Genomic DNA, 288,358 nt, shown 5'->3' on the forward strand with positions numbered 1-288,358 from the left:
ACTAAAAATCATTAATAAGCTCTAATAATTTTCTTTTACTAAATTATTCAAGCAAAACAAGCTCACAGAAATAAATCTAACTTTTTACTAACTTAATCAAATAAGCTTTTAATTAAATTATAAAAACAACATCAAGAACATTGTAAAAATTCCTAATAAAGTTCAATACTTTTCATAAACGAGTAAGCAACAAAAAGTTGTTCGATCAGTTTATACTATTGTTGAATCCTAGCAAAGAAGCAATCGAATGTTTGTTACTTATTACCAATTAATTAAAACGATTACGAATTTTAACAACAGATTAAACTACAACTAATTCAAGTGGCCAATAAAATTGAATTAAAAATCAAACACTTTATTAAGGGCATGTTTGGTATTGCTACTCAAACTCCTTATTGACTTTTTAAAACAATCACGAATTTCTGGCTTTTTGAAAAAATAATTTTTTTCACTAAAAGCTTTGTGTATACCAAACACCTTGTTAACTTATTGGCTTTTTGAAAAACCAATAAGTCAATAATAAGTCATTTTAAAAAGCACTCACACACACCCCCTAAATATAAAACAGATCAAACCAAATAGAAATCACAACCAAAAATCAAGCCTAATGATTACTTGCAAGAAAAGTCAAGTCAATTTCACTCTAAGAATTTTAGCCGGACATGGCTAAAAACAAATTAAAAGCAATAAATTAAAGTATAAAACTATAAATCTTATTGAAACGAATAACAATTGTTGTTCTATTTTTCATCGCATATAAATATTACGTTCTTGATGTCGAATACCCAAATACTAGAGATTATCGCACTCCATACAAAGATACAAACATTCATTATTATTATACACCTGATTTTCTACGTGGACAAACTACTATTGTGAAATATCATCGAACGAACTTTTCGAGTTTGGAAAGTCAAGTAGACATTATTGAGAGATATGCATGTTAATTACAAATACAAACAAGAAGTAAATATTGTGGTAACATCGATGCTAATCCATACTATATTAGAAACAATGGTAGATTTAATTAAACATTTAACAACAAACAACAAGAATCCTATAATCCCGATGATGTTGAGACGAGACAGAATGAAACAGAATGTGATACTAATAATGAAGCTCATGAAGATGATCCAAGTAGTATACATCGTACGAACCATGAGAATTCATATATCCAAGAGAAGCGAGATATTATTGTGGAAGATATAATAGAATTGTAGCGACAAATGTAAGTTAATCAAATGACTTCTTAAAAAAAGGTTTATCAAGTTACAACTTTTTGCTATCACATAAGATAATCCAAACACTGATTTAAAAGTTTTTTGTCACTACATAATTTTTATCGGAAAGTGTTTAGTGAGTCAAATAAACAATCATGAACACCCCTTAAAAACTATGTTTTGAGAGTTTTAAAAAATTATTTTTATAAGTGTTTGGATTCGCTTAAAACAATCATTACCAAAACACTTTTTTAGGGTTATTGGCTTTTTGAAAAACTAATAAGTTAATAAGCTATTTTAGAACTAAATCCAAAATACCCCTAATTAGATATTAATAAAAGTATTAAAAAATTAAACATTAATAAATAAATAATATACATTTTTCAATAACAATATTAATAATAATAATAACAATAACAATAACAATAATAAGAGAAAATATCAAATGAGGGTAAAATGGTCATTTTACATGTGTGATTTTGGACAATATCGGTAGAGAGGACCAAATCTAATATGAATTGGAACAAAAGAGATTAAAGATGGAACAAAATTTGTTTTTGGAGAATATAAAAAACAAATGCTATAGCACATAAATATATAATCAACTACTATTTAACTTAAAAATATGAAAATATGTGTAGGGTGACAAAATTTGTGCCATACATTATTACATACCAAAATAGGTTACTACCTTTTTCTAAGAGAGATCAAATTCAAACTTGAACCCTTCTAAAAGGTTCTTCTAAAGGTTCAACTCTATTGCTTTTGAAAAGTGGTCACTCACTTTTAAAGAATATTGAAATTCAAGGTTTCTACTATATTGCTTAAAGATTGCTTCACTCTTCATCTAAAGAAACTTATCCTAAAGTAAACTTTACTTTCTTTGCACTATCAACAAATATGATTGAGTATAAAGAGCATCCAAGTTAATCTAAATGAACTCCAGTTTTTTTTTATTTGAATATATGTGATTTCTGTTACCATGCTTATATCATATAAGCTCAGTTTCATAGATCTAGTTTATAATAACACTAGAAATGTAAGAAGATGCCAGAATACTTGTTTCATGATTGGAAATACATTATATTCCAAATCTACAAAAGAGTACATAAAAATGTTGAACTTTTAAGAGTAATGTGAAGGGTTTCAAGGTTTAAAGTATGCACCTGAAAATACTACAATAACACCTTCATCCTGTCCTTATGCTTCTCCAGAATCTCCATCACAGCTTCAGTATATGCAGCCTCTTCTTTATCTTCAGAACCACCATCTTCACTGCTCATAAGACTATCTTTTTCATCATGCAGACCATTCATTTCCATTACAACAAGAGTTACCCCCTTCATCACGTACCCTGAAACTGGCATGTCCAAAACAGGGATGTGACACTGACTCACGCTAGCAGGAACCTCTATACGATTCATCTCTGATTTAAGAGTTTCCATGGCTGATGATACCCATCCCTTCTTCACCTCAGCAAGTTTTTCCCCACTAAGAGAAAGCCTCCCTCTTCTCCCTGAATCAGTAATGGAAGCCTCTTCCAACATTGGTAGATCCTTAATGATGTACAACAACATCCTATGCCTCAGAATCACATCCTTCAGACATTGAAAAGCGATGTGAACTTTCTGCCTAAACAGATCATTACTCAAGTCCATGTCTTGTTCGTCGCCATTTCCGTTAACATGAAATTCATCTGAATCAGAAATTGAATTCGGCGAGAGAAAGAAAAATGATTCGATTCTGTTCCCGAACTTGACCTTCCATTTGAACAAACAACGATTATCAATACCTCTGTGACTGGAACAGGGAAGCTCTATATGTAAGGACTTAACTCCTTTAAACTTGCTCAAAAACGTAACGGCAGATCGAAAGGACTGGCCGTAAAATGAAGAAATGATAGGCGGAAGCGGCTTACTAGGGGCGACGATCATACGGCGGAGGAGGTAAAGGGGTTTGAATACAACACCATTAATCAAGAACCGGAACAGCTTTGTAGGAAATCCGTCGCCGTCGACATCACCGGAGGTGATTTTATCCGAAGTGGGAGAGTTCAAGAGAGGAGCAGTGAAGGAAACGGAATCGACTTGAAGTACAATCGAGGAGAAACGTCTGGAAACGAGAGAGCAAAAGCAAAGGGTTTTCAAATCGATTAATTTGTTTATAATTTGGAGGATGATTTCGTCTGGTAAACTACTCAATGGAGAATCATATGCATCTTCTTCAGGGGATTTCACGATGGTCTTCATTTTTCAGGCTAAAGATTGATGGCTTGATGCATCAAAACCCTAATCGTCCAACAACTTCAAAAGTCTTTCATGGTTGATAACTTGTTATAGAGTTTCGAGTAAAGTCCCGACGTTTACCCACAATAACACCTTTAGTCCAAATTTTCATTTGTTGGACTCTTGGTATCTATTTCCAAATTTTGTTTAATTTTTCATCCTTCATCGTGGATGTCGTTTTCTTTTTACCATCAAGACCAATGTTTTAAAAACCGGTTTGAACCGGCCGGTCGAACCGGTTTGACTGGAAACCGAAGATGGGAGTGGTTCAACTATCACCGATTTTATGTCTATTTCTGAACCGGAACGAACCGACCGGTTTTTACAAAAACCCGGTTGAACAGGTTAAATGAAACCGGTTGAACAGGTTAAATTGAATAAAAACACATAGAAAATAAACATTTTGCATAATAAACTTTTGTGGTCTTTTTCATATCTTTTTGATGTATGTAGATTGATATAAAACTTATGCTTATGTGTTATTTTAATGTATTTGGATTGATCTACAACTTGTTTTTATATGTATTTTTAATGTTTGAACATGTGGGTGTATGTGACATCCCCAATTTCACGGCCAGGAAAGACCGATTTGTTTATGCTTTATTTGAAAATCAGAGTATATTTTTAAAGAAATATGTTGCGGAATTTGTTCCCAAAAATATGATCAAGAATTTATCAAAGCATTTCCGAAGAAATGTATTTTCATTGTATTAAAAACCTCGGGATGTCATTGTGAGTACAGATCAAAAGCATAAACAGAAACAACATAGGCCTTACAACATCTATTTATTCTAGTGGCCTATAATCCATGGATCTCTCATTAGACCATCACTCTTGTGCTCTCTTGCCACTACCTGTATACAAGAAACTGAGTGGGTCAGACTTGAGATCCTGGTGAGCACATAGGGTTTTCAACCCACAATAAATAAGTTCATTAATTTCGTCAAATCATTCAATCCGATTACCCATTCCCGTTATCCTCACCATACGTCCCTAAAGCATCTATTATAAGGGACCTAGCCTAACATCGGGGTGACAACATTGCTTAGGGGATTCCTCAGCAATACATGTCAAATAAGGCAACCATGAGGGGGATGGAGTACACCTGGTGAACACGTAGTTCAAATAAACACCTACATGTTGCGAGCCTGCTAGCGTTCCACTGGACTATCTAGAATAGTCCATGCTCGTCATCTATACTCCGCTAGATGACTGGATCGTCGTAAACATTGAGGCCTCTCATCATTTTATTTCATCACGCATCAACTATTTCATCTACCCATGTTTTACCCAACATTTTTGTAGATATAAAATACATATACAGTTTAAATCATTTAAAACATGTATAAATCGTTCATCCAGTGTGACATCCCCAATTTCACGGCCAGAAAAGATCGATTTCGTTTATGCTTTTTAAAATAAAATCAGAGAAATCTTTTTAAAAGATGTTGCGGAATTGGTCCCCAAAACAAAACATGATAAAAGTTTATCAAAACCTTTCTTTAAGAAATATATATTTTTATTTCATAACAAAACCTCGGGATGTCATGTTCCGATACAGATCAAAAGCATAAACAAGACATTATAAGCCTTACACAGTTATTTACAACTACTGGCCTATAATCCACAAATCACTCATTGTCATCATCCGACTATGCTCGGGGTCCACTACCTGTAATATTGTTAGGCATGTCAGACCCAACAAATAATAGGGGTACGATATACTCCAAAAGAATCCCACTATATTGCACTAAAAGGTAGTACAAGGCAAGCAGGGTCGATCCACAGAGACACATGATAATTAGTCTATACCTCTTTGCGCAAGGTACTATGGTCACCAACAGTAAAGATGGGGGGTTTGAGTGTAATGATGTGGCAAACCAATTTAAAACGCGAGTAAACAACTAAACCAATGAATTAAGTTCAGATTTTGTAAGGACTCCAACTCCATGTATGACAATCTAGCAATGTGAATCAAAGATGGCAAGACATTTGTTTCATTCTATCTAAGTTGGTACTTGAAAGTGTTAACAAGCTCTAACACTTTCCATTCACCACATTAATCAATCAAAACAAGCTCTTTGATTAATCCTAACCTTACTAACCTAATCTAAACAAGCTCTTAGAAGTAGATTAAAAGATTGCATTAAGCTTATTGTGAATGTTCCCAACAACACCCAATACTCCTCACAAGCTCGGGAGCGTAAGAATGTGTGAAAAGATTTACACTAAATTCATTCATAAGAAATCAATTTAATGATTGTTACTTAGTTCAATTCACAAAACAATTACGGATTTTGCAAAATGAATAACTTGAATGACCTAACCCTAATTCAAATGGCCAATAAGAATCATTATTAGAATCAAACATTCGATTGAAGTAAAATCAGTTTCACTAGATAGAAATTAAACACAAACATCAGGTCATATGATTTGATTCACAACCAAAAAGTCAAAACATGAAATTGGAGAAACTAGGGTTCTAGCCACACATGGCTAGAACAAGATCACAAGTCTAAAAGATGAAATTAAGTGTAATTACAACTTACAAAAACGAGAATTAATGTTTCCAAATGATTAATGGACAAACCCTTGCAAAAACCTTCGAAATCCCCTCTCAAAATATGCTCTGATATGTTGTGTGTGTGTGTGTGTAAAAATGGCCCTCAACCCGTAATATGAAAGATAGGAAAAACTGCCAAAAGTTGGTTTTTGGGTCGAACACGGCCCATGTTAAAATAGGCTAAACTGACACGGGTCGTGTTTAGCAGCCAACACGCCCCGTGTTGATTTGCACTAAACTGACATGCCCCGTGTTCAGCATGGTCAACAGCTCCCATTTTGGTTAAACACGCCCCGTGCCCACTTTTCAGTGTAAATTCAACACGCCCCGTGTACCTCTCTGACTCCAATTCCAAACTTGATTTTTCCAACTTTTTCGTTCTTCGCCCGATCATCCCGAAATCTTCACCAATGCTTCCCGACACTTCCCAAAGCGCGTTCCAACCTCCGGTTTACCTGAAAAAGACATGAAAGTGTGCAAATAAGGTTGTTCTAGAGACTAACATGAATATGATGAAATGCAAGAAAAAGGAAGAACAATTGTGCTAAATAGATGCATGAAATGGGACTAAAAGGTGTGCAAAAAGGTGCACAAATAGCACCTAACAAATATAAAAAGCTGAGTGGGTCAGGCTTGGAAGCCTGGTGAGCATATAAGGTTTTCAACCCACAATAAATAATAAACTCTTTAAGTTTATCAATCAACAAATAATTTATTAATTTCATCAACCAAAAACAACCCTAATTACCCATTCCCGTTATCCTCACCTTACGTCCCTAAAACAACTATCACAAGGGACCTAGCCTAAGGATTTTCATTAGGGGTGACAACATTGTTTCGGAGGTTCCTCAGCAATTTATGTCAAATAAGGCAACCATCGGGGTGACAACTTTGCTTTCCTCAGCAAATTATGTCAATCAAGACAACTTTGCTTTCCTCAGCAAATTATGTCAATCAAGACAACATTGCTTTCCCTCAGCAATTTATGTCAAATAAAACAAACACCAGGGTGACAACATTGCTTTCCCTCAGTAATTTATGTCAAATAAAACGATCGCCGGGGTGACAACATTGCTTACCTTCAGCAATTTATGTCAAATAAAACAAACACCTGGGTGACAACATTGCTTTCCCTCAACAATTTATGTCAAATAAAACAAACACCGAGGTGACAACATGGCTTTTCCCTTAGCAATTTATGTCAAATAGGCACGAAGTCACATCGTCGCCAAGGTTTATACAACAGGCACTACGTCACATAGTCGCCAGGGTTTATACAACAGGCACTACGTCACATAGTCGCCAGGGTTTATACAATAGGCACTACGTCTCATAGTCGCCAGGGTTTATACAATAGGCACTACGTCTCATAGTCGCCAGGGTTTATCTAATAGGCACGAAGTCACATCGTCGCCAGGGTTTATACAATAGGCACTACGTCTCATAGTCGCCAGGGTTTATACAATAGGCACTACGTCTCATAGTCGCCAGGGTTTATCTAATAGGCACGAAGTCACATCGTCGCCAGAGTTTATACAATAGGCACTAAGTCCATAGCTGCCAACGTACTAAATACATAGCTACCAACGTACATCTATACTGTACTAAATTCATAGGCATGAAGTCACATCGTCGCCAAGGCTTATCTAATAGGCATTAAGTCCATAGCTGCCAACGTACTAAATACATAGCTACCAATGTACATCTATATTGTACTAAATTCATAGCTACCAACGTACATCTATACTGTACTTTTATCCCTCATTCTTTATCTACCCATGTTTTACCCAACATATTTGAAGATAAAATATTTATACATTTTAAATCATTTTAAACATGTATAAAACATTCATTCAACATCTATCTCAAATAAACAAACAACATATACACACATAGCATGTATTTTATATAAAATACTTAATATCTATGTGTAAGATGAAAGTGACTACACACTCACCTGATTTAATGAAAATCGGGCAGCAATTCGTTTCCTAAAACGATCGTTTCTAATAAAACCGGGAGTTTTATTGAGAAACCGGGCTCTGCGAAGGGTCGGGCTTCGAAACCGAAAAGATAAATTTTCCGGGTCTTCGGGCACTTCGGGGCGTGTTCCGGGTGTTGGAAATGATCTCGGGGCTTCGGGGGAGGTCAAAATAGTGAAAATATGAGTTTAGGGGTGAAAAATGCTAAGTTTCTAATTCTAGCCGGGAGATCTCGCAACCCCCCCTTTTATAGGGTGCGAGACCGAAGATCAATGGCTGAGGAAGCTCCACGCGGCAGCAGATGTGAGCCTCGGATCCGGAGGGAAGGCTGCTGGTTGCGAGGTTCGGAACATGTGGCAGAAGGGGCGAGGCTCGGATGCGAGATGGGTGCGTGCCGGCCTCGGATTGGTCCAACACATCGGACACGGGGCGAAGTCAGAAGTGAGGCACGTCGGAAGGCCATTGGACCGCACCCTCGGTCAAATCAGCAATCAACACGCGTCGGACTCAGCGGGTGACTCACCGAGATTGGCCTTATCCTTGCGAGATTCCTCGGAAATTGTGCCCAATTCTTCTAAAATCCATAACTATCGCATACGGGCTTCATTTTTGATGTTCTTTATATGCACGCGTAGGTAAAATTACGTTCTACAACTTTCGTTTAGACTTCGTCGGCTAATTTTGACTTTGATTTTTATATTATTATTTTTAACAGACCGGGACAGGAAATCCGTTAAAAATTCATAACTTCTTCATCCGACGTTCGTTTTCGTCAGACTTTTTACCGTTGTGCTACTATTTATGAGACATTCGATTCTAGTTTAGGTCGTGTCGGCTAAAAATCACTCGATCTAAAATTCGAGTTTTTAGCTGTCTACTACTAAGCTGAGACTTCGAAAAATCATAACTTCCTCATACGAAGTCAGATTTTGGCGTTCTTTTTTATTGAACTTCTCGGTTTAACAAGTACTACGACTTTCGTTTAGATCACCAAGGCTAAAAAGTAGTTTATCAAAAACTCACTTTTTACAACATTCGGCACCGTGCCGGTTTTGTCGCGAAACTTTGACATGTCATAACTTCTTCGTTATAACTTGGATTTCGACATTCTTTATATATCCGGAAACCTTGAGACATATACTACAACTTGGTTAAGACTAATCCTTCTAAATAATCTTCCATCAAAAAGTCATTTTTGATGCTTATCGTCTCTAAATTGACTAGCCCGGATCTACGGGCGTTACATCCAGCATAGATATCAAGAACATAGTTAATATCCAAACATAGCATGCAATTTATATTAAATACTTCATATCTATGTATAAGATGAAAGTAACTATGCACTCACTTGTTAAAGTGGTGATTCCAACTTGGACAGCGCTTCGCTTCTTAACAATATAATTTCTTTCGACGAAACCTTGTATTATTACCACTAGATTATACTCTAATATTTATTGCGACTAATTACGAGCGTTATTATTTTATAAGTGTTAAACAATACTTTTCAACCACTATGTGCAGACACGGGCCAAACATGAAACACCGAAGAGCAGGACCATTATGACATTATAGCACTTCTGAAATCCAACAACCTTATGCGGCCCTTCAAACCAGATTCAGCATGCCAACAACATTGGTATGAAAGATGATATTAGTTTTAGTAGTTAGATAGCTGGTTTGAAACTTGTAACAAAGTAAATGTAATTGACTTTTGGTGATTAAATAATAGAGAATTATTTATGTGTTTGTTTACTACCTTTTGTCAATTGTTTATTCGTGTGTTTCATTTTTGCATGTTTTACTTCCCGAATAATTCGATTATTCAAACTCCACAGTCGATCATACTTTTGGAAGTAAGTATTGAATTAAGAATGTCATAAAAAATGAATTGTAGATTGTCTAAAGAGTTTTAGACATAGAAATGGTATTGCTACAATGTTCACGAGTACTTTGAAATGGAGATTTAAGTATTAGAGTAACCCACACTCAGAGAATTACTTTATGGAATTTATTACGAGTAATTCCGAGACGATAATATCTTATAATCCTAAAATGGAGATATATGAGTTGTGGTTTACAAGTCAGTTGTGCATTGATGATACGTAAACACAGCAGTAACTTGATGTTATAAAATATATTGTTGTACATTATTTGATGAGTAAATGGTGCAATCATATAGGTCAAATTTTATTCGTTCCTTTTTTCCTAACAGGAAAATCGATATCTTTGAGCCCCTCGGTGATTTGATGTTGACTTATAGTGTCGGACCCCGTCCACGACAAATTGGTGTGTTCGATTAGAAGTTCTATGTCACTACAAATCAAAAATTGCGAAAAAAAAGTATTGGACAATGAGATTGATTTTGTTCCATGTCTCATGTCAGAATGATATCTTGCAGAACAGAGGATTATATGATCACTTATCTTAGGACACGTAACTGACTGGGTCAGAGTTCGACAACGACTTTTGGAAGCTATAATTTGCTGATCGATTCAGAAGTTATACTTGCAATCATAGTTACAGACTAATCCAAGTGGGAGACTATTGGATTAGGTGTTTAAGCCCATAACTATAATTGGTATAAACATGAACTGATAGTAACACATTCCTTTTGGGTTGCCCTCAAACCTAGCAATTGGACAAGATGATTTTTGGAGAAAGAGATTGATTTATTATTTGATTAATAAATTGAAATAAATAATTTATTAATATATTATGAGAATAATTTATTAGTTAGAAATAGTAATATTTAATTAATAGTTAATTAGAAATTAATTGAAATTAATTTCAGGATTAATGGAATTAATTAAAAGTGCATGGTCTAAAATGCAATTGTTTAATAGTTGAACAAAACGCTCCAGGACCTTCCACCAAGAGGGTGGACAGTTTCTAGAGGATAATCTAGGGTTTTTAGATTATCCCATGTGGATAAATATGGAGCTGGATAATTACCAATTTGAAATATTATTATTATATTCAGATTAGGGTTATCTAGGGCTTCCTTGTACCACTATATAAAGGACCCTAACCGTAGCATTTTCGGCCACTCCATTATTCCAAGGAATAGTCGAAATTTTGATCTCCCTCTTCTCTCTCCATAATCTTCCTTCTTGCTAGTTTGGGTGTGAACCACTAGAGGCATGTCATTTGTGATGCTTGCTTCCAAAGCTTCTACAAGACAAGGATAATTGTTATTTTCTATAATAACAATAAGGTATACAATCCTAAACCCTTTTATGTCAATTTCAAAAATTACCTAGGGTTTCTAGGGTTCTTATTTTGATGTTCTTAGTTCTATATTCAATAGTGAAAGCATAGATCTTGTTTTAGGTTGCATGCACACTTCAGAGTTTTAAGTTTGATTTGTTATGCCTAAAATCCATCAATGCCTTGACTGAATCCTTTTAACCTTTCGATCTATACTTTAGAACCAAGTATCAATATTGCTTTCTCATGTCCATCATAGCGAAAACAGTTCTCAAGCTTTTGCCTTTGCAACTTAAGATAATGTTTCCTAGGAGTGGTATTGTCATCAACATGCAATATCAGGAAGACAATGACTCTCGCACTAGCTTTGACATGTACTCAAGACTAATCTGGACTTCTAGAAAGACAACACTCCTTTTAAATTTCTCATGGAAGAACGGATTCCTGCTACACGATGCTTGTCAAAATCTATGAATAGATTTCTAAAGCATACACACCTTATTTGGTTACTTTGTATGTTTAAATCCTTTCAAAATATGTCACATATCCTTTGAAAGTTTCACATTGAGGAAAGTCGTTCAAACATCCACTTTACCATATCTCCTTATCAAAGAAGACAACAATGGTAACAAATAACCAAATGGACTTTTCTTAGCTACTGGTGAGAATGTTTCCATATAATCAATTTCTTCAGTTTGAAAGAAACTCTTTTCCACCATAATAGCCTTGAATTCCTGTACATTCCTATCCATGTTACTCGTCACATTGAAGATCTAATCGCAACCTACTTGTCATAAGACTAGGTATCGAATCAACCAATTCCATACTTGGTTGTTTTCCATGGACTGGATTTCGCTATCCTTAGACTTTTCTCAATGGCAACCATAGGGCCCACTATTGCTTCCAAGTAGCTATCAGACTTATCCTAATTTGTAATGCCCGTGTCTCTAGGCTAGGCATTAATATTGATATGATAGTCTAGGTTAACCTTTGTAACTCATTTTGAAGAAATGAAAAGGAATTATGTGAATATTATGTGTTTTATGCTTAATTACTAGGAGTTAATTAATTAAGAATAAAAATGAGCGTCGAAAATAAATATTAGATAAAGCCGATATCTATTAAGAAATTTGTAGTGGTCGTGACAAGGATTACGGATATATAAAGAATACCAAAATCCGAGTTATAACGAAGAAGTTATGACATGTCGAAGTTTCACGACAAAACCGGCACGCTGCCGAATGTCGTAAAAAGTGAGTTTTTGATAAACTACTTTTTAGCCTTAGTGATCTAAACGAAACTCGTAGTGTTCGTTAAACCGAGAGTAGGTATAAAAAGAACGCCCAAATCTGACTTCGTATGAGGAAGTTATGATTTTTCGAAGTTTCAGCTTAGCAGTAGACAGCTAAAAACTCGAATTTTAGATTGAGTGATTTTTAGCCGACACGACCTAAACGAGAATCGAAGGTCTCGTCAATAGTAGCACAACGGTAAAAAGACAGACGAAAACGGACGTCGGATGAAGAAGTTATGAATTTTTAACGGATTTCCTGTCCCGGTCTGTTAAAAATAATAATATAAAAATTAAATTCAAAATTAGCCGACGAAGTCTAAACGAAAGTTGTAGAGCGTAATTTTACCTACGCGTGCATATAAAGAACGTCAAAAACGGAGCTCGTATACGAAAGTTATGGATTTTAGAAGTTTTTGCACAAAAACCGAGAAAATTCGCATAGGTGGACTTCGGCCACGTCACCCTCGCTTAAAACGTGCCACGTGTCCGAAATCAGCTGAGTCATCTGAGACGTGTCGCCTGCTCTCGCATCCGAAGTCCGGTCCAATGGGTGTCCGACGCGTGCCCTCTATCACGTGTCCGAGCCTCGCAAGTGAGCCACGGACCCCCCTATCTCGGACCCTAGACCTGGGTCCAATCAGAGGCCGACAGCGAGGCCCTCGCATGCGCAACCCATGTGCGAGCAATCTGCCCGCTTCGGATCTGCTGCCGCGTGGCTTCCTCTCAGTCGTCCGATCAGCAACCTCAGCCTATAAATAGAAGGCTGCGAGCCTTCTCGGATAATTTTAAGAAATTGTCCATTTTCACCTTTTTTCATATTTCTTTCAATCTAACATCCCCCAAAGCCCCGGTATCAATTATAACCCCCGGAATACGCCAAGAAGTGCCCGAGAAGCCCAGAAAATTTATCTTTTCGGTTTCGAAGCCCGACCTTCGCAGAACCCGGTTTCTCAATAAAACTCCCGGTTTTATTAGAAACGAACGTTTTAGGAAACGAATTGCTGCCCGATTTTCATTAAAACAAGTGAGTGTGTAGTTACTTTCACTTTACACATAGATATGAAGTATTTACCTTAAAATACGTGCTATGTGTAAATATATTAATTGTTTATTTGAGGTGACTGTTGAACAGATGTTTTATACAAGTTTTAAACTGTATATGTATTTTATCTACAAATATGTTGGGTAGAACACGGGTAGATGAAATAGTCGATATGTGTTAAAATGGTGAGAGGCCTCGGTGTTGTTGTTGTTGTTGAAGTCGTCTAACGGAGTATAGATGACGACCACAGACCTTTCTAGACAGTCCAGTGGCACACTAGCAGGTTCGCAACTTGTAGGTGTTGATGAACTAAATGTTCATTGGTGTACTCCATCCCCCTCATGGTTGCCTTTAGGACATGTATGACCGAGGAGTCCCCTTAGCAGTAGTGTCCATCCCGATGATATTCCTTAGGCTAGGTCCCTTGTGATAGGTGTTTAGGGACGTAAAGTGAGGACAACGGGAATGGGTAATCAGGGTTATTGTTGATTGGTGAACTTAATAAGTTTATTATTATTGTGGGTTGAAAACCCTATATGCTCACCAGGCCCCCAAGCCTGACCCACTCAGCTTTTTATGTTACAGGTAGTGGACCCCGAGCATAGTCAGAGGACGATGAGAGATTTTTGATTATGGGCCAGTAGTTGTAAATAACTGTTGTAAGGCTTATAATGTCTTGTTTATGCTTTTGATCTGTATCGGAACATGACATCCCGAGGTTTTGATATGAAATGAAACTATACATTTCTTAAAGAAAAGTTTTGATAAACTTTTATCATGTTTTGTTTTGGGGACCTATTCCGCAACATCTTTTAAAAAGATTTCTCTGATTTTATTTTAAAAAGCATAAATTAAATCGGTCTTTTCTGGCCGAGAAATTAGGGGATGTCACAGTTGGTATCAGAGCATTTATTTAAGCGAACTAAGAAATTGTAGGATTTCTAGACTTAAACTTAGAATGCTAAGTGATGATTGTGAGATGAGTGTCTACCATATTTTAGACACAAGCACTAGTTTATTTTAGGAAAGGTGCCTAAAATGCTTTTATGTGCTAAATGCTATATGTTTGCCATATGTGCCATTAATTGTTCGGATCTATGGTCTGTTGCCGACCGGATCTGGAAACCTTATGTGTGTAGGATTCTAAGCGTATGATTACGAGATTAGAACTAACATGTAAACGTTTCGGAGGGATAAGGGAATTGAAATATCTAACAAGGATAAAGACCTAAATTCGCCTTATTCGGTATATAGATTATAGTGGCAAGAACTCGAAGTGGAGCGGGAAATGCAAACAGAAACCAACAACCTCAACCTCAAGTGGTGGAACAGGTGCCTATAGTAGGAGCTGCACCCGAACCCATCACTATGGATGGAGTACAAACTATGATTCAGACCATGATGGCTGAACAGAGGGAGGAATTGAGGGAAATGTTGCTAAACAACAGGGATGAACCTTCAGTTCCTGTTGAACAACATGAATTGAATGACGATCGATCTGAAGAAGGAAAAAACAGTAGATCGGTTGGTCATAGTGAACTGCTTGTGGTTGGGAGAAATAACCACGAGGTTAGAGTGGAGAGAAATGGGTGCAAGTATTAGGACTTTATGACTTGCAAGCCATCGACCTTCACTGGAAAAGAAGATCCCGTCAGAGTAATGGACTGGATCTCGGAAATGGAATTGGCTTTCATGACTTGTGATTGCCAAGGCAAGTTACAAACCACCTTTGCAGTGCGTCAGTTCAGGGGTAGTGCTGCTCGTTGGTGGAACACTTTGGGGAAAACCCTAAGCCCTAATGAGCCACTGCAACTGACTTGGGCAGAGTTCTTGTCGCACTTCAACGGCAAGTACTGCTCGGCCCAAAACGTACTTCACAGACAAAATGGAGTTTGCTTTACGTATTGACCCAGATGAGCTGGCAAAAATTGACATGTACGCAAAGTGTCACACCCCGAAACCATGATGGCGGAAACGTTTCGGGGTGGAGGACGTCATGCGTAGTATCACAACATTTGTATAGCAAGCATAGTAAACACAACCAAACATTGAATACAAATATGAAAAGTGTTTACATCGTTTTGTAACTTGTTTTAAATACATCAACAGTATGTATAATATAGAAAACATGGCTCTTATCGCTCCGGCTTCACCGAATTCCTGGAAGTACCTGTCTACTAATTCCCTGAGAATACAAGCAGTTTGAAAAATATCAGCATAAACCTGGTGAGTTCATAAGCATTTAGTTTTAGAGAAAAATGTTCTTTGATTCTTTTGAAAAGTGTTCCTCAAGAAAATCCTATATTTTCTAATGAAAAACATGTTTGAAAACTCATTCCTTCCATGACTTCCAGATTCATACATGACATGTATAATTCCAGGAGTCATGGAATAACTATCCGTTGGTAGCGTAGTAAACCATCAGTTTTAGAAAAAGCCGGTGTTATCCCGGGAAAATCCTATATTTTACCTAAAAACAAGTTATCCATTCTAGAGGTAGAGATGCAAGTTTAGAGATCCCTGATTACTATCAGTATATATAAATGTAGTTTTCTTACATAAAATAAAACAAACGAAGAATAGAGTCCGTAAACCAAAATTAGTTTATACTTATTTGCGAGTCGTATAACCATACTTGATATGACTAGAGACCTTTCCAACGTTCTTTAGGCGTTAAGTTAAATGACATTTGTTCACCTCAGGCATTCCTGCCTCACTGTAGCTAGCAGTTCAGGTGTGGGATTGTCAGTCCCAAATAGATCTATTCACAAATGTCACGCTCTCTCTCCAGGAGACTCTGGTTATACTATGATAGGATTTATCCCTATACGCCTAAGGGTACAGTATCGAAGTAGCGCCTCACAATTCTGTATAATCTAGTTTACTAGCGAGAAAACAATATAAAATAGTAATTATCCTTGAATAAATGTACTTTATACTTCTGAGAAAACATATGACATAAACTAAATCTGCCATAGTTTATATATATATATATATATATATATATATATATATATATATATATATATATATATATATATTCATCCATGAAATCTGATTTGGTAGAGACTGCCTAGAGGGTTATCCCAAACTATACCCATTATAGTTTATTAGAGTTGATGTGGGAAATGTTTTATAAAACTTTTCTGAGAGCTATGAAGTTAGATTTCCAAAATAACAGTTTCCCTTATGCTCAACATATTACAAAAAGAGATAAAATATTCGATTATGTTATTAAACGTGGAAATCGTTGAACTGTATTAATAAGTTTAAAACTTAATAAAATACTTAGAGTTTGGCTTGTATTCCCCCCTGAAAACATTTAAAAACACGGAAAATGTAGGGGTATGAACTCACCTCGGGTAAGTGGTTTGATTGAAGGATCAATACGGAGAGCCGGGTGTTCAAGTGAAGCCTTGAACACGATTTGATCCTAATAACATGTAATGACACATAAACGAGTAAAATGAAGGTATTTCACCACTATAAGTGATGGAAAACCACTCTAGGGACTTGAAACTAATTGCACCAAGTGATAGGACCTTGTAGGATTGAGTGTAGGGGGTGTATGGCCACCAAGAGTGTGTGTGCGGCCATGAGTGTGCTGTCCAATGGGTGTGCGGCCATACACTCATGAAGTGAGGTGTCTTCGAAGTGTTCTCAAGGTCTATACTCAATTGTAGTGCAAGATAAGGGTCCTAGGGGTGGGTTTATGGTCCTGGAATGAGTGTGTGGTCGCACACTTGGGTGTGCGGTCGTACAGGGTGTGCTGCCATGCAAGTGTGTGTGCGGCCGTACACAGGTGTGTGCGGTCGTACACTCCACACAAAAATGTCCAAAATGCCATTTTCAAGGTACAACAAGGCTAGGGGCACATCTACATCGAATATGGAAGTTAAACTCTCGCTTTGGAGGGTGTTTTAGGGGTGTGCGGCCACCCTAAGAGGGTGTGCGGCCGCACTCACTTCCAAATACGAAGAACATGTCGTTTTTGCACACATAGAGCTTGGATAGAGTGGTCTTTCATGGATTGTAAGCTAGAGGAAGAAGTACTCACGTTCTTGAAGCTTTGGGAAGGTTCAAAGTTGGAGAAACTTGAGTGGAAATGATGTTGTGTGCTGCCAAGGTGCTAAAGGAATGAAAGGAAGGATGCTACCCTTTATATAGGGGTAAAGGTGCTGCCCAAAAGTGAGTGTGCTGCCAAGGGAGTGGGTGTGCGGCCGCACACCCATGTGTACGGCCGTAGACTCCTCCAAGAGGTGTGTATGGCCCGATCTTCTCACTATTCAACACTCTGACTCATTCCTAAACTCAACCTTGGTTATATACAAGCTTAGAACACTTAAATGAACCCTTAAATAGCATCAGAAATCAACAAAACAAGTTGAATATTGATTGAATTGACTAAGTGTACAAGATTGAAGTTTCCGGGTTGTCACATCATCCCCCCGTTAGAGGGAATTTCGTCCCTAAATTCAAGAATAAAGCACAGTCATGAACTTGGAAAGAGATGGGGACACTTCTGCTTTATTGCGTGCTCGCGCTCCTTAGTGAATTCAGGACCCCGCTTGGCATTCCAGTTGACCTTCACTATCGGGATGGGACTCTGTTTCGTACACTTGACTTCCTGATCCATGATTTCGACAGGTTCTTCCACGAAGTGTAGACCCTCATCCAATTCGATCTCGTCGAGAGGAATCATAAGTGTCTCGTCGGATAGTCACTTCTTTAGGTTCAACACGTGGAAGACAGGATGGACGTTGCTGAGTTCTCGCGGTAACTGTAGTTTGTATGCTACGGGACCGATCCTAGCGAGGATCTCAAATGGTCCAACGTACCTTGGGTTTAGCTTTCAACGTTTTTCGAAACGTATCATGCCTTTCCAGGGGGAGACCTTCATAAGGACGCGGTCACCGACCTGGAATTCCAAGGGTTTTCGTCTCTTATCGGTGTAGCTCTTTTGTCTATCTCGTGAGGCTTTCATCCGTTCTTGGATTTGTACGATCTTTTCTATGGTTTCGCGGATAATTTCTGGACCAGTGAGAGTGCTGTCAGGGACTTGACCCTTGATTAGCTGCGTGTCACCCACTTCAACCCAGCATAGAAGGGATCTGCACTTACGGCCATAGAGGGCTTCAAATGGTGCAGTCTTGATGCTGGTATGGTAGCTGTTGTTGTAGGAAAATTCAACCAATGGAAGATGAGTGTCCCATGACGCGCCGAAGTCGATGACGCAGGCTCTCAACATATCTTCCAAGGTCTGAATTGTTCTCTCACTCTGTCCATCGGTCTGCGGATGATAAGCCGTGCTCATATCCAATTTAGTTCCAAGAGCCTTCTGTAGTGATTGCCAGAATCTCGAGGTAAACCTGCTATCTCGGTCGGAGATAATGGATACAGGTACCCCATGAAGGCAAACTATCTCTCGAATGTAGATCCGTATGAGTCTCTCCATCTTGAAGTTTGCTTTGATTGGCAGGAAGTGGGCGGACTTCGTCAACCGATCGACAATTACCTAGATGGCATCGTTCCCACTCGGAGATCTGGGTAACTTGGTGATAAAATCCATCGTTATCCTTTCCCACTTCCACTCAGGTATCTATGGCTATTGGAGTAGACCTGAGGGCTTCTGATATTCGACCTTTACCTTGGCGCAAGTCAGGCACTTGCCCACAAAGGTAGATATCTCTGCTTTCATGTTCGGCCACCAATACAGTTTCTTGAGATCGAGGTACATCTTGTCCGAACCTGGGTAAACGGATTATCTAGTCTTGTGCGCTTCGTTCATTACAACCTCTCTGTAACCACTGAAATTTGGGGTCCAGATCTGGTCCATGAAATAATAGACTCCGTCTCCCTTGATCTCTAGGTTCTTTTCCATTCCTCTCAAGGCTTCACCCGGCATGTTCTCTGGTTTTAAGGCTTCCAGATGAGCCTCCTTGATTTGTGCGGATAAATGAGAATGGATAGTCATGGTCAGTGCCTTCACTCTACGACCTGAGTACTCTTTTCGGCTGAGGGCATCTGCCACCACATTGGCCTTGCCGGGATGGTAGCGGATTTCGCACTCGTAATCACTGAGTAGCTCAACCCATCGCCGTTGTCTCATGTTCAACTCTTTCTGATCAAAGATGTGCTGCAAGCTCTTATGGTCGGTGAAGATAGTGCACTTGGTTCCATAGAGATAGTGTCTCCAGATTTTCAATGCAAAGACCAGTGCTCCCAATTCTAAATCGTGAGTTGTATAATTGACCTCGTGTGCTTTCAAATGTCTCGAGGCATAAGCGATAACCTTTCCTCGTTGCATGAGCACACAGCCTAAGCCCTGATTGGATGCATCACAGTAGACAACGAAGTCTTCCATCCCTTCGGGCAGGGACAAGATAGGTGCGCTGCACAGGGCCTGCTTCAATGTTTGAAATGCAGTGTCTTGCTAGACTCCCCAATTAAAGGTTACACCTTTCTGTGTTAGGGTAGTTAGAGGCTTAGTGATTCTGGAGAAGTTCTGGATGAATCTACGATAATAGCCCGCGAGGCCCAAGAATTGCCGGATTTCTGTGGGTGTCTTTGGTGCAGACCAATTTTCAATCGCTTTAATCTTGGAAGGGTCCATGTGTATTCCTTCCTTGCTAATCACGTGACCTAGGAAATTTACCTTCCTGATCCAGAACTCGCACTTTGAAAATTTCGCGTATAGCTTTTCCGCCCTTAATGTTTCCAACACCTGTCTCAAGTGGTGTTTATGATCACTCTCACTCCGCGAATAGACAAGTATGTCATCGATGAACACGATCACGAACTTGTCTAGGAAAGGGCGGCACACCCGATTCATCAGGTCCATGAATACTGCCGGTGCGTTAGTCAGACCAAAGGGCATTACTACAAACTCGTAGTGTCCATAGCGAGTTCGAAATGCTGTCTTGGGCACATCATTCTCATGAACTCGTAGCTGATGGTACCCTGATCTTAGATCTATCTTTGAAAAGTAACTGGCTCATTGCAGCTGATCGAAAAGGTCGTCGATTCTGGGTAAAGGATAGCGGTTCTTGATCGTCAGCTTCTTCAGTTCTCGATAGTCAATGCACATCCGAAAAGATCCATCTTTCTTTTTCACAAATAAGATCGGAGCTCCCCAGGGTGAGGAACTCGGTCTTATGAATCCCTTGCTGATCAGCTCATTGAGCTGGCTGGATAGCTCTTGCATTTCCGCCGGCGCTAAACGATAAGGGGACTTAGATACAGGAGTAGCTCCGAGAATTAAGTCGATACGAAACTCGACTTGACGCTCTGGAGGAATTCCTGGGAGGTCTTCGGGGAAGACATCAGGAAAATTGCAGACTTCGGGAAGACTCCCGAGGTCTTTAACTTTTTGCGTCTCATCAACGACGTGAGCTAGGAATGCATGGCATTCCTTCTGCAGATACTTCTGGGCCTTGATGCACGAGATGATACGAAGGTTCGAGCTAAGCTTACCTCCGTAAATCATGAGGATTTCACCAGAGGGAAGATTGAGACGGATAGCTTTCTCGAAACAAAGGATATCAGCACGATTGGGGCTTAACCAGTCCATGCCGATGATGACATCGAAGCTCTTGATGGATACCGGCATAAGATCAATGGGAAAGGAGTGATTGTCTAGGGTAAGAGTACAACCTATGAATATGTCGCTAGCGTTCTCTTTCTTTCCGTTAGCCATCTCGACCGTGAACGTTTCAGTTAAAGGTTGGGGTTTACATTTGATTAGATGTTTGAATGCATGACTCACAAAACTCCTCTCCGCACCAGAATCGAAAAGAATGCATGCATAAGAGTTGTTAAGGAGGAACGTACCCGTAACAACGGTAGGATCAACGATCGCTTCCTCCTGGCCCATTGTCAGAGCTCTCCCTGTGTTGCCACCAGTTGCTGCCTTGGGGCAGTTTCTCCTGAAGTGCCCAACCTCTCCACATCCATAACAAGCTTGACCAGCACCCGCTCCCGGGGCCTGGTTGGTCGGTTGGGTTGGCATTTTGCAGAACCGAGCTGTGTGTCCCTTCCTTCCACAGCTGTTGCAACTCAACTCATGGCAGGGCCCGTGATGATGAAAGTTGCACTTGTTGCATAGAGGTAGCTTCCCTGCATAAACACCAGTAGGATCTTGAGCGGTTGGAACGACAGCTGGAGTAGCAGCAGGAGTAGTAGCAGCATGAACTGCCACTGTTTGTTGCTTCTTGGAAGGCTCCTGCGAAGCCTGACCCTTCCGTTTGTTCCATGGTTTCTTCTTCTTCCCACCACTTTCCTTCCGTGGCTTAGGAACAACTGCCACCTCGTCTAGATCAACCCCATTATCGATCAGAACCCGTGCCAGATCCTTGGCGCTCTCAAATGTAGTCGGTCTAGCAGCCAAGACATTTCCCTTGGTGGGTTGTGTCAGCCCCCAGATGTACCTCTCGATTTTCTTGCTTTCCGGGGTGACCATTCCCGGACAGAGAAGCGCCAGATCACATAATCTAGCAGTGTAAGCAGCAATGTCAGAACCCTTCATCTTCAAGTTCCAAAGTTCGTGCTCCAACTTTTGCACCTCGCCCCTCGGGCAGTATTCAGCCAGCATGAGTTCCTTCAGTCTTTCCCAACCCATGGCATTAGCCACTGGCAGGGTTAGGGTTTTGACTCGACCATTCCACCAGGTCAAAGCTCTGTCAGTAAAGGTGCAGGCGGCGAACTTCACCTTGTTGGCTTCGGAACAGGTGCAAAATTCGAAGATGGATTCGATCTTCTCGAACCATCGAGTCAGAGCGATGACTCCTCCGTTTCCGTCGAAGGACTTGGGTTTTGCAGTCATGAAGTCCTTGTAGGAACACTCCTTTTGATGTCCCTGACTTCCGTCTTGTCTTTGTGGGTCGGTTCCACCTCCAGCCCCACCAGCATTCACTTGTGCCATTGCTGCAGTCACGACAGCTGTAACTGCTGCCTGAAACATGACAGAGTCGAACTGAGGAGGTGGTGGTGGTGGCGGAGTGTCGTCGTTTCTTCGGATGGGTCTTGGTCGGGGAGGCATCTTGTTTCTAGAAACAATCAGGAAGAAGAGGATGGTAAGTCCTCGAGATATAAATAAAACAAAATATATCTCATCCTGATAATAAAAGTATACTACCGAGCGATAAGCACAGAAAGATTACTAACGCAAGTAAGTTATCGCTTAAGGAAGAAGAGGTAGCAACGCTTAGAGTGAATCTGTATACTGAGTTTGGCTCTAGCTAAAATAATCCTATAGTATTTTATGATGAATGTTTTTGGTAAGTTTTAGGCCTGCTGTAACACCACAGTCACTCCCAAGCACATGTTGGTCATGTCTCGACTGAATATAGTTGATCAGGCTATATTCACCATAAACATGATTACATAACTGCCTAGGTTTAACCGCAGCGTTCCAACATCCAAATACTTTTTGTTTTGATCTACTAGTGACACAAATTCTGTTATGTATGCATGCTCGTATACTTTTTATAAAAATACTCATATTTTTGAAAGTATATTTTTAGCGTAGAGCACTTAGGCCCCTTAGTGTTTATAGTTGTATACCACGTAAGGTTCGGTATACTAGTTCACTATAAACAAGGGCTCTGATACCAATCTGTCACACCCCGAAACTGTGATGGCGGAAACGTTCCGGGGTGGAGGACGTCATGCGTAGTATCACAACATTTGTATAGCAAGCATAGTAAACACAACCAAACATTGAATACAAATATGAAAAGTGTTTACATCGTTTTGTAACTTGTTTTAAATACATCAAAAGTATGTATAATATAGAAAACATGGCTCTTATCGCTCCGGCTTCACCGAATTCCTGGAAGTACCTGTCTACTAATTCCCTGAGAATACAAGCAGTTTGAAAAATATCAGCATAAAGCTGGTGAGTTCATAAGCATTTAGTTTTAGATAAAAATGTTCTTTGTTTCTTTTGAAAAGTGTTCCTCAAGAAAATCCTATATTTTCTTATGAAAAGCATGTTTGAAAACCCATTCCTTCCATGACTTCCACATTCATACATGACATGTATAATTCCAGGAGTCATGGAATAACTATCCGTTGGTAGCGTAGTAAACCATCAGTTTTAGAAAAAGCCGGTGTTATCCCGGGAAAATCCTATATTTTCCCTAAAAACAAGTTATCCATTCTAGAGGTAGAGATGCAAGTTTAGAGATCCCTGATTACTATCAGTATATATAAATGTAGTTTTATTACTTAAAATAAAACAAAAGAAGAATAGAGTCCGTAAACCAAAATTAGTTTATACTTATTTGTGAGTCGTATAACCATACTTGATATGACTAGAGACCTTTCCAACGTTCTTCAGGCGTTAAGTTAAATGACATTTGTTCACCTTAGGCATTCCTGCCTCACTGTAGCTAGCATTTTAGGTGTGGGATTGTCAGTCCCGAATAGATCTATTCACAAATCTCACGCTCTCCCTCCAGGAGACTCTAGTTATACTATGATAGGATTTATCCCTGTACGCCTAAGGGTACAGTATCGAAGTAGCGCCTCACAATTATGTATAATCTAGTTTACTAGCGAGAAAACAGTATAAAATAGTAATTATCCTTGAATAAATGTACTTTATACTTCTGAGAAAACATATAACATAAACTAAATCTGCCATAGTTTATATATTCATCCATGAAATCTGATTTGGTAGAGACTGCCTAGAGGGTTATCCCAAACTATACCCATTATAGTTTATTAGAGTTGATGTGGAAAATGTTTTATAAAACTTTTCTGAGAGCTATGAAGTTAGATTTCCAAAATAACAGTTTTCCGTATGCTCAACATATTACAAAAAGAGATAAAATATACGATTATGTTATTAAACGTGGAAATCGTTGAACTGTATTAATAAGTTTAAAACTTAACAAAATACTTAGAGTTTGTCTTGTATTTCCCCCTGAAAACATTTAAAAACACGGAAAATGTAGGGGTATGAACTCACCTCGGGTAAGTGGTTTGATTGAAGGATCAATACGAAGAGTCGGGTGTTCAAGTGAAGCCTTGAACACGATTCGATCCTAATAACATGTAATGACACATAAACGAGTAAAATGAAGGTATTTCACCACTATAAGTGATGGAAAACCACTCTAGGGACTTGAAACTAATTGCACCAAGTGATAGGACCTTGTAGGATTGAGTGTAGGGGGTGTATGGCCACCAAGAGTGTGTTTTCGGCCATGAGTGTGCGGCCGTACACTCATGAAGTAAGGTGTCTTCGAAGTGTTCTCAAGGTCTATACTCAATTGTAGTGCAAGATAAGGGTCCTAAGGGTGAGTTTATGGTCCTAGAATGAGTGTGGGGTCGTATACTTGGGTGTGCGGTCGCACACTTGGGTGTGCGGTCGCACACTTGGGTGTGAGGTCATACACTTGGGTGTGCTGCCATGCAAGTGTGTGTGCGGCCGTACACAGGTGTGTGCGGTCGTACACTCCACACAAAAATGTCCAAAATGCCATTTCCAAGGTACAACAAGGCTAGGGGCACATCTACATCGAATATGGAAGTTAAACTCTCTCTTTGGAGGATGTTTTAGGGGTGTGCGGCCACCCTAAGAGGGTGTGCGGCCGCACTCACTTCCAAATACGAAGAACATGTCGTTTTTGCACACATAGAGCTTGGATAGAGTGGTCTTTCATGGATTGTAAGCTAGAGGAAGAAGTACTCACGTTCTTGAAGCTTTGGGAAGGTTCAAAGTTGGAGAAACTTGAGTGGAAATGATGTTGTGTGCTGCCAAGGTGCTAAAGGAATGAAAGGAAGGATGCTACCCTTTATATAGGGGTAAAGGTGCTGCCCAAAAGTGAGTGTGCTGCCAAGGGAGTGGGTGTGCGGCCGCACACCCATGTGTACGGCCGTAGAATCCTCCAAGAGGTGTGTATGGCCCGATCTTCTCACTATTCAACACTCTAACTCATTCCTAAACTCAACCTTGGTTATATACAAGCTTAAAACACTTAAATGAACCCTTAAATAGCATCAGAAATCAACAAAACAAGTTGAATATTGATTGAATTGACTAAGTGTACAAGATTGAAGTTTCCGGGTTGTCACACAAAGGGACTTCCATGGGAGTATGCGGTGCCAGTACGTCAGGCACTTACTTTGGAGGCAGCTATTTGGGCTGCCAAGTCTGTTGAAGATATGATAAAGGGGAGAGCCGCCAGCAAGGTTGAAGTTGGCGAAAAGAGAAAGTTTGAAGGAACTTCAGGTTCCAATAAAAAGAACAAGTTCTCGAAGACTGGTTCGAGAAAATTCGGAGGAGGAGCCGAAGCCAAGTGGTGTGACAAGTGCAAGAAGATACATGCTGGGAAGTGCAGTGTGGAAGTCACTTGTTACAAGTGTGGAAAGCCAGGGCATTATGCCAATGAATGCACCTTCACTAATAACGTCTGTCATGGGTGCCATGAAGAAGGTCATATTTTGAGGGATTGCCCGAAGAAGAAGGATGTAGCAAAGCCCAATCTTCCACCAAAGCCGATGGCGAGAGCCTTTCAGATGACACTTGAAGCTGCGAAAGAAGAAGCCGATGTCGCTACAGGTACCTTTCTCGTGAACGAATTGCCTGCCCAAATTTTGTTTGATTCTGGAGCCAATTACTCCTTTATTTCGCATGAATTTGGTAGAAAACTAGCTTTGCCTGTAGATAGACTAGTTAATGCTATAATAGTCGAGATTGCTAGTGACAAGTTTGTACCTGTTAGCCATCGTATGAAAAACATTTTCATTGACTTGGATGGGAATAAGTTCCACGAGGAATTATTGCCTATCGAGTTAAATGGATTCGACATAGTTTTAGGAATGGATTGGATTAGCGCCAATGATGCCGAAATATTGTGTAGAAAGAAGATAGTAAAAGTAAACTCGCCAGGGAAAGAGTCGTTTATGGTGTATGGAGACAAACGCAGAGTAAACTCTGGAATCATTTTCCTAATGAAAGTCAGAAAGTGTTTGGCCAAGGGGTGTACATCATATCTAGCGTTCGTGATCGATGCTAAGAAGGAAAAGAAGGAGGTGCAGAATATTCCGGTGGTGTGTGATTATCCGGAAGTCTTTCCCGAAGATCTTCCCGGATTGCCCCCTAATCGACAAGTAGAATTCCGTATCGACCTGTTACCAGGAACGACACCGATAGCGAAAGCACCATATCGATTAGCGCCAACAGAGATGAAAGAACTTATGACACAACTTCATGAGTTATTGGACAAAGGTTTCATTTGACCTAGTTCATCACCCTGGGGAGCCCCTGTGTTATTTGTAAAGAAGAAAGACGGGAGCATGAGAATGTGCATCGATTACAGAGAGCTGAATAAAGCAACAATAAAGAACAAGTACCCGTTGCCGAGGATCGATGACCTGTTCGACCAGTTGCAAGGTTCGAGCTATTTATCGAAGATCGATCTTAGGTCCGGATACCATCAACTAAAGGTGAGAGAGCAGGATATCGAGAAGACTGCGTTCAGAACAAGATATGGACATTATGAATTTTTGGTTATGTCGTTCGGACTAACCAATGCCCCAGCAGCTTTCATGGATTTGATGAACAGGGTTTGTAAACCATGCCTTGATAAATCCGTGATATTATTCATAGACGATATCTTGATCTATTCGAAAAGCAAGCAGGAGCATGAAAAGCATCTGCGTGAAGTGCTAGAAGTTCTGAAAAAGGAGAAGCTGTATGCAAAGTTCTCCAAATGTGAATTTTGGATTCAAGAAGTCCAATTTTTAGGTCATGTGGTTAACCAAGAAGGAATAATGGTTGACCCAGCAAAGATTGAAGCTGTAATGAAGTGGGAACAACCAAAAAGTCCTACGGAGATTCGAAGCTTTTTTGGATTAGCCGGATATTATCGCCGATTTATCCAAGGCTTTTCTTCGATCGCTAATCCATTCAACTTTGACCCACAAAGGAGCTACTTATGCTTGGAATGAGAAGCATAAGGAAGCCTTTGAGAAGTTAAAGAAGAGATTGTGTGAAGCACCGATTCTTTCTTTACCTAAAGAAGTTAATGACTTCGCAGTCTATAGTGATGCCTCTGGAGTTGGGTTAGGATGTGTTCTGACCCACAGGGATAAATTGATAGCGTATGCATCGAGGCAATTGAAAGAGCATGAAAAGAACTACCCCACTCATGATCTGGAGTTAGCAGCGGTAGTATTCGCCTTAAAGATATGGAGGCACTATCTTTATGGTACTAAATGCAAACTTTTCACTAATCATAAGAGTCTTCAATATCTCTTTAATCAGAAGGAATTGAACATGAGGCAACGGCGCTGGCTAGAGTTACTCAAGGACTACGACTATGAGATACTTTACCACCCTGGTAAAGCAAATGTTGTTGTTGATGCTCTCAGTCGGAAGGTGAATCTTGAAAAGAAAAGGCCAAGAGCGCAGAGAATTGAAGTCGTCTCGACAATTGTGGAAAGTATAAAGAAAGCTCAAGAGGAAGCTTTAGAGAGAACTGACCGGAAGGAGGAACGTTTGGGAAAAACGTTGGTGTTTGATACAAACGGTCAAGGACTGAAGGTATTCAAAGATAGGATTTGGGTACCTAAGACGGGAGGAGTAAGAGATCTTCTGATGGAAGAAGCTCACAAGACCATGTACTCGATTCATCCCGGCAGTACAAAAATGTATAGGGATCTAAAACCCTATTACTGGTGGCCGACGATGAAGCTCGATGTTGCTAAGTATGTGGCCGAGTGTGTAACTTGTGCTAGGGTTAAGGCACAACATCAGAAACCATATGGGAGTTTAGAACCTTTATCTGTACCCGTGGGTAAATGGGAAGACATCACCATGGATTTTGTGACTAAACTGCCCAGAACAAGGAATGGTCACGACATGATTTGGGTGGTTGTTGATCGCTTCACTAAGAGTGCGCATTTCATAGCCGCCAACGAGAAATGGTCTATGGATAAACTTGCGAATTCTTACGTGAAGGAAATTGTGAGGCTTCACGGTGTTCCGTTAACGATTGTATCCGATCGTGATAGCCGTTTTACCTCAAGGTTTTGGAGGAGTCTACAAGAGGAATTGGGTACCAAGTTGTGTTTGAGTACAACTTACCATCCGCAAACTGATGGTCAGAGTGAACGAACAATTCAAACATTGGAGGATATGCTGAGAGCATGTACCCTAGAATTCCAAGGTAACTAGGATGAACACTTACCTCTAGTAGAATTTTCCTATAATAATAGTTTCCACTCAAGCATCAAGATGGCACCTTATCACGCCTTGTATGGAGAAAAGTGTCGAACGCCATCATGTTGGCTGGAAGCTAGGGAAAAACAGTTTATGGGACCTGAAATAGTCCATCAAACTGCTGAAAAGTTGAAAGTGATAAGGGAAAGGATGTTCGCAGCTCAAGATCGACAAAAGAGTTATGCTGACAAGAAAAGACAACCGATATCCTTCGAAGTTGGAGATTCGGTTTTACTTAAAGTCTCGCCGTGGAAGGGACTTATAAGGTTTGGTAAAAGGGGAAAATTGAGTCCAAGGTTTATTGGACCATTTAAAGTTCTTCAGATGATCGGGAATCAAGCTTACAAGCTAGAATTATCGGAAGAACTAGAGGGTATTCATAACACCTTCCATGTGTGTTATTTGAGAAAGTTCACGGGAGATGTGCCCGGCATAATTCCCATTTCTGAATTAAGGTTGGATGAAAACAAGAGGTTGATTGAAGAACCTGCTGCAATCGTTGACCGTAAGACTAAGAAGTTGCGACGCAAGATGGTCGATTTAGTGCTTGTGCGTTGGAAACATACGAATGGGCCAAATCTCACCTGGGAAACGGAGAGTGACATGATGAGTCGCTACCCGCAGTTGTTTGTTGATATGTGATTCCGGGGACGGAATCATCCCAAGGGGGAGAGAATTGTAATTCTCGTGTTTGTAAGCTAGGCATTAGTATTGATATGATAGTCTAGGTTAACCTTTGTAACTCATTTTGAAGAAATGAAAAGGAATTATGTGAATATTATGTGTTTTATGTGTTTTATGCTTAATTACTAGGAGTTAATTAATTAAGAATAAAAATGAGCATCGAAAATAAATATTGGATAAAGCCGATATCTATTAAGAAAGTTGTAGTGGTCGTGACAAGGATTACGGATATATAAAGAATACCAAAATCCGAGTTATAACGAAGAAGTTATGACCTGTCGAAGTTTCACGACAAAACCGGCACGGTGCCGAATGTCGTAAAAAGTGAGTTTTTGATAAACTACTATTTAGCCATAGTGATCTAAACAAAATTGGTAGTGTTCGTTAAACCGAGAGTAGGTATAAAAAGAACGCCCAAATCTGACTTCGTATGAGGAATTTATGATTTTTCGAAATTTCAGCTTAGCAGTAGACAGCTAAAAACTCGAATTTTAGATTGAGTGATTTTTAGCCGACACGACCTAAACGAGAATCGAAGGTCTCGTCAATAGTAGAAAAATGATAAAAAGACAGACGAAAACGGACGTCGGATGAAGAAGTTATGAATTTTTAACGGATTTCCTGTCCCGATCTGTTAAAAATAATAATATAAAAATTAAAATCAAAATTAGCCGACGAAGTCTAAACAAAAGTTGTAGAGCGTAATTTTACCTACGCGTGCATATAAAGAACGTCAAAAACGGAGCTCGTATGCGAAAGTTATGGATTTTAGAAGTTTTTGCACAAAAACCGAGAAAATTCGCATAGGTGGACTTCGGCCACGTCACCCTCGCTTAAAACGTGCCACGTGTCCGAAATCAGCTGAGTCATCTGAGACGTGTCGCCTGCCCTCGCATCCGAAGTCCGGTCCAATGGGTGTCCGACGCGTGCCCTTTATCACGTGTCCGAGCCTCGCAAGTGAGCCACGAACCCCCCTATCTCGGACCCTAGACCTGGGTCCAATCAGAGGCCGACAGCGAGGCCCTCGCATGCGCAACCCATGTGCGAGCCATCTGCCCCCTTCGGATCTGCTGCCGCGTGGCTTCCTCTCAGCCGTCCGATCAGCAGCCTCGGCCTATAAATAGAAGGTTGCGAGCCTTCTCGGATAATTTTAAGAAATTGTCCATTTTCACCCCTTTTTCATATTTCTTTCATTCTAACATCCCCCAAAGCCCCGATATCAATTATAACCCCCGGAATACGCCACGAAGTGCCCGAGAAGCCCGGAAAATTTATCTTTTCGGTTTCGAAGCCCGACCTTCGCAGAGCCCGGTTTCTCAATAAAACTCCCGGTTTTATTAGAAACGAACGTTTTAGGAAACGAATTGCTGCCCGATTTTCATCAAAACAAGTGAGTGTGTAGTTACTTTCACTTTACACATAGATATGAAGTATTTACCTTAAAATACGTGCTATGTGTAAATGTATTAATCGTTTATTTGAGGTGACTATTGAACAAATGTTTTATACAAGTTTTAAAATGTATATGTATTTTATCTACAAATATGTTGGGTAGAACACGGGTAGATGAAATAGTCGATGTGTGTTAAAATGGTGAGAGGCCTCGGTGTTGTTGTTGTTGTTGTTGTTGAAGTCGTCTAACGGAGTATAGATGACGAACACAGACCTTTCTAGACAGTCCAGTGGCACACTAGCAGGTTCGCAACTTGTAGGTGTTGATGAACTAAATGTTCATTGGTGTACTCCATCCCCCTCATGGTTGCCTTTAGGACATGTATGGCTGAGGAGTCCCCTTAGCTATAGTGTCCATCTCGATGATATTCCTTAGGCTAGGTCCCTTGTGATAGGTGTTTAGGGACGTAAAGTGAGGACAACTGGAACGGGTAATCAGGGTTATTGTTGATTGGTGAACTTAATAAGTTTATTATTATTGTGGGTTGAAAACCCTATATGCTCACCAGGCCCCCAAGCCTGACCCACTCAGCTTTTTATGTTACAGGTAGTGGACCCCGAGCATAGTCAGAGGACGATGAGAGATTTTGGATTATAGGTCAGTAGTTGTAAATAACTGTTGTAAGGCTTATAATGTCTTGTTTATGCTTTTGATCTGTATCGGAACATGACATCTCGAGGTTTTGATATGAAATGAAACTATACATTTCTTAAAGAAAAATTTTGATAAACTTTTATCATGTTTTGTTTTGGGGACCTATTCCGCAACATCTTTTAAAAAGATTTCTCTGATTTTATTTTAAAAAGCATAAATTAAATCGGTCTTTTCTGGCCGATAAATTAGGGGATGTCACATAATTCATCAATGTTTTACCATTAATCAACATATTTCCTTCCACTGTTATATGAAACTCATAAAACTTGGGAGGTGCTCTAATTCTACTATATCTTTCGAATAGGTAAACTAGTCTCATTTGACTCAACTAGTATTTCAACCTCAGGTTGAGATCTAGTGCCAACTATAGGTTCATTGTCATTTTCAGTCATATCTCAAATTTCTTCAAGATCAATATGACTCCCACTGACTTCTTGATATCTATATGTTTTTTCTCTCTCAAGGAACACTCCTTTCTAAATATAAGAATGTTGGGTCAAAAATTATGGTTTATACTTTGCTTTTCTAGGCAATTGAGTTTTCGGTCCATGTGGTGTGTACGGTTAGGAGTGTTCTCGGCCCTGGTGGGTGTTTACGGCCATGAACTGGTTCACGGTCGTGAACCTGTTCACGGCCCATGTTCCATATAAATAGATGTAAGGGTGAGGAGTGCATATGTGAGTCTGTACGGCTAGACAATGAGCTTAAGTGTGTGTACTCTAAGGTGTTCTAGAGAGAGAAAGTAGAGAGAATAATAGTGTGTGTGTGTGTGTGTGTGAATCTCTTGTAAGGAACTTCATTCTAATCATCAATACATTAGATCATTCAAGATTCATCTTATTCTTCTTCTCCTTCTTCTCTATTTTGATCTTGCATCATCCAATTGATTGGGATTCCGCACCATCAATTGGATCTGATTGATACGTCAAGCAAATTTGGGACTTACAGTTGGTATCAGAGCTTGGATTGTATCAATCAATTTGGCAGATCTGGAGCGTATTTGATCTTTTTCTTGAAGGATTTTTTCGTTTTTGGATAGTTCTTGGCAAATAGTTGGGTTTGTTCTTTGCATTTTCCATAAAAACGAGTTTTGGATCGAGTTTTTGGGCTTAAAGGGGTGAAAAACGTCGTTTTTTATAACTGTTGAAGGATTCTCGGCCACCGAAGAAGGGTTCTCGGCCGACCGAAGAAGGGTTCTCGGCCAACTGAAGCAGCTTTCACGGCCGTGAACCGAAGAAGCTTTCACGGTCCTCAGAGCTTTCACGGTCCTCGGTGGGTTTGCGGTCTGCGGTTCGTATACGACCGAGAAGGGTTCACGGCTCAGCAGCGTCATTTGCGGTCAGCCTCGTTCTCGGCCAGCACGTGATTCAAGTGAGTCTTCGATCAAAGGGTCTGAAGTTCTTGGCCAGCATCCTCGCACGCACATCAGCGTTTATTCAAAAAATCTTGGGGGTTGCAAGGATCGAATCCGGGTCCCTTGCGTAATCAACCAACGATCTTACCAGTCCATCTAGCAAGCTAGATGTTATATGTCCTCCCGTTTTTGATCAAATAGCGTCCTTTCTTCGATCCTATTTTCGCAATCTTGTCATTTTCAGCCCAAAAATCAATTTTTTAAATCTTAAAATTTCACTTTCAACCCAAAGTTTTTAACTTTTAATTTTTGACTTTCTAAATTGACTTTTGACCTCAAAAAAATTGACTCTGACTTCCAAGTTTGACCTTTGACTTTAAACTTTGACTTTCTCGTTTAACTTTCAAATTTTCAAATTTAGCTTTTCAGTTTGACTTTTTAAATTTGACCTTTAAGTTTGACTTTTGAGTTCTTAGTCAAAGGGCATTTTTGATAAACAATGAGTTCTTCAAACATTCCGGTCAATGAAGTTTCATATTCTAAATCTTGTGAAGCTACGATTAAATTTCTTCGCGAACAAATTGATTTGTTAAAAAGAGAAAACGAGGACCTTAAATATGAAGGATATACTCTTAAGAAATGTCAAAAACCCTTAAAAGAACAACTAGACGCCAAAACAAAGGACTTCCGAAAACTTCAAGAAGAATGTAGTAACAAATGCGTAAATTATAAATATGTTAAGGAACAGCTTGCCACTGTGACTGCCGAACTTGATGAATTAAAAGCAAAATATAAAGATGTTGAATTCAACTTTAAGAAATTTGATGTGTCAAGTGAGGTAGTTGCATCCATGATTGAAAAAAAATTTAACATTTAAAGATAATCAAAATAAGGGTCTGGGGTATAATAGTGTTCCACCTCCTTTTAATGATAACTACACTTCTACTCCACTAACAGAGAAGGAAATTGAAAATGAAGCACATCTTCAGTATGGCCAACCCCCTGCACCAGTTTCAGTTAAGACTGAACAATCAGGGCCAACTGAGGGTGTTGAGGTGAAGAATTCTAATGATTCTACTTCTTGTGCAGGTAAAGCAGTGGAAGAAGAGAACAAGGAGAACACTATTGAACAAACCAATGTCTCCTTGAACTCTGAATCTGTTGCTTCGAACTTAGTTGCTTCTGATCAACCTGTTGTTGGTAAATACAGGCCACCAAAACAAGCGAATCAGAGTGCCTGATGTATGTGTGTATGTGGGAACAATCAGAGACAAGGCAAGGACACACCACCAGGGGCAGGAAGAAACAATTCCTACATGAAGAAAAAGACATGTTTTCACTGTGGAACACCTGGACACATTGCCAGAAATTGTCCAAATCGCGCATACGTTCCCTACTACGCACACGGATGGCAGAATGCGCCAAGAGGGAGATACCCCAAAAGAAGCCCTTCATGGTCACAATTGCGCAATGGTAATTGGAACGTGTAGAAGGCGAAAAATCAAAATCCCAAGGACAAGAAGGGAAAGTCGGCCAAGAAGCCAAGCTCAAGAGATGCTCCAGTGAAGCCAAGACCGGTTAGGTCAAAGCCATCTCGGCGATCGGCTTCAAGTTCAAAATCAAGTGCCGAGACACCCATCCGCTCGAACAAGAAATGGGTTAAACCCAACTACAGATGGGTACCAAAGGTTCAATCTCCCAAATCTTCTAATGATTCTAATATTTCTACATCTTTGTTTGTGATAAACAGGATATGTCATGGGAGAGAGTACCGTGCGTTGATGACAAAGGTCAACCCAGTTTCAAAATGGACTGGGTTCCAAAGACCAACTAATCCCGCTTTGTGTCGGAGCAGATATGGAGGCATATCATCAGACTTCGGTTTGTTGATAGTGGTTGTTCCAAGCACATGATAGGAGACATCTCTCAACTATACAACACTCAGAACTTTGTTTGAGAGTATGCTTCCTTTGCAGGAAAGGAAGAAAGGAGAGAATCACACATGGGGTTTTGTGCTTAACGATGTGAAGAATTTTCGGATCTGTTCTGAGATTATGCGTGCTGTTCTCAGACCTTCTAGATGCAAATTCAATCGGTGACTTACGGTTTGAGTTTTGTTCTCGATGCTCTTGAGTTATGATTTGTTTTGAAGACAATTTTTTATTTTCTTATATGTCTGTTGGGAAGTGATATCAAGAAAGTGATAACGGGCAGTCTAAACATGTGTAAGAGACTGAATCTGAATTGTCTAGACTCTGTGTTCAATGTGCTGGTAGGCACGAAGGATTTGACAGTGTGAACTTAGATAGGATTGTTTGGACTGACCATACGACGCTCGGGTAGATTGAGCAGTGAGATAAACACAGGAACCCACGAGATACATTAAATTAATATGCATCTAGAACTGTGGCTTAACTTTTCCTTGATGTACAGACTTATGTCCTTAATTCTGGTTCTGATAGGGCGACTGGGGGGTTCTGATAAAGTAGGTCTGTAGGAAATTATTTTTTTGCTTTCTATCTGTCAGTCATATGTTGCTTCCTCTGCGTGATTGGAAGAGATCCAACCTGGAATGCAACATATGCAACTCTATTTCTATGCATCTTCTTTATCTATGCAATTCTTCCTATCTGTGAGTCATATGCTGTCTCCTCTGCGTGATTGAAATGATCCGACCTGGAACACAACATATGCAACATTCTACCGCTCAATCCCTCTATCCTAGTTAGCCATATGTTGTCCCCTCTGCGTGATTGAAAGAGATCCGACCTGGGACACAACATATGCACCTATTTCTAAATCTGACTTCCTCCTTAATAATTGTCTATTCACCTAAAGTAAGGAGTCCTTAGGAAGTTCTTGATAACCAGGGTATATCGGGAAGTGGGGAACACGTTCTAGTGCAACTAAAATTGAACCATTTAGAGGCTGTCTGTAGATCTCGCTGCTTAATTTAAGTTGACAACAATACCCGTGGTCGTCGTCGGCTAAATGCTATATTTAGAAAATTTTGTCGATACCCTTCGTGTTTAAGTGGCCCACAATACCGATAATTAACTAAATCTATTCATGAAGGTGAAGGTACTGATAAACAAAGTTAAGACTGTCTCACAACTTTGATCCCAATTATTTTTGGTTTTGTTAAATTTGTTCATAGTTTTCCTCCATGCACAAATTTAAGGGGGGGGGGGATTAAAAAATTCCAAAAATCAAACAAAAATCAGAAAATTCAAAAATCAAACAAAAATCAGGAAATTATAAAAAATCCAAAAATAGTGTTGTTTTTGTTTTAATGTTCAGAAAAATAAAAAAAATCCAAAAATATTGTGTTCTAAGTTTTCTTTTAGTTTTGTTTGAAAGATCTAGTATGCCCAAGAGTCATTATAGAATGATATTGCTAATAATATATGATCCTATAGAGTCACACCATGTAGCAAGTTACCGTCAATTGATTATCTATTAGTATAATTTGATTATTAATAAATAAATCAACACTTGTATTTAATTGGAAAATTATTATTTCATGGAAATAATATTTTACTAATTGGGAATTTATTATTTGTGGAAATAATATTTATTGGAGAAATAACAACTTATGAAATATATCATAAATTATGATTATTTATAAGTTATATTTATATCTTAATAAACTAGTTCAATTTATATAAAAGATAACTTTATATAAAATAAGCTAGTTACAATTTATGTAAAAGATAGTTTTGTATAAAATAAGATATTTATATATGACTAGTTATATAAATATATATGTTGGGAATTCTTTATAAAAATAATTGATTTTTATAAAGATAACATGTATGTGTATATAAACTAGCCATGAGACAACTTTTGTCTTCTTTTGGACATGCTTTTCTTGAAATCAAGGAGGAGACAAGGCATGCATGCCTTGTCTATTCATGCCATGCTTGGGGACAAAGTTATCCCTCTTTTACTTTATGGTCTCCCTTTGCTTTTTGTGCATTATATAAGGGATGGCATGGAGGCATTAGAAAGGACTTCTTGTAAGACTCATTCTCCTTCTTCTTTGAAGCTAAAATCGTGAGCATGAAAGGCTCTAAGTGGGCTGCCACATTTCGAGCTTTACAAGCTCTTCTTCTCCTCCATTCTCTTGCATTTTGATGCTAGACAAAGCCCCTTTGTTGCTTCACCTTTGAACATATATTTGGTATATATTTCAAAGGCTTATGAACAACAAATTACAAGTGAATACTAGCATGTTTTGATGGTTCTACTCTTGCTTGGTGGATACTTGTAGAGAACTCTTACTTTAGAGTTTCATGCCACACTTCATCAACTTCCAACCTCCCATGAGGATCAAAGTCTTCAAAGGTTGTTATGCTTTCCCTTCTATGGTTGTTTTAATCTTTCTAACTCTTGCAAAATGATCCTTGGTGGGTAAAATAGTTTTAGTTTTATTCAACATTTTTAAAGCTTCCATTGTCAATTTTACCGGTTGTGAAACCTGATTATTAATAAAAACCCAACATTGTTTTGTCTTGAAAAGTGAATTCAGATGTAGATGAGACTCATAGAGACTGTATCGAGATTTTCTGTGTCAAGGCTTCGTTGGTGATCATCGAAGAATTCTCATTCGAAGGAACAAGAAATGAAGACTATTCTTTCAACATTCAATCTTTCAATCCCAAAAGCAAGGTGAAGCCGTTTTTGAAGATTATGTGACAGATTGCATTGAAGCCTCCTCAATCAATTTGCTACTATCTATGTACCTGTTGAAGTGATCCAGAAGATTCGTTCTCTATGTTTTTCTCTCTGAAGATTCTCAAGTTGAAAGCGCTAATTTTCAAGAATCTCTACCCAACGTGCGTTCAAAGTCAAATCTTGAAGAAATGCCCAACTGCTCAAGATGAAGTCATTTATTGAAGATTCATCAAGTTCATCTTGAAGCTGTGAAGAAATCAAAGATAAACGCTGAAGCCAAGCTCCCAATGAAGATTGATAAGAAAAGCCAGCTACATTTTTAGGGGGATTTTGTTGGGTCGGTTAGAAAAGAAAGCTATAAACCAAGGGGGAGATTGTTGGGTCGAAAATTATGGTTTATACTTTGCTTTTCTAGGCAATTGAGTTTTCGGTCCATGTGGTGTGTACGGTTAGGAGTGTTCTCGGCCCAGGTGGGTGTTTACGGCTGTGAACTGGTTCACGGCCCATGTTCCATATAAATAGATGTAAGGGTGAGGAGTGCATGTGTGATTCTGTACGGCCAGGAGAGAGAGAGAGAAGAGAGTGGAGCTTAAGTGTGTGAGTGTGTGAATCTTGTAAGGAACTTCATTCTAATCATCAATACATTAGATCATTCAAGATTCATCTTATTCTTCTTCTCCTTCTTCTCTATTTTGATCTTGCATCATCCAATTGATTGGGATTCCGCACCATCAATTGGATCTGATTGATACGTCAAAAAAATTTGGGACTTACAAAGAATCACATATATCAAAAGTCTTTAACACTTCATAAATCTCGATTCAAGTTGGTTATTGGTTTCCCTTCTAACGAAAGACCTCACAACACCATATCTGAATGTGAGGGTACTTTCCAAATCCACATTTCATCAAGTGTTTTCAAACCTACTTAGTTGGTTACAATGCTCAAATAGTTCAAGCACATATTCCCAAAATGTAATTGGTAGCGAAGCACGACTCATCAAAGATCGAACCATGTAGCATTTGATTCTCCTTATAGCAACATCATTAAATTATGGTGTCCTTGGAGAAGCTTATTATGGAAACCCTTCCACAATCTTTATGATGATTGTAGAACCCGATACTAAGGCATTCTCTTTTCCTTTCATATTGAAGACCCTTTATCTTTATGCCCAATTGATTCCCTACTTGGTCTTGGTACTCTTTGAAACTTTTCAAAGTATCAGAATTATGCTTAATCAAATAAACATAACCATATCCACTGAAACTATCAATAAATATGACATAGTAGTGTATGTCGTCCCTGGTGGTGGATTTGAAGTTTCCACATGCATTAGTGTGTATAAGATCCAACAATCATTTTGTCTATATTATATGTTCATGTGAATGGCGACTAAGTCGTCTTGCCAACATACAAGCCTTGCATACATCATCCAACTCAAAGTCTAATGATTCCAAGTCCGATCCAATGGGAGCTTGGTGATGCAATTCTCACTTATATGGCCAAGGTGATTAGGCCACAAGTGAGATCATATCAAAATTATTAGGGGAATCAATATTTAAGTCATCACTGCTATTATTAGAAACACAAACTACAATTTCATGAATGCCAATTGCAAGAAGTTGTTTTAGACATAAAACCATCATCTTTATAAACTAGAATTATCACATTTCCACTTGTAGATGACAATTGAAATTCATGTTTATACAACACATAGGATGAAACTTTGTTTCTAGACATCTTTGAAGAGTAATAGCAAGTGACTAAATTTATCCTAACTCCATTACTAAACACAAGCTCAAAATCCTTAATCATTAAGACATGCAGCATTCGTCCATTCCAATGATTAGGTTTAGCTCTTTATGCTCAACTTCATTCTTTCATATAGATCCTACAATGTCATCCAAATATGATTACCACATCATGCATCAAGGAACTATGAATTGGATGTACTTGGAGTTTGATTATTCAAGTACTTGATGTAGATTCAAACATTTGACTTCACCATCTCAAGGTACCTAGGGCTATCTTCGTTTCCTATAATCCTTGTCTTTACATTAATGAATCATGGTTGTACGAATTAGAGGACACACCAATTCCATTCCCTCATAAAGGAAAGTTTCGGCCGAAACCGTTCCTTCCCATTTAGGATTCAAACATTTCCTATTCATTCCATCAACATCCAAAAGCGTTAACTGGAATTGGATAAGAAATATAGTTTCTTTACACTTTCCTCATTTTGGAGAAGTCTTAAGAATCCTATCAAATATTTTCTACACATTATTCATATGATAAATAAATTCGAAATTATCATAAGAATTAATGAAATATCCAAGCACAAGATCTATAACAAGACTTTTGTCAAAGGTAACATTGAGATTCTCGAGTTTGTCTATGTAGCTCTCATTAATTACCTACAATACTTTTTTCTTTAATTCAAATGCAATTAGGAACATTTGGTGATTTTCAAATCACTCTTGTCTTGCCTTTTGGTAAAACATTTCACTCAAATGCAAATTCATTTCATATGTTCACATGTTCACAAAAGTTCATTTTGGAACATCGAGGATATATACATAATGATGCAAGAGAACCATATTTGAGATATCAAAATTGTATGGGAATAACAATTTATCTAAAGTTGACACATTATTTGTTTTGAGAGGTATGCTCATTATGGACATCTTTCCCAATATCAAAATCAAGGAACATCCTATAACAAATGAGCAATTCATGAGGAGAACAAAGAGAAGTTATAATTAGAAAGTGAGTGAGGAGGTGGGAGAGGATTCAATTTAACCTATAGCAGAAAGTTTAATTAAGTCAAAATTTATTCCTTAATTATTAACCCAATTTTAAATTAAGGCTAGGATCCATAAATACGATTGGTAATATGAAGAGGAATGTCGTACTCATATCACGAAACTGTTTTAGGTAGGTAAAGCATTTTACCAATTTCAATCAAAATGAAACTCCTAGATCTTTTGAGATTCATTGAACAATCAATGACGTGTTAATCTCGGATTATGCTCTTCAGATGGTGATTGGGATACCGAGGATCACAAATAAGATGTGAATAACCATGCAAACCACGTGACATGCTCGGGGTCATTTATGATCTCACATTGATGTGCTGGTTAACCACACACGCTCCATCATTAACCATAAATGAAGAGTATGTGCCATCATTTCATCTTTGTAGTCCCATATTAGTATGTCGGTTAACCATACACACTCCATGTAATGACTTACAAAGAAATAATGTGTGCTTTCATGGGTTAGCATACAATTTCACAATTTTTTTAAAGTAACAAGAGTGAGATTTTAGAATGTTCTAGTACTTTATACATTATACTTTTAATGATGTTATGTCATATCGAACACGTTCTGCTAATAGCCCACCACCCACATAGGAGAGCGGTGGGTGAAAAAGACACCCATTCAATGATCATTTTATAGGCCATTTCGTTATAATCTCTTTATAGAATGGCTTCGTGAATGAGATATACTAGTGATTCGACTGACTCATATTATACATATAGTATCAAACTTTTAATATATATGTACAAGGGTGTATTTTAAACATTTTAAAACACAAGGTTGGAATATTAATTATCTGAATTAAATATTAATTAAACTGATTACGATTTTAATATTAGTCTTTTAATTAATTAAATAATTAAATGTAAATAAATCATAAGGATAATCCACAAATTTAAGATCTAGGAAATCATATTATCAAGTTAAATATTTAGATTTTATATAATTAAAATAATATTAACTAAATTAATTATCCAAATAAAATTGAATTAAGCAAGAAAAAATTAAATTCGAAGAACAGAGGCTCCCCCACGACGTGGTAGAAAGAATAATCACGAATCAGAAGATCGCCACGACATAGCAGAGAGATCCCCACGTCGTGACTGCGACAGAATGACGATTATGTAATCTCCCAATTAGTTATGTTCAACTAATGCACTTTCATTTGTTAGAAAACCAAATGCTCTAATACCACTAATGGATTTAACATGCAATGTTGCGGAATAATCCTTATACTCTTAATGGTATATGCAACGTAATACATCTATGTCATAACATTATTCAAGCAACATACTATTGAGCACCAAAACTAATAAACCCTAGTAGAAATCAAATTTTATAAGCAACGGGTTACATAACTTTGATTTGTTATAGTTAACAGATCCATTGACTCCAACAAGATTAAGTCTGGAAGTCTCTCTAAAAAACGGCCCCAATTGTGTGCGAGCCTCTAATGGTTCACACCCACAACACAAGAAACCTTAAGATTAAAGGAGAGAGGGGAGAGAGGAGGATAATTTTGTTCTCCACCATTAGGTATGATAGAGCCACGAAATTAAGTACCCTAAGGGTCCTATTTATAGTTTACGTAACTTAGGGACAAAGCAAGATTTGAATGATCAAATAATAGATTTAATCCCAATCCAAATCATTTCCTTATCTACTACCAGGAGGCTTTTAGAAACCGTAAAAGAGCTCCTAAAACCGTCTATATGATGGTAGGTTCTAGAATTGCTTCTTTTGTTTAACTATTGAACAATTACAATTCACCCCTTGCACCTTTAATTAATTCCTATTAATCCTGAATTAATTCCTATTTAATTCTAATTAATAATTAATCAATTCTAACTATTACTAATTAGATTCTAATTAATTATTAACTACTAATAATAATTTATTATTCATATAATAAATTAACAAATCATCTCTCTCTCTCTCTCTCTCTTTCTCTCTTAATCAATCCAAGTCAAATCCTAGTTATGAGGGCAACCCAAAAAGGACTTTACTTTTATTCATAAACATTATACCAATTTAGTTAGGACCTTAAACACCTTAATCTGACACAAACTTGTAAGCGACTCTAAAGCTTTTAATATTTATAGCGGCATAAAAAAATATGGTGTTAAATAAACCCTAGGAGATGAGACATATGTGTGGGGTCCACCACCATTTGAGGGTGGGTGATCAGTCTTTATTTAAGATTACTAATTACAAATTGTCAATTTAATCATCATTTAGAGTAAATTACAATTTGGTTCATTATGTTTGAATTTGTCTACAAGTTTAGACTTAGTTCTGAAACATTAATAGAAGCGGTCATCATGGTTTCAAAAATCCATTAAGTTTAGTCCTTTTCCTGATTACTCATAACAAGAATGTTAGCATTAGCGATACCACCTTTAGTGGCGATGCTAGCTTTAGTGGCGACACTAGCTTTAACAACGATATCAAAACAGACATGCTTGGTGTTGTCCCTAAAGCTTGTGTTGTCACTAAGGGCCGCCGCTAATGTATTTGTCGACGATACGTGTCACATTTTCAATATTCAATCATGGTCATTAAGTTGATGCCTAGATCCAATAGGTATGATTTATTTTTTGTACATTATCAATAGTGGAGTTAGGAATAGCGACAACATCATTTCCACTAGTACTGCGAAAAAAAGAACCGCGAACAATTCCATCCAATATCGATGTCCTAAAAGGTATACCCCTTTTACATTTTTTCCATGCTAGAACTTGTTTCCTCCTTCTGTTTCTTCCGTTTTAATTCCCTGACGATTACGACGGTAATCAACCGTTGCAACGACGATTTCTGTTCAGTTGTTACCCACATCAACCACCGATGCTGCCAGCCTCCACCCCCACTACCGTCGGCGATTACTTTTCTACCTTCACAGACGATTTCCTTTTTACCCTCACCTGTATCGAGCTGCCACCTACATTCACCGAAGACGAAGACCACCAACACCATTAGCAATATTCTTTATGATATGATTTTGGAACTTAAGATATGCAACGAAGTCAAGTTTGTCTCATAAAAAGTTTTGAATCAATATATTTTTTAGATCATATATTTTTTAAGCATAAAAGATACGATTAAAGATCATAATATTTTGGAATCCTAATAAATTTGGATCATAACAAGTTAAGGATCATAAACATGTTGCATTATAACATTTTCAACAAAAACAAGTGTTTCTCTCATAGGAAGATTTAGATAATAACATTTTCTGAATCATAAAATATACGTTTAAGTATCTTAATATTTTTGGATCATAAAAAATTAAGAATCATAAAAATATTGGATCATGAGATATTTTGAATCATCTCATTTGTTTTTTTTAAACTTGCAATCCTTTAAAATAAGATTATCATATCTGAACATCCTTACTTTTATTTTTCTTAAAATTTTATAATAGATGATATATAAGAAACCTTTATAACGATCTTTATAATGATTTTTGACCAGAAGGCAAACAAAGTAAGCCGAAGGTTTAATCATTTTGGGAATCATCTCTTTGTTATTCGATCGGTAAGTGACGACAAAAATAGAAGGCTCAAAGCTTTCGTCGACGCCAAACGAGTCCCTTTACTCATAGTCCTTGCTCCGCCCAACACATGAGTCGTCTATCTACACCACTCCTACTGGCGTCCTGCTGGTCCAAATCCGCATTCGGATTCCTATCAACTTGGAAGAATGAAACATGTAAACAGTAAGAAAGATTAGGGTTATTTCAATGATTTGTCATTTTGTTGAAACTTGAAACTAACAATTAGGTTTATCTAATTGGTATTAGTACTTAGTCATTACCTGTTGCTGAAACTTGAAATGAAGTTTTTTTTTGTTAAACCATGAAATTAGTTATTATTTATTAGTTATTGAAACTTGAAATTAGGATATTTCCATAATTCATATACTATACAACCTACCTTTACAACACTGATGTGTGCAAATGGTTACACCTAATTTTAAATTTATAACCTAACTATCTTAACTAACTACTTGCATCTAGGCAGTGTACCTAGTCAGACTATAGTATAGCTTTGGGTAAGTCGGGTGTCGATCACAGGGAACGGTTTTGACTAATTAATCTACTTACTATTAAACTAACCTAATTATCAACAAAGGGAAGGATTTTATCTAATTTTGCAAGATTAGACTAACTTAACTCAAATTCAATCAATAATTAAAAACACTATTGTTTAGTTCGAATCCACTTCTTCTTTATGGTTAGCTAACTATTATGGATTATCAAGTTGGTTATTATTGTATTAGTAATTTTAAGTCTAAATTTACCAATATTAAACTAATTCATGTAAAACTATGTATGGTCACACACAATCAAACACAAAACCAGTTATGGATTATGAATATGCTATGTAAGATTATGCAAACACAATTATGGTCATAATTTATGTTCTCTAGCACAACTAACTTTAATTACTTTAATTACTATCTAAGATTGGTCAATCCTAGCTCTAGCAATTCAATGTTCACTAAATCACTAGGTTTCAAGTTCATGTAATCTAATTGTCACTAAGCTACACAGAACATGAATTTAAGCAACTAAAGAAACAAATATTAGCATGCTAGGTAATGATAATCAACACAAGCAAACTACCAACTTAACAAATCCATAGTAAATTAAACTAAACCATAAGTCAGAAGCTTCATCTAGCTAAACAAGAGTAGCTAGATTCAACTGCTCATAGCAACAGATAAACAAACACAAATCATAATAGAAGTCATAATGAAGGTACCAAACAATTAAACTATTGATGTACTCTTCTCTTCCTTGGTGGTAAAAGCCTCTTCCAGAACTTCTTCTCCTCTCCAAATCGTCTCTAGGTCTGCCTTCTATCCACCAAAAGTCTCCCAAGTCGTAATCATCAAGCGTTTATATACTTTTCCCGAAATCAGGACACCACGTCGTGGTGGGTCCACCATGTCGTGATGGTCATGTTTATCCCGTATTTTCCAAGTCTTCGAAGCTGATCGGGATTCTTCAAGTCACCACGTCGTGGTGGGATTACCACGATGTGGTAGGTATATTTTTCTTCATTTTTTTAGCTTTGGTTCAAACTTCCATCTTCCAACTTCTTTTTTACACCAAGCATGTCTTTTAGTCCCTACAACATAATTCATAGCAAATTAAGTATCTTTTGTTCATATAAGGGCATAAAAGTAATAAAAATATTAATGTATGTTGTATAAATATGTGTATAAATATGCACATATCAAACACCTACTCCAATAAGTTTTGATTTGAATGATATGATGGGTTCTTATTCTAAAACAGCTTAATTATAGTGACGTAATTAGCAATAGAAGAAATTTGTTTGTGTTAGGTCTAAATTTATGGTTTATACTTTGCTTTTCTAGGTATTTATAGTTTTCGTTCTAGGACCGAAAACAATCTTAGGTGTATTTGTAGTTTGGACCAAAATCACATGTGATTTCGGTCTAGCTATTGGGTTTTGGGCTTGGGTTTTGTCCATATGTATAAATAGTGTGTTATGAGGAGTGTTTAGAGGCGAGACTGCTGCTACTCAAACGTTCATGAAGCTTCTCTTTCCTGAACCTATTTCAAATGAATATGTGGCAAGTACCTCTCACGGTCCGAGATCGTCAGAGGCGCGTAATTCGGCAGAAGACAGATTTTTCAACATCAACAATCTTCCTGTTTCAATCAATGACATCAGCCATGAAATTCCCACCAGACTTCAACGTGATCATCCGATTGAAAATGTCATCGGTCCACTGGGAGAAGGCGTTAAAACAAGAATTTAGAGTGGAGATCTCAACTCATGTCTCTACTCTTGCTTTATATCTCAGATTGAGCCCAAGAATGTGGATATGGCTCTTAATGGACCAAGTTGGGTGGACGCCATGCATGAAGAACTGAATCAATTTGACAAACTGAAAGTGTGGAAGTTGGTTGAACTACCAAAGGGAAAGAAGTCATTGGATACTCGTTGGGTTTTCCGGAATAAGCAAGATGATAGCGGGGTGATTGTGCGAAACAAGGCATGTTTGGTTGTTCGTGGTTTCTGGCAGATTGAGGGTCTTGACTACACTGAGGTGTATGCTCATGTGGCTCGCTTGGAAGCTATTCGTATCTTCTTAGCTTATGCTTCATAAATGGGGTTAATTGTTTATCAAATGAACATCAAGACCGGCTTCCTATATGGATTCGTGAAAAAGGAGATCTATGTTGATCAACCCCCGGGGTTTGTCAATTCAAAATTTCCAAATCATGTCTACAAGTTAGATAAGGCTTTGTATGAGTTACATCAGGCTCCCAGAGCTTGGTATGCTACCTTGACAGATCATCTGCTGGAACATGGCTTCTAAAGAGGTTCAATCGATCAGACGTTGTTCTTAAAGCATGCGAATAAAGACTTGATTGTCGTCCAGATTTATGTGGATGACATCATTTTTGGGTCAACGAGTCATAAGCTATGCAAAGAGTTTGAAGCAGTCATGAAGAAAATATTTGAAATGAGCTCGCTTGGTGAGATGACGATGTTTTTGGGATTACAAGTTCGTCAAGGCTCTTCTGGAATCCTGCTGCATCAAGGCAAATATGTGGAGGATATGCTTGCAAAGTTCGAGTTCAAAGATTCCAAACCTGCCTCTACTCCCATGGCTGAAAGACCTCTGTTGGGACCAGATCCAGAAGGAGATTCCATAGATCAAACCGAATATCGATCGATGATCGGATCTCTTATGTATTTGACTGCCAACAGACCTGACATCATGTTCGTCGTCTGTCAATGTGCTCGATATCAAGCTAATCCTAAACTTTCTCATATGATTGCTGTTAAAAGGATTTTTGAATACCTCAAAGGTAGTCCTAAATTGGGGCTATGTGTAGGTTCCCATTTTATCGATTGGATCGGTGCGGAAGATATTAACAAGAAGATAATCGTGTATGAACATGATGAACAAGATATGTGAGTAAAACTATAGTAGATAAATAGAGAGATATAAAATATTACAAGAACACTCATGGTTGGGAGAGATAACTCTCTCATGGTGGGAGAGATCCCACCACACTCTCTCTACTCTAAATGTCTACATAGTGACACTAATTAATAAAAATGACCATCACCTCCACTTTATATACTAGTGGAGGGAATATGCTTTTCATACATGGGAATATTCTAACCTAATAAACACTCAATATTGTAGAGCATTTTCATGCTCCAACAATCTCCCTCTAAATGCTGGGAAATGGTGAGGGTAAAGCAGTGATAAAATGCAGAACATCCGACAGGCAGGTCTAGGGGGTCTGGTGCTGAAGCGTCTCGGAAAAGCTGAAACTGTTGTGATCTAGGAATCTGGCAATGGAATCTCTAGCATCAAAGAACAAACAGAGAAATCCCAATCTCTGAATAAAAGTATGAAATCCCAATCTTCGAATGTGACAAATCCCTAAAAACTAATCATCTTCACAGTCTCCCCCCCCCCCCCCCCCCGACTGTTGAACCGAAGAAATGCCGAAAATCGAAATGCAAACCCAAACTCCCAAATAATGATCCCAAATAATGATCCGAGACCCTATGTAAATAGTCCGAAGGGAGTAATAATGCGAACCTCGGAAATGATCAATCTCTGAAGAACATAAATATGAGGCAGAAAATGTGAGTTGCTCGGTAGAGGTAAGACATAAATAATAATCTCTCAACCAACTGTGTTATCACTCATAATCAGCAAGAAGAATGGAGCCTTGAACCATGAGGCTAAAATTGGTGTTAAAAAAATAATTGGTTTTAAAAAAAATGGTATTAAAAAAATAATGGGTTAAAATAAAAACAAGACTAAACTGCACAAATGGTCCCTATGGTTTGTCGAAAATTGTCACTTTGGTCCAAAAAGGTTTGGACTAGCACCAGTGGTCCAAAACTTTCATTTTGTTGCGTTTTTGGTCCAATCTGTTCTATTTTTTTCAAAATGACGGATTTGCTCCTGTTAATATGATTTTCTCTTTTTTCTTATTTGTTTTTCTGACTTTCAGATTAAAAAAAACAGAAAATAAAAATAAAAATTTCTCTCTCTCTCTCTCTCTCTCTCTCCTGATTTTCAGATTAAGAAAACAAGAAAATAAAAATAAAAATAAAATTTTCTCTCTCTCTCTCTCTCTCTCTCTCTCTCTCTCTCTCTCTCTCTCTCTCGCCGAACACAATCCAAAACACACCATAATTCAAAAGTTCTTCAAAAAAAAATACACACATACAAAACAAACAAACTCATAAATCTGAAACATTTCTAGAACTAAATTTATAATCAATTTGTGTGTATGGGATAGATCAAGAAACATGAATATGAAATCGATTTGTCTTCAAAATTATTTCTAGAACTAAAAAACCCAAAAAATGAATATGAAATCGTATGTTCTTCAAAATTATTTTTGGAACTAAAAAAACCAAAAAACAAATCTGTAATCGATTTGTGTGTATGGGATAGATCAAGAAACATCACCCATTTGACAGGATCCACAGGACAACATTTGGTTTCTCCCTTGAAATCTGATTGTAAGAAAGATCAGTAACCTGAATAGAAAACCCAATCGACTTCAACCCGCCATTAAAATCAATTTACAGCCAAATCGAGCTCGTTGTAAAGGTGGAAACACTGGAAAAAACAGCGATTAGATCTCGGCTACATGAAGAACTCGAACTCTTCATCACCACCACTGGAAACCCTAGTTGCGCCGCCTGTCCAAACCATAACGCCGCGATCAGATGAGAATAGTCTCCATGAAACCCTAGCCATCATGAACATCCCATATCTGTGTTTGAGGGAGTAGCAGATTGTCACACCCCCAAACCAAGGATGGCGGAAACGTCCGGGGGTGGAGGACTTCATGTATAGTATCATAACAACAATTTTAATAGTGATCAAAGTAAACACAACACCCATAAATATACCAGTATTTTTCCATACTTAAAATAGTTCATGCAAGTTTAAATCGACATAAACTCGTTTAATTTAGAAGTAAAACCCGTAAATCTTATGTTTTGTTAATACCCCATGTGAGTTATTATAACCATACTAAGACTCAGACGGCCTCGTAATACAACGTTCTTCAGGCGTCGCAAGCTAAATGACACTTGTCACCTCAGACCTGCCGGTCTAGCTGTTGCATGCAGCTCAGGTGCGGGTTTGTCAGACCCAATATAGATCTATACACAACTATCACGCTCTCCCTACAAGAGACTTTGGTTACAATTACAGGACTTTTGACTTTGTTAGTATGAAGGTAACACGAAGCGAATGTCTCACAAATTTATTCATTAACAGATTTACGTGAACTGAACTGAAAACCCCTTGGTAATGAGTTTGACTGGTTACTGAAACATAAACTATACCTATTATAGTTTAACATAATTGTTTGTAATGTAAAAGAACCTTTTTCTGTGATGTAGATTTATAGCAAAAACCTAACTAGGTTTATTATGCCTCATTTTGTAATAATAAGGATTCTTACAAATTAATGTCTATTTTTCTGTTATATAATTTTATCATAACAGAAAACACATGCAAAATATGAAGTCATCAAGGTTTAACACTTTGCTCAACATGTTACAAGTGTTATGAAAGTTGTAAACTGTAAATTCGTTTTTACCATTTTTGCACTGATTTAGAAAATCACAGAAAATTCATATCAAACCGAAAACTAGAACCGTAAACTCTGAGAGTTTAGAAAATGTGTCTAGTTTGTTCATAAATTTTATTATGATTTTTAGAAGTTTCTAACTGGTGTGAAAACGTTCATATTCACTGACTGCTCCGAATTCGTAGCTACAGTGATAGACAGTTTTGTAAAAATCACCATAATTAGTAGAAAATTCATATCAAACCGAAAACTAGAACCGTAAACTCTGAGAGTTTAGAAAATGTGTCTAGTTTGTTCATAAATTTTATTATGATTTTTAGAAGTTTCTAACTGGTGTGAAAACGTTCATATTCACTGACTGCTCCGAATTCGTAGCTACAGTGATAGACAGTTTTGTAAAAATCACCATAATTAGTAGAAAAGTCGTATGAACGTGTGCAAGTAGTCATTTTAAAGGTATGAACCTGAACTATTTGCATCTAATACAGTTTTGAAAACTAAAATGTTTAAGTTGACCAAAACAGTCCGTGAATGGAGTTAAACGTTTCTGATGAAAGCTGTTAAATGAGTTTAGTTGTGTTCTTGTTGTTTTAACTTGTATTACCCCCCTTAAAACTTAAGAAAAACATGAAACGATAGCGGTATGAACTCACCTTGTGTGATTTCAGTGGGTGGATGTTGAAGAAAGGTAGTGTTCAACTCAAGAACACTTAGAAGGTTGCTTGAAGATTCGAAGAACTAACACAAATATGAAGAAGTTTGTGTAAGCAACCTATGATTCGAGTAGAAAGGAGTGAAATAATCATATGGAGGATGATAATACTTACCAAAAGGAGAAGAAAAGTCTGGAGAATAGCCTTGAATCTCGAAATTTAGAGAGAGGAAGTGAGAGAGAATGAAGTTTGTTCTTTGGTGGAAAATGAGGGGAATGAGGGAAATGTGAGGAGAGGGGAGGGCTTTCCAGCTCTTGACCAAGTGTGTGGCTGAAAAATGGTGGGAAAAGTACTATGGAATGACTAGGTATGGTGGAAGGACAAGGGTGGTTCATGGAGTGGGCATGGGGTGGTTGCTTGTGTCATACACTAAAGCAAAGTCAACACTCCACCTCTAAGCCTTACCCATTAGATTTTTATTCCTAAGTAAGGATTTTCCCAAAAACATAATTAAATATGAATATTTAGGGTTTATTATGTTAAAATACGAGTTTGGGTGAAAATCCCGTGTTAAAATCTCGAAAAACGGGCTCAAAACGCTAAAAATATTGGAAACGGGCAAAAACTGTCAATTTCCGAAGTTCAGGGCCGGAGGTTCGGTCCTAGTCCTTAGAACCGAAAGTAGAAGAGGAAACCGAGAGTAGGGTTCGGCTGCGCAGGGTCGCCTCTCGGACCGAAGGTGCAGTCCTCTCGGACCGAAGGTGGGAAGAGGAGAGCCGAAGGTCAGGTCTCGGTTCGGATTAGTCAGGGGACCGAAATAGACCAAACCCTCGGTCCATTTCGGGTGAGAGGGTTTCGGCTCCTAAGAAGGTTCGGTTCCTAAGAAGGTTCGGTTCCTTAAGACCGTTTTTCGCGTAGACTTCCGTTTTCGAGCTGTTTTCGTCAAATTCGAGGGTCGGGATGCCCCGAGTGATTATAAAAAGTTGAGAGAGATTTGGGAGAGATTTGACATACTTGGAGAGATTTGGCATACTTAGAGAGATTTGGGAGAGATTTGACATACTTGGAGAGATTTGGGAGAGATTTGACATACTTGGAGAGATTTGGCATACTTAGAGAGATTTGGGAGAGATTTGACATACTTGGAGAGATTTGGCATACTTAGAGAGATTTGGGAGAGATTTGACATACTTGGAGAGATTTGGCATACTTAGAGAGATTTGGGAGAGATTTGAGGCAGAGAGAGATAAAGTGAAAGAGATTGGGAGACTTCTTTTGTGGCCTTTTTGAGTGTTTGGCTTTGAAACGCAAGGTCCACAAACCCCGTTTAGCCATGTTTAAGAGTCTTACACACCCCCGAAGGGTATGTAATAGTGTTTTATCGCTTTGCTACCTCACTTACCCCGATTAGGGTTCAAAGAAATCTAAAAATACGAACTTTTCAAGTGATGATTTCTTATTAAAATAGTGAGTTGTACAGTAATTACATAAAGTGAACCCTAGTATACAAGAGTTAGTAGAGTTGATCGGTTTGACTTGTTGACTTTATTTGACTTTGACTAGACCAGAATTTAACGGTTGTCACACAGATGAAGAAGAAGGTAGATGAAGAAGCACGGTTCGTCGGTGGATTTAAATCAGATGCACGAGAAGATGACTTCAATGAAATTGTTGTTAAAGTCGTCCTTGATAACTCTAGTACCAGAGAAGATGACTTCAATGGAGAGAAGCTTTGAAGCAGGTGATCTAGTGACTAAAGCTGCATATTTACGAGAGAGAGAGAGAGAGAGAGAGAGAGAGAGAGAGAGAGAATTTTTTTTCTATTTTTTTGTTTTTTTAATCTGAAAATCAGGAGAGAGAGAGAGAGAGAGAGAGAGAGAGATTTTTATTTTATTTTCTGTTTTTTTTAATCTGAAATCAGAAAAACAAATAAGAAAAAAGAGAAAATCTTATTAATAGGGGCAAATCCGTCATTTTGAAAAAAATCAGAACAGATTGGACCAAAGACGCAACAAAATGAAAGTTTTAGACCACTGGTGCTAGTCCAAACCTTTTTGGACCAAAGTGACAATTTTCGACAAACCACATGGACCATTTGTGCAGTTTAGTCTAAAAACAAAAATGGTTTTAAAAAAATAAATTAATTGGATAAAAGAAAATTGGAATTTGTTTCGAAGGAAAATAATCTATAAAAACAAAAATCGAATGGGTATTTTCAGTGAATCCAAAATTACAAAGAAAATGGGTCAGAATGGATCCAAGATGAATCCATGTAGGTGATAGCACTCGGGAAAATGGATTCAAAATTGGTTTGATGGGCAAGATGGATCCAAAGAGAATCCAGCAAAAAATAAATAAATGAAAACGTTAGGATTGGAGTAGAGTCCAAAAAAAAAAAAAAAAAGGTAAATGGGTTTTAATAAAATATTCGGAGAAAAATATGAGTCCAAGATGGTAAGATGGGTCCGAACTTGCATGGTGGATCCGATGAATCCAAAATGGATTCACATTGGATTGAAAATAGAGCTGGTTGGGTCTCGGAATTAAAAGCAGATGCGACAAAATTTTTGTCACATCATCAGCCGACAGAAATGATGGCTGGCAGCTAGACAAGGATTGGTCTGCAGCAGGGAATTTTTTGTTTGACTTTCAAAAAGACTGCATTTTTAATGCATGTGGGACCATATGATGTGTCAAAGTCGAACAAATAAAGTAGCGTCAGATCAACAGCAAACAATGTCAGCCACTTTGGATAACCACACACACATGCATCTGAGGCTATAGAGACTTGTACCACCACGAAAATTACATGTACTCTCGGAAAATCCATACCAAAATTCATTTTGTCCGAATTCCATATATACTATTCAAATCTTTTATCACCCAAATAAACTTTTTTCTCATTGTAAACACACACGATAAAAAGATCAAACACCATCTTTTTTAAAAAATAAAACTTTATTTTCTTCAGCAAAAATAAATATCTTCATTAACTCAAATTTAACAGCAGCAAATGTATGCATAGTAGTAGCAAAACTTTTATTTTTCTAGCAACATCACCAACAAAACAGTAAATAACTCACAGTATATATGACAAAAATCTTCAAGATAATAAATCAATCGGGATCGTTCCCTTGAACTAATCGTGAGATCTTTAAGGTCTCGCTCTGATACCACTTGTAGGTTCCCATTTTATCGATTGGATCGGCGCGGAAGATATTACTAAGAAGATAATCGTGTATGAACATGATGAACAAGATATATGAGTAAAAACTGTAGTAGATAAATAGAGAAATATAAAATATTACAAGAACACTCATAGTTGGGAGAGATAACCCTCCATGGTGGGAGAGATCCCACCACACTCTCTCTACTCTAAATGTCTACATAGTGAACACTAATTAATAAAAATGACCATCACCTCCACTTTATATACTAGTGGAGAGAATATACCTTTCATACAAGAGAATATTCTAGCCTAATAAACACTCAACATTGTAGAGCATTTTCATGCTGCAACACTATGGTATCCTAAAAATTCTGAATTTGACTTATACGCTTTCGCTGACAGCAACTATGGAGGTTGTGATTTTGACATGAAATCAACATCAGGCGGATGTCAGTTTCTGGGGGAGAGGTTGGTGTCTTGGCAATGCAAGAAACAGCAGCTGGTGTGACAATCCAAAATTTTTATCTTATACACTTTTTCAAATCAATCAAGGTCAGACTCGTTTTTGTTATTTTCTAGCACTGTTTGGAGTCAATTAGAGTGTTTAAAACCTAGTATAATCAGGGTATGAGTCGTGGGATGAGTATTGTGGGTGTAACACCTTGCAATTGAGCCAAACACACCAACACAAGGTGTGTGCGGCCGCACACCCGAGTGTGCGGCCACACACCCATCCCAACCGCACACTCCCACCTATATATTCAACACTTAGTCATTTTGAACACTTTTTCCACTTCTTCAAAGCTAGAACTCGTTTTCTCTCAAGTATCATCCAAAGTTTCACTTCAATCTTCAATCAAGTGAGTGATTCCTTCTTTGTTTAGCTAATACATGACCTTAACTAGCCTTTTACCTTGATTTGATCCATGAAAACACCTATTTGGTGTTAGAACACCAAGAACACCAAGAACACACACTACTTTTGGGGCTTTTAACTACACTTTTAAGCCTCTAAATCGGGTATACACTTGCAATAGCTTGTTATAAGCTAAAGACCCTTGAATTTATACATGAAAAACGCCATTTCATATGATCTTCAAATGTGTACGGCCGCACACACCCTTTTAAGGGTCTAATATGGCAACAAACTTCCATTCCGGCTAGCTAATGGTTAAAACACCTTCCCTAGAACATTCCTAAGGCTTGGAAACACATTTTGGCACACTTCATAGTGAGTGTGCGGCCGCACACACACCCTGGCCGCACACACTCAAATATTGTGCATTTTGGCCATACACTCCCTTGTATAGCCATATACCCCTTATATACAACCATAGGTGTTGGTAACACTTAATTCTAAGTGTTTTTATGTCCCTAAGGCGTGTCCCTATCACTTTTGGGTGGTTATATACATTGAATGTATTCATATATGTGTAATTATATGTTAAATAGGATTCGTTTGTGCTCAAGACTCCAATTGACACACAACAATCCTATATCGATCTTTCATTCGAGTTACTCACTACAGGTGAGTTCATACCCCTTAATCAACCTTTTAAATGATTTTAAATGCTTTTATGGGGGGGGGGGGGAATAGAAGTTGAACTATTATAGTTATTATATCAATCATATGTGATTAATAACCACCAAACAAGTGAATTTCTTACTTTTCAAACTGTGTTATCAAACAAACTACTTCAACTGTTTTACAAACTCTTTTACATGTCAAATACTTTTATTAAACTCTTTTAAACTTATATTCTGTTAAATGTGTATCTATATATATATACTTATATAAGTAGGATTGAAAGGACTTAGGACTGATAGCTCACCCTACCTCCTGTTCCTTGTTTGGTTGTGGACTTAAGGTATCGGTTGTTTGTCCGAAGGTCGTTTGAATCCTAGTTATATATTATGTATATGTATATAGATATAAAAGTTCCTGCTTTCTATTCAATACCTTTGGGTAGCAAAGGTATACAAACCTGTTCATACATACAAACAATATTACTAGTAAACTATAATAGGTGTAGTTTAGGAAATTACAATACTATTACTAGAACAGTGAAACATACAATGAGTCAGTTCATACATGAGTCAATACATACTATTATGAGAAACAAACATAACATACAGATAGAGAATACTATTATGAGAAACAAACATAACATACAGATAGAGAATACTATTATGAGAAACAAACATAACATATAGTGATGAGAAACAAACATAACATATAGTGATGAGAAACAAACATAACATATAGTGATGAGAAACAAACATAACAGATAGTGATGAGAAACAAACATAACATACAGATAGAGAATACTATAACGAGAAACAAACGATAACATATAGAGAGAACATACATACATACTAGACAGAGAGAGAACATACAATACAGCTAGTACATACAATACATATACAAGAACACTACTACAGTTATGTGAGCCACGTAACGGGGCATGGCATCACCTGTCATGGCTCGTTTTGTATCCAGAATCTCCTTAAATGGAGAGCGTTGAGTTTGTGTATAGATCTATAATGGATTGACTATCCTACACCTTGCTGCTCGCTACAGTGGGACTTGCAAGTCTACGGGTGCCAAACGTCATTCCTTCCGACGTCTTACATCGTCGTGTTTCTAGTCGGTAGTATGGTACAAGCCGATCACATGGTACTTTAAATAACAAATTGGTTTAAGGTAGTTAGTACAGCAGTAGTTACTTAATACAACACTACAGTACTATTTTATTTCCCCATTGCATTCACTTTCTGATCTTCACACAATGAACGGTAATGTAGAAACTATATTTTTGGTTAATGATAGTCAGATTTGGGAAAATACATACTCTTACAAGAGACACACACACAAACACTTGATGCCTTGGTAGAAGGCTACTTTTAGTAGAAAAACATAGGGTTTTCTAGGAGAGTTCAAACAATTTACAAACCTTTACAAACTTACAAATCACATACTTACAAACACTTCCTTACAAACAATGACACTAAAATACTTATGATCTCACCAGATTTAAAGCTGATAAACTCTTTCAAATAACTTGTATTCTCAGGTCACCAGTAGACAGGTACCGATGCCAGGTTTTGAGAAGATGGAGCTCGTTCAAGACTCATCTTTTATTTTGATTCATATTTTTGGTGTCTATTAAACTTGACAGAACACACTTGTATTAAATTATATTATTAATGCAATGGATGATGTTGTTGCTTGTTTACTACTTTGCTTTGTTGTGATACTGTACATGACGTCCTCCACCCCCGAACAATTCCGCCGTTCCGGTTTTGGGGTGTGACAGATTGGTATCAGAGCATTGTTTATAGTGAATCGAGTGTATCAACCCATAAAAGATATTCGAACTATAAACACAGTGGGATTTAAAAATACTCTGATAAAGAGTTTATACTTTTAAATAATAAAATATTTAACCAAGTATACATACCTGCATTCATACTAAAATCAGTGTCAGTAGGACAGAACAAAAGTATTACGATTGTTGGGCAGCACAAGTAGACTTAGGGGCATATAGTCAAATCTGGGAAGATATAGCCTGATCAACTATATTATCCGAGGAGTGACTAGCATGTGCCTAAGTGTGGTTGTGAGGTTGCAGCAAGTCTAAAAACTTACCAACAATACCACAACGAAAACCTTAGAACAAAACATAAACCTAAAATACTATTAGGAGTATTTTGTGTTACGATAATCTACTTATGTGCTCAATTCTTATATCCCTTTTCTCGCATAGATAACATGGCTGGATTCCATCCCCACGGCAACTTGTACTTCCCTAACCAAGGTAATGGAGGAGGGTTTGAAGTAGAGCCAGAAAATGATCACCCAATCCCTGTGGATGATCACCAGCCTGAAGGCTTTGTAGATGGTTCTGACTCCGAGCCTGAAGTTGAGAACCTATCCCTGATGGCTCCTGTCCCAAATCCTAACCCTCGTCCGGCTTTTCAAGGCCCGACACCTCCATGGGTGGAAAGTTTGGAAACATGGAGCCAAGAATAGAATCAGCCCATACCATTCAACGGGGACCAAAGCTTTTATGACCTGAGCGAAGGAGGCTCAGCAGACAGAGTCTTGCCAATCCTGGTCCGCAGAGTGGCCATAAATGAGATTCAGGGCAGGACAACCCTCCATCGAATCACAAAAGTTGACACCAATATGAGAATGCATACCATCCGCACCATTCATCTAGAAGATGCTCGTGAGTGGTCTAGGGGAGACCATGAGACCCTACAGCAAGAGCTAGCTGAAACTCGAGCTGAAGTCATAGAGCTCCGAGTACGCCAAAGGGTGTACGAAAGGCACCTACTTGATATGGAGCGTCAGCTGGCTGAACTAAGGGTTCACCCAAGGGATAACCGTCACCAGTAGGAGATATTCTACCTTTCTTTCCTTGGTTGAAAGAATAGTCTTCCTATCTATGCTCTAAGTACCAATTTTCTAAGTAACTAACTCTGTACTGTAAGTACTTTCTAGTTAGGCCAGTATGCCGTCAAAACTTTTGCTACTTTGGTTATGATGTAAGACCTACTCCAAGGTCATTTTTCCCAAACATATTACATCTCAAATATCAATGATATTGACAGTCGGCTAATTTCTGTGCCAATCCTTGTTCAAATACTTTCGTTTTGCTATCGTTAGAACCCTATCTAAACACCCACTTCGTCAAATTATTGAGCTATGGTGAATTAGCTGAAGGATTTCCTCCAATTCTTGTCAAAGGTTGGATCCGGTTATCCACCAACCAATGATAGTCTAGTTCAAAATAGCAATTGTCTAGTATACATTCTACGAACTTACTTCAACTCTTTTCCAGTACTGCATCATAGGGATGTAGGTCAAACCATCGAGAACAGTTTAACAAAACAAAAACTTCACAATTACATGATTGAGTAGAATACATCTAGGGCCGACCATAATCACTCACAAACTCCTTTTCTTGTCAAATGGCAGAATCATGTCGTCACCTAGAGGTAATCCGCCGAACGACACAACCCCGATCCTTCATATAGACGCTGCCACCTTCCAAGCAGCGGTAACAGCTACCGTGACAGCTGTCCTTACACACCTCAACACTAGTAACAAAAGCAAGGCTGTAAAAGGTGTTGACAGTTCAAATTGTTGTAACCACCCGGGAAATCAACGAATGATAACTGTTGCGAACACCCAAAGCCACAACTCAGAGTTTAAGAAACGAAAGCGTCAAGCCCAAAAGGAACGCAAGCGATTTCAAAGGCTTGCCAGGCAACAGCAACCGGTGGCGACCCCTGCCACCTCAGCACCGATCAAACGATATGAGGGAACACTCCCGAAGTGTTACAAGTGTGACTATCATCATAATGGAGCTTGCCGGGTATTGCAATGCATCAATTGCAACAAAATGGGGCACATTGCTCATTTCTGTAGAACCACCTCCACCACCGGAGCCAGCCAAGTTTGCTATAGTTGTGGTGAGGCAGGACACTATTATAGGAATTGTCCAAAAGGGAAGATCAACGAAAGCAACTGTGGCCACATAACTCTGACACGACACTTCACTTCCACCACCGATGCTGGGGCAAGCCCGATTTGTCATTTATGCGGTGAGATTGGACATCTCAAGAAGAATTGTGCAATAACAAAGAACTCTGGCGCAGACGGGAAGATTCTAAGGATCACTGCCGCAGGAGAGACTACTCCGGACCCATGTTGAAATGCTAGGACGTTTCATTATAATAGACTTATAAACTGTTAAACACTAGTGCAACTAGAGTCTTACCTTTTGCGAGATTCCGTCAGTCAAGGGGCTCTCGTGCTGCGTATACTTGCTTTTTGTAGTATACCTTGTTCGCAGCCGTATTTTAGTTGTAAATTAAAGTACTGAAACTCTGTTAAAAGTTGCACTGTCATGTTTAGTTTGTAACACCTTTATGAACTAAGTCTAATGCCTCTTATTCCGAGTAGTCCGACATTTTCATATAACTTGAGCAAATTCGACCCTCACAATACCAGTTTCATGCGTAAATTCTTTTCTCCGAAATCGCCTTTCTAGCGAAGCCGTCATTCCAAAACTCCGAGGTACTCATGCAGAGAGTACCTTATGTTTCGTATCCTTCCCGAAGACACCTCAGCAAACCTCCCCGGAGTACCACTCGTACAGTACGTCAAGTTCAACCCGAAGACCCATACAGTTGATCTATCGCTGGAGAAGGTATACGCAAGGGTGGTATATAATCAAGGTTCTACAGGCTTAGGATTGATGATTCCGCTTTAACTTCTTTTCCTTGTTTGGATGTGAGCTTAAAGAAGAATCATTTATTCGACTGCCTTTTCAGTCTTAATTATATACGACTCGTATACACGAAGCTGTGATTGATAAACCAAATATGACTTCTGATATGAACTTTAGGACAGAGACTGCCCAAGACTACCAGTGATCGTACTGCCATGCGGATAAACTTAGAATCCAATCAAATGCCTTCTCGATGATCTAGAAAATAGATTCAGTTAGAGCAGAAAACTCCCAGGATTACCTCCGCGACGTCAAGTCGAATTTAGGATCGACTTAGTTCCAGGGGCTACCCCAGTAGCCAAATCGCCCTATCGTCTAGCACCTGCATAGATGCAGGAACTGTCCGATCAACTTAACGAACTGCTCAGAAAGGGCTTTATAAGACCAAGCTTCTCACCCTGGGGAACTCAGGTCTTGTTCGTCAAGAAGAAAGACGGATCATTTCGTATGTGCATCGACTACAGGGAGCTCAACAAGCTAACCATCAAAAATCAGTACCCTTTGCCTAGCATAGACGAATTATTTGATCATCTGAAAAAGGGCGATCTTCTTTTCAAAAGTCGATCCAAGATCCGGGCATCACCAGCTACGAGTATTAAGGGAGGATGTTCCGAAGACAACCTTCTGAACTTGTTATGGGCACTACGAATTCGTAGTGATGCCGTTCGGATTAACAAACACTCCCGCAGTATTCATAGATTTAATGAATAAGGTGTGTCGTCCTTACTTGGATTAGTTCATCATCGTCTTCATCAATGACATACTTATCTACCCTCGTAGTAAGGAGGATCATAGTCAACATCGTCAGAAGGTCTTGGAAACATTTCGATCAGAGGAGCTCTACGCGAAATTCTCTTAAATGCGAGTTTGGATTCGAAGGGTCAAATTCTTGTGTCACATTGTTAGTGAAGAGGGAATTCAAGAAGACACTTCCAAAAATCCAGGCCGTTGAGAATGGTCAGATCCGAAGACACCTACGAAAATTCGTAAATTCCTAGGTCTCGCAGACTACTATAGTAGGTTCCTTCAGAACTTCACACGATTCGCGAAGCCCCTTACAACTTTGACCCAAAAGGGCGTGGCCTTTGACTGGGAAGAGAAGCAGGAGAGAGCGTTCCAAACGCTAAAACGAGCCTTGTGCACCGCACCAATACTATCCCATCCAAAAGGAATAGAAGACTTTGTAGTCTATTGCGATGCGTCCAAATCCAGGGTTCAGTTACATTTGGATGCAACGAAGTAAGGTCATTACCTCAGCCTCCCATCAGTTGGAAACGCTCAAATCTAGCTATGAAATTCACGATTCTAGAGTTAGAGGGCATCATTAGAGAGGATCCTTCAGATTAGTGGACGATTGAAAGCCACTAGTGACCGACAGAAAAGCTACTCAGATAAACGAAGGAAACCGTTGGAATTCCAGGTGGGAGACCGTGTTCTATTGAAGGTCTCAGCCTGGAAGGGCTTAATACGCTTCGGAAAGCGTGTAAAGCTAAATCCGAGATACATAGGGCCTTTCGAGATTCTCGCTAGAATCGGCCCTGTAGCTTACAAACTTAACCTACCACGCGAACTCAGTAACGTACATTCTACTTCCACGTCTCGAACTTGAAAAAGTGTCTGTCCGACGAGACTCTTGTAATCCCACTCGACGAGATCGAGATCAACGAGAGCCTCAACTTCGTGGAAGAACCTGTACAGATCATGGACCGAGAGGTCAAGCAAACAAAGCAAAGCCGAATCCCGATAGTGAAGGTTCGCTGGAACGCCAAGCGAGGACCTGAATTCACTTGGGAGCGAGAGGATCAGATGAAACTGAAATATCCTCATCTTTTTGCTTAGTTATTTGTAACTACTTAATTGCGTAAACTCTAATTTCGGGACGAAATTCTCTCTAACGGGGGGATGATGTGACAATCCGGAATTTTTATCTTATACACTTTTTCAAATCAATCAAGGTCAGACTCGGTTTTGTTATTTTCTAGCACTGTTTGGAGTCAATTAGAGTGTTTAAAACCTAGTATAATCACGGTATGAGTCGTGGGATGAGTATTGTGGGTGTAACACCTTGCAATTGAGCCAAACACACCAACACAAGGTGTGTGCGGCCGCACACCCGAGTGTGCGGCCACACACCCATCCCAACCGCACACTCCCACCTATATATTCAACACTTAGTCATTTTGAACACTTTTTCCACTTCTTCAAAGCTAGAACTCTTTTTCTCTCAAGTATCATCCAAAGTTTCACTTCAATCTTCAATCAAGTGAGTGATTCCTTCTTTGTTTAGCTAATACATGACCTTAACTAGCCTTTTCCCTTGATTTGATCCATGAAAACACCTATTTGGTGTTAGAAATCCAAGAACACCAAGAACACACACTACTTTCGGGGCTTTTAACTATACTTTTAAGCCTCTAAATCGGGTATACACTTGCAATAGCTTGTTATAAGCTAAAGACCCTTGAATTTATACATGAAAAACGCCATTTCATATGATCTTCAAATGTGTACGGCCACACACACCAAGTGTAGCCGCACACACCAAGTGTAGCCGCACACACCAAGTGTAGCCGCACACACCCTTTTAAGGGTCTAATATGGCAACAAACTTCCATTCCGGCTAGCCAATGGTCAAAACACCTTCCCTAGAACATTCCTAAGGATTGGAAACATGTTTTGGCACACTTCATAGTGAGTGTGCGGACGCACACACACCCTGGCCGCACACCCTGGCCGCACACACTCAAATATTGTGCATTTTGTCCATACACTCCCTTGTATAGCCATATACCCCTTATATACAACCATAGGTGTTGGTAACACTTAATTCTAAGTGTTTTTATGTCCCTAAGGCGTGTCCCTATCACTTTTGGGTGGTTATATACATTGAATGTATTCATATATGTGTAATTATATGTTAAATAGGATTCGTTTGTGCTCAAGACTCCAATTGACACCCAACAATCCTTTATCGATCTTTCATTCGAGTTACTCACTACAGGTGAGTTCATACCCCTTAATCAACCTTTTAAATGATTTTAAATGCTTTTATGGGGGGGGGGAATACAAGTTGAACTATTATAGTTATTATATCAATCATATGTGATTAATAACCACCAAACAAGTGGATTTCTTACTTTTCAAACTGTGTTATCAAACAAACTACTTCAACTGTTTTACAAACTCTTTTACATGTCAAATACTTTTATTAAACTCTTTTCAACTTATATTCTGTTAAATGTGTATCTATATAGATATACTTATATAAGTAGGATTGAAAGGACTTAGGACTGATAGCTCACCCTACTTCCTGTTCCTTGTTTGGTTGTGGACTTAGGGTATCGGTTGTTTGTCCGAAGGTCGTTTGAATCCTAGTTATATATTATGTATATGTATATAGATATAAAAGTTCCTGCTTTCTATTCAATACCTTTGGTTAGCAAAGGTATACAAACCTGTTCATACATACAAACAATATTACTAGTAAACTATAATAGGTGTAGTTTAGGAAATTACAATACTATTACTAGAACAGTGAAACATACAATGAGTCAGTTCATACATGAGTCAATACATAGTATTATGAGAAACAAACATAACATACAGATAGAGAATACTATTATGAGAAACAAACATAACATACAGATAGAGAATACTATTATGAGAAACAAACATAACATATAGTGATGAGAAACAAACATAACATATAGTGATGAGAAACAAACATAACATATAGTGATGAGAAACAAACATAACAGATAGTGATGAGAAACAAACATAACATACAGATAGAGAATACTATAACGAGAAACAAACGATAACATACAGAGAGAACATACATACATACTAGACAGAGAGAGAACATACAATACAGCTAGTACATACAATACATATACAAGAACATTACTACAGTTATGTGAGCCACGTAACGGGGCATGGCATCACCTGTCATGGCTCATTTTGTATCCAGAATCTCCTTAAATGGAGAGCGTTGAGTTTGTGTATAGATCTATAATGGATTGACTATCCTACACCTTGCTGCTCGCTACAGTGGGACTTGCAAGTCTACGGGTGCCAAACGTCATTCCTTCCGACGTCTTACATCGTCGTGTTTCTAGTCGGTAGTATGGTACAGGCCGATCACATGGTACTTTAAATAACAAATTGGTTTAAGGTAGTTAGTACAGCAGTAGTTACTTAATACAACACTACAGTACTATTTTATTTCCCCATTTCATTCACTTTCTGATCTTCACACAATGAACGGTAATGTAGAAACTATATTTTTGGTTAATGATAGTCAGATTTGGGAAAATACATACTCTTACAAGAGACACACACACAAACACTTGATGCCTTGGTAGAAGGCTACTTTTAGTAGAAAAACATAGGGTTTTCTAGGAGAGTTCAAACAATTTACAAACCTTTACAAACTTACAAATCACATACTTACAAACACTTCCTTACAAACAATGACACTAAAATACTTATGATCTCACCAGATTTAAAGCTGATAAACTCTTTCAAATAACTTGTATTCTCAGGTCACCAGTAGACAGGTACCGATGCCAGGTTTTGAGAAGATGGAGCTCGTTCAAGACTCATCTTTTATTTTGATTCATATTTTTGGTGTCTATTAAACTTGACAGAACACACTTGTATTAAATTATATTATTAATGCAATGGATGATGTTGTTGCTTGTTTACTACTTTGCATTGTTGTGATACTGTACATGACGTCCTCCACCCCCGAACGATTCCGCCTTTCCGGTTTTGGGGTGTGACAGATGGTGTCCACTTCAACAGCCGAGGCAGAGTATGTCGTTGCATCAACATGCTGCTCTCAGGTTATCTGGATTCAACACCAACTGCTGGATTATGGTTTGAACTTTCTTGACACCTCCATATTTTGTGATAATGATGCTGCGATTCAAATCGCCAAAAATCCCGTTATGCATTCCAAAACCAAGCACATCGATATCAAAATTCATTTTATCCGAGACTGTTATGAGCGTCGACTCATTCGTTAGGAGCAGGTCCACACTGATAATAATGTGGCGAACCTGTTTACCAATCCGTTCAGTAAAGCTCGATTCGATGTGCTTGTGGGCTTTCTTAAAATGATTCGTTTTGAAGACTAAATTTTTTCGTTTAAATTTGCGCATTTTATTTTCTTTTCTTCTCTCCTATGCACAAATTTAGGGGGAGAAATCAAAAAATATATATATAAACAAAAATCCAAAATATATGTTATTATGGTTTTTCGTTTGTAGGTGTTATTTGGGAAGTGATATCAAGATTGAGTGATAACAGGTAGTTTAAACAAGTGTAAGGCACTGAAACTGATCTGTCTAGACTCTGTGTTCAATGTGCTGGTAGGCACGAAGGGTTCCAAAGGACTAGACTTACATTGACAAACGAAAGGACTTGACAGTATGGACTTAGGTAGTTTTATTTGGACTGATCATACGATGCTTGGATAGATTGAGCAGTGAGATAAATATGGGAACCTGCGAGATACATTAAATTCATATGTATCTAGAATTGTGGCTTGACATTTCCTCGATGTACGGATCTATTTCCTTAATTCTGGTACTGATAGAACGATTGGGGGGTTCTGATAAAGTAGGTATGTCGAAAATTGTTTTCTTGCTTTCTATCTGTCAGTCATATGTTGCTTCATCTGCGTGATTGGAAGAGATCCGACCTGGAATGCAACATATGCAACTCTATCTCTATGTATCTTCTTATCTATTCAATTCTTTCTATCTGTTAGTCATATGTTGTCTCCTCTGCGTGATTGGAATAGATCTGACCTGGAACACAACATATTCAACATTCTACCTCTCAACCCCTCTATCTGTGTTAGTCACATGTTGTCCCCTCTGTGTGATTGGAAGAGATCTGACCTGGGGCACAACATATGCATTTCTAAATCTGACTTCTTTCTTAATAATTGTCTACTCATCTAAAGTAAGGAGTTCTTTGGAAGTTCTTGATTACCGGGGTATATCGGGAAGTGGGAAACACGTTCTACTGCATCTAAAATTGAACCACTTAATAGGTTGTCTGTAAATCTCGCTGCTGAATTTAAGTGGACAATAATATCCTTGGTCGTCGTCGGCTAAATGTCTATTTAGGAATATAGGTACAATGTCTTGTCATTTATTTTATGTCCAAATTGTCAAAAATCTTTCGTGTTTAAGTGGACCACAATACCGGCGACTGAGCAGATCTATTCATGAAGGTGAAGGTACTGAAAAACAAGTTAAGGCTGTGTCAAAACTTATGATCCCAAAATATTAAAAATTTTAAATTTTGAAGAGTAGTTAGTGTTATTTTATTTTTATTTTTATTTTATTTCCAAAAAAAAGATTCAAAAAAAAAGAAAAAAGAAAAAGGAGTAGAAAACGTTCTAGGGGCTGCCATTGTCATATCTTGGTGTTCTAGAGAGAGAAACAAAGAGAGACCGCGTGTGTGTGAATCTTGTGTATTGGATCATATTGAATATCATTGTGTACATTGAAGATTCATCTTGTTGTTGTTGTTGTTCTTCTCCATTACATCTTGCATCATCCACTTGATTGGGATTTCGCACCATTAAGTGGATCAGATTGATATATCAAAGCGATTTAGGGACTTACAAGTGGTATCAGAGCTTGGATTGTATCAATTAATTTGGCAAGATATTGAACGTTTTTAGACTTTTTCTTGAAGGTTTTGGCGTTTTTGATTTGTTTGTTGAAGAAATATTGGATGTTTGTTCTTCATAAATTTGAGTTTTTGATTGAGTTTGGAGCTAAAAAGTGAAAAAACGTGTTTTTTGGTCATAACTAGCGAGACTCAGGCGGCGGTTCTCGGTCTCGGATTAGGGTTTCCGAGGAGTTCTTGGCCGAAAGCGGTGCTTGCGGTCAGAAGGTAGACTGCAGTGGCGCGTCTTCGAGTTTGCGGTCTGCGAGAGTTCTCGGTGGAGCGTGGCTTCAGACGTTTTTGATGCACGTGTTCGGTCCTGTTTTCGGCCTCGGTTTTCAGTTTCATTTTCGGTCAGCAGAGTTCTCGGTGCAAGACTTCTCGGTCAGCCTGAGAAGCCTCGCGATTTCGGCCTAAAAATAATTTTTTCAAATTTTCAAGCCACGTTTTCGATCTAAAGTTTTGATTTTCAATTTTTTACTTTCAAATTTAAATTTAGACTTTCATTTTTTACTTTTGACTTTCAAAGTTGACTTTTGACTCTCAAGTTTAATCTTTGACTTTTAACTTTAACTTTCAAGTGTTATCGTTTGACCTTCAAATTTGACATTCAATTTTGACTTTTAGATTTGACTTTTTAAGTTTGATTTTTTAAGTTTGACTTTTCAGTTTGACTTTCAAGTTCGACTTTTTAAGTTTGACTTTTTTAGTTTGACTTTTCGGTTTGGCTTTCAAGTTTGACCTTTTAAGTTTGACTTTTTAAGTTTGACTTTTCAGTTTGACTTTTTAAGTTTGACTTTTCAAGTTTGACTTTCGAGGTTTCAAGTCAAAGGGTATTTTTGGTAAACAATGAGTTCCTCAATCACCATGGTCAATGAAGTTTCATGTTCTCAGTCTTGTGAAGCAAAAATTAAACTTTATCGTGATCAACATGATTTGCTAAAAAGGGAAATTGAGGACCTTAAATATGAAGGATATACACTTAGAAAGGCCCAAAAACCCTTAAAAGAAGAACTAGAGGCCAAAACCAAGGACTTCCGAAAACTTCAAGAAGAATATAGCAATAAATGTGAAAATTATAACTATGCTAAAAAGGAAATTGCCAAATTAATTGCCGAACTTGATGCATTGAAAGATAAATATAAAGATGCTGAATTCAACTTTAAGAAATTTGACGTGTCAAGTGAGGTAGTTGCATCCATGATATAAAAACAATTAAAGTTTAAAGATAATCAAAATAAAGGTCCAGGGTATCATAGTATTCCACCTACCTTCAATGACAACAATACCCCAACCTTTGAGATCAATGAGGATGAGATACATGCTCAATATGGCCCGCCCCCTGTACCGCTTCAATTAAAACTGAACAATTTAGGCCAACTAAGAATATTGAGATGAAGGATACTAATGATTCTACTTCATGTGCAGGTAAAGCAGTGGAAGATGAGAACAAGGAGAACATAATTAATTCCAGTTCTGTTGATTCTGTTGACTGTCAAACCAATGTCTCCTTGAACTCTGAATCTGTTGCTTCTAATTCAGTTACTTCTAATAAATCTGTTGTGACATCCCCAATTTCACGGCCAGAAAAGACCGATTTGTTTATGCTTTGTTTTAAAATCAGAGTAATTTTTTTAAAGAAAACAGTTGCGGAATTTGTTCCCAAACAAAATATGATAAAACTTTATCAAAACATTTCTCAAAGAGAATGTACTTTTCATTAATAATAAAACCTCGAGATGTCATGTTCCGATACAGACCAAAAAGCATAAACAGTACAATTAAACCTTACAGCAGTTATTTACAACTACTGGTCTATAATCCAAAATCTCTCGTCAAGTCCACCAACTTATACTCTTGTGCCATTACCTGTAATACAAAGAAAACTGAGTGGGTCAGGCTTGGGGACCTGGTGAGCATATAGGGGTTTCAACCCACAATGTTGTATCATATATATATTAGAACTCACAAACATATACAATTTCACAATACACAAGCAACACTTATCCCACCCCGTCGATCCTTACAATGAAACGATCCATACTCTCGTATCACAATTTACCTCTTTACCCAATCCATACTCACGGATCTAAAACTAACCTCTCTACCAAATCCATACTCACGGATCTAAAACTAACCTCTCTACCAAATCCATACTCCCGGATCTAAAACTAACCTCTCTACCAAATCCATACTCACGGATCTAAAACTAACCTCTCTACCAAATCCATACTCCCGGATCTAAAACTAACATCTCTACCAAATCCATACTCACGGATCTAAAACTAACCTCTCTACCAAATCCATACTCCCGGATCTAAAACTAACCTCTCTACCAAATCCATACTCCCGGATCTAAAACTAATCTCTCTACCAAATCCATACTCCCGGATCTAAAACTAACCTCTCTACCAAATCCATACTCCCGGATCTGGTATATACGATCCATACTCCCTGATCTAAATTAACCTCTTGATCTGATCCATACTCCCGGATCAATAATTGTGCTCAATCCATACTCCCGGAATAGAGACAATTAACTATACCTAAATCTTGATCTGATCCATACTCCTGGATCAATAACTAACCTCTCTACCAAATCCATACTCCCAGATCTGGTATATCCGATCCATACTCCCGGATCTAAATTAACCTCTTGATCTGATCCATACTCCCGGATCAATAATTGTGCCCAATCCATACTCCCGGAATAGAGACAATTAACTACACCTTAATCCGTAGCTACCAAAGTTCTTCTCTAACAGGTGTTAGGTCCATAACTATCGATGTTTACTCATACCATCTTTCATCTCTCATCGTTCATCTACCCATGTTCTACCCAACATATTTTTAGATATAAAATACACATACAGTTTAACTTATTTAAAAACTATATAGAATATCTGTCACACCCCCAAACCAGACGGCGGAAACGTCCGGGGGTGGAGGACTTCAATTGTAGTATCACAACACATGCATCATAGTAATCAAAGTACAAACAACCATTGTATTTAAAAGGTATAAGTATTTACATGTGTTCAATCATTGTATATTGAACCAAAATATAGTTATACAAAAGAAGATATGACTCAACATAGATCCATCTTCTCAAAAAGCTCGGGGAGTACCTATGTATTATTTCCCTGAGAATACAAGTAATTTGAAAAGAGACTATCAACATAAAGTTGAGTGAGTGCATAAGTGTTTATGTTTAAAGAATGTCTCTGTATCTTGTATATGTAAATTGTTCTAGAAAATCCTATATTTTCTGTTGTGTATGAAAAGTAGTTTTATTCCCATAAAACCGCTCTCTTTGTATTAATGTTTTGTATTTGTATTCCTTTATGAAAACTTGTATCTGAGAGTGTGCCTGGCTCCACCAGCTGTTTTTGAAAACTGTATTGAACCATTGTATTTTGCATTCTATAAACTGGTACTTTGAAGGTGTACTTTCGTTTAGTTGTTTATACACTAACGTATTGTTAATATCTTTTTAATGAGTTATTATAACCATACTATGAGGGATGGCCTCAAACAAACGCTTTGTGGGCGTTTAAACTAGTGATAACAATTGCCACTCATCGGCGTGTATGCCTGACTGTAGCTAGCAGCCTGAGTGTGGGGTTGTCAATCCCGATATAGATCTACACACAACTTGTTTCGATCCCCGGCTGGAGATTCTAGTTATAATGTCAGGACTTTTCCTATGTTGTCTAAAATGAATTAAACAACCTGAATTGAATGTCTCATAAAAAGCATATAAACGTTACATGTATATTAGTTATGAATTCATAACTTCTTCATCTGACGTCCGTTTTTGTCTGTCTTTTTACCGTTGTACTACTATTGACGAGATCTTCAATTCTCGTTTAGGTTGTGTCGGCTAAAAATCACTCGATCTTTATTTCGAGTTTTTAGCTGTATACTGCTATACTGAAACTTAGAAAAATCGTAACTTCCTCATACGAAGTCAGATTTTTCCGTTCTTTTTATGAAAGTTCTCGGTTTAACATAAAATACATCTTTCATTTAGATTGTTAAGGCTAAAAAGTGTTTTATTGAAAATTCAGTTTTTACACTGATCAGTGTTTTGCCGGTTTTGTCGCGGATTTTCGATTGTTCATAACTTCTTCGTTATAACTCGGATTTTAGTGTTCTTTATGTTTTTGGAAACCTTGTTACAATCTCTATCACTTGGTTCATCCCAACCGAGATTGTTTAATAATTTATTTTTGAGGGTCAATTATGTAAATATACACAATATGCTAAAATTTCTCTTTATTATTTAAAAAGAAATACAAATTGACCTACATTATTACATAGGTTTGAAATAACGATTTGTTACATTATCCCCCCATTAGAGAGAATTTCGTCCTGAAATTAGTATTTCAGATAGACTAGGGAAAAAGATGTGGATATTTCTGTTTCATTTGATCCTCTCGTTCCCAAGTGAATTCAGGTCCCCGTTTTGCATTCCAGCGAACCTTCACTATCGGGATACGGCTTTGTTTGGTTTTCTTAACTTCCCTGTCTAGAATCTCTACCGGTTCTTCCACGAAGTTGAGGCTCTCGTTTAACTCGATTTCCTCGAGTGGGATCACAAGAGTCTCGTCGGATAGACACTTTTTCAAGTTCGAAACGTGGAAGGTAGGATGAATGTTATTTAGTTCTTGGGGTAGTCGAAGTTTGTAAGCTACAGGACCAATTCTAGCTAGAATTTCGAAGGGTCCTATGTACCTTGGATTCAATTTATCACGCTTTCCAAAGCGTATCATGCCCTTCCAGGGTGAGACCTTTAACAAGACGCGGTCACCAACCTGGAATTCCAAGGGTTTTCTCCGTTTGTTAGCGTAGCTTTTCTGTCTATCTCTGGAAGCTTTAAGTCGCTCCTGAATTTGTACGATTTTGTCGGTGGTTTCTCAAATAATTTCTGGACCAGTGAGAGCACTGTTAGGAGTTTGACCTCTAGCTAGTTGCGTGTCACCCACTTCAGCCCAACACAGAGGGGATCTGCACTTGCGGCCATAGAGGGCTTCGAATGGAGCAACCTTTATGCTAGTGTGATAACTATTGTTATAAGAGAATTCAACAAGGGGAAAATGAATATCCCATGCTTTTCCAAAGTCTATCACGCAAGCTCGCAACATGTCTTCTAGTGTTTGAATCGTCCTCTCACTTTGTCCGTCGGTTTGTGGATGGTAGGCTGTACTCATGTCCAGCCTAGTTCCCAAAGAGTTTTGTAAAGACTGCCAGAAACGAGAGGTGAATCTACTATCTCGGTCCGAAATAATAGATATTGGTACACCATGCAGTCTAACAATATCCCTGAGGTAAGTTCTGGTTAGTTTCTACATCTTGTCGGTTTCTTTTATTGGCAAGAAGTGTGCAGATTTGGTTAATCTGTCAATGATTACCCAAATAGTATCATAACCACCCGAAGTCTTGGGTAATTTGGTTTTGAAATCCATTGTAATCCGCTCCCACTTCCATTCAGGGATTTTAGGTTGTTGTAATAAACCTGAAGGTTTCTGGTACTCTACCTTGACTTTGGCACAAGTAAGGCACTTGCCCACAAAGGTAGCGATTTCGGCCTTCATGTTAGGCCACCAGCATAGTTTCTTAAGGTCCAGATACATCTTGTTTGAACCTGGATGAATGGAGTATCGGGTTTTGTGTGCTTCATTCATAACCACATCTCTGTAACCACCGAACTTTGGTGTCCAGATCCAGTTCATGAAATAATAGACTCCATCATCCCTGACTTCGAAGTTCTTATCCATTCCTCTCAGAGTTTCACCTGCCACGTTTTCGGGTTTCAAGGCTTCAAGTTGAGCTTCTTTGATCAGTGTGGGCAGATGTGAATGGATTGTCATGGTCAACGACTTTACTCGGCGACCCGAGTATTCTTTTCTGCTAAGAGCGTCAGCTACTACGTTTGCTTTACCAGGGTGATAAAGAATTTTACATTCGTAGTCGTTCAGAAGCTCCACTCATCGTCGTTGTCTCATGTTCAGCTCTTTCTGATTGAAGATGTGCTGGAGACTTTTATGGTCCGTGAATATTGTGCATTTCGTGCCAAATAAGTAATGTCTCCACATCTTCAGAGCAAATACCAACGCTCCTAGTTCAAGGTCGTGTGTTGTATAGTTGACTTCATGCGTCTTAAGTTCTCTTGAGGCGTAGGAGATAACCTTTCCTCGTTGCATAAGTACACACCCAAGCCCTTGATTTGAAGCATCACAGTACACTACAAAGTCCTCTGTCCCTTCAGGTAGAGACAAGATCGGTGCACTGCACAAGGCTTGTTTGAGCGTTTGGAATGCTGCTTCTTGCTTCTCTTCCCAACTAAAAGTTACACCCTTTTGCGTCAGGGTGGTAAGTGGTTTAGCGATTCGGGAGAAATTTTGGATGAATCTGCGATAGTAGCCAGCAAGACCTAAGAATTGACAGATTTCTGTAGGTGTTTTGGGTGCTGGCCAATTTTCAATTGCTTTGATTTTGGAAGGGTCCACGTGTATTCCTTCTGAACTGACCACGTGACCTAGGAATTCAACCTTCCTAATCCAAAACTCGCACTTTGAAAACTTCGCGTAAAGTTTTCTGTCCTAAGGGTTTGTAATATTTGACGAAGATGTAGGCCATGTTCTTCTCTGCTTCTTGAGTAGATAAGGATGTCGCCGATGAAGACTATGACAAATTTGTCCAGGAATGGACGACACACTCTGTTCATTAGATCCATGAACACAGCAGGTGCATTCGTCAATCTGAATGGCATCACTATAAACTCGTAATGACGATAACCAGTTCTAAACGCGGTCTTGGGAATGTCTTCCTCCAAAATCCGTAACTGGTGATACCCGGATCTTAAGTCTATTTTCGAGAAGTAGTTTGCACCTTGAAATTGGTCGAACAGATCGTCAATGCGAGGTAAAGGATATCGGTTTTTGATGGTGAGTTTATTCAGCTCGCGATAGTCTATGCACATGCGGAATGATCCATCCTCCTTCTTTATGAACAAAACCGGTGCTCCCCATGGTGAGAAGCTTGGTCTTATGAAACCTTTACTAAGGAGTTCGTTAAGTTGGCTAGATAATTCTTGCATTTCAGAAGGTGCAAGACGATAGGGGGATTTGGCTATAGGGGTAGCTCCAGGGATTAAGTCGATTCGAAATTCGACTTGTCGTTCGGGAGGTACTCCTGGAAGATCATCGAGAAAGTTGCAAACCTCTGGAATGCTTGCAATATCTTTCACTTCTTGATTTTTGTCTACGACGTGGGCTAAGAAAGCACAGTACTCTTTGCGAAGGTACTTCTGTGCCTTGATGCAAGAAATGATCTGAAGGTTCGTTCCGGGTTTGTCGCCATAGATAATAAGAGTTTCATTAGTTGGCAAGTTCAAACGAATAGCTCTTTCATAACATAGGATGTCGGCATGGTTGGGGCACAACCAATCCATACCTATTATGATTTCAATGTTGCGTTTTGAGCATTCTAACACTTCCTAAGTGTACATGCAACCCTAATAAACATTGGATCTATGTTTGTCTAAAATACATGCAAAATTTGTTTTCCAAGGTTTATAACTTATCTAGCATGGCATGGGGAACTTTTAAACATAAAAGAACTAGATGAATTACATACCTTTGTTTGTGAATTGATTCCTTAGGAGTTTGAGAGCCAAGCACCAATAATGTGAATGCCTCAAATGGAAATCACAAATCACTACAAACTTGGAAAACTTATGAGAGAGTATATCTATGCTCTAGAAATCGGCCACCTTTCTTCACACACACTAGGGTGTCATTTCATGCATCACAAGCTTGTTTATATAGTGCACATGATTAGGGTAAACCCTAATAACGCATGTCTTTTCCTTTCCAAGGATCCATGGGTTAAGAGCTCCATGGATCATCCATGGACTCACATATAAGCTTAGCCCATTACCATAATGAGTGTTAGCCCACACTATATAAATATAATAGCCCATGTTTAATTAGTCACCATTTGATCACTAAATTAATTCATAATTAATTTAAGACGAATACTAATTAAATAATACAATTTCATATTAATATATTATAACTTATAATATATTAATAAGCCGCAAATATACTCTTCTCATAATGTTATCCATATAAATAGTTCGGGTGAAGTGCAACCCAAATGGACCATGCCGGGTCGGGTCAAGTATATACCAAATAAGTTATGGACTTAGACACCTTATCCAACAGTCAAAACTTTTGATAGAGACTGACATAAGGTCTATTGGGAAAGACAAGTCATTCAAGGTAAGGATAGATCCTATGTATATATCGTTGGTGGATTCAGACTTCCCGTTAGCCATTTCTACTGTGAAAGTTTCAGTTAGCGGTTGGGAGTTTTGATTTAGTAGATGTTTAAAATTATGGCTCACGAAGCTCCTCTCAGCACCACAATCAAATAGACTGCATGCATAAGTATTGTTGAGAAGGAACGTACTCGTGACCACAGCAGGGTCTGCCACCGCTTCTTCATGACCCAGTGCTAAAATCCTCCCAACTCCACCGACATTTCCAGCTTTTGGGCAATCTTTCATGAAGTGCCCCACATCACCGCATTGGTAGCATGCTTGGCCTACTCCAGCAGAAGGTGCTTGGTTAAGTAGTTGGGGTTGTATTCTACAGAATCGGGCAGTATGCCCTTTCCTGTTGCAGTTACGGCACTGTATGTCTCGGCAATTTCCGTTGTGATGAAAATTGCACTTGTTGCATTTAGGGAGGATACCAACATAGGGCTTAGCTGGTGCAAGGTTATTAGGGACAGCAGCAGGTATAGCAGCGGGTATGTTAGCAGGTACAGTAGTAGCATGGACTGCCACTACTTGTTGCTTCTTTGCAGGTTCCAGAGGAGCTTTGCCCTTCCTCTTGTTCCAAACCTTCTTCTTGTTGTTGTTGTTGTTCTCCTTGGGTTGTTCTGGAGCAGAAACCACAGAGTTTTGACGGGCTCCGTGGTCGATAAGAGATTGTGCCAGCTCTTTGGCACTGTCAAAAGTAATAGGCTTTGAAGCTAAAACACTTGACTGAATTTGGGGCGACATACCCCAAATATATCTCTCAATCTTCTTGCTCTCCATAGGAACCATATATCCGGACAAAGAATTGCCAGATCACAGAACCTACTGGTATAGGTTGATATGTCAGTACCAACCATTGTAAGAGCCTATAGTTCTTGCTCCAGTTTCTGTATCTCCCCTCGCGGACAGTATTCTCGCATTAACATGACTTTTAGGCTCTCCCAGCTGATGGAGTTAGCCACTACTAGAGTAAGTGACTTAATGTGGCCATTCCACCACGTTAGAGCCCTATCAGAAAAAGTACAGGCAGCAAATTTAACTTTGCTACCCTCAGGACAGGAGCAAATTTCGAAAATTGCTTCGGTCTTTTCTATCCATTGTCTTAGTGCCATAACTCCCCCAGTCTCGTTAAAGGTCCTGGGTTTGGCATTAGAAAAATCCTTATAAGTGCATTCTCACGAATGCCCATGACTTTCGCCATGGTTGGAAGGATGTGCACCGACTCCCGACCCACTAACACCAGGAGTATGGATATGAGACATGGCAGCCGCTACAGCCGCCGTGACCGCTGCTTGAAACATAGCGGGGTCGAATTGAGGAGGCGGTGGTAGGGGTGGCGTCGGTGTTTCATTGATATTGATACGTCTTGGATTTCTACGAGGAGGCATCTCTTGCTATAAAAGTCAATAGGTAAAAAGATAGTGAGATATCAAGAATGAATATGAATTTGATATCTCTGAACTAAACACTTAATTCAACATGAATTTCACAAAGAATTGGAAATAGAAATCCACTGCAAGTACAACTTGCAACAGGATAATATGAAATTGAATGGTTATTTTTCAAAGAGTATGAATGTACATGTCGACTGTATTGGTATATTAAGTATATAAGGTCCAGAAAACTTGACCTTAAAGCAGGATTATAATATACCCCAATATTGAGAAAGTGTCGACATCAAACCGACCTACCGAAAATAACATTTCCGCGGTCGTAGTGACATCATGAAAAATAACACTGGAACATTTCTGTGATCCAAAACTTTGGAATAGGATGTTTATGAGAATTGTACTAACTCTTGTTGAAGTAAAGTGCTTATTGTTTTATTGATACTCGGTTTTGTACATATCGTGAAAAGTAGTATATACATTCGATATAGAAGGTAGAAAGTAGAAGTAGTGTGAACACTACTTGCGGCGACTTCTACGATGGTTGCTAGGTTCCGCTTCGTCTTGTGCTTTCCAGTGCCTCTCTTGGGCAGCTTGATGCTCCCTCAGTTCTCTTATCTCTGATTCAGCAGCATTAAGTTGCCTTTGAAGGGCTTCAGTATGGTGTTGGGTGTCATCTTGCATTTCGTCAAGACGAAGGATATCTGTAGTGTTAGCCTGCGCAACCGCATTCACTTCTAGGATCCGATTGATCGACATCCTTGATTGATCGAATTGTCGGGCTATTCGGTTTAGTATAACTGGAAGAGCTCTGTCGGCTGTTCCTCCTCTTGAGACGTTATAGAAACCTCGTGCCATTCCGTAGGGAGGGCGTTGACCGTCTTGTCGACTCCAATGGTTTATGTATTGGTCCCACTCGGGTATGGGTTCTGCTTCCTCTTGCCTTAGGGGATGCTCCCCAGGGTTGCAGACTTGTGGCTCTATATCCGTACCACTTGATTCGCTGTCCTCAAAGGGTTCTTCGTCTGAGTCTGTGATCCAGCCTACATTCTGTGGATTGTAGGGGTCTCCCGGTAAATTGGGTTCAACCATAGGTTCTGTATTAGAAGTAAGGTTAGTAAAATACTCTCCGTAGTATTTTAATCTCTGTATTCTGTTCTATAGTTCTTCTGTAGGTGTATGGTAAGTTTTAGACATGTCGCAACACCACTATCACTCCCAAACACATGTTGGTCATATCTCAAATCAATATAGTTGATCAGGCTATATTAATTCCAGATATGATTACATAACTGCCCAGGTTTGACTATAGTGTTCAACATCCAAATACTTTTAAGTTCTTATGATTGTGATATTGTACTTGTAAGTATGAGTGTGTTCTTATGACTGTGATACTGTACTTGTAGGTATGAGTGTTAGTATACTTCTTATAAAAATACTTAAATCTTTAAAAAGTATACTTATAGTCAGAGCTCCTTGCCCCGATGTATTTATAGTTTGTATATCTTTTATGGATTGATATACTGAGTTCACTATAAACAATGCTCTGATACCAATCTGTCACACCCCCAAACCAGACGGCGGAAACGTCCGGGGGTGGAGGACTTCAATTGTAGTATCACAACACATGCATCATAGTAATCAAAGTACAAACAACCATTGTATTTAAAAGGTATAAGTATTTACATGTGTTCAATCATTGTATATTGAACCAAAATATAGTTATACAAAAGAAGATATGACTCAACATAGCTCCATCTTCTCAAAAAGCTCGGGGAGTACCTGTGCATTATTTCCCTGAGAATACAAGTAATTTGAAAAGAGAGTATCAACATAAAGTTGAGTGAGTGCATAAGTGTTTATCTTTAAAGGATGTCTCTGTATCTTGTATATGTAAATTATTCCAGAAAATCCTATATTTTCTGTTGTATATGAAAAGTAGTTTTATTCCCATAAAACCGTTCTATTTGTAAGTCAATGTTTTGTATTTGTATTCCTTTATGTAAAACTTGTAACTGAGAGTGTGCCTGGCTCCACCAGCTGTTATTGAAAACTGTATTGAACCATTGTATTTTGTATTCTGTAAACTGGTACTTTGAAGGTGTACTTTCGTTTAGTTGTTTATACACTAACGTATTGTTAATATCTTTTTAATGAGTTATTATAACCATACTATGACGGATGGCCTCAAACAAACGCTTTGTGGGCGTTTAAACTGGTGATAACAATTGCCACTCATCGGCGTGTATGCCTGACTGTAGATAGCAGCCTGAGTGCGGGGTTGTCAATCCCGATATAGATCTACACACAACTTGTTTCGATCCCCGGCTGGAGATTCTGGTTATAATGTCAGGACTTTTCCTATGTTGTCTAAAATGAATTAAACAACCTGAATTGAATGTCTCATAAAAAGCATATAAACGTTACATGTATATTAGTTATGAAAACCCAATCATTCTGAAATAAATGATTGACAGTATGTTCTTGAATCAAAACCCAATCATTCTGAAATAAATGATTGACAGTATGTTCTTGAATTAGAATTTCTAACATGTATTTGATAAGTGTAAACCCTTGATTTGTTCTGTATCAAAACCCTTGTTTCTTGTAAGACTGTGTATTCTAGTATACTTGAATCATGAATTATTGTTCTATGTATAAATTATACCTATTATAATTTATATGTACTTTCTGAATGTGTATTTAACCATGTTTGCATGTAATCCCTTGCTCAGCATGTTACAAAGGTAGTTAAACTGATGAAATAACTATTATATTTATATACATATACAATTTTATATATAAATAAAATTTAAACGACACTCAGACAAATAACCGGTACTATAAGCCCACATCCAAACAAGGAAAAGGACCCAGAATGAGTTATCAGTCCTAAGTCTTTTAATTCTCATTTATATATATATATATATATATATATATATATATATATATATATACAAATATGAATTTTGGGGAAAAATATAAGTTTATAAAAGAGTTTAATGTTTTGAGTATTTTTGATGATTTAATGTTGTTTTATCATGATTTGAAATCATGATTTTATAACACAAAGTTCTTGTGTTATGCTTGTATTCCCCCCCCCCCCCCCCTTAAAACAGTAGAAATTATGAAAATACGGGGGTATGAACTCAGTTGATAGGTGGTGAATCGGACAGGGTTTCGTTTCCTAGAATGGAGTTTATTTGCCGAGAACCGGCTCAAACCGGGCAGAGTTTTGACTGGAGAGAGGTTAACTTCTCGGGATTCTCGGGGCTTCGAGGCTTGCTTAGGGTTTGAGACTTGATACCGGGGCTTTAGGGGTTGTATGAGAGCTTACGGAAGTGAAAGGGGTGAATGTGTGTGAAATTTGGTGTGAAAAAGGTGAATTCCTCGGAAGCCCTCGCATGGCTTTTATAGGCCGAGGCCTCGGTCCGAAGGTGAGTCAGCTAGGCAGGTGTCATCAGCAGCGAGGTCCACGGGGCGAAGCTTCGGACAGCAGGCGCGCAGGTGGCTGGTTCGGACTGGACCAGACTTGGGTCCAATAGGAGAAGGGCACGTGCGAAGGGGGTGTCCGAGGATGATGTCCGGGGTGTCTCCTGCGAAGGTGTCCGAGTGGGATTGGACCGCGGACTTGGTCGAATCAGCAGGTGCCACGTGAAGGTTCGGTCCTATCAGTAGGTGACATGTGGAGGCCTCACATGCGAGGTGACGTGTCCGAAGATGACTCATGCGAAATTTCCCGGTTTTCAACTTTTTCTTGATTTTTGTGCCAAAAACTTGCGAAAATCATAACTTTCGCATACGAGCTCCGTTTTTTGTGTTCTTTGTATGCACGTGTAGGTAAAATCATACTTTACGACTTTCGTTTAGACTTTGTCGGATAATTTTGACTTTATTTTTAATATTATTATTTTAAATAGACCGGGACGGAAATTCGTTATAAATTCATAACTTCTTCATCCGACATCCGTTTTTGTCTGTCTTTTTACCGTTGTACTACTATTGACGAGACCTTCAATTCTCGTTTAGGTTGTGTCGGCTAAAAATCACTCGATCTTTATTTCGAGTTTTTAGCTGTATACTGCTATACTGAAACTTAGAAAAATCGTAACTTCCTCATACGGAGTCAGATTTTGCCGTTCTTTTTGTGAAAGTTCTCGGTTTAACATAAACTACAACTTTCATTTAGATTGTTAAGGCTAAAAAGCCTTTTATTGAAAATTCAGTTTTTACACTGAACAGTGTTTTGCCGGTTTTGTCGCGGATTTTCGATTGGTCATAATTTCTTCGTTATAACTCGGATTGTAGTGTTCTTTATGTTTTTGGAAACCTTGTTACAATCTCTATCACTTGGTTCATCCCAACCGAGATTGTTTAATAATTTATTTTTGAGGTTCAATTATGTAAATATACACAATATGTTAAAATTTCTCTTTATTATTTAAAAAGAAATCCAAATTGACCTACATTATTACATAGGTTTGAAATAACGATTTGTTACAATATCCATTCCACACCCATCTCATATAAACAAATGATATATAAACACATAGCACATATTTCATAGCAAATACTTCGTATTTTTGTGTTAGAAGAAAGTAACTACACACTCACTCATAACATAGATGTAATACATTCAACCAATACTTGTATTAAAATCGTGTTTATGAAAGGGACTATACACTCACTTGATAATACGATGATCGGACAGCACTACGGCTCTAAGAGTAGTATTCTTCGGTGAAACTAGAATATCTTCACACACTGGGCTTCTCGCGGGTAGAGCTTCGGCTCGGAAACTCTTTTCTTCTCGGGATCTTCGGGCTTCGGGACTCGCTTCGGGTCTCAGGATGATACCGGGGCTTCGGGGGTATTTCTTTGCACATAAATCGAGGTAATATGGGTGAGAGAAGGGTGAATTAGCAACATTGGCAGGCTGCCCCTTCACGTCGTGAACAGTATTTTCACGTCGTGAACAGTATTTTCACGTCGTGGACTTGATCGTCACTGCATGCGTCATCACAGGTTGCGTCTGACAGGCTCTGAAAGGTCAAAACACTGAGTTCATGTCGTGAACTCAGTTTTCACGTCGTGGTCTCTAACACAGCTTTGGGGTTCACGCCCCAAACTTCAGAAATTCATAACTTTCGAATACGAGCTCCATTTTCGACGTTCTTTATATAGACGCGTAGGTGAGATTATGCTCTACAACTCTCGTTTAGACTTCGTCGGCTAATTTTGAATTTATTTTTATTATATTATTTTTAGTAGGTCGGGACAGGAAAACTCCGTTAGAAAATCATAACTCCATCGTCTGACGTCCGTTTTCGTCTGTTTTTTCACTGTTGGACTACTATCGACGAGATCTTCAATTCTCGTTTAGATTGTTTCGGCTAAATATCGCTCGATCTCATATTCGAACTTCGAGCTGTACACTGCTAAGCCGAAACTTCGAAAAATCATAACTTCCTCATACGAAGTCAGATTTGGGCGTTCTTTTCATGCACGCTCTCGGTTTAACGTATTATACGACTTTCGTTTAGATCGCTAAATCCAAATATCGCTCTATCGTAAATTCACTATTTACGTCGCGCTGTGTCGTGCAGGTTCTGTCGCGAAACTTCGATAGGTCATAACCTCTTCGTTATGACTCGGATTTCGGCGTTCTTTATATGTACAAAATCCTTGTAACATATACTACAACTTAGTTAAGATTACTCCTTCTAAATAATATTTCATCAAAAAGTCATTTTTGACACTTATTGTCTCTTAATTGACTAGCCCGAATCTGCGGGCGTTACAATTATCTCCCCCTTAGGATGATTACGTCCCGGAATCATCAACGAAATAGGGCTTGTATAATGATTCCATACGTCATCCTTCCATCCTAAGTAATCACCGTGATGCTCAATCTTGCACCTGCTCTTCGTACTATGTTCAACTTTCAATCGTAACCTTCGAGTTAGAAAATAAATCCTTATTGAGGACTCCTTCTTCTTCTTAGGATAAGTACTTCCCCTTATCTATTGTAACAGATCAATGGGTCATGTTCTAATGACCTCTCATCGTATGATGCAACGCTTAGACTCAGGTCTCTTAGAGTCAAATTCTAGAATGGAATATACCTTCATTCATATTCTAATGTGATATAATCACATTTTTGCATGTAGCATTTCTAGCTACAAGCTTCCTTAACAACGAGCGCGATGCCATCAATCGTATTGATTTCAATCTTCTGACTTAATTCAGATGTTACATCAAACTTGGTTCTCTGAACCACGTAACAAACTCATCGTAGTCGGACTCAATTTGATATGACCACTAGGGTCAGAATATCAATCATCTTTTTAGTCATTACCGAAACAATGGTAACGACATACTTGAATAAAACAGAATCAATCACTAGCTTCTTGGTAACCTTGTGACTTTCCCTGATCCAAGCGTGAGTCCTGTGCTTCCAGTAGTATAGATCTCTACTACTATTCACACCTACTCAGACTCGTCCCAAGTATTGTCTCGCAGTCCCCAAGTCCTCAAATCACAAAACAATTTAACACATACGAATGTGTCCAATTTATCATAAAATTTTCCTAGACTCTACTAGGACTTCTTCCATGCGTATCATTAATCATCAATTCTACTTCAACTCGGTTAGTGATGGAAATTCCAGACGATGGGACAACTTCAAGAATTACACCAATCGTTCCATTATCCTGCCACTCGAAGGTGTACTTCAGACGTACCGTACTCCTCTAAACGTTCTGTCATTTTATCAGACATATTCTAAAGGCAAGATACCACTCTTACGATATCTTCCGATAGGTGTCATTCACTATCATAAGCCTTTTATTTCCTCCATTTACTCAATTCTCCACGAGTCTTCACCATAACATTTTGTACACCCAAGCAGATGCTCGGTGTACTTAGGCGAAAATTTAAGATAAGAAAGCTTTATTTACGATAGACGTATAAATCTCCTTATCACTCCGAAACGTTTACATGTTAGTTCTAATATCGTAGTCATACGCTTAAAATCCTACACACATAAGGTTTCCAGATCCGGTCGACAACAGACCATGGATCCGAACAAATAATAGCATCGATATAGCTATTACACAAAACATTTAGCACATAAAAGCATTTTAGGCATCATTCCTAAAATAAACTAGTGCTTGTGTCAATTTAGGTGTACTACCTAACATATTTTAGACACACTCCTCACGATCATTACTTAGCATTCGAAGTTTAAGTCTAGAAATTTCCTACAAATTCCTAGTTCACTTAAACTAATGCTCTGATGCCAACTGTGACATCCCCAATTTCACGGCCAGAAAAGACCGATTTGTTTATGCTTTGTTTTAAAATCTGTGACATCCCCAAAATCACGGCCAGAAAAGACCGGTTTCATTTATACTTTTAAAATAATTTCAGAGTAAATCCATTGATTTAAAAGAGTTGCGGAATTTGTCCCCAAAAAACATTACATGATAAAATAAGGTTTATCAAAGCATTTATTAAACAAATGTATTTTCATTATATATCAAAACTCGGGATGTCATGTTCCGATACAGACACAAAAGCATAAACAATAAAACATAGACCTTACACAGTTATATATGACTACTGGTCTATAAACAAAAACATCTTCACAAGTTCTCCAACTTATGCTCTCGCGCCACTACCTGTAATACAAAGAAACTGAGTGGGTCAGGCTTGGGAGCCTGGTGAGCATATAGGGTTTTCAACCCACAATAAATAATTATATTTAATTTCACCAACCAACAATAACCCGATTACCCATTCCCGTTATCCTCACTTTACGTCCCTATGACGACAACTATTACAAGGGACCTAATCTAGGATTTTCATCGGGACGGACAATACTGCAAAGGGGTTTCCTCAGCAATGAATGTCCTAAGGCAACCATGAGGGGGATAGAATACAACAAATGAACACCCAAGTTCACCAACACCTACAGGTTATGAGCCTGCCAGCATTCCACATGACAGTCTAGAAAGAGTCCGTGGTCGTCATCCATATTCTGCTGAATGACTAGATCACAATCACATCGAGGCCTCTCATCAGTTTATCACACATCAACTATCTACCCAAGTTCTACCCAACATTTTTGTAGATAACAACATACATATGCATTCATATGCAACTTAAAAACTGATAAGATACTCATTCAATACTCATCCCAAATAAACAGATAACTTATATATACACGTATATTTATACACAAGTAACACATATTCTAAACTAGATACTTCATATCTATGTGTTAGAAGAAAGAGAATATACACTCACATAGAATGTATACTTAATACATTCAACAATACTTGTATTAAATCGTGTTTATGAAAGAGACTGTGCACTCACTTGATCAGAAGATGATCGGGCAGCACTACAGCTCTAAAAGTAGTATTCTTCGGTGAAACCGGAAGATCTTCACATACCGGGCTTCTCGCGGGCAGAGTTTCGGCTCGGAAACTTTACTTCTCGGGATCTTCGGGGCTTCGGGACTCGCTTCGGGTCTCAGGATGATACCGGGGCTTCGGGGGTATAATTTACACGTAGATCGATGAAATAAGGGTGAGTGAGAAGAGATTTCCCAAACACAAACGACTGCCCTTTGTGATCTATTTATAGGGTGAAGTCTGCCGCGAACGCAGGGCGTTCCCCAAACGAACGCAGGGCGTTCCCCGAACGGAGGGCGTTCCCTTCGAACACGGTGTGTAGGAGCGGGGTTCCGATCCTATCTCTTATCCGTTGAGTCAACATTGACGTGGCCAATCCGGAGCCAAGCACTGAACGCGGTGCGTTCCCCAATTGAACGCGGGGCGTTCCCTCCTCGTTATGCGTGCCTCGAACTTCAGAAATTCATAACTCTCGCATACGATCTCCGTTTTTGACGTTCTTTATATCCAAGCGTAGGTGAGATTATGCTCTACAACTCTCGTTTAGACTCCGTCGGCTAATTTTGATTTATTTTTATTCTATTTTTATTATATTATTTTTAGTAGGCCGGGACAGGAAAACTCCGTTAGAAAATCATAACTTCTTCATCTGACGTCCGTTTTCGTCTGTCTTTTCATCGTTGGACTACTATCGACGAGATCTTCGATTCTCATTTAGATTGTTTCGGCTAGAAATCAATCGATCTCAAAATCGAACTTCAGGTTGCATACTGCTAAGCTGAAACTTCGAAAAATTATAACTTGCTCATACGAAGTCAGATTTAGGCGTTCTTTTTATGCACGCTCTCGGTTTAACGTATTCTACGACTTTTGTTTAGATCACCAATGTGACATCCCCTAATTTCTTGGCCAGGAAAGACCGATTTAATTTATGCTTTTTAAAGTAAAATCAGAGAAATCTTTTTAAAAGATGTTGCGGAATTGGTCCCCAAAACAAAACATGATAAAAGTTTGTCAAAACCTTTCTTGAAGAAGTATATAATTTCCTTTTATATCAAAACCTCGGGATGTCATGTTCCGATGCAGATCAAAAGCTTAAACAAGACATTATAAGCCTTACAACAGTTATTTATAACTACTGGCCTATAATCCAAAAATCACTCATCATCATCATCCGACTATGCTCGGGGTCTACTACCTGTAATATAAAAAGCTGAGTGGGTTAGGCTTGGAAGTCTGGTGAGCATATAGGGTTTTCAACCCACAATACATAAATTTATTATGCTTAAACATCAATCAATCAACCAAATTAACCCTAATTACCCATTCCCGTTATCCTCACCTTACGTCCCTAAAACAACTATCACAAGGGACCTAGCCTAAGGATTTTCATTAGGGGTGACAACATTGCTTCGGAGGTTCCTCAGCAATTTATGTCAAATAAGGCAACCATCGGGGTGACAACTTTGCTTTCCTCAGCAAATTATGTCAAACAAGACAACCTAACATAAAACAACCAATAAGGTGACAACATTGCTTTCCTCAGCAATTTATGTCAAATAAGACAACCAATAGGGTGACAACATTGCTTTCCCTCAGCAATTTATGTCAAATAAAACAAACATCGGGGTGACAACATTGCTTTCCCTCAGCAAATTATGTCAAATAAAACAAACATCAGGGTGACAACATTGTTTTCCTTCAACAATTTATGTCAAATAGGCACGAAGTCACATCGTCGCCAAGGTTTATACAACAGGCACTAAGTCCATAGCTGCCAACATACTAAATCCGTAGCTACCAACCTACATCTATACTGTACTAAATTCATAGCTACCAACGTACATCTATACTGTACTAAATTCATAGCTACCAACGTATATCTATACTGTACTTCTATCCCTCATACTTTATCTACCCATGTTTTACCCAACATATTTGAAGATAAAATATATATACATTTTAAATCATTTTAAACATGTATAAAACATTCATTTAACATCCATCTCAAATAAACAAACAACATATATACACATATCACGTATTTTATATACTTCATATCTATGTGTAAGATGAAAGTGAGTATACACTCACATGATTTAACGATAACCGGGCAGCACTTCGTTGCCTAAAACGATTGTTTCTAATAAAACCGGGAGTTTTATTGAGAAACCGGGCTCTGCGAGGGGTCGGACTTCGAAACCGAAAAGATAAATTTTCCGGGCCTTCGGCACTTCGGGACGTGTTTCGGGTGCTATAACCGATACCGGGGCTTCGGGGGATGTGAATATAGCCAAAATATTGAAAAAGGGGCCAAAATTGCCAATTTTTAAATTCTAGCCGGTAGGGTTCGCACCCTCCTATTTATAGCATGCGAGCTGCTGATCGGACGGTTCGGAGAGAAGCCACGCGGCAGCAGATCCGAAGAGGGCAGCACCTGCTCGCACGTGGGCTGCGTATGCGAAGGCCTCGCTGGAGGCTTCTGATTGGACCGAAGTCCGGGTCCGAGGTGGGTGGCTCGTGGCTCCTGCGAAGGTTCGGACGCACGAGGGAAGAGGGTACGTGTCGCACTTCTACTAGACCGCTTCGGATCAGCTCTCCGGTTCGGATGACTCAGCAACATTCCAGACACGCGTCGGATGCGAAGCGAGGACACGTGGCCGAAGTCCACGTATGCGAATTTTCTCGGTTTTGGGGATTTTTCTCGATTTTCGCGCCAAAACTTCTAAAATCCATAACTTTCGCATACGAGCTCCGTTTTTGACGTTCTTTATATGCACGCGTAGGTAAAATTACGCTCTACAACTTTCGTTTAGACTTCGTTGGCTAATATTGATTTAATTTTTATATTATTATTTTTAACAGACCGGGACAGGAAATCCGTTAAAAATTCATAACTTCTTCATCCGACGTTTGTTTTCGTCAGACTTTTTACCGTTGTGCTACTATTTACGAGACCTTTGATTCTCGTTTAGGTTGTGTCGGCTAAAAATCACTCGATCTAAAATTCGAGTTTTTAGATGTGTACTACTAAGCCGAAACTTAGAAAAATCATAACTTCCACATACGAAGTCAGATTTGGACGTTCTTTTTATACATACTCTCGGTTTAACGAACACTATGACTTTCGTTTAGATCACTATGGCCAAAAAGTAGTTTATCAAAAACTCACTTTTTACGACATTCGGCACCGTGCCGGTTTTGTCGCGAAACTTCGACAGGTCATAACTTCTTCGTTATAAGTCGAATTTCGACGTTTTTTATATTTTCGGAAACCTTGCGACATATACTACAACTTGGTTAAGATTAATCCTTCTAAATAATCTTCCATCAAAAAGTCATTTTTGATGCTTATTGTCTCTAAATTAACTAGCCCGGATCTACGGGCGTTACAATTATCTCCCCTTTAGGATGATTACGTCACAGAATCATCAACGAAATTAGGAATTGTATAAAGATTCCATGCGTTATCTTTCCATCCTAAGTAATAACCATGATGCTCAATCTTACACCTGCTCTTCGTACTAGGTTGGACTTTCAATCGTAACCTACAAGTTACAAAATAAATCCTTATTGAGGACTCCTTCTTCTTCTTAGGATAAGTACTTCCCCTTATCTATTGTAACAGATCGACGGGTCATGTTCTAATGACCTTCATCAGATGATGCAACGTCTCAAGTCTCTTTGAGTTAAATTCCAGAATGGAATATACCTTCGTTCGTATCTTAATGTGATATAATCACATTTTAGCATATAGCATTTCCAGCTACAAGCTTCATTAACAACGAGCGCGATGCTATCGATCGCATTAATTTCAAACTTCTGACTTTAGTCGGATGCTACATCGAACTTGGTCCTCCGAACCATGTAACAAACTCATCGTAGTCGGACTCAATTGATATGACCACTAGGGTCAGAATATCAATCATCTTTTTAGTCATTACCGAAACAATGGTAACGACATACTTGAATAAAACAGAATCAATCACTAGTTTCTTGGTAACCTTGTGACTTTCCCTGATCTAGGCGTGAGTCATGTGCTTCCAGTAGTATAGATCTCTACTACTATTCACACCTACTCATACTCGTCCCAAGTACTGTCTCGCAGTCCCCAAGTCCTAAAATCACAAAACAATTTAACACATACGAATGTGTCCAATTTATCATAAAATTTTCCTAGACTCTACTAGGACTTCTTCCATGCGTATCATTAATCATCAATTCTACTTCAACTCGGTTGGTGATGGAAATTCCAGACGATGGGACAACTTCAAGAATTACACCAATCGTTCCATCATCCTGCCAATCGAAGGTGTACTTCAGACGTACCGTACCCTTCTAAACGTTCCGTTATTTTATTGGACATATTCTAAAGGCAAGATACCACTCTTATGATATCTCCTGATATGTATCATTCACTATCATAAGCTTTTCATTTCCTCCATCTACTCAATTCTCTACGAGTCTTCACCATAACGTTTTGTACACCCAAGCAGACGTTCGGTGTACGGGGCGAGAACATAAGATAGGAAAGCTTTATTTACGATAGACGTATAAATCTCCTTATCACTTCGAAACATTTACATGTTAGTTCTAATCTCGTAATCATACACTTAGAATCCTACACACATAAGGTTTCCAGATCTGGTCGGCAACAGACCATAGATCCGAACAAATAATAGCATATAAGGCATCCTTGTAGCTATAACATAAAATATTTTACACATAAAACATTTTAGGCATCTTTCCTAAAATAAACTTGTGCTCGTGTCTAAAATATAGCAGACACTCATCTCACAATCATTACTTAGCATTCTAAGTTTAAGTCTATAAATCTTACAAATTCCTAGTTCGCTTAAACTAATGCTCTGATACCAACTGTGACATCCCCTAATTTCTCGGCCAGAAAAGACCGATTTAATTTATGCTTTTTAAAATAAAATCAGAGAAATCTTTTTAAAAGATGTTGCGGAATTGGTCCCCAAAACAAAACATGATAAAAGTTTGTCAAAACCTTTCTTTAAGAAGTATATAATTTCCTTTTATATCAAAACCTCGGGATATCATGTTCCGATACAGATCAAAAGCATAAACAAGACATTATAAGCCTTACAACAGTTATTTATAACTACTGGCCTATAATCCAAAAATCACTCATCATCATCATCCGACTATGCTCGGGGTCCACTACCTGTAATATAAAAAGCTGAGTGGGTCAGGCTTGGAAGCCTGGTGAGCATATAGGGTTTTCAACCCACAATACATAAATTTATTATGCTTAAACATCAATCAATCAACCAAATTAACCCTAATTACCCATTCCCGTTACCCTCACCTTACGTCCCTAAAACAACTATCACAAGGGACCTAGCCTAAGGATTTTCATTAGGGGTGACAACATTGCTTCGGAGGTTCCTCAGTAATTTATGTCAAATAAGGCAACCATCGGGGTGACAACTTTGCTTTCCTCAGCAAATTATGTCAAACAAGACAACCTAACATAAAACAACCAATAAGGTGACAACATTGCTTTCCTCAGCAATTTATGTCAAATAAGACAACCAATAGGGTGACAACATTGCTTTCCCTCAGCAATTTATGTCAAATAAAACAAACATCGGGGTGACAACATTGCTTTCCCTCAGCAAATTATGTCAAATAAAACAAACATCAGGGTGACAACATTGTTTTCCTTCAACAATTTATGTCAAATAGGCACGAAGTCACATCGTCGCCAAGGTTTATACAACAGGCACTAAGTCCATAGCTGCCAACATACTAAATCCGTAGCTACCAACCTACATCTATACTGTACTAAATTCATAGCTACCAACGTACATCTATACTGTACTAAATTCATAGCTACCAACGTATATCTATACTGTACTTCTATCCCTCATACTTTATCTACCCATGTTTTACCCAACATATTTGAAGATAAAATATATATACATTTTAAATCATTTTAAACATGTATAAAACATTCATTTAACATCCATCTCAAATAAACAAACAACATATATACACATATCACGTATTTTATATACTTCATATCTATGTGTAAGATGAAAGTGAGTATACACTCACATGATTTAACGATAACCGGGCAGCACTTCGTTGCCTAAAACGATTGTTTCTAATAAAACCGGGAGTTTTATTGAGAAACCGGGCTCTGCGAGGGGTCGGGCTTCGAAACCGAAAAGATAAATTTTCCGGGCCTTCGGGCACTTCGGGACGTGTTTCGGGTGCTATAACCGATACCGGGGCTTCGGGGGATGTGAATATAGCCAAAATATTGAAAAAGGGGCCAAAATTGCCAATTTTTAAATTCTAGCCGGGAGGGTTCACACCCTCCTATTTATAGCATGCGAGCTGCTAATCGGACGGTTCGGAGAGAAGCCATGCGGCAACAGATCCGAAGAGGGTAGCACCTGCTCGCACGTGGGCTGCGCATGCGAAGGCCTCGCTGGAGGCTTCTGATTGGACCGAAGTCCGGGTCCGAGGTGGGTGGCTCGTGGCTCCTACGAAGGTTCGGACGCACGAGGGAAGAGGGTACGTGTCGCACTTCTACTAGACCGCTTCAGATCAGCTCTCCGGTTCGGATGACTCAGCAACATTCCGGACACGCGTCGGATGCGAAGCGAGGACACGTGGCCGAAGTCCACGTATGCGAATTTTCTCGGTTTTGGGGATTTTTCTCGATTTTCGCGTCAAAACTTCTAAAATCCATAACTTTCGCATACGAGCTCCGTTTTTGACGTTCTTTATATGCACGCGTAGGTAAAATTACGCTCTACAACTTTCGTTTAGACTTCGTCGGCTAATATTGACTTAATTTTTATATTATTATTTTTAACAGACCGGGACAGGAAATCCGTTAAAAATTCATAACTTCTTCATCCGACGTCCGTTTTCGTCAGACTTTTTACCGTTGTTCTACTATTTATGAGACCTTCGATTCTCGTTTAGGTCGTGTCGGCTAAAAATCACTCGATCTAAAATTCGAGTTTTTAGCTGTCTACTACTAAGCCGAAACTTAGAAAAATCATAATTTCCACATACGAAGTCAGATTTGGACGTTCTTTTTATACATACTCTCGGTTTAAAGAACTCTACGACTTTCGTTTAGATCACTATGGCCAAAAAGTAGTTTATCAAAAACTCACTTTTTACGACATTCGGCACCGTGCCGGTTTTGTCGCGAAACTTCGACAGGTCATAACTTATTCGTTATAACTCGGATTTCGGCGTTCTTTATATTTTCGGAAACCTTGAGACATATACTACAACTTGGTTAAGATTAATCCTTCTAAATAATCTTCCATCAAAAAGTCATTTTTGATGTTTATTGTCTCTAAATTGACTAGCTCGGATCTACGGGCGTTACAACCAAGGCTAGATATCGCTCAATCTTACATTCGTATTTTACGTCATTCAGCGTCGTGCCGGTTCTGTCACGAAACTTCAACAGGTCATAACTTCTTCGTTATAACTCGGATTTCGACATTCTTTATATATTCGGAAACCTCGTCACGACCACTACGACTTCCTTCATAGATATCGGGCTTATCTAGTATTTTATTTTATCGCTTATTTTTATCCTTAATTCAATTAAATCACACAATTAAGCAATAAACACATAATACTCAAATAATACATTCTTATTCTTTCAAAACGAGTTACAAATGTTAACCTAGACTATTACACCATCAATAATGACAAGCCCAGAAACACGGACGTTACAATTCTCTCCATCTTAGGATGATTCCGTCCCCGGAATCACACATCAACAAACAAATGCGGATAGCGACTCATCATGTCACTCTCCGTCTCCCAGGTGAGATTTGGCCCATTTGTATGTTTCCATCGGACAAGCACTAATTCGACCATCTTGCGTCGCAACTTCTTAGTCTTTCGGTCAACGATTGCCTATGGTTCTTCAATCAACCTTTTGTTCTCATCAATTCTCAACTCCGAAAGTGGAATCATGTCGGGAAATTCTCCCGTGAACTTCCTCAAATAACACACATGAAAAGTGTTATGAATTCCACTAAGTTCTTCTGGTAGTTCGAGCTTGTAAGCTTGGTTCCCAATCCTCTGAATAACTTTAAACGGTCCAATAAACCTTGGACTTAACTTTCCCCTTTTTCCAAACCTTATAAGTCCCTTCCATGGCGAGACTTTAAGCAAAACCGAATCTCCAACTTCAAAAGTCATCGGTCTTCTTTTCTTGTCAGCATAGCTCTTTTGACGATCCTGAGCTGCTAACATTCTCTCCCTGATTATTTTCAGCTTTTTAGCAGTTTGATGGACTATCTCAGGTCCCATAAACTGCTTTTCCCCAGCCTCAAGCCAACAAGACGGCGTACGGCATTTTTGTCCATACATAGCTTGATATGGTGCCATCTTTATGCTCGAGTGGAAACTATTATTGTAGGAGAATTCTACCAAAAGTAAATGTTCATCCGAGTTACCTTGGAATTCCAGGGTACATGCCCTCAGCATATATTCAAGCGTTTGTATCGTTCGTTCGCTCTGACCATCAGTCTGTGGATGGTAAGCTGTACTCAAACACAACTTGGTACCCAATTCCTTTTGTAGACTTTTCCAAAATCGCGAGGTGAAACGGCTGTCACGATTTGACACAATCGTTAATGGAACAACATGAAGCCTCACAATTCTTTCACGTAAGAATTCGCAAGCTTATCCATAGACCATTTCTCATTGGCTGCTATGAAATGCGCACTCTTAGTGAAGCGATCAACGACCACCCAAATCATGTTGTGACCATTCTTTGTTCTGGGTAGTTTAGTGACAAAACCCATAGCAATGTCTTCCCATTTACCCATAGGCACATGTAAAGGTTCTAAACTCCCGTATGGTTTCTGATGTTGTGCCTTGACCCGCACACATGTCACACACTCCGCTACGTACTTTGCAATATCAAGCTTCATCGTCGACCACCAGTAATAGGGTTTCAGGTCCCTATACATTTTAGTGCTACCGGGATGAATTGAGTACATGGTTTTGTGAGCTTCTTCCATCAGAAGATCTCTTATTCCTCCTGACTTAGGTACCCAAATACGATCTTGGAATACCTTCAGTCCATGACCGTTTGTACCAAACACTAACGTTTTGCCCAAACGTTCCTCCTTCTGGTCATTCTTTTCAGAAGCTTCCTCTTGAGCTTTCTTTATACTCTCCACAATTATCGAGACAACTTCTATTCTCAACGCTCTTTCCTTTTTCTCTCAAGATTGACTTTCTGACTGAGAGCATCCGCGACAACATTTGCTTTACCGGGGTGGTAAAGTATCTCACAGTCGTAGTCCTTAAGTAGTTCTAGCCAACGTCGCTGCCTCATATTCAATTCTTTCTGACTAAAGAGATATTGGAGACTCTTATGATCAGTGAAAAGTTTTCACTTCGTGCCATAGAGGTAATGCCTCCATATTTTTAGAGCGAAAACTACCGCTGCCAACTCTAGATCATGAGTGGGGTAGTTCTTTTCATGCTCTTTTAGCTGTCGAGACGCATATGCTATCACCTTTTCTCTTTGGGTCAAAACACAACCCAACCCAACACCAGACGCATCGCTATAGACAACAAAGTCTTCAACTCCGTCGGGTAAAGAAAGAATCGGTGCCTCACATAGCTTCTTCTTTAGCTTCTCAAATGCTTCTTCGTGCTTATCGCTCCAAGCATAAGTAGCTCCTTTGTGAGTCAAAGCTGTTAATGGAGTAGCGATCGAAGAAAAGCCTTGGATAAACCTTCAGTAATATCCGGCTAATCCTAAAAAGCTTCGGATCCCCGTGGGACTTTTCGGTTGTTCCCACTTCATCACAGCTTCAATCTTTGCTGGATCAACCATTATCCCTTCTTGGTTGACCACGTGACCCAAGAATTGGACTTCTCGAATCCAAAAATCACATTTGGAGAACTTTGCATACAACTTCTCCTTCTTCAAGACTTCCAACACTTCTCGCAAGTGTTTGCCATGCTCCTCGTGGCTCTTCGAGTAAATCAGAATGTCATCTATGAACACTATCACATATTTATCAAGGAACGGATTACAAACCCTGTTCATTAAATCCATGAATGCTGCTGGAGCATTGGTTAGTCCAAACGACATAACCAAAAACTTGTAGTGTCCATATCGTGTTCTGAATGCAGTCTTCTCGATATCCTGCTCTCTCACCTTCAGCTGATGATATCCTGACCTTAGGTCGATCATTGAAAAATAACTTGAACCTTGTAGTTGATCGAACAGGTCATCAATCCTTGGCAATAGATATCTATTCTTTATTGTTGCCTTATTCAGCTCTCTGTAGTCGATGCACATTCTCATACTCTTTTCCTTCTTCTTTACAAATAACACTGGAGCTCCCCAGGGTGATGAACTAGGTCTAATGAAATCTTTGTCCAATAACTCCTGAAGCTGCATCATAAGTTCCTTCATCTCCGTTGGTGCTAATCGATAAGGTGCTTTCGCTATTGGCATCGTTCCTGGAAACAAGTCGATACAGAATTCTACTTGTCGATCAGACGGTAATCCGGGAAGATCTTCGGGAAATACTTCCGGATAATCACACACCATAGGGATGTTCTGCATCTCCTTTTTCTCCTTCTTTGCATCAATCACGAATGCCAAATATGATATACATCCTTTGACCAAACACCTTCTGGCTTTCATTAGAGAAATGATTCCAGAATTTACTCTGCGTTTGTCCCCGTACACCGCAAATGACTCTTTCCCTGGCGGGTTTACTTTTACAATCTTCTTCTTTCACAGTATTTCGGCATCATTGGCGCTAAGCCAATCCATTCCCAGCACGATGTCGAAACCATTTAACTCAATAGGAAATAATTCCTCGTCGAACTTATTCCCATTCAAATCAATTAAGACGTTTTTCATACGATGGCTAACAGGTATAAAATTGCCACTAGCAACTTCGACTAATAAAGCATTATCTAGTCTATCAACAGGCAAAGCTAGTTTTCTACCAAATTCATGCGATATAAAGGAGTAGTTGGCACCAGAATCAAATAAAATTTGGGCAGACAAATTGTTTACGAGAAAGGTACCTGAAGCGACATCATCTTCTTCTTTGGCAGCTTCCAGTGTCATCTGGAAAGCTCTTGCTTTAGGCTTTGGGGGAACATTGGGTTTTGCTGCCTCTTTCTTTCTCGGACAGTCTTTCAAAATGTGACCCTCTTCATTACACCCAAAGCACACTCTTTTGTTGGACGGACACTCATTGGCATAATGCCCCGTCTTTCCACACTTGTAGCAGGTCACATCCTCGCTACATTTCCCAGAGTGCTTTTTCTTGCACTTTTCACACCATTTCGATTCGCCTCCAAACTTCTTCGAATTAGGCTTCAAAAATTTGTTCTTATTGTTGGAACCTGAAGTTCCCTCAAACTTTCTCTTATCACCAACTTCAACTTTGCTGGCGGTTCTTCCCTTGATCATGTCCTCAACAGACTTGGCAGCCCAAATAGCTGCCTCTAGAGTAGGTGCCTGATGTACTGGCACTGCATACTCCCATGGAAGTCCCTTTGCGTATCAGTCTACCTTTGTCAGCTCATCTGGGACGATGTGCAAAGCAAACTCCATTTTGTCGGTGAAGGCGTTAGTATAATCATCAACTGACATGCTGCCTTTTGTCAACGTCAGAAACTTGTTCTCCAACTCTAGCAGATTTTGGGCCGAACCGAACTTGTGCTTGAATTGCACCAAGAACTCTGCCCAAGTCAGTTGCAGTGGTTCATTAGGGCCTAGGGTCTTCCCAGAGTGTTCCACCAACGAACAGCTCCACCCCTGAACTGACGTACTGCGAAAGTGGTCTGCAACTTGCCTCTGCAGCCACACGTCATGAAGGCTAGCTCCATTTCCGAGATCCAATCCATAACTCCGATCGGATCCTCCTTTCCAGTGAAGGTCGATGGTTTGCAAGTCAAAAAGTCTTTGTACTTGCATCCAAGTCCATCATTTCCTCCCTCCCGGTGGTTTTGTCTAACTAACAGTGGGTTGGCTTGACCAACAGTCCCACTGAAGTTACCTCCTTCCGAATTCCCTTCATTCAACTCGGGCTCTTCCACTTGAATTGACAGTTCTTCATGATTCTGCCTAAGCAGACGTCTCATTTCATCCATTTGACGATCCAACATCGTCTGAATCATCAATTGTACTCCAGCCATTGTCATTGGCTCATGTGCTGCAGCTACTACAGGAGCTTGCTCAATCACTAGTGGTTGAGGCTGTTGATTCTTGTGTTCGTTAGCGTTTCCAACTCTGCTTCTTGTTCTTGCCATTCTTGATCTATACACCGAATAAGGTGAATTTAGATCCTCAATCACGATAGATAATCAAATCATCCTTATCACTCCGAAACGTTTACATGCTAGTTCTAATACCGTAATCCTACGCTTAGAATCCTAAACACATAAGGTTTCCAGATCCGGTTGGCAACAAACCGTAGATCCGAACTAATAATATCATATATGGCAAACATATAACATTTAGCACATAAAATCATTTTAGGCAACTTTCCTAAAATAAACTAGTGCTCATGTCTAAAATATAACAGACACTATCTCAAAATCTTCACTTAGCATTCTAAGTTTAAGTCTAGAAATCCTACAAATTCCTAGTTCGCTTAAACTAATGCTCTGATACCAACTCTGACATCCCCAAAATCACGGCCAGAAAAGATCGGTTTCATTTATGCTTTTAAAATAATTTCAGAGTAAATCCACTGATTTAAAAGAGTTGTGGAATTTGTCTCCAAAAAACATTACATGATAAAATAAGGTTTATCAAAGTATTTCTTAAAGAAATGTATTTTCATTATATATCAAAACTCGGGATGTCATGTTCCGATACAGACACAAAAGCATAAACAATAAAACATAGACCTTACACAGTTATATATAACTACTGGTCTATAAACAAAAACATCTTCACAAGTTCTCCAACTTATGCTCTCGCGCCACTACCTGTAATACAAAGAAACTGAGTGGGTCAGGCTTGGGAGCCTGGTGAGCATATAGGGTTTTCAACCCACAATAAATAATTATATTTAATTTCACCAACCAACAATAACCCGATTACCCATTCCCGTTATCCTCACTTTACGTCCTTATGACGACAACTATTACAAGGGACCTAATCTAGGATATTCATCGGGACGGACAATACTGCAAAGGAGTTTCCTCAGCAATGAATGTCCTAAGGCAACCATAAGGGGGATAGAATAGAGCAAATGAACACCCAAGTTCACCAACACCTACAGGTTATGAGCTTGCCAGCATTCCATAGGACAGTCTAGAAAGAGTCCGTGGTCGTCATCCATATTCTGCTGAATGACTAGATCACAATCACATCGAGGCCTCTCATCAGTTTATCACACATCAACTATCTACCCAAGTTCTACCCAACATTTTTGTAGATAACAACATACATATGCATTCATATATTGATAAGATACTCATTCAATACTCATCCCAAATAAACAGATAACATATATATACACGTATATTTATACACACGTAACACATATTCTAAAGTAGATACTTCATATCTATGTGTTAGAAGAAAGAGAATATACACTCACATAGAACGTATACTTAATACATTCAACAATACTTGTATTAAATCGTGTTTATGAAAGAGACTATGCACTCACTTGATCAGAAGACGATCGCGCAGCAGTACGGCTCTAAAAGTAGTATTCTTCGGTGAAACCGGAAGATCTTCACACACCGGGCTTCTCGCGGGCAGAGTTTCGGCTCGAAAACTTTACTTCTCGGGATCTTCGGGGCTTCGGGACTCGCTTCGGGTCTCGGGATGATACCGGGGCTTCGGGGGTATAATTTGCACGTAGATCGATGAAATAAGGGTGAAAGAGAAGAGACTTGGCAACCACAAACGGCTGCCCTTTGTGATCTATTTATAGGGTGAAGTCTGCCGCGAACGCAGGGCGTTCCCTTCGAACGCGGTGTGTAGGAGCGGGGTTCCGATCCTATCTCTTATCCGTTGAGTCAGCATCGGCGTGGCCAATCTGGAGCCAAGCACTGAACGCGGTGCGTTCCCCAATTGAACGCGGGGCGTTCCCTCCTCGTTATGCGTGCCTCGAACTTCATAAATCCATAACTCTCGCATACGATCTCCGTTTTCGACGTTCTTTATATCCACGCGTAGGTGAGATTATGCTCTACAACTCTCGTTTAGACTCCGTCGGCTAATTTTGAATTAATTTTTTTATATTTTTATTATATTATTTTTAGTAGGCCGGGACAGGAAAACACCGTTAGAAAATCATAACTTCTTCATCCGACGTCCGTTTTCGTCTGTCTTTTCATCGTTGGACTACTATCGACGAGATCTTCGATTCTCGTTTAGATTGTTTCGGCTAGAAATCACTCGATCTCAAAATCGAACTTCGGGCTGCATACTGCTAAGCAGAAACTTCGAAAAATCATAACTTCCTCATACGAAGTCAGATTTAGACGTTCTTTTTATGCACGCTCTCGGTTTAACGTATTCTACGACTTTCGTTTAGATCACCAAGGCTAGATATCGCTCTATCTTGCATTCGTATTTTATGTCATTCAGCGTCGTGCCGGTTCTGTCATGAAACTTCGACATGTCATAACTTCTTCGTTATAACTCGGATTTCGGCATTCTTTATATATTCGGAAACCTCCTCACGACCACTACGACTTCCTTCATATATATCGGGCTTATCTAATATTTTATTTTATCGCTTTTTTTATCCTTAATTCAATTAAATCACACAATTAAGCAATAAACACATAATACTCAAATAATACATTCTTATTATTTCAAAACGAGTTACAAATGTTAAACTAGACTATTACATCATCAATAATGACAAGCCCAGAAACACGGACGTTACAAAATCAGAGTAATTTTTTTAAAGAAAACACTTGCAGAATTTGTTCCCAAACAAAATATGATAAAAATTTATCAAAACATTTCTCAAAGAGAATATACTTTTCATTAATAATAAAACCTCGGGATGTCATGTTCCGATACAGACCAAAAAGCATAAACAGTACAATTAAACCTTACAGCTGTTATTTACAACTACTGGTCTATAATCCAAAATCTCTCGTCAAGTCCACCAACTTATACTCTTGTGCCATTACCTGTAATACAAAGAAAACTGAGTGGGTCAGGCTTGGGAGCCTGGTGAGCATATAGGGTTTTCAACCCACAATGTTGTATCATATATATATATATATATATATATATATATATATATATATATATATATATATATATATATATATATATATATATATATATATATATATATATATATATATTAGAACTCACAAACATATACAATTTCACTATGCACAAGCAACACGTATCCCACCCCGTCGATCCTTACAACGAAACGATCCATACTCTCGTATCACAATTTACCTCTTTACCCAATCCATACTCACGGATCTAAAACTAACCTCTCTACCAAATCCATACTCCCGGATCTGGTATATCCGATCCATACTCTCGGATCTAAATTAACCTCTTGATCTGATCTATACTCCCGGATCAATAATTGTGCCCAATCCATACTCCCAGAATAGAGACAATTAACTATACCTAAATCCTGATCTGATCCATACTCCCGGATCAATAACTAACCTCTTTACCAAATCCATACTCCCGGATCTGGTATATCCGATCCATACTCCCGGCTCTAAATTAACCTCTTGATCTGATCCATACTCCCGGATCAATAATTGTGCCCAATCCATACTCCCGGAATAGAGACAATTAACTATACGTTAATCCGTAGCTACCAAAGTTCTTCTCTAACAGGTGCTAGGTCCATAACTATCGATGTTTACTCATACCATCTTTCATCTCTCATCGTTCATCTACCCATGTTCTACCCAACATATTTTTAGATATAAAATATATATACAGTTTAACTTATTTAAAAACTATATATAATATCCATTCCACACCCATCTCATATAAACAAATGATATATAAACACATAGCACGTATTTCATAGCAAATACTTCGTATTTATGTGTTAGAAGAAAGTAACTACACACTCACTCATAACATAGATGTAATACATTCAACCAATACTTGTATTAAAATCGTGTTTATGAAAGGGACTATACACTCACTTGATAATACGATGATCGGACAGCACTACGGCTCTAAGAGTAGTATTCTTTGGTGAAACTAGAATATCTTCACACACCGAGCTTCTCGCGGGTAGAGCTTCGACTCGAAAACTCTTTTCTTCTCAGGATCTTCGGACTTCGGGACTCGCTTTGGGTCTCGGGATGAACCGGGGCTTCGGGGGTACTTCTTTGCACGTAAATCAAGGTAATATGGGTGAGAGAAGGGTGAATTTGCAACCTTGGCCGGCTGCCCCTTCAAATCTATTTATAGGGCTGATTTCTCGATTTTCACATCGTGAACAGTATTTTCACGTCGTGGGCTTGATCGTCACTACATGCGTCATCACAGGTTGCGTCTGACAGGCTCTGAAAGGTCAAATCACTAAGTTCACGTCGTGGTCTCTGACACAGCTTTGGGTTTCGCGCACCGAACTTCAGAAATTCATAACTTTCGCATACGAGCTCTGTTTTCGACATTCTTTATATCGACGTGTAGGTGAGATTATGATATACAACTCTCGTTTAGACTTCATCGGCTAATTTTGAATTTATTTTTATTATATTATTTTTAGTAGGCCGGGACAGGAAAACTCCGTTAGAAAATCATAACTCCTTCGTCTGACATCCGTTTTCGTCTCTCTTTTCACTTTTGGACTACTATCGACGAGATCTTCAATTCTCGTTTAGATTATTTCGGCTAAATATCGCTCGATCTCATATTCGAATTTCGGGCTGTACACTGCTAATCCGAAACTTCGAAAAATCATAACTTCCTCATACAAAGTCAGATTTGGGCGTTCTTTTCATGCACACTCTCGGTTTAACGTATTCTACGACTTTCGTTTAGATCGTTAAATCCAAATATCGCTCTATCATAAATTCACTATTTACGTCGCGCTGTGTCGTGTCGGTTCTGTCGCGAAACTTCGACAGGTCATAACCTCTTCGTTATAACTCGGATTTTGGCTTTCTTTATATGTACGGAATCCTTGTAGCATATACTACACCTTAGTTAAGATTACTCCTTCTAAATAATATTCCATCAAAAAGTCATTTTTGACACTTATTGTCTCTTAATTGACTAGCCCGAATATGCGGGCGTTACATCTGTTGTTGGTAAATACATGCCACCGAAACAAGCGAAACAGAATGCTTGCTGTAAATGTGCATGTGGGAACAATCAGAGACAAGGCATGGATATGCCACCAGGGGTAGGCAGAAACAACTCCTACGTGAATAAACATACATGTTTTCACCGTGGAACACCTGGACACATTGCCAGAAATTGTCAAAATCACGCATATGTTCCCTACTATGCATAAGGATGACAGAATGCGACAAGAGGGAGATTTTCCAAAAGAAACCCTTCGAGGTCACAATCGCGCAATGGTGAATGGAACGTGAAAAAGGCCAAGAATCCAACTCCAAAGGACAAGAAGAGAATGTCGGCCAAGAAGCCAAATTCAAGAGATGGTCCAGTTAAACCAAACTCGATTAGGTCAAAGTCATCTCGGCGTTCGATTTCGAGTTCTAAAGCAAGTGATAAGCCATCCATCTGATCAAACAAGAAATGGGTTAAACCCGACTACAAATGGGTTCCGAAGGTTCATACTCCCAAATCACCTAATGATACTAACATTTCTTCTTCTTGTGTGTGTGACAAACACGATATGTCATGGGAGAAAGTACCTTACGTAGACGATAACGGTCAACCCAGTTTCAAAATGGACTGGGTTCCAAAGACCAACTAATTCCGTACACTATGCTGGAGCAGCTATGGAGGCATATCATCAGACTTCGGTTTGTTGATAGTGGTTGTTCCTGGCACATGATAGGAGACATCTCTCAACTGTACAACACTTAGAACTTTAAGTGAGGGTATGTGTCCTTTGTGTAACGTCTGATTCCTGGTACGTATTTAACTTAATTAACTATTCATTTGGGAAGGGCTACTCGACGATTTGGTGGCCCTAACTCGTCGAGTGGAAGGAAACATATGCGTAGGTTTTAGGTAAGCTACTCGACGAGTCGGGGTCTTGACTCAACGAGTAGGACTGCCTGGATGAAACCCTAATCTTTAGGGCTTGCACCCTATTTAAGCATCATATATGGCCTCCACCCCAGCCTATATCACCTCCAAACACTAATCTCGAAACCCTAATCAACCTTGAGTGATCTTGAGCTTTTCTCTTGCCATTTTTGTGATTTAAAGCTAGAAGAAGGAAGTTAGGACTTGGAGTTGCAAAAGGAAGGCTGAAGATCCAGAGCTTAGGACTCATTTACGACTTGATTGAGGTATAAAGCATATACCTTGGCTTCTATTCGCTTAGATCTTCTTATGAGCTTGCATATTGTCACTTTTGGGCCATTTCCAAAGTCATTTCCGAGATTTGAACTCTTGGGGATGTAAGGACTTCAGATTTGGGCACTTTTGAGCATTAGAAGCTCAAAGTTGCCACCTTTATTTAGCCTTGGCCATATTTTATGACTTAGAGCTCCATTCTTAGCTTGTGGTGGGTGTTTTAGCTTCATAACACCATGCATGCACGTAAAGTTAGCAACTTTACGTGTAATGCTAGTCTAAGGAGCCCAGATCTATGAATTGGAAGCATTAGAATTGATTAAAATAGACTGTATGGATTTGGTATATGAGGGACTCGATGAGTTGTTCTTGTGACTCGGCAAGTCGGGTCGTGAAATGTGACAACCCGAAAATTTCTATCTTGTAAGTCAATTCAATCAATCAAAACTCAGGCTTGTCTCTATTACCTTTATGTTGTGTTAAAGGTCGGTTTGAGAGTTTCTAAGCCTAGTACACTCAAGGATTGTGTGTTAGGAAGTGTTAGCTTGAGTTCATTGAGTTACATTCGAGCCGGAAACATCATCTAGGGATGTTCACGGCCGCAAAATAGGTTCACGGCCGTGAACCCCTCTCCATATATATAGTTTTCCTTCATTTATCCTTCATTTCTCACATCTTCCAGCCAAGAACTCTCAAACTCTCTCAAGTACCATCCTAGAAAGGGTCTCTTTTCACCTCAAAATCGTAAGTATCTCATCCCTTACTTGTGTATACTTAGAAACCCCTTTGAAACTATCATTGATTCATCATCTCCAAGATCTTCAAGTGTTCTTCATCATTTGGGCCGTGAACCACTCATCAAGTTGAGTCGTGAACATCAACTTGGGTCGTGAACACCCATCAGTTTGGGTCGTGAACTCCATTGGGCCGTGAACCATCCTTCCTTTGGGCCGTGAACACCCTATCTGCCTCCTATCTTGCTTCTAACACTCCTTTGGTGAGTTATTCTTGCATCCTTGGTTGTTTCCAAATCTCCTTTGTAGTTAGATTCACTAATTACATGCCAATATTTATCATTATATGTCATTTAGGACTCGTTTGTGTCTCGGGACTTCACTCGTGGAACTTATCATCCTTACTCGAATCTTCAATTGAATCACCCACTTAAGGTGAGTTCATACCCCTATAATCTATCTTTTAAATATTTTAAATGCTTTTAAGGGAGGGGGGGGGGGGAGTACAAGTTGAACACAATGATAATTGTGTAAATATTTACCTGTGATAACCATCACATTAAAGGATTTCTTATGCTTTTGTAAGTTATCAAATCACTTCAAAAACTCTTTTCAAAAGATGTTAGATTGTTGGTTATAAAACTCCATTTTTAAAGTACATGTTTAACTCAGTAACTAGTTGAGTCTTTTCTACAAATCAGGATCAGTTCAAACAAACATACTAGTAAACTATAATAGGTATAGTTTAGGGTTCAGTACATACTATATTCTAGAACAGAGGAACAATACATGATTCACGTACATATACTTTACACTCCCAGTAACCTAGGAAAAGGGAACGTATCATTAACTCATTGTTTAAAACAAAATATGATAATACACAGGGTATATGGATATATATGGGGTACATCTACAAAGTACCGGGTTATATATATATATATATATATATATATATATATAGGGTACATCTACAAAGTATCGGGTTATATATGGGGTACATCTACAAAGTACTGTGTTTTATTTAAAAAGGGTACATCTATAATGTACCGGACAATAATAAATAAAACATAGCAATATATAAAACTCACAACAGTGTCGACTAAGGCGTTTAGATTACTGGATTTCTTAACTTCTAGTGGTCTTCCTAAACAATAGAACTACGCCACATAACTATCCTAGTAAGATGAACAAATAGTTTGAAGGGGGCCTATAATGCTAACCGATGATTCATTGGTAGATACATTAGGGATATATATTAATAGGATCCGATAGGCAGTAGGATGTGTGTTTTCCACTTCATTTCCTATTCCTTGTTTGGTTGTGGGCTTAGAGCAGATTCACACAGTCTACTATCTATTCGATCTTTATATATATATATATATATATATATATATATATATATATATATATATATATATATATATATATATATATATATATATATATATATATATATAACGCCCGTAGATCTGGGCTAGTCAATTTAGAGACGATAAGCGTCAAAAATGACTTTTTGATGGAAGATTATTTTGAATGAATAATCTAAACTAAGTTGTAGTATATGTTACAAGGATTCCGGATATATAAAGAATGCCGAAATCCGAGTTATAACGAAAAAGTTATGATTTGTCGAAGTTTCGCGACAGAACCGGTACAACACTGTGCAACGTAAATAGTGAATTTACGATAGAGCGATATTTAGCCTTAGTGATCTAAACAAAAGTCGTAGAATACATTAAACCGAGAGCGTGCATAAAAAGAACGTCTAAATCCATTGTGCTTCAAATGCGGGAAGACTGGTCACCTACGCGTGCATATAAAGAACATCGAAAACGGAGCTCGTATGCGAAAGATATGAATTTCTGAAGTTCGGGGCACAAACCTCGACACTGTGTCAGAATTCACGACTTGAACACAGTGTTCACGATGTGAACTCAGAAGTGACGCCTTCCAGAGCAAGTGGACTGATGACGAACACAATGACCTATGCCTGACTGAACTCACGACGTGAATTTTGAGATTCACGACGTGAATCCAGAAAAATGGCCCTATAAATAGAAACCGAGGGGCAGCCGGCCATGGTTGCTAATTCCTTCACTCTCTCACTCCCGATACCCTCTCTAGCTGTCTTGAAGTACCCCCGAAGCCCCAGTATCATCCCGACACCCGAAGCAAGTCCCGAAGCACCGAAGATCCCGAGAAGAAAAGAGTTTCAAGTCGAAGCTCTGCCCGCGAGAAGCCCGGTGTGTGAAGATATCCCGGTTTCAACGAAGAATATTACTTTATAGAGCCGTAGTGCTGTCCGAACATCGTCTTATCAAGTGAGTGCATAGTCCCTTTCATGAACATGATTTTAATACAAGTATTAATTAAAGTATTAATTATATGTTTATGTGCGAGTTAATTGATGTTGCCTGAAATACATGTTAAAGAACATAACTGACTGTTTATGATAACTTAGGTTAAAGAGTAAACCTAAGGTTTGCTGTAATGGTTATGGGGTAGTATCTCTTTATGAGTAGGAGTGAGATATATACGGAGAATAGAACTTTAAAATATGTCATTGATCTGGAAGCATGGATTAGACATAGTTATTCGTCCCTAGTCCGAGAGTATGGATTGGACTTAGTTAATTGTCATTAATCCGGGAGTATGGATTAAGACTTAGTTAGTTGTCATTAATCCGAGAGTATGCATTAAGACATATTCAGTTGTCCTTAGTCCGGGAGTATGGACAGGACATAGAATTTGTCATTAATCCGGGAGTATGGATTTAGACATAGACCAATTGTCCCTTAATCCGGGAGTATGGATTTAGACATAGACCAATTGTCCTTTATCCGGGAGTATGGAATGGGCAAAATCATGGATTCGAGAACATGGATTAGATTCGGGAGTAAGAGTTATAATTTAAGGACCGAGAGTATGGATAGTCTTGTTGAGAGGATTGACGGGGTAGGGTAAGAGTTGATTAGATATATAGAGAAAATTTTATATTGTGTGAATTATAAATTATATATATATATATATATATACATATATATATATATATATATATATATATATATATATATATATATATATATATATATATATTATAACATTGTGGGATTGAAATCCCTATGTACTCACCAGGTTTCCAAACCTGATCCACTCAATATATTCGTATCACAGGTATCGATACGAAGCTACTTTACACTGAGAGATTTAAAAGAGATGTAGATCATTAGTGTAGATGAATGTAAGTTCGGTTTATGCTTATGTGTCTGTATTGACCAGGACATGCCAAATGTTTTAAAACGAATAAAATACATCTCTTCGGAGATGCTTGGATAAAGTATTTATCATGTTTTTTGGGAACAAATTCCGCAATAGTTTTCTTTAAAAGATTACTTTGATTTTAAAACAAAGCATAAACAAATCGGTCTTTTTTGGCCGTGAAATTGGGGATGTCACAGTTGGTATCAGAGCATTAGTTTAAGCGATCTAGGCATTTGTAGGATTTCTAGACTTAAACTTAGAATGCTATGTGATGATTGTGAGATGGGTGTCTACCAAATTTTAGACACGAGCACTAGTATATTTTAGGAAAGATGCCTAAAATGCTTTTATGTGCTAAATGCTAAATGTTTGCCATATATGATATTGTTTGTTCGGATCTATGGTCTGTTGCCGATCGGATCTGGAAACCTTATGTGTTTAGGATTCTAAGTGTATGAGTACGATATTAGAACTAGCATGTAAACGTTTCGGAGTGATAAGGATGATTTATATATCTATCGTGAATGAGGATCTAAATTCACCTTATTCGGTGTATAGATCGAAAATGGCAAGAACCAGGAGTGGAGTTGGAAACGCAAACGAAAACAGGAATCAACCACCTGTGATTGAGCAAGTACCTGTTATAGCTGCTGCACATGAGCCAATGACAATGGCTGGGGTACAAGCAATGATTCAAACAATGTTGGATCATCAAATGGAGGAAACTAAACGTCTGCTTCAGCAGAATCGTGAAGAAATTTCAATACCGATTGAACAGCCCGAATTGAATGAAGGGCAGTCGGAAGGAGGAAACTTCAGTGGGATTGTTGGTCAAGCCAACCCACCGATTGTTAGGCAAAACAACCAGGATGGAGGAAATGACGGACGTGGATGAAAGTACAAGGACTTCATGGCATCCAAACCACCGTGTCTATCTGGAAGCCCGACACCAGTGGAAGTTATGGACTGGATCTCCGAGATGGAGACAATGTTTGAGAGATACGAGTGTAGCAACAGACAGAAGACCCCTCTCGCGGTACCTCTGTTAAAGTATGGAGTGCTGATCTGGTGGAAGCTACTAGCTGCTTCGATGTCCAAGGGAGAAGCTAGCAAGATGTATTCGGAAGATTTTGTGGTGCAACTAAAAATGCAATACTGCTCCGAGCAGGACCTTCTGGAAATCAATAATGAGTTCCAGAATCTGAAAAAGGTAAAATTGAGCGTCACCGAGTACACTATTAGTTTTACCGAGAAGATGAAGCTTGTTCCTTACCTAGTTCTAACTGAACTTTCCAAGGTTAACAAGTTTTCCCGTGGATTACCAGCGGACTTTGGTCCGATGGTCAAGCAAGGAACAACTTTGAAAGCCACCATCTGAGCTGCTTAGAACATCGAGACCCAGATCAGGGAAAAGAATCTGGAGAGGGCCGAAGTGGGCGAGAAAAAAAGTTTGAAGGATCCTCAAGGTCCGATGAGAAGAGAAAATTCTCGAAGTCTGGTTCGAAGGAGTTCGAAGAAGGAGCACAATGGTGTGATAAGTGCAAGAGGAAGCACATTGGGAGATGCTCTAAAGAGATGATCTACTTCAAATGCGGGAAAACTGCCCAAGAAGAGAAGAGGCTACAAAGCCGAATGTGCTACCACAGCGAAATGCAAGAGCATTTCAAATGATCCTTGACGAAACAGATGACAATGCGAGAAATCAAGGATGAAGACTTCATATCAGGATATAGCTAGTATCAGGAAGTGTAGCCTATTAGAGGCATAGTATAGGGTGAACTTGAACCTCTGTGTAATCGTTTCAAGAAATAATATAAACCCTAGTTTTGTTATCTGATGTGATGGATGATTGTGTGATTTTCTTGTAATGGTGACTTGGTTTGACTGCGGGACAATACTTGGGACGAGTATGAGTAGGTGTGAATGGTAGTAGAGGCCTATACTACCGGAAGCACGGACTCACACTTGGATCAGGGAAAGTCACAAGGTTACCAAGAAGCTAGTAATTGATTCTGTTTTATTCAAGTATGTCATTACCATTGTTTCGGTAATGACTAAGCAGGTGATTGTTATTCCGACCCTAGTGCTCATATCAAATTGAGTCCGACTACGAGGAGTTTGTTACGTGGTTCGGAGAACCAAGTTCGATGTAACATCTGACTTAAGTCAGGAGATTGAAATCAATGCGATCGATAGAATCACACTCGTTGTTAGAGAAATTGGTAGCTAGAGATGCTACATGTTAAAATGTAATTATATCACATTAGAACATAAAGGAAGGTATAGTTTGTTCTGGAATTTGACTCTAAGAGACTTGAGTCTAAACGTTGCATCACACGATGATAGGTCATTAAAATATGACATGTCGATCCATGGTAGTAATAAAAGAACTTGCCTTAGGTGTGTTAAAGAAGAAGAAGGAGTCTCCAGTAAGGATCGAGATTGTGACTTGAAGGTCATAATTTGGAGTTTAACATAAGATAGAAAGCAGGTGCAAGATTTGAGCATCGCCTGCAGTCAAGAAGCCCAAGAGTTAGATACTCGTTCGAAGAAACATATATATTACGGTTATTACTTAGGATGGAAAGATAACGTATGGAATCATTATACAAGCCCTATTTTCGTTGATGATTCCGCGACGTAATCATCCTAAGGAGGAGATAATTGTAACGCCCATAGATCAGGGCTAGTCAATTAGAGACGATAAGCGTCAAAAATGACTTTTTGATGGAAGATTATTTTGAATTAATAATCTTAATTAAGTTGTAGTATATGTTATAAGGATTCCGGATATATAAAGAATGCCGAAATCCGAGTTATAACGAAGAAGTTATGATCTGTCGAAGTTTCGCGATAGAACCGGTACGACATTGCGCAACGTAAATAGTGAATTTACGATAGAGCGATATTTAGCCTTAGTGATCTAAACGAAAGTCGTAGAATACGTTAAACCGAGAGCATGCATAAAAAGAACGTCTAAATCCAACTTCGTATGAGGAAGTTATGATTTTTCGAAGTTTCGACTTAGCAGTATGCAGCCCAAAGTTCGAGGATTAGATCGAGTGATTTCTAGCCGAAACAATCTAAACGAGAATCGAAGATCTCGTTGATAGTAGTGCAACGGTGAAAAGATAGACGAAAACGGACGTCAGACGAAGGAGTTATGAATTTATAATAGAGTTTTCCTGTCCCGGCCTACTAAAAATATAATATTAAAAATGAAGTCAAAATTAGCCAACAGAGTCTAAATGAAAGTTGTAGAGCATAATCTCACCTACGCGTCCATATAAAGAACGTCGAAAACGGAGCTCGTATGCAAGAGATATGAATTTATGAAGTTCGGGGCACAAACCCCGACACTGTGTCAGAATTCATGACGTGAACACAGTGTTCACGACGTGAACTCAGAAGTGACGCCTTCCAGAGCAAGTGGACTGATGACGAACACAATGACCTATGCCTGACTGAACTCACGACGTGAATTTTGAGATTCACGAGGTGAATCCAGAAAAATGGCCCTATAAATAGAAACTGAGGTGCAGCCGGCCATGGTTGCTAATTCCTTCACTCTCTCACTCCCGATACCCTCTCTAGCTGTCTTGAAGTACCCCCGAAGCCCCGGTATCATCCTGACACTCGAATCAAGTCCCGAAGCACCGAAGATCCTGAGAAGAAAAGAGTTTCAAGCCGAAGCTCTGCCCGCGAGAAGCCCGGTGTGTGAAGATATCCCGGTTTCAACGAAGAATATTACTTTATAGAGCCGTAGTGCTGTCCGAACATCGTCTTATCAAGTGAGTGCATAGTCCCTTTCATGAACATGATTTTAATACAAGTATTGATTGAAGTATTAATTATATGTTTATGTGCGAGTTAATTGATGTTGCCTGAAATACATGTTAAAGAACATACCTGATTGTTTATGATAACTTAAGTTAAAGAGTAAACCTAAGGTTTGTTATAATGGTTATGGGGTAGTATCTCTTTATGAGTACGAGTGAGATATATACGGAGAATAGAACTTTAAAATATGTCATTGATCTGGAAGCATGGATTAGACATAGTTATTAGTTTCTAGTCTGAGAGTATGGATTGGACTTAGTTAATTGTCATTAATCCGAGAGTATGGATTAAGACTTAGTCAATTGTCATTAATTCGGGAGTATGGATTAAGACATATTCAGTTGTCCTTAGTCCGGGAGTATGGACAGGACATAGAATTTGGCATTAATCCGGGAGTATGGATTTAGACATAGACCAATTGTCCCTTAATCCGGGAGTGTGGATTTAAACATAGACCAATCGTCCTTTATCCGGGAGTATGGAATGGGCACAATCATGGATTCGAGAACATGGATTAGATTCGGTAGTAAGAGTTATAATTTAAGGACCGAGAGTATACATAGTCTCGTTGAGAGGATTGACGGGGTGGGGGTAATAGTTGATTAGATATATAGAGAAAATTTTATATTGTGTGAATTCTAAATTATATATATATATATATATATATATATATATATATATATATATATATATATATATATTATAACATTGTGGGATTGAAATCCCTATGTACTCACTAGGTTTCAAACCTGACACACTCAATATATTTGTATCACAGGTATCGATACGAAACTACTTTACACTGAGAGATTTAAAAGAGATGTAGACCATTAGTATAGATGAATGTAAGTTCGGTTTATGCTTATGTGTCTGTATTGACCAGGACATCCCAAATGTTTTAAAACGAATAAAATACATATCTTCGGAGATGCTTGGATAAAGTATTTATCATGTTTTTTGGGAACAAATTCCGCAACAGTTTTCTTTAAAAGATTACTTTGATTTTAAAACAAAGCATAAACAAATCGGTCATTTCTGGCTGTGAAATTGGGGATGTCACAATATATATATATATATATATATATATATATATATATATATATATATATATATATATATATATATATATATGTATATATATATATATATATATATATATATATATATCCTGTATACACCAAGTAATCATACGGAGTAACAGGTATGGGTCTACTCATAAAATACAAATTCAGTATACCGCTTTCTAGTACAAAAACATACTTTTCAGATAGAACATTAAGTAGGTGAACTAGAAACTTATCTATAAAAGTTTTGATACGCATTATTAAACCAGTGTAACTTAAAGGACCTTAGGTGGTTAATTCTATAATACCTTAGTCTATACATCATGGTTATATATAATTATTATCCGATAGGCAGTTGAATGTGTGTTTTCTGCCTTACTTCTTGTTCCTTGTTTGGTTGTGGACTTAGGGCAGATTCACACAATTAACTGTCCGTTCGATATTAGATTATATATAACTAGTATAAACTAAGTGATTATAGAAGGAACTATTGTGGTTACCATTTTTACTAAAGGAAATATATGATTTTCTTAAAGAAGGTTGTCATCAAATATAAAAAGAACTATTACAGTTAACTCCGTAAGTACCAAACGAATACGCCAGGGTTATATACAATGAAGATCTAATAAACAATAGGATTTGTGAGTTCCGCCTCATTTCCTGTTCCTTGTTTGGTTGTGGGCTTAGGGCAGATTCACACAATCGATTGTCTGTTTACTCTAAATTGTATATAACTTGTATCCATTTAGTACTCATAGAAGGAATTGTAGAGTCATTTTTAGTTATCATTCACTATATTAGAAAATATAGGATTTTATGGAGGAACAGACGAACTTTTCTAAAGAACTTTACAGTTTACTTTTCATAACTAAAATACTTATGAACTCACCAACTTAAATGCTGATCTACTCTTTCAAAATAACTTGTATTCTCAGGAAACTAGTAGACTGGTACACGCTCAGGGATTCAGAAGATGGAGCATAGTAGCTTCATGTCTTGTTTTGTTATTTACTTGGAGTCAACCTTTTGTGAATCACATACTTTGTAAACACTTTAATATTAATGCAATGGTTGTTTGTTACTTTGATTAATATGATGCATGTGTTGTGATACTACATATGACATCCTCCGCCCCTAAACGTTTCCGTCGTTCCGGTTTGGGGGTGTGACATGAAACCCTAACCCCCTTTTTTCTGGTTAGAGTGGAACCGTTGAGTCTATGAGATGACTCAAAGAGTTGGGCAAGATTTGGACTCGGAAACTGAAGAAATCGACTAGTCCAAGGAGGGACTCGACGAGTTTATACGTTGTGTCCCGATGCTATGACAGGAAGAACTCAACGATTCTGGGAAGGGACTCGACGGGTTGACTCGGTTGACCACAAGTTTGAGTTGTGCATGAACTCACCGAGTTAGGAGATAACTCGACGAGTTGCGGTTGACTGGGAGTTGACCTTGACTTTGACTTTGACTTGGTTGTTGACTTGGATCAAGGGTAAAATGGTCATTTTACCCTGAGAAGGATTATCAGATTTCTGACTAAGTATGATTGTGATATTGATAGTCGGGGAGCCTTTGGAGCAACTATCAGATATTCCTCACTACAAGTTTTTGCAGACAGCCTTGCGAGGTGAGTTTTCCTCTAGTAGAACGGGTCTAAGGCACCAAGGCCGGCCCATATATGCATGTTTAGTAGCCGAGTGTGGGCGGGGCTCGTATCTTATAGTTTAGTTGATTATGGATATATGTCTGCTGATAGTTTTAGTCATACTTGTTTTCTGTGTGATACTCGTATGTATGTTTAGTAGCCGAGTGTGGGCGGGGCCCGTATCTCATAGCAGCTAAGTGTGGGTGGGGCTCGTATCTCATAGTAGTCGAGTGTGGGCGGGGCCCGTATCTCGTAGCAGCTGAGTGTGGGCGGGGCCCGTATCTCATAGTAGTCGAGTGTGGGTAGGGCCCGTATCTCCATGAGTGTGGGCGGGGCCCGTATCTCTAAGTTGCATGTTATATGAGTATGGTATGCGGTAGTGTGGGGAGACTCACTAAGCTTCGTGCTTACTATTTTCAGTTTTGGTTTCAGGTACTTCCACTAGCAAGGAGAAGGGCTCGGGATGATCGCATGGCACACACCACAGTTTTAGCATGGGATGTCTAGACTCTGATATTTTTCTTATATGATTTTGATACAATATTTGACATGATATTTTGAGATACATGATTTCTTAATTTTCCTTATGATGATGGATGATTTATGGCTTATATAAATTTTAAAAACAAAATTTTGGACTGTATTTTTGGGATGTTTCAAGTTGGTATCAGAGCCTTGGTTTGAGGGATTCGGGCACATTCTCGGGTGTGTCTGGACTCAAACTAAGGACATGGTATGAATGTTTTCAAAAGAAAATCATGTTTAAAAAAATTAAAAGAGAAAAGGACTTTGAAAAGAGAAAAAGGGGGTATGGTGCATGCAATCGGCTGAGCTCAAGTAAGTACTCCCAAATTACCCATACAAGTTTATGTTATGATATGTTCATGAGAATTGCATGCTAGATTAGGACTCAGGATCTAGGAAGGATGCCTTATGTGCCTATTATATGTGTAGCAGCTTTACGATAATTGCATGCTAGATTAGGGCTAAGGATCTAGGGAGGATGCCTTGTGTGCTTGTTATATGTGTATCAGCTTCATGAACTGCATGCTAGTACAGATTAGTCAGTGATGGCCTGAATGTGATATGCTTGATTATGTGTACTCGATGCTCGAATGCTGCTTGCTTTATGCTTTTAGGAGTTCTAGTTATCTCTTACTAACTAGTAAATGAATATGTTAAGTTACATATTGCGAGGATTAAATAATTTCAGAAGGTTAGGTCTAGTTCTATTGCGCAACTCTTGTTTGAGTCCAACCGTTGTAGGGTAGGATCTCTCATTCGAAGAATTATCAAGTCTTAGTGATATGTAATAATATTCATGAGGTATTTAAGGGGAGGTAGCAGGAACTTCTTATGCAGCTGATAGCGGAGAGTGGGTTGGTGATTACCCTAGGGAAAGCCTAGGATGAAGTTAGCATGAGATCAACAGTAGTAGTAGAAGGGAATTGGTGGAGTCAAGGCAGTTCTTGAGGAAAGTATGGATAGATATGGAAGGTAGTATGGGCCCGTACTATTGAAAGCAGAGGATCCGTACTCGAATCAAGGAAGGCTGAGATAAACCCAGGAAACTTGTGGTATGTTAGATCCCTCTAGATATGATGAGTATACTGATGTTTGTTATGGTGTATTTTCATTATGGTGACTCTACGCACTAGGCCGATTGGCACTTCAGGCACTGGTGAGGGATTAGGCTCGGGCTCTGGGGCCGAGCATATGGATGAGCAGACGAGGGAGTTTACTTCCTCTGAGATCACGTGCAGTATCCTTGAGCAGACTCCTGTGATCTTTGGTTCGATCAAGGAGGGTATCCTAGAGCTTATGGATGAGAGATTGAGTGATTTCCACACTGAGGTGGCGACCATGATGGGGTCGCGCACACTGACTTTCAGGGAGTTCAGGGCTTTTGGAGCTCCCGATTACCATGGGGATCGGGACCCCATTGCGAGTACCAGATGGTTGGCGGATGTTGCCAACGTATTCCGCACCAGTAGATGTCCCGAGGGGGACAAGGTTAGGCTTGCGTCCTGTCTTCTGAAGGACAGGGCACGTGACTGGTGGGAGGAGGTCGGACATGCTATTGGGGTTGATGTAGCATTGGACGCAATGACATGGGGTGACTTTTCGGCCAGGTTTAAGGTCGAGTTTGCACCAGTTATTGAGGTACAACAGTTAGCATGGGAGTTTCAGTACCTCCAGCAGACTAGAGAGACAGTGAAGGAGATCACCGCCAAATTTAGGGAGAGGGCCCTTCTCGTTTCGCAGTATGTGGCGGACGAGGATATGAAAAAGGCCCGATACCATGAGATGTTGAGGAGCGATATAAGAAAGTTAGTGAGGGTTTAGAATCCTAGTGGGGGAGGGTTAGTGATTCAGGGCGAGAGGCCACAACATGGGTTGACTCTATGTTCAGCAGCGAGAGCTAGGTGCTACCTTCAGCATGGATGCGCAGGTTATATCGCCTATGTTATCGATACTCGGGATAAGGGTAAGGCGATAGTGAATGATGTACCGGTAGTGCGAGAGTACCCGGACGTATTCCCGGAGGATCTTCCTGGGGTACCTTCGGAGAGGCAGGTCAGGTTCAGGATTGACCTAGTCCCTAGTGCGGCTCCGATAGCCAAGGCACCGTATCGGTTGGCTCCTCCCGAGATGCAGGAGTTGTCTATGCAGCTGCAGGAGCTGCTAGACAAGGGATTCATCAGACCGAGCAATTCACCATGGGGAGCCTCGATCATGTTTGTGAAGAAGAAGGACAGGTCACATCGCATGTGTATTGACTACCTGGAGCTGAACAAGGTAGTGGTGAAGAACCATTACCCACTCTCGAGGATAGATGATTTGTTTGACCAGCTGCAGGGAGCATCATGGTTCTCCAAGATTAATCTACGGTCTGGTTATCACCAGATGCGAGTCAAGGACGAGGATGTCCAGATAAACGGCTTTTAGGAATCGCTATGGTCATTATGAGTTTGTGGTGATGTCGTTTGGGCTCACCAATGATCCAGCTACGTTCATGGATCTCATGAACCAAGTGTGCAGATCGATGCTGGATCGGTCTGTGATAGTTTTCATTGATGATATCTTGGTCTATTCCAAGACTCAGGAGCAACACAAAGAGCACCTGAGGGAGGTGCTGGAGACACTGAGGAGGGAGAAAACTTTTGTGAAGTTCTCCAAGTGTGAGTTCTAGTTGCGCGAGGTGCAGTTTCTGGGGCATCTTGTCAACCAGAAAGGTATTTTGGTCGATCCGGCCAAGATAGAGGCTGTGATGCAGTGGGAGGTTCCGAGGTCTCCAACTGAGATTTGGAGTTTTCTTGGTCTAGTGGGTTATTACAGGAGATTCATCCAGTATTTCTCCTAGATCGCCGTTCCTTTGCCCCAACTGACCAAGAAGTCGGGGACATTCCGCTGGGGGCCTGAGCAGCAGGCGGCCTTCGAGACTCTCAAACAGTGGTTGTGCGAGGCACCGATTTTGACTTTGCCGAGTAGATGACTTCGTGGTGTACCGTGATGCGTCGATTACGGGCTTGGGTGCAGTTCTGATGCATAGGGGTCATGTGATAGCCTACGCATCGAGGCAGCTGAAGCCTCACGATGCTAACTATCCGACGCATGATTTAGAGCTAGGGGCTGTAGTGTTCACCCTCAAGATTTGGCGGCATTACCTCTATGGGGTCCATTGTACCATTTACACGGACCACAAGAGTTTGAGGTACCTCATGGATCATCCGAATCTGAATATGAGGCAGCGTCGGTGATTAGATGTGGTAAAGGATTATGATTATGAGATCCTTTACCACCCGGGCAAGGCCAATGTAGTGGCCGATGCCCTGAGCCGCAAGGCGGTAGTGGATCCGATTAGAGATATATGTTTGAGGATGACAGTGATCACTCCACTGTTGGAGCAAATTAGAGAGGTGCAGGTTGAGGGCCTGAAGGAAGAGCGCCAGAAGTGTGAGAGGATTATAGGCCGAGTGGCCTCTTTTGATTATGATAGCCGAGGGTTGCTGACCCTGCATGGGAGGGTATGGGTTCCGTACTGGGGCGGAGTACGGTAGGTTCTGATGGATGAGGCCCATAAGTCGAGGTTCTCCATCCATCTTGGGCCGACGAAGATGTATCAGGATCTTCGCCCTGATTATTGGTGGCCCTCCATGAAGCGGGACGTAGCATGGTATGTGGAGAGGTGCTTGACATGCAGGAAGGTCAAGGTTGAGCACTAGAGACCACACGGCAAGATATAGCCACTAGACATTCCCATGTGGAAATAGGAAGATATCACCATGGATGTCATTACCAAGCTTCCCAGGACCGCACAAGGAGTACATTCGATATGGGTCATCGTGGATCGGTTGACCAAGAGCGCTCATTTTATACCGATCCAGGAGAGCATATCGTCCGAGAAGCTGTCCGAGATATATGTGCGTGAGATAGTGGCACGGCACGGAGTGCCTGTTTCAGTGGTGTCAGACCGAGAAGTCTGTTTCACTTCCAGATTTTGGAAGCGGTTTCACGAGGAGATGGGTACTCGTCTCCACTTCAGCACCGCTTTCCACCCTCAGACAGACGGACAGAGCGAGAGGACGATACAGACTCTAGAGGACATGCTTTGCGCGTGTGTTTTGGATTTTGGTGGCAGTTGGGATACGTATCTTCCGTTAGCGGAATTTTCGTATAACAATAGTTACCACGCTAGCATAGACCGACCTCCCTTTGAGATGCTCTATGGGAGGAAGTGTAGGACCCTAATCTGTTGGGGTGAGGTCGGTCAGAGAGTCATGGGGAGTAATGAGGTAGTACTCAAGACTACAGAGTGGATCCAGCATGTCCGGAGCAGGCTTCAGACTGGTCATAGTCGGCAGAAGAGCTACGCCGACAAGAGACGTATAGATATAGCGTTTCAGGTGGGCGACATGGTCCTCCTGAAGGTGTCACCCTGGAAGGGTGTCATTCGGTTTCGGAAACGGGGCAAGTTGGGCCCCAGGTTCATCGGTCCGTTTAGGGTGTTGGCCCGGGTGGGTCGGGTTGCTTACCGGTTAGACCTTCCAGCAGAGCTCAGCCGGACCCACAACACTTTCCATGTTTCTCAGCTGCGGAAGTGCTTAGTGGATGAGTCAGCAGTTGTACCCCTTGAGGATATTCGAGTAGATGACAGCCTGAACTACATTGAGCGACCCGTAGCAATCCTTGATAGGAAGTCAAAGGATTTGAGGAACAAGAGGGTGGAGTTGGTAAAGGTGCAGTGGCAGCACCGCAAGGGCTCAGAATGGACTTCGGAGCCCAATGAGGAGAGGAGGGAGCACTACCCAGAGTTGTTTTTAGATGCAACAGACTTCGAGGACGAAGTCTAAGACAAGTGGGGGAGAATTGTAACCCCTGATTCCTGGTACGCATTTAACTTAATTAGCTATTCATTTGGGAAGGGATACTCGACGAGTTGGTGGCCCTAACTCGTCGAGTAGAAGGCAACATATGTGTGGGTTTTAAGTAAGCTACTCGACGAGTCGGGGTCTTGACTCGACGAGTAGGACAGCCTAGATGAAACCCTAATCTTTAGGGCCTGCACCCTATTCAAGCATCATATCTAGCCTCTCGCACCTCTAAAACCTAATCTCGAAACCCTAATCAACCTTGAGTGATCTTGAGCTTTTCTCTTGCCATTTTTTTGATTTAAATCTAGAAGAAGGAAGCTAGGACTTGGAGTTGCAGAAGGAGAAGATCTAGAGCTCAGGACTCATTTACGACTTGATTCAGGTATAAAACTTATACCTTGGCTTCTATTCTCTTAGATCTTCTTATGAGCTTGCATGTTGTCACTTTTAGGCCATTTCCAAAGTCATTTACAAGATTTGAACTCTTGGGGATGTAAGGACTTCAGATCTGGGCACTCTTGAGCTTTAGAAGCTCAAAGTTGCCACCTTTATTTATCCTTGGCCATATTTCATGACTTAGACCTCCATTCTTAGCTTGTGGTGGGTGTTTTAGCTTCATAACACCATGCATGCACGTAAATTTAGCAACTTTACGTGTAATGCTAGTCTAAGGAGCCCAGATCTATCAATTAGAAGCATTAGAATTGATTAAAATCGATTGTATGGATTTGGTATATGAGGGACTCGACGAGTTATTCTTGTGACTCGGCGAGTCGGGTCGTGAAACCCTAACCCTCTTTTTCTGGTTTGAGTGGAACCGTTGAGTCTAGGAGATGACTCAGTGAGTTGGGCAAGATTTGGACTCAGAAACTGAAGAACTCAACGAGTCCAAGGAGGGAATCGACTGTTGGATTAGTGTCTAAGTCCATAACTATAACTGGTATGTACTTGACCCGATTTAGCATTTTCCATTTGGGTTGCATGGCATCGGAACAATTTGGACAGACTTTTGTGAGAAAAGGATATTTATGATTTATTAATATATTATAAGTTCTAATATATTAATATGAAATCATATTATTTAATTAGTATTGATCAATAATTAATTTGGAATTAATTCTGTGATCAAAAGAGACTAACTAAATATATGGGGATTGATTATGTAAATCATTCATTGTTATATATATGGGATTATGATCCATAGTTCTTCATGTTGGGCTAAACCCATGGGGTAACCCATGGATACTCCATGGAGGTTAAAACCCATGGATCATGAGGAATAGGGAAAGTCATGAGTTACATGGTGTAACCCTAATAGCCACAATATATAAAGACCCCATAGCTCAAGAAATCGACCCTAGGGGATTCACATGAGAGGGCTAGCCGATTTTGAGCATAAGAACTTTTCTCTCAAGTTATTCCAAGTTTTTTGGTGGTGTTGTGTGAACCATTTGAGGTGTCACATTTGGGGCACTAGGCTCTAAAACTCCATGGAATCAAGCTACAACAAAGAGGTATGTCATTCTACTAGATTCTTGTATTGTATATACTTCATATTATGCTAGTTAGGATGAAACCTTGGAATATTGAATATTTGTATGTATAATACAGAAAACATAGATCCAAGGTTTATAGGGTTGTATGTGCACCATAGGATGTTGTAGTATACTAAAACCCATCAGTGGTATCAGAGACATGGCTTGTTTTCAATTATACTTGATGTAAATGGCTGAAAATGGAAGTTTTTTTCTGTCTGGACAGCGGACTCGACGAGTCCATTAAGGGACTCGACGATTCCATTAAGGGACTCGACGAGTCCATGTACAAACTCATCCAACTCGTCGAGTTCGTTCTTGCACCCGGCGAGTGGACCCCCTGACAACATATCTTCGAGTTTTTTGGCTGGAATTAGACTAGGAACATTACCCTAAGCTGTTTTTGAACTTATAAACCTGTTTTTGATGTGGTAATGTTCATGCTAATCCAATTTCAAAGATAATTGTCAATTGATTCATGTTTTGTATTAGTTTAATGGTTAGACAAATTATATGAAAATTGTTTGATTTGAATTATCTTGTTCTTATGAGTTAGTTTAGATTAATAGAAAAATTATGTAATAATTTGTTTTCGATCCAAATTGATCTAAAATTTGCTCATAATATGTGTTTTTGTAACTTGTCCTCAATTTATATGAAAACTCTCATTTATGATTTTTAAAACTCATAAGATTTCCATAAGTTATGAAAATAAAGAGTCATTTTTTAAATGTTTTAAAGTCTTCCATAACTTGTCCTCAAGTTATGGAACTTGAAGAGTTTTTAATTAAAAGTACTTTAAACTCATAAGTTATGGAAACCAAAGGTTTTTGAATTGTTCAAAACTTGCCTTCAAGTTTTGGAAATTGTAAAGTTTCCTCCCATGTATACTTTAGTTCCAAACCCTAGTTTTTTAAATAGTTTAAAATTCAACCCTTATACTATTATAATATTATAGGTTTAATATATATATATATATATATATATATATATATATATATATATATATATATATATATATATATATATATGTGTGTGTGTGTGTGTGTGTGTGTATAAGAGTAAGTCAGTCTTACCATTAGTAGGCCTCATTCACAAAGCCGGTCTATAAGGGGGGTATAAGGTTACTGTCTATAAAATGAAAGTTTAATGGGTGTCCGCTTTCACCCATCGCTTCCTTGACTGGTGGAGGGTCGTTAACCGAACGGGTTTTACAGGACATTAATTCTCTTTTCATTAAAAGTATAATGATAAATATAAAGTAGCTAAACCTTATTAAATTCCCAATCTTAGTTACTTTAGGAAAATGTGAATTTGGTGCTAACCCGTGAAATTACACTTTGTACCTTACTAAGTCGTTGGTGGAGCGTGTGTAGGTAACCGGCACACTAACATGGACTAGTAAGAGTGGCAAAGGGTAACTTAATGTTTATCATAGATCGATGGAGCGTGTGTGGGTAACTGACACATCGATTAGGTGATAAAATGTCACACCCCAAAACCGGAACGGCGAAAACGTTCAGGGGTGGAGGACGTCATGTTTAGTATCACAAGATATGTATATGGTAATCAAGTAATGAACAACCATTTCATTTAGAAAGAAAGTGTTTACAATGTGTGTGTTCACAAAACATAGAATTCCTAAGCAAATAACAAAACAAGACTTGAAGCTATAATGCTCCATCTTCTGAATTCCCAGCACGAGTACCTGTCTAATAGGCTCCTGAGAATACAAGTTATTTGAAAGAGTTAATTAGCAATTAAGCTGGTGAGTTCATAAGATTTTAGTGATGTGAGTAAATTGTAAAATGTTGTTGAAAATGTAGTTGCAAAATGTAGTAAGTTGTAAGTTCTGTTTAGAAAAGTTCGCCTGTTCCTCTAGAAAATCCTATATTTCCTACTTTATTGAAAGATAAGTAAAAATGACTCTACAACCCTTTCTATGAGTACTAAATAGATACAAGTTACATAAAACTCAGAGTAAACAAACAATCGGTTGTGCGCATCTGCCCCAATCCCACAACCAAACAAGGAGCAGGAATTAAGGCGGATATCACACATCCCATTGGTTGTTAGATCACTGTTGTATATAACCCTAGTGTATTCACTTGTTACTCATGGAGTTAGTTGTAATGGTTCCTTTATATTTGATGAAAAGATCCTTTAAGAAAACCCTTATTTCTTATAATAAAATGGTGACCACAGTGACTACTTTTATAATAACTTAGTTTATACTGGATATATATGATCTAATATCGGATAGAAAGTTAATTGGGTGAATATGCCCTAAGCCCACAACCAAAGAAGGAACAGGAAGTAAGGCGGAAAGCATACATCCAACTACCTATTGGGTATTAATTATATATATCCATGATGTATAAACTAAAGTATTATAGAGTTAATTATATATATCCATGATGTATAAACCAAACAAGGTCCTTTAAGTTTATACTGGTTTAATAAAATGGATTAAACCCTTTACTGGTTAAGTTTCTAGTTTTGTATACGAAAAGTTCTGATTTGGAAAGTATGTTTTGTACTAGAAAAACTGTGCTTTGACTCTGTGTCCTATGACCTGACTCATACCTGGTACCCTTATGATGACTTAATGTATACTAAGCATATATATGTGTGTGTATATATATATATATATATATATATATATATATATATATATATATATATATATATAATCGAATAGAAAATAGATTGGGTGAATTCGTTCCAAGCCCACAACCAAACAAGGAACAGGAAATGAAGCGGAGAAAACACATCCTATTACCTGTCAGATCCTATTGGTATATATATATCATATGATGTATACATTAAGGAATCATAAGATTAGCATTATGGTCCTTTCTTTTAAACGTAGCCTCCTACCAAGGCATCTGTTGTTATGTGCTAGACTCGACTGTTCTGTTTGTCGTTTGTAAAATTGTAAGTTTTCCCTAGTTTATAACTATCTTAACTCAAAAATAGTTTTCATTTGTCTTTCAAGTGGTACTGTCACTTTATGAAAGTACTGGGAAATGTAAGTACACAGTTGTCGTTTATAATGACATGTGGATGTACTAATGACCTAAAACATGTTTGTTTTATTATGGTCATAATGTGACGGCTAGTACCCCTACTAAACGCTCTCCCTGTCTAGAGATTAAGGGAACCAAACGCGACCTCTGCAAATTCTTGCAAGCCGTGTAATTCACATTTTATATGATCATGTATACCCAATATAACTATCACCTTTTGTTTAAAACAATGAGTTAGTGATTCATTGGTATAAGTAGATCCTGTATGTTCTCATGCTATAGCAACCTAGTATGTTTGATTTGTATGGTATTGTTTGTTTCTCATCATAGTATTCACTCTGTATGTTATTGTTTGTTTCTCATAATAGTATCTACTCTTGTATCTAGCATGAACTGAACCCCTAAACTATACCCCTTATAGTTTACTAGTAATTTACTTGCACTGTTTTTGAAAAGACTCATTTTCTTCTAAGTTATGTTGATACCTTTAAAAACGGAGTTTTGTTAAACTATAAAGTAACATAACTTTTAAAAGAGTTTTTGAAATGTTTTGACAACTTATAAATGACATAAGTAACATTTTGAAAGATGTTTATTACAAACAATTACACAATTATCATTGTGTTCAACTTGTATTCCCCCCTTAAAACATTTAAAACAGTTAAAAGATTCATTACGAGGTATGAACTCACCTGATGTGGGTGATTCAAACGGGTATGCGTGTAAGGATGAGAAGTTCCACGAATGAAGTCCCGAGACACAACAAGTCCTAAATGACATATAATGACATATATTGGCATGAATATAGTGTTTATAAACGACTATATGAAAGGAAACACCTTCCGGGACTAGGAAACACTTTGACCAAGTGTTGGAATCACATGTGATTCATCAAAGGGAAGTGAAATGACACTAACATGAGTTTACTACCATGGGTTTACGGCCCAAGGGAGTTTACGGCCGTAAACTAATGGTCAAACATGGCTAAGTGTTGGTTTGAAAGCTAGGGAAGCTTTAGGGACTTTTGCTCTACACAAGTATGAGAAAGACCACCTCTATTGAGGCTTTTGATGAGTTTACGGCGCAAAGGAGTTTACGGCCGTAAACTCATAATCATTTATGTATTTAAGAGAAGTTTAAGGTTCTTCAATCATCAAGGAAGGGTTCTGGGTCACTAGTTTTGCATCTAGGAGGGTTTATGGCCAAAATGGCACCCTTAAAGGGGTTTACGGCCTTGGAAGATTGCTTGGCCGTAAAATCCTTTTGTCCTTGTGTGATGTTTTCAAGTCTCTAAGCATGAGTCCTAACTAGATATGAAGTATAGGGAAGAGTACTTACGATCTAGAAGCTTGAAATGGTCGGTTTTTGGCCAAGAACACTAGTGTGTGTTCTTGGTGTTCTTGGTGAAACTTGAAGATCTAAGAAAAGAATGATTTCCATGGATGAAATCAAAGAGGGTAACTAGGAGATGAAGTGTAACAACAAATCAAGGAAAGAATACTTACACTTTTGAATATCTAGGATGAAGATTGGGATGATAGTTGAGAGAGAAATGGGGTGTTCTTGAGTTTGGAAGTGAGATAATGAAGGAAGTTGATGAATATGAGGTTATAAGGTGGAGTTTACGTCCCACCTTGAGTTTACGGCCGTAAACTCAAGTGTTGTGGCCGTGAACTCTTTTTGAAGAGGTTAAGGCTTGATTCTTTGTACAGTGTCTCTAGCAGGTACATTCTAACACTCATTCCTTAAGTGTACTAGGCTTAAAACTTCTTAGAATGACCTTTAACCAGGCTAGAACTCATTACCAGTGAGTTTGACACTCATTTGAGTTGATTGACTGGGCTTTTAATAGCAAAAATTTTCCGGGTTGTCACATCATCCCCCTGTTAGATGGAATTTCGTCCCGAAATTAGCTTTCTTAGCATTACTACTAGGGTTGCACTCCTCTGATTGGCAGAATACCTACTCGTAGACCTGGCCACTTTACCCTTCTGTTCATGATAGGATTCGTACTTGGTCCATCTATCATTACCTCGTGGATACAAGTCGTATATAATTAGGATTAGTAAGATGGTCGGATGTGCGACTCTGCCCTAGGTCCACAACCAAACAAGGAACAGGATATATGGCGGAAACACACATGACGAAGGTTTCGAGAACTTGCCGATCGAGGCGGTATTCGTCCTTAGCCTCTGTGCTCGAACTTGGTCTGCTGGACGAGTGGTATTTCGTGACGGACTGCGGACATCTGACGATAAGGCTTCCGAGGACAAGGTACTCTTCGCATGAATACCTTGGGGTTTAGAATACGAAAGATAAAACCGAGGTTTAGGTCGGACTTTCGATACGCATGACGAAGGTTTCGAGAACTTGCCGATCGAGGCGATAGAAACATATGAACTTAGTATGGTGAGGACCACGCCAATTCATGACAAATTATAGTAACGGACTCTTTACTGGACAAGGTTTTGGCCAATTTGAAAGAAACGTCTGTTATACGATGATGTATCCCTAGTATGTTCGACAAAGTACTCCTAGTGTGTTCGAAAATGTACTCTTTGCAACTGATCTAGTACTTTCAGTTTTTCTCTTTCTGATGATAACACTCCTACGTATCGTACCGCTATGTGCACATACATACAAATGAAAGTGCTTTGATAATTGGTGATGATACTTTATATCATGATCCTCCTTGGTACCACTACGATCGTCTGTCATATACAAGTTATGAATATTTAAGGTGAATAAGACAGTCGACTGAGTAACTCTGCCTCAAATCCTCAACCAATTAAGGAACAGGGATTTAAGCGGAATCACTCACTCTAAGTCTGCAACATCTTAGTTATGCACAACCATGATGTATATGCTAAGCCATCATAGCTTCTCTAAACGGATCTTTTATTTCTCTTGAATACTGTGACCTATTTCAATATGTGAGTTATTATAATTACTTTTTAAGTGTTTTCCCCCAGTTTTAATTTTCAAAGTAGTTACTATTTCGAAAACGTACCGCTGCTCGTCGACGACTCCGGGGTAGATTCTCCTGCGGTGATCATCAGAATGTGTCCATCCGCGCCTGAGTTCTTTGTTATCGGGCAGTCCCTCTGATAGTGTCCAGTCTCACCACAGCCATAACAAACTTGGTTTTCTTTACCTCCGGGGACTTGGGAAATCGATTGAGCCGATGCCCTGCAGAAACGGATTGTGTGTCCCTTTCTGTGGCAGTTCAGACACTGCATTTCTCGGCATACTCCGGTGTGATGATAGTTGCACTTTCCACACTTTGGGAGAGTTCCAGCATATCGACTGGCAGGTGCTGGAGCAGCAGGTGTTGTAGCGGCGTACATAGTACTCGCTTGTTGTCCTTGTGGGGTGTCCTGTGTTGTTCGCTTCTTCTTCCTCTTGTTCCCCGACTTCTGATTATAGTCCTCTTCCCTCGATGGCTCGGGAATAGGGACTTTTACACCATGATGGACTCCGTGGTCGATGAGTCGCTGAGCCAGGCGTTTAGCACTATCGAATGTGGCTGGGTTATAAGACAACATATTTCCTTGGGTCGGAGCAGTCAGACCCCAAATCTATCTTTCTATCTTCTTGCTCTCCGGGGTAACCATCCCGGGACATAGAGCTGCTAGGTCACTGAACCGGTCAGTGTAGGTCACTATGTCTGAGCCGACCATAGTGAGTTCCCACAGCTCTTGTTCCAGCTTTTGAATTTCTCCTAACGGGCAGTATTCCTCCCACATTAACTCTTTTAGGTTTTCCCAACCTATTGAGTTAGCCACTGATAGGTTCAGTGACTTAACATGGCTGTTCCACCATGTTAGGGCCTTGCTAGAGAAGGTGCAGGCAGCAAACTTCACTTTGCTCTCTTCTGGGCACAAACAGATTTCGAAGATCGACTCTGTTTTCTCGAACCATCGCATCAGAGTGATGACTCCGCCAGTCCCATTAAAGGGCAATGGCTGGCATTTGGTGAAGTCCTTGTAAGAGAACTCTCTCGAGCGCACGGGGACCTCACCTTGAGTAGAATCAGTAGGTGTTCCACCTCCATTGGTACTGGTGGAGTGATATTGAGCCATGGCTGTTGCCACAGCCGCAGCCACTGCAGCGTTTATAGTTGCCATATTGATTTGCGAAGGAGGTGGCGTTGGAGTTATCGGAGTAGTGCGTCTGTTTGATCTGCGAGGAGGCATCTTTGCTAAAAGAATACAAAGATGAGACGGATTAAGTCTAAAGCAATGGACACAAGCCGAAAGCTGAAAAGACAAGGTTATCCTAGTTCTGGGTGTATCGGGTCCTGACTTCCACAAGGTTCTAGAAACAATTCATAAATGAGTCTATACCGAATAAACTTTATGAATTTTGGAATGGTTATCCTCGAATGAATATCTGTTGCCTGAATAACTGTTACCAGCTGCATGTAAGAAAATAATCTTAACATATAATGTGAGCAGTGTTTCCACTCGCTCATTTAGTTAACAAGATTATTATTTATTAGTGTGACGTGTAAGACGTTTTGGGTTACTTCCGTGGATCCTTCTTTGAAAGCTTCTCATGAACTTGATCTCGTTTCCTCCTGACTCTTCTGTTGTCTACTATGAGGAAGTGGTTACGTCTATATGGGTTGGTCGTGCGAGAATGGAAGTGACTAAAGAATCTATGAGATTTAAGGTAACTTTATGGGGTGATCCTTACAGAGTCCTTCTATAATTGTACAAGGTATACAAGTTCTATATAACTTAAGACTAAATAGACCTTCGAATAAGTGATCCTACTTCAAAACCACAACCAAACAAGGAACAGGTAGTGAAGCGTAGATCACAAATTCTAAGTCTATAAAATCTCAATTATATAAAACTTTAAGAGTATACCTTGTAAGATTATAGACCTATTTGTAAGGGTCTTTTAAGTTATCACATAAGTTATTTATATGGTGCCTAAAATACTCCTATAATATTTTAACGTAATGTACTTGGTATGTTTCAAACTTGTTATCGCTTTATCGTATCATAGAATACTCCTATAGTATTCTAACTCTAATGTACTTGTTCTAGCATTCTCTTGATTGGTGTTCAGGTAAGTTTTAAGACTGTTGCAACACCACATCATTCCCAAACACATGTCGGTCACATCTCGAATGAATATAGTTGATCAGGCTATATTGATCCTAGCAATGATATACTTAGTTCACTATAAACAATGCTCTGATACCAATCTGTCACACCCCAAAACCGGAACGGAGGAAATGTTCAGGGGTGGAGGACGTCATGTTTAGTATCCCAAGATATGTATATGGTAAGCAAGTAATCAACAACCATTTCATTCAGAAAGAAAGTGTTTACAATGTGTGTGTTCAAAAAACATAGAATTCATAAGCAAATAACAAAACAAGACTTGAAGCTATAATGCTCCATCTTCTGAATTCCCAGCACGAGTACCTGTCTAATAGGCTCCTGAGAATACAAGTTATTTGAAAGAGTTGATTAGCAATTAAGCTGGTGAGTTCATAAGATTTTAGTGATGTGAGTAAATTGTAAAATGTTGTTGAAAATGTAGTTGCAAAATGCAGTAAGTTGTAAGTTCTGTTTAGAAAAGTTCGCCTGTTCCTCTAGAAAATCCTATATTTCCTGCTTTAATGAAAGATAAGTAAAAATGACTCTATAACCCTTTCTATGAGTACTAAATGGATACAAGTTATATAAAACTCAGAGTAAACAAACAATCGGTTGTGCGCATCTGACCCAATCCCACAACCAAACAAGGAACAGGAATTAAGGCGGATAGCACACATCCCATTGGTTGTTAGATCATTGTTGTATATAACCCTAGTGTATTCACTTGTTACTCATGGAGTTAGTTGTAATGGTTCCTTTATATTTGATGAAAAGATCCTTTAAGAAAACCCTTATTTCTTATAATAAAATGGTGACCACAGTGACTACTTTTATAATAACTTAGTTTATACTGGATATATATGATCTAATATCGGATAGAAAGTTAATTGGGTGAATCTGCCCTAAGCCCACAACCAAACAAGGAACAGGAAGTAAGGCGGAAAGCACACATCCAACTACCTATTGGGTATTAATTATATATATCCATGATGTATAAACTAAAGTATTATAGAGTTAATCACCTAAGGTCCTTTAAGTTTATACTTGTTTAATAAAATGGATTAAACCCTTTACTGGTTAAGTTTCTATTTTTGTATACCAAAAGTTCTGATTTGGAAAGTATGTTTTGTACTAGAAAAACTGTGCTTTGACTTTGTGTCCTATGACCTGACCCATACCTGGTACCCTTATGATGACTTAATGTATACTATGTATATATATATATATATATATATATATATATATATATATATATATATAGAATCGAATAGAAAATAGATTGCGTGAATTCGTTCCAAGCCCACAACCAAACAAGGATCAGGAAATGAAGCGGAGAACACACATCCTATTACCTGTCGGGTCCTATTGGTATATATATATATATATATATATATATATATATATATATATATACATTAAAGAATCATAAGATTAGCATTATGGTCCTTTCTTTTAAACGTAGCCTCCTACCAAGGCATCTATTGTTATGTGCTAGACTCGACTGTTCTGTTTGTCGTTTGTAAAATTGTAAGTTTTCCCTAGTTTATAACTATCTTAACTCAAAAATAGTTTTCATTTGTCTTTCAAGTGGTACTGTCACTTTATGAAAGTACTGGGAAATGTAAGTACACAGTTGTCGTTTATAATGACATGTGGATGTACTAATGACCTAAAACATGTTTGTTTTATTATGGTCATAATGTGACGGCTAGTACCCCTACTAAACGCTCTCCCTGTCTAGAGATTAAGGGAACCAAACGCGACCTCTGCAAATTCTTGCAAGCCGTGTAATTCACATTTTATATGATCATGTATACCCAATATAACTATCACCTTTTGTTTAAAACAATGAGTTAGTGATTCATTGGTATAAGTAGATCCTGTATGTTCTCATGCTATAGCAACCTAGTATGTTTGATTTGTATGGTATTGTTTGTTTCTCATCATAGTATTCACTCTGTATGTTATTGTTTGTTTCTCATAATAGTATCTACTCTTGTATCTAGCATGAACTGAACCCCTAAACTATACCCCTTATAGTTTACTAGTAATTTACTTGCACTGTTTTTGAAAAGACTCATTTTCTTCTAAGTTATGTTGATACCTTTAAAAACGGAGTTTTGTTAAACTATAAAGTAACATAACTTTTAAAAGAGTTTTTGAAATGTTTTGACAACTTATAAATGACATAAGTAACATTTTGAAAGATGTTTATTACAAACAATTACACAATTATCATTGTGTTCAACTTGTATTCCCCCCTTAAAACATTTAAAACAGTTAAAAGATTCATTACGAGGTATGAACTCACCTGATGTGGGTGATTCAAACGGGTATGCGTGTAAGGATGAGAAGTTCCACGAATGAAGTCCCGAGACACAACAAGTCCTAAATGACATATAATGACATATATTGGCATGAATATAGTGTTTATAAACGACTATATGAAAGGAAACACCTTCCGGGACTAGGAAACACTTTGACCAAGTGTTGGAATCACATGTGATTCATCAAAGGGAAGTGAAATGACACTAACATGAGTTTACTACCATGGGTTTACGGCCCAAGGGAGTTTACGGCCGTAAACTCATGGTCAAACATGGCTAAGTGTTGGTTTGAAAGCTAGGGAAGCTTTAGGGACTTTTGCTCTACACAAGTATGAGAAAGACCACCTCTATTGAGGCTTTTGATGAGTTTACGGCGCAAAGGAGTTTACGGCCGTAAACTCATAATCATTTATGTATTTAAGAGAAGTTTAAGGTTCTTCAATCATCAAGGAAGGGTTCTGGGTCACTAGTTTTGCATCTAGGAGGGTTTATGGCCAAAATGGCACCCTTAAAGGGGTTTACGGCCTTGGAAGATTGCTTGGCCGTAAAATCCTTTTGTCCTTGTGTGATGTTTTCAAGTCTCTAAGCATGAGTCCTAACTAGATATGAAGTATAGGGAAGAGTACTTACGATCTAGAAGCTTGAAATGGTCGGTTTTTGGCCAAGAACACTAGTGTGTGTTCTTGGTGTTCTTGGTGAAACTTGAAGATCTAAGAAAAGAATGATTTCCATGGATGAAATCAAAGAGGGTAACTAGGAGATGAAGTGTAACAACAAATCAAGGAAAGAATACTTACACTTTTGAATATCTAGGATGAAGATAGGGATGATAGTTGAGAGAGAAATGGGGTGTTCTTGAGTTTGGAAGTGAGATAATGAAGGAAGTTGATGAATATGAGGTTATAAGGTGGAGTTTACGTCCCACCTTGAGTTTACGGCCGTAAACTCAAGTGTTGTGGCCGTGAACTCTTTTTGAAGAGGTTAAGGCTTGATTCTTTGTACAGTGTCTCTAGCAGGTACATTCTAACACTCATTCCTTAAGTGTACTAGGCTTAAAACTTCTTAGAATGACCTTTAACCAGGCTAGAACTCATTACCAGTGAGTTTGACACTCATTTGAGTTGATTGACTGGGCTTTTAATAGCAAAAATTTTCCGGGTTGTCACATCATCCCCCCGTTAGATGGAATTTCGTCCCGAAATTAGCTTTCTTAGCATTACTACTAGGGTTGCACTCCTCTGATTGGCAGAATACCTACTCGTAGACCTGGCCACTTTACCCTTCTGTTCATGATAGGATTCGTACTTGGTCCATCTATCATTACCTCGTGGATACAAGTCGTATATAATTAGGATTAGTAAGATGGTCGGATGTGCGACTCTGCCCCAGGTCCACAACCAAACAAGGAACAGGATATATGGCGGAAACACACATGACGAAGGTTTCGAGAACTTGCCGATCGAGGCGGTATTCGTCCTTAGCCTCTGTGCTCGAACTTGGTCTGCTGGACGAGTGGTATTTCGTGACGGACTGCGGACATCTGACGATAAGGCTTCCGAGGACAAGGTACTCTTCGCATGAATACCTTGGGGTTTAGAATACGAAAGATAAAACCGAGGTTTAGGTCGGACTGTCGATACGCATGACGAAGGTTTCGAGAACTTGCCGATCGAGGCGATAGAAACATATGAACTTAGTATGGTGAGGACCACGCCAATTCATGACAAATTATAGTAACGGACTCTTTACTGGACAAGGTTTTGGCCAATTTGAAAGAAACGTCTGTTATACGATGATGTATCCCTAGTATGTTCGACAAAGTACTCCTAGTGTGTTCGAAAATGTACTCTTTGCAACTGATCTAGTACTTTCAGTTTTTCTCTTTCTGATGATAACACTCCTACGTATCGTACCGCTATGTGCACATACATACAAATGAAAGTGCTTTGATAATTGGTGATGATACTTTATATCATGATCCTCCTTGGTACCACTACGATCGTCTGTCATATACAAGTTATGAATATTTAAGGTGAATAAGACAGTCGACTGAGTAACTCTGCCTCAAATCCTCAACCAATTAAGGAACAGGGATTTAAGCGGAATCACTCACTCTAAGTCTGCAACATCTTAGTTATGCACAACCATGATGTATATGCTAAGCCATCATAGCTTCTCTAAACGGATCTTTTATTTCTCTTGAATACTGTGACCTATTTCAATATGTGAGTTATTATAATTACTTTTTAAGTGTTTTCCCCCAGTTTTAATTTTCAAAGTAGTTACTATTTCGAAAACGTACCGCTGCTCGTCGACGACTCCGGGGTAGATTCTCCTGCGGTGATCATCAGAATGTGTCCATCCGCGCCTGAGTTCTTTGTTATCGGGCAGTCCCTCTGATAGTGTCCAGTCTCACCACAGCCATAACAGACTTGGTTTTCTTTACCTCCGGGGACTTGGGAAATCGATTGAGCCGATGCCCTGCAGAAACGGATTGTGTGTCCCTTTCTGTGGCAGTTCAGACACTGCATTTCCCGGTATACTCCGGTGTGGTGATAGTTGCACTTTCCACACTTCGGGAGGGTTCTAACATATCGACTGGCAGGTGTTGGAGCAGCAGGTGTTGTAGCGGTGTACATAGTACTCGCTTGTTGTCCTTGCGGGGTGTCCTGTGTTGTTTGCTTCTTCTTCCTCTTGTTCCCCGACTTCTGATTATAGTCCTCTTCCCTCGATGGCTCGGGAATAGGGACTTTTACACCATGACGGACTCCGTGGTCGATGAGTCGCTGAGCCAGGCGTTTAGCACTATCGAATGTGGCTGGGTTAGAAGACAACACATTTCCTTGGGTTGGAGCAGTCAGACCCCAAATCTATCTTTCTATCTTCTTGCTCTCCAGGGTAACCATCCCGGGACATAGAGCTGCTAGGTCACTGAACCGGTCAGTGTAGGTCACTATGTCTGAGCCGACCATAGTGAGTTCCCACAGCTCTTGTTCCAGCTTTTGAATTTCTCCTAACGGGCAGTATTCCTCCCACATTAACTCTTTTAGGTTTTCCCAACCTATTGAGTTAGCCACTGATAGGTTCAGTGACTTAACATGGCTGTTCCACCATGTTAGGGCCTTGCTAGAGAAGGTGCAGGCAGCAAACTTCACTTTGCTCTCTTCTGGGCACAAACAGATTTCGAAGATCGACTCTGTTTTCTCGAACCATCGCATCAGAGTGATGACTCCGCCAGTCCCATTAAAGGGCAATGGCTGGCATTTGGTGAAGTCCTTGTAAGAGAACTCTCTCGAGCGCACGGGGACCTCACCTTGAGTAGAATCAGTAGGTGTTCCACCTCCATTGGTACTGGTGGAGTGATATTGAGCCATGGCTGTTGCCACAGCCGCAGCCACTGCAGCGTTTATAGTTGCCATATTGATTTGCGAAGGAGGTGGCGTTGGAGTTATCGGAGTAGTGCGTCTGTTTGATCTGCGAGGAGGCATCTTTGCTAAAAGAATACAAAGATGAGACGGATTAAGTCTAAAGCAATGGACACAAGCCGAAAGCTGAAAAGACAAGGTTATCCTAGTTCTGGGTGTATCGGGTCCTGACTTCCACAAGGTTCTAGAAACAATTCATAAATGAGTCTATACCGAATAAACTTTATGAATTTTGGAATGGTTATCCTCGAATGAATATCTGTTGCCTGAATAACTGTTACCAGCTGCATGTAAGAAAATAATCTTAACATATAATGTGAGCAGTGTTTCCACTCGCTCATTTAGTTAACAAGATTATTATTTATTAGTGTGACGTGTAAGACGTTTTGGGTTACTTCCGTGGATCCTTCTTTGAAAGCTTCTCATGAACTTGATCTCGTTTCCTCCTGACTCTTCTGTTGTCTACTATGAGGAAGTGGTTACGTCTATATGGGTTGGTCGTGCGAGAATGGAAGTGACTAAAGAATCTATGAGATTTAAGGTAACTTTATGGGGTGATCCTTACAGAGTCCTTCTATAATTGTACAAGGTATACAAGTTCTATATAACTTAAGACTAAATAGACCTTCGAATAAGTGATCCTACTTCAAAACCACAACCAAACAAGGAACAGGTAGTGAAGCGTAGATCACAAATTCTAAGTCTATAAAATCTCAATTATATAAAACTTTAAGAGTATACCTTGTAAGATTATAGACCTATTTGTAAGGGTCTTTTAAGTTATCACATAAGTTATTTATATGGTGCCTAAAATACTCCTATAATATTTTAACGTAATGTACTTGGTATGTTTCAAACTTGTTATCGCTTTATCGTATCATAGAATACTCCTATAGTATTCTAACTCTAATGTACTTGTTCTAGCATTCTCTTGATTGGTGTTCAGGTAAGTTTTAAGACTGTTGCAACACCACATCATTCCCAAACACATGTCGGTCACATCTCGAATGAATATAGTTGATCAGGCTATATTGATCCTAGCAATGATATACTTAGTTCACTATAAACAATGCTCTGATACCAATCTGTCACACCCCAAAACCGGAACGGAGGAAATGTTCAGGGGTGGAGGACGTCATGTTTAGTATCCCAAGATATGTATATGGTAAGCAAGTAATCAACAACCATTTCATTCAGAAAGAAAGTGTTTACAATGTGTGTGTTCAAAAAACATAGAATTCATAAGCAAATAACAAAACAAGACTTGAAGCTATAATGCTCCATCTTCTGAATTCCCAGCACGAGTACCTGTCTAATAGGCTCCTGAGAATACAAGTTATTTGAAAGAGTTGATTAGCAATTAAGCTGGTGAGTTCATAAGATTTTAGTGATGTGAGTAAATTGTAAAATGTTGTTGAAAATGTAGTTGCAAAATGCAGTAAGTTGTAAGTTCTGTTTAGAAAAGTTCGCCTGTTCCTCTAGAAAATCCTATATTTCCTGCTTTAATGAAAGATAAGTAAAAATGACTCTATAACCCTTTCTATGAGTACTAAATGGATACAAGTTATATAAAACTCAGAGTAAACAAACAATCGGTTGTGCGCATCTGACCCAATCCCACAACCAAACAAGGAACAGGAATTAAGGCGGATAGCACACATCCCATTGGTTGTTAGATCATTGTTGTATATAACCCTAGTGTATTCACTTGTTACTCATGGAGTTAGTTGTAATGGTTCCTTTATATTTGATGAAAAGATCCTTTAAGAAAACCCTTATTTCTTATAATAAAATGGTGACCACAGTGACTACTTTTATAATAACTTAGTTTATACTGGATATATATGATCTAATATCGGATAGAAAGTTAATTGGGTGAATCTGCCCTAAGCCCACAACCAAACAAGGAACAGGAAGTAAGGCGGAAAGCACACATCCAACTACCTATTGGGTATTAATTATATATATCCATGATGTATAAACTAAAGTATTATAGAGTTAATCACCTAAGGTCCTTTAAGTTTATACTTGTTTAATAAAATGGATTAAACCCTTTACTGGTTAAGTTTCTATTTTTGTATACCAAAAGTTCTGATTTGGAAAGTATGTTTTGTACTAGAAAAACTGTGCTTTGACTTTGTGTCCTATGACCTGACCCATACCTGGTACCCTTATGATGACTTAATGTATACTATGTATATATATATATATATATATATATATATATATATATATATATATATATATATATATATATATATAGAATCGAATAGAAAATAGATTGCGTGAATTCGTTCCAAGCCCACAACCAAACAAGGATCAGGAAATGAAGCGGAGAACACACATCCTATTACCTGTCGGGTCCTATTGGTATATATATATATATATATATATATATATATATATATATATATATATATATATATATATATATACATTAAAGAATCATAAGATTAGCATTATGGTCCTTTCTTTTAAACGTAGCCTCCTACCAAGGCATCTATTGTTATGTGCTAGACTCGACTGTTCTGTTTGTCGTTTGTAAAATTGTAAGTTTTCCCTAGTTTATAACTATCTTAACTCAAAAATAGTTTTCATTTGTCTTTCAAGTGGTACTGTCACTTTATGAAAGTAATGGGAAATGTAAGTACACAATTGTCGTTTATAATGACATGCGGATGTACTAATGACCTAAAACATGTTTGTTTTATTATGGTCATAATGTGAAGGCTAGTACCCCTACTAAACGCTCTCTCTGTCTAGAGATTAAGGGAACCAAACGCGACCTCTGCAAATTCTTGCAAGCCGTGTAATTCACATTTTATATGATCATGTATACCCAATATAACTATCACCTTTTGTTTAAAACAATGAGTTAGTGATTCATTGGTATAATTAGATCCTGTATGTTCTCACGCTATAGCAACCTAGTATGTTTGATCTGTATGGTATTGTTTGTTTCTCGTCATAGTATTCTCTCTGTATGTTATTGTTTGTTTCTCATAATAGTATCTACTCTTGTATCTAGCATGAACTGAACCCCTAAACTATACCCCTTATAGTTTACTAGTAATTTACTTGTACTGTTGTTGAAAAGACTCATTGTCTACTAAGTTATGTTGATACCTTTAAAAACGGAGTTTTGTTAAACTATAAAGTAACATAACTTTTAAAAGAGTTTTTGAAATATTTTGACAACTTATAAATGACATAAGTAACATTTTGAAAGATGTTTATTACAAACAATTACACAATTATCATTGTGTTCAACTTGTATTCCCCCCCCCCCCTTAAAACATTTAAAATAGTTAAAAGATTCATTACGGGGTATGAACTCACCTGATGTGGGTGATTCAAACGGGTATGCGTGTAAGGATGAGAAGTTCCATGAATGAAGTCCCGAGACACAACAAGTCCTAAATGACATATAATGACATATCTTGGCATGAATATAGTGTTTATAAACGACTATATGAAAGGAAACACCTTCCGGGACTAGGAAACACTTTTACCAAGTGTTGGAATCACATGTGATTCATCAAAGGGAAGTGAAATGACACTAACATGAGTTTACTACCATGGGTTTACGGCCCAAAGGAGTTTACGACCGTAAACTCATGGTCAAACATGGCTAAGTGTTGGTTTGAAAGCTAGGGAAGCTTTAGGGACTTTTGCTCTACACAAGTATGAGAAAGACCACCTCTATTGAGGCTTTTGATGAGTTTACGGCCCAAAGGAGTTTACAGCCGTAAACTCATAATCATTTATGTATTTGAGAGAAGTTTAAGGTCCTTCAATCATCAAGGAAGGGTTCTGGGTCACTAGTTTTGCATCTAGGAGGGTTTATGGCCAAAATGGCACCCTTAAAGGGGTTTACGGCCTTGGGAGATGGCTTGGCCGTAAACTCCTTTTGTCCTTGTGTGATGTTTTCAAGTCTCTAAGCATGAGTCCTAACTAGATGTGAAGTATAGGGAAGAGTACTTACGATCTAGAAGCTTGAAATGGTCGGTTTTTGGCCAAGAACACTAGTGTGTGTTCTTGGTGTTCTTGGTGAAACTTGAAGATCTAAGAAAAGAATGATTTCCATGGATGAAATCAAAGAGGGTAACTAGGAGATGAAGTGTAACAACAAATCAAGGTAAGAATACTTACACTTTTGAAGATCTAGGATGAAGATCGGGATGATAGTTGAGAGAGAAATGGGGTGTTCTTGAGTTTGGAAGTGAGATAATGAAGGAAGTTGATGAATATGAGGTTATAAGGTGGAGTTTACGGCCCACCTTGAGTTTTCGGCCGTAAACTCAAGTGTTGTGGCCGTGAACTCTTTTTGAAGAGGTTAAGGCTTGATTCTTTGTACAGTGTCTCTAGCTGGTACATTCTAACACTCATTCCTTAAGTGTACTATGCTTAAAACTCGTTAGAATGACCTTTAACCAGGCTAGAACTCATTACCAGTGAGTTTGACACTCATTTGAGTTGATTGACTGGGCTTTTAAAAGCAAAAATTTTCCGGGTTGTCATATTATCCCCCCGTTAGATGGAATTTCTTCCCGAAATTAGCTTTCTTAGCATTACTACTGGGGTTGCACTCCTCTGATTGGCAGAATACCTACTCGTAGACCTGGCCACTTTGCCCTTCTGTTCATGATAGGATTCATACTTGGTCCATCTATCATTACCTCGTGGATACAAGTCGTATATAATTAGGATTAGTAAGATGGTCGGATGTGCGACTCTGCTCCAAGTCCACAACCAAACAAGGAACAGGAGATAGGGCGGAAACACACATACTAAATCTGCGTAATCATAATCATATACTACCCTCGCGTATACACTGAATAGTAATAGGTGGGCGGTATTCGTCCTTAGCCTCTGTGCTCGAACTTGGTCTACTGGACGAGTGGTATTTCGTGACGGACTGCGGACATCTGACGATAAGGCTTCCGAGGACAAGGTACTTTTCACATGAGTACCTTGGGGTTTAGAATACGAAAGATAAAACCGAGGTTTAGGTAGGACTGTCGATACGCATGACGAAGTTTTTGAGAACTTGCCGATCGAGGCGATAGAAACATATGAACTTAGTATGGTGAGGACCACGCCAATTCATGACAAATTATAGTAACGGACTCTTTACTGGACAAGGTTTTGGCCAATTTGAAAGAAACGTCTGTTATACGATGATGTATCCCCAGTATGTTCGACAATGTACTCCTAGTGTGTTCGAAAATGTACTCTTTGCAACTGATCTAGTACTTTCTGTTTTTCTCTTTCTGATGATAACACTCCTACGTATCGTACCGCTATGTGCGCATACATACAAATGAAAGTGCTTTGATAATTGGTGATGATACTTTATATCATGATCCTCCTTGGTACCACTACGATCGCCTGTCATATACAAGTTATGAATATTTAAGGTGAATAAGACAGTCGACTGAGTAACTCTGCCTCAAATCCTCAACCAATTAAGGAACAGGGATTTAAGCGGAATCACTCACTCTAAGTCTGCAACATCTTAGTTATGCACAACCATGATGTATATGCTAAGCCATCATAGCTTCTCTAAACAGATCTTTTAGTTCTCTTGAATACTGTGACCTATTTCAATATGTGAGTTATTATAATTACTTTTTAAGTGTTTTTCCCCAGTTTTAATTTTATATGAATATAAATTAATTTTCAAAGTAGTTACTTTTTCGAAAACGTACCGCTGCTCGTCGACGACTCCGGGGTAGATTCTCCTGCGATGATCATCAGAATGCGTCCATCCGTGCCTGAGTTCTTGATTATCGGGCAGTCCCCCTGATAGTGTCCAGTCTCACCACAGCCATAACAGGCTTGGTTTTCTTCAGCTCCGGGGACTTGGGAGATCGGTTGAGCCGGTGCCCTGCAGAAACGGACTGTGTGTCCATTTTTGTGGCAATTCAGACACTGCATTTCCCGGTATACTCCGGTGTGGTGATAGTTGCACTTTCCACACTTCGGGAGGGTTCTAACATATCGAATGGCAGGTGTTGGAGCAGCAGGTGTTGTAGCGGTGTACATAGTACTCGCTTGTTGTCCTTGCGGGGTGTCCTGTGTTGTTTGCTTCTTCTTCCTCTTGTTCCCCGACTTCTGATTATAGTCCTCTTCCCTCGATGGCTCGGGAATAGGGACTTTTACACCATGACGGACTCCGTGGTCGATGAGTCGCTGAGCCAGGCGTTTAGCACTATCGAATGTGGCTGGGTTAGAAGACAACACATTTCCTTGGGTTGGAGTAGTCAGACCCCAAATGTATCTTTCTATCTTCTTGCTCTCCAGGGTAACCATCCCGGGACATAGAGCTGCTAGGTCACTGAACCGGTCAGTATAGGTCACTATGTCTGAGCCGACCATAGTGAGTTCCCACAGCTCTTGTTCCAGCTTTTGAATTTCTCCTAACGGGCAGTATTCCTCCCGCATTAACTCTTTTAGGTTTTCCCAACCTATTGAGTTAGCCACTGATAGGGTCAGTGACTTAACATGGCTGTTCCACCATGTTAGGGCCTTGCCAGAGAAGGTGCAGGCAGCAAACTTCACTTTGCTCTCTTCTGGGCACAAACAGATTTCGAAGATCGACTCTGTTTTCTCGAACCATCGCATCAGAGTGATGACTCCGCCAGTCCCATTAAAGGGCAATGGATGGCATTTGGTGAAGTCCTTGTAATAGAACTCTCTCGAGCACACGGGGACCTCACCTTGAGTAGAATCAGTAGGTGTTCCACCTCCGCTGGTACTGGTGGAGTGATATTGAGCCATGGCTGTTGCCACAGCCGCAGCCACTGCAGCGTTTATAGCTGCCATATCGATTTGCGAAGGAGGTGGCGTTGGAGTTATCGGAGTAGTGCGTCTATTTGATCTGCGAGGAGGCATCTTTGCTAAAAGAATAAAAAGATGAGATGGATTACGTCTAAAGCAATGGACACAAGCCGAAAGCTGAAAAGACAAGGTTATCCTAGTTCTGGGTGTATTGGGTCCTGACTTCCACAAGGTTCTAGAAACAATTCATAAAAGAGTCTATACCGAATAAACTTTATGAATTTTGGAATGGTTATCCTCGAATGAATATCTGTTGCTTGAATAACTGTTACCAGCTGCATGTAAGAAAATAATCTTAACATATAATGTGAGCAGTGTTTCCACTCGCTCATTTACTTAAAAAGATTATTATTTATTAGTGTGACGTGTAAGACGTTTTGGGTTACTTCCGTGGATCCTTCTTTGAAAGCTTCTCATGAACTTGATCTCATTTCCTCCTGACTCTTCTGTTGTCTACTATGAGGAAGTGGTTACGTCTATATGGGTTTTTCGTGCGAGAATGGAAGTGACTAAAGAATCTATGAGATTTAAGGTAACTCTATGGGGTGATCCTTACAGAGTCTTTCTATAATTGTACAAGGTATACAAGTTGTATATAACTTAAGACTAAATAGACCTTCGAATAAGTGATCCTACTTCAAAACCACAACCAAACAAGGAACAGGTAGTGAAGCGTAGATCACAAATTCTAAGTCTATAAAATCTCAATTATATAAAACTTTAAGAGTATACATTGTAAGATTGTAGACCTATTTGTAAGGGTCTTTTAAGTTATCACATAAGTTATTTATATGGTGCCTAAAATACTCCTATAGTATTTTAACGTAATGTACTTGGTATGTTTCAAACTTGTTATCGTGTTATCGTATCATAGAATACTCCTATAATATTCTAACTCTAATGTACCTGTTCTAGTATTCTCTTGATTGGTGTTCAGGTAAGTTTTAAGACTGTTGCAACACCACATCATTCCCAAGCACATGTCGGTCACATCTCGAATGAATATAGTTGATCAGGCTATATTGATCCTAGCTATGATATACTTAGTTCACTATAAACAATGCTCTGATACCAATCTGTCACACCCCAAAACCAGAACGGCGGAAACGTTCAGGGGTGGAGGACGTCATGTTTAGTATCACAAGATATGTATATGGTAAGCAAGTAATGAACAACCATTTCATTCAGAAAGAAAGTGTTTACAATGTGTGTGTTCACAAAACATAGAATTCATAAACAAATAACAAAACAAGACTTGAAGCTATAATGCTCCATCTTCTGAATTCCCAGCACGAGTACCTGTCTAATAGGCTCCTGAGAATACAAGTTATTTGAAAGAGTTAATTAGCAATTAAGCTGGTGAGTTCATAAGATTTTAGTGATGTGAGTAAATTGTAAAATGTTGTTGAAAATGTAGTTGCAAAATGTAGTAAGTTGTAAGTTCTGTTTAGAAAAGTTCGCCTGTTCCTCTAGAAAATCCTATATTTCCTACTTTATTGAAAGATAAGTAAAAATGACTCTACAACCCTTTCTATGAGTACTAAATAGATACAAGTTACATAAAACTCAGAGTAAACAAACAATCGGTTGTGCGCATCTGCCCCAATCCCACAACCAAACAAGGAGCAGGAATTAAGGCGGATATCACACATCCCATTGGTTGTTAGATCATTGTTGTATATAACCCTAGTGTATTCACTTGTTACTCATGGATTTAGTTGTAATGGTTCCTTTATATTTGATGAAAAGATCCTTTAAGAAAACCCTTATTTCTTATAATAAAATGGTGACCACAGTGACTAATTTTATAATAACTTAGTTTATACTGGATATATATGATCTAATATCGGATAGAAAGTTAATTGGGTGAATCTGCCCTAAGCCCACAACCAAACAAGGAACAGGAAGTAAGGCGGAAAGCACACATCCAACTACCTATTGGGTATTAATTATATATATCCATGATGTATAAACTAAAGTATTATAGAGTTAATCACCTAAGGTCCTTTAAGTTTATACTGGTTTAATAAAATGGATTAAACCCTTTACTGGTTAAGTTTTCTAGTTTTGTATACCAAAAGTTCTGATTTGGAAAGTATGTTTTGTACTAGAAAAACTGTGCTTTGACTCTGTGTCCTATGACCTGACCCATACCTGGTACCCTTATGATGACTTAATGTATAGTATGCATATATATATATATATATATATATATATATATATATATATATATATAGAATCGAATAAAAAATAGATTGGGTGAATTCGTTCCAAGCCCACATCCAAACAAGGAACAGAAAATGAAGCAGAGAACACACATCCTATTACATGTCGGATCCTATTGGTATATATATATATCCTATCATGTATACATTAAGGAATCATAAGATTAGCATTATGGTCCTTTCTTTTAAACGTAGCATCCTACCAAGGCATCTATTGTTATGTGCTACACTCGACTATTCTGTTTGTCGTTTGTAAAATTGTAAGTTTTCCCTAGTTTATAACTATCTTAACTAAAAAATAGTTTTCATTTGTCTTTCAAGTGGTACTGTCACTTTATGAAAGTAGTGGGAAATGTAAGTACACAGTTGTCGTTTATAATGACATGCGGATGTACTAATGACCTAAAACATGTTTTTTTTATTATGGTCATAATGTGAAGGCTAGTACCCCTACTAAACGCTCTCCCTGTCTAGAGATTAAGGGAACCAAACGCGACCTCTGCAAATTCTTGCAAGCCGTGTAATTCACATTTTATATGATCATGTATACCCAATATAACTATCACCTTTTGTTTAAAACAATGAGTTAGTGATTCATTGGTATAATTAGATCCTGTATGTTCTCATGCTATAACAACCTATTATGTTTGATCTGTATGGTATTGTTTGTTTCTCATCATGGTATTCTCTCTGTATGTTATTGTTTGTTTCTCATAATAGTATCTACTCTTGTATCTAGCATGAACTGAACCCCTAAACTATACCCCTTATAGTTTACTAGTAATTTACTTGTATTGTTGTTAAAAAGACTCATTTTCTACTAAGTTATGTTAATACCTTTAAAAACGGAGTTTTGTTAAACTATAAAGTAACATAACTTTTAAAAGAGTTTTTGAAATGTTTTGACAACTTATAAATGACATAAGTAACATTTTGAAAGATGTTTATTACAAACAATTACACAATTATCATTGTGTTCAACTTGTATTCCCCCCCTTAAAACATTTAAAACAGTTAAAAGATTTATTACGGAGTATGAACTCACCTGATGTGGGTGATTCAAACGGGTATGCGTGTAAGGATGAGAAGTTCCACGAATGAAGTCCCGAGACACAACAAGTCCTAAATGACATATAATGACATATCTTGGCATGAATATAGTGTTTATAAACGACTATATGAAAGGAAACACCTTCCGGGACTAGGAAACACTTTGACCAAGTGTTGGAATCACATGTGATTCATCAAAGGGAAGTGAAATGACACTAACATGAGTTTACTACCATGGGTTTACGGCCCAAGGGAGTTTACGGCCGTAAACTCATGGTCAAACATGGCTAAGTGTTGGTTTGAAAGTTAGGGAATCTTTGGGGACTTTTGCTCTAAACAAGTATGAGAAAGACCACCTCTATTGAGGCTTTTGATGAGTTTACGGCACAAAGAAGTTTACGGCCGTAAACTCATAATCATTTATGTATTTGAGAGAAGTTTAAGGTCCTTCAATCATCAAGGAAGGGTTCTGGGTCACTAGTTTTGCATCTAGGAGGGTTTATGGCCAAAATGACACCCTTAAAGGGGTTTACGGCCTTGGGAGATGGCTTGGCCGTAAACTCCTTTTGTCCTTGTGTTTGTGATGTTTTCAAGTCTCTAATCATGAGTCCTAACTAGATATGAAGTATAGGGAAGAGTACTTACGATCTAGAAGCTTGAAATGGTCGGTTTTTGGCCAAGAACACTAGTGTGTGTTCTTGGTGTTCTTGGTGAAACTTGAAGATCTAAGAAAAGAATGATTTCCATGGATGAAATCAAAGAGGGTAACTAGGAGATGAAGTGTAACAACAAATCAAGGAAAGAATACTTACACTTTTGAAGATCTAGGATGAAGATCGGGATGATAGTTGAGAGAGAAATGGGGTGTTCTTGAGTTTGGAAGTGAGATAATGAAGGAAGTTGATGAATATGAGGTTATAAGGTGGAGTTTACGGCCCACCTTGATTTTACGGCCGTAAACTCAAGTGTTGTGGCCGTGAACTCTTTTTGAAGAGGTTAAGGCTTGATTCTTTGTACAGTGTCTCTAGCAGGTACATTCTAACACTCATTCCTTAAGTGTAGTAGGCTTAAAACTCCTTAGAATGACCTTTAACCAGGCTAGAACTCATTACCAGTGAGTTTGACACTCATTTGAGTTGATTGACTGGGATTTTAAAAGCAAAAATTTTCCGAGTTGTCACATAAAATTAAGGGTACCAAGTTAATTTGCATGGTTATTCACACCTTGTTTGTGATCCTCGGCATCCCAGTCACAAACTTGAGAGGGCACAATCGAGATTTAAACATGCCATTGAATAGTTCAATGAATCTCAAAGGATCTAGGAGTTTCAATCCAATTAAAACCCAATACCCTATTAGGTTTTCATGGTGGAAATTGGTGAATCGTCATTCGCCTATCTTCAAATATTTTATAGCTTGGATTACGGCATCCCTCTTCCATGTTCTAAAATATTGTGTTGGGTCCTAGCCTTAATATTTCATATTGGGTGTTATATTAAGGACTTAAATAAACTAACTTGAATTTCTCCCATTGTAGATGTCTAGTTCAGACAACTATGATCTGCCCAAATCTCTTGGAACAAGCTTTCCTAATGAAAATGATATCCCACATGGCAATCAAGGTGAAAGATTAATCCCTTTGTTGTGCATTAATGGGACTGGAAATCATGCTTCACTTCCTCTACCTCCTACAATTATTCTCCCTAACCCACAAGTTCAAGGTCACTCAAGCCCTATTGGCAAACAAAGTCTATGTGTGCTCACATCTTGGAGATGAAGTCACATATTGACAAGCCGGGAGAGTTGCGTGTCAAAGTCTTAAGGAAGTTGGTTGTTGACTAGGTTCTTCAATCACTTCCTTAGTCACATAGTGATTTCCTTTAGGACTATTATATGATAGATGATGACATGACCCTTAATGATCTTACCTATTTGCTTGTTGCTGCTAAATCAGCAATGATTTGGTGCTCTGGTAAAACAAATTTGATTGGAAGATCTACTTCCCAAACTTTCATGGACATTTACAATGGTAACATTGGAAGTCCAGAAAAGCTTTCTCTTCCCAATGGAAAGGGATCGGCCATAGTCAACCCTGTTGACCTAATAGTAGAGAGAAAGGCTAAGTCTGAGATAGTCATGTGTACCATTCCTAAAGAGTCTGTATGTTTCTTTTGCCAAAACAAGGGGCATTGGTTGCGAAGCTTCCCAAATTTACCTGATAGTCTGTAAGAATGGTAAAGTCAAAAAGTTTTGACTCTACTTCGGGTAAAGTCCACTATCTAACTCTATTAAGTTCCTATTTGGAGATTCTTATTACATGATGTGACTAGGTCGCATTTTGATGTTCTATAGAGTCGAAGAAATGAAAGGGAACATAAAAGAAGAGTAAGCTGATTCTGATCAAGAATAGATGGATTTCGATCGCATGGTTCGATGATCAGAATTTTTGAGCTGCTGCTCAGAGTTATGATAGATTGCTTAGAAATGTATAATAACATAATTTTCATTTGTATTTGCATTGTAAGGAAAAGTTTTTTTTCCATAATGTAACATCCGGATTTGCGGGTATGTTATTTTAAACTATTTATCTTGAGGATCATTGATCTACTCGACAAGTTGGTGCTATAACTCGTCAAGTAGAAGCGGGGTAGCCATGTGAGTTTAATGAACTACTCGACGAGTCCAAGAGTAGACTCGCCGAGTAGGCGCTGTAAGTTGAAACCCTAAATCCCAAAAATACCCTCATAGTATGTGTTATGAGATATGATATGATATGTTATGCATGCGAGAGTAGGCTAGGTATTCTTATTAGGACTAGAGTGGCCTGATTTGTGATGCCTTAGCCTAGGGGTTTTGCTGCTGGGAGATGCTTGAGAGTGAGTAGATAGCAGCGAGGAGCTTATGAGAGGTCTTCTAGAGAGTAGCTTATGCATAGTGAGAGTAGAGTACTTGGAATTGGGATCCTAGGAGGAGGACTTTGGGTGAATACTGATGCGGTGTGGACGGTAGTATTGGGCCCGTACTACTGAAGACATCGGATCAGTGTGCAGTCCAAGTAAGAATCCTTAGGGTACTAAGGAACAAGTAGGGCTGAGTTGCCGAGTGTGAGTATGCTCGACCGAGTCTCTGATATTTCTTATGTTGTGTTTTAGAGACATCATGGTTGGGACACGCCACTGACCAGAGAGCAGCGGTGTGAGTGACGAGGACCTTCGTCAGATGATCCACGAGGAGGTGGCTGCGGCTATCCGTGCAGAGATTCCGGAGATGTTTGGGTCTATTAAGACCACATTGATTGAGACCTTTGATGAGAGATACGCAGCGGTTACTGAGGCTGCAGCCGCTGCAGCTACCGCAGCTGTTGCTGCTGCTAGACCTCAGGGTGGTGATGCGTTGCTGTTCCGGGAATTCAGCAACACAAAGCCACCAGAGTTTGATGGGACGCAGGATCTGATTGCTACGATGAGATGGGTTTCTGACATCGAGGGATGCTTCTATACGTGTTCTTTTCCGGTGCATCTGAGAGTTCGGTTCGCGCTGAACCAGCTTCGCTTGGGAGCGAAGGACTGGTGGAAGTTTGTGACAGCGCACTATTCTTCTGCAGAGCTTGCCGCGGTGACCTGGGAGAGGTTCACCGCTATGTTCCGTGATGAGTACGTTCCCCCGGTGGAAAGGGAACGGTTGGCCCAGGAGTTCTTGACCCTCAAGCAGGGTACCGAGTCTGTTACTGTGATCACCAGGATGTTCCATGAGAAGGCGATGTTCTGCCCTGAGCACGTGTCTTCCGAGCAGGCACGCATGAGTCGGTATTTGAGCATTTTGAGGAGAGACATCCACGAGTTCGTGGCGAACTCGTCGTACCGGACATTTGCCGAGCTTCAGGAGAATGCTCGGAAGAGGGAGATAGAGCTTGAGACTCAGGCTAAGGAGGAGGCGGAGTCTCAGGGGAGGGATCAGCGACCGGCACAGTCCCAGCCGGCAGCCAAGCAGGCCAAGCCCGCCGATTCGAGATCAGGGAACCAGAAGGGCCGCACTTGTGGCAAGTGCGGCAAGGGTTATGAGGGGATTTGTAGAGCAGGGTCTTGCTACAAGTGTGGCAAGGAGGGGCACATGGACAAGGATTGCCCCAAGGGGTTTGCAGTCTGTTTCCACTGCAACCAGACCGGACACCGGAAGGCCGAGTGTCCGCAACTGCGGGGGTCAGCACAGGGAGCATCGCAGGCATCTGCCCCTGCTACTGTACGAGCTACCGAGAGTCAGCGGGTGAAGGTCGAGGCACCGAAGGCACGAGGGAGACCCTTCCAGTTGACAGCGGAGGAGGTCCGCGCAGCGCCCGATGTCGTGGCTGGTATGTATTCTTTCATGTATTTATTTTGAGTTTGAGATATTGTGCTTATATTATGATACGCGTAGGTACTTTTCTTGTGAGTTATGTACCTGCATTGGTGTTATTTGACTCGGGTGCGAGTCGATCTTTTGTATCATTAGCCTTTAGTCAGCACATCAGTATCCGCAGAGAGGCGTTGAGTCGACCTCTGCGAGTTTCCATAGCTGACGAGAGAGCGGTGTATGCCACTGATGTGATTCGAGGATGTGTACTCGAGATCTTCGGCGTTGAGTTTCCGATTGATTTGGTCCCGATTGCGATGGGAGATGTCTGTGTTATCGTGGGCATGGACTGGTTGAGCAGATTTAGAGCGGTTATCGACTGCGAGCGACAGCTGGTGACCATACGAGACCCTAGTGGGGGAGTTCTTACGGTGTACGGCGAGGGTAACCGTTCTGGGTCAACGTTTTGTTCGGCCGCGAGAGCGAGGCAGAGCCTACAGCAGGGCTATAGTGGGTTTGTGGCTTATGTGATGGATACGAGGTTTGATGCGGAGAGGCCGAGATCGGTCGATGAGGTTCCGATAGTGCGTGAGTTCCCGGATGTTTTCCCCGAGGAGTTGCCGGGTGTGCCTCCCGAGAGGAAAGTAAAGTTCCTTATCGATTTGGTTCTGGGGGCAGCGCCTATCGCCAAGGCGCCCTATCGCCTTGCGCCACCAGAGATACAGGAGTTATCCTCACAGCTTCAGGAGCTATTGGGGAAGGGGTTTACTCGGCCGAGTAGCTCGCCATGGGGAGCGCCGATCCTTTTTGTAAAGAAAAAGGATGGTTCACACCGGATGTGCATCGATTACCGGGAGTTAAAGAAGTTAACGGTCAAGAACCGTTATCCCTTACCGAGGATCGATGATTTGTTCGATCAGTTGCAAGGAGCGTCTTGGTTCTCCAAGATCGATCTGAGGTCTGGATATCATCAGATGAGAGTGCATGATGAGGATATCCAGAAGACGGCGTTCAGGACTCGTTATGGGCATTACGAGTTCGTGGTGATGCCTTTCGGGCTCACCAATGCACCGGCAGCGTTCATGGATCTCATGAACAGGGTGTGCAGACCGATGTTGGATCGTTCGGTGATAGTGTTCATTGATGATATACTAGTGTATTCGAGATCCAGGGAGCAGCATGAGGAGCATTTGAGAGAGATCCTTAGAGTTCTGAGCTCGGAGAGGCTTTACGCCAAATTCTCCAAGTGTGATTTCTGGTTACGGGAGGTCCAGTTCCTGGGACATCTCGTTAACCAGAATGGGATATTGGTCGATCCGGCCAAGATTGAGGCGGTGATGAGTTGGGAGGTGCCGAGATCCCCCACCGAGATCAGGAGTTTTCTGGGGTTGGGCGGCTATTATAGAAGATTTATTAAAGATTTCTCCAAGATTGTTGTTCCTCTCACCAGGTTGACCCGGAAGGGCGTGGCTTTTAGTTGGGGCCCAGAGCAGCAGGCCTCCTTTGAGACACTTCGCCAGAGATTATGCGAAGCCCCGGTGTTAGCCCTTCCAGAGGGGATGGAGGATTTTGTAGTGTATTGTGACGCGTCGATATCGGGATTGGGTATGGTGCTGATGCAGAGAGGGCATGTGATAGCATACCCATCGAGGCAGTTGAAGCCTCATGAGGCGAAGTATCCTACTCACGATCTGGAGTTGGGGGCTGTGGTGTTCGCCCTTAAGATCTGGCGTCACTATCTGTATGGGGTCCGGTGTACCATATACACGTATCACAAGAGCTTGAAGTATTTGATGGATCAGCCCAACCTGAATATGCGCCAGAGTAGATGGTTGGATGTGGTAAAGGATTATGAGTGTGAGATCCTGTACCACCCGGGCAAGGCTAACGTTGTAGCCGATGCCCTGAGTCGTAGGGCGGAGAGTGCCCCGATACGTGATGTTTGTTTGAGGTTGACGGTGATGACCCTGGTGTTGGACACCATTCGGGAGGCTCAGGTTGAGGACATGAGGCCGGAGAACCGCAAGAGAGAGCGGGTGATTGGGCAGGTGTCTGAGTTCGTTGCCAATAGCCGAGGGCTTATGACCTTTCAGGGTCGGATTTGGGTGCAATTTAAGGGCGGGGCATGTGCCATTCTGATGGAGGAGGCGCACAGATCGAGGTTCTCGATCCATCCCGGGGCCACTAAGATGTATTTGGACCTGAAGAGAGACTATTGGTGGCCCTGTATGAAGAGGGATGTTGCGTGGTTCGTGGAGAGGTGCTTGACCTGTCGCAGGGTTAAGGCTGAGCACCAGTGTCCACATGGCAAGTTGCAGCCACTTGAGGTTCCCCAGTGGAAGTGGGAACAGATTTCCATGAATTTTATCACCAAATTGTCGAGGACTGCGAGGGGTGTCGATGCAATTTGGGTGATCGTTGACCGGCTGACGAAGAGCGCTCATTTCCTTGCCATCAGTGAGAGCTCTTCCGCAGAGAGACTGGCAGAATTGTATGTGAGAGAGGTGGTATCGCGGCATGGAGTACCGATCTCGATTGTGTCAGATCGAGATGTGCGATTCACTTCCAGGTTCTGGAAGAAATTCCATGAGGAGTTGGGTACGAGGCTGCATTTCAGTACCGCATACCACCCACAGACGAACGGACAGAGTGAGCGGACGATTCAGACGCTCGAGGACATGCTTCGAGCATGTGTATTGGACTTTGGAGGAAGTTGGGATACGTATTTGCCGTTGGCTGAGTTTTCTTATAACAACAGCCACCATTCGAGTATCGGTATGCCTCCCTTTGAGCTTTTATATGGGAGGAGGTGTCGGACTCCCATCTGTTGGGGAGAGGTAGGGCAGCGAGTGATGGGTAGCACTGAGATAGTGCTTAAGACGGCTGAGCAGATACAGCAGGTCAGACAGAGGTTACTGACAGCCCAGAGCCGTCAGAAGAGTTATGCGGATAGGCGGCGATCTGAGCTCGACTTCCAGGTCGGAGATTTCGTACTCCTGAAGGTATCTCCTTGGAAAGGAGTGATCTGATTCAGGAAGAGGGGCAAGCTGGCGCCCCGGTACATTGGTTTGTTCAGGGTGACCGCCAGGGTGGGCAGGGTAGCATATCGTTTGGAGCTACCTACGGAGTTGGGTCAGATTCATGATACCTTCCACGTATCTCAGCTAAGGAAGTGTATAGCCGACGAGTCGGCGGTGGTGTCGATGGAGGATATTCGGGTGAATGCGACCCTGAATTATGTTGAGAGGCCAGTTGCGATTATGGATCGAAAGATCAAGGTCCTGAGAAACAAGGAGGTGCCCCTGGTTCAGGTCCAGTGGCAACATCGGAGGGGGTCCGAGCTAACTTGGGAGCCGGAGTCGGAGATGCGGGAGCAGCATCCAGAGTTGTTTGCAGAGCGAGACTTCGAGGGCGAAGTCTGATTCTAGTGGGGGATAATTGTAACATCCGGATTTTTGGGTATGTTATTTTAAACTATTTATCTTGAGGATCATTGATCTACTCGACGAGTTGGTGCTATAACTCGTCGAGTAGAAGCGGGGTAGCCACGTGAGTTTAATGAACTACTCGACGAGTCCAAGAGTAGACTCGCCGAGTAGGCGCTGTAAGTGGAAACCCTAAACCGGGCCTGCACCCTATTTAAAGGACCTTATGGCCCTTATTTGCGGCTACCTTCGTCTTTGAGAGTACCAGAGCATCTGTGAGTCTTGTGAGTGAGAAAGGAGGCCATTGTTCAACATTTCTTTTGTCTTTTAGCAAGAAGGAAGGAGGAAGGACAAGCTAGGTGGGTTAGGAAGCTTGGATCTACTTCCATTTGATCAGAGGAAGCTGTTGGAGGTATCAATCTGTGCTTATTCTCGTATTTTTGATGATTTAGTTGAATCTAGGGTTTCTTTATGCATTATTTAGCTTGAATCTGGTGTGTGTGAGGTCCCAAGGTGAAATGATTCTTAGATTTGGACCTTAAGAGGTCCAGAGAGCCCCCCTATCACTCTGCTTTATGCCATTCCTTTGAAGTTATGAGCCTAGGTGGCCATTTTAGTAGTTATTTCACCAAAAGAAGCCTTGGGTGCGTTGCATGTGAGTCAATATTCGATCTTTACGTGGTTATTGGTCGTGGGGAAGTCAGATCTATAGTTTAGAGAAGCAGATCTGACCTCAGAAGGTCATTTGAGTGTTGTCATGGGAGCAACTCGCCGAGTTCATAAGTGGACTCGACGAGTCGAGTCGGGGTTGCCCCGCGATTCGTTGCAGAGAAAACCGGCGAGTGGAGGAGGGACTCGACATGCTAAGTGAGGCTTAGAAGGATTCAGAGGACCCGCATGGACTCGCCGAGTCGCCCGGGTGCACTCGACGAGTCTGGTCAAAGTTTGACTGTTGACTAGAGTTGACTTCGTTGACTTTTAGGGTTGAGTCAATGTTTGGACTTGTGAGCCATTGGAGGGGTAGAATGGTCTTTTACCCTTCTTAGAGAACTTAGAGAGGGATTAGCCTAGTCTTTGAAAATCATATTAATTAGAGTAATTATCTTATGTGATTAGGCAAAGGCTAGATAAGTATTTCCGAGTTCGAGGTTTACCGAGCTATCCGAGGTGAGTCTCCTCCCTATACTTTACCTTGAGTGGTAAGTAGAGTATATGACAGAGTATCTTGTATGTTATTTATGTGATGTGTTGCACTGCATTATTTCTATGTGATTTATGCTGTGTGTATTCCAGAGTTAGGACCGGAAGGTCCACAGAGTTAGGACCAGAGGGTCCACAGAGTTAGGGCCAGTGGGCCCACAGAGTTATAGCCTCGAGTGGCTAATATGTGTTATATGTGGTATTTTGGGGAACTCACTAAGCATTTATGCTTACAGTGTTTTGTGTTATGTGTTTCAGGTACCAGTGAGGATCCCGGGAAGGCGCCGGCATGATCAGTACACACTTGTGGAGTTTTTATGTATTGTGATCTTGGGATGAATTTTATGGATTTGATATGTGATACATGGAGATTGATAATAATTATGAATGAAATGATATTTTTAAAAATGAAAAAAATTGTTTGGGAATTTGCGATGTTACACGCAAGTTTTAAAATAAAAGAACAGGTTTTAAGTTTATTTATTTCAAATATCCTTACAATGGCATTTGTGAAAATTATTGTTTATATTATTCCATTAATAGAAATATTGGAAAATGGATTTGATTATTTCATTTGTGGTAGTGTCATAATTTACCAAATAAGGAAAGATTCTCATCACCTAAGGTTTAGTTGGATAGAAACTTGGAATTGTGCAACTTGTATTGTATGATGAATGAGAATTTTCATCTTTGGGAAATTAAGACTAATTCCTTGTTTACATGTATATGTGAGTCAAGTGAAGGACTAGGGGATCGGGTACACTTGGTTGTTCCCTGGTCAAGCCCACCACAAAGAACGATAAGGTTATTCGTCATGATTTACTAAAGTTTAGTAAATATGGTTGTGCTTACAAGTTTAAGTGTAATTCTAAAACATTGTAAAAGTTTCAATGTAAGGCGGAACGAATAAGAAGAATCAAATTAGGCAGAAAGATAAAAGTTTCTCCAATCTGAATATGGGAGAGTACTTGAGTATCTTGTTTTATGATTATCTTAGTGATTATGAAACCATATCACAAGTAATATTCTAAGGACATCTTAGTGCATTTGTTTGAATAAGAAGAGGAATCGTGAATTGTTGAATTGGTTAAATCAAAAGATAAGTCATACTTCGTTCCAAAAACGAGTCTTAGAGTAATACTCCAAGATTGCAACTTGAGTGACATAATCCTTAGAAGGTTTATAACACTTGTCAAATGTAGAGTAAAATGTTTCCTACTCTTTTACATTTGAAATTGGTAAGTTGTGATGTTTTTGGATAAAACAAAGACCAACTAAGACCAATTGTGTGAAGTGTTTATCTTGATAAGAATCCGCACTAACTCTTGAACATTTGTTTTGTCAAGGAATGGTTCTTGACAAGAGAATCTTATATGTCAAGAGGTCAGTGGGAGTCTTAAAGATCTTGAAAAGTTTCAAGAACTAATCAAGAATAAAACTGTTGTTTATCACTAGCACACGACTTGAGGTTTGTAACCTATCGTGTTGACATATTCTTGTTTATGTGCCCATTCCATTTAAAAGTTGACTATGCATGTGAGTTCTATGAGTTCTCAATTGTTTTCATAACTACTTGGAAGCAATGGTAGGCCCTTGTGCTGCCAGGTGGCAAGAAGTTAAGATTGCACAAGTTCAGTCCATATGAGTTTGGATTTGTCACTAACCTTGTCTTGTGATTATGGTTTTGACAAATTCACCTAGATAGGAACACATACACCATTAAATCTAAGTGTCATAAGGTTTCTCTCCGATTCATGAAAATGATGGTGAGGAAACGCTTTCAATAAGTAGATTTTAAGTAGATAACAATTGTGATATTTGCATTCTCAAAGTCGTTAGTGGAGCGTGTGTGGTTAACCGGCACACTAACATGGACTTGTGAGAAATCGCAAAGGTCTAAACAATTGAGACTATGATTACGACATCCCTTTTCATAGTTCAAAAATTGTTTAGACACACATGTGAGCCATCTAAGAAAAGGTGTATGATTTTGATAAAGTTTTATCAAAGCGTCTCGTATCAGAAATCTGAACTTTGGTAAGAAAGTCAATAAAGTATTGATTTCTAGAAGTCCAGCTGATTTCTGGATACATGTCAAAGCTAGTGGGAGCATAAGTGTTATGCTAATAATTATCATGTTAGTGGGAGCATGATTATTATGTTAAGTGTTGCAAGTTAGCAATGTTAATTATAGAAAACAAAAGTTTCAATTTGCAAAGTTGCAGGGTTTGAAAAGTTGTTTTGCTATAATTAAGGGAGAGGAAATTATACTTCATTTCAATTCTAAAAGCTTAGATTGAGATTTTAATCACCTTAGTCAAGGATATATATATATATATATATATATATATATATATATATATATATATATATATATTGCGTTCTCAAAATTCGATTATGATTACGACATCCCTTTTTATAATCTGAATTATGAGAACATGGCAAATAGAAATAGAAATATTATAGCAAAAGAATGGTCTAGTATCATGTCTTAATGTGAGACATCATGAATCGTGTCACATATGCTTCGGATATAGGTTCGATTACATGTGCTGTAATATTCATCTGTTCTAAATTTTTCCAAATGCCTAGGGCATTAAGAGGGAAAAAGTACTAGAACTGGGTATGACTAAAATCATTAAGCAATTGTCGAGGACAATCTGAGGTTTACCAAAGATTGGTTGCTCATGGACAGTTGGACGTATGGTGCAAATTTTTGGAAAGGAACATATTGACATATTCTGAAAGGAGGCAACTCTTATTCAGAAGTGATAGTCAGAATGGGAATATGGAAATGTTTCATAGGTGGAAGTTATTCATTAAATCTGTGTAAGATTAGAAAACTTAATGCAAGAAGGATGTTCAAAGAAATGTACTTTGAATTTTAGACTTCGTTTCCATGGAATTGATCTCCATTGGAATACTCTGTAATGTATGTTGACAAGTCTTTGTGACTTTATTCATAGTCATTAAAAGAGGATCAATGCATATAAGTTTAGAATCTAATAGATTTCGGTAAATGGCAGGAATTTGGAATTCTTACATTTACGATAAGGATTTGGGATTGTGAATGAGCATCATTGGAGTCATGCTCAATTGGTCTATTTCACAAAGTAAGGATCATAGACAAACATAGTGTGCATACTTGGAGTATGGCATAGCTATTGTTTGGACAAACATAGTGTGCATGCTTGGAGAATGGCATGACTATTGTTATGATTCAAGTATAAAGTTGATTATTCGGAACATTATATAATGAATAATGAGTAATCAATATGGTGTTTAAATAAAAGGTGTTTTATTTACTCTCAAAAGTGGTTGGGGCCATATAGGATTAGTATTATTCTTGTGTTTCACTTTGCATGTTTTGACTTCCCGAATAACTAGGTTATTCAAACTCTCCATAGTCCATCGTACTTTGGAAGTAGGTATGAATCAAGACTGTCATGAATTGGGCTAGTAGATGTCTAAAGTGTTTAGACATAGCAAAAGTTGCTGCAACATTCATGAGTGCTCCTGGAATGAGATTCGAGTATTGGATTAAACCCACTCTCATTTGACTCACTTCATGGATTTTGTCACGAGTTATCATGAGACGATAATATCTTATATTCTTCAAACGGAGACGTGTGAGTTGTAGTTGCGCGTCGGTTGCACATTGACATATGCAAACGTAACCAGTAACTTGGTTGTTATAAAACATATCATTGTGTGTAATTTGATGAGTAAGTACAAGCGAACATTTGGGTCGAAGTTTATCCATTCATTTTACTCTTAGAGGGATAAAAGCGATATATGTGGGCCCCTTGATGATTTAGTGATGAAAAACGTAAGTGCTCGGTCGGGCCTGGACTGATTTGATTTGTTTAATTAGTCGGTCGTCATAAATCGGAAATCGGGAAACAACAGATGGACAGAGAGAATGATTAAAATCCATGTCTCAGTCCATATGATATCTAGAATGGAGGAATATATGATCACTTATCTAATGGACGCGTCATTGATTTGTTCAGAGTTCGACAACGGCTTTTAAGAGCTACGATTGCTAGTCGGGATCTTGGAGTCATACGCAATAATAGTATTAAACTTATCCAAGTGGGAGACTGTTGGATTAGTGTCTAAGTCCATAACTATCATTGGTATGTACTTGACCCGATTTGGCATGGTCCATTTGGGTTGCATGGCATCGGAACAATTTGGATAGAATTTTGTGAGAAAAGGATATTTATGATTTATTAATATATTATCAGTTCTAATATATTAATATGAAATCATATTATTTAATTAGTATTGATCAAGAATTAATTTGGAATTAATTATGTGATCAAAAGTGACTAACTAAATATATGGGGATTGATTATGTAAATCATTCATTCTTATATATGTGGGCTTATGATCCATAGTTCTTCATGTTGGGCTAAACCCATGGGGTAACCCATGGATACTCCATGGAGGTTAAAACCCATGGACCATGAGGAAAATGGAAATTCATGAGTTACATGGTGTAACCCTAATAGCTACAATATATAAACACCCCATACCTCAAGAAATCGGCCCTAGGGGATTCACATGAGAGGGCTAGCAGATTTTGAGCATAAGTACTTTTCTCTCAAGTTATTCCAAGTTGTTGGTGGTGTTGTGTGAACCATTTGAGGTGTCACATTTGGGGCACTAGGCTCTAAAGTTCCATGGAATCAAGCTAAAACAAAGAGGTATGTCATTCTACTAGATTCTTGTATTGTATATACTTCATATTATGCTAGTTAGGATGAAACCTTGGAATATTGAATATTTGTATGTATAATAGAAAAAACATAGATCCAAGGTTTATAGTGTTGTATGTGCACCATAGGATGTTATAGTATACTAAAACCCATCATCGACGAGTTAATACGTTGTGCCCCGATGCTATGACAGGAAGAACTCGACGAGTCTGGGAAGAGACTCGACGGGTTGACTCGGTTGACCACAAGTTTGAGTAGTGCATGAACTCGCCGAGTTAGGAGATAACTCGACGAGCTCCAGTAGAACGGGTCTAAGGCACCAAGGTCGGCCCATATATGCATGTTTAGTAGCCGAGTGTGGGCGGGGCCCGTATCTTATAGTTTAGTTGATTATGGATATATGCCTGCTGATAGTTTTAGTTATACTTGTTGTCTGTGTGATACTCGTATGTATGTTTAGTAGCCGAGTGTGGGCGGGACCCGTATCTCGTAGCAGCTGAGTGTGGACGGGGCCTGTATCTCATAGTATTCGAGTGTGGGCGGGGACCGTATCTCATAGCAGCTGAGTGTGGGCGGGGCCCGTATCTCATAGTAGTCGAGTGTGGGGGGCTCGTATCTCGTAGTAGTTGAGTGTGGGCGGGGCCCGTATCTCAGAGTTAGCGGAGTGTGTCGTATCTCCATGTGTGTGGGTGGGGCCCATATCTCTTAGTTGCATGTTATATGAGTATGGTATGTGGTAGTTTGGGGAGAGTCAGTAAGCTTCGTGCTTACAGTTTTCAGTTTTGGTTTCAGGTACGTCCACTAGCAAGGGGAAGGGCTCGGGATGATCGCATGGCGCACACCACAGTTTTAGCTTGGGATGTCTAGACTCTGATATTTTTCTCATATGATTTTGATACGATATTTGACATGATATTTTGAGATACATGATTTCTTGATTTTTTCTTTTTGGAAAGGGAACTTCCCTAACGAGGGTTTTCGGGCCAGCTTCCGCGCACCGACTAATCCCCCGCTGCAAACATGAGGCTTTGCCTCATACCCTGGAGTCACTGCAAGCGAACCTCCATGGCCACAAGGGCTGAGTAGTGCCAGGATTTGAACATGGGTCAATAGGTTATCCACCATATCTTCCACATGCCTTACCAAGTCACCACAACCCAAGTGGTTTTGATTTTCCTTATGATGATGGATGATTTATGGCTTTGATATAAGTTTTAAAAACAAAATTTTTGGAGTGTATTTTTGGGATGTTTCACTTTTCGGGAAAAGAAGAAAGAAGATGATCACAAATGGGGTTTGTACTTAACGATGTGAAGAATTTTTTGAAGAGTTTTTGAGCATTCTAACACTCCTATGGTGTACATGAAACCCTAGAAACCTTAAATCTATGTTTTCTCTAAGATACAATCAATAATAATTTTCCAAGGTTTACTTCCTAACTAGCATGTTAAGAGGTACTTGAATCATAAAACACTAGTAGAAGAACATACCTTTTGTTGCTTGGATTCCTTGAGAACCTTGTGAGCCTAGCACCTCAAGTGTGATGCCTCAAATGTCTCACACAACACCACAACTCTTGGAATAACCTTGAGAGAAGTTCACTAACACTCAAAATCGGCTAGCCCTCTAGTTCTTCACTTAGTAGTCCGATTTTGCTAGTCATGGGGTCCTTTTATAGTTGTGTCACAAGTAGGGTTACAACATGTAAACCCTAATTGACATGGATTTCCATATTCCATGATCCATGGGTTTGTAACCTCCATGGACTATCCATGGAGCACCTTATGGGTTTTAGCCCAATTCAATAAACCATGGATCATTAGCCCACTATAAAAGAATAGATGATTTACACAATCAACCCCATATATTTAATTAGTCTCTTTTTGATCACTTAATTAATTCCAAACGAATTCTTTGATCAGTACTAATTAAATAATATTATTAATATATTAGAATTTATAATATATTAATAATCCTTAAGTGTCCTTTCTCTCATTTAGTATATCCAAGTGTTGCAATGCCATGCAACCCAAATGGACCATGCCAACCGGGTCAAGTACATACCAGAAATAGTTATGGACTTACACACCTTATCCAACAGTCTCCCACTTGGATAAGTCTAATAACTATAACTGCAAATATGACTTTAGGAACCGATCAGCAATCGTAGCTCTTTCAAGGTCTCGCGGAACTGAGATGATGATGATACGCCATTTAAGATAAGTGATCATATAATCATCTGTTCTAGATATCAGCCAGACAAATACATGGAACAATGTCTTTCTTATTGTCCAGCAGTTTGTTTCCCGATTTCCGACTTGTTTGACATAGAACTTAATCGAACACATCAATTTAGTTCTGACCGGGCCCGGTACATGGGTCAACACAAAATCATCGAGGGGCCCAGATATCACTTCTCATCCAAGAAGGAACAGATAAACTTCGACTCATATGCTTGTTCTACTACTTGTTGAATTATACACAAAGGAACGTTTTATAACATCGAGTTACCAATGCGTTTTCGTACAATCAATGTATAACCAACTCATAGTCAACAACTCATATCTTTAGGTTTGAAGACTTATATGATATTACCGTCTCACAATCACTCGAGATAAATTTCATGAAGTGATAAAAGTGAGTGTGGGTGGAATCCAATACTCAGAACTTATGAGTACTCATGAATGTTGTAGCAACTCTTTGCTATGTCCAACACTTTAGACATCTACAATCCATCTTCATGACAGTCTTGATTCTTATCTACTTCCAACATATGACCGACTGTGGAGAATTTGAATAATATGATATACCAGAACATAATTATTCTGGAAGTCAAAACATGCAAAATGAAATGATAGTAAACGATTGACAGAAGATAGCAACACTTTACTTATAAATAAACAACAACTTTTATTTATCATCAAATGTTAATTACACTTTACAAATTTCAAAGCTATCTAATTTCCAAAACTAATATCATCCTTTAGCCCTATGCACCTCGCATGCTGAAGATGCTTAACCCTACTCAGTCCCTTCGTGAGGGGATCTACTGGGTTCTCATCCGATGATATCCTCTTTGCCACGATGAGTCCTTCTTCTATTCGATGTCTGATGAAATGGTATTTTCTGTCGATGTGTCTGGATCTTCCGTGATCCCTTGGTTCCTTGGCTAAGGCAACTGCACTTTCACTGTCACAGAAAATCTCCATATGCTCCTTTATAGCGGGTACAACTCCAAGGTCTCCAATGAAGTTCTTTAGCCATATAGCCTCCTTTGCTACCTCGCTTGCCGCTATATACTCTGATTCGCAAGTTAAATCAGCCACTGTCTCCTTCTTGGAACTTTTACAAGTAATTGCTCCGCCGTTTAAGGTAAAGTCCGAGCTTGACTGAGAGCGGAAATTATCCCTATCAGTATGAAAGTTAGCATCACTATACCCTACTACTCTCAAGTCATCACTCCCATCGAGGGTAAGGACCCAGTCCTTAGTCCTCCGTAGGTACATGAGAATGTTCTTTACCGCAATCCAGTGAGCCTTGCCAGGGTTCCCCTGATATCTACTGACCATGCTCAACGCAAAGGCCACATCAGGACAAGTACAAGTCATAGCATACATGATCGAGCCTACATCGGAAGCATATGGTACTCGAATCATCTCAGCAATCTCAGCCTCTGTACTCGGGCTCTGAGTCTTACTCAATCTGGCGTTACTCTGGATCGGTAACTCTCCTTTCTTGGAATTATGCATGCTGAACCTATTCAGCACCTTATCCAAGTAGGTACTCTGACTAAGTCCAATTAGTCTCTTACTCCTGTCTCTCAAAATCCTTATCCCTAGGATATAGGCAGCTTCTCCAAGGTCCTTCATAGCGAAACACTTCCCAAGCCAGGACGTCACCTCCTACAGAGTTGGGATGTCATTTCCTATGAGTAGTATGTCATCCACATACAATACCAAAAAGCTAACTATACTCCCACTAGCCTTGACATATACACAAGACTCATCTTCGCTCCTCGAAAAGCCAAACTCTTTGACTTTCTCATCGAAACAAAGATTCCATCTACGAGGTGCTTGTTTCAATCCATAGATGGATTTCTCAAGCTTACACACTCTATTTGGGTACTCTGCGCTGACAAAACCCTCTAGCTGACTCATATAAACATCCTCAGCCAACTTCCCATTAAGGAAAGCGATTTTGTCACTTATAATTTGTGAATGCACCTTCTTATCTATGCAATTCCTTCTATATGTTAGTCATCTGTTGTCCCCTCTGCGTGATCGAAAGATCCGACCTGGGACACAACATATGCATCCTACTATCTCTCTAACCCTCTATCTATGTTGGTCATATGTTGTTCCCTCTGCGTGATTGGAAGACATCCGACCTGGGATACAACATAAGCATTTTTATATCTATCTTCTCTCCTAATGATTGAATACTCACCTAAAGTAAAGAGTTCTTTGGAAGTTCTTGATTACTGGGGTATGTCGGGAAGTGGGGAACACGTTCTAGTGCATCTAAAATTGAACCAGTTAAAAGGTTATCTGTAGATCTTGCTGCTGAATTTAAGTGGACAACAATATCCTTGGTCGTCGTCAGTTAAATAGTCTATTTAGGAATATAGATACAATGTATTGTCACTTATTATTTGTCCAATTTGTCAATATCCTTTGTGTTTAAGTGGATCACAATACTGGTGATTGACCAGATCTAGACATGCAGGTGTGTGCTGATAAACAATTTTGAATTGCTTGACAACTTTGATCCCAAAAGTCTTTGTTTTTGTTAAATTTGTTCATAGTTTTCCTCTATGCACAAATTTATGGGGAGAATTAAAAAAAATCTTAAAAAATAGTCTTGGATATAAGACTTACAACTTGTTTTTAAAGAAAATATCGGATTTTTCTGGAAGTATTCAAAACCATTTTACGCGAAACAGTTCAAATCCTTTTCATACAAAATGCTTATGAACTCACCAACTTAATTGTTGACACTTTTTAAAATCACTTGTATTCTCAGGGAACCAATAAACAGGTATTCAAATCATTTTGAGGTTCGGCGTCGCTGTTTCATGATTTCTACTTTTCAGTTATTTATATTTAACTTTTGAGCAAACAAAGTTTTGTAAACAATGTAAACTTGAAATTACAATGTATGAATGTTTGTGTTGTTACGTTTCATTTATATTCAATTGTTATGATACTGTACAATGACGTCCTCCGCCCCCGGACATTTCCGTCGTTCTGTTCCGAGGGTGTGACAAAATCTGACGACGGATTTGAGGAGTTTGTAGGCCATTAGTATGAATAAATGTTATAAGGCATGTAATGAATAGTTTTTACTTTTGTTGTCTGTATCAATGATGACATCCCAAGATTTTATATATTGATGAAAAATGTTTCCTCGGAAATACTTATTTAAATGTTTTCGGAACAAATTCCGAAACAAAAAAAATAATCTTAATTAAATAAGCATAAAAAAAGATTTTTTGGGGCCATGAAAATGGGGATGTGACATGGTATGAACTACATATACACACCAATAACGTATCTAGTTTCTTGACACTCCTACTAAATACTCCAACTTACTAAACAAGCAGGGTTAAGTAATATAAGAAACTTAACCAACATCTTTTAACTTCCTAAACTAATGAATATCCTCACCAACCCGAGTCCATGAACTAAAGTCATCTTGCATACCATAGAATTTATATAAGTGGTCAGAATCAAACATCACTTAACTTAGTAAAATGCTAAGTCATAACTTTCATAAAACATATCTACCATATAACTACATACTATTCATTATAGGTAGACCAAACATCAGTCAGCCGAGTTTGGGAGCTCGATGACCCAACCTAATAATTACGGTCAACCAAGTTTTCAACTTACGTTGATCATTCTACATTCTAAACTTCTATTACCACTTCCCAAATTACTACTATAGAATCTTTCCAAGTCATTTTCATATTACATCTTAAAATTCAATTAGGTTTTAGTGGTTGTCACCATCTCTAACATGTCAAAGTCCTTAATCAACCTTTGCTCTAATCTTATTATCTTAAGTACTTATGGCTTTCTTTTGTACTCTATCTATAACATCCTATTCCCGGTATGTGTTATTTTAATCATTTGGATTATTGCTTTTGGGCATTAAACAGACTGAAAAATTAAATGAAATTGGGCCTGTTTTGGTCCAGTGAGCACGGGACGCTCATGTGTAGACGTGGTGTGTGCATGCCCATGGGTTGGTTGTATTTTTAGGGTTTAAATGGTATTTAAATTCACTTAAGACTCTAAGGTTGGCTCAATCCCAACCTCCTTCACCCTTTGACGAACCCAAGAGAAAGTCTAACCCTCTCTCCTTTAATTTGAGCTTGAAGTTCCTTGTTGAAGCTCATTTCTCTTACTTTGGTGCATAGCTTGAAGATCAAGGTGTTTGCAAGGTGCTTTGTTGACCCATGTGTAGATCCAACTAGTTTGCTTCATTTTTGGACAATTGTAAGTAAAAGATAATCAAACTACTTCCACTAGCTCTCAAGATCAATTCAAATTCTTCATTCTTTCCCCAACTATAGCAAAAGCAATAAATAAGCAAAACAAAATCCTTGGAATGCTACATCTTTGTGGAACTCCTTTGACGTCTTTACGATTAAGCCTTCTCTTTATCCTTCACACTGTCACTTTGTTAAATAGTTTCCTAGGTAGCTCACATCGAAGAAAAAAAAGTTCTAACTGGGTAAGCTGTGACACCAGTCAAATTTAGGTCAAAAATAAATTGATCAAAAATCATAATTGGGATGAACAAACTGGTAGAGATTGTAACAAGGTTTCCAAAAATATAAAGAACACTGAAATCCGAGTTATAACGAAGAAGTTATGACCAATCGAAAATCCGCGACAAAACCGGCAAAACATTGTTCAGTGTAAAAAGTGAATTTTCGATAAAAGGATTTTTAGCCTTAACAATCTAAATGAAAGTTGTAGAATATGTTAAACCGAGAACGTTCATAAAAGGAACATAAAAATCTGACTTCGTATGAGGAAGTTATGATTTTTCTAAGTTTCGGTTTAGCAGTAGAAAGCTAAAAATCCGAAATATAAATCGATCGATATTTAGCCGACACAACTTAAATGAGAATCGAAGTTCTCGTCAAAATTAGTACAACGGTAGAAAGACAGACGAAAACGGACGTCGGATGAAGAAGTTATGAATTTTTAACGGATTTCCTGTCCCGGTTTGTTAAAAATAACAATATTAAAAATAAACTCAAAATTAGCCGACGAAGTCTAAATGAAAGTCGTAGAGTATAATTTTACCTACGCGTGCATATAAAGAACGCCAAAAACGGAGCTCGTATGCAAACGTTATGAATTTTGCAAGTTTTTGGCACAAAAATCGAAAAATCTAGAAAACTGGGAAATTTCGCATGGATCCTCTTCGGCCACGTCACCCTCGCATGCGAGGCTTCCACGTGTCGGACACGTGTTCGCTGCTGATTGGACCGAAGTACGCGTGTCACCTGCTGATTGGTCCGAAGTCGTCATAGGCGCCTCCTGATTGGACCGAAGTTCGGTCCTCTCCTGCTCCGACACGCATCCGAGACTGGCACCCTCCCCGCTTCTCCTTCTGACGCGTCGCTGCTGACTCGCCTTCGCATGAGCCAGGTGTCCGAACCCTCGCCACCTGTCTGATGACTCACCCCTCGGCCGAACCCTCGCACCCCTATATAAAGGGTGCGAGACTTCTCGGATTTGAGAGGTTTTTCACCCCATTTTTCACCCTTTTTCACCTTTTCACCCCCTAAACATTCTTACGACCCCCCAAGGCCCCGGTATCGTATCGAAAACCCGAAGCAAGCAGCAAAGCCCCAGAATTCTCGAGAAGCTAACCTCTTTCCAGTCGAAGTGCTCCCACATAAAGCCGGTTTTTACTCAAAAACTCGCGGTTTCTTCGAGAAAGATCATCTATAGAAACGAAACGCTGCCCAAATCACCACTTATCAAAGTGAGTTCATACCCCTATAATTTACCTTTTTAATGGTTTTTAAATGCTTTTTAGGGGGGGAATACAAGTTGAACACAATTTAAAATTGTGTTAATAATTGTATGTGATAATAATCACACAAAGGATTTCCTTATGCTTTTAAGGATTACCAAATACTTCCAAAATGACTTATAACCATGTTAAATCCTTAAAGTCATGTAAACTCCGTTAAATTCTTTGAAAAGGGTTTTATAAACTATTTCAAATTATAATTGCCAAAATCATGTTTATATATGTATAAATATATAAATAAGATTTGAAGGCCATAGGACTAATGAATTATCTTATTTCCTTTTCCTTGTTTGGATGTGGAATTAAGGTGGTGTTATTTGTCCGAATGTCGTTTCCTTCTTAATTTTATATATATATATATATATATATATATATATATATATATATATATATATATATATATATATATATATATTATACATATATGAATATAAAAGGTTACTTCATTCGGTATCATTACCTTTGTATCATGCTGAGCAAATGTGTTCATCCATGAGAAATCATGCTAATCAGATAGAACATATAAATTATAATAGGTATAATTTATGATTCAAAACTACATATACAAGTATGATTCACATTCCAAGGAAAGTACCAACAATTCATTTACCTATACCAGGATATGTATAATACTTTTAGTATACGGATAATATATTAAAGAAGTAATAATACATCATACCGGGTTTGCATTAACAAAGGTACGATATAGAGTACCGGGGTTAGCAATCACGGGGTAATAGTACATCATACCGGGTTTGCATTAACACAGGTACAATACAGAGTACCAGGGTTAGCAATCACGGGGTAATAATACATCATATCGGGTTTGCATTAACAGGGGTACAATACAACGTACCAGGGTTAGCAATCACGGGTTAATAATACATCGTAAATCTCGTTGAAACAATAAATTTTTGCGACTCTTCATGGTGTACTTATCAAAGTACGACCTTAAGTCCTGACTTATTAACTAGAATCTCCTGTAGGGAGGGCGTGAATTTGTGTATAGATCTATATGGGACTGACAATCCCGCACCTTTACTGTTCGCTACAGTTTGGCCGGCAGGCCTAGGGTGTCAAATATCATATCGTTTCCGACGCCTGAAGAACGTCGCAGCAGGCACATCAGTCATATCAGTATGGTTAATAGAACTCACATGGATAAAACAAGGCGTAAATTACTTAGTAATATACTTCTCTTAAAACAGTAAGAAAAGATAATTACATCCTGACCAAATATACCTTCTGTTAGTTTTTACTTACAGTAAAAATTACGTATCATGAAATCAAGTATGGCAAATATACTTGTACTTCTGGTTTTGGAACATTTAAAACCACAAAGCAGTATTATGGATAATATAATATTTTCCAGGATTAATACTAATGTTTTTACTATAGAACGGATATAACTAAGAATACTTTTACAAATGAAACGGTTTATGAGATTAAACCACTTTTCCAAATGAAACGGTTTATGGAATTAAACTACTTTTACAAAGCAAACGGTTTATGGGATTAAACCACTTTTACAAATGGGAACTTAGTCATTCACTTTCTGTAAACTAGTATAACATAAAGGACCTTTAGTGGTTAATTCTATAATTCCATAGTTTTTACATCAGAGTTATACATAAGTAATATCCGATTGACAGTGAAATGTGTGACTTCCGCCTTACTTCTTGTTTCTTGTTTGGTTGTGGGCTTAGGGAAGATACACCCATTTAACTGTCCATTCGATATTGGGTTATATATAATTAGTATAAACTAAGTAATTAAAGAGGGAAACTATTGAGGTTATCAGTCTATCACCTCAGGAAATATAGGATTTTTTGGAGGAACCAGTGAAGTTTTCCAAAGAACTTAGAGTATACTTAACAGAACTAAAATACTTATGAACTCACCAGCTTAAATATTGATCTACTCTTTCCAAATAACTTGTATTCTCTGGAATCCAGTAGACAGGTACACTCCCGAAGCTTTTGAGAAGTCTACCTAGTACCGTACCGCGACTCTTGTCTTCTACTGTACCTACTTTGGTGTTTGAATATGTAATGTTTAAACACTTATGTAAACCTTATACTTATTAATGCAATGGTTGTTTTACTTTGATTACTATATTGCATGTGTTGTGATACTTACCTAAAGTCCTCCGCCCCCGAACGTTTCCGCCGTTCTAGTTTGGGGGTGTGACAGATTGGTATCAGAGCAGTGTTTATAGTGAACTCAGTATATCAGTCATAAAAGATATACAACTATAAACCCATTGGGATAAAAACACCCTGACCAAGAGTTATACTTTAAAAATATAACAATATTTTATAAAAGTATAAGTACATGCAGAATATATATACTAGAATGAGTATCACAAGAAGAACAAAATAAAAGTATTTGGATGTTGGACATTACATTTAAACCTAGACAGTGACGTAATCATATCTGGGATCAATATATCCTGATCAACTATATTCATTTGAGATATGACCAACATGTGTTTGGGAGTGATTGTAGTGTTGTAACAAGTCTAAAACTTACCTAGGTACCAGAAGAATTCTAGAACCAAACATAAAGGTTAAAATACTATAGGAGTATTTTAGGATGCTATAACTAGAAAACTGAAAACTTATCAACTTCTTATATCTAGAAGTCCAAGAATCAAACTTATAATTAAAATACCATGGAGGTATTTTAGATACCATAAATAAATTTGGGGAAATGATTAAAAAGATCTTTTCTGATAAGTCTATAATTACTAAATGGATATGGTAAGGTTATATATAGTTGAGATTTTATAGACTTAGAATATGTGATTTTCACTCTACTTCCTTTTCCTTGTTTGGATGTGGTTTTAGAGTAGGATTACTTATTCGAAGGTCTATTTGATCTGGATTATATATAATCAGTACACACCATATGATTATAGAAGGACCAGAAAGGATCACCTTCGTAAAAATTTAAATTTTCTCATAGATTCTTTAGACATTCCCATTCTCGTATAAACCCGTTAGATAGATGTAATCACTCCAGCAACCAATAGAAGAGTCAAGGAGGATCCAACAGAATTTCATTAGGAAAATTCCGAGAAAGAAACACATGATAAGTAAATAAACTATAGAAATCATTTAGTGCCCATACCCTATTAAGGACACCAATGAGAGATTCGCATGAACTTCAGAGATTCAAAATCTTCATTACGAAGTAATGGGGATCAGTGTCAGAATCGGAAGTAAGACAGCTCAGGAATTCAATATACCTACGGAGGAGAAGGACACCCTATAGATACCAGGAGAGAACAAATCCTTACCACCCAGAATAGAACATAGAACAAAGGAAAACCACGTGTGATTCATGTGAGGCGTTTGAGCACCTTTTCATCTACGTAATAACTAGTAAATCGATTCAACCTAATGAGTTAGTGATTACATTACTCACATTAGGTTTTGAGCTCATCCTATTTTCCTGTCACGGCTAATAACAATAAATCAGATCACGAAATCTTAATTGATAGTGCTCCTCAAATTCATAAGTCTATTTTATATAGACTTTATTATGAATTGTTTTCAAATCATTTCGAAAGTTGGAAAACGATATCCACCAATCGAAGGTAACTTAGTTCGGATGATACTCGGTTCATAACCATTCTAGAAACTTATTTTTGTTCCTTACCAGGACTGCATCATAGGGATGCAGGTCGAATCATTGAGAACAATATAACAAAACGAAAGAATTATACATAGATACAAATGGTTAGAATACAACTATAGTCGCTCACGAGCTCATTTTCTTATCACGAAACAGAATCATGCCTCCGAAGAAACATAACCAACCCACCGGCAAAACACCAATCCTTCAAATAGACGCGACTACGTTTCAAGCTGCGGTCACAACAGCTGTAGCAGCTGTCATGGCACACTTTAATGCTAACAATGCAAATGTTAGTGGTAATGCTATCGGTAACCCCGATAGTGGTGATGACCAAGTACAACAACGAGTACCTATTTGTAAGGACATTTCGAACCTTAAGCCTAATATCCTGAAACGAAAGTTTGAAAACAAGAAAGGGAGTTGTTCAACTCAAGAACCTAACAGAGGGCAACGAACTGGGGCAGCCAATACCCCCATCAGCCCTGTTATTCTAGCACCTACCACGCCATACTTAGGAAACCTCCCACACTGCAGCAAGTGCAACTACCATCATTATGGAGTTTGCTGAGAGTTGCATTGCAATAGATGCAACATAAAGGGGCATACCGCCCGTATATGTAGAACTCCATTTGAGTTCATCACTTCAACTACCAATGTTGGAACCATTCCCATATGTCACCTTTGTGGTGAAATAGGACATTACAAGAGGGACTGTCCAACAGAGAAGAACGACGGGGGAGCAGGAGGGGTTTGACCCCAATGCATGGGAAGGCATCAAAGAACCCTGCTATATTTTGGTACACTTCCAAACCCCGGTAATTATCTATAATTATGATTACTCTCCCGTTCAAATTAAATCACAGCATTTGTATAAAATTTGAAACCCTAACAGGTAAGCTATGATGACTTAGTGTATACATAAGGGTCATTTATAATTAAGATTTGTAAACTTAGAGTGAGTAATCCCACCTCGTTTCCTGTTCCTTGTTTGGTTGTGGATTTAGGGCAGGGTTGCTCAGTCAAAGGTCTTACCAATCTTAATTATACATAACTTGTATACACCAAGCGATTATAGAGAGACCTAGTAAGGATCATTTCATGGAAGTTCATAATTATCAGAACCCTCGTATTGGTAGTACATGCCAAACTCGAATCAAAAAGGGGTTCGTAGCGATAATAATAGAATAAAACCAGAAGCGCTGAAAACTTAGGTACATAGGATGGTTCATCATTCTAGTAATCATTCCTCCCAAAACGACTTAATATCTATTTCGTCGAGAAAATTCCGACATCCTCATTCGACATGGTTTGGCTTGGCCCTTACCATGTGAAAATTCTTATGCTGTATAAGAGAACTTTTTCCTTAATCAGCCGTAAGATGAAATTCTTCCAATCCATAACGCAAACCCTTAGGTTGTCTCTCATTTCAAAACTTCAGAAGTACCCATGCGAAGGGTACCACGCCATTCTAGCCTACTCAGTAGACAGGAAACTTCAAACGAAAAGCACCGAAGTAGTCTTAGAAGTCAGTAACCACCGTAGTACCCCAATAGATCTCATAGGAAAATCATTGTACCGCAGGTCAAGTTCAAGAATAGAGACTAAGAACCCATTAAGTTAATCTATCGATGCTAAGTGTATACATGAGAGTAGTATATAATTTAGACTTAACAAGATTTAGGATGTGTAATTCTGCCCTATCTCCTGTTCCTTGTTTGGTTGTGGACCTGGGGCAGAGTCAACCATCCGAACGTTTTGTGAAATCTAAATTGTATACGACTTGTATACACGAGGTGATGGTGGATGAGCCAAGTATGATCCTTATCATAAACTTCGGAGCAACAGCCTTCATCATATATTCTATCAGGAGGAATTCAACGTGAGACCACGACAATGGGTCGAGCTACTAAATGACTACGAATTCGAAATTTGTTATCTTCCCGACAAAGCCAATATAGTAGCTGACATCCTAAGTCGGAAAGAGTACTCAGGTCATAGAGCCAATCCTTGACTATGATAACCCATTCAAATCTGTCCACACAAAGTAAGGAGGTTCAACAGGAAGCCTTGAAACCTGAAAATATGGCAGGTGAAACCTTGGGAAGAATGGATAAGAACGTATGCAATCAACTATGGTAAAATATGGAATACCCATTTACCAATTAGTCGAGTCCTTTACCATGCTAGCATTTAAAGTTGCTCCATTCGAAACCTTCTGTGGTCGCAAGTGCAGATCCTATCTGTACTGGACTAAATTAGGTAATACGCAACTAGCTAGAGGTCCAAATTCCACACAGCACCTTCGTTGATCTAGAATTCATCCGAAAAACTACCAAAAAGAAAATACGAATCAGGAAGCGACATAAAGCTTCCAGAGTTAATCAGAGAAGCTACGACTTCGATAAAAGAAAACCCTTGAAATTCCAGGATTGATGACTTTGTCATATGAAGGTCTCACCCCGGAAAGACAAGATACGCTTGAGAAAGCGTGGAATAATAAATTCAAGGAACATAGGACCATTCGATATTCTTACCAGAATCGGTCTTGTAGCTTATAAACTTAGACTACCACAAAAATTTAATAACATTCATCCCACCTTTCACATATCTAATCTAAAGAGGTGTCTATCCGATGAAACACTTGTTATTTCACTCGATGAAATCAAGTTAAATAAAAGTCTACACTTTGTAGAAGAACCAATAGAAACCATGGATAGGGAAATCAAAAGAACCAAGCAAAGTCTTATCCCGTTAGTGAAGGTTCGCTGGATTACAAACCGGGGACCTGAATTCACTTGGGAAAGGAAAGATTAGACCTAGTCCATGAGTATCACTTTAGACTTAATATCGGGACCAAATTCCCTCTAACGGGGGGATAATATGACACCAGTCAAATTTAGGTCAAAAATAAATTGATCAATAATCGTAATTGGGATGAACAAACTGGTAGACATTGTAACAAGGTTTCCAAAAATATAAAGAACACTGAAATCCGAGTTATAACGAAGAAGTTATGACCAATCGAAAATCCGCGACAAAACCGGCAAAACACTGTTCAGTGTAAAAAGTGAATTTTCGATAAAAGGCTTTTTAGCCTTAACAATCTAAATGAAAGTTGTAGAATATGTTAAACCGAGAACGTTCATAAAAGGAACGTAAAAATCTGACTTCGTATGAGGAAGTTATGATTTTTCTAAGTTTCGGTTTAGCAGTAGACAGCTAAAAATTCGAAATATAAATCGATCGATATTTAGCCGACACAACTTAAACGAGAATCGAAGGTCTCGTCAAAAGTAGTACAAAGGTAAAAAGACAGACGAAAACGGACGTCAGATGAAGAAGTTATGAATTTTTAACGGATTTCCTGTCCCGGTTTGTTAAAAATAATAATATTAAAAATAAATTCAAAATTAGCCGACGAAGTCTAAACAAAAGTCGTAGAGTGTAATTTTACCTACGTGTGCATATAAAGAACGCCAAAAACGGAGCTTGTATGCGAAAGTTATGAATTTTGCAAGTTTTTGGCACAAAAATCGAAAAATCTAGAAAACCGGGAAATTTCGCATGGATCCTCTTCGGCCACGTCACCCTCGCATGCGAGGCTTCCACGTGTCGGACACGTGTTCGCTGCTGATTGGACCGAAGTACGCGTGTCACCTGCTGATTGGTCCGAAGTCGTCATAGGCGCCTCCTGATTGGACCGAAGTTCGGTCCTCTTCTGGTCCGACACGCATCCGAGACTGCCACCCTCCTCGCTTCTCCTTCTGACGCGTGGTTGCTAACTCGCCTTCGCATGAGCCAGGTGTCTGAACCCTCACCACATGTCCGATGACTCACCCCTCGGCCGAACCCTCGCACCCCTATATAAAGGGTGCGAGACTTCTCAGATTTGAGAGGTTTTTCACCCCATTTTTCACCCTTTTTCACCTTTTCACCCCGTAAACTTTCTTACGACCCCCCAAGGCCCCGGTATCGTATCAAAATCCCGAAGCAAGCCCCGAAGCCCCGGAATTCTAGAGAAGCTAACCTCTTTCCAGTCGAAGTGCTGCCCACATAAAGCCGTTTTTTACTCAAAAACTCGCGGTTTCTTCGAGAAAGATCATCTATAGAAACGAAACGCTGCCCAAATCACTACTTATCAAAGTGAGTTCATACCCCTATAATTTACCTTTTTAATGGTTTTTAAATGCTTTTTAGGGGGGGAATACAAGTTGAACACAATTTAAAATTGTGTTAATAATTGTATGTGATAATAATCACACAAAGGATTTCCTTATGCTTTTAAGGATTACCAAATACTTCCAAAATGACTTAAAGCCATGTTAAATCCTTAAAGTCATGTAAACTCCGTTAAATTCTTTGAAAAAGGTTTTATAAACTATTTCAAATTATAATTGTCAAAATCATGTTTATATATGTATAAATATATAAATAAGATTTGAAGGGCTTAAGACTAATGAATTATCTTATTTCCTTTTCCTTTTTTGGATGTGGAATTAAGGTGGTGTTATTTGTCCGAAGGTCGTTTCCTTCTTAATTATATATATATATATATATATATATATATATATATATATATATATATATATATATATATATAGAATTAAGGTGGTGTTATTTGTCCGAATGTCGTTTCCTTCTTAATTATATATATATATATATATATATATATATATATATATATATATATATATATATATATATATATATATACATATATATATATATTATACACATATGAATATAAAAGGTTACTTCATTCGGTATCATTACCTTTGTATCATGCTGAGCAAATGTGTTCATCCATGAGAAATCATGCTAATCAGATAGAACATATAAATTATAATAGGTATAATTTATGATTCAAAACTAAATATACAAGTATGATTCACATTCCAAGGAAAGTACCAACAATTCATTTACCTATACCAGGATATGTATAATACTTTTAGTATATGGATAATATATTAAAGAAGTAATAATACATCATATCGGGTTTGCATTAACAAAGGTACGATACAGAGTACCAGGGTTAGCAATCACGGGGTAATAATACATCATATCGGGTTTGCATTAACAAAGGTACAATACAGAGTACCAGGGTTAGCAATCACGGGGTAATAATACATCATACCGGGTTTGCATTAACAATGGTACAATACAACGTACCAGGGTTAGCAATCACGGGTTAATAATACATCGTAAATCTCGTTGAAACAATAAATTTGTGAGACTCTTCATTGTGTACTTATCAAAGTACGACCTTAAGTCCTGACTTATTAACTAGAATCTCCTGTAGGGAGGGCGTGAATTTGTGTATAGATCTATATGGGACTGACAATCCCGCACCATTACTGTTCGCTACAGTTTGACCGGCAAGCCTAGGGTGTCAAATATCATATCGTTTCTGACGCCTGAAGAACGTCGCAACAGGCACATCAGTTATATCAGTATGGTTAATAGAACTCACATGGATAAAACAACGAGTAAATTACTTAGTAATATACTTCTCTTAAAACAGTAAGAAAAGATAATTACATCCTGACCAAATATACCTTCTGTTAGTTTTTACTTACAGTAAAAATTACGTATCATGAAATCAAGTATGGCAAATATACTTGTACTTCTGGTTTTGGAACATTTAAAACCACAAAGCAGTATTATGGATAATATAATATTTTCCAGGATTAATACTAATGTTTTTTCTGTAGAACGGATATAACTAAGAATACTTTTACAAATGAAACAGTTTATGAGATTAAACCACTTTTACAAATGAAACGGTTTATGGAATTAAACTACTTTTACAAAGGAAACGGTTTATGGGATTAAACCACTTTTACAAATGAAACGGTTTATGGGATTAAACCACTTTTACAAATGGGAACTTAGTCATTCACTTTCTGTAAACTAGTATAACATAAAGGACCTTTTATTGGTTAATTCTATAATTCCTTAGTTTTTACATCAGAGTTATACATAAGTAATATCCGATTGACAGTGAAATGTGTGACTTCTGCCTTACTTCATGTTCCTTGTTTGGTTGTGGGCTTAGGGCAGATACACCCATTTAACTGTCCATTCGATAGTGGGTTATATATAATTAGTATAAACTAAGTAATTACAGAGGGAAACTATTGAGGTTATCAGTCTATCACCTCAGAAAATATAGGATTTTCTGGAGGAACCAGTGAACTTTTCCAAAGAACTTAGAGTATACTTAACAGAACTAAAATACTTATGAACTCACCAGCTTAAATGTTGATCTACTCTTTCCAAATAACTTGTATTCTCAGGAATCTAGTAGACAGGTACACTCCCGAAGCTTTTACGAAGACTACCTAGTACCGTACCGCGACTCTTGTCTTCTACTGTACCTACTTTGGTGTTTGAATATGTAATGTTTAAACACTTATGTAAAACTTATACTTATTAATGCAATGGTTGTTTGTACTTTGATTACTATATTGCATGTGTTGTGATACTTACCTGAAGTCCTCCGCCCCCGAACGTTTCCGCCGTTCTGGTTTGGGGGTGTGACATAAGCCTAGGGCCTAGTGAGTTAGTAGTTTTCATGTATATCGACATCATTAAAAAAGCAATGTGACATTTTATCAAATAACATTATTTTTGTTTTTCTTTCCACCATTGGTGACACACTTAGGGAACTACTCTCAATTCCAGAGAATAGTTCCATGAACCCAATTTCCTTCGTTGGGTACAACACATAAGCTTACGGCTAAATAATTAGAGCACAGGCTCCCTGCCGCGTACTCATACAATGTACGACAACTAACATTAAAATCGTGTAGTAAAGTACTACACTCATTCTCTATACGTGTGACACCCACCTTTCCACCCTTTTTTAATATGATATAATCAATACATTTAACATAAATCTTTCTAGCAATAGTAAAACAGCATGTAATTGCAAATAATTTTAGAAACAACTTTTCATGCAATACCTACAAAATTCACATGAAAACTCGCCTCGTAGGCTTTAGGTCTTAATCGAACTTTGACATGGTACTCGCACCCTATATTTCACCAACGAGTTTTATAAAACTACAATCTTAGAAAAATATTTTATGTGTACATGGTGTTAAACTATCCAGTCGTCTCGTTCTGACAACCAATAATTTAATAAAATTATGTTAATTATAACTAATTAATGTCACTAATAACTTTAGTAAGAAAATTATATCTCCCTTTTGTTATGTCAACATTTCCAAATAATAAAATTTTTTCTTTCATTTAATACTCCAAACAAATAAATTTTTAAAGGCAGGCAAAAGTTTAAATTATCAAACTACGAGGGTGGTTCTATAGCTTATTGTTTTATTTTCAAAAGGAATAAAAATAAAGAGTAAATTACACGAATGCTCCCTATGGTTTGGGGTAATTTGCGGGCTCGGTCCCTACTTAAATTTTTAACTCGGAAAGTCCCTAATGTTTGTTTTTGTTATGCGCTTGGTTCATACTGTTTGTTTTTGTTATGCGATTGGTCACTGTCTTACCTAAAAATACTATTATTTAAATAGGAAAAAATGATGAGATAGATAAAGTAATGTGATGAGGGTTGGGGTTGGGGTGTGTTTATTTAAATATTTTAAAAAATCAATGGCAAAATAGTTTTTTTAGGTAAGACAGACACCAAGCGTGTAACAAAAACAAACAGTATGAACCTTCCGAGTTAAAAAAATAAGTTAGGGACGAAACACGCAAATTACCCTAAACCATAGGGACCATTCGTGTAGTTTACTAAAAAATAAAACGAAAAACTAGCACAGTACAAGAGCAGAGAGTATTTATGTGATTATTGTTTACAAAAGATACTTTTGTTTTAGAAGAAAAACTAGTATTTTACCGACGCGTGTTGTGGCTTAATAATGGATTTAAGAAGTGATAGAAAATTAATTGTTATTTGTTTAAAGTAGACGAAAAGGTTGTTTTTATTCATTTCGTTGAAGTATAGGTGTCTGCTAATACTATACGCGTAGTATAGGCGTTTTATGATACTACAAGTAATTCATAATAACCATTTAAATTAACCAACTTTCTATTTATATAAATATTTTACAAAACTTCTGACGTTGACAAACTCTATTACACACACATACGCCCCTAAACAGAAAAAGTATTTTACAAAATTAAGGAAAAGAGAAGGGATAACAGCGGTGCAATTGGGAAAAATCAAATAAGGTATGAAGAATGTTCCATATAAGTTTTATAAACAAATGAGTGAAAATGGAAAATAAGAAAAGTAGAAGGGAGGAAAAGCAAAAGGAAAGGTCACTACTTTTATATTTAGAATAGATATAACGAGAACTATCAGCTTATCTACAGGGACCATTTGTGTAAATGTATCTGTTAGTTTCATTTGAAAAAAGAAAAGAAACAAAAACGTTCGTATTATTCCGGAAATAAAACGGACAATTTACAAGGTCCATTTTTGCAAATTACAAGTTAACCTTTTTATTTAACTGGTCATTCAAAATAATTTTAACCCAGGCCCAACCATCACTAGTCACTACAACCACAAAAAACGTGGGTTGTCCCATGCCCCATTTTGTTATCTTCCTAACCCGAAAAGGATATCTTTCTGCCATTTTAAAAATTTTGAAACTTCAATTTTCATTTAAATATATTAAATAAAATAATTGTGAACCTTGTATTATACAGATTTATTAAAAAAAAGTTAATATAAACATTCCAATATTTAAAAAGTTTGAATTTATAATGAAAGTGAGAAAAATATTAAAATACTGAAATTGAAGTCTTAATTTCTTTTATAAATTTAAATAAATAAAAAAATATAATAACTGAGCTTTAATTTTGAAATTTTGAAATATAAAGGAAATTTGCATTAATTCAATTGATATCTATTTATTCTTACATTTACTAAAATTATATATTTAAATACTTTGTGGATTTAATAAAATATAAAAACCATAAAATAAAATGTGGAAAAAAATTAATCTAAAATAACTACAAAATAATATGTGACAAAATAAATGAGAATGTGAAATGTAGCAAAAATGATTTTTTTTATTAGAGTAGATATATAAAAATCATCTCTGATTATCTCCACTTTCTACTAACATAAAGTCGTAAACCAACACATTATTTTTTAATAAGCAGTCAACACCTTAAATTAAATTCACCATGTGATATCAAACACTTAATATTCATCTTTTTCTTCAAAATCATCATTTTATTCAAGACATACTATCAACCTAAACCATGAAACACATAATCCAAAGCTATATGTACAACTAATTTGAGCTTAACTTAGGAAAACATACATTTCTTCCTCAAAATAACCCCAAGTTTTTCAAGAGCTTCTACCTCCGAATTCTTCTTCGATTCTATACATATTTTCGCAATACCAGTAGGGGTTTCACCGGTTTTCTCGAGCTCTATAAATTGCCTAACCTTCTTACTATTATAACCCTTTGAATCACTCAAATTTACTCTCTCATCATTAAAGGTGATGGGTTTGATGTTAAGTCCTCATAATTTCCTACTAGTTGTTATCATTTAGTTCTAATTAAATTAGTTATTATGATAATAATATCATTTTTGTATTGAGTTATCACAATTATGGACGGTAACGTTGCGGTGAAAAAGGTTCTTAGACGAAACTGTTTTATTGTGGAAGAATTGATTTTGTTTGGGGAATTATTTGAAGACACTTCGTAGTAAAAGTGTAGTATGTATATGTGAAAAAAAAAATGTTAGTGAAAAAAAAAACTTTTATTCTTTGATAGCAACGGCTAATTTTTCTCTTTTTGGGAAAAGGAAGAGTGGTCCGTCAAAAAAATGACGTTCCTTGATATCAAACACTTAATATTCATCTTTTTCTTCAAAATCATCATTTTATTCAAGACATACTATCAACCTAAACCATGAAACACATAATCCAAAGCTATATGTACAACTAATTTGAGCTTAACTTAGGAAAACATACATTTCTTCCTCAAAATAACCCCGAGTTTTTCAAGAACTTCTACCTCCGAATTCTTCTTCGATTCTATACATATTTTCGCAATACCTAGGGTTTTCACCGGTTTTCTCGAGCTCTATAAATTGCCTAACCTTCTTACTATTATAACCCTTTGAATCACTCAAATTTACTCTCTCATCATTAAAGGTGATGGGTTTGATGTTAAGTCATCATAATTTCCTACTAGTTGTTATCATTTAGTTCTAATTAAATTAGTTATTATGATAATAATATCATTTTTGTATTGAGTTATCACAATTATGGACGGTAATGTTGCGGTGAAAAAGGTTCTTAGACGAAACTGTTTTATTGTGGAAGAATTGATTTTGTTGGGGAATTATTTGAAGACACTTCGTAGTAAAAGTGTAGTATGTAGATGTGAAAAAAATAAATGTTAGTGAAAAAAAAACTTTTATTCTTTGATAGCAACGGCTAATTTTTCTCTTTTTGGGAAAAGGAAGAATGGTCCGTCAAAAAAATGGCGTTCCTTGGGCATGTTGTCCCTAGGAGTTGTGTTCTCTCTTTAAGTTTAACCATCTATACCATGCTCTTGCCATCCCCACTTTGTTATAATAAAGAACACTAAATTGGTTAATCGTTAACCCCACACTAGAACATTACATTTTTATTTAGGATGGTGTAATACATGTTTTTTTATTTTAAAGAGGCAATCCAAACTGAAAATAGTCGTAGAATCTTTGGTATGTCATAAAGACAACATTTTTTTTAATTAGGATAAACTTCAAGAAATAAATTATAGATAAACTTAATATAAATTATAATTAAACTTATTATAAGTTTTACAAGAAGACTACAAATTTGTTACTTAAGAAGGTTAAACTTTTATAAATATATAACATCGAAACACATACAACGTATCGGTTGCAACAAAGAAAATTAAAGCATTTGCGAAATTACAATTACTTGTTAACATTAAATTATTATAAACAACTTTTTATGATGTGTATATATAGCTGATCAATTCCGTTTTTGTTATTACACTCCATTTTATGATGTGTATATATAGCTGATCAATCCCGCCTTTGTTATTACACTCCATATTTAAGTTTCATTTCGATACATTCTTTCCTTCACGTGCACTAGCCAATTTTCCATACATGATGCAGCCTATTACTTTTATCAAACTTTCATACTCTTCATTATGGCTCACTATCATCTTCTTCTCTCTTATTTTCTTTGGTGATCATGGTGGAGCTAGGGTGACATTGCCAGAAAATGTGATAGTGCCAGCAGTTATAACGTTTGGGGACTCAATTGTGGATCAAGGAGCTAACAATAATCTAACGACTTTGTTTAAAGCAAATTTCTCTCCCTATGGAAAGGATTTTGTGGGTGAAAAATCAACCGGAAGATTTTCAAATAATAAGACACCAGCAGATATGATCGGTAAAACTTGCATGTTTAATATTTTTAATGGCTTAATTACTATAGCCCTTGTGCATTCATCAATTGAGACACCAATTCAAATAACAACTACGAAATATTATAAAGCGTGAAAATCGATCATTTACGGTTGAATAATCATATTTTTATTTTGTTGTTTTTAATATTTGTTCCCTATTTATAAACATATAGCAATTATTATTTTTTACTCATTAAAGTTAAATATCAATACTGACATATTTTTAACAAAAAATAAAGTTATGTTATATTATTCATAGTTAAATAAAAAGTTATAATTATTTAAGTGTTAATTTTGTAACATACTTTTTTTTAGACAAAACTTCAAAAATGGTCCCTGTGGTTTTCGAAAATATCATGTTTAGTCCCTAAGTTCAAAAAACCTCACGGATCGTCCCTGTGGTTTCAAAACTTTTAACATTTAGTCCTTCCGGCTAACTCCGTTACCATTTAGCTGTTAAGTCAGGGGCATTTTTGTCATTTCACTACACAGGGACCATTTATGAGGTTTTCTATTACTTTTTTTTTAAATAAATAAATTTAATATGCAAGGGGTCCCACACTTCTCTCTCTCTCTCTCTCTCTCTCTCTCTCTCTCTCTCTCTCTCTCCATGTGCACCGATCCTCCTCAACCTCATTCTCTTCTTCATCTTCTTCATGGCTTTCCCCTATCATCTTTGTCTCTCTGTCATCACCCTTCCCTACCCATGAATGATCTCTATTACTGCCACGTGTATCTGATGAGTCAACACTTCTGGAATCATCAATCAACCCCAAACCAGTTCGTTCAACTGGTTTTTGATCGAACCGGATTTTGTAATCTAGATCATGGTTTAGTTGTTCCAGTTTCCTTTCTTTTTCAAGTATTCTGTCACTTAAACTACTACTGCTTTGGTTTCCATTTCCATTAGATTCGTTTTTTGCATCTGAACCAGAATTATATTCTCTCTTCAGATAATCTATCTCTTCCTTCAAATTCTTTATCGCTTCTTCTGTGTCAGACCTGACAAAAAATTAAAAGGCTCAACAATTTATTATGATGATGGGTATTCACAATAGAAACACCAAAGGTTACTAAAAGACCAAGTATGAAGATTAATATGCAATATTTCTACAGTTTCTCGATGATGATGATGATGATGATGCTTGAATGGAATACCCAATTTCACACAGCCAGAGATTAGAGATGTTCATCAAGTGTCAAGAGAAGAATAGAAGATAATAGATAAGAATACTAACCTGCCAAGCCGACGATGCTCTAACTCTACATTAATCTTTCTGTAATCAATACCTTTTTCTCTTGAAGCAAAACTTCTCTCGGTTTAGCATCGCCAAAAGGGTTCACATTAGGCCTTGTCTTCTCTAATCCCTGTGGTTGCAATACAGTCCGGCCCTCTACTGAACTGCCGGAATGTGAACTCGTGGGCCGACTGCTACTTTTCTTAGCATCAATTTCCAAATCCACCTTCTTGTGAACCAAACCTTTCTCAGCCCCTAGGCCTAGCTGCCCCAAAAGGACTCGGTTTATTGGTGTGCGCCGATGGCTCAACTGGAGCACTTTCACCCTTTGGTGGATCTAACACCAAACGACGGCGTTCCGTTGGTCGTTCCTGATCACCATCACAAGGCACAACTCCCCTTTTCCAACGATCGTCTTCAGAACCACCGGAATCCCAAAAACCAGGACCGAAATTAGAAGACCTGGTGAGTGGCATGGGCTCCTTGCCCGCTTATCGACCTCGTCTGCCCTAGTAGGCATCATAGGTTTCTTCGTCAGCTCTAGAAATCTCGTCAGCTCTAGAAATCTCGTCATAAGTAGGCATCATAGGTTTCTTCGTCACTGCCCAATTATCGACCTCGTCTGCCCTAGATGGTTGATCATATTCCGAAATCCAAGGAGATGAAACTCTACGATCATCACCAAACTCACCATAAGACTGTTAGCTTATCTCACCGGAGTTGTGGCTTCGTGGAAAGCAAGGGTCGATCAAAACAATAATAGAGGGTGTTTGGGGTGATGCGTCTTAACGGGAGAGAGAGAGAGATAGAGAGAGAGAGAGAGAGAGAGATGGGGTGGGACCCCTTGCATATTAAATATTAAATATTTATTTATTTTTTAAAAAAAAGTAATTAAAAACCTCATAAATGGTCCATGTGTAGTGAAATGACAAAAATGCCCCTGACTTAACGGCTAAATGGTAACGGAGTTAGCCGGAAGGACCAAATGTTAAAAGTTTTGAAACCACATGGACGATCCGTGAGGTTCTTTGAACTTAGGGACTAAACTTGATATTTTCGAAAACCACAAGGACCATTTTTAAAGTTGTCTTTTTTTTACTTACAAAAAATATCATATTAATATTAAATTAAAAAAAAAAGAAATATTTTATTATTTTTTCTTGATAATAAACAAGTGTTAACTATTAACGTTCACACCAAAAAGATTCTAGCCTAGCGGTATTAAGTATTTGTTTCCCTTCTTGATGTTGATGTTGTAGTTTCGTTTCTAACATAAAATAAAATTCTGAATAATTTAGAAGTAGATTAGATTTGATTAAAAAAAAGAAAATATTCATTTTCATGATTTCTTAGTTTGTTTTAAATTTGAACTGTGAGAGTGTTTGTTAATTTCTTTTTTCTTTCTCTTGTTGACACGCATTACGGAGGAGGGAGTCATTCCCTCTCAACCCTCTCAACCAACTGCCACATCAGCATTTATCTATCCTCTCTCTTCTATCTTTCTCAACCCACAAGACATGGAAATCCTATCTTTCCCAACCCACTCAACTGACTTAATTTTTTATTTTAAAATAAACACAGACTAATAAAAATTATACAAAACTAATTTACATAATATTAAAAATATACAAAATAATTTTAAAACTAATTAAATAATATAAAAAATTGATTTGGTACAAGTTTTGATGCATAATGTACAAGTGATTATTGCATGAGTTGAAAATGATATATACGGGTTAATGAAGCCGCGTATATAACCCACTCAACCCAAAATATTGAAACCGCTGAAGAAGGTGTCCTAACTTGTGGTACCTCCATAAAATATTCATGATACCCTCCTCCCTTACTGCATAGGTGATGGACATTTTTCTTTTACTTTTTCTTATAAGTACTTTTTATGGTAATCAATCAAAGTGAAAAAAAAAAAAAAACCTTCGTAGTTTTTTAAATATTTTATAGGGGATTTGATGAAATTATGGTTGTTTGTACTTTGTATGTGATGCAGAATGAATAAGTTTATGTCCTAAAATCGTTTCGTGCATATGTATGTGAAAAAGTCTAGGTATGGGATAGAATATATGTATGTAACTAATACTTTTTGCGGCCTATAAAAATAACATCAATTTAGTTTAGAATAAGATTTAGAAAGTATGTATATTTCCCGTTCTAAACAAACTTACTTTCTAATAACATATTAATAATAATACATTTTTTAACAACAATAATAATACATATATTATACTTGTTTAAATTCAACATTTATAGGATGTTCGGTAAATACGTACAAACCCTCCTTATTTACTTGCATTTAACTATGGTCTTAAGGTTTTGACTAGTAAACTACAAATAAAGAATTAAACATAAGTAGAACTTGCATCAACAAGATGTTGCAAATTCTAGTTCAACTAATACTGGATCGTGTAACTGGGAGTACCAAATTATATTTGGTTTTATGAATATAATTTTTCTATTTGGTTATTCATTATCAGTTTTTTTCAAATTAAATATATATGTATTTACTGTAATCACTTTATTGATAATTACTGTCAAATTTTTGCATACACATAACTTTTCTCCCTAACCACAAGGTAAATTTATTAATATGCCAAATTTCAGAAAAATTATGTAGTTTGTTACTATTTATATAATTTTTGTTTATTTAACTTAAATTCTTTCTAATTTAATTAGTGGGAGTTTGTAAAAGGTCGAAACATTTGTCTTAAGAATTTGCCTCACTTTAACCTCTATTATAACCGAAGGAACAATCTTTTGTAAGATAATAGATTGTTTCATTGATAAATAGTGAGGTTAAACCTCATATAAATAGGGTTACATAAGATACCTAATCTAAACCCTAAAGGGCTTGGGCCTAAATCCTAATCACTAACATCCCCACGCAGTTTGATCAGGATGGGACGATTAAACTGAGAAAACAAAAACATAAAACATAACATAAATGAAGACAACGGCAACGGCGGTGGCAGAGCTCTAACGATGACGACTAACAATTGCTTGTCGGAGAAGGAGAGAGAAGAAGCGACGGCCAACATCGGTTCCTTTGTATAAGAAGAGAGGAGCAGCAACGGTGATAACGATTATGCAACCGGTGGCAGAGGGCTCGAGCTGCGGCGGACGGAGCCAATTCCGACGAGATCGGCGACTGCAATGTTGATAGAGAAGCCGAGGAGGAGGCGGAAGGTGAGGAGGTAGAAGTAGACGAGACAGTAGCTGATGAAAGGGCTCTGGTTTGGTGTCATCCGACTGTTTTATTATTTAGGCAGAGAAGAGAAGAAACGGAAAAATAAGGAACATAATGACGACACCTCCGACGACTATTAGAGAAGGTCGCCGGAGGTGGAGGGCGGCGGCTACGAGTTGTGGTCAGAAGTAAGGTTTTTACCTAGAGCTCTGATACCATGTAAGATAATAGATTGTTTCATTGATAAATAGTGAGGTTAAACCTCATATAAAAAGGGTTACATAAGAGACCTAATCTAAACTATAAAGGGCTTGGGCCTAAACCCTAATCATTAACACCTTTCGCATATGATTTGACTGCACAACATAGAAGATGAAACAAAGATTAAAAATGAATTAGAATGCTAAAAGCATAACATACCTAGTGTTTAATGGAATGGTAAAGAGAGGTAGAGTAGAGAAGAAAGGTGAAACATGTATCCTCACAAAATTAGCCACTAAATGAAACACACCAAAAATCAGAGTAAAATTTACATTTTTCAAAAACAACCCAAACATCATAATTGTTTACAAAACATTGTTTCAAAAGTATAACTCATAAATCAGAGTATCCCAAAATCCAATAACATAAAAATACGAAGGAATGTGCACGATTACGTCATTGCTTTCCCCCGATCCTCTGAAGTACCTGAAACAACAAACTGAAACGGTAAGCCATCACTTAGTGAGTTCCCCCAAAGTACCGCACGCAACCATACAAAACAACAGCATGCACACATGAGTCTTCAGCCTGACTGGACCGCCTCGCAGACATACACACTATCTGGACCACTCTCAGATCCTTCGGCCTGACTGGACCGCCTTGCAGGCCTTCAGTCTATCCGAGATACCCTAGGTGTCTTGGCCTTCAGCACCAGTTGGTACGCCTCAACCCATCAAACCATAACATGTCGACATATACAATATTAATCCATAATCAGCAAACACATGTAGTCCTACAGATCTACCAGTCTAATCACATAACCAGTGAACAGATATCTCAACAAAACAACACACAACAAAACATGACATCTAATCCAATGGGCCGACATTGGTGCCTTTGACCCATAAGTCCAGTGATGAAAACTCACATCTCAGTTTGAAAATATTGCTGAACAGGATACAGCTCTGAATATCAGCTCTACCAGTCACCTATTCATCGAAACATGGCCAACTTAACTTATAATCAAAATACCCAAAATACCCTTAGGTCAAATTTGGTCAAATCCTGGTCAAAGTCAAAAAGTTAAATTTGGTCAACACAATTGAGTACGCCCATCACACTCAGCTTGTACGCTTAGCATACACAAGCTTGACCAGAAAACGGGTTGGTTGACCTACGTACGCCCATCGTACCTGGGTTACGCCCAACATACGCGATAGGTTCCTTTCCTTTCTCATTAAGAGCTTAATCCTTAAGCTCTTCTGCCCAAATTCCAGATCTAGTCCTAAACTAACGTCCTTAACCATAAAGTTTCGAAATTTATGGTCTTGCATGGCTATTAAGTGCCTAATAACAAAAACCCTAGCTTTTTAACTCATTAAGACATTGAAACTCATGCATGGAAGGAAACTAACAATCAAGATTTCATTTTATGATCTTAGAAACTCCAAAACGTTTGGAAGGACAATCCATTTGGGTCTATAGCATGCCATACTCAATAACATCATTGATTGGGGACAAAAAGCACATAATAACATCATACAAGCTAGATCTAATCAAATAAGCCTCAAGGTATAAACTTTATACCTTCCGGAGATGTAGGAAGGTGCAAAACTTCCACATCCAAGATTGCTTTCAAGCTTCGAAGTTGTTCTCCTTTCCTTCTCCTTCCTCTATGAACACCAAAACACACACTAATTGATCAAAATGCTCTCAAATAGATTAGGGTTTGCAAAGGGGTTGGAGGCTGATAAATGAAAGAAGTCTTGGGGGTTAAGGATATTTAAATAGGGTCCAAACCCTAAAAATTAGGGTTTGCACCCTAGCCACGTACGTCCAGTGTACTCAACAAAACCCATGTACGCCCAGCGTACTCATGCACCCCCGTCCCCCGTCCCCCCCCCCCCCCCCAATTACAAAAATGCCACTAAAGACCAATTTGAAAATAATTATCATTCTAAGGGGTTAAAAGGTAAATACTTGGAAATTGAGATGTTACACCAAAGCAAACTATAATCACTGTATTTGTAACGTTTTGGCCTAATTTGTAGAAAAAGGATCGTTGATTGAAGAACTTTATGTTAAGATGTCGATTAAAGAATATAAATTCGTCCCGATTAACGTTCTCACACATGGAGGTCGGAGCAGCGTTGGACGGAGGTCGGAGGAGGGTGGTTCAATGGAGAAAGGAGCCGATGAACAGAGGCTATGGAGAAGGCGATGGAAGTATCGATGGAGAAGGCGAAGGGTAGAAATGAGAAACACGTGCAGGAGACTCGGTCAACATCATTTTTTCATAGGACCGGGACAACTATTATTTACCGGGTCATAAGTATTTTTTGTGGGTATCAAACAGGCTGATTGGGCTGACCAGATCGAGTTGGTAAAAAAATACTGACCGTACCGGTCAACAAGATATCAAACAAGCCCTTACTTTTTCTCCTCAATTATACACGCATCGATTTCAATATTAACCTTTCTTACAACGTAATATTTTTATTATAATGATCTTTTTTTTAAACGACAAATTAATATACTTCTAACTACAATCTATGTTTCAAGTGAAACTTGAACCATGACATCTCAAATGAGAGGATCACTCCTTACCGCTAGATCAAAGACTCTTCGATAAATGATCCTTAGCTATTGGTTATTATATGTACATTTTATTTCTCACTTCCATGCCTTTTTTATTGCTTGGCATTTGATTTAATTTAGATGATTTTTCGACGAGCATGTTATTTCTATAAAAAAAAAGTATTATTAGTTTATGTTTAATGCCTTTTTAATGGCTTATAATCAGTATTAGAATTACACAATATTTTTTTTAATGTTATTGGTATTAATTTTGTATCAAAAATATTATTTTAAATTATATCCATACTAAAAACAAAAGACAGATTTTGGCAATTTAGTTTCTATTGCTGTAATCCTTATAGTTTGAAAAAGTTCAATATTTTACTTTTTAAAATGTCATAGTCATTCATTGTTTGAACTTTGAAAAATGTTAATTTCACGCTTTCTATTTTCTAAACTTTTGTTTTATTCTCCGTAATATATATAATATGATTTCTTATGGTTACTGCTCTTCTAACTTCCTAAAATTTCTTATAAATTAGAGATGGTCAATGTTTCGGCAAAAATTTAGAACTTTTTGTTCATTCATTTATAAAAATCACTTGCTTTTTTAAGTAAGCATCAATATAACTTTGAGTTCGTATACGTTTCGACATAATTTTGTTTTTACGTTTTAGTGTTTATTTTTATATACGCTTCATACGTATGAGTCACGTCACATATAATATTTTTATTTTATTATTATTAGAACTTTCATTTATTTTTATATACATGTCACATATAACACAGTTTTGATTATTTTTGCTTGGCATGGCGTTGGCCCTTCACTTTGGTGGTTTGTCAATTTAAGTCTTCCTAAATTTTTATTCAACATGTAGCAACTTACTTTAATACTTTGTACTATTTCTCAAACATAATACTGCTGCCGCAACGCACGATAGTTACAAACTATAAACTATATATAAAAAAGCGAGTTGATATATCCACTTAGTTTTTATTTTCACCCACTTAAAAAAATTATAATTCTCCTTTTATGCCTTTTTGAAAATTACACTTATCAAAATCTTCTTCTTGATATCATTCCAGTAAATTTATTTCAACCTTTAAATTAATTTTTTCCTAGATTTTAATTTTGCACATTTTATTTGGAAACCTACTCCTTGATTTTGGGTTTCCTACTTCTATTGGTTTTATTTTTTCATTTTATTTTTATTCTTTTGTTTTATTTTAATTTTGGTTTTATTTTTTCCTTTTATTTATATTCTTTTGTTTTGGTATTATTTATATATTATTAAAATAGAATAGATACAAATATAAAAAAACATTTACAATTTTGAAACCAAAACTAAATAAAAAATTATATGGATGTGATATCAACACCATACGAAAATAATATTACTAGAATCAGTTAAATATTTTTGTTTGATTAATTAAATGGCATACCATATGCTAATAAAAGAAATTTAAGTCTTTTATTAGTGACGCAATCTAAGCAGGTATCGCGGTCACATATAAAATAGCGTTCATGACCGTGATTTCAAATAGCGGTTCTTACTATACATTATTTTTGAACAATTTTATGTTATGCATTAGTTTGAATATCTTACCCGAATAGGTTGAATGTTTCTTTACCGTCGCTATTGCATCGCGAGAACTGCTATTCAAAACCGTTGTTCATGACCGTTATTTTATTTGTGACCGCGATTACAACTTATATTAAAATAGTAAAAGAAATAAATTTTTTATTAATATATGACATGACACTTAATAAATCAAACGAAGATATTTAACTGATTCTGATAATATTAAATCCGTTTGATGTTGATATCACATTTATATGATTTTTTTTATTTGATATTTGCTTCAACAGTTTAAATAGTTTTGTTAATTATATATGCTTTATTTTAATAATATATAATAATAAATAACATCAGAATTAAATTAAATAAAAAGTAAAGTAAAAAGAAAACCGAAAAAGGATGTAATTGGCCTGTTGGGAAAACAAAATGGGTTTACAAAAGTAGATAAAGGTTAAAACTAAAAACTGAGACAAAATCAAGTTAATTAGGAAATAAATCACAATTACAGGGTTTTCATAACCGGTGGTTTTCAAAGGGCCTAAAAAGAAAACATAACTTTTTATAAGTGGATAGATAAGAAAAGTTAAGTGGAAATATCAGTTCCATAAAACATTAATTTTTTAAAAACCGGTTTTTAGTTGAACCGATATTGTAACCGATTCATGGTTCATCCGTCGGGTAACCGATTTCTATAATTTTTATCATTTTTTCATATTTTCCTACACATACATATATACATAAATCAAGAATTTGATGTCCACAAGTTCAAACATTAAAAAACACATAAAAATAAATTATAGATCAATCCAAATACATTAAAAAAACACATAACCATAAGTTTTATATCATTGCACGTACATAAAAGAAATAAAGTATAATATTGAAACAAAATATAGTTTTAGACGAATACAAACACATCATAAAACTGCATAACATTTACCATGTATTTTTATTCAGAGAAATCTAAAAAAAAATGTGAAAAAGATCACCAATGTTTATTTTGCAAATGCTTCATTTTCATGTGTTTTTTTTCGGTTTAACCAGTTTAATTTAACAGGTTCAACATGATTTTTGTAAAAATCGGCCGGTTCGTTCCGGTTCATAAATAGACATAAAACGATGCTAATTGAACCGCTCTCTTCTCTGGTTCTCGTTCCAACCGATTCGATCGGACAATTCAAACTGGTTTTTAAAACATTGTCATAAACAAATCAACAATATGATGCTATTTTTGGTCATTATATATATATATATATATATATATATATATATATATATATATATATATATATATATATATATATATAAAAGCAGAATTTATCAAACATTAAAAAATAACTTATCAACTTATTATTTTTGGTACTCGATTATGAAGTAAAGTTAGCCTCTAAATACTTCTTTTAATGATGCACAAGCTCAAATTCTACGCACTTCTTCAAAAGTATTTTCCTGAATTTAAGATAAATACACGTCTAGCTATTGATACGTTTATGTTAATTTACCTAAGATCTTAAATGTGGTTCTCTTATTTTGATCGAAAATATAAATTCTAAGTATAATAAACTTCATGACTCTTATTTTTATCAAGTGAACGCAACCAATATCCTTAACAAGTTTTGCCACTTCGATGGTTGTTCAACTTTGAACTAGTTCTACGAAAATTTTTATTATTAAAAAAAATTAAATAAGCATATTTTCATTGAATTTTCAGCTGAAGAACTAGGAGTAAAAGAAATTTTGCCCGCATATGATGATCTATCTCTTAATGATAAAGAGCTTCTAAGTGGAGTTAGTTTTGCTTCAGCTGGCTCAGGATATGATCCTGAAACTCCCAAGACAGTGGTAATATGCCAATTATACATACTTCATTAAAATACCATCTTATGCTTATATAATTGACTTTAATTTGGGAAAAATACATAAAATTCACTGTATTTTATCATTTTTATGGTTTAACAATTATATTTCAATTTTATAAATGAAAGTCACCTAGCTAAGCTTAATAATGTTGAACATCTTGACTTGATGTGACTATAGGAGATTAATTAAAGTGGATACAATAGAAAGTTTTATAAAATTTAATAGCTCCAATGTAAATTTTTAACACTAAATCTGCTACATTTAAATGAGTTTCATTGACATAGCTGGAATATAATTGTTAAACCATAATAATAGTAAAAATACAATGATTTTCAATGATGAAATAAAAAAAAAAAAACCAAAACTTTTGTATCAGGGGGTTTTGTCTATGGTAGACCAGTTAAACAATTTCAAAAAGTATATTGAGAAGCTCAAGGGTATTGTGGGGGAAGAAAGAACTCAGATTATACTAGCGAATAGCTTGATTACGGTGGTTGCAGGTAGCAACGATATTGCTAATACGTATTTCACACTCCGCATAAGGAAATTGGATTATGATATCGCCTCTTACACGGATCTGATGGTATCATCAGCTTCCAACTTCATACAGGTATATATATTATTTAATTAGTTTTTTATAGTCTATCCTAAATTGCCAAATGTGTTTTCTACATCTAGTAACATTTAAAATTATAACGGAGTATAACCTTTCTATTTGATTTAAACATTAATACGCAAGTGAGTCGATTTGCATACAACTCGGTTATCTAATATATTGAGTTGAAAAAATATATAGACGGGTCAATATAAAGTCGAAAGTCGACCTGTATCTAATCGGTTATGTAATCTTGTAAATCTCAACATGTTTAATTACACACATGTTTAATTACACATTGTAAGCTCTAGTAAAGACCACATGGGTCCCTTAATAGATAAATTTATATTTAAAAGTAATATTGTTATTAACATATTTGAGTTACATTAAAGGATATATACAACCTTGGATCTAGAAAAATCGCAATATTTGGCGCACCTCCATTAGGGTGCTTGCCAGCACAAAGAACACTTAATGGTGGTGGACTTAGAGTTTGCGCAGAAGAGCAAAACAACGCAGCACAACTATACAACAACAAGTTACAATCCGAAGTTGAGTATCTCAATAGAGCTCATGCAGAATCCAGGATTGTCTACATCGACATATACAACCCCTTGCTTGATATTATGCAAAACCCAAATCAATTTGGTATTTGATTTTTCTCATTTTAATGCTTATATATATATATATATATATATATATATATATATATATATATATATATATATATATATATATATATATATATATATATATATATATATATATATATCATTAACATTTATCTTTTTATTTTTATGCCCTAGGTCATAACTTAGTTGATTTTGGGATGATATATTTGGGATTTGGGATAAAACAAATGAAAATAACATTGGTAGTATCGGGTGTTTACTAATTTTTGGTTTTCCATATATGAGATTTTTAGCTGGTTGTTGAGTCCTAATTTTGCCTCTCACATAATAGATTTACTGATGTTTTATAGACATGAATCAAACTTTTTTGTTTGGAATAAAAATATATTAGGTTAATGTCATATGTGGCAAACAAACTATTTATATTTTCAAAACACAACATTAATTTTAAAACACGTGCTATCATAAGGTAATCAACCAGAAACTTTAACACACAAAATACATTTATTTCAATGGTATTTCGTGAACAAAAATTTTCAATTACTTACCTTCACATATTACCTTTTTTTTAAATGCTTAGTAATTTTTTCTCAAAAGCTTCCTGTTTTACATTTCAGGACTAGAAGTTGTGGATAAAGGTTGTTGTGGCACCGGAAACTTAGAGGCTGCTATTTTATGCAATCGATTCCTCCCAACATGTGTTGATCCTTCAAAATACCTGTTTTGGGATAGTTACCATCCAACCGACAAAGGATACAACATCCTCATAAACCAAGTGGTAGGAAAATATGTTAATGATTTATTTTAAGTTCATATCTAGGTGTTACTAAAGATTCATATCATAGAAGTTTGAATGCATTGTAAAACTTAGTGGGCAAACTTGCATGTACCAATTTCCATATAAGAATCATATGCTTTAATAAACTCATCCTCTAAACGTATAAGAATCTTTTTCTACTATGTAATGTGTAACATAATACCATGAATGTATGAAACATAGTGGTTTTAAAATACTTTATGAAACCAAAATTTTTTTAGTTCAAATATTTTAAAAGTTTTTAAGTGTGGAAATAAAGTCCCAAAAGATTATAAATTTTAATGTGCAGGATAATAACAACAATAAGAAAACATTGTTCAAATGCTACCACACAAGAGGTGGCCTTCAAAATGTCTATGTCATCTTCAATTCATCTCTCTACAAAAATCTAATTTGAAAGAATGTCAAAATAGTATCCTTAGGTTTGGATAGCCTAGTGAGTATTTTTGATCCAAAATTCAAAGCTAAAGTGTTTAGTAATAGTTTTTAAATATTTTAAGTTGCCAAAAGTTCAATAATCCAAGATAAAGGGTATTGTAGACCCAAAATTCATTTTTAAAGTGTTTAGTAACAAAAATCCAAAGCCAAAGGGTATACAAATCCATAATGTAGGTAAAAGGTTCAAGAGAAACATATAAGCCAACAACAGTTAACTAACAAAGATCATTCAATTTCCAAGATTTCAATATTTTGAAATGTGATAATTAAATCAACAACAAAAATAATACATATTCATTTATTACAATCTCAAGTAAATATGATATTCCAAAGCTCATAAAATTGGTTCCTATGACACTTGTTTTAAAATATTGCATGGGTTAAATAGGTGGTGAAATGTTGAAAAATATAACTAGTTGTATAAGTCGTGTATTTTAACCAAAAAGGATATACAAGTCATTTTGAGGATTTTATGAGTTTTCAACCAAAATTCCTTATTAAATTGAGTTAGTATCTTTGTTATGGTGTATAACGTTGATTAAAATGGAAATTCAGATGTCGAAGGGAATTTTAGTTATTTTTGGGATTTTTGGGAGTAATCCTCAAGAATCTTGTAACTTGTATCGATAGATATATGTTGGTGCATTGAACCATGAGTGAACATGTTAAGATATGAATTATGATTGTAGTGGTGATTCTAGAAAAAAATAGGAAAATGCATGATTTTGTAGATCATGCATGACGCGTCCATGTAAATAATGCATGGCATCCAAGAAAACAATACGTAAAATACAACGCAACGCATAGGACCCATTTGATGTAAAACAGTACTACGTTGATATTTCGTGTAAGGACAGTGCACTTTCATTTGACGAGACGCATATGGGTGTAAGATGTGATGCGTCCATAGTATGATGCTATAATAAAATATAAGGAACACGAAGCAGTTTTAGGAACGTGACGTGTTCAATGGTAAGATACATTGTGTCATTCCCGGCTACAAAAAGCAAATTACTTAGTTGGGTTCGCTCATTTTGCTCCATTCAAAACCCCAATCAAATTTAAAGCTTATATGATGATTTTCAAAGGATTTGAGGCCCAAGATTGGAGTCTTGAGCTAGGATTAACAAAATGGTTTAGAAATTCACACCTTCCACTTGATTCAAAGGTAATTCATTCGTATGGTTAAGGTTTGCTTGGATATACCGATGGGTGTGATTAATCTTGAATTTCTAAAATTTCATGTGTATTATGGTATGATAAATTGTTAGAAGTGTTGGAAACAAGATGATAAACATATATTGTCAAAGATTCATGATAAAAGAATGGTGGATTCTCAAACTAGATTGGGGATGAGCATAAACCCAAGAAATTGGAAGTTAAGATTTTGATGAATTGGGTTTGTGTCTACACCAATTAAGTCATGCAAATGATAAATTCATGGAATATAGTCAAATTAGATGAATGGATTGAAAATTAATGATAAATTATGTATAATATGTTTTATAAGCCCATAAATTGGTGAAATGATGGTTAAATTGAAATGCAAAGGATGTCTGAATGGATTAAGACACAAGAATAAACAAAATCACGGTGTAAGGTCCCATTTTTATAAACAAAATTTTTTCCTTTTAATTAAGGTAAAAATTCACCATTATAACATTCATGTTAAGAAAACCATTTGTTTCAAATTACATCAAAAAAATCAGAGTGATATAATAACCGTGGAATCCTCAATGCTGCTGATAAGTGTGTACAGTCACGCCTTCACCTTCACAATCACCGATGGAACCTGAAAAACATTAACAACTGGGTAAGCACAAATCTTAGTGAGTTTCCCCTAAAATAGCACACACCACAAAACATATACAAGCATGCATATTGGGCCCACAATCATCGGACTGGATTACCACGGTTATGTTGGCCTACCTCCTCAACCTAACCACTTTTCCCGAGCCTTTGTGCCTACGGCTTACAGCCGGCCCGCACCTGGTATCTTGGCCTATAGCACACAAGTGGACCGCCTCAACCTCACCCACCACAATATGTCGACATATAAACAAACAAGAAATCAAGTACGTACAGAAGTACAAGCATCTATCAATCTACATGTCGAATAGTTCACTACTGCCTACTAGGCTTCTCACAACACACTGCTCCGCTACCGGAAATCTGCAAGGAATGCATAGCCATATGAAACTAGAGGTGAGATAGACACCCGAATAGATGATCCTACTCTAGAGACATAACCAAACAAGGAACATGCATGAAATCCTAGATCAAGAGTTCTCAGTCTATCCTACGTGACTACAAACAACCCATAAGGCATCCCTTTAGACGATAACTTGCCTAGTGGTACTCTAACCAACATAACACTACTCGTACATCCTACCACACAGGGATATATATATATATATATATATATATATATATATATATATATATATATATATCTTACTACTTTATAATGTATATATCCATAAAATATTAAGACAAAGTCTTAAAAACAAGGAGAGGAAATCTGGGCCATCGAATTTATATTAGAAGGTGAGGATTTAACTATTGGTGATCCATGTGAAATGCTCTCAACCAATGAGAATAGAGAGTTTAATCTATACACAATATTTGCTCGCCTCAACCTCACGATAACTCCATCTAAGCAGGTAATTCAAAAGTTTTTGAAATCGGATGGAACCCAAAAATGCGTCTCTCCAGTAAAAGATGTCGCCACTCTTTCATCCTCCTTAAGATCTCGAGATGGATGCGAAAGGCATCCCACCACCGCCGTATTTCTCCTCCATATGCTCTCTAGCTCGATCTATGTGATTTGTTGTTGTTAATTTTTCAATATTTTATCTTCAGTTAATCTTTCGATGTTAAGTTTTCGATGCAGCAACATATGACTTGAATAAGAAGGAGGTGGGATGAGTGCTCTGATTCTCAGTCTTTGGTTCGATCTAATCATTTTATCATTTAGTTTTATAAGTTTTGTTAAATCTTCTTTAGTTTTTCTTCTAATAAAAGTTTACGTCTTCTACAGGATAACCCATGAAGTCCCTCTTGGCTAAATCTTCTTGATCACCTTCTCCACCGTCTCACTTCATCTTACCATCGTTCACCACCACTGCATCTCTCCGGCCTACACACACACTGAAACCCCTCCAACCTATGCAATCTCCTCTCACCTACTTGCTTACCTTCAAATTCCAGGTTCATCACTTGATGCCACTTTCACCATTCAATGCCGCCTTCATCATATCTGAACAACCACCATCGTTCTCTGATATTGCCATATTTATACATATTTCTAGGCAATATTGAAGTACATTTTTATACATATTTTGGTTATTTGCATAGAATAATGGTACTTATAAGGTTAACTTATATTTTGCAGCCAAAAAGAAGATATTTTGAAGAAAGGGACTAAAAGCGTTAAAGAATGGAACTTTAGAGATTAAAGGGATTAAAAGATAAAAATCCAGCAAAAACACGTTCTCACGACGTGAGTATTCAAAGCTCACGACGTGGGGGAGGTCTTTCTAGAAGATAAACATCGCAGATCAGGAATCCGTGTTGAATACGGATATCTACTGGATTCACGACGTGAGTCAGGAAAAATCCAAAACTATATAAGTCCTTGATCCCTACAACTTTAGGAGGTGAGCTGACTTGAGAGAGGGTTCAGAAGTCGAAAACCAGAGAAAAAGAAGGCCTGAAAGTGGATTGAATACCAAGGAAGAAGAAGTTTCATAATTCAATCTTTAGTTTGGTACTTTTAAACATGTTTTTGATTATAACTTGTTTGTGTTTATTTGCTAGAATGTCCAGCTAAATCTAGTTGCTTATGTTAGCTAGATGAAGCTGGAACTCATGGTTTTATTCTATTGATTTATACTTTTCTTGTTGGTTATGTCTTGTGTTCGATTGGTTATACCTAGCATGCTTGACTTGATAATTATATTGCTTAAACTTCTTATTCTGTGTAGTTAGTGACCATTAATCTACATGAATTTGAATACCTAGTAATTTAGTGAACATTAGATTATTAGAGCTAAGATCGAACCAATCTTAGTTAAGGAATTGAATTGTTAAATTTAGCTGTGCTAGATAACTCATATTATGACCACAATTTTGTTTATTAATTCAATCTTACATAGCTCCAATTCTATTTAATAAATTGATTATGTGTTAAATTATGTGTGACCATACATAGCTCTACATGAATTAGTTTAATATTAGTAAATTTGGAATTGAATTGCTAATAATGTCTTAATTGGTAACCAACATAATTGTCATAAGTATTATTTTAAACCATTGACGGAAGGTGGATTCAAACTAACAGAAGTGTTTTGTTATTTGATTGAATTAATTTAAGAAATTAAGTTCATCTAAACTTGCAAAATTAGATAAAAACCATTACTTTGCTAAAATTTAGGTTAATTTAATAGCAGGTAAATTAATTAATTAAAACCATTCGCTGTGTTCGACCCCGACTTACTTAGACTACATTACAATCCGACTAGGTACACTGCCTAGGTGCATATTAGTTAGTTAAGTTAGTTAGGTTAATAGTTTAAAATTAGTGGGTACTTTTGTGCACATCAAGTTTTTGACGCCGTTGCCGGGGAACGGCTGTTTTAGTTGTTAATTTATTTGCTTTATGTTAATCGATCCTTTTTGTGGGGTAAAACCTGCAAAAAGTTATTTTTCAGCTTAGTTGTTTTTGTTCAGCACTAAACTCACGTCGTGAGTTTTCAAGGCTCACGACGTGAATCCAGTAGTTTTTCTATTTCTTTGTTTTTGTTCAGTTTTACGTTTTTATTTTTGTTTATTTTGCAGTAGTTCATGACCAGAGGTTCCAACACACCTTTGGTGCCACCACTTGAAGATCCAGAGTCAGCCATCCACAAAAAGACGGATAAGAACGCAGGAGTGAACGGAACACCAAAGAAGTCACTTTTTAAGGATCTCAAATCAGTCTTTGGAAAGAAGTCGGGAAAGAAAATGGGAGAGTCTAGTACATCTTCGAAAGACAAGAGCACAACTGAAAGCTTAGATCAAATACCTAATCCAATAGAATCTGAATACGAATCCGAACTACATAGGAGTGAATCTGAAGACGAGCCAGAAAACGAGATGGCAAACATTGCTGATATGTCCATGGGAGCATACAAGAAGCAGATAAGAGACGATGCTGGTCCTGGTTTGGTACAACCTACAATTCATGCAACTGCCCCATTTCGAGCTGAAAGGACACATCCTTACTGCACTTAAGCATGTACCATTTTATGGGAAGGATCATGAGGATGCTTACAAGCATTTAGATGAAGTCAATGACATTGCAGACTATTTCAATGTCCCAAATGTTCTTAGAGAGACACTCTTGCTAAGGATGTTGCCGGTCACTTTTAAAGGAGGTGCAAAAGACTGGCTGAAGGCACTACCACCTGGTGCGATAACTACTTGGGCACAGATGCGCGAATAATTTCTAGAACAATTATGCCCACCATAAAAATAGCTAAACTCAAGAAGGCAATAGCCAACTTTGAGCAAAATCCGGGTGAATCACTTTATGAGGCATGGGAGCGTTATAAAGGGTTATTAAGAAATTGTTCTCAAAATGACCTTAACATACAACAAGAATTCTCAATATTTTATGATGGTGTGAACGTCATGACAATGCAACTCCTTGATTCTCAAGGACCACTAACTAAGAAAAATCCGGACGAAGTCAAGGAGTTGGTTGAAGAATTTGCAAAGCATTCTCGTGAGTACTACAATCCAAGAAATGAAGGAGCAAAAGGCATTGGGGGTGAAAATTCTGAAGACATGCTTGCTGTACTAGCTATGCTTGACACAATGGACATAAGAATGACCAAAATGGACTAGTCAATTCATGCTATTAGAGTTGGATGTGAAAGATGCAATGGACCACACTTGACAAAGGAATGCCACTTGGATGAACATGGAAATAAAAAGGCTTAAGTTTGCTATTCTAGTGGGGATAAATATGATGAAGATTGGAGAAAACCAAAGGAGTGGTTACCATACGAAGAGTACAAGAAGCAAAAAGAAGAAAAATTTAGGCAGACATGTCGAGGCTTCTACCAAAAAGAACAACCACCTCCTGAAAAGAAAGTTGATCTTGAGTCTATTTTATATAGATTTATGGAAGCTTCCGAGAAGAGATATGATGACACTGATGCAGTAATAAGAGGCCAGCAAGCATTGGTAAGGAATCAGCAGACATCATTTAAAAATATCGAAGCCCAACTTGGTCAACTAACCACTTTGGTTAATGAAAGAATATCTAACCCAATTCCTGAGAAAACACCTCATTCGCAAGTCATGATGATTGAAACTGAAGAATAGGCTATTTCTAAGTTTCTAGAAGCACTAGAAGTAGAGCCACAACCGTCCGAATCAAAGCCGAAAAAGTCAAAAATCAAAGAAATTTTTTTTGCTGAAATACCAGACTCACGACGTGATCCTTCAAAGCTCACGACGTGGGCCAAGTCTGAACAGAAAAATTCAGCAAACATTCCGGCTTATCGTCCTCCTTTACCGTTTTCGTCCCGAGCTAATTGTCATCCACTGGAAAAAGAGCATTTGGAATTTATGAAGCAAGTAAAGAGTATTCCAATAAATACTCCTTTTATTGAATCGTTGTCTAAAATTCCCGAATATGCATGGTTTTTACAAGACTTGATAGATACACGTCATCATTTGAAGAAAAATTCCAAGGTAGTTCTTAGTGAGCAGAGTTCAAAGGCTGTATAGGGGGAGTTACCAAAGAAGATGAGAGATCCTGGACGCCTCACTCTGCCATGTGAATTTGGGAATAGTTTGAAGACTTATGCTTTAGACGATTCTGGGGCTAGCATAAATTTAATGCCTTTTTCATTTTATCAAAAGCTCAATATTCCGAACTTGAAGGCTACAAGAATGACCATTCACATGGAAAACCGTTTAGTGACACATCCTAGGGGCATTGTGGAAGACATCTTAGTAAAAATTGGGAAATTTGTTTTTCTAATTGATTTTGTGGTTATGGATACGAAAGAAGATCATGATGTTCCAATCATCTTGGGTCGGCCTCTACTTAATACTGCTGGTGCCTTGGTTGATATTCGCGAGTCTAAGCTTACCTTGAGAGTTGGAGATGAAGAAGAAACTTTTGGAATAGAAGATGGTTTTCAAGGGAATGATATTAAAGGTGAAGTTTTCAAGGTGAAGCACTCAAACCAATCCGATCAACATCTCCAACAACATTGGATCTACAACCAGAATCCCGATTCTATACACTCAAGATTATGAAGTTTGGACGCATCACTTTGAGGACTATGTCGTTGGTTCTGAAGACAATGGATATCTCATCTGGGAAGCAATTACATTGGGTCCTTTTGTTCATTCTGGAAGAAATAGAACTCTTAAGACTCAAAAGGAGTACAACAAACTCTTGACTGATGTGGAGAAGATTCCTCAAGATGAAAAAGATAAGTTGTTGTGTAATGTTAAAGCCATGAGAATGATCCGTTTTGCTCTACAGTCCGATACTTTTCGGTTGGTAAGCCCTTGCACCAGGGCGAAAGAGATCTGAGATAGACTTAAAGAGCTGTATTCCACTGATGAAGACCTTAGCATTCTACCCAAACTCTATTGCTCTCTGAGTTCGGTGCTTTCCAACAAAAGCCAGATGAAAAACTTATTCAGACATTCGATCGCTTCAACCATCTTTTGAGCAAGATAATCAAGCACAATATTGGAAGAGAAGTAATCGAACAGAAGGTCACACTTATGAATGGTTTAAGACTCGAATGGATGGTTGTGGTATCAACCGTGAAGGCTCACGAGCAGTTTAAAACCTATTCATTGGTGAAGATGGTGGGTATTCTTAAGTCTCATGAAAGTGTTGTGACAAAGGAAGCGAAAGTGGTGTCTGGTATGGGATCCTTGGCCCTTCTCTCTAAGGCGAAGAATTTGGCAGAAGATGAAGAAGAGTCTGAAATGTCAGAATGTGATCTGCCAAACGAGGAGTATGCATTGATGGTTTCCAACCCGAAGCGGTTTGCTCGCAAAAAGTTCTCTATCGCCAAGAACCGAAACTGGCAGGGAAGCTATAGCTCAGAAAAGGCGAAAGAGGAGATCAAAAATAATCCTCAAAAAGAAGAAACAGAAGAAGGAGAGCAAACTGGTGGGAGACTCCGGATACGATTGCAACTTCTGCCATGGCAAAAACCACTTTGCCAAAGATTGCATGTTAAGAAAGCTATCGGGAGAAGAAGGAGGGTGAAGATGATGAAGCATACTATATGCGCAAGCTGGAGGAGATAAAGAAGAAGAAAGCCTCTAACAGTTCAATGAATTCTTTGATTGTGCAGGAGAACGTTGTTGATGACGAGTTCAGTGGTGTAGAGGTATGGTCTACAGATTCTGAAGATGAAGAAGTATGCAGACCCACACATGGAAAGGCTTTTGTGGCGAAAGAAGATGGTACTGAGTATGCAGGGAGATGCTTGATGGTGACAGCTGGAGTGTCACAAATGAGGGGCTACACAACCGTAGGCGAGTGTGAGGAGGCGAATCTGAAGGAAGACAAATGTTTTGCTGCCAAACCTATGAGCGAAAGGATCGACGACTGCGATCAGTTGATCAAGAAGGTACAATCCATTCTCGAATCACTTAAAATACCTGTAACAAACTATGAAAAGGAATTAAACGAATTAAAATTCAAATTTTCTAGTTTGAGCGGCAGTCTAATGCAAACACGCCTCACAAATGCTAACCTAACCGATCAAATTAGCAGGGTGACATCCAAGAATGAGGAGCGAAGGATGTGGATAGAGAAGACGGAGTTAGAGTTAGTTAGGACGAGAGATGAAGTTATTTATTTACAACGTGATAATTTGAAACTTATGCAATAAAGAAACATTTTTTGCTTGATTGCTAAACGTTTATATACAAATATAACTCAATTGCATTTAGACTGTGAAATTGGCAAAAAGATTCACAAAATGATTTTGCCCTTCCTGGAGTTAAAGGAGGACGAAGTTGATATTGATGGTTATAACTGTGAATCTATTGTTTCTTTAGATAATATCTCTGACGCCTACAGGGTTGGTCTGGACAAAATCGAGTTCTTTATCAAGTCCAAAGACCATACGGACATGCTTAAAAATCTTCTGGACGAGAATGATAAATTGAAAATAAAGACCGAAACCATACAGAAATTTGACTCATTGAATGCCAAGTTATGTTCAGAAAACAAAATAAATGTTGAGAACAATTCTGAATTTGACGAGGACAGTGATATGAGTGAAATTTCTGTAGATGATGTGGTTGACTGTTCAGAATTTGTTAAAAGCGAAACCGAACCTACCAAAGGTCTTATATCTGAGAATTCGGTTGAGTTTGCTCGGATGTCCTAAGATAAATCCAAAGTTCTGAAACCGAAAGCAGTGGTTTATCAAAAGGTACAAACTGTACCAAATCAGGTATATACCACGTCAGGGGTTACTCAGAAACAAACAGTCGAACTTACAACCATAGTAAACGAAGATAACGCTGGTGGTTGTGATAATTATTTTTGGTCTGCCCCAATCGACAATGCAGATGAGACTGTCGGTTTATCAGAGAGAACCTCATGGAGGGTGAAAGGCAGATATGTGGCAGAACCACTCAACAAGCCTGCAAGCTTTGATGTACCAAGCACAAGTGGTTCCAAATAAATCCCAAGCGAACCAATGACGGCTGCAAGCGAAACCTCTTCATTGAAGAGCGAAACTCATACTGAGAGATCGAAGCCAAGGGCAAACATACACAAGTCTCAAGAGCATCTTGCTGAACAAAAACACCAGCGAAACAAAAGATATCAAAATAATCTTAATGAAAGGAAAAAGTTTTGGAACTCTCAAAACTCCAATTATGTTCGCAAAGAAAAGACGTCAAATCTCAAGGCGAAAGCAGGATCAAAGGATAATTCTGATTCGTGTACTCACTGCCAATCCTGCAGTCAAGCGAACCGAAAGCATAGTTTCAGTCCCAGAACAAATGTTGACAAGAACCGAAATCCCAGTTTCGGTCCCAATTCTTGCAGCGACAAGAACCAAAAGACTAGTTTCGATCCCAAGACAAGTCTTGATAAGAACCAAAAAACAAGTTTCGGTCCTAAATCCCATTCTCCTCATCCTCGACCAAAGCAGAATCCTAACAAGGATGTCAAGGATAGCAAGGGAAAAGGGAAGCTCGTCTCTGAAGACAAAATTCAAACAAAGAAGACTTCAGCTAACCCTAGGAAACACGAAAACAAGTTTGTTAAAGATCAAAACAAAAATCCTAAATCTGATTTAAACAAACTCAAGGTCTTTACCATTAAAAGAAAAGACGAAACCACACTAATAAAAAGAACTTATTTGGTTGATCTTTCTATTGCTATTCCCTGCTCTGTAAAAGACTCACGTGGACCCAAGCAAGTTTGGGTTCCTAAATCTGCTTGATTTTTGCAGGTTATAAGTGACGACCAGTTCGATGATGAATGGTACATTAATAGTGGCTGCTCACGTCACATGACAGGAAGGAGGGAAGAGCTAAGGGAGTTTCGGGCTCTTAAGGATGGTGGATGTGTCAAATACGAGAATAATTCATATGGCACGATCAAAGGCTACATAATGATCACAAACGGGGAATTCTCAATCCGAAAGGTAGCATATGTAGAGGGATTGCAGCACAATCTCATCAGTGTCTCTCAACTGGTTGTGGGAACTGGCTTGAAGGTTTCGTTCGATGATGAAGGTTCAGAGATTGTTGAAAAGAAAACAAAGGCTGTCTTGTTAAAGTCCAAGCGAAAAGGAGAAATGTATCCTCTAAAACTTAACCCAATTCGAGGAAAGCCAATTGTATGCCTTTTAACGAAAGCACACTCTGACGAAAGTTGGCTATGGCACCGAAGGCTCTCACATCTCAACGTTAAGGACATCAACAAGTTGGTTATCGGTGATCATGTACGAGGACTTCCACTTATCAAATTTTACAAGGAAAACTTGTGCCCAGCATGCGAGATGGGAAAGCAAAGCCGAAAGAGTAATCCCACAATTGTCAATACCAAGATCATCGAACCTCTTAAGCTTCTTCACATCGATCTATGTGGTCCTTCGGCCATAGAAAGAATCGGTGGTAGTAAGTACATTTTAGTTGTTGTTGATGAGTTTTCTCGTTTCACCTGGGTTTTCTTTCTTAAACAAAAATCAGAGGCAACTCCAAAGCTCAAAGCATTTATAAAGCAAGTGGAAATTCAATTGCGAAAGGTGGTTAGAAATGTCCGAAGTGACAATGGGCTGGAATTCAAAAACAAGGGTTTGAAGAATTTCTCGCTGAAAAGGGAGCGCCTCATAACTTCTCTGCTCCCTATACTCCACAGCAAAAAGACGTAGTTGAAAGGCGAAACCGTTCGTTGTGTGAAGCGGCCCGAACCATGCTAAGTTTCGCTTCTCTACCTCTGTACTTCTGGGCTGATGCAATTGTTGATGCCTGCTATACCCAGAACCGAACTTTCCTCAACAAGAGATTTTCAATCACTCCATATGAAATCTTGAATAATCTAAAGCCAAATGTCAAGTTCTTCCATGTGTTCGGTTCAAGGTGCTTTATTTTCAACTCTAAAGAGAACCGAAACAAGTTCGACGTAAAGGAAGATGAAAGAATTTTTCTTGGTTACTCGCTAACTTCAAAGGCATATAGGGTTCTGAATAAACGTTCAAAGAAACTTGAAGAAACCTACTATGTCACCTTTGATGATAATTATGTGAAGAAACTGCAATCCAACATAGTACCAACAGAGGAAATCTTTCCAAAATCAGGTCAAGTCTCTGTTCCAATTTCCAATCTATTTGAAGAATATATTTTGCTATTTGATGAACCAGAGAGAGCAGTTCATTCTGAGGAAAAGGTAGCTGACAACAAGATCGACAATTTTGAAGAAATGGAAAGCGAACATCAAGGACCAACCGAACAGCCAGGTCCAATCAAGCCTCGAGATCAAGGTGAACCCCAAAGCTCGAGCGAACCTATTGATAATTGCTCTACATTCCAGGGGGAGAGTTAATCTACACCAAGGCGACCTGATTTACCATTCCAGGGGGAGAACCCATCTCCAACAATGACCCATGAAAGTCCAATCGAGGGGGAGAATTCTGAACCGGATGTTGAGCTCGTCTTGTCATTCGAAGGGGAGAAAAACAATACAAATGATGAAGATTCTCAATCAGAATTCGAAGAAGAAATAAATGCCGAATTGGATCCTGCCTATGATCCAAACTACCCTCCTCTCACAAAATGGACAAAAGATCATCCAAAAACTCAAGTAATCGGTGAAACATTTGAAGGAGTTCTTACTCAGTCTCAAATAAAAGCGAAGCAAACTGCTCTGTTCTCTCAAGTAGAATTTTGCATGTTTAATTCGTTCGTCTCGAAAATAGAACCAAAAACGGTTAATATTACACTCAATCACTCCGATTGGGTACAGGCAATGCAAGACGAACTCCATGAGTTTGAGCGAAATCGAGTCTGGAGACTAATTCCCACACCAAAGGATGCATCTGTGGTTGGATTAAAATGGGTATTCAGGAACAAGATGGATAAAGAGGGGAATGTAATTCGCAACAAGGCAAGGATGGTAGTCAAGGGATATTGTCAGGAAGAAGGTATAGATTACAAAGAAACCTTCGCTCCTGTAGCAATGTTAGAGTCAGTTCGGATCTTTCTGGCATACGCTGCTCACAAGAATTTTGAAGTCTTTCAAATGGACGTAAAATGTGCATTCTTGAATGGAGAACTAGAGGAGACTGTATATGTTGAGCAACCACCAGGTTTCGTGAACGAAAAGTATCCTGATCATTGCTATATTCTGGATAAAGCTGTCTATGGTTTGAAGCAAGCTCCTAGAGCCTGGTATGAAACCCTTACTCGATTTCTAAAAATGTCCAAGTTTAAACAAGGTTCGGTTGACCCAACCTTCTTTCGCAAGAAAGAGGGTGACCACTTAATGTTTGTCCAAATTTACGTCGATGATATCATCTTCGGTTCCATGAATCCCAGCCTCACAGCTGAATTCAGGAATGTCACACCCCCAAACCAGACGACGGAAACGTCCGGGGGTGGAGGACTTCAATTGTAGTATCACAACACATGCATCATAGTAATCAAAGTACAAACAACCATTGTATTTAAAAAGTATAAGTATTTACATGTGTTCAATCATTGTATATTGAACCAAAATAGTTATACAAAAGAAGATATGACTCAACATAGCTCAATCTTCTCAAAAAGCTCGGGGAGTACCTATGTATTATTTCCCTAAGAATATAAGTAATTTGAAAAGAGAGTATCAACATAAAGTTGAGTGAGTGCATAAGTGTTTATGTTTAAAAGAGTATCTCTGTATCTTGTATATGTAAACTGTTCCATAAAATCCTATATTTTCTGTTGTATATGAAAAGTAGTTTTATTCCCATAAAACCGTTCTCTTTGTATCAATGTTTTGTATTTGTATTCCTTTATGAAAAACTTGTAACTGAGAGTGTGTCTGGCTCCACCAGCTGTTATTGAAAACTATATTGAACCATTGTAGTTTGTATTCTGTAAACTGGTACTTTGAAGGTGTACTTTCGTTTAGTTGTTTATACATTAACGTATTGTTAATATCTTTTTAATGAGTTATTATAACGATACTATGACAGGATGGCCTGAAACAAACGCTTTGTGGGCGTTTAAACTGTTGATAACAATTGCCACTCATTGGCGTGTATGCCTGACTGTAGCTAGCAGCCTGAGTGCGGGATTGTCAATCCCGATATAGATCTACACACAACTTGTTTCGATCCCTGGGCTGGAAATTCTGGTTATAATGTCAGGACTTTACCTTGGTTGTCTAAAATGAATTAAACAACCTGAATTGAATGTCTCATAAAAAGCATATAAACGTTACATGTATATTAGTCATGAAAACCCAATCATTCTGAAATAAATGATTGACAGTATGTTCTTGAATTAGTATTCTGAACATGTATTTGATAAGTGTAAACCCTTGATTTTTTCTGAATCAAAACCCAATCATTCTGAAATAAATGATTGACAGTATGTTCTTGAATTAGTATTACGAACATGTATTTGATAAGTGTAAACCCTTGATTTGTTCTAAATCAAAACCCTTGTTTCTTGTAAGACAGTGTATTCTAGTATACTTGAATCATGAATTATTGTTCTATGTATCATAAATTATACCTATTATAATTTATATGTACTTTCTGAATCGGTATTTAACTATGTTTGCATGTAATCCCTTGCTCAGCATGTTACAAAGGTAGTTAAACTGATGAAATAACTTTTATATTTATATACATATACAATTTTATATATAAGTAAAATTTAAACGACACTAGGACAAATAAGCGGTACTATAAGCCCACATCCAAACAAGGAAAATGACCCAAAATGAGTTATCAGTCCTAAGCCTTTTAAATCTTATATATATATATATATATATATATATATATATATATATATATATATATATATATATATATATATACAAATATGAATTTTGGGGAAAAATATAAGATTATAAAAGAGTTTAATGTTTTGAGTATTTTTGATGATTTAATGTCGTTTTATCATGATTTGAAATCATGATTTTATAATACAAAGTTCTTGTGTTATGCTTGTATTCCCCCCTTAAAACAGTAGAAATTATGAAAATACGGGGGTATGAACTCACATGATAGGTGGTGATTCGGACAGCGTTTCGTTTCCCGGAAAGGAGATTATTTGACGAAAAATCGGCTCAAATCGGGCAGAGTTTCGACTGGAGAGAGGTTAACTTCTCGGGAATCTCGGGGCTTCGAGGCTTGCTTAGGGTTTGAAATAGGATACCGGGGCTTTGAGGATTGTTAATATGCTTGTGGGGGTAGAAAGTGTGAAGATAGATGAATTTTGGGGTGAAATATGTGAATTTCTCGGAAGCCCTCGCATGCCTTATATAGGCCGGAGCCTCGGATCCGAAGCAAAGGGAGGCTGCCGTGTGTTCGGACAGATGGCGAAGGAAGGAGGCTCGCTTCGGACAGGTGTCTCGGAGGTGTTGGCTTCTGAGTGGACCGGACTTCGGTCCAATGGGAAGAGGGCATGTGTCCGAGGGGGGTGTCTGAGGGGTGTCCGGGGGTGTCTCATGCGAGGGTGTCGGCTGCTTACTGGACCTCGGCTGCGGTCCAATCAGAATGCGACACGGTGAACTGCGGTCCAATCAGAAGGTGACATGTTGAGGCCTCGCATGCGAGGGTGACGTGGCCGAAGATCAGCCTTGCGAAATTGCCCGGTTTTCAATATTTCTTGATTTTTGTGCCAAAAACTTGCGAAAATCACAACTTTCGCATACGAGCTCCGTTTTTGACGTTCTTTATATGCACGCGTAGGTAAAATCATACTCTACGACTTTTGTTTAGACTTCGTCGGCTAATTTTGAATTTATTTTTAATATTATTATTTTTAACAGACCGGGACAAGAAATCCGTTAAAAATTCATAACTTCTTCATCCGACGTCCGTTTTTGTCTGTCTTTTTACCGTTGTACTACTATTGATGAGACCTTCAATTCTCGTTTAGGTTGTGTCGGCTTAAAATCACTCGATCTTTATTTCGAGTTTTTAGCTGTACACTACTATACTGAAACTTAGAAAAATCGTAACTTCCTCATACGAAGTCATATTTTGACGTTCTTTTTATGAAAGTTCTCGGTTTAACATAAACTACAACTTTCATTTAGATTGTTAAGGCTAAAAAGCCTTTTATTGAAAATTCAGTTTTTACACTGAACAGTGTTTTGCCGGTTTTGTCACGGATCTTCGATTGGTCATAACTTCTTCGTTATAACTCGGATTTTAGTGTTCTTTATGTTTTTGGAAACCTTGTTACAATCTCTATCACTTGGTTCATCCCAATAGAGATTATTTAATAATTTATTTTTAAGGGTCAATTATGTAAATATACATAGTATGCTAAAATTTCTTTTTATTATTTTAAAAAGAAATACAAATTGACCTACATTATTACATAGGTTTGAAATAACGGTTTGTTACATTAGCCCCCCGTTAGAGAGAATTTCGTCCCGAAATTAGTATTACAGGTAGACTAGGGAAAAAGATGAGGATATTTCTGTTGCATTTGATCCTCCCGTTCCCAAGTGAATTCAGGTCCCCGTTTTGCATTCCAGCGAACCTTCACTATTGGGATACGACTTTATTTGGTATTCTTAACTTCCCTGTCTAGAATCTCTACGGGTTCTTCCATAAAGTTGAGGCTCTCGTTTAACTCGATTTCCTCGAGTGGGATCACAAGAATCTCGTTGGATAGACACTTTTTCAAGTTCGAAATGTGGAAGGTAGGATGAATGTTATTTAGTTCTTGGGGTAGTCGAAGTTTGTAAACTACAGGACCGATTCTAGCAAGAATTTCGAATGGTCCTATGTACCTTGGATTCAATTTGTCACGCTTTCCAAAGCGTATCATGCCCTTCTAGGGTGAGACCTTTAACAAGACGCGGTCACCAACCTGGAATTCCAAGGGTTTTCTCCTTTTGTCCGCGTAGCTTTTCTGTCTATCTTTGGAAGCTTTAAGTCGCTCCCAAATTTGTACGATTTTCTCGCTGGTTTCTTGAATAATTTCCGGACCAGTGAGAGCGCTGTCAGGAGTTTGACCTCTAGCTAGCTGCGTGTCACCTACTTCAGCCCAACACAGAGGGGATCTGCACTTGCGGCCATAGAGGGCTTCGAATGGAGCAGCCTTTATGCTAGTGTGATAACTATTGTTATAAGAGAATTCAACAAGGGGTAAATGAATATCCCATGCCTTTCCAAAGTCTATCACGCAAGATCGCAACATGTCTTCTAATGTTTGAATCGTCCTCTCACTTTGTCCGTCGGTTTGTGGATGGTAGGCTGTACTCATGTCCAGCGTAGTTCCCAAAGAGTTTTGTAAAGACTTCCAGAAACGAGAGGTGAATCTAATATCCCGGTCCGAAATAATAGATATTGGTACACCATGCAGTCTAACAATATCCCTGAGGTAAGTTCTGGTTAGCTTCTCCATCTTATCGGCTTCTTTTATTGGCAAGAAGTGTGTGGATTTGGTTAATCTGTCGACGATTAACCAAATAGTATCATAACCACCCGAAGTCTTGGGTAATTTGGATATGAAATCGATTGTAATCCGCTCCCACTTCCATTCAGGGATTTCAGGTTGTTGTAATAAACCTGAAGGTTTCTGGTACTCTACCTTGACTTTAGCACAAGTAAGGCACTTGCCCACAAAGGTAGCGATTTCGGCCTTTATGTTAGGCCACCAATATAGTTTCTTAAGGTCCAGATACATCTTGTCTGAACCTGGATGAATGGAATGTCGGGTTTTGTGTGCTTCATTCATAACCACGTCTTTGTAACCACCAAACTTTGGCGTCCAGATCCGGTTTACGAAATAATAGACTCCATCATCCTTGATTTCAAAGTTCTTATCCATTCCTCTCAAAGTTTCACCTGCCACATTTTCGGGTATCAAGGCTTCAAGTTGAACTTCTTTGATCTGTGTGGACATATGTGAATGGATTGTCTTGGTCAACGACTTTACTCGGCGTCCCGAGTATTCTTTTCTGCTAAGGGCGTCAGCTACTACGTTTGCTTTACCAGGGTGATAAAGAATTTCACATTCGTAGTCGTTCAGTAGCTCTACCCATCGTCGTTGTCTCATGTTCAACTCTTTTTGATCGAAGATATGCTGGAGACTTTTATGGTCCGTGAATACTGTGCATTTCATGCCATATAGGTAATGTCTCCAGATCTTCAGAGCAAACACCACCGCTCCTAGTCCAAGGTCATGTGTTGTATAGTTGACTTCATGCGTCTTATGTTGTCTTGAGGCGTAGGAGATAACCTTTCCTCTTTGCATAAGTACACACCCAAGCCCTTGATTTGAAGCATCACAGTACACTACAAAGTGATCGGTCCCTTCGGGTAGGGACAAGATCGGTGCACCGCACAAGGCTTGTTTGAGCGTTTGGAATGTTGTTTCTTGCTTCTCTCCCCAACTAAAAGTTACACCCTTTTGCGTCAGGGTGGTAAGCGGTTTAGCGATTCAGGAGAAATTTTGGATGAATCTGCGATAGTAGCCAGCAAGACCTAAGAATTGACGGATTTCGTAGGTGTTTTGGGTGCTGGCCAGTTTTTAATCGCCTTGATTTTGGAAGGTCCACGTGTATTCCTTCGGAACTGACCACGTGACCTAGGAATTCAACCTTCCTAATCCAAAATTCGCACTTTGGAAAATTCGCATAGAGTTTTTCTGTCCTAAGGGTTTGTAGTACTTGACGAAGATGTTGGCCATGTTCCTTTTTGCTTCTTGAGTAGATTAGGATGTCGTCGATGAAGACTATGACAAATTTGTCCAGGAATGGACGACACACTCTGTTCATTAGATCCATGAACACAGCAGGTGCATTCGTTAATCCGAATGGCATCACTATAAACTCGTAATGACCATAACGAGTTCTAAACGCGGTCTTGGGAATGTCTTCCTCCAAAATCCGTAACTGGTGATACCCGGATCTTAAGTCTATTTTTGAGAAGTAGTTCGCACCTTGAAGTTGGTCGAACAGATCGTCAATGCGAGGCAGAGGATATCGATTCTTGATGGTAAGTTTATTCAGCTCGCGGTAGTCTATGCACATGCGGAATGATCCATCCTTCTTCTTTACGAACAAAACCGGTGCTCCCGAAGGTGAGAAGCTTGGTCTTACGAAACCTTTGCTAAGGAGTTCGTTAAGCTGGATCGATAATTATTGCATTTCAGAAGGTGCAAGACGATAGGGGGATTTGGATATAGGGGTAGCTCCAGGGATTAAGTCGATTCGGAATTCGACTTGTCGTTCGGGAGGTACTCCTGGAAGATCATCGGGAAAGATATTGGGAAAGTTGCAGACCTCTGGAATGCTCGCGATATCTTTCACTTCTTGATTTTTGTCTACGACGTGAGCTAAGAATGCACAGTACTCCTTACGAAGGTATTTATGTGCCTTGATTCAAGAAATGATCTGAAGGTTCGTTCCGGGTTTGTCACCATAGATAATAAGAGTTTCATTAGTTGGCAAGTTCAAACGAATAGCTCTTTCATAACATAGGATGTCGGCATGGTTGGGGCACAACCAATCCATACCTATTATGATGTCAAAACTTTTAATAGAGACCGGCATAAGGTCTATTGGAAAAGACAAGTCATTCAAGGTAAGGGTACATCCTACGTATATATCATTGGTGGATTTGGATTTCCCGTTAGCCATTTCTACTGTGAATGTTTCTTTTAGTGGTTGGGAATTTTGATTTAGTAGATGTTTAAAATTATTGCTCACGAAGCTCCTCTCAGCACCACAATCAAATAGAATGCATGCATAAGTATTGTTGAGAAGGAACGTACCCGTGACCACTACAGGGTCTGCCACCGCTTCTTCATGACCCAGGGCTAGAATCCTCCCAACTCCGCCGGCATTTACAGCTTTTGGACAATCTTTCTTGAAATGTCCCACATCACCGCATTGGTAGCATGCTCGGCCTACTCTAGCGGCAGGTACTTGGTTAAGTGGTTGGGGTGGTATTCTATAGAATCGGGCAGTATGCCCTTTCCTGTTGCAGTTACGACACTGCATTTCTTGGCAATTTCCGTTGTGATGAAAATTGCACTTGTTGAATTTAGGGAGGTTACCAGCATAGGGCTTAGATGGTGCAAGGTTATTAGGGACAGCAGCAGGTACAATAGGTATGGTAGCAGGTACAGTAGTAGCATGGACTGCCACTACTTGTTGCTTCTTTGAAGGTTCCAGAGGAGATTTTCCCTTCCTCTTGTTCCAAACCTTCTTCTTGCTGTATTTTTTGTTCTCCTTAGGTTGTTCTGGAGCAGTAACCACATAATTTTGACGATTTCCGTGGTCAATAAGTGACTGTGCCAATTCCTTGGCACTGTCAAAGGTAACAGGCCTAGAGGCAATGACACTTGCCTGTATCTGGGGCGACAGTCCCCAAGTATACCTTTCGATCTTTTTGCTCTCCAAAGCAACGATTTCAGGACACAGAATCGCCAAGTCGCAGAACCGATTCGTGTAAGTGGTTATGTCTGCACCAACCATGATAAGACCCCAGAGCTCCTGCTCAAATTTTTGAATTTCACTGCGCGGACAGTATTCCTGCATCAGCATGGCTTTTAAGTTCTCCCAGCTCATCGTATTAGCCACTACTAAAGTTAGTGACTTAACATGGCCATTCCACCATGTTAGGGCCCTATCTGAAAAGGTACAAGCAGCAAATTTAACTTTGCTACCCTCCGGACAGGAGAAAATTTCAAAGATTGCTTATGTCTTTTCAATCCATTGCCTTAAAACCATCACACCTCCAGTTCCATTAAAGGTCCTGGGTTTGGCGTTCGAGAAGTCTTTATAAGTGCAGTCTCGCGAGTGCTCATGACCCTCGCCATGGTTAGAAGGACGTGCACCAGCTCCCGACCCACTAGCACCAGGAGTATTAATATGAACCATGGTAGCCGCTACAGCCGCCGTGACCGCCGCTTGAAACATAGCGGGGTCGAATTGAGGAGGTGGTGGTGGCGTCGGTGCTTCATTGACATGTCTTGGATTTCTACGAGGAGGCATCTCCTGCTATAAAAGTCAATAAATAAAAAGATAGTGAGATATTAAGAATGAATATGAACCTGAAAACATAAACAACTGGGTAAGCACAAAGCTTAATGAGTTTCCCCCAAAATACCACATATGATAAACATACAACCATGCATAACGGTCCACAATCATCGGATTAGAATACCTAGGGTTTGTTGGCCTACCGCCTCAACCCAACTGCTCTTCTCGAGCCTCCGTGCCAACGGCTTACAGCTTGCCCGCACCGGGTATCTTGGTCTAGAACACAAATCAGGACCGCCTCAAGCCACTACCACCATATGTCGACATATAAACAATCAAGGATCAAGTAGGCACATAATATAGGCAAACATCAATCATACAAATCACTACCACCTACTAGTCCTCTCATAGTATACTGTCTTGCTACCAGCTAACCTCCATGAAATGTGTAACCATAAGTAACCGGATGTGAGATAGATGATCCTAATCTAGAGCCACAACAAAACAAGGAACATGCAAGAAAGCCTAGATCAAGAGTCCCCAGTCTATCCTATGTGACTACATATAGCCCCTAGGGCACTCCACTAGATGATAGCCAGTCTACTAGCACTCTAATCGTCATACCACTACTACAACATTGTATCATATAAGGATATATATACAGATCTAGCAGATGACTACAGTCACAACAACATACTATAAATAAGGATACATAACCAACAATCCGAGGAATGTATAACCGTATATATTTAGAGGCGATATAGACACCTGGACAGGTGATCCTACTCCAGAGCCACATCCAAACAAGTAACAGGAAAGAAAGCCTTGATCAAGAGTCATTAGTATATCCTAGGTGACTATATACAGTCCATAGGGCATCCCTCTACTAAAAGATGACCAAAATTAGTGGTCCAACATTGGTGCCTTTGACCCACAATATAAAGAGGAGAAACTCACCTGAATCGAAGAACTCTAAAACACAACGATATAATCCCTTTTCTGTACTGCTTGCACCCACGAATCCACTACCACCAGAACTAGATAGAATCATAATCAATAGCCCAAAATCCTCAAGTTTGACCCAAAGTCAAACTTGGTCAAAAAGTCAACAGTCAACGGAAGTCAAATTCCAAGGCTACCGAGTACGCCCAACGTACACAACCTGTTCTTAGTCCTCCATTAAGCACTTTATCCCTTAATGCATTTTATCCAGAGCTCAGATCTAGACTCAAAACATCGACTTAAGTCATAAAGTTTCTACCTTTATGACTTTCCATGGCTAGAAAAGGTCCAAAAAGCTAAAACCCTAACTTATTAATCCATTAAGACATCATAACTCTTACATGGAAGGGATAAAAGGACTAATATCACATTTTTATGGTTCCTAATAGCTCCATAATGGATAAAGGTTCCAACTTTATCCGTTAGGATGGTCCAAACAACCAAGATCTAGTCTTTAAGTCTCAAATGGACCAAAAGTGCATCTTTCTCAACTTAATCTGTTAAGTCCAAGTCTCCAACCTACATATCTGAATCAATATGATGTTTAGATGGTTAAAGTTTCCAACTTTATCCATAACAAGGTCACCAACTTTCAAGATCTAAACTTTATGCAATAAAGTGACCAAAAGCTCATAACACCCAAAACTAGCTAGATCTAACAAATACATCATCAAGATTCAAGATTTATACCTCTAGAAGAAAGATCAAGGTGAATAGGGTCTGGATCTTGTAACACTCCCAAAAACCACAATAAATTTAAAATTTTCAAAACCAACAATAAATCAATATTGTTTACAAAAGAGTCATTGTTTCAAAAGCATTATTTCAAATCAGAGTTTTCCCTAAGACTCGTAAACATAAAACAGGAAGATGTGTACGATCACACCTTTGCCTTCCCACGATCCTCTGAAGTACCTGAAACGATAATCTAAAACTGTAAGCCAAATCTTAGCGAGTTCCCTTAAAGTACCAACACACCACATAACAAACGAGCATACAATATGAGAAGCTAGCCTAACTGGACCGCCTCGCACAACCTAAAGCCTATCTGCACCGCTCTACAAGCCTTTGGCATGACTAGACCGCCTCGTAGGGCCTACAACCTATCTGGATTGCTCTACGGGCCGTTAGCCTGACTGGACCGCCTCGCATGGCCTACAGCCTATCCGGTCATCCCTGGATGGCTTGGCCTACAGCCAGGGGCGTAGTTTCTATGGGGCCAGGAGGGGCAATGCCCCCCCCCTGATTGTTGGGCTAGAAGTAGGAATTATAGTTCAAAAAAAATTAGTTGTAGGCCTGCTATTTTCAAATTTGGGCTTTGGCCCCTCCCGATTCCTCACAGACTCCAATAGTCCAATAGACGAATTCTCCAAGCGACGATTCTTCAAGAAATCAAAATCGGTTCATGCCAATTGCCCAATTCGCCAAATCACTGTGTTGCTTCTCGGTTTCTGATGTCGCTGTGTGCCTGTGTTGCTGTCTCGCATTGTGTCGCTGTCTCTTCATGGTCTCACTCTCGAGTCTCGCCATCGGCCATCGCCAAGTATTGAATTCGCTAATCGCCATTCACAGAAATCAGGTATGGTTGTATGGAATCCCGAATCCTGTTCTTTCTTTCCTAGTTCTCTACTTCTCTTGTTCTTTCTTTTGATTGTTGATTGTTGATTGTTGTGCTTCACTGCTGCTGCTATTTGCTGTTTCTGAGTTTCCCTAATTCTCTCGGTCCAAACTCCAAATTAGGATTTAGAGTTTCTTTTTTAACTTGGCTGTCATTTGCCAATTAATAACCTTTTTCTAACTCAGCTAGCTACAGTGTAATAAATAAGCATAATGATATGTCTACATGACTACATCTTGAAAGTTTTGGATTAAATTGTTAACAGTTATGACTTATGATTTAATGTAAGCTCTAGGACACCAAAAATGAATAGAAAAATATTGATTTGGTTTTGCTTCAAACAAAACTGAAAACAAAGATATATTTGGTTATTATTTTGATTTTTGATTTCTGTTTTCACTTAATCACTTTTGATTTCAGTTTACTTTTTTCTTTTTTCAGTTTTCACATATTGTTAATTGTTAAATGAGTTATTGGTTATTGTTCTATTTTTGATTTTGATTGAATAATTGTTCCTTCATTTTGATTTTTCTAGATATAATCATGGTAAAGATGAAAACCTTAGATTATTTTTACAAAAGAAAGGTAGATGATAAAGAAACTAATCATGAAAGTGAAGAGCGTAAACGTCACAAAGCATCAACAAGTGAGCCACAACCGCAAGAAACGGAAAATTAACAAGAGAATGAGTCACAACCACAAGGAAAGGAAAATCTACAAGAGAATGAGTCACAACCACAAGAAAAGGAAAACCCTAATGAAGTTGATTTGAAGAATCTAGAAAGAGATCCCGCTAAACGAAAGCAAATGTGGGATTATTCGGTTAATTTAAGGGAACAAGTGAGACAAGCTTATATGAATTTAGGACCTTTCCAAATACGTCTTAAGAAGTATCAAGCTAAAGGTTCAACGAAACATCCTCGTAGATGTAACGCCCGCAGATCCGGGCTACTCAATTTAGAGACAATAAGCATCAAAAATGAGTATTTGATGGAAGATTATTTAGAAGGATTAATCTTTTCCAAGTGGTAGTATATGTTACAAGGGTTCCGTACATATAAAGAACGCCGAAATCCGAGTTATAACGAAGAAGTTATGGCCCGTCGAAGTTTTACGGCAAAATCGGCACGGCACCGGGAAGCGTAAATAGTGAATTTACGATAGAAGACTTTTTTGGCCTTAGTAATCTAAACCAAAGTTGTAGTATATGTTAAACCGATAACATCCATAAAAAGAACGCCCAAATCTGACTTCGTATAAGGAAGTTATGATTTTTCTAAGATTTGGCTTAGCAGTGCACAACCCGAAACTCGAATTTTAGTTCGAGCGGTTTTTGGCCTATGTGACCTAAATGAGAGTTGAAGATCTCATTATTAGGAACTCAACGGTAAAAAGACAGACGAAAACGGAGTCCGTATGAAGGAGTTACGAATTCTTCGCGGTCATTTAACAGTCTAATCTCCTCCTACTGTTAAATTTAAGATCGGTCGAGAATTAGCCGACGGAGTCAAAATGAAAGTTGTAGATCTTATTTTTACCTATGCATGGATATAAAGAACGTTAAAAACGGAGTTTGTATGCGACAGTTATGAATTTTTGAAAATCGGCTGATTTCCACCCTATGTGCGATGCCACATGTCAGCACCAGGCTGTGCCTGGCTGTACCCAGCTGGCCACGACGTGGGAGCCTCTTCAGCCTCCTAAAAATAGAGACGCCCCTCTTCTTCATTCCTCACACCTTAACCCTTCATTCCTCTCTCTATACTCTCTCTCTAAGCCCTAAACCCCCCCCCCCCCCCTTGAAAAGCCTAGGGAACCCCCAAGCACGAGGCGGAAGCCCCGGAGTGCCTGACGGCCCCGAGAAGAAGAGCCTTTCGGCTCGGAAACGCTGCTCCAGCGAAGCCCGGTTTTGAGAAAAAAAAACCCGCTGTAAGTGAGATACGCCTAACCTATATTTAGTATAGCTTATGTTTTGATATAGTTATTAGGACCTTATAATAAGTACTTGGGCTATTATTATGGGTTATATAAGTATCGTTTAACGCTTATATAATAGTAATAATAGCTAGACTATTAATTAGTCTCGGTGAATATTAGACTAAACTCTAGTGGTAATGATGCTAGGTTTTGTCCGAGGAAAATTGTGTTAAGGGTAACGAAGTGCTGTCCGAGTGCCGAGTCACCACCTTTCAGGTGAGTGCATAGTTACTTTCATCTTACACATAGATATGAAATATTTTATATATATTATGTGCTATGTATGTATACTGTCTGAATACTTGCTGTCTATGCTGGATGAAACGTTTTATACATGTTTTAAATGATATAAACTGTATATGTATTTTATATCTACAAAATGTGTTGGGTAAAACATGGGTAGATTAGAGGTGAGATAAATGATGAGCGATGAAAGATGAGATAAATGATGAGCGATGAAAGATGAGATGAATGATGAGCGAAGATATATGAGTGATAAAATATGGTGCAAAGCGATGACCTAAGCGATGAGCCGCAACGATGACCTAAGCGATGAGCCAAAGCGATGAGCCAAACGATGACCCAAGCGATGGCCCCGTCATCTAGTAGAGTATGGATGACAACCACGGACTATTCTAGACAGTCTAGTGGAACACTAGCAGGCTCACAACCTGTAGGTGTTGTGAACGATGTGTTCACCCGGTGTACTCTAAAAACCCATTGACAGGTATTACGAGTGGACTCTTAAAAACGATGTTGTCAATAAACGGGATAAACCCTGGTGACTATGCAGACTTAGTGCCGATTCCTTAGGATACTCCTTAGGAATGAATGAACGAGGAATAACTGAATCTTAGGGTAGATCCTTAAGAGTAAAGAAGATAATGGGGGATGGGTAATTGGGTTGATTGTTTGATATTTAACATAATAATTATATTATTGTGGGTTGAAAACCCTATGTACTCATCAAGTTTCCCAACCTGACCCACTCAAGCTTATTTGTATCACAGGTGTCGATATGAAGCTACTTTACACCGAGGGATTTAAAATAGATGTAGATCACTAGTTTAAATGAATGTAAGTTCTGTTTATGCTTATGTTTTTGTATTGACAACGACATCCCAAGGTTTTGAAAATGAATAAAAATACATTTCTTCGGAAACGCTTTGATAACATATTTATCATGTTTTACTGGGAACAAATTCCGCAACACTTTTATTAAAAGAGATACTCTGATTTTTATAAAGCATAAACAAAATCGGTCTTTTCTGGCCGTGAAAATGGGGATGTCACAGTTTGTATCAGAACATTACTTTAAGCGAACTAGGAATTTGTAGGATTTCTAGACTTAAACTTAGAATGCTAAGCGATGATTGTGAGGAGTGTGTCTAATAAAATTTAGGTAATACACCTGAATAGACACAAGCACTAGCTAATTTAGGGAAAATGCCTAACATGCTTTTATGTGCTAAATGATTTATGATGCTAAATGTCTGATCGGATCTATGGTCTGTTGCCGACCGGATCTGGAAATTTTATGTGCTCAGATTTCTAAACGTTTAGTTACGATATTCGAACTGGCATGTAACTTTTCAGAGTAATAGGGAGATTTACACGTCAATCGTAAATAAAATCTTTCCTATCTAAATTCTCGTCACTACACACCAAACGTTTAAATTGGTATATAGATCGAAATGGCAAGAACCCGAAGTGGAGTCGGGAATGCGAATGGAAACAGGAATCAACCTCCAGTGGTTGAGCAAATACCTGTTGTAGTAGAAGCTGCATCCGAACCAATCACCATGGCTGGAGTACAAGCCATGATTCGGGCTATGTTAGCTGAACAAAGGGAATAAATGAGGCAAATGTTGCATGAAAATAGGGACGAACCTACCATGCCCATTGAGCAACCTGAACTGATCCCCGAGCAATCTGAGGAAGGGAACTACAGCAGGACCGTTGGTCAAGCTGACCCGCCGGTGATTAGGAGAAACAACCAAGATGGAGGAAATGACGGACGTGGATGCAAGTACAAGGATTTCATGGCATCCAAACCCCCGAGTCTTTCTGGAAGCCCAACACTAGTGGAAGTTATGGACTGGATCTCCGAGATGGAGACAATGTTTGAGAGTTGCGAATGTAGCAACAGGCAAAAGACCGCTCTCGCGGTTCCTCTGTTAAAGTTTGGAGTACTGAGTTGGTGGAAGCTACTAGCTAATACGATGCCCAAAGGAGAAGCAAGCAAGATGTCTTGGGAAGATTTCGTGGTGCAACTGAAAATGCAGTACTGCTCTGAGCAGGATCTTCTGGAGATCAACAATGAGTTCCAAAATCTGAAGAAAGGAAGGATGAGTGTCGCTGAGTATGCTGCAAGTTTTACGGAGAAGATGAAGCTTGTTCCTTACCTAGTTCCAACTGAGCTCTCCAAGGTCAACAAGTTTGCCCATGGATTACCAGCGGACTTTGGTCCAATGGTCAAGCAAGCAACCACCTTGAAAGCCGCCATCTGGGCTGCTAAGAATGTGGAGACCCAGATAAGAGAGAAGGGTCTGGAGAGAGCTGAAGTTGGCGAGAAAAGGAAGCATGAAGGATCTTCAAGGTCCAACAAGGAGAGAAAATTCCTGAAGTCTGGAGGAGGGGGAAGTGAAGCAAAATGGTGTGATAAATGCAAGAAGAAACACTTAGGAAAATGTGGCGAAGAGGTGATATGTTTAAAGTGTGGGAAGTCTGGCCATTACGCCAATGAGTGCACATTAAACAAGAAGGTATGCTTCGGATGTAACAAAGAAGGGCATATTTCTAGAGACTGCCCAAAGAAAAACGAAGCAGCAAGGCCAAATGCACCGCCAAAACCAAGGGCATTTCACATGATCCTCGACGAAGCAGATAACAACGCGAGGAATCAAGGATGAGTACTTCACATCCAAAGATCGAGTTATGTAGTAGCCATAGTATCGTATGATGTAACCTGTTAGAGGCATAGTCTAAGGTGAACTTGAACACCTATGTAATCGTTTCAAGGAATAATATAAAACCTTCGTTTTGCTATCTGATGTGTTAAGTTGTTATGTGATTTTCTTGAATGGTGACTTGGAAAACTGCGAGACAATACTTGGGACGGGTATGAGTAGGTGTGAAAGGTAGTAGATGCATATACTACCGGAAGCACATGACTCACGCTTGGATCAGGGAAAGTCACAAGGTTACCAAGAAGCTAGTAATTGATTCCGTTTTATTCAAGCATGTCGTTACCATCGATTCGGTAATGACTAAGAAGATTGTTGTTATTCCGACCCTAGTGGTCATACCGAATTGAGTCTGACTACGGTGAGTATGATACGTGGTTCAGAGAACCAAGTCCGATGTAGCATCTGACTTAAGATAGAAGCTTGAAGTGAAAGACAATCAAAGCGATCAGTAGAGGTATCGCGATAGTTGCTTGTAGCTAGGAATGCTACCTTTTAAGATGTGATTATATCCCATTAGAACATAAAGGAAGGTATAGTCTGTTTTGGAATTTGACTCTAAGAGACCTAAGTCTAAATGTTGCAAGATATGATGATAGGTTATTAGAACATGACACATCAGTCCATTGTAGTAATAAAAGAACTTATCTTAAGTTCGTATCCAGTGAGGATCGAGATTGTGATTCGAAGGTCATGATTGGAAGACTAACGTGAGATAGAGAGTGGGTGCATGATCGAGTACTGCTTGCAGTCAATAAGTCTAAGAGATAGATACTGATAAGAAGGAATAAAGAAGTTACGATTATTACCTAGGATGAAGAGATAATGCACGGAGTCATTATACAAGCCTGTTTCGTTGATGATTCCGGGACGTAATCATCCTAAGGGGGAGATAAATGTAACGTCCGCAGATCCGGGCTACTCAATTTAGAGACAATAAGCATCAAAAATGAGTTTTTCATGGAAGATTATTTAGAAGGATTAATCTTTTCCAAGTGGTAGTATATGTTACAAGGGTTCCGTACATATAAAGAACGCCGAAATCCGAGTTATAACGAAGAAGTTATGGCCCGTCGAAGTTTTACGGCAAAATCGGCACGGCACCGGGAAGCGTAAATAGTGAATTTACGATAGAAGACTTTTTGGCCTTAGTAATCTAAACCAAAGTTGTAGTATATGTTAAACCGATAATATCCATAAAAAGAATGCCCAAATCTGACTTCGTATAAGGAAGTTATGATTTTTCTAAGATTTGGCTTAGCAGTGCACAGCCCGAAACTCGAATTTTAGTTCGAGCAGTTTTTGGCCTACGCGACCTAAATGAGAGTTGAAGATCTCATTAATAGGAACTCAACGGTAAAAAGACAGACGAAAACGGAGTCCGTATGAAGGAGTTACAAATTCTTCGCGGTCATTTAACAGTCTAATCTCCTCCTACGGTTAAATTTAAGATCAGTCGAGAATTAACCGACGGAGTCAAAATGAAAGTTGTAGATCTTATTTTTACCTACGCGTGGATATAAAGAACGTCGAAAATGGAGTTCGTATGCGAAAGTTATGAATTTTTGAAAATCGGCTGATTTCCACCCTATGTGTGATGCCACGTGTCAGCACCAGGCTGTGCCTGGCTGTACCCAGCTGGCCACGACGTGGGCATCAAATGGAACATGGGAGCCTCTTCAGCATCCTATAAATAGAGACTCCCCTCTCCTTCATTCCTCACACCTTAACCCTTCATTCCTCTCTCTATACTCTCTCTCTCTCTAAGCCCTAAAACCCCCTGAATAGCCTAGGGAACCCCCCTAGCACGAGGCGGAAGCCCCGGAGTGCCCGACGGCCCCGAGAAGAAGAGCTTTTCGGCTCGAAAACGCTGCTCCAGCGAAGCCCGGTTTTGAGAAAAAACACCCCGCTGTAAGTGAGATACGCCTAACCTATCTTTAGTATAGCTTATGTTTTAATATAGTTATTAGGACCTTATAATAAGTACTTGGGCTATTATTACGGGTTATATAAGTATCGTTTAACGCTTATATAATAGTAATAATAGTTAGACTATTAATTAGTCTCGGTGAATATTAGACTAAACTCTAGTGGTAATGATGCTAGGTTTTGTCCGATGAAAATTATGTTAAGAGTAACGAAGTGCTGTTCGAGTGCCGAGTCACCACCTTTCAGGTGAGTGCATAGTTACTTTCATATTACACATAGATATGAAGTATTTTATATAAATTACGTGCTATGTATGTATACTGTCTGAACACTTGCTGTCTATGCTGGATGAAACGTTTTATACATGTTTTAAATGATATAAACTGTATATGTATTTTATATCTACAAAATGTGTTGGGTAAAACATGGGTAGATTAGAGGTGAGATAAATGATGAGCGATGAAAGATGAGATAAATGCTGAGCGATGAAAGATGAGATGAATGATGAGCGATGATATATGAGTGATAAAATATGGTGCAAAGCGATGAGCCGAAACGATGACCTAAGCGATGAGCCAAAGCGATGACCTAAACGATGAGCCAAAGCGATGAGCCAAACGATGACCCAAGCGATGGCCCCATCATCTAGCAGAGTATGGATGACAACCACGGACTATTCTAGACAGTCTAGTGGAACACTAGCAGGCTCGCAACCTGTAGGTGTTGTGAACGATGTGTTCACCCGGTGTACTCTAAAAACCCATTGACAAGTATTACGAGTGGACTCTTAAAAACGATGTTGTCAATAAACGAGATAAACCCTGGTGACTATGCAGACTTAGTGCCGATTCCTTAGGATACTCCTTAGGAATGAATGAACGAGGAATAACTGAATCTTAGGGTAGATCCTTAAGAATAAAGAAGATAATGGGGGATGGGTAATTGGGTTGATTGTTTGATGTTTAACATAAGAATTATATTATTGTGGGTTGAAAACCCTATGTACTCACCAAGTTTCCCAACCTGACCCACTCAAGCTTATTTGTATCACAGGTGTCGATATGAAGCTACTTTACACCGAGGGATTTAAAATAGATGTAGATCACTAGTTTAAATGAATGTAAGTTCTGTTTATGTTTATGTTTCTGTATTGACAACGGCATCCCAAGGTTTTGAAAATGAATAAAAATACATTTCTTCGGAAACGCTTTGATAACGTATTTATCATGTTGTACTGGGAACAAATTCCGCAACACTTTTATTAAAAGAGATACTCTGATTTTTATAAAGCATAAAAAAAATCGGTCTTTTCTGGCCGTGAAAATGGGGATGTCACAGTTGGTATCTAAACATTAGTTTAAGCGAACTAGGAATTTGTAGGATTTCTAGACTTAAACTTAGAATGCTAAGCGATGATTGTGAGGAGTGTGTCTAATAAAATTTAGGTAATACACGTGAATAGACACAAGCACTAGTTAATTTAGGGAAAATGCCTAACATGCTTTTATGTGCTAAATGATTTATGATGCTAAATGTCTGATCGGATCTATGGTCTGTTGCCGACCGGATCTGGAAATTTTATGTGCTCAGATTTCTAAACGTTTAATTACGATATTAGAACTGGCATGTAACTTTTCAGAGTAATAGGGAGATTTACACGTCAATCGTAAATAAAATCTTTCCTATCTAAATTCTCGTCACTACACACCAAACGTTTAAATTGGTGTATAGATCGAAATGGCAAGAACCCGAAGTGGAGTCGGGAATGCGAATGGAAACAGGAATCAACCTCCAGTGGTTGAGCAAATACCTGTTGTAGTAGAAGCTGCATCCGAACCAATCACCATGGCTGGAGTACAAGCCATGATTCGGGCTATGTTAGCTGAACAAAGGGAATAAATGAGGCAGATGTTGCATGAAAATAGGGACGAACCTACCATGCCCATTGAGCAACCTGAACTGATCCCCAAGCAATCCGAGGAAGGGAACTACAGCAGGACCGTTGGTCAAGCTGACCCGCCGGTGATTAGGAGAAACAACCAAGATGGAGGAAATGACGGACGTGGATGCAAGTACAAGGATTTCATGGCATCCAAACCCCCGAGTCTTTCTGGAAGCCCAACACCAGTGGAAGTTATGGACTGGATCTCCGAGATGGAGACAATGTTTGAGAGTTGCGAATGTAGCAACAGGCAAAAGACCGCTCTCGCGGTTCCTCTGTTAAAGTTTGGAGTACTGAGTTGGTGGAAGCTACTAGCTAATACGATGCCCAAAGGAGAAGCAAGCAAGATGTCTTGGGAAGATTTCGTGGTGCAACTGAAAATGCAGTACTGCTCTGAGCAGGATCTTCTGGAGATCAACAATGAGTTCCAAAATCTGAAGAAAGGAAGGATGAGTGTCGCTGAGTATGCTGCAAGTTTTACGGAGAAGATGAAGCTTGTTCCTTACCTAGTTCCAACTGAGCTCTCCAAGGTCAACAAGTTTGCCCATGGATTACCAGCGGACTTTGGTCCAATGGTCAAGCAAGCAACCACCTTGAAAGCCGCCATCTGGGCTGCTAAGAATGTGGAGACCCAGATAAGAGAGAAGGGTCTGGAGAGAGCTGAAGTTGGCGAGAAAAGGAAGCATGAAGGATCTTCAAGGTCCAACAAGGAGAGAAAATTCCTGAAGTCTGGAGGAGGGGGAAGTGAAGCAAAATGGTGTGATAAATGCAAGAAGAAACACTTAGGAAAATGTGGCGAAGAGGTGATATGTTTAAAGTGTGGGAAGTCTGGCCATTACGCCAACGAGTGCACATTAAACAAGAAGGTATGCTTCGGATGTAACAAAGAAGGGCATATTTCTAGAGACTGCCCAAAGAAAAACGAAGCAGCAAGGCCAAATGTACCGCTAAAACCAAGGGCATTTCACATGATCCTCGACGAAGCAGATAACAACGCGAGGAATCAAGGATGAGGACTTCACATCCGAAGATCGAGTTATGTAGTAGCCATAGTATCGTATGATGTAACTTGTTAGAGGCATAGTCTAAGGTGAACTTGAACACCTATGTAATCGTTTCAAGGAATAATATAAAACCTTCGTTTTGCTATCTGATGTGTTAAGTTGTTATGTGATTTTCTTGAATGGTGACTTGGAAAACTGCGAGACAATACTTGGGACGGGTATGAGTAGGTGTGAAAGGTAGTAGATGCATATACTACCGGAAGCACATGACTCACGCTTGGATCAGGGAAAGTCACAAGGTTACCAAGAAGCTAGTAATTGATTCCGTTTTATTCAAGCATGTCATTACCATCGATTCGGTAATGACTAAGAAGATTGTTGTTATTCCGACCCTAGTGGTCATACTGAATTGAGTCCGACTACGGTGAGTATGATACGTGGTTCAGAGAACCAAGTCCGATGTAGCATCTGACTTAAGATAGAAGCTTGAAGTGAAAGACAATCAAAGCGATCAGTAGAGGTATCGCGATAGTTGCTTGTAGCTAGGAATGCTACCTTTTAAGATGTGATTATATCCCATTAGAACATAAAGGAAGGTATAGTCTGTTCTGGAATTTGACTCTAAGAGACCTAAGTCTAAATGTTGCAAGATATGATGATAGGTTATTAGAACATGACACATCAATCCATTGTAGTAATAAAAGAACTTATCTTAAGTTCGTATCTAGTGAGGATCGAGATTGTGATTCGAAGGTCATGATTGGAAGACTAACGTGAGATAGAGAGTGGGTGCATGATCGAGTACTGCTTGCAGTCAATAAGTCTAAGAGATAGATACTGATAAGAAGGAATAAAGAAGTTACGATTATTACCTAGGATGAAGAGATAATGCATGGAGTCATTATACAAGCCTGTTTCGTTGATGATTTCGGGACGTAATCATCCTAAGGGGGAGATAATTGTAACGTCCGCAGATCCGGACTACTCAATTTAGAGACAATAAGCATCAAAAATGAGTTTTTGATGGAAGATTATTTAGAAGGATTAATCTTTTCCAAGTGGTAGTATATGTTACAAGGGTTCCGTACATATAAAGAACGCCGAAATCCGAGTTATAACGAAGAAGTTATGGTCCGTCGAAGTTTTACGGCAAAATCGGCACGGCACCGGGAAGCGTAAATAGTGAATTTACGATAGAAGACTTTTTGGACTTAGTAATCTAAACCAAAGTTGTAGTATATGTTAAACCGATAATATCCATAAAAAGAACGCCCAAATCTGACTTCGTATAAGGAAGTTATGATTTTTCTAAGATTTGGCTTAGCAGTGCACAGCCCGAAACTTGAATTTTAGTTCAAGCAGTTTTTGTCCTACGCGACCTAAATGAGAGTTGAAGATCTCATTAATAGGAACTCAACGGTAAAAAGACAGACGAAAACGGAGTCCGTATGAAGGAGTTACAAATTCTTCGCGGTCATTTAACAGTCTAATCTCCTCCTACTGTTAAATTTAAGATCAGTCGAGAATTAACCGACGGAGTCAAAATAAAAGTTGTAGATCTTATTTTTACCTACGCGTGGATATAAAGAACGTCGAAAACGGAGTTTGTATGCGAAAGTTATGAATTTTTGAAAATCGGCTGATTTCCACCCTATGTGTGATGCCACGTGTCAGCACCAGGCTGTGCCTGGCTGTACCCAGCTGGCCACGACGTGGGCATCAAATGGCCACAACATGGGAGCCTCTTCAGCATCCTATAAATAGAGACTCCCCTCTCCTTCCTTTCCTCACACCTTAACCCTTTATTCATCTCTCTATACTCTCTCTCTAAGCCCTAAAACCCCCGAATAGCCTAGGGAACCCCCCTAGCACGAGGCTGAAGCCCCGGAGTGCCCGACGGCCCCGAGAAGAAGAGCTTTTCGGCTCAGAAACGCTGCTCCAGCGAAGCCCGGTTTTGAGAAAAAAAAACCCCGCTGTAAGTGAGATACGCCTAACCTATCTTTAGTATAGCTTATGTTTTAATATAGTTATTAGGACCTTATAATAAGTACTTGGGCTATTATTATGGGTTATATAAGTATCGTTTAACGCTTATATAATAGTAATAATAGCTAGACTATTAATTAGTCTCGGTGAATATTAGACTAAACTCTAGTGGTAATGATGCTAGGTTTTGTCCGAGGAAAATTGTGTTAAGGGTAACGAAGTGCTGTCCGAGTGCCGAGTCACCCCCTTTCAGGTGAGTGCATAGTTACTTTCATATTACACATAGATATGAAATATTTTATATAAATTATGTGCTATGTGTGTATACTGTCTGAATACTTGCTGTCTATGCTGGATGAAACGTTTTATACATGTTTTAAATGATATAAACTATATATGTATTTTATATCTACAAAATGTGTTAGGTAAAACATGGGTAGATTAAAGGTGAGATAAATGATGAGCGATGAAAGATGAGATAAATGATGAGCGATGAAATATGAGATGAATGATGAGCGAAGATATATGAGTGATAAAATATGGTGCAAAGCGATGAGCCGAAGCGATGACCTAAGCGATGAGCCAAAGCGATGAGCCAAACGATGACCCAAGCGATGGCCCCGTCATCTAGCAGAGTATGGATGACAACCACGGACTATTCTAGACAGTCTAGTGGAACATTAGCAGGCTCGCAACCTGTAGGTGTTGTGAACGATGTGTTCACCCGGTGTACTCTAAAAACCCATTGACAGGTATTACGAGTGGACTCTTTGTGACAATCCGAAATTTTCATTTGTATAATCTCTACAGTTAAACACTTCATATAATCTTCAAAAAAAAAAACATTTCAGTACATTTTTGGCCGGATTTAAGTCCGTTTGGGTGTTTTATTTTATTTTTCGTCAAACGATTAAATAAAAGGAAGTGCCGTTATTAGTGATGTGTAACAAACAAGACAATCAACACCTTAGCTAGGTGTTTACGGCCAAACAAGAGGTGTTTGGGCCGTAAACACCATTTTCCCAAGAACTCATGCATATAGCATGAATTTACACACCTTTTCCTCATTTTCCACTTCCCACCTCAAGAACACCAAGCTTTTTCTCTCAAGTATCATAAGTTCATTTCTTCAAATCCACCAAAAATGTAAGTGTTTCCTTCCAAGATTCGTTCATACAACACTTAATCTAGTGTTTATACATCATTTCATCCATGGATTCTTGGTTTTTACTTAGATCTTCAAGTGTTCTTCAAAACACCAAGAACACCAAGAACACACACTAGTGTTTTTGGGCTTTAATCACTCTTACAAGCTTCATATAAGTAACTGTACCCTTCCTATCTAGTTACTTACTTAGTATACTTGTTAATCCTTTGGAAAATCATCAAAATCCCCAAGAACATATGTGTTTACGGTTTGGGGATCTCCCAAAACCGTAAACACCCCCAAATGGTGTTTTGATGCCCCTAACACCTTCAAATGCTTGGATAAAAGGCTAGAAACTTGCATGCATGGGCTAGAAACACCAAAACACGAAAAGGTTGAAGCATACATGAGTTTACGGCCGTAAACCCATGGGCTTATGATTGTAAACCCAAGTGTTTACGACCGTAAACTCTCAAGGATGGTCCAAGGACCGTAAACTCCAATGAGGGGTCCTTTTGTGCCCTAACCACTTCCTAAGCCTTTGATTCGAACTTAGAACCCTTCCTTGTGAGATATAGGACCTTGAAACACACAAATGCACCATTACCATGAGTTTACGGCCGTAAACTCATGAGGGAAATGGTCCAGCAACCGTAAACACATATAGGGTTCCCATTTGAGGAGTAAAATCCAAGGTGAGGCCATACTCTCCTTAGATGCAACCCTTAGCACTCCCAACACTTGAAACATAGTGTTTTCATTGATTTAGTGTGTCTTTACTTACTTAATTAGTGATTAAATAACTAATTAGATACATTTATGTATCACTACATGTTACATAGGATCCGTGTGTGTGTCCAAGTCCTCACTTGGCACCTTGCATCGTACCCGACATTTCCATCCACTCCACTCACTACAGGTGAGTTCATACCCCTAAATCAACCTTTTAAATGATTTTAAATGCTTTTATGGGGGGAATACAAGTTGAACTGTTATAGTTATTATATCAATCACATGTGATTAATAACTAGAACAGACTACAAGATTTGCTACTGTTTTCAAATTACCATCAGACCTTGGATTTTTCAAGTGTTTCAAACCTTTTATCAAACTCTTTTAATGCCAAAACTGTTTTCAAACTCTTTTAAACATACTTTATTTTCAAACCCATATCTATACTAATATATATATATATATATATATATATATATATATATATATATATATATATATATATATATATATATATATAAGTAAGACTTGAAGGACTTAGGACTGATAGCTCACCTTATTTCCTGTTCCTCGTTTGGTTGTGGACTTAGGGTATTCGGTTATTTGTCCGACTGTCGTTGAATTCTTAGTTATATATCATATATATTTGTGTTAGATATAAAAGTCTTCACTTCAGTTCGATATTTTTGTAACAAAGGCATGCAACCAACATTACCATTTAACTATAATAGGTGTAGTTAAGGATTACTACTCATTACTACTATTACAATGACACTTACTAGAGTTAGTACAGTCATGAGTCAATACATGCTAAATACTATACGAAGAGAATACTATATACTATACAAGAGAACACTCTATACATTATACCAGAAAATACATTATACAATATACAAGAGAATATACTATAATTAGAATGTGACATACTACTTCTCGATACGACACTTCACAGTGGTATCACCGTGTAACCAGAGTCTCCTGGAGGGAGAGCGGGCATTGTGTGTATAGATCTATACGGGACAGACACTCCCACATCCCGACTGCTAGCTACAGTCCCAGCCGAAAGGCCAAGGGGTGACAAAATGTCACATTTCTACATATGACTCGGAGGGTCATCGGTTATTCAATCGTCAATCAGCATGGTTACATACGAGTTCACATTCAGACCTTTAATTAACACATTTAGAATTAGAGGCAAAACAGACTCCCCGAGGTGTATTGTACATTTAATACTACCCGGAGCCTGCATTTTCATTACATGTAACCGGCAGTGGCACTGCTGGGGTAAAACACTATTTTTCCCAATTACTTTACATAAATGAAGTTCAAAACTATATTTTCATACTAATAGTTTCATTGGGAAAACTTTTACATTTCCAAAGGATCAAACATGCAAACAACCGGGTCTTGGTAGAAGACTACTTTTATTGGAAAACATACGGTTTTCTAGGGAGTATACTATTTTCAAACATTGAAGTCAGTTATTATACTACATTGTTGTAAACATTTTTATACAAGTAATGACACTAAATACTTATGAACTCACCAGCTTTATGCTGATACTCGTTTTCAAAATAACTTGTATTCTCAGGTCATCCGTAGACAGGTACAGATGCAGTTTTTGAGACGATGGAGCACATACGAGACTCCTCTTTTATTTTGATTATATTTTTGGTGTCTTACAAACTATACAGAACACGCTTGTATTACAATTATTATTTAATGCAATGGATGTTGATGCTTGTCTTTACTATTATGCATTGTTATGATACTGTACATGACATCCTCCACCCCAGAACGTATTCCGCCGTTCTCAGTTTTGGGGTGTGACAGATTGGTATCAGAGCACTGTTTATAGTGAATCAAGTATATCAACCCATAAAAGATATACGAACTATAAACACATCGGGATTAAAACACTCTGACCAAGAAAATATACTTTTAAATAATAAAATATTTAACTAAGTATATATATACAGTTACCCATACCAGTGTCAGTATCATACTAGAACAGAACAAAAGTATTACGATTGTTGAACAACACAATTAGGCTTAGAGACATATTGTCAAACCTAAGGGGATATAGCCTGATCAACTATATTTTCTGAGGAGTGACTAGCATGTGCCTAAGAATGATTGTGGTGTTGCAAGAAGTCTAAAAATTTGCCCACACTACTACAAGAGCATTAGAACAAGAATACTATAGGAGTATTCTGCATTACTATGAATTACATATGTGAGAACTAAAAAGGTCGTTACTAGTAGGACAATAGTTGCTAAGTGGGTACACCAAGGTTACATGTGACTAAGGCGCTATAGACTTAGAATCTGTGATCTTTGCTTTACTTCCTGTTCCTTGTTTGGTTGTGGATTTAGAGTTAGGATCACTTATTCGAAGGTCTATCCTGTCTCGGTTGCATGTAATTGGTATGCACTATGCAAGTATTGAATCAACTAATAACGATCATTTTATAAGTATCTTAGATTAGTACGTCTATTAACTATTATTTCCCCATTCTCGCGTAGATAGCATGGGTGGCTTTCATCTCCCTGGCGATCCATACTATCCAAACCAAGGCATTGGAGAATGGCTTGATGATGAGCCAGAAGATGATCACCCAATCCCTTTGGATGATCATCTCGCAGAAGGCTTTTCAGATGACACCGACTCCGAACCAGAAGTCAACAACCTACCCCCAGTAGCTCCAAACCCCAACCCCCGTCCGACGTTTCAAGGACCCACTCCCATGTGGGCAACAACCTTGAACCAATGGAGTGATGAGCAGGGTCAGCCCTTACCCTTCAACGGAGACCGAAGCTTTTACAATGTAATCGAGGGAGGATCAGCTGACCGAGTCCTGCCCATCATGGTCTGAAGGATTGCTAGGAACGTCGAGCAAGGTCATGCGGCCATCGAGCGAGTAGTAGAAATTGATGTCAACTCTAGCCTTAACACAATCCGTATTCGTCAACTCGAAGAGACGGTGGATAGGACTAGGAGGACTAATGAGACTCTGCAGCAGCAACTAGCTGCATCCCGAGCCAAAGTCATGGAACTCCGAGTGCGTCGGAGAGCGCATGAGCGACATCTTCAGGAAGTTGTACGTCAACTGGCAGACCTAAGGGTTCGTCCAAGAGACACTCGTCGCCGGTAGAAGATGTCAACTCGTTTTTACTTTTTAATTAAGGAATAGCCTTTCTTTCCTATTCTCTAGAGAGCACTTGTCTGTAAAACATTCCTAACTTTTAAAAGTACTCTGGCTAGACTTTTAAACTGCCAACATTTTCCCCTGATGGTTTGATGTCAGACCTACTGTTAGGTCAACTTTCCTGAACTCATTTTACATCAGTAATACCAGTAATATTGGAAGATATCTAATCTATTGGAAAGTTCTTACTCTTGTGTTTCCCTACTCTATTGTTATGTCACTACCTAACAGTTGGACTATGGCGATTTAGTCCATGAAACACTCTCATTTGTACTTATAGTTGATTCTTACGGCTATCATCGTTTCTATAAACTTTCAGTAAAAGATGCCGCCTCGCAAGCGTACGACCAGAAGCATGCCTGCATGTCAAACTCCACCACCACCACCCCCTCCGCAGTTCGATGCGGTGATGTTTCAAGCAGCTGTGACTGCAGCTGTGACCGCAGCTATGGCCCAAATAAATTCTGGTGACGCAAGTGGAGCTGGAACGGGCACCAACTCTAGACATGGTGAAATCCACCCACGTACACAGGGGTGTACCTATAAGGATTTCATGAACTGCAAACCAACATTCTTCAATGGTACCGGAGGGATCATTGCACTGTCCCAATGGATCGAAAGAACTGAAGCCATCTTCGAGATGTGCTCGTGCCCCGAAGAAAGAAAGATAAAGTTCGTTGCTTGCACCTTCACTAAAAGGGCCCTGACATGGTGGAATGGCCATGTCAAATCACTCTCTTTGGTAACAGCCAACGCCATGGGCTGGGACACACTGAAAGACATTCTGACAAGGGAGTACTGCGCTAGGGGCGAAATCCAGAAACTCGAGGAGGAACTTTGGAACCTCAAGATGAAGGGGAGCGACATAGTGGCGTATACAGCCAGGTTCTGCGACCTGGTGACTCTGTGTCCTAACATGGTCCCCACCGAAGGCAAGAAAATTGAAAGATACATCTGGGGTTTAGTGCCCCCGTATCGAGGGAACGTTCTAGCATCACACCCTACGACCTTTGACAGTGCCAAGGAATTGGCCCAAAGGTTGATTGATCATGAAGTTCCTTACACTCCATCAGCAACCACAACGGTTGCCACTGCAGCGACCAAGACATCCGACAACAAAAGGAAGCGGTGGGACCGAAAGAAGGGTAAACCAGCCCAATCCTCTTCAAAGAACCAACAAACGATGGCTGTCCATGCTGCCACTACTCCTGCTGCCCCTGTACATGCCAAAACATATGCAGGGAGCCTACCCAAGTGCACCAAGTGCTCTTTCCATCACAACGGCCCCTGCTGGGAAATGCACTGCACTAACTGTGACCGGAAGGGCCATACAGCCCGGTTTTGCCGAACACCACCCAAACCCATTTCCCAGTTCCCCAGTTCGGGAGTAATCCAGGCCTGCTACGGCTGTGGCGAGGTAGGACATTTCAAAAGAAACTGTCCAAAGGCTGGGAATGCGGGAGGAGCAGGCAGACTACTTTCTATTGGCCATAATGAAGCAGTAGCAGACCCCACAGTAGTCACGGGTACGTTCCTTCTTGATAACTCTTATGCTTGTATCCTATTTGATAGTGGGGCAGAGAGGAGCTTTGTAAAACAAAACTTTAAACACTTACTTAAACAATCACCGAAACCACTAAAAGAAACCTTCGTCATAGAAATGGCTAACGGAAAGACAGAGAGTTCTAACGAGATCTACATAGATTGTACCCTCACGCTAGATAACCATTCGTTTCCAATCGACCTCATACCAGTAGCAATCAAGAGCTTCGATGTCATTGTGGGTATGGACTGGTTGAGTCTCCATCGTACCGATATTCTGTGTTTCGACAAAGCAATCCGTCTAAACCTACCAAATAACGAAACCTTGTTGATCTACGGAGACAAACCCAAAACGAGCCTCCGTATCATCTCAAGTATTCAAGCCCAAAAGTACTTGCGTAAGGAATATCGCGCGTTCCTTGCACACGTCGTCGACACAAACCAGAAAACGAAAGACCTAAAAGACTTCCCCGTAGTACGCGATTTCCCCGACGTCTTTCCAGAAGAGCTACCAGGTGTACCTCCGCAACGACAAGTCGATTTCCGAATCGACTTAATCCCAGGAGCTACCCCCGTAGCCAAATCGCCCTATCGTCCAGCGCCTGCTGAGATGCAAGAACTGTCCGGTCAACTTAACGAACTGCTCAACAAGGGCTTCATAAGACCAAGCTTCTCACCCTGGGGAGCACCGGTCTTGTTCGTGAAGAAGAAAGACGGATCGTTCCGTATGTGCATCGATTACAGAGAACTCAACAAACTGACGGTCAAAAATCGTTACCCTCTTCCTCGTATAGACGATTTATTCGACCAACTGCAAGGGGCTAGTTACTTCTCTAAGATCGATCTAAGATCTGGGTATCACCGGTTACGAGTGCTTGAGGAGGATGTCCCGAACACAGCTTTCCGAACTCGTTACGGACACTACGAGTTCGTGGTGATGCCATTCGGACTGACCAATGTGCCCGCAGTAGTCATGGACTTAATTAATAGAGTATGCCGTCCTTACTTGGATCAGTTTGTCATCGTCTTCATTGACGACATACTTATCTACTCTCGAAGTAAGGAGGAGCATAGCAATCATCTACGACAAGTCCTGGAAACCTTACGATCGGAGAAGCTATACGCGAAGTTCTCTAAGTGCGAATTTTGGATCCGAAGAGTTAAAATTCTTAGGACATGTGGTGAGCGAAGAAGGAATCCACGTGGACCCATCCAAAATTAAGGCTATTGAGAACTGGTCAACACCAAAGACGCCTACAGAAATCCGTCAATTTTTAGGCCTCGCTGGCTACTACCGCAGATTCATTCAAAACTTCTCTCGAATCGCGAAACCCCTGACTACATCGACCCATAAAGGCGTGGCCTTTGACTGGGAAGAGAAGCAAGAGAAGGCATTCCAAACCCTGAAGCGAGCCTTATGCACCGTACCGATACTGTCCCTCCCCGAAGGGGCTCGGCTGTGTTCTGATGCAACGAGGTAAGGTTATCGCCTACGCCTCAAGACAGCTGAAGACACACGAGGTCAACTACACCACACACGACCTCGAATTAGGAGCGGTGGTGTTCGCCCTAAAAATCTGGAGACACTATCTGTATGGTACGAAGAGCACCATCTATACCGACCACAAAAGCCTCCAACACATCTTCAACCAGAAAGAACTCAACATGAGACAACGACGGTGGGTCGAGCTACTTAATGACTACGAATGCGAAATTCGTTATCATCCGGGTAAAGCCAACGTAGTAGCAGACGCCCTAAGTCGGAAGGAATACTCTGGTCGAAGAGTCAAATCATTAACTATGACTATCCATTCGCATCTATCTGCATAGATAAAGGAGGCTCAACTCGAAGCCTTGAAACCTAAAAATGTGGCGGGAGAATCCCTGCGAGGAATGGATAAGAACCTGGAAGCCAAGGGTGACAGAGCCTTATATCTCATAGACCGGATCTGGACACCGAAACACGGTGGCTTCAGAGACTTGGTCATGAAGGAAGCACACAACACTCGATATTCCGTCCACCCAGGTTCAGATAAGATGTATCTGGATCTCAAGAAATCATACTGGTGGCCTAACATGAAGGCAGAGATTGCTACCTTCGTGAGTAAATGCCTTACTTGTGCCAAGGTCAAGGTCGAATACCAGAAACCATCAGGTCTACTCCAGCAACCGGAGATACTTGAATGGAAGTGGGAGCGGATCACTATGGACTTCATGACCAAGCTACCCAAGACAACGGGTGGACTTGATACCATATGGGTCATCGTCGATAGATTGACCAAGTCCGCACACTTCCTACCCATCAAAGAAACCGACAAGATGGAGAAGCTCACAAGAACATACATTAGGGAGATCGTACGACTGCATGGTGTTCCTATATCTATTATCTCCGATAGAGATAGTAGATTCACTTCGAGGTTCTGGCAGTCACTACAAAACTCCTTAGGAACGAGGCTGGACATGAGTACAGCCTACCATCCACAGACCGACGGACAGAGTGAGAGAACTATCCAAACCTTGGAAGATATGCTGCGAGCCTGTGTGATCGACTTCGGGAAGGCGTGGGATACCCACTTACCTCTCGTCGAATTCTCTTACAACAACAGTTATCACACGAGCATCAAGGCTGCTGCATTTGAAGCCCTCTACGGCCGGAAGTGCAGATCCCCTCTGTGCTGGGCTGAGGTGGGTGACAGAGAAGATCGTTCAGATTCGTGAACGATTGAAAGCCTCTAGAGACAGACAGAAAAGCTTCTAGATTCGTTAACGATTGAAAGCCTCTAGAGACAGACAGAAAATCTACGCAGACAAATGAAGGAAACCTTTGGAATTCCAGGTGGGAGACCGAGTCCTTTTGAATGTCTCACCTTGGAAAGGCTTGATACGCTTCGGAAAGCGTGGAAAGCTGAATCCAAGATACATAGGGCCTTTCGAGATTCTCGCTAGAATCGGCCCCGTAGCTTACAAACTCAACCTACCCCGCGAACTCAGTAATGTACATCCTACCTTCCACGTCTCAAACTTGAAAAAGTGCCTATCCGACGAGACTCTTGTAATCCCACTCGACGAGATCGAGATCAACAAGAGCCTCAACTTCGTGGAAGAACCTGTAGAGATCATGGACCGCGAGGTCAAACGAATGAAACAAAGCCGCATCGCAATCGTGAAGGTTCGCTGGAACGCCAAGCGAGGAACGGAATTCACATGGGAGCGCGAGGATCAAATGAGACTTAAATACCCTCATCTTTTTAATTAGTTATTTTGTAACAACTTAGTTGCCTGAACTCTAATTTCGGGACAAAATTCCCTCTAACGGGGGGATGATGTGACAACCCGAAATTTTCATTTGTATAATCTCTACAGTTAAACACTTCATATAATATTCAAAAAAAAAACATTTCAGTACATTTTTGGCCGGATTTAAGTCCGTTTGGGTGTTTTATTTTATTTTTCGTCAAACGATTAAATAAAAGGAAGTGTCGTTATTAGTGATGTGTAGCAAACAAGACAATCAACACCTTAGCTAGGTGTTTACAGCCAAACAAGAGGTGTTTGGGCCGTAAACACCATTTTCCCAAGAACTCATGCATATAGCATGAGTTTACACACCTTTTCCTCATTTTCCACTTCCCACCTCGAGAACACCAAGCTTTTTCTCTCAAGTATCATAAGTTCATTTCTTCAAATCCACCAAAAATGTAAGGGTTTCCTTCCTAGATTCGTTCATACAACACTTAATGTAGTGTTTATACATCATTTCATCCATGGATTCTTGGTTTTTACTTAGATCTTCAAGTGTTCTTCAAAACACCAAGAACACCAAGAACACACACTAGTGTTTTTGGGCTTTAATCACTCTTACAAGCTTCATATAAGTAAGTGTACCCTTCCTATCTAGTTACTTACTTAGTCTACCTGTTAATCCTTTGGAAAATCATCAAAATCCCCAAGAACATATGTGTTTACGGTTTGGGGATCTCCCAAAACCGTAAACACCCCCAAATGGTGTTTTGATGCCCCTAACACCTTCAAATGCTTGGATAAAAGGCTAGAAACTTGCATGCATGGGCTAGAAACACCAAAACACGAAAAGGTTGAGGCATACATGAGTTTACGGCCGTAAACTCATGGGCTTACGACCGTAAACCCAAGTGTTTACGACCGTAAACTCTCAAGGATGGTCCAAGGACCGTAAACTCCAATGAGGGGTCCTTTTGTGCCCTAACCACTTCCTAAGCCTTTGATTCGAACTTATAACCCTTCCTTGTGAGATATAGGACCTTGAAACACATAAATGCACCATTACCATGAGTTTACGGCCGTAAACTCATGGGGGAAATGGTCCAGCAACCGTAAACACATATAGGGTTCCCATTTGAGGAGTAAAATCCAAGGTGAGGCCATACTCTCCTTAGATGCAACCCTTAGCACTCCCAGCACTTGAAACATAGTGTTTTCATTGATTTAGTGTGTCTTTACTTACTTAATTAGTGATTAAATAACTAATTAGATACATTTATGTATCACTACATGTTACATAGGATCCGTGTGTGTGTCCAAGTCCTCACTTGGCACCTTGCATCGTACCCGACATTTCCATCCACTCCACTCACTACAGGTGAGTTCATACCCCTAAATCAACCTTTTAAATGATTTTAAATGCTTTTATGGGGGGAATACAAGTTGAACTGTTATAGTTATTATATCAATCACATGTGATTAATAACTAGAACAGACTACAAGATTTGCTACTGTTTTCAAATTACCATCAGACCTTGGATTTTTCAAGTGTTTCAAACCTTTTATCAAACTCTTTTAATGCCAAAACTGTTTTCAAACTCTTTTAAACATACTTTATTTTCAAACCCATATCTATACTAATATATATATATATATATATATATATATATATATATATATATATATATATATATATATATATATATATATATATAAGTAAGACTTGAAGGACTTAGGACTGATAGCTCACCTTATTTCCTGTTCCTCGTTTGGTTGTGGACTTAGGGTATTCGGTTATTTGTCCGACTGTCGTTGAATTCTTAGTTATATATCATATATATTTGTGTTAGATATAAAAGTCTTCACTTCAGTTCGATATTTTTGTAACAAAGGCATGCAACCAACATTACCATTTAACTATAATAGGTGTAGTTAAGGATTACTACTCATTACTACTATTACAATGACACTTACTAGAGTCAGTACAGTCATGAGTCAATACATGCTAAATACTATACGAAGAGAATACTATATACTATACAAGAGAACACTCTATACATTATACCAGAAAATACATTATACAATATACAAGAGAATATACTATAATTAGAATGTGACATACTACTTCTCGATACGACACTTCACAGTGGTATCACCGTGTAACCAGAGTCTCCTGGAGGGAGAGCGGGCATTGTGTGTATAGATCTATACGGGACAGACACTCCCACATCCCGACTGCTAGCTACAGTCCCAGCCGAAAGGCCAAGGGGTGACAAAATGTCACATTTCTACATATGACTCGGAGGGTCATCGGTTATTCAATCGTCAATCAGCATGGTTACATACGAGTTCACATTCAGACCTTTAATTAACACATTTAGAATTAGAGGCAAAACAGACTCCCCGAGGTGTATTGTACATTTAATACTACCCGGAGCCTGCATTTTCATTACATGTAACCAGCAGTGGCACTGCTGGGGTAAAACACTATTTTTCCCAATTACTTTACATAAATGAAGTTCAAAACTATATGTTCATACTAATAGTTTCATTGGGAAAACTTTTACATTTTTAAAGGATCAAACATGCAAACAACCGGGTCTTGGTAGAAGACTACTTTTATTGGAAAACACAGGGTTTTCTAGGGAGTATACTATTTTCAAACATTGAAGTCAGTTATTATACTACATTGTTGTAAACATTTTTATGCAAGTAATGACACTAAATACTTATGAACTCACCAGCTTTATGCTGATACTCGTTTTCAAAATAACTTGTATTCTCAGGTCATCCGTAGACAGGTACAGATGCAGTTTTTGAGACGATGGAGCACATACGAGACTCCTCTTTTATTTTGATTATATTTTTGGTGTCTTACAAACTATACAGAACACGCTTGTATTACAATTATTATTTAATGCAATGGATGTTGATGCTTGTCTTTACTATTATGCATTGTTATGATACTGTACATGACGTCCTCCACCCCAGAACGTATTCCGCCGTTCTCAGTTTTGGGGTGTGACACTCTTAAAAACGATGTTGTCAATAAATGAGATAAACCCTGGTGACTATACAGACTTAGTGTCGATTCCTTAGGATACTCCTTAGGAATGAATGAACGAGGAATAACTGAATCTTAGGGTAGATCCTTAAGAGTAAAGAAGATAATTGGGGATGGGTAATTGGGTTGATTGTTTGATGTTTAACATAATAATTATATTATTGTGGGTTGAAAACCCTATGTACTCACCAGGTTTCCCAACCTGACCCACTCAAGCTTATTTGTATCACAGGTGTCGATATGAAGCTACTTTACACTGAGGGATTTAAAAGAGATGTAGATCACTAGTTTAAATGAATGTAAGTTCTGTTTATGCTTATGTTTCTGTATTGACAACGACATCCCAAGGTTTTGAAAATGAATAAAAATACATTTCTTCGGAAATGCTTTGATAACGTATTTATCATGTTTTACTGGGAACAAATTCCGCAACACTTTTATTAAAAGAGATACTCTGATTTTTATAAAGCATAAACAAAATCGGTCTTTTCTGGCCGTGAAAATGGGGATGTCACAGTAGATTCCAATATTCTTGGTTTAATTTTTCCCTAATTGGCTAGAGTATTCTCCAACAACACATGCTTCTTATTGTTTTATTTTTTTATATATTTAATGATAAACCAAGTGTGTGTCATGGTTACGATGCATTTACTGTTAAAGGATTTGACAATTGGAAAAAAGTTAATGACGGGAAAAAGTGTGCGTTCTTGAAACATATTGGTTGCTCACAACATAGAAATGCTGTTGCATTCGCTGAAATCTTGATGAACCAAGCAGCACACATTGAAAATATCATAGTGAAGCAAAATGAAGCACAAATATTGAAAAACTGTTTACGATTAAAAGTTTCAATTGACACGGTTAGTTGGTTAACCTTCCAAGCTTGTGCTTTACGAGGACATGATGAAATTCCAAATTCCAAAAATCGTGGTAATTTTCTCCAACTACTAAAACTTCTAGCATCTTATAATGATGAAGTTGCAAATGTTATATTAGAGAAAGCTCCTTATAATTCAAAGTATACTTATGGGGAAATTCAAAAAGAAATTCTTAGTATTATTGCAAATAAAGTTCGAAAGCATATTCGTAGTGAAGTGGGGGATTCATACTTTTGTGTCATGGTTGATGAGTCACGGGATGAGTGTAAAAAAGTGCAAATGGCGATAGTTTTGAAATTTGTTGATGTGGAAGGAATCATACGGGAAAGGTTCTTGGATTTGGTTGATGTTAAGGATACCTTATCATTAACCTTGAAAAAAAAATATGTGGAGACAACTTTAACACTATCAATTTGATGTTAGTAAAATCCGTGGCCAAGGTTATGATGGTTCTAGTAATATGAGAGGGGAATGGAATGGATTGCAAGCACTTGTTCTTAAGGATTGTCCTTATGCATATTATGTTCACTGCTTTGCTCACAGATTGCAACTAGCCTTGGTGGCTGCATTAAGGGAAATTATTCCGGTACACCAATTTTTCACAAACTTAATTTTTACAATTAACGTAGTTTGTGCTTCCAGTAAGTGCCATGATGAGTTACAAAAGGCAAAGGCAACTGAGATTGAACAATTATTGGAACTAGGTGAAATCGAATTAGGTAAAGGATTGAATCAAGTTGGGACATTAAGAAGAGCTGGTGATACACGTTGGGGTTCTCATTTTCGTTCCGTTTGCAGTTTGATCGACATGTTTGCTTGTACTCGTGTTGTTCTCTAAGGAATAATTGATGACGTATCCGCTACTTATTCTCAACGCAGAGATGCTGATGCAACTTAATGTTATCTGAAATCATTTGAGTGTGTTTATTCTTCACCTGATAAAGGAAGTAATGGGAAAAACTGATATACTTTCTCAAGCTCTACAAAAGAAATCCCAAGATATTCTTAATGCTATGGAGTTAGTTTCAGCAACAAAGGAGGGTCTAAATGATTTTAGAAACAAAGGATGGGAGTCTTTAATTGCACAAGTAAAGTTTTTTTGTGAAAAACACGAAATAAATATGCCAGATATGAATGCTCCATATACTTCTACTCGATACCGGCCTCGAAAGACAGATAATCATGTTACTTTTGAACATTTTTATCGAGTGGATTTGTTTACAACTACATTGGACAAACAGTTACATGAGTTGAATAGTAGATTCAATGATCAGGCGATGGAGTTGTTAAGTGTTAGTTCTACTTTAGTTTCTAAAGTAATTAACGTTGATCAAATTTGTCTTCTTGTTGAGAAGTATTATCCTGACGATTTTACGGAGCAAGAGAGGATTCAATTACGATATCAATTGGAGATGTTTAATATTGATATGTCAAAGAATCCAAGGCTAAGTGGTGTATCAACTATTGCTGACCTATGCACGCGTCTTGTGGAAAATCAGATACGTGAGACATATTATTTGCTTGATAGAGTGGTTAGGTTAATCTTGACATTTCCGGTTTCTACCGCAACAACAGAGAGGGGATTTTCAGCAATGAAAATATTCAAGAACCGTCTTCGCAATAAGATGTCGGATGATATTCTCGCAAACAACTTGGTGATTTACATAGAAGAGAAATTGCTGAAAACATTAATTCGAAGTCTGTAATTGATGAATTTAAAGACATTAAAGGTCGTCGGGTTGTGTTGTAATCCTTTTTCTATGTGTTTTTGGTGTTTATTTTTTGAAAACAATTTGTTTTTTTTAAGAATGTTAATTTCAATTTATAATATTTTCGCCCCCCCCCCAAGTTAATTGTTCAAGCTCCGCCACTGCCTACAACACAAAGCAGGACCGCCTCAACCCAACAAGACATGTCGCCATATGCAACCAATAAACATGAACACAGAGCCAACAATTACAGATAATCATACAGTTCTACTGAACAGCTACAAACTATCATATCACTATCCTGACCAGAATAAATAACCTAGTGGGCCGACATTGGTGCCTTCGAGCCACGGGTATAGTGAGGAAAACTCACCTCTCAGTCTGAATGCACTCTGAATAAATCTCGATCCCAAAAATCGGCTCAACGATCACCTAACTAAAACCAAGGACCTAATCTCAATTAATCATCTCAAAATACCTAAAATACCCATAGGTCAGTTTGGTCAAAACCTTTGTCAAAGGTTAAGGTCAACGAGTCAGCTCGGTTCACTCAGTTGAGTATGCAGGGCGTACTCAGCTCCTACGCTGGGCGTTCTCAGGCTTGACCGGAATCGGGCGGTTGACCCCGTACACACGGTGTATGATAGGTTACACACGACATACACTCATCATCTCTTTTCCTCAATAAGAGCTTAATGCATTAAGCTCTCACGTCCCAATTTTAGATCCAATGCCAAAATACCACTAAGAGTTATAAAGTTTCCAACTTTATGACTTTGCATGCCTAATAAGTGCTCAATACACAATATCCTAAGTTTTTAGCACCTTAAGACCTTCTAGAGCATGCATTGGGAAACAATAAGCATCAAGACCACATTTTTAGGACTCAAGACCCCTCATTAGGTCTGAAAGGACGACTTATTTGATTAAGAGCATGCCATGCTCAAGAATCATCATAGTTAGGACAAAATATGCCCTAAATGAAGAAATGGATAGATGTACAAGATAAAATGATCAAGCAATGAGCTTTTTACTTCTTGGAGGTTGCTAGCAAGGAGAGAATCCCAGATCTAAGTTGATTCCAAGATCCAAGGTCATCCAACCACCTTCTTCTTCTTCTTCTTCAAGACTACCACCAAAACACAAAGAAGAGCTCAAGATGCACTCTTCTCACTTAGGGTTAGCTGGAGGAATGTTTTATTAGGTGGAGGATAATGAGGGAATGAGAAATGAGGTGATAATGATGCTTATATATAGATGAAACCCTAAAAATTAGGGTTTGAGGATTCATCACGTATGCCCTGTGTACGCGGTGTATGCTTAGCATACTAAGGTCCACCCAAGTATGCCCAGCATACACAACGTACGCCCAACGTACTAAGGCTTTAGCCAAAAATCACCAAAATGCCATTGTAGGCCATTCTTGCAATCTTTCTCAAGCCCAAGGGTCAAAATGCAATATTCCTTCATACATAGGGTTTAAATTCAAAATTCCTCATCATCGGGATGTTACAATTCTCCCCCACTTGAATTAGACTTTGTCCTCGAAGTCAGTTATTGCGAATAACTCTGGGTAGTGCTCCTGCATCTCCTCCTCCGGCTCCCAAGTCCACTCAGAGCCTCTCCGATGTTGCCACTGAACCCTTACCAAATCTCCTTGTTGCGTAGGACCTTCACCTTTTTGCCCACTATCGCTACCGGCCTCTCAATATAATTCAGGCGCTCATCGACCTGAATATCATCCAAAGGGAACACCGCCTCATCGTCCAACACACACTTCCGCGACTGCGAAACATGGAAAATGTTGTGGATATGGTTGAGCTCACTTGGCAAATCCAACCCGTAGTCCACCCTACCTAACCTGGCGATCACACAGAATGGTCCAATATACCGGGGACCCAATTCCCCCTCTTCCTGAAGCGTATCACACCCTTCCATGGTGAGACCTTTAGTAGCACCATATCGCCGACCTGGAACTCCAACTCTGATCGACGCCAGTCGACATAGCTCTTCTGTCGAGTCTACGTTGTCTGCAATCTCTGCCTGATCTACTGTGACAACCCGAAATTTTTTTGCTTTAAAAGCTCAGTCAGTCAACTCAACTGAGTGTCAGACTCATTGGTATTGAGTTCTAGCCTAGTTAAAGGTCATTCTAAGGAGTTTTGAGCCTAGTACACTTAAGAAATAAGTGTTAGAATGTACCTGCTAGAGACACTGTTCAACAAATCAAGCCTTAACCTCATCAAAAGGAGTTCAGAGCCACAACACTTGAGTTTACGGCCGTAAACTCAAGGTGGGTCATAAACTCCCCCTTAAAGGCTCATTTCCTTCACTTTTCATTCATTATCTCATTTCCACCTCAAGAAACTTGATTTCTCTCTCAAGTATCATCCCGATTTTCATCCTAGATCATCGAAAGTTGTAAGTATTCTTCCTTGATTTGTTGATACATCTCCTAATCTAGTATCATCTAATGATTCCATCCATGAAATCATTCCATTTGCTAGATCTTCAAGTTTCACCAAGAACACCAAGAACACACACTAGTGTTCTTGGATCTTAATCACCATTTCAAGCCTCTATATCGTAAGTACTCTTCCCTATGCTTGATATCTAGTTAGGACTCATGCATAGAGCCTTAAAAACATCAAAAACACAAGAGCAAAAGGAGTTTACGGCCAAGCCATCTCCCATGGCCGTAAACCCCTTTAAGGGTGCCATTTGGAGCATAAACCCTCCTAGATGCAAAGCTTGTGACCTAGAACCCTTCCTTGATGGAAATAGGACCTTAAACACCTCTCAAATGCATAATGACCATGAGTCTACGGCTGTAAACTCCTTTGGGCCGTAAACTCATCAAAAGCCTCCATTGAGTTGGTCTTTCTCATCCTTGTGTAGAGCAAAAGTCCCTCAAGCTTCCCTAGACTTCAAACAAACACTTATGCATGTTTGACCATGAGTTTACGATCGTAGACCCATGGTAGTAAACTCATGATATTGCCATTCCACTCTCCTTTGATGAATCACATGTGATTCCAACACTTGGTCAAAGTGTTTCCTAGTCCCGGAAGGTGTTTCCTTTCATATAGTTGCTTATAAACACTATATTCATGCCAATATATGTCATTTAGGACTTATTGTGTCTCGGGACTTCATTCGTGGAACTTCTCATCCTTACAGGCGTATTCGTTGAATCACCCACATCAGGTGAATTCATACCCCGTAATGAATCTTTTAACTGTTTTAAATGCTTTTAAGGGGGGGAATACAAGTTGAACACAATGATAATTGTGTAATTGTTTGTTATAAAAATCTTTCAAAATGTTGCTTATGTCTTTTATAAGTGATCAAAACATTTCAAAAACTCTTTTAAAGTTATGTTACTTTATAGTTAATCAAACTCCGTCGTTAAAGTACAAGCACAGCTTAGTAGTAAAATGAGTCTTTTCAATAACAGTTCAAGTAAAAACATTAGTAAACTATAATAGGTATAGTTTAGGAAGATACTATTCATTACTTCTAGTACAATGAAGCATTCAAAGAGTCAGTTCATACATGAGTCAAACATACTATGATGAGAAAACAAACAGAACATACATACATACTAGACAGAGAGAACATACAATACAGCTAGTACATACATTACATATACAAGTATACAATAACATAAATGTGAACCATCGTTCGGGGCATGGCATCACCTATCATGGCTCGATTTGTAGCCAGAATCTCCTGGAGGGAGAGCGTGAATTTGTGTATAGATCTATACTGGATTGACTATCCTACACCTTGCTGTTAGCTACAGTGGGACTTGCAAGTCTACGGGTGCCAAATGTCATTTCTTCCGATGTCTTTCATCGTCGTGTTATTAGTCGATAGTATGGTGCAACCATTTCACATTTAATCTTAATTAACGGTGGGATTAAGGTAGAAAGTAAAGCAGTAGTTACTATAATACAACACTACAGTACTTTATTATTTCCCCATTTCATTCACATTGTGATCTTCTCACAATAAACAGTAATGTAAAAACTATATTTTTGGTTAATGATAGTCTCACTTGGGAAATTACACAACTCATGCAAGAAACAAACATAGATAACATTAGATGCCTTGGTAGAAGTCTACGTTTAGTAGAGAGGACCATAATGCTAACCTTATGATTCCTTAATATATACATCAAAGGATATATATATCAATAGGATCCGACAGGTAATAGGATTTGTGCTCTCCGCTTCATTTCCTGTTCCTTGTTTGGTTGTGGGCTTGGAACGAATTCACCCAGTCTATTTTCTATTCGATTCTAGATATATATATATATATATATATATATATATATATATATATATATACACACATTAAGTCATCATAAGGGTACCAGGTATGGGTCGAGTCATAGGACACAGAGTCAATGCACAGTTTTCTAGTACAAAACATACTTTCCAAATCAGAACTTTCGGTATACAAAACTAGAAACTTACCAGTTAAGGGTTTAATCCATTTTATTAAACCGGTATAAACTTAAAGGACCTTAGGTGATTAACTCTATAATACCTGAGTTTATACATCATGGTTATATATTATTCATACCTAATAGGTAGTTGGATGTGTGCTTTCCGCCTTTCTTCATGTTCCTTGTTTGGTTGTGGGCTTAGGGCAGATTCACCCAATTAACTTTCTATTCGATATTAGATCATGTATAGCCAGTATAAACTAAGTGATTATAGAAGTAATCACTGTGGTCACCATTTTATTATAAGAAATAAGGGTTTTCTTAAAGAATTTTTTCATTAAATATAAAGGAACCATTACAATTAACTCCATGAGTAACAATTGAATACACCAGGGTTATATACCACAATGATCAAACAAACAATGGGATGTGTGCTTTCCGCCTTAGGGCAGATGCGCACAATAGATTGTTTGTTTACTCTGAGTCTTATATAACTTGTATCCATTTAGTACTCATAGAAGGGATTGTAGAGTCATTTTTACTTATCTCTCATTAAAGTAGGAAATATAGGATTTTCTAGAGGAACAGGCGAACTTTTCTAAACAGAACTTACAACTTACTACACTTTTCAACTACATTTTCAAATACATTTTCAACTACATTTTCAACTACATTTTCAACAACATTTTACAACTTACTTACATCACTAAAATCTTATGAACTCACCAGCTTAATTGCTAATCAACTCTTTCAAATAACTTGTATTCTCAGGAGCCTAGTAGACAGGTACTCGTGCTGGGAATTCAAAAGATGGAGCATAATAGCTTCAAGTCTTGTTTTGTTATTTGCTTATGAATTCTATGTTTTGTGAACACACACACATTGTAAACACTTTCTTTCTAATGAAATGGTTGTTCATTACTTGCTTACTATAATGAATATCTTGTGATACTAAACATGACGTCCTACACCCCCGAACGTTTCCGCCGTTCCGGTTTTGGGGTGTGACAGATTGGTATCAGAGCATTGTTTATAGTGAACTAAGTATATCAACCGATAAAAGATATACAACTATAAATACATTGGGGCTTAAGTGCTCTGGATAATGATATATTTTAAGAGTATAACGATAAGTTATAAAAATATACCTACTTGCTTATACATGTACATACTAGACCAAGTATCACAAGAAGAACAGAACTAAAGTATTTAAAGGTTGAACACTGTCGTCAAACCTGAACAGTTATGTAATCATAGCTAGGATCAATATAGCCCGATCAACTATATTCATTCGAGATGTGACCGACATGTGTTTGGGAGTGATGTGGTGTTACAACAGTCTTAAAACTTACCTAACACCAGTCAAGAGAATACTAGATCAAGTACATTAGAGTTAGAATACTATAGGAGTATTCTATGATACCATAACGCAATAACAAGTTTTAAACATACCAAGTAGATTACGTTAAAATACTATAGGAGTATTTTAGGCCATATAAATAACTTATGTGATAACTTAAAAGACCCTTATGGATAGGTCTATAATCTTGCAATGTATACTTCCAAGGTTATATATAATTGAGAATTTATAGACTTAGAATTTGTGATCTACGCTTCACTACCTGTTCCTTGTTTGGTTGTGGTTTTGGAGTAGGATCACTTATTCGAAGGTCTATTTAGTCTTAAGTTATATACAACTTGTATACATTGTGCAATTATAGGAGGACTCTGTAAGGATCACCCCATAAAGTTACCTTAAATCTCATAAGATTCTTTAGTCACTTCCATTCTCGCACGACAAGCCCAGATAGATGTAACCACTTCCTCATAGTAGACAAAAGAAGAGTCCAGGAGGAACAAGAGCAAGTTCATGAGACGTTTTCGAAGAGGGATCAACCGAAGTAACCAAAACGTCTTGTACGTCCCACTAATAAATAATAATCTTGTTAACTTAATGAGCGAGTGGAGACACTACTCACATTATGTGTTAAGATTATTTTCTTACATGCAGCTGGTAACAGTTATTCAGGCAACAAATATTCATTCGATGATAGCCATTTCAAATTCATAGAGTGTATTAGGTATAGACTCTTTTATGAATTGTTTCTAGAACCCTGTGGAAGTTAGGACCCGATACACCCAGAACTAGGATAACCTTGTCTTTTCAGCTTTCGGCTTGTGTCCATTGCTTTAGACTTATTCCGTCTCATCTTTGTATTCTTTTAGCAAAGATGCCTTCTCACAGATCAAACAGACGCACTACTCCGATAACTCCAACACCTCCTCCACAAATCAATGCGGCAGCTCTAAATGCTGTAGTAGCTGCGGCTGTGGCAACAGCCATGGCTCAATATCATCCTACCAGTTCCAGTGGAGGTGGAACACCTGTTCATTCTACTCAAGGTGAGGTCCCTGTGTGCTCGAGAGAGTGTTCCTACAAGGACTTCACCAACTGCAAACCCGTTTCCTTTAATGGGAATGGTGGAGTCATCGCTTTGATGCGATGGTTCGAGAAAACAGATTCGGTCTTCGCAATCTGTTCGTGCCCAGAAGGGAGCAAAGTGAAGTTTGCTGCCTGCACCTTCTCCAACAAAGCCCTAACATGGTGGAACAGCCATGTTAAGTCACTGACCCTATCAGTGGCAAACTCAATAGGTTGGGAGAACCTAAAAGAGTTAATCCTGGAAGAATACTGCCCGAGGGGCGAAGTTCAAAAGCTGGAACAAGAACTATGGGAGCTCACTATGGTCGGCTCAGACATAGTGGCCTACACTGACAGATTTAGTGACTTAGCAGCTCTATGCCTCGGGATGGTTACCCCGGAGAGCAAGAAGATAGAACGATACATTTGGGGTCTGACTGCTCCGACCCAAGGAGATGTGTTGTCTTCTAACCCAACCACATTTGGTAGCGCCAAACGCCTGGCCCAGAGACTCATTGACCACGGAGTCCGCCATGGTGTGGAAGTCCTCGTTCCCGAGCCATTAAAGGGAAAGGACTATAATCAGAAGTCGGGGAAAAAGAGGAAGAAGAAGCGAACAACACAGGACACCCCGCAAGAGCAAGAAGTGAGTACTATGTACGCCGCTACAACGCCTGCTGCTCCAGCACATACCAGTCGATATGCTGGAACCCTCCCAAAGTGTGGAAAGTGCAACTATCACCACACCGGAGTATGCCGGGAAATGCAGTGTCTGAACTGCGACAGAAAGGGACACACCGTCCGTTTCTGCAGGGCACCGGCTCAACCGATCTCCCAAGTTCCCAGAGCTGAAGAAAACCAAGCCTGTTATGGCTGTGGTGAGGCTGGACACTATCATAGGGACTGCCCAATAACAAAGAACTCAGGAGCGGATGGACGAATTCTGATGATCACCGCAAGGGAATCAACCCCGGAGTCGTTGACGAGCAACGGTACGTTTTCGAAATAGTAATTACTTTGAAAAATTAATTTATATTCATATAAGATTAAAACTTGGGGAAAACACTTCAAAAGTAATTATAATAACTCACATATTGAAATAGATCACATTAATCAAGAGAACTAAAAGATCCGTTTAGAGAAGCTATGATGGTGTAGCATATACATCATGGTTGTGAATAACTAAGAGGTTGTAGGCTTAGAGTGAGTGATTCCGCCTTAATCCCTGTTCCTTATTTGGTTGAGGATTTGAGGCAGAGTTACTCAGTCGACTGTCTTATTCATCTTAATTATCCATAACTTGTATATGACAGGCGATCGTAGTGGTACCAAGGAGGATCATGATATAAAGTATCATCACCAAGTATCAAAGCACTTTCATTTGTATGTATGCGCACATAGCGGTACGATACGTAGGAGTGTTAACATCAAAGGGAAAACAGAAAGCACTGGATCATTTACAAAGAGTACATTGTCGAACACACTAGGAGTACATTATCGATCACGCTAGGGATACATCATCATGTAACAGACGTTTCGTTCAAATTTGGCCAAAACTTTGTTCAGTAAAGAGTCCGTTACTATCATTCGTCATGAATTGGCGTGGTCCTCACCATACTAAGTTCATATGTTTCTATCGCCTCGATCGGCAAGTTCTCGAAACTTTCGTCATTCATATCGACAGTCTGACCTAAACCTCAGTTTTATCTTTCGTATTCTAAACCCCGAAGTAATCGTGCGAAGAGTACTTTGTCCTCCGAAGCCTTATCGTCAGATATCCGCAGACCGTCACGAAATACCACTCATCCAACAGGCCAAGTTCGAGCACAGAGACTACGGACGAATACAGCCCACCTATCACTATTCAGGGTATACGTGAGGTTGGTATATGATTATAATTACGCAGATTTAGTATGTGTGTTTCCGCCCTATCTCCTGTTCCTTGTTTGGTTGTGGACTTGGGGCAGAGTCGCACATCTGACCGTCTTACTAATCCTAATTATATACAACTTGTATACACGAGGTAATGATAGATGGACCAAGTATAAATCCTATCATGAACACCAGGGCAAAGTTGCCAGGTCTACGAGTAGGTATTCTACCAATCAGAGGAGCGCAACCCCAGTAGTACTGCTAAGAAAGCTAATTTCGAGACGAAATTCCATCTAACGGGGGGATGATGTGAAATCCCGAAAAAATTTTGCTTTAAAAGCTCAGTCATTCAGCTCAACTGAGTGTCAGACTCATTGGTATTGAGTTCTAGCCTAGTTAAAGGTCATTCTAAGGAGTTTTGAGCCTAGTACACTTACGAAATGAGTGTTAGAATGTACCTGCTAGAGACATTGTTCAACAAATCAAGCCTTAACCTCCTCAAAAGGAGTTCACGGCCACAACACTTGAGTTTACGGCCGTAAACTCAAGGTGGGCCGTAAACTCCCCCTTAAAGGCTCATTTCCTTCACTTTTCATTCATTATCTCATTTCCACCTCAAGAAACTTGATTTTTCTCTCAAGTATCATCCCGATTTTCATCCTAGATCATCGAAAGTTGTAAGTATTCTTCCTTGATTTGTTGATACATCTCCTAATCTAGTATCATCTAATGATTCCATCAATGAAATCATTCCATTTGCTAGATCTTCAAGTTTCACCAAGAACACACACTAGTGTTCTTGGATCTTAATCACCATTTCAAGCCTCTATATCGTAAGTACTCTTCCCTATGCTTGATATCTAGTTAGGACTCATGCTTAGAGCCTTGAAACATCAAAAACACAAGAACAAAAGGAGTGTAGGGCCAAGCGATCTCCCATGGCCGTAAACCCCTTTAAGGGTGCCATTTGGACCATAAACCCTCTAGATGCAAAGCTTGTGACCTAGAACCCTTCCTTGATGGAAATAGGACCTTAAACTACTCTTGAATGCATAATGACCATGAGTTTACGACTATAAACTCCTTTGGGTTGTAAACTCATCAAAAGCCTCCATTGAGTTGGTCTTTCTCATCCTTTTGTAGAGCAAAAGTCCCTCAAGCTTCCCTAGCCTTCAAACAAACACTTATACAAACAGAACATACATACATACTAGACAGAGAGAACATATAATACAGCTAGTACATACATTACATATACAAGTATACAATAACATAAATGTGAACCATCGTTCGGGGCATGGCATCACCTGTCATGGCTCGATTTGTAGCCAGAATCTCCTGGAGGGAGAGCGTGAATTTGTGTATAGATCTATACTGGATTGACTATCATACACCTTGTTGTTAGCTACAGTGGGACTTGCAAGTCTACGGGTGCCAAATGTCATTTCTTCCGACGTCTTTCATCGTCGTGTTATTAGTCGGTAGTATGGTGCAACCATTTCACATTTAATCTTAATTAACGGCCGGATTAAGGTAGAAAGTACAGCAGTAGTTACTATAATACAACACTACAGTACTTTATTATTTCCCCATTTCATTCACATTGTGATCTTCTCACAATAAACAGTAATGTAAAAACTATATTTTTGGTTAATGATAGTCTCACTTGGGAAATTACACAACTCATGCAAGAAACAAACATAGATAATATTAGATGCCTTGGTAGAAGGCTACGTTTAGTAGAGAGGACCATAATGCTAACCTTATGATTCCTTAATGTATACATCAAAGGATATATATATTAATAGGATTCGACAGGTAATAGGATTTGTGCTCTCCACTTCATTTCCTGTTCCTTGTTTGGTTGTGGGCTTGGAACGAACTCACCCAGTCTATTTTCTGTTCGATTCTAGATATATATATATATATATATATATATATATATATATATATATATATATATATATATGCTCAATATACATTAAGTCATCATAAGGGTACCAGGTATGGGTCGAGTCATAGGACACAGAGTCAATGCACAGTTTTCTAGTACAAAACATACTTTCCAAATCAGAACTTTCGGTATACAAAACTAGAAACTTACCAGTTAAGGGTTTAATCTATTTTATTAAACCAGTATAAACTTAAAGGACCTTAGGTGATTAACTCTATAATACCTGAGTTTATACATCATGGTTATATATTATTAACACACACATTGTAAATACTTTCTTTCTAATGAAATGGTTGTTCATTACTTGCTTACTATAATGCATATCATGTGATACTAAACATGACGTCCTACACCCCCGAACGTTTCCGCCTTACTTCCTGTTCCTTGTTTGGTTGTGGGCTTAGGGCAGATTCACCCAATTAACTTTCTATTCGATATTAGATCATGTATAGCCAGTATAAACTAAGTGATTATAGAAGTAATCACTGTGGTCACCATTTTATTATAAGAAATAAGGGTTTTCTTAAAGAATTTTTTCATTAAATATAAAGGAACCATTACAATTAACTCCATGAGTAACAATTGAATACACCAGGGTTATATACCACAATGATCAAACAAACAATGGGATGTGTGCTTTCCGCCTTATGGCAGATGCACACAATAGATTGTTTGTTTACTCTGAGTCTTATATAACTTGTATCCATTTAGTACTCATAGAAGGGATTGTAGAGTCATTTTTACTTATCTCTCATTAAAGTAGGAAATATAGGATTTTCTAGAGGAACAGGCGAACTTTTCTAAACAGAACTTACAACTTACTACACTTTTCAACTACATTTTCAAATACATTTTCAACTACATTTTCAACTACATTTTCAACAACATTTTACAACTTACTTACATCACTAAAATCTTATGAACTCACCAGCTTAATTGCTGATCAACTCTTTCAAATAACTTGTATTCTCAGGAGCCTAGTAGACAGGTACTCGTGCTGGGAATTCAAAAGATGGAGCATAATAGCTTCAAGTCTTGTTTTGTTATTTGCTTATGAATTCTATGTTTTGTGAACACACTAATTGTAAACACTTTCTTTCTAATGAAATGGTTGTTCATTACTTGATTACTACAATGCATATCTTGTGATACTAAACATGACGTCCTACACCCCCGAACGTTTCCGCCGTTCCGGTTTTGGGGTGTGACATCTACTGGAGAAGCTCTGTAGTCTTGCGGACCACCTCAGTCATCCTCATGACTCTGTGACCAACCTCCCCCCAACAAACTGGGGTACGACATCTCCGATCATACCTGTGCTCGAAGGGCGGTGCACCAATGCTGGAGTGATAACTGTTGTTGTAGGAGAACTCCGCAAGAGGTAGGTAGGAATCCTAACTCCCACCAAAATCTATGACACAAGCTCACAACATATCCTCAAGTGTCTGGATTGTCCGCTCACTCTGGCTGTCAGTCTACGGAAGGTAAGCAGTGTTGAAATGTAGCCTTGTACCCAGTTCCTTGTGGAACTTCTGCCATAATCGGGAAGTGAATCGAACATATCGATTTGATATAATGGAAACCGGAACTCTGTGACAAGCAACAATCTCCTGAACATACACATCGGCTAACTTCTCGGGCGAAGAGCTCTCCTAGATGGCCAAAAAGTGGGCACTCTTGGTTAATTGATCCACGATGACCCAAATAGCATCAAATACCTTGGCAGTCTTCGGTAGCTTGGTAAAATACATGGTGATCTATTCCCACTCCCACATGGGAACCTCCAAAGGTTACAGCTTGCCATGCGGAATTTGATGCTCGACCTTTACCATACAACAGATAAAGCACCTCTCAACGTACCAGTCCATCTCCCTCTTCATACACGGCCACCAGTAACTTTTTGCTCAAACCCCGATACATTTTGGTGGCTCCCGGATGTATCAAAAAGTGCGACTTATGTGCCTCCTCCAAACCTATCTGCCTGACCCCTCCAGAAACCGGAACCCAAACCCGTCCACACCGGGTCAACAGTTGTCACACCCCCGGATGCCGACAGAAACGCCGAGGTGCGCGGCGTAAATCAGTGAGCACATTTATTGAACATACATTGAACAGTACAAATAAAATCTTCTATTATAACCGAAATACAAATTACATTGATAATGGCTATTGCTAAATCGTGACACACGCCTAATAGATTGGCGTTTATAAGGGTATAATAAAGATAACGGAGAGCCTTCAGAGCGAACACTTCCGACCTGCTAAATGACATGAGAATACATGCATTATGATACGCCAACAAAAGATTGTTGGTGAGTTCTACAGGTTTTGACACGAAGTACTTTTATAACCAAAAGTGTTTTATAAAATTTATCTAGTGACCCAGTTTTTATAAATACGTACTTTCTATCAAAAGTATAAAATAATTGAGTTATAAAAATGTGTTTGGACTTATTTATAAATACCGTTTTTTCAAATCTAAAAGTACAATGTTTGGCAAAATACAGATAAGTAAAACAAACTTATATCAAACTTACAGTTCCCATGTCCAAGATGCATTTTATATATAAGGATTTTGAATACCAATTTATATAAAGTAAAGTCATATCATCCTTTTTTGAAATCATAAAATGTCAAATTTTACTCTAGAAATCTTGTACAAGTGTTTGTATAGTTTATATGTAAAACTCATAAGTTTCGAATTTATAAACTTTGTAAAATCGTGTCGTGACATTATTTAAGTATTATCTTACTTAATTTGGGAATCGACACTTAACCGGTGTGGGAAACTCCTCCCACACACATATTGTGTTTTCGTACAAGAACAAGCGTTTATACAAATAACTTATTAATTGTAAGTTATTAAACCTTTATCAGTTGTGTCATGATATTAATTAAGTGTTATACAACTTAATATTTGGTATTGACACTTATCGTTTTGAGTCATGACCTATCCAACAACATATAGTCTCTTTCAACTATTATAGGTGAACAAAAACCCTGTATAAACCCAATATCGATTCTATACGGTAACAAGGCAAATTTGGGATCTATAATGAGCTCATAACCGAACTATGATGAACACCCCTGCACCAACACTGAAAGGTTGTGTTGAAAGCCCACACCACGTATTTGATGACGTGATGAAAAAATTAGTGAAGGAAACGCCAACTCTCACGTTCGACTCGTCAGCCAATGGTTGTAGCTAGAAACCAATAGCGGGATGTCAACCCATATAAGTATATCATCCATAACGTATACTCGACGTTCCTCGTTCCATACGAATTAATGGTTATGATACAGATCGATTTTTGCTAAGATGTACAATTTTAGTGTGGTAACAAACATAGCCCATGCAGCTTAGGAAATGATCCTAACTGATAAAGCTTTTAGAACAAACATAACTTATATAGACGTCCCTTGGGTGTGATGGATCCTTGCAATATGTTTAGGCATCCTAATCCTAAGCTTTCCGATACAAGACTCTTGAATACTTATAACTCTTTGATATTTAGGGATGATTTTGATTTAAGTCTTTTAGTGTTGGGATTGATGAGACTTATTGGATTTCCTAATTTCCTATTCTGTGTTATGACGAAATTTGGGCAGCATAATGGTTGCTTATATAACATTTTCCAAGTTTCAACCAATGTGAAACCAACAATTCCCATAATATTTATAATTTACGTGATTAATACAATATAATATGTCGCAAATAACGACTCTTAAGTTCTAAAGTTGATCATGTTATTTATTGCAATAAAATCCATAAGTTAGTAGAATGAGTTATATTTTTATATTTAATATAAAAATATATTAATAAATTTTACATTCATATTTACATAACTTATATATATTAAAAGTTAATTTTCAATAATTTAAACTATTAATTATATATTTTCATAATCTTGGTCTTTCCATCAAATATGACAATGTACTTTTGTTTTATACTCAAATAATACTTTTGGTCATTTGTATATCTTTTCATACTTCCAGTCGATACTTTAACTTATACATATAAAATCGTCATTTTTATGACTTTTAATCTTAACTTGTGTTATCATAGCAATCTTTCCAAAATCTTGTGATTTTGTTAATATTAATGAGTATTTCACAACATAGTATAAATATATTATATTTCAGCAATCTACTTAAACTTGTATGATTGATTAATGATTTATAACATTTTAGATTTGCTATTTCATAAACATTTGACCAATAACAGGTATGATGCATTTTAACGTATACAAACTTAAAAATCATCAAAACTGTACAGAAACGCATGTATTCTCCCATAAATATTAAAACTGTAAAAGATGAGTCATAGAAACTCACATTCGATGCGTGATCTCGGTCAGGTTCATTTTGGTGAACATTTTTGGGAATAATCGCAACGTAACCATTCTTGGACTTCCAAACGTTTCTAGGTTTGTTTGGTAATATTTTGAACTAAAGGGACTCATTTTCAAATATTTTTTATTTAAAAGAAAAGGCTATTTTGTAATTTATTTTACACAAGGGACTAAATTTGTAATAAATTATATCCAAAAGGGCCATTTTTAAAATGTTTAAATCACTTGGAGCCTGCTTTGAAAAGGTTTATGTCAAGTGTCTAATTTTAATTTTAAGCTACAATTAGAGGGACTGTTTTTGTCAATCTGATACAAAGTTTGGGTAAAAGGGATTCAACGCATCATCTTCTTCATTCGTTCGTCAGATCGGGCATGGGAACAGAGGAAGCGAACGAACAAACGGAACAACGAGAAGGGTCCGATCTCCGGCGATGGATGGTTGGTTGGGAGGAGGAGGGGCTTCAGCACTGCAGGATCCAACGACTTCCTTCTTCTCCTGGTCCTATTGATTGCAGCACAAGAGGGGAAGGAGTGGGAACGGAATTGAAAGCAGCGACGAAGGGTAGCTTCCCAACTCCGACGACTCTGTAATGGTTCTAACTTCGTCGTCGGCAATCCCAACCCAAGGGAACAAGGCAAGAACAGCAGACAATGTTCAAGGAGGGCATCGGGGATTGATTTGATTGTAGATAGAAGACGAACGGAAGTAGCGGCGACGTGATCCGGTGGTGGTTTAGTGATTTTTGGGGAGGGGAAGTCGATCTCCGGCAGTCTTCAACTTCGATTGGGTCATCTTCTTCGTCTTTTTGTCTGATCGGGAAGGAAGAGGGACGATGGAAGCAGAAATCAGGGGGTATTTTGGAGCTATAGCACTCGAAGGAAGTAGCTGGAGGCAGGCGGTACAAGTGTAGCAGCGGGTGAGGTTTTTCCTCAATAGTTTCTTGAAACTTCTAAGGTGCTGTTTGTTTTCTGGAAAAAACCTATTCAGACCTCTTATTTCTGGGCGTTTTTCATCTCGCAGCTGTTTGTTTTTTAGAAGTTTTCGGAGTCAAAAACCTTTGCGCGTGTTCTGTTTGGCGCAGCACTTGTACCGCCTCTTCCAACCTCTTCTTCTTCTTTTTTTTCTTGCTGAAAATTTGATTATATATTGTTGAAATTTTATTTCACCTTTTTTTTCGTTTTTTTTGTTTATTATTGTTGAATATTTTTTTCGTTTTTTTATATTCAATAATGATAATTTCTTGATGAAATATCATTATTTTTTACTAAACAATATTTATTTTATGTAGAAATATCATTATTTTTTACTGAAATATCTTTAATTCTTGCCGAAATGTTAACAATTATTAAATTTTACGTATTAAAAAACTTTTTTCGGTTTATAAAATTAATTTATTTTAAAATATAAGTATGTCATCCATAATCTATACTTTTTTCGGTTCATAAAATATAAGTATGTCATCCATAACGTATACTCGACGTTCCTCGTTCCATACGAATTAATGGTTATGATACAGATCAATTTTTGCTAAGATGTACAATTTTAGTGTGGTAACAAACATAGCCCATGCAGCTTAGGAAATGATCCTAACTGATAAAGCTTTTAGAACAAACATAACTTATATAGACGTCCCTTGGGTGTGATGGATCCTTGCAATATGTCTAGGCATCCTAATCCTAAGCTTTCCGATACAAGACTCTTGAATACTTATAACTCTTTGATATTTAGGGATGATTTTGATTTAAGTCTTTTAGTGTTGGGATTGATGAGACTTATTGGATTTCCTAATTTCCTATTCTGTGTTATGACGAAATTTGGGCAGCATAATGGCTGCTTATATAACATTTTCCAAGTTTCAACCATGTGAAACCAACAATTCCCATAATATTTATAATTTACGTGATTAATACAATATAATATGTCGCAAATAACGACTTTTAAGTTCTAAAGTTGATCATGTTATTTATTGCAATAAAATCCATAAGTTAGTAGAATGAGTTATATTTTTATATTTAATATAAAAATATATTAATAAATTTTACATTCATATTTACATAACTTATATATATTAAAAGTTAATTTTCAATAATTTAAACTATTAATTATATATTTTCATAATCTTGGTCTTTCCATCAAATATGACAATGTACTTTTGTTTTATACTCAAATAATACTTTTGGTCATTTGTATATCTTCTCATACTTCCAGTCGATACTTTAACTTATACATATAAAATCGTCATTTTTATGACTTTTAATCTTAACTTGTGTTATCATAGCAATCTTTCCAAAATCTTGTGATTTTATTAATATTAATGAGTATTTTACAACAGAGTATAAATATATTAAATTTCAGCAATCTACTTAAACTTGTATGATTGATTAATGATTTATAACATTTTAGATTTGCTATTTCATAAACATTTGACCAATAACAGGTATGATGCATTTTAACGTATACAAACTTAAAAATCATCAAAACTGTACAGAAACGCGTGTATTCTCCCATAAATATTAAAACTGTAAAAGAGGAGTCATAGAAAATCTCATTCGATGCGTGATCTCGGTCAGGTTCGTTTTGGTGAACATTTTTGGGAATAATCGCAACGTAACCATTCTTGGACTTCCAAACGTTTCTAGGTTTGTTTGGTAATATTTTGAACTAAAGGGACTCATTTTCAAATATTTTTTATTTAAAAGAAAAGGCTATTTTTTAATTTATTTTACACAAGGGACTAAATTTGTAATAAATTATATCCAAAAGGGCCATTTTTAAAATGTTTAAATCACTTGGAGCCTGCTTTGAAAAGGTTTATGTCAAGTGTCTAATTTTAATTTTAAGCTACAATTAGAGGGACTGTTTTTGTCAATATGATACAAAGTTTAGGTAAAAGGGATTCAACACATCATCTTCTTCATTCGTTCGTCAGATCGAGCATAGGAACAGAGGAAGCGAACGAACAAACGAAACAACGAGAAGGGTCCGATCTCCGGCGATGGATGGGTGGTTGGGAGGAGGAGGGGCGTCAGCACTGCAGGATCCAACGACTTCCTTCTTCTCCTGGTCCTATTGATTGCAGCATAAGAGGGGAAGGAGTGGGAACGGAATTGAAAGCAGCGACGAAGGGTAGCTTCCCAACTCCGACGACTCTGTGATGGTTCTAACTTCGTCGGTGGCAATCCCAACCCAAGGGAACAAGGCAACAACAGCAGACAATGTTCAAGGAGGGCCCCGGGGCTTGATTTGATTGTAGATAGAAGACGAACGGAAGTAGCGGCGACGTGATCCGGTGGTGGTTTAGTGATTCTTGGGGAGGGGAAATCGATCTCCGGCAGTCTTCAACTTCGATTGGGTCATCTTCTTCGTCTTTTTGTGTGATCGGGAAGGAAGAGGGACGATGGAAGCAGAAATCAGGGGGTATTTGGAGCTATAGAACTCGAAGGAAGTAGCTGGAGGCAGGCTGTACAAGTGTACCAGCGGGTTAGGTTTTTCCTCAATAGTTTCTTGAACCTTCTAAGGTGCTGTTTGTTTTTTGGAAAAAACCTATTCAGACCTCTTATTTCTGGGCGTTTTTCATTTCACAGCTGTTTGTTTTTTAGAAGTCTTCGGAGTCAAAAACCTTTGCGCATGTTCTGTTTAGTGCAGCACTTGTACTGCCTCTTCCAACCTCTTCCAACCTCTTCTTCTTCTTTTTTTCTTGCTGAAAATTTGATTATATATTGTTGAAATTTTATTTCACCTTTTTTTTCGTTTTTTTTGTTTATTATTGTTGAATATTTTTTTCGTTTTTTTATATTCAATAATGATAATTTTTTGATGAAATATCATTATTTTTTACTAAACAATATTTATTTTATGTAGAAATATCATTATTTTTTACTGAAATATCTTTAATTCTTGCCGAAATGTTAACAATTATTAAATTTTACGTATTAAAAAACTTTTTTCAGTTTATAAAATTAATTTATTTTAAAATATAAGTATGTCATCCATAATGTATACTATTTTCGGTTTATAAAATATAAGTATGTCATCCATAACGTATACTCGACGTTCCTCGTTCCATACGAATTAATGGTTATGATACAGATCGATTTTTGCTAAGATGTACAATTTTAGTGTGGTAACAAAAATAGCCCATGCAGCTTAGGAAATGATCCTAACTGATAAAGCTTTTAGAACAAACATAACTTATATAGACGTCCCTTGGGTGTGATGGATCCTTGCAATATGTCTAGGCATCCAAATCCTAAGCTTTCCGATACAAGACTCTTGAATACTTATAACTCTTTGATATTTGGGGATGATTTTGATTTAAGTCTTTTAGTGTTGGGATTGATGAGACTTATTGGATTTCCTAATTTCCTATTCTGTGTTATGACAAAATTTGGGCAGCATAATGGCCGCTTATATAACATTTTCAAAGTTTCAACCAATGTGAAACCAACAATTCCCATAATATTTATAATTTACGTGATTAATACAATATAATATGTCGCAAATAACGACTCTTAAGTTCTAAAGTTGATCATGTTATTTATTGCAATAAAATCCATAAGTTAGTAGAATGAGTTATATTTTTATATTTAATATAAAAATATATTAATAAATTTTACATTCATATTTACATAACTTATATATATTAAAAGTTAATTTTCAATAATTTAAACTATTAATTATATATTTTCATAATCTTGGTCTTTCCATCAAATATGACAATGTACTTTTGTTTTATACTCAAATAATACTTTTGGTCATTTGTATATCTTTTCATACTTCCAGTCGATACTTTAACTTATACATATAAAATCGTCATTTTTATGACTTTTAATCTTAACTTGTGTTATCATAGCAATCTTTCCAAAATCTTGTGATTTTATTAATATTAATGAGTATTTCACAACAGAGTATAAATATATTATATTTCAGCAATCTACTTAAACTTGTATGATTGATTAATGATTTATAACATTTTAGATTTGCTATTTCATAAACATTTGACCAATAACAGGTATGATGCCTTTTAACGTGTACAAACTTAAAAATCATCAAAACTGTACAGAAACGCGTGTATTCTCCCATAAATATTAAAACTGTAAAAGAGGAGTCATAGAAAATCTCATTCGATGCGTGATCTCGGTCAGGTTCGTTTTGGTGAACATTTTTGGGAATAATCGCAACGTAACCATTCTTGGACTTCCAAACGTTTCTAGGTTTGTTTGGTAATATTTTGAACTAAAGGGACTCATTTTCAAATATTTTTTATTTAAAAGAAAAGGCTATTTTTTAATTTATTTTACACAAGGGACTAAATTTGTAATAAATTATATCCAGAAGGGCCATTTTTAAAATGTTTAAATCACTTGGAGCCTGCTTTGAAAAGGTTTATGTCAAGTGTCTAATTTTAATTTTAAGCTAAAATTAGAGGGACTGTTTTTGTCAATATGATACAAAGTTTAGGTAAAAGGGATTCAACACATCATCTTCTTCATTCGTTCGTCAGATCGAGCATAGGAACAGAGGAAGCGAACGAACAAACGAAACAACGAGAAGGGTCCGATCTCCGGCGATGGATGGGTGGTTGGGAGGAGGAGGGGCGTCAGCACTGCAGGATCCAACGACTTCCTTCTTCTCCTGGTCCTATTGATTGCAGCACAAGAGGGGAAGGAGTGGGAACGGAATTGAAAGCAGCGACGAAGGGTAGCTTCCCAACTCCGACGACTCTGTGATGGTTCTAACTTCGTCGGCGGCAATCCCAACCCAAGGGAACAAGGCAACAACAGCAGACAATGTTCAAGGAGGGCCCCGGGGCTTGATTTGATTGTAGATAGAAGACGAACGGAAGTAGCGGCGACGTGATCCGGTGGTGGTTTAGTGATTCTTAGGGAGGGGAAGTCGATCTCCGGTAGTCTTCAACTTCGATTGGGTCATCTTCTTCGTCTCTTTGTCTGATCGGGAAGGAAGAGGGACGATGGAAGCAGAAATCAGGGGGTATTTTGGAGCTATAGAACTCGAAGGAAGTAGCTGGAGGCAGGCGGTACAAGTGTAGCAGCGGGTGAGGTTTTTCCTCAATAGTTTCTTGAAACTTCTAAGGTGCTGTTTGTTTTTTGGAAAAAACCTATTCAGACCTATTATTTCTGGGCGTTTTTCATCTCACAGCTGTTTGTTTTTTAGAAGTCTTCGGAGTAAAAAACCTTTGCGCGTGTTCTGTTTGGCGCAGCACTTGTACTGCCTCTTCCAACCTCTTCTTCTTCTTTTTTTCTTGCTGGAAATTTGATTATATATTGTTGAAATTTTATTTCATATTTTTTTTTTTGTTTTTTTTGTTTATTATTGTTGAATATTTTTTTCGTTTTTTTATATTCAATAATGATAATTTCTTGATGAAATATCATTATTTTTTACTAAACAATATTTATTTTATGTAGAAATATCATTATTTTTTACAGAAATATCTTTAATTCTTGCCGAAATGTTAACAATTATTAAATTTTACGTATTAAAAAACTTTTTTCGGTTTATAAAATTAATTTATTTTAAAATATAAGTATGTCATCCATAATGTATACTTTTTTCGGTTTATAAAATATAAGTATGTCATCCATAACGTATACTCGACGTTTCTCGTTCCATACGAATTAATGGTTATGATACAGATCGATTTTTGCTAAGATGTACAATTTTAGTGTGGTAATAAACATAGCCCATGCAGCTTAGGAAATGATCCTAACTGATAAACATAACTTATATAGAACAAACAGAACTTATATAGACGTCCCTTGGGTGTGATGGATCCTTGCAATATGTCTAGGCATCCTAATCCTAAGCTTTCCGATACAAGACTCTTGAATACTTATAACTCTTTGATATTTAGGGATGATTTTGATTTAAGTCTTTTAGTGTTGGGATTGATGAGACTTATTGGATTTCCTAATTTCCTATTCTGTGTTATGACGAAATTTAGGCAGCATAATGGCTGCTTATATAACATTTTCCAAGTTTCAACCAATGTGAAACCAACAATTCCCATAATATTTATAATTTACGTGATTAATACAATATAATATGTCGCAAATAACGACTCTTAAGTTCTAAAGTTGATCATGTTATTTATTGCAATAAAATCCATAAGTTAGTAGAATGAGTTATATTTTTATATTTAATATAAAAATATATTAATAAATTTTACATTCTTATTTACATAACTTATATATATTAAAAGTTAATTTTCAATAATTTAAACTATTAATTATATATTTTCATAATCTTGGTCTTTCCATCAAATATGACAATGTACTATTGTTTTATACTCAAATAATACTTTTGGTCATTTGTATATCTTTTCATACTTCCAGTCGATACTTTAACTTATACATATAAAATCGTCATTTTTATGACTTTTAATCTTAACTTGTGTTATCATAGCAATCTTTCCAAAATCTTGTGATTTTATTAATATTAATGAGTATTTCACAACAGAGTATAAATATATTATATTTCAGCAATCTACTTAAACTTGTATGATTGATTAATGATTTATAACATTTTAGATTTGCTATTTCATAAACATTTGACCAATAACAGGTATGATGCATTTTAACGTATACAAACTTAAAAATCATTAAAACTGTACAGAAACGCATGTATTCTCCCATAAATATTAAAACTGTAAAAGAGGAGTCATAGAAACTCACATTCGATGCGTGACCTCGGTCAGGTTCGTTTTGGTGAACATTTTTGGGAATAATCGCAACGGAACCATTCTTGGACTTCCAAACGTTTCTAGGTTTGTTTGGTAATATTTTCAACTAAAGGGACTCATTTTCAAATATTTTTTATTTAAAAGAAAAGGCTATTTTGTAATTTATTTTACACAAGGGACTAAATTTGTAATAAATTATATCCAAAAGGGCCATTTTTAAAATGTTTAAATCACTTGGAGCCTGCTTTGAAAAGGTTTATGTCAAGTGTCTAATTTTAATTTTAAACTACAATTAGAGGGACTGTTTTTGTCAATCTGATACAAAGTTTGGGTAAAAGGGATTCAACGCATCATCTTCTTCATTCGTTCTTCAGATCGAGCATAGGAACAGAGGAAGCGAACGAACAAACGGAACAACGAGAAGGGTCCGATCTCCGACGATGGATGGATGGGTGGGAGGAGGAGGGGCGTCAGCACTGCAGGATCCAACGACTTCCTTCTTCTCCTGGTCCTATTGATTGCAGCACAAGAGGGGAAGGAGTGGGAACGGAATTGAAAGCAGCGACGAAGGGTAGCTTCCCAACTCCAACGACTCTGTGATGGTTCTAACTTCGTCGTCGGCAATCCCAACCCAAGGGAACAAGGCAATAACAGCAGACAATGTTCAAGGAGGGCACCGGGGCTTGATTTGATTGTAGATAGAAGACGAACGGAAGTAGCGGCGACGTGATCCGGTGGTGGTTTAGTGATTCTTGGGGAGGGGAAGTCGATCTCCGGCAGTCTTCAACTTCGATCGGGTCATCTTCTTCGTCTTTTTGTCTGATCGGGAAGGAAGAGGGACGATGGAAGCAGAAATCAGGGGGTATTTTGGAGCAATAGAACTCGAAGGAAGTAGCTGGAGGCAGGCGGTACAAGTGTAGCAGCGGGTGAGGTTTTTCCTCAATAGTTTCTTGAAACTTCTAAGGTGCTGTTTGTTTTTTGGAAAAAACCTATTCAGACCTTTTATTTCTCGGCGTTTTTCATCTCGCAGCTGTTTGTTTTTTAGAAGTTTTCGGAGTTAAAAACCTTTGCGCGTGTTCTGTTTGGCGCAGCACTTGTACTGCCTCTTCCAACCTCTTGTTCTTCTTTTTTTCTTGCTGAAAATTTGATTATATATTGTTGAAATTTTATTTCACCTTTATTTTCGTTTTTTTTGTTTATTATTGTTGAATATTTTTTTCGTTTTTTTATATTCAATAATGATAATTTCTTGATGAAATATCATTACTTTTTACTAAACAATATTTATTTTATGTAGAAATATCATTATTTTTTACTGAAATATCTTTAACTCTTGCCGAAATGTTAACAATTATTAAATTTTACGTATTAAAAAACTTTTTTCGGTTTATAAAATTTATTTATTTTAAAATATAAGTATGTCATCCATAATGTATACTTTTTTCGGTTTATAAAATATAAGTATGTCATCCATAACGTATACTCGACGTTCCTCGTTCCATACGAATTAATGGTTATGATACAGATCGATTTTTGCTAAGATGTACAATTTTAGTGTGGTAATAAACATAGCCCATGCAGCTTACGAAATGATCCTAACTGATAAAGCTTTTAGGACAAACATAACTTATATAGACGTCCCTTGGGTGTGATGGATCCTTGCAATATGTCTAGGCATGCTAATCCTAAGCTTTCCGATACAAGACTCTTGAATACTTATAACTCTTTGATATTTAGGGATGATTTTGATTTAAGTCTTTTAGTGTTGGGATTGATGAGACTTATTGGATTTCCTAATTTCCTATTCTGTGTTATGACGAAATTTGGGCAGCATAATGGCTGCTTATATAACATTTTCCAAGTTTCAACCAATGTGAAACCAACAATTCCCATAATATTTATAATTTACGTGATTAATACAATATAATATGTCGCAAATAACGACTCTTAAGTTCTAAAGTTGATCATGTTATTTATTGCAATAAAATCCATAAGTTAGTAGAATGAGTTATATTTTTATATTTAATATAAAAATATATTAATAAATTTTACATTCATATTTACATAACTTATATATATTAAAAGTTAATTTTCAATAATTTAAACTATTAATTATATATTTTCATAATCTTGGTCTTTCCATCAAATATGACAATGTACTTTTGTTTTATACTCAAATAATACTTTTGGTCATTTGTATATCTTTTCATACTTCCAGTCGATACTTTAACTTATACATATAAAATCGTCATTTTTATGACTTTTAATCTTAACTTGTGTTATCATAGCAATCTTTCCAAAATCTTGTGATTTTATTAATATTAATGAGTATTTCACAACAGAGTATAAATATATTATATTTCAGCAATCTACTTAAACTTGTATGATTGATTAATGATTTATAACATTTTAGATTTTCTATTTCATAAACATTTGACCAATAACAGGTATGATGCATTTTAACGTATACAAACTTAAAAATCATTAAAACTGTACAGAAACGCATGTATTCTCCCATAAATATTAAAACTGTAAAAGAGGAGTCATAGAAACTCACATTCGATGCGTGATCTCGGTCAGGTTCGTTTTGGTGAACATTTTTGGGAATAATCGCAACGTAACCATTCTTGGACTTCCAAACGTTTCTAGGTTTGTTTGGTAATATTTTGAACTAAAGGGACTCATTTTCAAATATTTTTTATTTAAAAGAAAAGGCTATTTTGTAATTTATTTTACACAAGGGACTAAATTTGTAATAAATTATATCCAAAAGGGCCATTTTTAAAATGTTTAAATCACTTGGAGCCTGCTTTGAAAAGGTTTATGTCAAGTGTCTAATTTTAATTTTAAGCTACAATTAGAGGGACTGTTTTTGTCAATCTGATACAAAGTTTGGGTAAAAGGGATTCAACGCATCATCTTCTTCATTCGTTCGTCAGATCGAGCATAGGAACAGAGGTAGCGAACGAACAAACGGAACAACGAGAAGGGTCCGATCTCCGGCGATGGATGGGTGGTTGGGAGGAAGAGGGGCGTCAGCACTGCAGGATCCAACGACTTCCTTCTTCTCCTGGTCCGATTGATTGCAGCACAAGAGGGGAAGGAGTGGGAATGAAATTGAAAGCAGCGACGAAGGGTAGCTTCCCAACTCCGACGACTCTGTGATGGTTCAAACTTCGTCGTCGGCAATCCCAACCCAAGGGAACAAGGCAACAACAGCAGACAATGTTCAAGGAGGGCACCGGGGCTTGATTTGATTGAAGATAGAAGACGAACGGAAGTAGCGGCGACGTGATCCGGTGGTGGTTTAGTGATTCTTGGGGAAGGGAAGTCGATCTCCGGCAGTCTTCAACTTCGATTGGGTCATCTTCTTCGTCTTTTTGTCTGATCGGGAAGGAAGAGGGACGATGGAAGCAGAAATCAGGGGGTATTTTGGAGCTATAGAACTCGAAGGAAGTAGCTGGAGGCAGGCAGTACAAGTGTAGCAGCGGGTGAGGTTTTTCCTCAATAGTGTCTTGAAACTTCTAAGGTGCTGTTTGTTTTTTGGAAAAAACCTATTCAGACCTCTTATTCCTGGGCGTTTTTCATCTCGCAGCTGTTTGTTTTTTAGAAGTCTTCGGAGTCAAAAACCTTTGCGCGTGTTCTGTTTGGCGCAACACTTGTACTGCCTCTTCTAACCTCTTCCAACCTCTTCTTCTTCTTTTTTTCTTGCTGAAAATTTGATTATATATTGTTGAAATTTTATTTCACCTTTTTTTTTCGTTTTTTTTTGTTTATTATTGTTGAATATTTTTTTTGTTTTTTTTATATTCAATAATGATAATTTCTTGATGAAATATCATTATTTTTTACTAAACAATATTTATTTTATGTGGAAATATCATTATTTTTTACTGAAATATCTTTAATTTTTGCCGAAATGTTATACATTATTAAATTTTACGTATTAAAAAACTTTTTTCGGTTTATAAAATTTATTTATTTTAAAATATAAGTATGTCATATCCAACTGTAGCAGCGGGTGAGGTTTTTCCTCAATAGTGTCTTGAAACTTCTAAGGTGCTGTTTGTTTTTTGGAAAAAACCTATTCAGACCACTTATTCCTGGGCGTTTTTCATCTCGCAGCTGTTTGTTTTTTAGAAGTCTTCGGAGTCAAAAACCTTTGCGCGTGTTCTGTTTGGCGCAACACTTGTACTGCCTCTTCTAACCTCTTCCAACCTCTTCTTCTTCTTTTTTTCTTGCTGAAAATTTGATTATATATTGTTGAAATTTTATTTCACCTTTTTTTTTCGTTTTTTTTTTTGTTTATTATTGTTGAATATTTTTTTTGTTTTTTTATATTCAATAATGATAATTTCTTGATGAAATATCATTATTTTTTACTAAACAATATTTATTTTATGTGGAAATATCATTATTTTTTACTGAAATATCTTTAATTTTTGCCGAAATGTTATACATTATTAAATTTTACGTATTAAAAAACTTTTTTCGGTTTATAAAATTTATTTATTTTAAAATATAAGTATGTCATCCATAATGTATACTTTTTTCGGTTTATAAAATATAAGTATGTCATCCATAACGTATACTCGACGTTCCTCGTTCCATACGAATTAATGGTTATGATACAGATCGATTTTTGCTAAGATGTACAATTTTAGTGTGGTAATAAACATAGCCCATGCAGCTTACGAAATGATCCTAACTGATAAAGCTTTTAGGACAAACATAACTTATATAGACGTCCCTTGGGTGTGATGGATCCTTGCAATATGTCTAGGCATGCTAATCCTAAGCTTTCCGATACAAGACTCTTGAATACTTATAACTCTTTGATATTTAGGGATGATTTTGATTTAAGTCTTTTAGTGTTGGGATTGATGAGACTTATTGGATTTCCTAATTTCCTATTCTGTGTTATGACGAAATTTGGGCAGCATAATGGCTGCTTATATAACATTTTCCAAGTTTCAACCAATGTGAAACCAACAATTCCCATAATATTTATAATTTACGTGATTAATACAATATAATATGTCGCAAATAACGACTCTTAAGTTCTAAAGTTGATCATGTTATTTATTGCAATAAAATCCATAAGTTAGTAGAATGAGTTATATTTTTATATTTAATATAAAAATATATTAATAAATTTTACATTCATATTTACATAACTTATATATATTAAAAGTTAATTTTCAATAATTTAAACTATTAATTATATATTTTCATAATCTTGGTCTTTCCATCAAATATGACAATGTACTTTTGTTTTATACTCAAATAATACTTTTGGTCATTTGTATATCTTTTCATACTTCCAGTCGATACTTTAACTTATACATATAAAATCGTCATTTTTATGACTTTTAATCTTAACTTGTGTTATCATAGCAATCTTTCCAAAATCTTGTGATTTTATTAATATTAATGAGTATTTCACAACAGAGTATAAATATATTATATTTCAGCAATCTACTTAAACTTGTATGATTGATTAATGATTTATAACATTTTAGATTTTCTATTTCATAAACATTTGACCAATAACAGGTATGATGCATTTTAACGTATACAAACTTAAAAATCATTAAAACTGTACAGAAACGCATGTATTCTCCCATAAATATTAAAACTGTAAATGAGGAGTCATAGAAACTCACATTCGATGTGTGATCTCGGTCAGGTTCGTTTTGGTGAACATTTTTGGGAATAATCGCAACGTAACCATTCTTGGACTTCCAAACGTTTCTAGGTTTGTTTGGTAGTATTTTGAACTAAAGGGACTTATTTTCAAATATTTTTTATTTAAAAGAAAAGGCTATTTTGTAATTTATTTTACACAAGGGACTAAATTTGTAATAAATTATATCCAAAAGGGCCATTTTTAAAATGTTTAAATCACTTGGAGCCTGCTTTGAAAAGGTTTATGTCAAGTGTCTAATTTTAATTTTAAGCTACAATTAGAGGGACTGTTTTTGTCAATCTGATACAAAGTTTGGGTAAAAGGGATTCAACGCATCATCTTCTTCATTCGTTCGTCAGATCGAGCATAGGAACAGAGGTAGCGAACGAACAAACGGAACAACGAGAAGGGTCCGATCTCCGGCGATGGATGGGTGGTTGGGAGGAAGAGGGGCGTCAGCACTGCAGGATCCAACGACTTCCTTCTTCTCCTGGTCCGATTGATTGCAGCACAAGAGGGGAAGGAGTGGGAATGAAATTGAAAGCAGCGACGAAGGGTAGCTTCCCAACTCCGACGACTCTGTGATGGTTCAAACTTCGTCGTCGGCAATCCCAACCCAAGGGAACAAGGCAACAACAGCAGACAATGTTCAAGGAGGGCACCGGGGCTTGATTTGATTGAAGATAGAAGACGAACGGAAGTAGCGGCGACGTGATCCGGTGGTGGTTTAGTGATTCTTGGGGAGGGGAAGTCGATCTCCGGCAGTCTTCAACTTCGATTGGGTCATCTTCTTCGTCTTTTTGTCTGATCGGGAAGGAAGAGGGACGATGGAAGCAGAAATCAGGGGGTATTTTGGAGCTATAGAACTCGAAGGAAGTAGCTGGAGGCAGGCGGTACAAGTGTAGCAGCGGGTGAGGTTTTTCCTCAATAGTTTCTTGAAACTTCTAAGGTGCTGTTTGTTTTTTGGAAAAAACCTATTCAGACCTCTTATTTCTGGGCGTTTTTCATCTCACAGATGTTTGTTTTTTAGAAGTCTTCGGAGTCAAAAACCTTTGCGCGTGTTCAGTTTGGTGCAGAACTTGTACTGCCTCTTCCAACCTCTTCCAACCTCTTCTTCTTCTTTTTTTCTTGCTGAAAATTTGATTATATATTGTTGAAGTTCTATTTCACCTTTTTTTTCGTTTTTTTTTGTTTATTATTGTTGAATATTTTTTTCGTTTTTTTATATTCAATAATGATAATTTCTTGATGAAATATCATTATTTTTTACTAAACAATATTTATTTTATGTTGAAATATCATTATTTTTTACTAAACAATATTTATTTTATGTAGAAATATCATTATTTTTTACTGAAATATCTTTAATTCTTGCCGAAATGTTAACAATTATTAAATTTTACGTATTAAAAAACTTTTTTCGGTTTATAAAATTAATTTATTTTAAAATATAAGTATGTCATCCATAATGTATACTTTTTTCGGTTTATAAAATATAAGTATGTCATCCATAACGTATACTCGACGTTCCTCGTTCCATACGAATTAATGGTTATGATACAGATCGATTTTTGCTAAGATGTATAATTTTTGTGTGGTAATAAACATAGCCCATGCAGCTTAGGAAATGATCCTAACTGATAAAGCTTTTAGAACAAACATAACTTATATAGACGTCCCTTGGGTGTGATGGATCCTTGCAATATGTCTAGGCATCCTAATCCTAAGCTTTCCGACACAAGACTCTTGAATACTTATAACTCTTTGATATTTAGGGATGATTTTGATTTAAGTCTTTTAGTGTTGGGATTGATGAGACTTATTGGATTTCCTAATTTCCTATTCTGTGTTATGACGAAATTTGGGCAGCATAATGGCTGCTTATATAACATTTTCCAAGTTTCAACCAATGTGAAACCAACAATTCCCATAATATTTATAATTTACGTGATTAATACAATAAAATATGTCGCAAATAACGACTCTTAAGTTCTAAAGTTGATCATGTTATTTATTGCAATAAAATCCATAAGTTAGTAGAATGAGTTATATTTTTATATTTAATATAAAAATATATTAATAAATTTTACATTCATATTTACATAACTTATATATATTAAAAGTTAATTTTCAATAATTTAAACTATTAATTATATATTTTCATAATCTTGGTCTTTCCATCAAATATGACAATGTACTTTTGTTTTATACTCAAATAATACTTTTGGTCATTTGTATATCTTCTCATACTTCCAGTCGATACTTTAACTTATACATATAAAATCGTCATTTTTATGACTTTTAATCTTAACTTGTGTTATCATAGCAATCTTTCCAAAATCTTGTGATTTTATTAATATTAATGAGTATTTTACAACAGAGTATAAATATATTAAATTTCAGCAATCTACTTAAACTTGTATGATTGATTAATGATTTATAACATTTTAGATTTGCTATTTCATAAACATTTGACCAATAACAGGTATGATGCATTTTAACGTATACAAACTTAAAAATCATCAAAACTGTACAGAAACGCGTGTATTCTCCCATAAATATTAAAACTGTAAAAGAGGAGTCATAGAAAATCTCATTCGATGCGTGATCTCGGTCAGGTTCGTTTTGGTGAACATTTTTGGGAATAATCGCAACGTAACCATTCTTGGACTTCCAAACGTTTCTAGGTTTGTTTGGTAATATTTTGAACTAAAGGGACTCATTTTCAAATATTTTTTATTTAAAAGAAAAGGCTATTTTTTAATTTATTTTACACAAGGGACTAAATTTGTAATAAATTATATCCAAAAGGGCCATTTTTAAAATGTTTAAATCACTTGGAGCCTGCTTTGAAAAGGTTTATGTCAAGTGTCTAATTTTAATTTTAAGCTAAAATTAGAGGGACTGTTTTTGTCAATATGATACAAAGTTTAGGTAAAAGGGATTCAACACATCATCTTCTTCATTCGTTCGTCAGATCGAGCATAGGAACAGAGGAAGCGAACGAACAAACGAAACAACGAGAAGGGTCCGATCTCCGGCGATGGATGGGTGGTTGGGAGGAGGAGGGGCGTCAGCACTGCAGGATCCAACGACTTCCTTCTTCTCCTGGTCCTATTGATTGCAGCACAAGAGGGGAAGGAGTGGGAACGGAATTGAAAGCAGCGACGAAGGGTAGCTTCCCAACTCCGACGACTCTGTGATGGTTCTAACTTCGTCGGCGGCAATCCCAACCCAAGGGAACAAGGCAACAACAGCAGACAATGTTCAAGGAGGGCCCCGGGGCTTGATTTGATTGTAGATAGAAGACGAACGGAAGTAGCGGCGACGTGATCCGGTGGTGGTTTAGTGATTCTTGGGGAGGGGAAGTCGATCTCCGGCAGTCTTCAACTTCGATTGGGTCATCTTCTTCGTCTTTTTGTGTGATCGGGAAGGAAGAGGGACGATGGAAGCAGAAATCAGGGGGTATTTTGGAGCTATAGAACTCGAAGGAAGTAGCTGGAGGCAGGCTGTACAAGTGTAGCAGCGGGTGAGGTTTTTCCTCAATAGTTTCTTGAACCTTCTAAGGTGCTGTTTGTTTTTTGGAAAAAACCTATTCAGACCTCTTATTTCTGGGCGTTTTTCATTTCACAGTTGTTTGTTTTTTAGAAGTTTTCGGAGTCAAAAACCTTTGCGCATGTTCTGTTTAGTGCAGCACTTGTACTGCCTCTTCCAACCTCTTCCAACCTCTTCTTCTTCTTTTTTTCTTGCTGAAAATTTGATTATATATTGTTGAAATTTTATTTCACCTTTTTTTTCGTTTTTTTTGTTTATTATTGTTGAATATTTTTTTCGTTTTTTTATATTCAATAATGATAATTTTTTGATGAAATATCATTATTTTTTACTAAACAATATTTATTTTATGTAGAAATATCATTATTTTTTACTGAAATATCTTTAATTCTTGCCAAAATGTTAACAATTATTAAATTTTACGTATTAAAAAACTTTTTTCGGTTTATAAAATTAATTTATTTTAAAATATAAGTATGTCATCCATAATGTATACTATTTTCGGTTTATAAAATATAAGTATGTCATCCATAACGTATACTCGACGTTCCTCGTTCCATACGAATTAATGGTTATGATACAGATCGATTTTTGCTAAGATGTACAATTTTAGTGTGGTAACAAACATAGCCCATGCAGCTTAGGAAATGATCGTAACTGATAAAGCTTTTAGAACAAACATAACTTATATAGACGTCCCTTGGGTGTGATGGATCCTTGCAATATGTCTAGGCACCCAAATCCTAAGCTTTCCGATACAAGACTCTTGAATACTTATAACTCTTTGATATTTAGGGATGATTTTGATTTAAGTCTTTTAGTGTTGGGATTGATGAGACTTATTGGATTTCCTAATTTCCTATTCTGTGTTATGACAAAATTTGGGCAGCATAATGGCCGCTTATATAACATTTTCAAAGTTTCAACCAATGTGAAACCAACAATTCCCATAATATTTATAATTTACGTGATTAATACAATATAATATGTCGCAAATAACGACTCTTAAGTTCTAAAGTTGATCATGTTATTTATTGCAATAAAATCCATAAGTTAGTAGAATGAGTTATATTTTTATATTTAATATAAAAATATATTAATAAATTTTACATTCATATTTACATAACTTATATATATTAAAAGTTAATTTTCAATAATTTAAACTATTGATTATATATTTTCATAATCTTGGTCTTTCCATCAAATATGACAATGTACTTTTGTTTTATACTCAAATAATACTTTTGGTCATTTGTATATCTTTTCATACTTCCAGTCGATACTTTAACTTATACATATAAAATCGTCATTTTTATGACTTTTAATCTTAACTTGTGTTATCATAGCAATCTTTCCAAAATCTTGTGATTTTATTGATATTAATGAGTATTTCACAACAGAGTATAAATATATTGTATTTCAGCAATCTACTTAAACTTGTATGATTGATTAATGATTTATAACATTTTAGATTTGCTATTTCATAAACATTTGACCAGGTATGATGCCTTTTAACGTGTACAAACTTAAAAATCATCAAAACTGTACAGAAACGCATGTATTCTCCCATAAATATTAAAACTGTAAAAGAGGAGTCATAGAAACTCACATTCGATGCGTGATCTCGGTCAGGTTCGTTTTGGTGAACATTTTTGGGAATAATCGCAACGTAACCATTCTTGGACTTCCAAACGTTTCTAGGTTTGTTTGGTAATATTTTGAACTAAAGGGACTCATTTTCAAATATTTTTTATTTAAAAGAAAAGGCTATTTTGTAATTTATTTTACACAAGTGACTAAATTTGTAATAAATTATATCCAAAAGGGCCATTTTTAAAATGTTTAAATCACTTGGAGCCTGCTTTGAAAAGGTTTATGTCAAGTGTCTAATTTTAATTTTAAGCTACAATTAGAGGGATTGTTTTTGTCAATCTGATACAAAGTTTAGGTAAAAGGGATTCAACGCATCATCTTCTTCATTCGTTCGTCAGATCGAGCATAGGAACAGAGGAAGCGAACGAACAAACGGAACAACGAGAAGGGTCTGATCTCCGGCGATGGATGGGTGGTTGGGAGGAGGAGGGGCGTCAGCACTGCAGGATCCAACGACTTCCTTCTTCTCCTGGTCCTATTGATTGCAGCACAAGAGGGGAAGGAGTGGGAACGGAATTGAAAGCAACGACGAAGGGTAGCTTCCCAACTCCGACGACTCTGTGATGGTTCTAACTTCGTCGTCGGCAATCCCAACCCAAGGGAACAAGGCAACAACAGCAGACAATGTTCAAGGAGGGCACCGAGGCTTGATTTGATTGTAGATAGAAGACGAACGGAAGTAGCGGCGACGTGATCCGGTGGTGGTTTAGTGATTCTTAGGGAGGGGAAGTCGATCTCCGGTAGTCTTCAACTTCGATTGGGTCATCTTCTTCGTCTCTTTGTCTGATCGGGAAGGAAGAGGGACGATGGAAGCAGAAATCAGGGGGTATTTTGGAGCTATAGAACTCGAAGGAAGTAGCTGGAGGCAGGCGGTACAAGTGTAGCAGCGGGTGAGGTTTTTCCTCAATAGTTTCTTGAAACTTCTAAGGTGCTGTTTGTTTTTTGGAAAAAACCTATTCAGACCTATTATTTCTGGGCGTTTTTCATCTCACAGCTGTTTGTTTTTTAGAAGTCTTCGGAGTCAAAAACCTTTGCGCGTGTTCTGTTTGGCGCAGCACTTGTACTGCCTCTTCCAACCTCTTCTTCTTCTTTTTTTCTTGCTGGAAATTTGATTATATATTGTTGAAATTTTATTTCACATTTTTTTTTTGTTTTTTTTGTTTATTATTGTTGAATATTTTTTTCGTTTTTTTATATTCAATAATGATAATTTCTTGATGAAATATCATTATTTTTTACTAAACAATATTTATTTTATGTAGAAATATCATTATTTTTTACAGAAATATCTTTAATTCTTGCCGAAATGTTAACAATTATTAAATTTTACGTATTAAAAAACTTTTTTCGGTTTATAAAATTAATTTATTTTAAAATATAAGTATGTCATCCATAATGTATACTTTTTTCGGTTTATAAAATATAAGTATGTCATCCATAACGTATACTCGACGTTTCTCGTTCCATACGAATTAATGGTTATGATACATATCGATTTTTGCTAAGATGTACAATTTTAGTGTGGTAATAAACATAGCCCATGCAGCTTAGGAAATGATCCTAACTGATAAACATAACTTATATAGAACAAACATAACTTATATAGACGTCCCTTGGGTGTGATGGATCCTTGCAATATGTCTAGGCATCCTAATCCTAAGCTTTCCGATACAAGACTCTTGAATACTTATAACTCTTTGATATTTAGGGATGATTTTGATTTAAGTCTTTTAGTGTTGGGATTGATGAGACTTATTGGATTTCCTAATTTCCTATTCTGTGTTATGACGAAATTTAGGCAGCATAATGGCTGCTTATATAACATTTTCCAAGTTTCAACCAATGTGAAACCAACAATTCCCATAATATTTATAATTTACGTGATTAATACAATATAATATGTCGCAAATAACGACTCTTAAGTTCTAAAGTTGATCATGTTATTTATTGCAATAAAATCCATAAGTTAGTAGAATGAGTTATATTTTTATATTTAATATAAAAATATATTAATAAATTTTACATTCTTATTTACATAACTTATATATATTAAAAGTTAATTTTCAATAATTTAAACTATTAATTATATATTTTCATAATCTTGGTCTTTCCATCAAATATGACAATGTACTATTGTTTTATACTCAAATAATACTTTTGGTCATTTGTATATCTTTTCATACTTCCAGTCGATACTTTAACTTATACATATAAAATCGTCATTTTTATGACTTTTAATCTTAACTTGTGTTATCATAGCAATCTTTCCAAAATCTTGTGATTTTATTAATATTAATGAGTATTTCACAACAGAGTATAAATATATTATATTTCAGCAATCTACTTAAACTTGTATGATTGATTAATGATTTATAACATTTTAGATTTGCTATTTCATAAACATTTGACCAATAACAGGTATGATGCATTTTAACGTATACAAACTTAAAAATCATCAAAACTGTACAGAAACGCGTGTATTCTCCCATAAATATTAAAACTGTAAAAGAGGAGTCATAGAAAATCTCATTCGATGCGTGATCTCGGTCAGGTTCGTTTTGGTGAACATTTTTGGGAATAATCGCAACGTAACCATTCTTGGACTTCCAAACGTTTCTAGGTTTGTTTGGTAATATTTTGAACTAAAGGGACTCATTTTCAAATATTTTTTATTTAAAAGAAAAGGCTATTTTTTAATTTATTTTACACAAGGGACTAAATTTGTAATAAATTATATCCAGAAGGGCCATTTTTAAAATGTTTAAATCACTTGGAGCCTGCTTTGAAAAGGTTTATGTCAAGTGTCTAATTTTAATTTTAAGCTAAAATTAGAGGGACTGTTTTTGTCAATATGATACAAAGTTTAGGTAAAAGGGATTCAACACATCATCTTCTTCATTCGTTCGTCAGATCGAGCATAGGAACAGAGGAAGCGAACGAACAAACGAAACAACGAGAAGGGTCCGATCTCCGGCGATGGATGGGTGGTTGGGAGGAGGAGGGGCGTCAGCACTGCAGGATCCAACGACTTCCTTCTTCTCCTGGTCCTATTGATTGCAGCACAAGAGGGGAAGGAGTGGGAACGGAATTGAAAGCAGCGACGAAGGGTAGCTTCCCAACTCCGACGACTCTGTGATGGTTCTAACTTCGTCGGCGGCAATCCCAACCCAAGGGAACAAGGCAACAACAGCAGACAATGTTCAAGGAGGGCCCCGGGGCTTGATTTGATTGTAGATAGAAGACGAACGGAAGTAGCGGCGACGTGATCCGGTGGTGGTTTAGTGATTCTTGGGGAGGGGAAGTCGATCTCCGGCAGTCTTCAACTTCGATTGGGTCATCTTCTTCGTCTTTTTGTGTGATCGGGAAGGAAGAGGGACGATGGAAGCAGAAATCAGGGGGTATTTTGGAGCTATAGAACTCGAAGGAAGTAGCTGGAGGCAGGCTGTACAAGTGTAGCAGCGGGTGAGGTTTTTCCTCAATAGTTTCTTGAACCTTCTAAGGTGCTGTTTGTTTTTTGGAAAAAACCTATTCAGACCTCTTATTTCTGGGCGTTTTTCATTTCACAGCTGTTTGTTTTTTAGAAGTTTTCGGAGTCAAAAACCTTTGCGCATGTTCTGTTTAGTGCAGCACTTGTACTGCCTCTTCCAACCTCTTCCAACCTCTTCTTCTTCTTTTTTTCTTGCTGAAAATTTGATTATATATTGTTGAAATTTTATTTCACCTTTTTTTTCGTTTTTTTTGTTTATTATTGTTGAATATTTTTTTCGTTTTTTTATATTCAATAATGATAATTTTTTGATGAAATATCATTATTTTTTACTAAACAATATTTATTTTATGTAGAAATATCATTATTTTTTACTGAAATATCTTTAATTCTTGCCAAAATGTTAACAATTATTAAATTTTACGTATTAAAAAACTTTTTTCGGTTTATAAAATTAATTTATTTTAAAATATAAGTATGTCATCCATAATGTATACTATTTTCGGTTTATAAAATATAAGTATGTCATCCATAACGTATACTCGACGTTCCTCGTTCCATACGAATTAATGGTTATGATACAGATCGATTTTTGCTAAGATGTACAATTTTAGTGTGGTAACAAACATAGCCCATGCAGCTTAGGAAATGATCCTAACTGATAAAGCTTTTAGAACAAACATAACTTATATAGACGTCCCTTGGGTGTGATGGATCCTTGCAATATGTCTAGGCACCCAAATCCTAAGCTTTCCGATACAAGACTCTTGAATACTTATAACTCTTTGATATTTAGGGATGATTTTGATTTAAGTCTTTTAGTGTTGGGATTGATGAGACTTATTGGATTTCCTAATTTCCTATTCTGTGTTATGACAAAATTTGGGCAGCATAATGGCCGCTTATATAACATTTTCAAAGTTTCAACCAATGTGAAACCAACAATTCCCATAATATTTATAATTTACGTGATTAATACAATATAATATGTCGCAAATAACGACTCTTAAGTTCTAAAGTTGATCATGTTATTTATTGCAATAAAATCCATAAGTTAGTAGAATGAGTTATATTTTTATATTTAATATAAAAATATATTAATAAATTTTACATTCATATTTACATAACTTATATATATTAAAAGTTAATTTTCAATAATTTAAACTATTGATTATATATTTTCATAATCTTGGTCTTTCCATCAAATATGACAATGTACTTTTGTTTTATACTCAAATAATACTTTTGGTCATTTGTATATCTTTTCATACTTCCAGTCGATACTTTAACTTATACATATAAAATCGTCATTTTTATGACTTTTAATCTTAACTTGTGTTATCATAGCAATCTTTCCAAAATCTTGTGATTTTATTGATATTAATGAGTATTTCACAACAGAGTATAAATATATTGTATTTCAGCAATCTACTTAAACTTGTATGATTGATTAATGATTTATAACATTTTAGATTTGCTATTTCATAAACATTTGACCAGGTATGATGCCTTTTAACGTGTACAAACTTAAAAATCATCAAAACTGTACAGAAACGCATGTATTCTCCCATAAATATTAAAACTGTAAAAGAGGAGTCATAGAAACTCACATTCGATGCGTGATCTCGGTCAGGTTCGTTTTGGTGAACATTTTTGGGAATAATCGCAACGTAACCATTCTTGGACTTCCAAACGTTTCTAGGTTTGTTTGGTAATATTTTGAACTAAAGGGACTCATTTTCAAATATTTTTTATTTAAAAGAAAAGGCTATTTTGTAATTTATTTTACACAAGTGACTAAATTTGTAATAAATTATATCCAAAAGGGCCATTTTTAAAATGTTTAAATCACTTGGAGCCTGCTTTGAAAAGGTTTATGTCAAGTGTCTAATTTTAATTTTAAGCTACAATTAGAGGGATTGTTTTTGTCAATCTGATACAAAGTTTAGGTAAAAGGGATTCAACGCATCATCTTCTTCATTCGTTCGTCAGATCGAGCATAGGAACAGAGGAAGCGAACGAACAAACGGAACAACGAGAAGGGTCTGATCTCCGGCGATGGATGGGTGGTTGGGAGGAGGAGGGGCGTCAGCACTGCAGGATCCAACGACTTCCTTCTTCTCCTGGTCCTATTGATTGCAGCACAAGAGGGGAAGGAGTGGGAACGGAATTGAAAGCAACGACGAAGGGTAGCTTCCCAACTCCGACGACTCTGTGATGGTTCTAACTTCGTCGTCGGCAATCCCAACCCAAGGGAACAAGGCAACAACAGCAGACAATGTTCAAGGAGGGCACCGGGGCTTGATTTGATTGTAGATAGAAGACGAACGGAAGTAGCGGCGACGTGATCCGGTGGTGGTTTAGTGATTCTTAGGGAGGGGAAGTCGATCTCCGGTAGTCTTCAACTTCGATTGGGTCATCTTCTTCGTCTCTTTGTCTGATCGGGAAGGAAGAGGGACGATGGAAGCAGAAATCAGGGGGTATTTTGGAGCTATAGAACTCGAAGGAAGTAGCTGGAGGCAGGCGGTACAAGTGTAGCAGCGGGTGAGGTTTTTCCTCAATAGTTTCTTGAAACTTCTAAGGTGCTGTTTGTTTTTTGGAAAAAACCTATTCAGACCTATTATTTCTGGGCGTTTTTCATCTCACAGCTGTTTGTTTTTTAGAAGTCTTCGGAGTCAAAAACCTTTGCGCGTGTTCTGTTTGGCGCAGCACTTGTACTGCCTCTTCCAACCTCTTCTTCTTCTTTTTTTCTTGCTGGAAATTTGATTATATATTGTTGAAATTTTATTTCACATTTTTTTTTTGTTTTTTTTGTTTATTATTGTTGAATATTTTTTTCGTTTTTTTATATTCAATAATGATAATTTCTTGATGAAATATCATTATTTTTTACTAAACAATATTTATTTTATGTAGAAATATCATTATTTTTTACAGAAATATCTTTAATTCTTGCCGAAATGTTAACAATTATTAAATTTTACGTATTAAAAAACTTTTTTCGGTTTATAAAATTAATTTATTTTAAAATATAAGTATGTCATCCATAATGTATACTTTTTTCGGTTTATAAAATATAAGTATGTCATCCATAACGTATACTCGACGTTTCTCGTTCCATACGAATTAATGGTTATGATACATATCGATTTTTGCTAAGATGTACAATTTTAGTGTGGTAATAAACATAGCCCATGCAGCTTAGGAAATGATCCTAACTGATAAACATAACTTATATAGAACAAACATAACTTATATAGACGTCCCTTGGGTGTGATGGATCCTTGCAATATGTCTAGGCATCCTAATCCTAAGCTTTCCGATACAAGACTCTTGAATACTTATAACTCTTTGATATTTAGGGATGATTTTGATTTAAGTCTTTTAGTGTTGGGATTGATGAGACTTATTGGATTTCCTAATTTCCTATTCTGTGTTATGACGAAATTTAGGCAGCATAATGGCTGCTTATATAACATTTTCCAAGTTTCAACCAATGTGAAACCAACAATTCCCATAATATTTATAATTTACGTGATTAATACAATATAATATGTCGCAAATAACGACTCTTAAGTTCTAAAGTTGATCATGTTATTTATTGCAATAAAATCCATAAGTTAGTAGAATGAGTTATATTTTTATATTTAATATAAAAATATATTAATAAATTTTACATTCTTATTTACATAACTTATATATATTAAAAGTTAATTTTCAATAATTTAAACTATTAATTATATATTTTCATAATCTTGGTCTTTCCATCAAATATGACAATGTACTATTGTTTTATACTCAAATAATACTTTTGGTCATTTGTATATCTTTTCATACTTCCAGTCGATACTTTAACTTATACATATAAAATCGTCATTTTTATGACTTTTAATCTTAACTTGTGTTATCATAGCAATCTTTCCAAAATCTTGTGATTTTATTAATATTAATGAGTATTTCACAACAGAGTATAAATATATTATATTTCAGCAATCTACTTAAACTTGTATGATTGATTAATGATTTATAACATTTTAGATTTGCTATTTCATAAACATTTGACCAATAACAGGTATGATGCATTTTAACGTATACAAACTTAAAAATCATTAAAACTGTACAGAAACGCATGTATTCTCCCATAAATATTAAAACTGTAAAAGAGGAGTCATAGAAACTCACATTCGATGCGTGATCTCGGTCAGGTTCGTTTTGGTGAACATTTTTGGGAATAATCGCAACGTAACCATTCTTGGACTTCCAAACGTTTCTAGGTTTGTTTGGTAATATTTTGAACTAAAGGGACTCATTTTCAAATATATTTTATTTAAAAGAAAAGGCTATTTTGTAATTTATTTTACACAAGTGACTAAATTTGTAATAAATTATATCCAAAAGGGCCATTTTTAAAATGTTTAAATCACTTGGAGCCTGCTTTGAAAAGGTTTATGTCAAGTGTCTAATTTTAATTTTAAGCTACAATTAGAGGGACTGTTTTTGTCAATCTGATACAAAGTTTAGGTAAAAGGGATTCAACGCATCATCTTCTTCATTCGTTCGTCAGATCGAGCATAGGAACAGAGGAAGCGAACGAACAAACGGAACAACGAGAAGGGTCCGATCTCCGGCGATGGATGGGTGGGTGGGAGGAGGAGGGGCGTCAGCACTGCAGGATCCAACGACTTCCTTCTTCTCCTGGTCCTATTGATTGCAGCACAAGAGGGGAAGGAGTGGGAACAGAATTGAAAGCAGCGACGAAGGGTAGCTTCCCAACTCCAACGACTCTGTGATGGTTCTAACTTCGTCGTCGGCAATCCCAACCCAAGGGAACAAGGCAACAACAGCAGACAATGTTCAAGGAGGGCACCGGGGCTTGATTTGATTGTAGATAGAAGACGAACGGAAGTAGCGGCGACGTGATCCGGTGGTGGTTTAGTGATTCTTGGGGAGGGGAAGTCGATCTCCGGCAGTCTTCAACTTCGATCGGGTCATCTTCTTCGTCTTTTTGTCTGATCGGGAAGGAAGAGGGACGATGGAAGCAGAAATCAGGGGGTATTTTGGAGCAATAGAACTCGAAGGAAGTAGCTGGAGGCAGGCGGTACAAGTGTAGCAGCGGGTGAGGTTTTTCCTCAATAGTTTCTTGAAACTTCTAAGGTGCTGTTTGTTTTTTGGAAAAAAACCTATTCAGACCTTTTATTTCTGGGCGTTTTTCATCTCGCAGCTGTTTGTTTTTTAGAAGTCTTCGGAGTCAAAAACCTTTGCGCGTGTTCTGTTTGGCGCAGCACTTGTACTGCCTCTTCCAACCTCTTCCAACCTCTTCTTCTTCTTTTTTTCTTGCTGAAAATTTGATTATATATTGTTGAAATTTTATTTCACCTTTATTGTCGTTTTTTTTGTTTATTATTGTTGAATATTTTTTTCGTTTTTTTATATTCAATAATGATAATTTCTTGATGAAATATCATTACTTTTTACTAAACAATATTTATTTTATGGAGAAATATCATTATTTTTTACTGAAATATCTTTAATTCTTGCCGAAATGTTAACAATTATTAAATTTTACGTATTAAAAAACTTTTTTCGGTTTATAAAATTAATTTATTTT

General features: G+C 38.0%; 3 protein-coding genes and 1 non-coding gene across 4 annotated transcripts; 2 read left to right on the plus strand and 2 right to left on the minus strand.

Annotated features, from left to right (window-relative positions):
- Positions 1–2,146: 2,146 nt before the first annotated feature.
- LOC145167454 (F-box protein AUF2-like) lies at positions 2,147–3,540 on the minus strand. Its single transcript, XM_079086665.1, has one exon. It carries the CDS (start codon positions 3,467–3,469, stop codon positions 2,396–2,398), a length of 1,074 nt encoding a protein of 357 aa, XP_078942791.1. The 5' UTR covers positions 3,470–3,540; the 3' UTR covers positions 2,147–2,395.
- A 55,744-nt stretch (positions 3,541–59,284) lies between these two features.
- On the plus strand, positions 59,285–194,499 carry LOC145164795 (GDSL esterase/lipase EXL3-like). The gene is made up of 6 exons (XM_079083474.1): positions 59,285–59,395; positions 181,454–181,793; positions 192,316–192,446; positions 192,841–193,074; positions 193,452–193,707; positions 194,309–194,499. Exons 1-6 carry the CDS (start codon positions 59,285–59,287, stop codon positions 194,497–194,499), a joined length of 1,263 nt encoding a protein of 420 aa, XP_078939600.1.
- A 5,967-nt stretch (positions 194,500–200,466) lies between these two features.
- Positions 200,467–200,573, minus strand: LOC145168232 (small nucleolar RNA R71). The gene has a single exon (XR_013741800.1). It is a non-coding gene; the product is annotated as a small nucleolar RNA R71 (small nucleolar RNA).
- A 44,278-nt stretch (positions 200,574–244,851) lies between these two features.
- Positions 244,852–245,607, plus strand: LOC145164796 (uncharacterized). Its single transcript, XM_079083475.1, has one exon. It carries the CDS (start codon positions 244,852–244,854, stop codon positions 245,605–245,607), a length of 756 nt encoding a protein of 251 aa, XP_078939601.1.
- The last annotated feature ends 42,751 nt before the right edge of the window (positions 245,608–288,358 follow it).

The sequence above is a fragment of the Lactuca virosa genome, chromosome 3, assembly GCF_052849685.1.
Source record: "Lactuca virosa cultivar CGN04683 chromosome 3, Lactuca_virosa_CGN04683_v6, whole genome shotgun sequence".
NCBI classification, from domain to species: Eukaryota; Viridiplantae; Streptophyta; class Magnoliopsida; order Asterales; family Asteraceae; genus Lactuca; species Lactuca virosa.

Bases quoted from the DNA above. Each gene is read 5' to 3' on its own strand.
- LOC145167454 (XM_079086665.1), bottom strand. From the start codon at position 3,469: ATGAAGACCATCGTGAAATCCCCTGAAGAAGATGCATATGATTCTCCA.
- LOC145164795 (XM_079083474.1), top strand. From the start codon at position 59,285: ATGGAGCTTGCCGGGTATTGCAATGCATCAATTGCAACAAAATGGGGC. The intron at 59,396-181,453 runs GTGAGGCAGGAC...TCCATATTTAAG, and splicing joins CCAAGTTTGCTATAGTTGTG to TTTCATTTCGATACATTCTT. The intron at 193,075-193,451 runs GTATATATATTA...GTTACATTAAAG, and splicing joins CAGCTTCCAACTTCATACAG to GATATATACAACCTTGGATC.
- LOC145164796 (XM_079083475.1), top strand. From the start codon at position 244,852: ATGGGAAAAACTGATATACTTTCTCAAGCTCTACAAAAGAAATCCCAA.